This window comes from Phyllobates terribilis, unplaced genomic scaffold (genome assembly GCF_046119375.1).
Source record: "Phyllobates terribilis strain yellow unplaced genomic scaffold, ASM4611937v1 Scaffold_8__6_contigs__length_399053987, whole genome shotgun sequence".
In the NCBI taxonomy this organism is placed as follows: Eukaryota; Metazoa; Chordata; class Amphibia; order Anura; family Dendrobatidae; genus Phyllobates; species Phyllobates terribilis.
The window spans coordinates 53983426-54271783 of NW_027362768.1; the positions used below are offsets into that span (position 1 = coordinate 53983426).

A 288358-nucleotide genomic window follows, 5' to 3' on the forward strand; every position below is an offset into this window, starting at 1 on the left:
CCAGGGGGCGCGTCAACCTTTTGGCGTAGTCGGCAGGATTGTGACCAACCCGCCACAAACGGGTATTGCGTGCCTGAAAAAGACTTTGCACTTACCTGAGTGAAGTTTCCTGCCATCCGGAGCCGTTTCCCACCATCTTCAGTCGTCTCCCGCCATCTTCAGTCATTTCCCGCCGTCTTCAGCCGTTTTCCCGCCATCGGACGCCATCTTCAGGACGCCGCGCGGTAAGAAGAGGGGCGTGGACGTCCAAACCACGCGAGACCTGAAGCCCCGCCCTACGCACCGACGCTGCGCAAGGTCCTGGAAGGAGAGAGAGCGGTGCTGACGTCACCAGGACGCGACGCAAGGTCCTCGCCCGGAGCCGCACAAGTGGAACCGCGGCCTACGGAGGAAGAGCAACAAAAGGTAGGCCACGGTTAACTAGGGGGGCGGAAGATACCAGGAAAGGAGGGAGCTCCCACCGCCAGTGCGGCCGCTGCCGCAGTAATGCCATTTACAATGCCTTACATCCCTGGAGCGGCCTGCCTGCCCCAATACTCAGGAGAGTCGCATACCCTAAGCGACTTTAAAGAGAAACTGTACAGCCTATTTAAAGTGTACCCCCTGACGGAGGGACAAAAAGTGAGCATATTGGTAGGCCAGCTAACCGGCGCAGCCCAACGTGAAGTAAAGTCCTGGTCAGTCAGGGACAAGGAGACTGTGAAGGAGATCTTAGCCCGTCTGAAGGACACTTTTGATACCCGTACCTCAGCAGAGATCAAAATGAGATTTTATGGGTGCAAGCAGCAGGCCCAAGACAGTATAAGAGACTATGCTTTGAATTTGCAGGAGGCCCTGGGAGCCATTAAACAGGCAGACCCTGACAGTGTGCGGAATGCAGATGAACTGCTGACTGAGCAATTCATTGAGGGTCTGCTGTCCAAAGCCCACCGAACCCAGTTACGTGCAATGGCCTTGCAGAACCCTGGGTTAGACTTTGCAAAGTTCAAAGACAGGGCCATCCGGGTGCTCCGAGAACCGGCACCGGGTAGCACTGTAACCCACCGGTGCCCTGCTATTACCTATCACCAGGAGGTGGCGCCCTTGTCTGCAGAGCCTGAGGGAGCTGGTGCGCAGGCTTTGGATAAAGACCCGGCTGCAGACCTGCACCATCAGGTCCAAGAACTGACCAAAAGCGTTGCCGCATTAACCAGGACTGTGCAGTCATTACATGTATCCTCTCCAGGAAGGATCAAGCTGGCCACCAGTCCGGAGGACGTCCCGTGGCGCCGACAGAGGAGGATACCATCATCCAGAGGAAGACCCAGCGACAGATACAAGGAGGACGGACAACCCATCTGCAGCCGCTGCAATCAATCCGGACATATGGCAAGGTACTGTCATTTAAACGGGCACAACCTGGGGCAGAGGGCCAATCCCCAGGCATAAGATCATCAGGCCCATCGAACTGGCGTGATAAATACGTAGGGGGACGTCCAGTCTTGCCTGTGGTACTGGATGGCATTCCTATGAGTGCCCTACTTGACACTGGGTCACAGGTAACTACCATCCCTTATGTGCTCTTTAAGCGGTACTGGAATGATTCGGACATAACCCGCTACCCAGATGACGACCTGAGTATCATCGCCAACAATGGTCAGCCCGTGCCGCAGGTGGGATTCAAAGAGGTGACCATTAAAATCGGTAAGGTCGAACTGGCGGCACAAGGACTGATTATTGTGGACATTGATCGTCGTGAAAGTCACCCTAAAATAACCTTGGGTACTAACGTTATTGAGAATTGCCTTTCAGAAGTAATTGCCATTTTACAGCAGGTTGCCATGAACGCCAGCTCCGGCCAGCAGCGGGTCCTACAAAAGGAGATCCGGGCACTGATGAAACGGCAACAGGTAGAACTGTCAGGTGGTGAGATTGGTAGCGTTAGGATGAGTGACCCGTTCCCTATCGCCATGCCCCCAAAGAGTGAGATGATGATCTGGTGTCAGGCAGCTATTGGTCTGAGGGGTAGAGACTACCAAGCTATGGTAGAACCCGTTTACTCAGACAGTAGGCCCACCATTTTGACGGCATGGGGGGTGGTTGATGTCCGCCATGGGAGGGTACCGGTCCGCATCCTAAACATTGGGGAAAGAGAAGTATACTTGCCCCGGTATGCCACGCTAGCCAAATTGTTCACCATAAACCAAAATTCTGTAAAGGCCGTAGAACCCTTGCCTCCATCTCAACCAGAGGAAGGTAACGGCTCTAAGAAACAAATGGAGGACTGGTGTCAGCAGCTGCATTTGGGTACTGACTCCACTCCCTCACACCAAAAACAGGGAGTCTACCGGGTGGTTCAGGAGTACGAAAGAGTCTTTAGTAAACACCCGCTAGACTTCGGGCGAGTAAAGGGGGTAGAGCATCACATCCCCACAGGAGACCATCCACCCATAAAGGAAAGATACCGACCTGTACCCCCTGCACACTATCAGCATGCAAAGGGGATGTTGCGAGACATAAAGGAGGCTGGGGTAATCAGGGACAGCAATAGCCCCTGGGCGGCTCCACTGGTTCTAGTGAAAAAGAAGGACAACACAATGAGAATGTGCGTAGACTACAAAAAAGGTCAACCGTATCACACACAAAGATGCGAACCCGTTACCTAGGATAGAAGAATCTTTAGCTGCATTAAAATCTGCTAACTTCTTCTCCACTTTGGATCTTACTAGCGGGTACTGGCAGGTTCCTGTAGCAGAGGCCGACAAGGAGAATACTGCGTTCACCACCCCGATGGGTCTCAGCGAATTCAATTGTATGCCGTTCGGGCTCTGCAATGCACCAGGAACCTTCCAGCGGTTGATGGAATGCTGTCTGGGACACCGGAATTTCGAGACGGTCCTGTTATACCTGGATGATGTCATCGTTTATTCCAAAACCTACGAGGACCATCTGAAACACCTGGCAGAGGTGTTTGACGCCCTGGCAAGCTACGGCCTAAAGGTGAAACCCTCCAAGTGGCATCTGCTGAAACCAAAGGTACAGTACCTGGGACACGTGGTGAGTGCCGACGGAGTGGCTCCCGACCCCGATAAGATCACCGTGATTAAGGACAGGCCAAGACCCTCCAACATAAAGGAAGTGCGGCAGTTCCTCGGGTTGGTAGGCTACTACCGAAGATTCATTCCCGGTTTCACCAAAATGGCAGCTCCTATGCAGGCCCTCCTGATAGGTCAATCCAGGAAGGCCAAAAACCAGAAGCCACCCTTCAGGTAGGAAAAGCTGGAAGAGGAGTCCTTCCGCCAGCTGAATATGGCCCTCACGGGGTATAAAGTCCTGGTGTACCCTGACTACAGCCAGCCCTTTATCCTCCACACGGACGCGAGCAACATCGGGCTAGGAGCCGTACTGTCCCAGATCCAGCAGGGGAGAGAACGGGTAATCGCTTACGCCAGCCGAAAACTACGGCCCACAGATAGAAACCCTGAGAATTATAGCTCATTCAAGCTAGAGTTCCTGGCAGTGGTGTGGGCAGTGACAGAACGTTTCGAGCATTACCTTGCCTCCTCCAAGTTCACCGTGTGCACGGACAAAAACCCGTTGACACATTGGGACACTGCAAAACTTGGTGCCCTGAGCAGAGATGGATGGCCTGCCTGTCCAACTATGAATTCACCATCAAATACCGGGCGGGACGCTCAAATGCCAATGCAGACGCCCTGTCCAGGATGCCGAACTTACCGGACAGAGGGGAAGTTCCAGAGGAACTGGAAGAGATCAAACTCCCTGCGTTCCACCGTCATGGGATTACCCAGTATTCCCACCGTGTAAGGGACAGGCACTCTGCTATGTTCAATCCCTTACCCCACTACAGCTGGACAGAGACTCAAGACAGTGACCCCGCAGTCCGTCTGGTAAAGGAAATGCTGACACAGGCTGATGCCCGCCTTGACGCAGACGCCCCGGAGGAGACCAAACAGATGTGGAAGGAGAAGAGTAAACTGTTTCTCTACAAGGGGAAGCTGTGCCGGAGAACTGTCAACTCCCGGACACATGAGCTGACCTGGCAGGTAGTGGTCCCGAGGCGGGACGCGGCTATGGTCCTGGAGGCATACCACGACGGAGCAGGGCACTTCGGATGGAAGAAGCTGGAGTTCCTGTTGCGTGACCGGTTCTTCTGGGTAAACATGAGAGGGGCCATTGAGAGATGGTGCAGAGACTGCGGCCCGTGCAACCTGAGAAGGAAGGACCGTGCCAGCCAGAAGACCCCCTGCAGCCCATCATCACGAAGCAACCATTAGAACTGGTAGCCCTGGACCATGTGAAGCTGGCTCCGAGTAGGTCCGGGTACGTCTACGCCCTCACCATCGTAGACCACTACTCCCGGTTCCTGGTGGTGGTCCCTGTCAAGGACTTAATGGCTCAAACAGCAGCTAGAGCCTTCCAGCAGCACTTCTGCCGTCAACACGGGTATCCGGAGCAAGTGTTGACTGACCAAGGTCCAGCCTTCGAAGTGGAGGTCTTCCAGGAGTTCTGCAACTTGTATGGTTGCAGGAAGATAAGGACAACGACTTACCACCCCCAAACCAACGGGCTGTGTGAGAAAATGAACAATATCATCATTGATCTCCTCAAGACGTTGCCCCTGGAAGAACGCAGCCTGTGGCCGGAGAAGCTGCCAGACCTGATTGACTTGTACAACCATATCCCGGTGAATGCTACAAATTGCACCCCGGCTTACCTGATGCGCACAAGACCAGGTAAGCTGCCAATTGACCTGGAGATGGGAGTCCTGACACCCGAGGACACCTCACCAGAATCAGACTGGGACACGGAACGGCAGCAGCAGTACCGGAAAGTACAGGAGACCGTGGAGCGAAGTCTGTCTCAAGAAAGAGGAAGGCAAGAGAGGACTTATAACCAACATGCTCACGCTGTTCCCCTGGCACCTGGAGAGCAGGTCTTGAAGAGGAAGAGACGGCTCCACAAGTTGGATGACCAGTGGGAGAACGACCCGTACACCATACTGCCCTCAAGCCATGAGAATCCAAAAGTATGTGTCATCAGTAAGGATGGAGGAGAGACCACAGCCACTGTCTCCAGAGACCACCTGAAGAAGTGTCCCGAGCAGCTACAAGGTGCTGAAGAAGACCAGGATATCCTTCAACCCGCAGAGGAAAAGGAAGAAATGATCAGTACCGTACTCGGAGACTTTCCCCAGTCCTGGACTCAAATCAACAATGCAGTCGTGGTACCCGTTCTCACCTTTCTCCAGCCAGCCCCTCAAGGGCCTACAGAAGAACAGGGAGTGTCGGGAGAGCAGCCAGCCCAGGAGGCAGAAGGATCCATACAAGCAGCCCAGGAGAATCAGCCCTCTGCTAGTAGTGAGCCTGTCGTGCCCCTAGTAAGCCAAAGAGTACGCAGGAAGCTGCCAGGCCTACCCGCAACACCTCCTACACCCTGTAGTGCTGAGCCAGATAGTGGGTTACGTAGGTCCACCAGGAGCACTAGAGGACAGATGCCCGCTCGCTGGAGAATCTAATGCCAAGTATATATCTACCTGTACATACGTAAAAGTTGAAAATGTTTGATGTTTTTGTTACCTGGTTATTAATTAAGTCTTTCTAGTTTTCCTAGTTCATGGACTGACAGGTTATGGACGCTGAATAACCGGAACTACATTGTAAATAGTTGCACTTGGTGCCTCTTGCGAAGACGGCCACGGAAGAAAAACCTGTCTGGCGTGGCCCCGTGTGGTCCAAAGTAGTTCGCTTCGTCTTGCAGTCACGCCCAGGGCCACCATTTGGGGTTTGCTTTGGACAGGTCCCCTACTCTGTTCTAAGACTTCACCTTGGGTGATATGGACTTTTTCCTGTTATTGTTTATACCCTGTTATATTATGTTTCAAAAATGTGTTTAGTCCCGGAGTACTAAAATTCACTAGGGGGGAATGTGGCACCCCAGGGGTCAGGTTGCCACAGTGATAGAAATATCACGTCTGAGAGCAAGTGGGAGGTTCCCTGGTGAGGAGCCCTTGAACATGCAACACCTCCTGTCCCAGACCAGATAGGGGACGAACCTGCCCTATATAAACTGGATCTGGGGCGGGGTTAGAGGAGAAAGCAGAGGGAGAGTGAAGAACAAGCAGACACAGGGAAAGCAACAGCTAGGAGCTCTGTTGGAGCAGGAGCTGAGTGCCAGGGACTGGAAGCTGATATTGCTCGTCCTGGCTGAAGACACTACGACCGGACGACGGAGTCCGAGGCTGTGAGGACTTATATATCCAGCAGCAGAAACCAGCCGGCAGGGGATTTCAGGTCCTCTGGCCATAGGAAGCCCGGAGGCTCAGTCACACACACAAGGGACCGGTACCGCCATCGAGGAACGGAAGCTACCAGAGGGTCCAATTCACCAGCCATACGGGTGAGCACCACACGGTATACTCAGGGACGTGGGCTACTTCCACTCGCCTACAGCAAGGTAGCCAGGAAGAGTGCAGATAGACGGGGAGGCCTACAATTCCACCTGGCCAGGGGAACTCCTGTTTGTTCACAGACTGACCAGGCCCCTTATGCTAGCCAGTACTCCCGGGAGGGTCTGCCTTATCATCATCAGTAAAGACCCTGAACTGCACTGCAAAGACTCTGAATCGTTCCTGCTTCACCCGTGCACCATCACTCCCATCATCCACACTCACTGCCCTAAGGCTATACTCCTCCCGTGGGGAGTTGTCCCATCCTCTGCTGTGCACACAACACCAGCCTCAGCGGTCTGCCTTGCAGCGGCGGTACACCCTGACCGCAATCCACGGGTGGCGTAGTTGGACATTAACCTAAAACATATTAAAAACTGCCACTGGTCTGACCACCCTGAGCCACGGACCGGGTCACTGCCACGGAGACTACAACCCCCAGAGAACCGGCTCCGGGTGACCCACACGCGTGCACACACAGCCCAAGGGGTGCGTCATTTATCTTGCGATTTTGCCATTATACAGTCCATAGTTGCCACTCTCTACATTGTAGTATGTGTACATTATGGAGTGGCACTGTTTGAAAATTGTACTAGTACCCCTCACCTACATGCATCCATCCTAGGCCCCATGTGTCTAGCCTGTCCCACATGACCTACATGTATCCATCCTAGGCCCCATGTGTCCAGCCTGCCCCCCTCGCCTCCTTTTGTCTAGCCTGCCCCCTCACCCCCATGTGTCCAGCCTGCCCCCCCTCACCCCTATGTATCCATCCTAGGCCCATGTGTCCAGCCTGCCTCCCATCAGCCCCATGAATCCATCCTGTTCCTCCTCACTTCCATGCATCCATCCTAGGCCCCATGTGTCCAGCCTGTCCCACCTGACCTACATGTATCCATTCTAGGCCCCAAGTGTCCAGCCTGCCCCCCCCCAGCCCCATGTATCAATCCTAGGCCTTATTTGTCCAGCCTGCCCCCCCCTCACCTACATGTATCCATCCTAGGCCCCATGTGTCCAGCCTGCCCCCCCCACCTACATGTATCCATCCTGGGCCCCATGTGTCCAGCCTGCCCCCCCTCACCTACATGTATCCATTCTAGGCCCCATGTGTCCAGCCTGCCCCCCCTCACCTACATGTATCCATTCTAGGCCCCATGATGCCAGCCTGCCCCCACTCACCTACATGTATCCATCCTAGGCCCCATGTGTCCAGCCTGCCCCCCTCACCTACATGTATCCATCCTAGGCCCCATGTGTCCAGCCTGTCCCCCTTCACCTACATGGATCCATCCTAAGCCCCATATGTCCAGTCTGACCCCCTCATCTACATGTATCCATCCAAGGCCACAAGTGTCCAGCCTGCCCCCCTCACCTACATGTATCCATCCTAGGCCCCATGTGTCCAGCCTGCCCCCCCTCACCTTCATGTATCCATCCTAGGCCCAATGTGTCGAGGATGCTCCCCCTCACCCACATGTATCCATCCTAGGCCCCATGTGTCCAGCCTGTTCCCCCACACCTACATGAATCCATCCTACAACCCATGTGTCCAGTCTGCCCCCCCTCACCCCCATGTATCCATCCTATTCCACATGTGTCAAGCCTGCCCATCCTCACCTACATGTATCCATCCTAGGCCCCATGTGACCAGTCTGCCTGCCTTACCTGCATGTATCCATCCTAGGTCCCATGTGTCCAGCCTGCCCCCCCTCACCTACATGTATCCATCCTAGGCCCCATGTGTCCTGCCTGCCCCCCTCACCTACATGTATCCATCCTAGGCCCCAAGTGTCCAGTCTGTCCCCCTTCACCTACATGTATCCAAGCTTGGCCCCATGTGTCCATCCGCCCCCCCTTCACACCCATGTATCCATCCTAGGCCCCATGTGTCCAGCCTGCCCCACTCACCTATATGTATCCATCCTAGGCACCATGTTTCCAGTCTGCCCCACCTCACCTACATGTATCCATCCTAGGCCCCATGTGTCCAGCCTGTCCCCCTTCACCTACATGTACCCATGCTAGGCCTCATGTGTCGAGCCTGTCCCCCCTCACCTACATGTATCCGTGCTAGGCCACATGTGTCCAGCCTGCCCCCCCTCAGCCCCATGTATCCATCCTGGGCCCCATGTGTCCAGCCTGCTCATCCTCACCTCTATGTATCCATCCTAGGTCCCATGTGTCCAGCCTGCCCCCCTCACCCCCATGTGTCCAGCCTGCCCCCCCTCAAACCCATGTATCCATTCTAGGCCTCATGTGTCCAGCCTGCTCCTCCTCACCTCCATGTATTCATCCTAGGCCCCATGTGTCCAGCCTGCCCCACTCAGGTACATGTATTCATCCTAGGCCCCAGGTGTCCAGCCTGCCCCCTCTCACGTCTATGTGTCCAGCCAACCCTTTTCAGCCCCGTGTATCCATCCTAGGCCTCGTGTCCAGCCTGCTCCTCCTCACCTACATGTATCCATCCTAGGCCCCATGTGTCCAGCCTGCTCCCCTCACCTACATGTATCCATCCTAGGCCCCAGGAGTCCAGCCTGCCCCATCACCTACATGTATCAATCCTAGACCCCATGTGTCCAGCCTGTCCCCCCTCACCTACATGTATCCATCCTAGGCCCCAGGTGTCCAGCCTGTCCCCCCTCACCTACATGTATCTATCCTAGACCCCATGTGTCCAGCCTGCACCCCCTCACCTACATGTATCCATCCAATGCCCCATGTGTCCAGCCTGTCCCACCTCACCTACATGTATCCATCCTAGGCCCCATGTGTCCAGCCTACCCTCCCTCTCCCCCATGTGTCCAGCCTGCCCCCCTCAGCCCCATGTGTCCAGCCTGCCCCCCCTCTCACCCCAATGTATCCATCCTAGGCCCCATGTGTCCAGCTTGCCCCCCTCATCTCCATGTATCCATCCTGGGCCCCATGTGTCCAGTCTGCCCCTCTCACCTCCATGTATCCATACTGTTCCTTCTCACCTCCGTGTATCCATTCTAGGCCACATGTGTCCAGCCTGCCTCCCATCAGCCCCATGTATCCATCCTGTTCCTCCTCACTTCCATGTATCCATTTTATGCCCCAAGTGTCCAGCCTGCACCCCCCTCAGCCCCATGTATCCATCCTAGGCTCTATGTGTCCAGCCTGCCCCCCCCTCACCCCATGTATCCATCCTAGGCCCCATGTGTCCATCCTGCCCCCCCCTCACCTACATGTATCCATTGTAGGCCCCAAGTGTCCAGCCTGCCAACCTCACCTTCATGTATCCATCCTAGGACCCATGTGTCCAGCCTTCCCACCCTCATCCCCATGTGTCCAGCCTGCCCCCCCCTCAGCTCCATGTATCCATCCTAGGCCCTATGTGTCCATCCCGCCCCCCCCTCACCCCATGTATCCTTCCTAGGCCCCATGTGTCCAGCCTGCCCCCCCTCACCTACATGTATCAATCCTAGGCCCCATGTGGCCAGCCTGCCCCCCTCACCTACATGTATCCATCCCAGGTCCCATGTGTCCAGCCTGCCCCCATCACCTACATGTACCAATCCCAGGCCCCATGTGTCCAGCCTGCCCTCATCACCTACATGTACCAATCCCAGGCCCCATGTGTCCAGCCTGCTCCCCCTCACCCTCATGTATGCATCCTAGGCCCCATGTGTCCAGCCTGTCTTAACTCACCCCCATGCATCCATCCTAAGCCCCATGTGTCCAGCCTGCCCCCCTCACCCCCATGTATCCATCCTAGGCACCATGTGTCCAGCCTGTCCCCCCTCACTCCCTTGTTTCCATCCTAGGACCCATGTGTCCTGCCTGCCCCCCTCACCTACATGTATCCATCCTAGGCCCCATTTTCCAGCCTGCCCCCCTCACCTACATGTATCCATCCCAGGCCCCATGTGTCCAGCCTGCCCCCCCTCAGCCCCATGTATCCATCCTAGGCCCCATGGGTTCAGCCTGCCCCCCTCACCTATATGTATCCATCCTAGGCCCCATGTGTCCAGCCTGCCCCCCTCACCTACATTTATCCATCCTAGGCCCCATGTGTCCAGCCTGCCCCCCCTCACCTACATATATCCATCCTAGGCCCCATGTGTCCAGCCTGCCCCCCCTCACCTACATATATCCATCCTAGGCCCCATGTGTCCAGCCTGCCCCCCCTCACCTACATATATCCATCCTAGGTGCCATGTGTCCAGCCTGCCCCCCTCACACCCTTGTATCCCATCCAAGGCCCCATGTGTCCAGCCTGTCCCCCCTCACTTACATGTATCCATCCTAGGTCCCATGTGTCCAGCCTGACCCCCCTCACCTACATGTATCCCTCCCAGGCCCCATGTGTCCAGCCTGTCCCCCCTCACCCCCATGTATCCATCCTAGGCCCATGTGTCCAGCCTGTCCCCCCTCACCACCATGTGTCCAGCCTGCCCCCCCACACCCCCATGTATCCATCGTAGGCCCCATGTGTCCATCCTGACCCCCCCCTCATCCCCATGTATCCATCTCCCCATGTGTCCTGCCTGCCCCCCCCTCACCCCCATGTATTCATCCTAGGTCCATGTGTCCAGCCTGTCCCCCCTCACCACCATGTGTCCAGCCTGCCCCCCTCACCTACATGTATCCATCCCAGGCCCCATGTGGCCAGCCTGCCTCCCTCACCTACATGTATCCATCCCAGGCCCCATGTGTCCAGCCTGCCCCCATCACCTACATGTACCAATCCCAGGCCCCATGTGTCCAGCCTGCCCCCCCTCACCCTCATGTATGCATCCTAGGCCCCATGTGTCCAGCCTGTGTTAAGTCACCCCCATGCATCCATCCTAAGCCCCATGTGTCCAGCCTGCCCCCCTCACCCCATGTATCCATCCTAGGCACCATGTGTCCAGCCTGTCCCCCCTCACTCCCATGTATCCATCCTAGGCCCCATATGTCCAGCCTGCCCCTCCTCACCTCCATGTATCCATCCTAGTCCCCATGTGTTCAGCCTGCCCCCCCTCACCTACATGTATCCATCCTGGGCCCCATTTTCCAGCCTGCCCCCCTCACCTACATGTATCCATCCCAGGCCCCATGTGTCCAGCCTGTCCCCCCTCAGCCCCATGTATCCATCCTAGGCCCCATGTGTTCAGCCTGCCCCCCTCACCTATATGTATCCATCCTAGGCCCCATGTGTCCAGCCTGCCCCCCTCACCTACATGTATCCATCCTAGGCCCCATGTGTCCAGCCTGCCCCCCCTCACCTACATATATCCATCCTAGGCGCCATGTGTCCAGCCTGCCCCCCTCACACCCTTGTATCCCATCCAAGGCCCCATGTGTCCAGCCTGTCTCCCCTCACCTACATGTATCCATCCTAGGTCCCATGTGTCCAGCCTGCCCCCTTCACCTACATGTATCCCTCCCAGGCCCCATGTGTCCAGCCTGTCCCCCCTCACCACCTTGTATCCATCCTAGGCCCATGTGTCCAGCCTGTCCCCCCTCACCACCATGTGTCCAGTCTGCCCCCCCTCACCCCCATGTATCCATCGTAGGCCCCATGTGTCAAGCCTGCCCCCCCCCCTCATCCCCATGTATCCATCCTAGGCCCCATGTGTCCTGCCTGCCCCCCTCACCACCATGTGTCCAGCCTGCCCCCCCTCACCCCCATGTATCCATCGTAGGCCCCATGTGTCCTGCCTGCCCCCCCCTCACCCCCATGTGTCCAGTCTGTCCCCCTCACCTCCATGTATCCATCCTAGGCCCCATGTGTCCTGCCTGCCCCCTCCTCACCCCCCATGTGTCCAGCCTGTCCCCCCTCACCTACATGTATCCATCCTAGGCCCCATGTGTCCAGCCTGCTCCCCCTCACTCCCATCTATCCATCCTAGGCCCCGTGTGTCCAGCCTGCCCCCCCTCACCCCCATGTGTCCAGTCTGTCCCCCTCACCTCCATGTATCCATCCTAGGCCCCATGTGTCCTGCCTGCCCCCTCCTCACCCCCCATGTGTCCAGCCTGTCCCCCCTCACCTACATGTATCCATCCTAGGCCCCATGTGTCCAGCCTGCTCCCCCTCACTCCCATCTATCCATCCTAGGCCCCGTGTGTCCAGCCTGCCCCCCCTCACCCCCATGTATTCATCCAGATCCCCATGTGTCCAGCCTGCTCCCCCAAAGCCCCATGTTTTTATCCTAGACCCCATGTGTCCAGTCTGCTCCCCCTCACCCCCATGTAGCTATCCTTGGCCCCATGTGTCCAGCCTGGCCCCCCTCACCCCCATGTATCTATCCTAGGCCCCATGTGTCCAGCCTGCCCCCCCTCACCCCCATGTATTCATCCAGATCCCCATGTGTCCATCCTGCCCCCCCTCAGCCCTATGTATCTATTCAGGTCCCCATGTGTCCAGCCTGCCCCCCTCACCTCCATGTATCCATCCTAGGCCCCATGTGTCCAGCCTGCCCCCCCTCACCCCCAGGTATTGATCCAGATACCCATTTGTCCAGCCTGCCCCCCTCTGCCCCATGTATCTCTCCAGGCGCCCATGTGTCCAGCCTGCCCCCCTCACCTACATGTATCCAAGCTAGGCCCCAAGTGTCCAGCCTGCTCCCCCTCACCCCCATGTATCCATCCTAGGCCCCATGTGTCCAGACTCGCCCCCCTCACCCCCTTGTATCCATCCAGGTCCCCATGTGTCCAGCCTGCCCCCCCTCACCTCCATGTACCCATCGTAGGCCCCATGTGTCCAGCCTGCCCCCCTCTCACCTCCATGTATCCATCCTAGGCCCCAGGTGTCCTGCCTGCCCCCCCTCACCTCCATGTATCCATCCTAGGCCCCATGTGTCCAGCCTGCCCCCCCTCACCTCCATGTATACATCCTAGTCCTCTTGTGTCCAGCCAGCTCCCCCTCACCCCCATGTGTCCAGGTCCCTATTTGTCCAGCCTGCCCCCGTCCTCACCTCCATGTATCCCTCCTAGGCCCCATGTGTCCAGCCTGCCCCCCTCACTACCATGTGTCCAGCCTGTCCCCCCTCACCTCCATGTATCCATCCTAGGCCCCATGTGTCCAGCCTGCCCCCCTCACCCCCATGTATCCATCCTAGGCCCCATGTGTCCAGCCTGCCCCCCCTCACCTCCATGTATCCATCCTAGGCCCCATGTGTCCAGCCTTCTCCCCCTCACCCCCATGTATCCATCCTAGGCCCCATGTGTCCAGCCTGCTCCCCCTCACCCCCATGAGTCCACCCTGCTCCCCCTCACCTACATGTATCCATCGTAGGCCCTATGTGTCCAGCATGTCCCCCTCACCCCCATGTATCCTTCCAGGTCCCCATGTGTCTAGCCTGCCCCTCCTCACCTCCATGTATCCATCCTAGGCCCCATGTGTCCAGCCTGCCCCCCCTTCACCTCCATGTGTCCAGCCTGTCCCCCCTCACCTCCATGTATCCATCCTAGGCCCCATGTGTCCAGTCTGCCCCCCCTCACCCCCATGTATCCATTCTAGTCGCCATGTGTCCAGCCTGCCTCCCCCCTCACCTCCATGTGTCCAGCCTGCCCCCCCCTCACCTCCATGTATCCATCCAACTACCCATGTGTCCAGCCTGCCCCCCTCACCCCCATGTATCGAGCCTGATGCCCCATATATACATCATGTCGAATGCTGAGACCACTCACCCAGAAAAAAGGGGATATTGCACTTGACTTGAAGTTGAAGCAAATAGAGCTGTAGCCAGGCCTGCAGCCTTGTTTCCAGGGTGACAGTGAGAGAGCAGAGTACAGTTCACCACATACTCAGCCCAGGAGCCGGCGTTAAAAGGCCAATACAGCAGGAGAGAAGAGGGCGGTGCGCGGTGCGGTGTCACATACCCAGACGGGAGCAGGTGTTACAAGGCCAACTCCAAGGAGCCTGGACTGGAGAGCAGAGAGCGGTGTATCAGAAGCTGGCCCGGGAGCAGGGAGAGCAGAGCGCAGCTTCGGCATGTCACCGCCCACCAAGAACACGTCCTCATGTCATGTGAGCATGCGCGTCACCCGCTGTCAACATTGAATAGTATGTGTGCCACACGCAACATTACATTAGCTTTGGCTGCACTTTTAAAGGGCCCCCGCTACCAATTCTCTCACTCTCTCATCGGGGCCCACCGGGATTTTCCCCGCTATCCCGCCAGACCAGTCCGACCCTGACTCCATCCCTCATCCTGGTATGTATGGTACCCCTCATCCCTATCCTGGTATGCCTGGCACCCCTCATCCCCAATCCTGGTATGCATGGCACCCCTCATCCCAAATCCTGGTATGCATGGCACCCATCATCCCAAATCCTGGTATGCATGGCACCCCTCATCCCCAATCTTGGTATACATGGCACCCCTCATCCACAATCCTGGTATGCATGGCACCCCTAATCCCCAATACTGGTATGCATGGCACCCCTCATTCCAAATCTGATATACATGGCACCCCACATCCCAATCCTGGTATGCATGGCACCCCTCATCCCAATCCTGGTATGCATGGTATCCAATCCCTCATCCTGGTATGTATGGCTTCCCCATCCCCAATCCTGGTATGCATGGCACTCCTCTTCCCTATACTGGTATGTATGGTACCCCTCATCCTGGTATGCATGGCACCCCATCCCTCATCCTGGTATGCATGGTACCCCGCATCCCTATTCTGGTATGCATGGTACCCCTCATCCTGGTATACATAGCACCCCTTATCCCAATTCTGGTATGTATGGCCTCCTCATCCATCAATCCTTGTATGCATGGCACTCCATCCCTCATCCTGGTATGCATGGTACCCCTCATCCCTATTCTGGTATGCATGGTACCCCTCATTCTGGTATACATGGCACTCCTCATCCCAATTATAGTATGTATGGCACCCCTCATCCCAAGCCTGGTAGGTATGGTGTCCAATCCCTCATCCTGGTATGTATGGCTTCCTCATCTCCAATTCTGGTATGCATAGCACTCCTCTTCCCTATCCTGGTATGCATGGTACCCCACATCCCTATTCTGGTATGTATGGTACTCCTTATCCTGGTATACATGGCACCCCTCATCCCAAATATGGTATGTATAGCACCCCTCATCCTGAAATCCTGGTATGTATGGCCTCCTCATCCCCCAATCCTGATATGCATGGCACCCAACCCCTCATCCTGGAACGCATGGCAACCCTCATCCCCAATCCTAGTATGTATGGCCCCCTCATCCCTATCCTGGTATACATGGCACTCCTCATCCCCCAATCCTGGTATGCATGGCACCACGTATTCCTATTCTGGTATGCATGGTACCCCTCATCCCTATTCTGGTATGCATGGTACCCCTCATACTGGTATGCATGGCACCCCATCCATCATCCTGGTATACATGGTACCCCGCATTCCTATCCTGGTATGCATGGTACCCCTCATCCCCAATGCTGGTATGCATGGCACCCCTCATCCCCAATGCTGGTATGCATGGCACCCCTCATCCCCAATGCTGGTATGCATGGCACCCATCATCTCCCAATCCTGGTATGCATGGTCCCCTCACCCCCCAATCCTGGTATGCATGGTACCCCTCATCCCCCAATCCTGGTATGCATGGCACCCCTCATCCCTATCCTTGTGTGCATGGTCCCCTCACCCCCAATCCTGGTATCCATGGTACCCCTCAATCCTGGTATGTATGATACCCCTCATCCCCCAATCCTGGTATGTGTGGCCCCCTCATCCCCCAATCCTGGTATGTGTAGCCCCCTCATCCCCCAATCCTGGTATATATGGCCCCCTCATCCCCTAATCCTGGTATATATGGCCCCCTCATCCTTTTCACACTGCACACATGCAAAAAAAAACACTTATACTCACATTTCTTCCGTGTGCTCCAGCGCTGCTGTGTCCTGTTCTGCCAGAGGGTGGGGAAGGAGTGTGGCGCCGGAGTAGGCGCAAGCCCATACCACGCTGTCCGGCGCCATCTTGCTGAAGACACACTGCAAATGTTCAAAAAAAAAAGGGATAGTTGTTCCAGCGTCTGGTAAAATAATTCTTTCTTTATTTTTCGTCCATTAAAAAGTTGCAAAAATTATAAAGGTTGCATAGACAGGGTAGGTGAGCAAGACGCGCTTCGAACACTCACTTGCGTTCTTTATCACTGCATAGCTACACAATGAAAAGGATTTTCTAAAATACTAAAATTGTGCCAATGAAAACAGCTGGAACAAATCACATGACATAATTACCACATTAAGCAACAGGTGCATGAAAACAGTCAATAGTGATACATGGTTTCTCTCTTCAGATTAAAACCCTTTGGGCTTCTTGAATCCAGATTAAATATCCAATACGCTTCTTTTGTCAATAATTTTTGCTTCATATCTCCACCTCTTGCATGTGGAAAAAGTTTTTCAATACCTAAAACTTGCAAAGAAGACATGTCACGATTGTGCTCAATAATAAAATGCTTTGCAATAGCAGAGACATTCTACTGGTGTTATTTGAATTAAGTATGTCGTTATAATGTTCATTAAACCTAGTTTTTAATTTACGTGTAGTACAACCTATGTAAAATTTATCGCATATTCATTTTGTATACCGCGTTCTCTGAATCACAATTAATATACTGTTTGATTTTATATTCATTTGAATGATCAGAATCATGAAAAACAGAACTGCACAGTGTGTATGTAGTGTGGGTGAGCTGGCTTTCCTTTTACTATATGTGACACTGCAAATGTGTCTTCAGTAAAATGGTGCCGGATAGCGCTATGCGCATGCGCCGATTCCGACGCCTTCACTCCTGCCCCGGTCTCCGGCGAGAAGAGAGGCGCCGCAGCAACGCTCCCCCCGGTCAGGTAAGTATGTAAGTATGGCGCCAGAGATCGCGGTATGCATTCAGTGCCTACGCATACCGCAATCTCCGGCACCATACACTCCTCTTACCTGTAACGGCTCCATGCGTTCCTCTGTCTGGAGCCAGACTGCACAGGCGTGTCGCTCTTGCGCAGTCTATAGAGGCTTCAGACAGAGGGACGCTTGTACGAGTATATTATAGATATCTATATATATATATACACTGCTCAAAAAAATAAAGGGAACACTCAAATAACACGTCCTAGATCTGAATGAATGAAATATTCTCATTGAATACTTTGTTCTGTACAAAGTTGAATGTGCTGACAACAAAATCACACAAAAATTGTCAATGGAAATCAAATTTATTAACCAATGGAGGCCTGGATTTGGAGTCACCCCCAAAATTAAAGTGGAAAAACACACTGATGAGGTTGCGGAGGGTCTCCTGTGGGATCTCCTCCCAGGTCTGGACTAAAGCATCCGCCAACTCCTGGACAGTCTGTGGTGCAACGTGACGTTGGTGGATGGAGCAAGACATGATGTCCCAGATGTGCTCAATCGGATTCAGGTCTGGGGAACGGGCGGGCCAGTCCATAGCTTTAATGCCTTCATCTTGCAGGAACTGCTGCCACACTCCAGCCACATGAGGTCTGGCATTGTCCTGCATTAGGAGGAACCCAGGGCCAACCGCACCAGCATATGGTCTCACAAGGGGTCTGAGCATCTCATCTCGGTACCTAATGGCAGTCAGGCTACCTCTGGCGAGCACATGGAGGGCTGTGTGGCCCTCCAAAGAAATGTCACAGAACACCAGGATTGGCAAAGTCGCCACTGGCGCCCAGTGCTCTTCACAGATGAAAGCAAGTTCACACTGAGCACATGTGACAGACGTTACAGAGTCTGGAGACGCCGTGGAGAGCGATCTGCTGTCTGCAACATCCTTCAGCATGACCGGTTTGGCAGTGGGTCAGTAATGGTGTGGGGTGGCATTTCTTTGGAGAGCCGCACAGCCCTCCATGTGCTCGCCAGAGGTAGCCTGACTGCCACAAGGTACCAAGATGAGATCCTCAGACCCCTTGTGAGACCATATGCTGGTGTGGTTGGTCCTGGGTTCCTCCTAATGCAGGACAATGCCAGACCTCATGTGGCTGGAGTGTGTCAGCATTTCCTGCAAGATGATGACGCGCCCCCAGGGCCGTGGGGTACTCTGCAGCCGGGCCTCTGGTTGCCGGAGGATATCACGGTGGCTGGCCCGAACCGTGACCCAGGGCGGTCAGTGAAATGGGGAAACTTCTATTATTTGGGGTTTTTGGAATTATTCGTGACGCCACCTGTGGAATGCGGCTAAGGGGTGCCGCCGCTGCAGGGCAGTCCTCTGAGGCAGATGGTAGGGCAGCTTGTGATGGAATGGCTCCCCACAGATGGAGCAGGGCCTCAGGGCAGTGTGGAGGTTGTACTGGATGGTGGTGCAGGGGAGAGATGGCAGGACAGTCCCAGAGGAAGGATGGACACTCACACAGGGGTAAGCTTCAGTACCTTTACTGGTGATGCTGCAGGCATGGTCCAGGGTACTCCAGGTGAAGGGCGCACTTCTGGACTCTCCCCAGTGAGCGGGTATAGGGCCTCCTGACCCGTTGCTTTACTCTCTAAGCTTCTGGACTGCCTGGAGCTGGGCCTAGCTTGGTTACTGTCTCTCTCTGCACCTGCTGACCTGGTGGTAGGGCCTTCTCTTTGGAGATCACTCTCCCTGGATGCTGGGACCTCCGTGACTCCTAGCCCTGGTACTTTAGTCAGTGTTTGGTGAACCTGGGACCTGTAGTCCTCCAGGGTTCCGGTGGTTCCTACTGGATGTAAAGGGGTCCCTGTAGGCACGGACCCAGTGTCCGATATATATATCGGGGTGAGCCTGGTATGCTCCTCTGCCCCCTCACTACTTCTTCCTTCTCCTCTCGCCTTCGGCCCACTCAAGGCCCTCACTAGGCTTCCACACGTGCTGTAGGCCTTGGCTCACCTAAGCACAGCAGCCGGCTTGCTGCTTTCTTCACTGCTCTCTGAGCATCAGCACACTCTCAGCTCACTCTGAGCTCTGTCCCTCTCTGTGTCTCAGCAGGAACTAATCTCAGCTGCCTAGCTCCACCCTCCCTATATATGTCCCTAACGGGCTCCCTCTGCTGGTCTGAGGTGGTATGGTGGAGGTGTGTGCATGTGTGAGGGCCTCTTGTAGAGAAGTCCATCCATGCACCCTTCTGGATTCTGTGGCACCAATGCACAGCAGGGCGCCACATTCCCCCCTAGTAAAACTCAGTACTCCCGGACTGAAGCATTTTTGAAAAACAGATTAACAATAACATTTCTTCCCTTTATGGGAGGCACTTTCTTGAACGTTACAGGTAACATTATTAACACAATAAATATTTATGAAACAAGTTCAGAGTTTTTCAAGCAAATGTTGTCCATTTCACTGATGAAGGAACATGAGGGACCCGCCTGAAAACCCTCAACGTAGGCCTTGGGCGTGGCTACAGGGCATAGGTGATCCAGGTGCTGGACCACGTCTTCCGCCACGCCAAACGGGATTTTGTTCAGTGGTCACTTAAAAGGGCACTCCAGGGAATGCAACTATGTACAGGACAGTTTTTGGGCTGCTCACAGTCCTCAGCCTACAAGTCTCTTTTTACCCTTACAGGTAACTAAATGCACATATATTTAATTTCAGTTTATACAATAAACATTATGCAATACCCTACTGGGTAACTATTCACACTGCAGGTATTTCTAACTTACTCCTTATACCTGACAAGGACCTGGCCTCTTGTACTGCGTGTTGACCTACGTAGTACTGGGGTGTTGTTGATGTCTGTGCTTGCACTATCCGCTACCCTATCGGATCTACGTGTGGGGAAATTGTAGAACTGTCTTAACCTTTCTATGGGGCTGGCAAGTATACTGGTTACTGGGCCTTCTGGCTCTGCTTCCACTGGTGATCCTTCTTCCAGGGATTCTTCCTGAGCAAGCTCTTCTGGGGCACTTACAGGTTCTACTTGCTGTGGAGGGTCTTCTTGCTGTTGGTAGAAGTGGATCAGAGGTATTATCACTGCTCCTGTTGGGGCCAATCTGCCGGGAAATCTCCTAATTCAGTATGTATTACTGCTTCTTTAGGCTCCTCCGGTACGATGAGAGGCACTTCTTCCTGTGGCTTTAGCAGACCTGGACACAACTTCAGATGGTCTCTAGATACCGTTGCAGTCATTCTTCCTCCATCCTTGGTAATTAAACAGGTCTTCCGGTTATCAAATCTTGAATTTAACACAGTGTAGGGTTCCCTCTCCCACTGGTCATCAAGTTTGTGGTTTCTTCTTTTTCTCTTCAGCACAACTTCTCCAGGTGCTAAGGGTTCTGCTGGCGCGCTCTTGTTGTCCTGCGCTTCCTGCTTGTCTCTTACCCTATTCAGACTGTCTTCCACACAGGCTTGTACTCTCCTGTACTGTTCCTGTCACGTCGTGTCCCAGTCCTCAGTGGACATATCTGCTTCGGGTTCTACTACACCAAGCTCCAGGTCCATGGGCAACTTTCCGGGTCTTGCTCGCATGAGATATTCTGGAGTACAATTGGTGGAACTCACAGGTATGTGGTTGTACAGATCTACCAGGTTAGGTAGCTTGTCTGGCCACTGGTTCCTCTCTTCTAGCGGTAAGGTCTTCAACAGGTCAATGACGATGTTATTCATTTTTTCACATAACCCATTGGTTTGGGGGTGGTACGGTGTAGTCCGGATCTTCTTACACCCGTACAGATGGCAAAACTCCTTGAACAATTCGGCTTCAAAGGCAGGGCCTTGATCTGTCAGCACCTGCTCCGGGTATCCATGGGGCCTGCAGAAGTACACTTGAAACGTCTTCGCCGCAGTTTCTGCAGTCAGATCCTTGACGGGGGCGACCACCAGGAACCGGGAGTAGTGATCCACCATGGTCAGGGCATAGAAATATCCTGACCTGCTGGGTGACAGCTTGACATGATCCAGGGCCACGATCTCCAAGGGTCGAGTTGTCTTGATGGGTTGCAGTGGTGCCTTCTGGCTGCTGTAGTCTTTTCTTCTGAGGCTACAGGGTCCACAATCCCGGCACCATGTCTCTATGGAACTGCGCATTCCAACCCAATAAAACCGACCTTTCAGCAGGGTTTCTAGCTTCTTCCAGCCAAAGTGCCCCGCTTGATCGTGGTAGGCCTCCAACACCATCTGGATGTCCGTCCTAGGCACTACGATCTGCCATACCATCTCATGGGTCCTCGGGTTGACGTACCTTCGGCACAGCTTCTCTCTATAGATAAACAGCCAGCTTCTCTCATTCCACAGTTGCTTGGCTTGTGGAGACGTGTCCTTCTCCAGGGAGGAACCTTCCTGGGTTATCAGTTCTTTGATATGGCTGACAACCGGGTCGCTGTCCTGGGTCTCCTTCAAGCTGTGGTGAGGCAAAGGGTTTAACGTCTTACCGCGATGCCTCCTGGAGGCTCATTGCTCGTGGACCATTCTATTATGGTGGAAGGCAGGTAGCTCAATCTCCTCCAGGTCATCCACTTCTTCTTCAGTGTCCGACTGGTGAGGCATCCTAGACAGGGCATCGGCATTGGTATTCTTGCGGCCTGCCTGATACTTAATGGTGAACTGGTAGCTTGACAGCCGCGCCATCCATCGTTGCTCCATGGCTCCTAACTTGGCTGTTTCTAGATGAGTCAAGGGGTTATTATCAGTGTAGGCAGTGAACTTACTGGAGGCTAGGTAGTGCTTGAACCGCTCAGTGATGGCCCAGACCAGGGCCAGGAATTCCAACTTGAAGCTGCTATAGTTCTCTGGGTTCCTCTCGGTCGGGCGGAGCTTCCTGCTTGCATAGGCGATCACCTTCTCTCGGCCATTCTGCTTCTGACTTAACACAGCTCCTAATCCCATGTTGCTGGCATCAGTGTACAGCAGGAACGCTTGGCTGTAGTCAGGGTAGGCTAGGATCTCTTCGCCGGTCAGGATCTCCTTTATCACCTCAAAGGATTCAGCTTGCTCCTTACCCCACTGGAACGGGGGGTTTCTGCTTCTCCCAGACTGTCCTACCAGGAGATCTTGCAAAGGCGCCGCTTTCTTGGTGTAGTCCTTCACAAACCTCCGGTAATACCCGACTAGTCCCAGGAGCTGACGTACCTCCTTGAGGCTCTTCGGCACCGGCCATTTCCGGATGGAAGTGACCTTTTCCGGGTCCGGTGCTACTCCTTCTGGACTGATGATGTGCCCCAGGTACTGTACCTTTCGCTTGAGCAGGTGGCACTTTGAGGGCTTCAGCTTCATCCCATACCGGGACAGCGACTCAAATACCTCTGCCAGGTGCTTCAAATGGTCCTCGTACGTTTTGGAGTACACTATCACGTCATCCAGGTATAGCAGTACAGTCTCGAAGTTGCGGTGTCCCAGGCAGCACTCCATCAATCTCTGGAACGTTCTGGGGGCATTGCAGAGTCCAAACGGCATACTGTTGAACTCGCAGAGTTCCATCGGGTTAGTGAAGGCCGTCTTCTCCCGTTCCTCCTCAGCAACAGCTACTTGCCAGTACCCACTAGTGAGGTCAAGGGTGGAGAAGCAATTTACAGACTTTAATGCAGCCAGGGATTCCTCTATACTGGGCAAAGGGTATGCATCTTTGTGTGTTATGCGATTTACCTGTCTGTAATCTACACACATTCTCATGCTTCCATCCCTTTTCCTGACTAGGACCAGGGGAGCTGCTCAGGGACTACAGCTATCCCTTACTACCCCTGCCTTCTTCATGTCGTGCAACATCTCCTTTGCCTTCTGGTAGTGTGCGGGTGGTATGGGCCTGTAACGTTCTTTGATGGGTGGATGGTCACCTGTGGGTATATGGTGTTGTACCCCTTTAATCCTCCCAAAGTCAAGTGGGTGTTTACTGGATACCTGTTCATATTCCTGAACCACCTGGTGTATACCCTGTTTCTGATGGGCAGGAGTGGTGTCTGTCCCAACATGGAGCTGTTGACACCAATCCTCCATCTGGGTTCCCTGGTCATTATCCTCCACTCCGTCTGGTGAGGTTAAGGACTCCGCCGTGTGTATGCAGTTGTTATCTACTGTGTACAGTTTGGCAACAGTGGCGTAGCGTGGTAATTAGTGTTGAGCGATACCTTCCGATATCGGGAAATATCGGATCGGATTGGATCGGACCGATACCGAAAAAGTATCGGATATCGCCGATTCCGATACCGGAAACCAATGCAAGTCAATGGGACAGAAATATCGGAATGAAAATAAACCCTTTCTTTCCTTGTAGGTTAATTCTACATGAAGGAAAACAACTAAGAATAATGTAGAATGTATTGGGGGAGGTGGGGGAGACAATAAAGGCATAGAGGTTTAGCCCAATCAAATGGAATAGCAGGAATTAATATTTTTTTAAGACGTTCTGAGTTACGGAAATATTGACTATGTTAAGTATTTTTATATTTTATCAGATATTTATGTTTCACTACTTCCATGCTCTTCACCTTCTTTTTTACTTCTCCCACACTTTCTCCTTCATCATCCTCAGCATCTTTTTCATCCACTTCTTCTTCACCTTCTTCATCTTCTTCTTCTTCACCGTCTTCGTATTATTCTTTTTTTTCACATTCTTCATATTCTACTTCTTCATCTTCTTCATATTCTTCTTCTTCATCATATTCTTATTTGTGACAGGCATTCCTGTAGTTGTTATCTATAAAAGGTTGGACATTACACCTTTCGTTCTGCCCGTCACAAAAGATTTTCAACAGGATTTGTCCGCGTTCAGTTTGGCCTGCAGCAGCAGGTCTTTTCCAGGGGCACCACGAGGAGGAACGGACTCACCCCCATACACTGCTTAGTCATCTTCTGCTTATAATTTAGATATTATCTTTTGCTCTGATTTTTAGTCTTATGCTTAATGTTCTTCTGCTTTTTGCTCTGCAGCTTCTTGTATTTCTGCTTCTTGGTTTTCTGTCTCTTGTTCTTCTGTATCTTGGTGCTTGTCTTCTCTTCTTTGTCCTCTTGGTCAACTTCTTCAGGGTCATCTTCTTGGTCTTCTTCGGGGTGGTCTTCAGGGTCGTCGTCTTCGGGGCTCCTCGTCTTCGGGGTCCTCGTCTTCTATGGGTTGGTCTTCTGGGTCCTCGTCTTCGGGGTCCTCGTCTTCTTCGGGGTGGTCTTCAGGGTCCTCGTCTTCTTCGGGGTGGTCTTCAGGGTCCTCGTATTCTTTGGGGTGGTCTTCAGGGTCCTCGTCTTCTTCGGGGTGGTCTTCAGGGTCCTCGTCTACAGGGTCATCGTCTTCGGGGTCCTCGTCTTCTTAGGGTTGGTCTTCAGGGTCCTCGTCTTCAGGGTCCTCGTCAGGGAGATCCAGAGTGATTACCAAGAACCATTTCAAAAAGCTTGAACTTGGAAATGTAGCAGAAGGTACAAGGAAGGTGAGGAACTACCGAGGACCAGCTGACGGTACTGGAACCCGGATGGGTAGCAGAAGGTACAAGAGCCAATGGAACTGCCGAAGACCAGCTGACGGTACTGGAACTCAGTTACTAAGCAGGAGGTACCTGTGCCAGAAAGCACTACCAAGGACCAGCAGACATTGGTGGAACTTGGATACCGAGAAGGAGGCACCTAATCCAAAGGCACTGCCGAGAACCAGCTGACGGTACTGGAACCCGGATGGGTAGCAGAAGGTACTCATGTAAAAAAAAGTTCAAGGCCGCGAGCCGGCCGCAGTTACCAAAACCCACAGTCCTACAGGGGGTGCTTGTCCTATTGGCACTATGGAACCAGCCTTCATTGCCAGATCCCGCAGCCCACATAGGAGTCACCTAAACTGCAGGCACCATAGAGTCGGCTAACCCGACCGCAACACGACAGGACAACGCATTGGAGGCAAAGTGACGTTGACACTACCCGGAAACAGCTGGCGTGTTGAAACCAGGCTGGGCAGGAGGGAGTACCCATGCCAAAGACACTGCCGAGAACCAGCTGATGGTACTGGAACCCGGATGGGTAGTAGAAGGTACAAGAGCCAATGGAACTGCCGAAGACCAGCTGACGGTACTGGAACTCGGTTACTAAGCAGTAGGTACCTGTGCCAGAAAGCACTACCAAGGACCAGCAGACGTTGGTGGAACTTGGATACCGAGAAGGAGGCACCTAATCTAAAGGCACTGCCGAGAACCAGCTGATGGTACTGGAACCCGGATGGGTAGCAGAAGGTACCCATGTAAAAAAAAGTTCAAGGCCGCGAGCCGGCCGCAGTTACCAAAACCCACAGTCCTACAGGGGGTGCTTGTCCTATTGGCACTATGGAACCAGCCTTCATTGCCAGATCCCGCAGCCCACATATGAGTCATCTAAACTGCAGGCACCATAGAGTCGGCTAACCCGACCGCAACACGACAGGACAACGCATTGGAGGCAAAGTGACGTTGACACTACCCGGAAACAGCTGGCGTGCTGGAACCAGGCTGGGCAGGAGGGAGTACCCGTGCCAAAGACACTGCTGAGAACCAGCTGACGGTACTGGAACCCGGATGGGTAGTAGAAGGTACAAGAGCAAATGGAACTACCGAGGACCAGCTGACGGTACTGGAACCCGGATGGGTAGAAGAAGGTACAAGAGCCAATGGAACTGCCGAAGACCAGCTGACGGTACTGCAACTCGGTTACTAAGCAGGAGGTACCTGTGCCAGAAAGCACTACCAAGGACCAGCAGACGTTGGTGGAACTTGGATACCGAGAAGGAGGCACCTAATCCAAAGGCACTGCCGAGAACCAGCTGACGGTACTGGAACCCGGATGGGTAGCAGAAGGTACCCATGTAAAAAAGAGTTCAAGGCCGCGAGCCGGCCGCAGTTACCAAAACCCACAGTCCTACAGGGGGTGCTTGTCCTATTGGCACTATGGAACCAGCCTTTATTGCCAGATCCCGCAGCCCACATAGGAGTCACCTAAACTGCAGGCACCATAGAGTCGGCTAACCCGACCGCAACACGACAGGACAACGCATTGGAGGCAAAGTGACGTTGACACTACCCGGAAACAGCTGGCGTGCTGGAACCAGGCTGGGCAGGAGGGAGTACCCGTGCCAAAGTCACTGCCGAGAACCAGCTGACGGTACTGGAACCCGGATGGGTAGTAGAAGGTACAAGAGCAAATGGAACTACCGAGGACCAGCTGACGGTACTGGAACCCGGATGGGTAGCAGAAGGTACAAGAGCCAATGGAACTGCCGAAGACCATCTGACGGTACTGGAACTCGGTTACTAAGCAGGAGGTACCTGTGCCAGAAAGCACTACCAAGAACCAGCAGACGTTGGTGGAACTTGGATACCGAGAAGGAGGCACCTAATCCAAAGGCACTGCCGAGAACCAGCTGACGGTACTGGAACCCGGATGGGTAGTAGAAGGTACAAGAGCAAATGGAACTACCGAGAACCAGCTGGCGGTGCTGGAATCCAGGGTAAATACTAAAAACAGAATGGAGCCAGAGGTGTAATTGGAGCAAGTTTTAAATCAGTAGTACAGTGGATGTGGACAAAGCAGGAGAATTTGACGGACACACAGCAGGGGAACAGCTGACGTTACTGAACCCCAATAACACTGGAGCAAGCGTTGACTGTGCAGACGGCACTTCTGAGCAGCAACTAGCGGTATTGGAGCCCAGGGTAAATACTAAAAACAGAGGAGCCAGAGGTGTATTTGGAGGAGGTTTTAAATCAGCAGTACAGTGGATGTGGACAAAGCAGGAGAATTTGCCGGACACACAGCTGGGGATCAGCTGACGGTTCTGAACCCCAATAACACTGGAGCAAGCATTGACTGTGCAGACGGCACTTCTGAGCAGCAACTAGCGGTATTGGAGCCCAGGGTAAATACTAAAAACAGAGGAGCCAGAGGTGTATTTGGAGGAGGTTTTAAATCAGTAGTACAGTGGATGTGGACAAAGCAGGAGAATTTGCCGGACACACAGCTGGGGATCAGCTGACATTACTGAACCCCAATAACACTGGAGCAAGCGTTAACTGTGCAGACGGCACTTCTGAGCAGCAACTAGCGGTATTGGAGCCCAGGGTAAATACTAAAAACAGAGGAGCCAGAGGTGTATTTGGAGGAGGTTTTAAATCAGTAGTACAGTGGATGTGGACAAAGCAGGAGAAATTGCCGTCCGCACAACAGGGGAACAGCTGACGTTACCGAACCCCAATAACACGGCAGCAAGTGTTGACTGTGCAGACGGCACTTCCGAGCGCCAACTGGCAGTGTTGGAGCTCAGGGATAATACTGAAAACAGAGGAGCCAGAGGTGTATTTGGAGGAGGTTTTAAATCAGTAGTACAGTGGATGTGGACAGAGCAGGAGAAATTGCCGTCCGCACAGCAGTGGAACAGCTGACGTTACTGAACCCCAATAACACGGCAGCAAGTGTTGACTGTGCAGACGGCACTTCCAAGCGCCAACTGGCGGTGTTGGAGCTCAGGGATAATACTGAAAACAGAGGAGCCAGAGGTGTAATTGGAGCAACTTTAAAATCTGTAGTAGTGAGAATGTGGACAGAGCAGGAGAAATTGCCGTCCGCACAGCAGGGGAACAGCTGACGTTACTGAACCCCAATAACATGGCAGCAAGTGTTGACTGTGCAGACGGCACTTCCAAGCGCCAACTGGCGGTGTTGGAGCTCAGGGATAATACTGAAAACAGAGGAGCCAGAGGTGTATTTGGAGGAGGTTTTAAATCAGTAGTACAGTGGATGTGGACAGAGCAGGAGAAATTGCCGTCTGCACAGCAGGGGAACAGCTGACGTTACTGAACCCCAATAACATGGCAGCAAGTGTTGACTGTGCAGACAGCACTTCCGAGCGCCAACTGGCGGTGTTGGAGCTCAGGGATAATACTGAAAACAGAGGAGCCAGAGGTGTAATTGGAGCAACTTTAAAATCTGTAGTAGTGAGAATGTGGACAGAGCAGGAGAAATTGCCGTCCGCACAGCAGGGGAACAGCTGACGTTACTGAACCCCAATAACATGGCAGCAAGTGTTGACTGTGCAGACGGCACTTCCGAGCGCCAACTGGCGGTGTTGGAGCTCAGGGATAATACTGAAAACAGAGGAGCCAGAGGTGTATTTGGAGGAGGTTTTAAATCAGTAGTACAGTGGATGTGGACAGAGCAGGAGAAATTGCCGTCCGCACAGCAGGGGAACAGCTGACGTTACTGAACCCCAATAACACGGCAGCAAGTGTTAACTGTGCAGACGGCACTTCCGAGCACCAACTGGCGGTGTTGGAGCTCAGGGATAATACTGAAAACAGAGGAGCCAGAGTTGTAATTGGAGCAACTTTAAAATCTGTAGTAGTGAGAATGTGGACAGAGCAGGAGAAATTGCCGTCCGCACAGCAGGGGAACAGCTGACGTTACTGAACCCCAATGACACGACAGCAAGTGTTGACTGTGCAGACGGCACCTCCGAGCGCCAACTGGCGGTGTTGGAGCTCAGGGATTACAGTTCAGGTGGTAGAAACATGAACAGAACAGGAGACCTGGATACTGTTGCCAACCAAGTATTTATTCTGGAAGAGGACTGGCAAATTCATGAGAGATCCAGGCCTTGTTCATTTTGAGAAAAGTAAGCCGGTCAACGTTATCGGAGGATAGTCGCATGCGACGGTCTGTTAGTATACCACCTGCGGCACTAAAGACGCGTTCCGATAATACACTAGCAGCAAGGCAAGCTAGCACCTCCAATGCATACTGACTAAGCTCTGGCCATGTATCCAGCTTACAGACCCAAAACTTGAAGGGAGAAGAGCCGTCTGGGAGTACACTAAGAGGGCAAGACATGTAGTCTGTCACCATCTGACGGAAACGTTGCCTCCTGCTGACTGGAGCCGTCTGTGATGGTGTAGACATTTGTGAGGGCGGGGACACAAAACTTTGCCACATTTCGGCCATACTGGTCTTGCCTTGTGCTGAGGCGCTGCTTCTGCTCCCTCTTTGTGCAGAGCTTCCTCCACTGCCTCGACGCACTGAGCTGCTTTGTAAAGCACTAGCAGCACTGCTCTCGGTTGGAATGGAGAACATGATGGAATGCACCAGTGCGTCTTGGTACTCCCGCATTTTACGCTCCCGGTTCAACGGTGTTATGAGGCTTTGTAAGTTGTCCCGGTAGCAAGGATCTGGGAGGGTGGACACCCAATAATCAGCCGTGTTGAGAATGTGGGCGATGCGGCGGTGGTTTCTCAGGCACTGCAGCATGAAATCAACCATGTGCTGCAGACTGCCAACTGGCCAAGAAACGCTGTCCCCTGCTTGAGGCGTGATCTTTGCCTGCTCTGCATCACCCCACCCTCGCTCTAGATACTGACTACTAGAGCATTGTGTACCTCCCTCCTCTGGACAGATGTCTTCCTCATCCATTGACTCCTCCTCATCCTCCTCACAAAGTGTCCCCTGCCTAGGCCTTTGTGAGGAACCACGTTGCGCAGACTGTAGAGAAGCAGATGGCATTTGTGACTCCTCATCCTCCACCTCTTCCAAAACCTCGTCCCTTAGTGCTTGCAGTGTTTTTTCAAGCAGGCAGATAAGGGGGATAGTCATGCTGACTAGTGCATCATCTGCACTCGCCATCCGCGTGCAATAATCGAAGGCACGCAAAACGTGGCAAATGTCCTTCATAGAGGCCCACTCAGTGGTGGTGAAGTGTGAACGGCGCGCACTGCGACTTGCTTGCGCCTGTTGCAGCTGGTACTCCATTACTGCTGCCAGCTGCTCACACAACCTCTCCAACATATGTAACGTTGAATTCCACCTGGTGGGTAGGTCACATATGAGGCGATGTTCCGGAAGACGTAATCGGCGCTGCAGAGCTGCAATGCGTGATCTTGCATTGCTGGAACGCCGCAAGTGAGCGCACTCTATGCGGACCTTGTGAAGCAGTGCATCAAGATCCGGATAGTCCCTCAAAAAACTCTGCACGACCAAGTTGAGCACATGTGCCAGACATGGGATGTGAGTGAGGTTGCCTAGGCCCAGAGCTGCCACCAGATTTCGGCCATTGTCACACACTACCATGCCTGGCAGGAGATTCGCTGGCACAAACCACATGTCGCTCTGCTGCTTGATGGCATTCCAGAGCTCCTGCGCTGTGTGGCTTCGATTCCCCAAAGAAATTAATTTTAATACGGCCTATTGACGTTTGGCCACGGCTGTGCTCATATTAGTCACCATAACAGGTAACCGTTCACGGGTCGATGTGGAGGTAGACCGTGACGGCTCCTGCAGCGCTGATTCAGAGGAACTGGAGTATGAGGAGGAGTCAATGTGTACAGACTGGATTCCTGCAATCCTTGGAGTTGGCAGAACACGTACAGGGCCACTCTCAAGATCTGTACCTGGCTCCACAACATTTACCCAATGGGCAGTGAGGGAAAGGTATCGTCCCTGTCCATGCTTACTGGTCCACGCATCGGTGGTCATGTGGACCTTGCTACTGACGGCGTTTTGTAGCGCATGTTTAATTTTTCCCTCCACATGATGTTGCAGGGCAGGGACGGCTTGCCTGCTGAAATAAAAGCGGCTGGGCACGTTGTATTGTGGGACTGCCAATGCCATAAAGTTACGGAATGTGTCAGTCTCCACCAGCCTGAATGATAGCATTTCAAGGGCCAGTAGTTTAGCAATGCCAGCATTCAGAGCCTGTGCTCGGGGGTGGTTTGCCGAGTATGGGCGCCTTTTCTCCCATGCCTGTGCTAACGATGGCTGCAGACTGGCCTGGGAGTGTGAGGATGACTGGGAAAGTGGTGCTGTGGGTGGAATTACACTGTGTCTCTGTACAACAGTGCCAGAGATTCTTCCATGGCGATCCTGTGAGGAAGCCGAACCAGCTGTGTGTGAGCTGGAGGAAGAGGCTACAACACGAGCTGAAGAGGTGGTAGGTGGCGCTATAGGTTGGCCTAGGTCTTCAGTGTGTTTTTGTAACTCCACCACGTGCTTGGTCCGCACATGTTTCCACATATTTGTGGTATTGAGGTTGCTGACACTTTTCCCTCTTTTCACCTTCTGATTACACAGCTTGCATTTGACAAAGCAAATGTCATCTGCAACTGTGTCAAAAAAGGACCAGGCACTGCAAGTCTTGGGAGCGCCCGCTTTGGATTTTGGAAGAGCCATGCTCCTAATGGGTGCCGAAGTGGAGGCTACAGGCAACCAAGTCTGCCCCCTCCCTCTCCCTCCTTTTTGGGCTGTTTGGGGAATCTCTTCCTCAGAGCTGCTCCCACCACCTTCCTGTCCCTCACGCCATGATGCGTCAAGGACCTCATCATCTACACCACCCTCTTCAAACAACTGCTTCTCCTGGGTAGTCTCGACAGCACAGTACGCACCAGAAAGTGGCACCTGAGTCTCATCATCAGATGCGTACTGAGGTGTGCTGCTGACCATAGGCACTGGCCCACCCGCCTCTTCAGATTCAGAGAGACAAAACAGTTGCGCATCACTGCATACTACCTCTTCTTCAAATTCTCGAATTCTGCTTGGCTGGCCCCCTCTTTCCAAGCCAAGAGATTCAGAGAACAGAAGTAGAGATGGCTCCTGTCCAGGGCTCTCTGACTGCCTGGGCAATTTGGCAGGTGGTGAAGAGACAGATGGGTGCTCTTCAGTACTCAGGATCTGAGAGGATCTGGAACTAATTGAAGTCGATGCGTTAGCTGCCATCCATCCGACAACGGCTTCAATTTGGTCCTCCCGCAGCAGTGGGGTACTGCTAGCTCCTACAAAGCTGCACATAAAGGACTGTTCCCTGGTAAAACTGGGGGATGCTGAGTCACTGGTGCCCGCAGCAGGCACAGAATCCCCACGTCCTCTCCCTGCAGGCACAGAATCCTCACGTCCTCTCCCTGCAGAAACTCCACGCCCACGCCCACGACCACATGCCTTACTCCCTGCCTTCTTCATCTTTGTAGACTGATAAGGATAGGCATAAAAGTACTAAGGGCTTAGTGTGCTTATTCCTGAACAGCTGCTAACAGGTATAAGAAACACTAATTTTATAAAGTGTGGACTAGACTTTAATATGAGCTAATGTGGCCTACACAACTGTAAAGTGGAGTGTTTGGTGAACTTTATTTAGGTTTTTTTTGTCACAAAAAGACACTGGATGTGCCTAAAGATGTAATAACGATAGTATCACGAACTTTTTGTAGCTATTACAATGTAGGAAGGTAACCTACAATGCAATAGATGAGGCTACAAAAAATAGGCTAATACTAATCTGGCTGGGGCTGCAGGGCCCAATGCTGCAGAAAGGCTCCTCTAACTACTCCTATATAGTGTGTTTGGAACCAATTTAGCTGAATACGGATGGAACCACCACACTAATAGGAGAAATCAGGAAAAATTATGAATTGGCAAAAAAGGACAATGTATGAGGCAGTGACACACACTGAGTGCACTACAACCAGACGTGGTTGAAGCACACACTACAGGGTGAGCTGCACTCACACACCAGACCTTGCAGACAGTGGTGAACAGTACAGATGCAGAGCACTGTGCACTAGCGCTGCAAGACCAAAAAAATTTCTCTATCTACTCCTATATAGTGTGTTTGGAACCAATTTAGCTGATTACGGATGGAACCACCACACTAATAGGAGATATCAGGAAAAATTATGAATTGGCAAAAAAGGACAATGTATGAGGCAGTGACACACACTGAGTGCACTACAACCAGACGTGGTTGAAGCACACACTACAGGGTGAGCTGCACTCACACACCAGACCTTGCAGACAGCGGTGAACAGTACAGATGCAGAGCACTGTGCACTAGCGCTGCAAGACCAAAAAAATTTCTCTATCTACTCCTATATAGTGTGTTTGGAACCAATTTAGCTGATTACAGATGGAACCACCACACTAATAGGAGATATCAGGAAAAATTATGAATTGGCAAAAAAGGACAATGTATGAGGCAGTGACACACACTGAGTGCACTATAACCAGACGTGGCTGAAGCACACACTACAGGGTGAGCTGCACTCACACACAGAGACCTTGCAGAAAGCGGTGAACAGCACAGAGAACTGTGCACTAGCACTGCAAGGCACAGCGATTTATAAAGTAGCTTGGGTAAAGCAGAATAGACCAAATAGGTAGCTAAAACTGTCCCTCAGAACAACAGCTTTCCTATCCCTAACTGAATTCACAGCAGAGTGAGCTCAAAATGGCGGCGGCGGCTTTTATAGTGCATCATGACATCATTTCAGCAGCCAATCACAGCCATGCCATTAGTTAAGATGCCTACATGCCTAACAGGATGTGCCCACACTTCTTAGGATCCTCATTGGCTGAATAAAATGAAAATGGCTTATTGCATTATGGGAACTTCCGATTCCGGTATACGATATTGCAAAAGTATCGGAATTAAGTATCGGAATTCCGATACTGCGAATATCGGCCGATACCCGATATTTCAGTATCGGAATGCTCAACACTAGTGGTAATCTAACCTCGTCCTCCCCATAGTTTAGGAGGCGTACGGGCACCCTCCGATTGCATACATCCACTACCCCTCTGGCAGTCAAGAGTGTAGGTCTATGCTCCGAGCTAAGGGGCTCTACTACCGCCTGGTAGCTCCGTCCTTTGAGACCTATTACTGCTCTAAACCAAATCAGCATCTCACTCATCGGGGGAATCACAATAGGTATCGGGTCTGTCACCCGTACATTACCAATTTCACCACCTGATAGCTTTACCTGTTGCTCGTACATAAGGGCTCGGATCTCTTTCTGGAGCACCTCCTCTGCCCTGGTTTGGCAGTGTCGGCCATCTGTTGGAGCAAAAACAACACTTCTCCCAAACAGTTACCGACAATATTTGTGCCAAGTACCATATACAAGTCTGTATCATCAGGATTAGTCTCTACTACAATTAGTCCCTGGTCCTTCAGTTCCACTGTTCTCACCTTTACTGCCACATACTTAACCCCGACTAGGTTAAGGGGAAGGCCATTGAAGGCATAAACGGAAAGGTTTGGAGCTGGGTTTGCTCGTTTAAAGGACAGTTCCACACTGTGTGGCCTGCCTTCTGGCAGCGGTAGCTGATGAATTCTCCTGGAGGGTGACGTTGGTCCTCCCACGGGGTGGCGTTGTCCTCCTCCGGGGCGGCGTTGTCCTCCTACGGGGTGTCGTTGTCCTCCTTCTTCTTCTCATCCAGGGGACATCCTCAGGGCTGTCGGCGAGTAGTATCCTTCCATCTGGCTCGGGCTCCTCTTGTAGTTTCAGGGTGCTCAGGACAGTGGCCAGGGTTTTACTTAACTGGCGCACTTCAGAACGTAGGCTGTCCAGCTCTCTAGGAGGCACTGTTTGCATCTTTGTTTCGGCCATTAGTGGAGGAGCAGTGGGTGCTGCAGGCACTGGGGTGGCCCCACCCTTGTAACGTTGGACAGCAGTATCTGTTGTTTCCAGGGGCTGCAGACCCTTTATAGCCATGTCCTTAAGGGTGTCAAAGGTGGCATCTGGATGATCTAAGGCCCACCACCGTACCGTTCTGCTCTCCTCCTGGGACCTTAACCCCCGGATAAACTGTTCCGTCAGCATTTTATTTTCATCTTGTATGCTGGCTGGACTAACCTGTTTCAGGGCCCGCAGGTCTTCCTGTAAGTGCCAGGCATAGTCCCGGATACTGTCCTCAGTTTTCTGGACACAATGGTAGAACCTCATCCTGAGATCCGTCTCGGTGTGGTTTTCAAACACAGTCTGCAGTCTCTTAAAGATGATGGACGCTGATTCCTGGTCTGCGGCTGGCCAGGTTTCAACCTCCCGCTCTGCAGCACCAGTCAATTGTCCCAAAACTACAGCAGCTCTCTGTTTGCCAGTCAAAGAATACATATCTAGCACACCGCATATTCTTCTCTTGAAACCGGACAGGGTGTCCGGTTTGCCGTTATACTGGGGGAGCCACTTCGCTCCAGGGATATACGGCAGGGCCATAGGTAATAACGGGGTCACGACCCCTGCTGGTGGAGCGGCCGCTCCGGCCTATGCAGCGCCGGACGCAAGTTGGGCATCAGGAGCGTTAACCGCTGCTCCGGCGGCTTGCTGGTCGTCGGCCATTGTAGCGCCCCCCTAGTGAACCGGAGCCTACCTTCTTCACTTTCTTTACCAGGTAGGCCGCAGCTCCGCAGGCGACGGTCTTCTTCCAGGACCTTGCGTCGCTTGCGCCTGACGTCAGAGCGTCCTCTGGCTCCTTCCAGGACCTGACGCTTCCTGGTTCGACGTCAGGGGTGGGGCGTGTCTTGGGCTTCGCGCACTTTAGCAGTTACGCCTCCAAGGTTCCCGCATTTACGCCCCTCTTCTTCCCGCGCTGCAGCGCGATAATGGCGGCGGTCCTCACTGCAGTTTAACACACAGTTCAGTTCAATAAAGGTGCACAGTACCCGGTGATAACGGGCACGCAATCCTGTTCGTGACGCCAAAACATGATGCGCCCCCAGGGCCGTGGGGTATTCGGCAGCTGGGCCTCTGGTTGCCGGGGGATATCACGGTGGCTGGCCCGGTCCGTGACCCAGGGCAGTCAGTGAAATGGGGAAACTTCTATTATTTGGGGTTTTTGGAATTATTCGTGACTCCACCTGTGGAATGCGGCTAAGGGGTGCCGCCGCTGCGGGGCAGTCCTCTGAGGCAGATGGTAGGGCAGCTTGTGATGGAATGGCTCCCCACAGATGGAGCGGGCCTCAGGGCAGTGTGGGGGATGTAATGGATGGTGGTGCAGGGGAGAGACGGCAGGACGGTCCCGGAGGATGGATGGACACTCACACAGGGGTAAGCTTCAGTACCTTTACTGGTGATGCTGCAGGCACGGTCCAGGGTACTCCAGGTGAAAGGCGCACTTCTGGACTCTCCCCAGTGAGCGGGTATAGGGCCTCCTGACCCGTTTCTTTACTCTCTAAGCTTCTGGCCTGCCTGGAGCTGGGCCTAGCTTGGTTACTGTCTCTCTCTGCACCTGCTGACCTGGTGGTAGGGCCTTCTCTTTGGAGATCACTCTCCCTGGATGCTGGGACCTCCGTGACTCCTAGCCCTGGTACTTTAGTCAGTGTTTGGTGAACCTGGGACCTGTAGTCCTCCAGGGGTTCCGGTGGTTCCTACTGGGTGTAAAGGGGTCCCTGTAGGCGCGGACCCGGTATCCGGTATATATATCGGGGTGAGCCTGGTATGCTCCTCTGCCCCCTCACTACTTCTTCCTTCTCCTCTCGCCTTCGGCCCACTCAAGGCCCTCACTAGGCTTCCACACGTGTTGTAGGCCTTGGCTCGCCTAAGCACAGCAGCCGGCTTGCTGCTTTCTTCACTGCTCTCTGAGCGTCAGCACACTCTCAGCTCACTCTGAGCTCTGTCCCTCTCTGTGTTTCAGCAGGAACTAATCTCAGCTACCTAGCTCCACCCTCCCTATATGAGTCCCTAACAGGCTCCCTCTGCTGGTCTGAGGTGGTAGGGTGGAGGTGTGTGAATGTGTGAGGGCCTCTTGTGGAGAAGTCCATCCATGCACCCTTCTGGGTTCTGTGTCACCAATGCATAGCAGGGTGCCACAATGAAGGCATTGAAGCTATGGACTGGCCAGCCCGTTCCCCAGACCTGAATCCGATTGAGCACATCTGGGTTATCATGTCTCGCTCCATCCACCAACGTCACGTTGCACCACAGACTGTCCAGGAGTTGGCGGATGCTTTAGTCCAGGTCTGGGAGGAGATCCCACAGGAGACCATCCGCAACCTCATCAGGAGCATGCCCAGGTGTTGTAGGGAGGTCATACAGGCACGTGGAGGTCACACACAATACTGAGCCTCATTTTGACTTGATTTAAGGACTTTATTTCAAAGTTGGATCAGCCTGTAGTGTGTTTTTCCACTTTAATTTTGGGGCTGACTCCAAATCCAGGCCTCCATTGGTTAATAAATTTGATTTCCATTGATGATTTTTGTGTGATTTTGTTCTCAGCAAATTCAACTTTGTACAGAACAAAGTATTCAATGAGAATATTTCGTTCATTCAGATCTAAGATGTGTTATTTGAGTGTTCCCTTTATTTTTTTGAGCAGTGTGTATATATAGATATATATATGTAGATATTTATCTATATATATATATATATATATATATTTTTTTTTTTTTTTTTTCTTATATTTTACATTTTCAAAATTACAAATGAAATGGGACAATGCAAACGTTTGGGCACCCTTGGAGATTTGTGTGCTCAGATAACTTTGACCAAGGTTTCAGACCTTAATTAGCCTGATAGTGAACAAGCCATAACCCTATTGTGGCACCCCAGGGGTCCGGTTGCCACAGTGGTCTTGCCTCTATCACAAGAGGTGATGCCATGCCTGGAAGCAAGCAGGGGTCCCCTAATCAGGTTTTGCTAAGCATGCAACACTTTCCTGGCTCCAGACCAGCAAGGGGAGCTCCTCCCCTTGGCAACTGAATCTGGAGGCGGGGTTAGTTAGACTTAGTTTGAGGAGTTGAAGTCAGGACGTGGACGAGAGAGGAGCTGGGGATTGGAGCTGCACGGCAGTTCACCCCAGAGGAAATCAGCACAGAGGAACCGGACACCGGAGTCCGAGGCTGTGGGGCACTGAAGGCCCAGCAGCAGAAACGGGAGGGCAGGAGACGCCCGGAGGCTCAGCAGCACAGAGGGCCCAGCACCGCCACATGGGAGCGACGCACCAGTAAGGCCCGAGCTGCCTGCCATACGGGTCAGCACAAAGATGTTGCACTCAGGGACGATGGCCACAGCACAGCTGTAAGCAGCAGGGCCAAAGAGATTAGTGGAAAGGGAAGGCCTCCAACTTCACCTGGCGAGGTGGATTCCTTACTTGCTTCCAGGCAGCCTGGACTTCCACTTCTAGCCAGTACCCTAGTCCCGGTTTGCCTAATCACCGCCAGTAAAGATAAGAGGAAACCGCCATTAAGTTGTGGACTGATTATTACTGCGCCATCAACCCCTGCACTACAACGCCCAGCATCACCTATAACATCTACAATGCCCTAGAGCTAAGCTGTACTTGTGGGGAGTCAAACCAGCTTTGCTGCACTAACATCAGCTCCAGAGGACCTGCTCCGCAGAGGCAGCTCTCTTTAGCCGCATACCACAGGTGGCGTCACGAACATTAAACATAAAAACTATAATACCTTTCTATAAATTCCCTTTTATTGACCGCCCTGGGTCACGGACCGGGTCACCGCCACTGTGACATCTCCCTTAGCAACGACCGGCCCGGCATCGGGTACCCCACGGCCCAGGGGGCGCGTCAACTTGGCGTCACGAACAGAATTCACAAAGCCCGGTATAACCGGTTCCTGTGTGCCATAGACTTAACTGAACTGTGTTATCACGTGGTTTGCAGCCCGCCGAGGAAAAGCAAGAGGCCCCGAATTGGAACCGCCGGGTAAGAGATCCCTCCGCCTGCAGAGCAGCATACTGGTACGTGAGCAGACGCCCAGGACCTGGATGAGGTTCACTAGGGGGGAGGAAGATGCCCAACATGGGGGACGATTCAGCCGCGGGCGCGGCCGCCACCACTGTGATGCCGTTATCAATGCCGTATAGAACAGGGGCGACGTGGTTGCCCTAGTACTCAGGGGAGTCGCACACCCTGAACGCCTTTGAGGAGAAACTGAGCAGTTTGTTTAAAGTGTACCCCCTGTCTGAGGAGCAGAAAGTCAGCATCCTCATCGGCCAGCTAATCGGTGCAGCCCAGAGAGAGGTGAAGTCCTGGCCGGGCAGGGACAAAGGCGCTGTAGAAGAAATAGTGGCCCGGTTGAAGGATACCTTTGACACCCGCACCGCAGCAGAGATTAAAATTAAGTTTTACGGGTGCAAACAAAGGGTGCAGGACAGTGTACGGGACTATGCTCTAAACCTGCAAGAGGCGCTGCGGACCATCAAACAGGTAGACCTCGACAGTGTGTGAGATGAGGACAGATTGCTAACGGACCAGTTTATTGGGCGGCTCCTGTCTAACGTTCACCGGACACAGCTGCGCATTATCGCTCTGCAAAACCCTGATCTGGACTTTGCACAATTTAAAGACCGAGCCATCCAGGTGCTGCGAAAATCAACACTAGGAGGAGCTGCATCCCTCCAGCGCCCAGCTACCACATACCACCAGGAGGTGGCGTCCTTTTCCCCAGCACCTGTGGAGGCTGACGCGCAGAACCTAGATAATGATCCATCTGCAGACCTACGCCTTCAGGTCCAGGAGCTGACCAAAAGAGTGTCTGCGTTAACCAAAACCGTGCAGGCCATGCAAGTGTCTCCAAAGGAAAAGATCCAGCTGGCTTCCAGTCCAGATGACGTCCCGTGGCGACGACAGAGAAGAATTCCACTGACCAGAGGGAGGAACAGCGATCGCTGACAACCCATCTGCCGCCGCTGTCAGAAGGCGGGGCTCTACCCAAGATTCTGCAATTTAAACGAGCAACCCCTGGGTCAGAGGGCCAACCCCCAGGAGTAAGACGACCAGGCCCACAAAGCTGGCGAGACAAGTACGTGGGAGGACGATCGGTCCTACCTGTCGTGCTTGATGGCATCCCAATGAACGCGTTGCTGGACACTGGGTCCCAGGTGACCACGATGCCATATACCCTTTATAAACAATACTGGACTGACTCAGACATCACCCGCAGTCCTGATAAACATCTTAGTATATATGCCAGCAATGGTTAGCCCTTGCCTCAGATGTGGTATAAAGAAGTGACCATAAAAGTTGGCAAAGTAGAATTGCCATCACAAGGAATGATTATTGTTGATATTGATCGCCGACAAAGTCATCCCATGATAACCTTAGGCACCAAAGTGATAGAAAATTGTCTTGGAGAAATTATTGTTTTGCTGCAACAGGTCGCAGAGACTGCCAGTTCCAGTCAGCAGCGGGTTCTGCATAAAGAAATCAGAACCCTGATGAAAAGACAACAGGTAGAGCTGTCTGGTGGAGAAATTGGCAGTGTCAGAATGAGTGATCTATTCCCCATTGCAATGCCCCCCAGGAATGAAAGGTTAATATGGTGTCGGGCAGCAATCGGTCTCAGGGGTCAAGATTATCAGGCCCTGGTAGAACCCGTGTATTCTGACAGTAGGCCCACCATCTTGACAGCCAGGGGGGTAGTCGATGTCCACAAGGGGAGAGTACCGATACGCATCCTGAATTGTGGGGAGAAAGAGGTCCATTTACCCCGGTATGCTACCCTTGCTAAGCTGTTCACTATCAGTAACAAGGAAATAAAGACAGTGGAACCCTTGCTTCCGTCCAAACCGGCGGAGGATAATGGCTCCAAGGGACAGGTGGAGGATTGGTGTCAGAAGCTACAAGTGGGCACTGACTCCACCCCTTTGCACCAAAAGCATGGAGTATACCTGGTGGTCCAAGAGTATGAGCGAGTCTTCAGCAAACACCCACTAGATTTTGGGCAGGTAAAAGTGGTCCAACATCATATCCCCACGGGAGATCATCCGCCCATTAAAGAGAGGTACCGGCCTGTACCCCCAGCTCACTATCAATGTGCCAAAGGAATGTTACGGGAGATGAAGGAGGCTGGGGTGATCAGAGATAGTTGTAGCCCCTGGGCAGCTCCATTAGTTCTCATTAGAAAGACGGATGGTACAATGAGGATGTGTGTTGATTACAGACAGATTAACCGCATTACACAAAAGGACGCCTACCCATTACCCAGAATTGAGGAATCCTTAGCAGCATTGAGATCAGCTAACTATTTCTCCACTTTGGATCTCACCAGTGGGTACTGGCAGGTTCCTGTGGCAGAGGCGGACAAAACAAGGACCGCATTTACAACACCAATGGGCCTCATCGAGTTCAACTGCATGCAATTCGGGCTCTGCAACGCCCCAGGAACCTTCCAGCAGTTAATGGAGTGTTGCCTAGGACACAAAAACTTTGAAACTGTCCTGCTGTACCTAGATGATGTAATTGTCTACTCAAAGACGTATGAAGACCACCTGGAGCACCTGGCCGAGGTGTTTGAAGCCCTATCTGGTTTTGGCCTGAAGGTAAAGCAGTCCAAGTGCCACCTGTTGAAGCCCAAGGTGCAGTACCTAGGTCATGTGGTAAGCGCCGAAGGTGTAGCGCCAGACCCTGAAAAAGTCACCGTGATCAAGGACTGGCCAAGACCCTCCACTATCAAGGAAGTGCGGCAGTTCCTCGGTCTGGTTGGCTACTACCGGAGATTTATCAAGGGTTTCACCAAGATAGCGGCACCCATGCAGGACCTCCTAGTGGGCCAGTTCAAGAAGGCCAAGAACCCGAAACCTCCATTCAAATGGAGTAAACCAGAAGACGAATCTTTCACCCAACTGAAAATGGCTCTTACCGGAGACGAATATATATAGATAAAACTACCGCACTCCTGGAGTAATGGTGGTGCCCAGGTAGGGTTACAAGCCCGTAATCATATAGAAAAGTAACCTGGCACTCAGAAGACTCTTGGGTTCTTTTATAATTTTTAATAAAGTAGTGCAGAAAATAAACAACAGACGTTTCGGTCACATTAGACCTTCATCGGTGTACAATATGTGGAAGTGGGTGTATTTAAGCAGTGGCCTATAGAGTTCTGTTTGCTGTAGATGTCTGCTAGCTGGACACGGTGTCCACCGTTTACGGTGGACACCGTGTCCAGCTAGCAGACATCTACAGCAAACAGAACTCTATAGGCCACTGCTTAAATACATCCACTTCCACATATTGTACACCGATGAAGGTCTAATCTTACCGGAGACGAAGTCCTGGCCTACCCTGACTATGGCCAACCCTTTATACTTCATACAGATGCCAGCAATGTGGGATTGGGAGCGGTGCTGTCCCATGTACAGCAAGACAGAGAGAGAGTGATTGCCTACGCCAGCAGGAAGCACTGTCCTATGGAAAGGAACCCCGACAACTATAGTTCCTTCAAGTTGGAGTTTCTCGCCATAGTCTGGGCTGTAACAGAGCGCTTCAAACACTATCTCACCTCCTCCAGATTTACAGTCTTCACAGATAACAACCCGCTGACGCACCTGAAGACTGCAAAGCTTGGTGCCCTAGAACAACGATGGATGGCCCGACTGTCTAACTACGAGTTTACCATCAAGTATCGGGCGGGGCATAAAAATGCAAATGCTGATGCGCTGTCCAGGATGCCCAACTGGTCAGATGGGGGAGAAGAGCTGGAAGAGATAGAGATACCAGCTTTCCATCGTCATGGGGTGACCCAGTGCTCCCACTGTGTGAGGGACAAGCGCTCTGCCAACAGAGAGACCACGTTCAACCCATTGCCCCACCATGGATGGGCAGAGACGCAGGATAGCGACCCGGCTGTCTGCCTGGTAAAGGAGTTGCTGACACAAGCTGACTCGCACCCTGATCCAGATGCTCCACAGGAGACCCAATAGTTGTGGAAGGAGAAGGGTAAACTGTTCATCTACGAAGGAAAGCTGTGTCGAAGAAGCATCAACTCCCGGACACACGAACTGGTCTGGCAGGTGGTAATCCCGAGGCGGGGTGCGCCAATGGTCTTAGAAGCGTACCACGATGGAGCAGGACACTTCGGGCGGAAGAAGTTGGAAGTCCTGCTACGTGAGCAATTCTACTGGGCTGGCATGAGGAAAGCAATCGAGAGATGGTGTCGAGAATGTGGTCCATGCAACCTGAGACGGAAAGATCGTGACAGCCAGAGGGCTCCCATGCAGCCCATCATCACCAAACAACCACTTGAACTGGTAGCCTTTGACCACATGAAGCTAGCCCCAAGCAGGTCAGGCTATGTCTATGCTCTCACCATAGTAGACCACTACTCCTGGTTCTTGGTAGTAATGCCAGTGAAAGACCAGATGGCTCAGACGGCAGCCAAAGCGTTCCAACAGCACTTTTGTCGCCCGCACGGTTACCCTGAACGTGTGCTTACTGACCAAGGTCCAGCCTTTGAAGCAGAGGTGTTCCAGGAATTTTGTAACTGGTACGGCTGCAAGAAAATAAGGACGACGCCGTATCATCCCCAGACCAACGGGTTGTGTGAGAAGATGAACCAGGTGGTAATAGACCTGTTGAAGACGTTGCCCCTTGAAGAACGTAGCCTGTGGCCAGAGAAGTTACCAGATTTGGTGGACCTATATAACCACATCCCGGTGAACTCTACCAACTGTACACCTGCTTACCTGATGAGGGCCAGACCTGGTAAGCTACCCATCGACTTAGACATGGGAGTCTTAACACCAGAGACGACATCACCAGATGCGGATTGGGATACCGAGCGGCAGCAACAATACCGCAAGGTGCAAGAGTGTGTTGAGAGAAGTTTGTCCCAGGCAAGACAGAAGCAAGAGAAGACTTACAATCAGCACGCACCTGCCATTCCCTTATCACCTGGAGAACAGGTACTTAAGAGGAAGAGGCGAGTCCATAACTTAGATGACCAGTGGGAGGTTGAGCCATACACCGTCCTACCCTTGAATTACGATAACACCAAAGTGTGCCTCATCAGCAAAGATGGAGGGGAAACTTCAGCGGCAGTCTCAAGAGACCACTTGAAGATATGTCCTGAACAGTCGAAACACACAGAAGAAGATCAAGACAGCTCTCGGCCCACAGAAAAAGTGGAGGAAACAGTTCAGACAGTCCTCGGAGAATTTCCCCGGTCTTAGACGCAGGTGAACAGTGCAATTGTGGTACCGGTCCTGACCTTTCTACAAGCGGCCTCACCGGAAGCGGCGGAGGCTCCAGAACATCTGGAAGACCAGTCGGCCCCAGAGACAGATGCTTCATCAGCAGCAGATCAGGAGAATCTACCCTCTGCTAGCAGTGAACCTGTCAGTGCCATGGTGAGTTTAGGAGTCTGGAGAAGGCAGTCTGGTATACCAGTACGGAGTAGGTCCATGAGAAATGTAATGGATAGTGAACCCACCACACCAAGGGTAGACAATAGGGACCAGGGTAGGACAGTGACCACAACCGTACTACATAGGTCGACCCGGAGTACAAAAGGTCAGCTCCCTGCCCGCTGGAGAAGCTAAAGTATAAGAGAATTAAAGTGTATGTTGTATATAGTTGTACCCGTTAAATAGTCTTGGATATGTATATTTGTTAAATTTATGGACAATTGGGCCACAGGACTAGGTGTGGTCAGGACAATATTGGATATAGTTACTGATAGGCCTAGAAAATAAACCGCAGGCGTGGCTGAAGACCAGGCCCAACGAAAGAGTGCCTTGAAGCCACGCCCAGGGACAATCCATAAAGTGGGTTGATGCGGTTCCCACCAGCCAAATTACAGTTACCCGGATTGTGGCGTAAGGACTAAGCGCCGCAGTGACTGCTTTCAATTTTTGTTGGGTTTTTGTAACTTTTGACTTTTGCAACCTGTTTGTATTGTTAATTGTTAATTTTAAAAGGTATCCTCAGTCCGGGAGTACTGAAGTTAACTAGGGGGGAATGTGGCACCCCAGGAGTCCGGTTGCCACAGTGGTATTGCCTCCCTCACAAGAGGTGATGCCATGCCTGGAAGCAAGCAGGGGTCCCCTAATCAGGTTTTGCTAAGCATGCAACACATTCCTGGCTCCAGACCAGCAAGGGGAGCTCCTCCCCTTGGCAACTGGATCTGGAGGCGGGGTTAGTTAGATTTAGTGTGAGGAGTTGAAGTCAGGACATCGACGAGAGAGGAGCTGGGGATTGGAGCTGCACGGCAGTTCACCCCAGAGGAAATCAGCACAGAGGAACCGGACACCGGAGTCCGAGGCTGTGGGGCACTGAAGGCCCAGCAGCAGAAACGGGAGGGCAGGAGACTGCAGGTCTCCTGGCCCCATCAGACGCCCGGAGGCTCAGCAGCACAGAGGGCCCAGCACCGCCACATGGGAGCGACGCATGAGTAAGGCCCAAGCTGCCTGCCATATGGGTGAGCACAAAGACGTTGCACTCAGGGACGAGGGCCACAGCACAGCTACAAGCAGCAGGGCCAAACAGATTAGTGGAAAGGGAAAGCCTCCAACTTCACCTGGCGAGGTGGATTCCATACTTGCTTCCAGGCGGCCCGGACTTCCACTTCTAGCCAGTACCCTAGTCCCGGTTTGCCTAATCACCGCCAGTAAAGATAATGGGAAACCGCCATTAAGTTGTGGACTGATTTTTACTGCGCCATCAACCCCTGCACTACAACGCCCAGTATCACCGGCTATAACATCTACACAGCCCTGGAGCTAAGCTCTAGCTGTGGGGAGCCACACCAGCTTTGCTGCACTAACATCAGTTCCAGAAGACCTGCTCCGCAGCGGCGGCTCTCTTTAGCTGCATACCACAGGGGGCGTCACGAACATTAAACATAAAAACTATAATCCCTTTGTATAAATCCCCTTTTATTGACCAACCTGGGTCACGGACCGGGGCACCGCCACTGTGACATCTCCCTTAGCAACGACCGGCCCGGCACCAGGTACCCCACGGCCCAGGGGACGCGTCACTATCATCGTTGGTAAAGGCCAGGTGATGCAAATTTCCCAGCTTTGCGTCAACTTGCTTAACTGTTCACAATAAGGCTATGTGCACACGAAGCGTTTTTTATGTGTTTTCGCGGTGGTTTTCCCGCGCCGCAGAAACGCTGTGAAAACACTTGGTCTGCCAGGTATAGCAATGGTAATCCAGATGTCACATGATGCGGAAATTTCCGCTCCGGATTCGCATTGCGTTAAAAACCACAGCATGACCATTGTTTCGCCATTTCCGCCTCGAATTCGTGCCCATTGACTTGCATTGAATCACAGCAAACCCGCAGGTATAATATCTATATTTGCATATTTGCTGCGTTTAAATTAAAGCCAATGGCCATGAATTTGCGGCGGAAATGCAGTGCGGGTGGTACCCAGGTTAGGAGAGGAGGACTACAACTCCTCTCATCAGACCGACGCTCCCGCTGATAGCAGCGTGGCTGGGAGGAGCAGTAGTCTGATCTGCCCAGCCTGTGTGCCCAAAAAAAGAAAGAAAAAGTAAAAAAAAAAAAAAAAAAAACTCATACTCACCTCTCCGGGGGCCCCCGGTGTCCTCCTGGTCCCCGGCGGCGATGCGCTGCTCCAGGCGGCCGGCAGTATACTGCGGGGAGCGGGCTCGATCCCATCAGTATACTCAGCTGCCAGGACCTGTGGTGACGGTGACTGATCAGCTGATGCTCACGTGACCTCCCCTCAAGTGACCTCCCCTGGGAGCATTCTGAAGAATGCTCCCACGGTGGTTAGCTCACCAGGGCTGATCAGCTGATGAACCCCAGTGACCTCCTGCAGCATGTAATTTTACACCCGTCAGTATACAATGCTGTCTTCTACAGCAGTGACATCAGTGATGTAGAAATGACACGGATCGTCATGGGACAATTGTTGGCGGTACATGGACTACGTCCTTGGTGGCAGACAGGTGAGGGATATGGTTGTTTGTTATTTTACTTTCTTTTTCAGAAGATCGATAGCTTCGCGGACGGAGTGTAATAAAAAAATTGTAGAATTGTGTGTTTTTTATTTCATTAAAATAATTTATTCTGGCCGCATTTTTTATTGAAAAAGCGGCGACCACTTTACTACGCGGTTAGTAATGGGGGCGTCTTGTATAGACGCCCTCCATTACTAACCTGTGCTACAAGTCAGCTGCCAATACAAGGCTGACATGAACCCCAACCCCATTACCCCACCGCTACAGGGCAGTGGTTAGAGCAGAGGTGCCATTTCTGGGACTGCTGAGGGGTGATATTAATAGTCGCGGAGGGGGCTAGTATCCATGGCCCCTTCCCTGGCTGTTAATATCAGCCCGCAACTGTTTGTTTAGCTTTTGCTGGTTAGATTTTATAGGGTGACCCCATGTCAATTTTTTTCTGGGATCCCCCTGTAATCTAGCCAGTAAAGGCTAAACAAACAGCTGTGGGCTGATATTAATAGCCAGGGAACATTGTTGGCTAATGGCCCATTCCGCGGCTACTAATATCATTCCCCAGCAGTTGGCTTTCCCTCTGCTGGTTATAAAAATGAAGCGGAACCCCACGCCATTTTTTTTATTTTAGGCTTTGTGCCCACGATCTGGACGTAGCAGCGCTTTAGACACATATTTTTTGCTGCGTCCAAAATGTTGCATTCTTTTGAATGCAGGTAAATCCACATGTGTTCACTGAACCATGCGGATTTACCGCATTCAATACTTTCTAGTGGTCAAATTTCTGTTGCAGAGACTAGCGACTCCGCAAGAGAATTTGACATGGTGCGGTCCTGAAAGAAGTGCGGCATGTCAGTGTCCATGGGTGATCCGCAGCCTCAGATGCACGCATAGTGGACATGAGATTTCTAGAGATCCCATCCACTATACCGTAACATCTGGACGCTGGGGGTTTGACACTGTATAAACACGCAGTGTCCAACCTGCAGCGGCTCCTGACCGTGGCCACATACCCAAACTCACCCGCAGCATGTCAATTTCTGTAGGGGACACGCTGCAGATTTTGACAGATTGAAGTATCATTATATGCGGTGGATTCACATGTACCGACAAAAGTGCGGCATTAGAACACCGCGTTTTGGACGCAACAAAAATATGCTGCGTTCAAAGCGCTGCTTGTTGCTGTTCGTGAGGACATAGCGGCTAACGAAACAGCTTTGAGCTGTTAATTATGGCCAAGGACCATGTTTGCAAATGGCACCTTCCCAGGCTAAAATTAGCAGCTCACAGCAGCCGCATAAATTACATGAATATAAATGCTAATGAATGGGACTAGCTGACACCTAGCTCTTTTATTTGGTGATGTCAAGGTGTCAATCAGACCTTTTCATGACCAAACCTAATTAAAGTAAGGTAAAGAGATAAATAATCACAGACACAGAGTAAACACTTTATTTGAAATCTAACAGATACATTCTTTAATCATTCAAATTAACCAATATACTCACCCCAGTTCTGATGGTAATTCAAGGTTTAAGCAATGTCCCACCAAATAACTTCATTTAGCTCCAAAAAGCATTCATTAATGTACAAAAACGCTTAAAAAAACGCATGCAAAAACCGCGTCAGAAACGCATGTGAAATCCACATGCGTTTTTCCTGCCAAGGAGATGCAGAAATGCACATGAAATTTCTGCTTCAAATATGGGCTGTGCGCACATAGCCTAACAGTAATTTTGACCAGGGGTTCCCAAACTTTTACATGCCACTGTAGCTCAATGTAACATATGTAAAACCATGGGTCTATGCACAACACTCAATAGCATGGTCCATCCGGTGTAATGTTACCTCTCTATAATCCATTTGAAGCACTGACTAACAGATGATAGACACTTTGGCCCTTGTTCATGAAAACTGGCATTGTTCACACCGGTGTTGATGAGGAGGTGTGCTGGAGTCAAAGGCACCTGATTCATTAAGAGGCCCATGCTTATTAATCAATCAGGCTCATCTGAAAAGTGGTGTGCACCTCTCAACTAATCTTAGTACAGTCAGCGACTGGAGTAAGATGTGTGGCATAAGATAAGCCACATCTTGTCATGAATTAGATGAGCGGGACTCGTCATGCCACGTCTCGGCCTAGCTCTGCTCATTTTGGCCAAAACTGGTGGGGAAACACCAAAAGTCACTACCTCACACTGTGCAAAAAATTTGCACATTTTTAAAGGGTTTTACTCAAGATTTCTGACATAAACACTTTAACGAATTGGGGCCCATGACTCATATGTTTGCACTTTTATTCCGTTTTACAAAATTGCATATAGCATTGGTACTGGTGCAATTTGCCAGTAGAGTGTGAGGGAAGGAAATTGAAAAGTCTGACATCATTACCCTTGTGAAACTGAGCAGAGAGCACAGGACCTACAGTATGCCCGCTTACACATGCCGATCAAATGGATACTATGGATTAAGTGACCCAAGAAACTGCTGCAACCCTAGGAGCTGCTAAGTCACGGGGACAAAATATAGATGTTATAACACCTTTCTAATCACTACAGTAGTCATATTCTTACACAGCAGCTTAGAAATACCAGCCATTTATTCATGGCCCTAGATGAAAATACTTTCTAATAGATTACAAAACTATAGAAAAAAAAACATAAAATTTGAGCTAGGAACACCAGCCAAGGGAAGCTTTTTAAATGTGTTGTCCAGCTCTAGGAAGCTCATTTAAATGCACTTGCTTTTTATTTATTTACAGCAGGGTTTATTTTCATTTTGCTTCTTGTAGGTTTTTCTGATTCATGGCCATTGTGAAACATGCATTTATGTGCTGCATGTATACCATTTTAAACCAAGCTCAAATGTTGTGTTTTTTTCTTTGTATATTTTGCATATTGTGTTTAAACCTGGGTGTGGCCTCCCTGCCTAGAGCTGGACAACACATTTGAAAAGTTTCCCTTGGCTGGTGTTCCTAGTTTGGGACAGGGACCTCAGTCTGCCCTTATTCACACAGAGGTCAACTTTGACACATGGTAAGGTTTTTAATATTAGAGAAGGTTCTATTCCGAATGGGTTCACCTTGTCGCTGGTGGGATAGCTTTCATACTATTTTTGATCAAAAACAGTGTTACTAAGAACCCTATTTTATTTAAATGCACTTGCTTTTTACTTATTTACAGCAGGGTTTATTTTCATTTTGCTTCTTGTAGGTTTTTCAGATTACAAAACTATGTATAGTGTGGGTGCATGTATGTAAATATATATATATATATATATATATATATATATATTGTAAATAACGTGTAATATTTCAGATGCTTTTGTTGCTGCTATAATATTCTTGCTTTATTCACAGCACCGTGCATGCCCACCAACGTTCAAACCAACATGGACTGCTCAGCACTGGACCTTGTGAATGTTACCTGGTCTCCTGGCAGAGGGGCAGTATCCTATGCAGTGGTGGCCAAAGGGAATAATGGACACACTCTGTCATGTAACACAACCACAAATATGTGTGCTATCGAAGGGGTTCGCTGTGGATATAATTATTCAGTGTTCGTTACATCCTGGAACTCACAGTGCGGTAGTGATGCAGCCACCGAAGCTACCATTGAGACAGGTGATCACATAAAATACCATCTGAGTTAATGCAATTTATAGGCTGATCAGATATCTAACTTCTAATTATTACTTAGGCCTCGTACCTATAATAGTGTATGGGGCTGTTCACATATCCAATTTCCTCGATTCGAGTGTTCCGTTTAACAAAACTGAGACATGTCCGATTTTGTTCAGATAGTTGGATCAAAATAAGCAAAACAAGTCTGAGTGTCTGTAGAAAAAAATCAGACTGCGCTTGGGTGACATTCGAGTACAATCCGATTTTCACAGAGTGTCAGAATAGAGCAGGTGGAAAAAACTTTTTTTCCTCCACATATGAGAAAAATTGATGAAACTTAGACAACACTCTGAGCAAAGTCTGATCAAAACAATCAACCCATTTTATTTATACGTGGAAAATACTTACGTCTGGATAAGCCCTTATTCAAAGACCAAACAGGAAAATGCCCCTTCTTCTATACTGGGGTCTGTGTACATAATAACACAATTGGGTACACTCATGCCAGTGTTCACAGTATCACAACTATTCTAACTGGTGTCAGACTGCTAAACTCACAATGGGCCACTGAATCATTACTGCTAAAATCATGGAGAAAGACATAGAATACAGATATCCACATACTCACATCACCATGGATGGAAACCAGAGGCTCCACCCTGACGAGTTTATCTAATATACAAGTCAACTTGTATCAGATCTTTACTCTAGAAAATTTATGACAAATGGATATAAGATAACTTGTATTGAATATCCAATGGGGTTTACTGCATATCAGCTCATATAGGAGGATTGCATTGACGGTTGAGAACATGGGAATGGAAATAGGTCCTGAGATACATGTGAACAGACTGATTTAGTGATCAGCATTGAACACTGTCACCTCATTGAACTTTTACTGACCTCAGTGAGCTTTTAGTGTTTTATCTCCTCTTACACAAAACATATATAGTTGGAAGTCAGTGGGGTGGCTAGATTAATATGGATCCCAGAGCACAGTCCCCTTGACCTGCTGCATGGCATGACAATGCTTATCACCCAGGGTTGGACACTGACAGCTTGAGGCTCTTGAGCAAGAAATGTGTCTGGGCCCCCCTCCCTTCCCGGCATGATGCTTATGATGAGGGAAATCTGGCCATGAGACCCCTGGAGCGTCGGGCTCCAAGTAACAAGCCAGGCTACCCTCATTATTACCGCTCTGCAAGCAGGGGTGTGCATAGAAATCACAGGTGCCCATGACAAAAGTTCTATTTGGGCCTCCCCGCACCTCTAAAAAAATTACATATTTTTTCACTGAGATGGACATATATATACTGTGTGTATGTATAAGATATACATTGCTCAAAAAAATAAAGGGAACACTTAAACAACAGAATATAACTCCAAGTAAATCAAACTTCTGTGAAATCAAACTGTCCACTTACCTGGAGGAATCAAATATGGTATAGGGGTCAATCAGCAAAGCCCGAGGTAGAAGGTAAGTAAACACCACAAGTGCTGATAATAGAGGACACATATCTCCACACTCAGTACTGAGCAAATGTGATCACCAACGATTCCAAACCCCCAATAGCAGCGAGTACAGGCAAGACAGTGCGACTAGGTGACGTTACCTTACAGAAGCTCCTCTCCTTCTCTACCTCCTCCTCCACCTCCTGCTCCATCAAGGTTTTTAATAGTACATAGCACTGTGTACTTACAATTGCTGATTTTGCCTCTCCACCCAGTTAATTCTTCTCTTTTCTCTGCTCTGTGTAGAAACAGGAAGTCTCTTTTCCCTGCATAAATCATCCCCCACAGCTCTCTTCCCCCCTGCCAGGATCTTTTGCAGTGACTTATGGGTCATACAGGGAAAATTGACCTCCTGTTTCTACATAGAGCTTAGAAGGATTCAGCTGGTCAGTTTTTAATCATGTGATGTCATAGACCTAATGGAAAAGAGAAGAGTTAGCTGAGTAGAAAGGCAAAATGAGCAATTGTAAGTAAACAGTGCTGTATAATATATGATGATTGATATACACCTCTCAAAAAAATAAAGGGAACACTTAAACAACAGAATATAACTCCAAGTAAATCAAACTTCTGTGAAATCAAACTGTCCACTTAGGAAGCAACACTGATTGACAATCAATTTCACATGCTGTTGTGCAAATGGAATAGACAATGGATGGAAATTATTGACAATTATCAAGACACCCTCAATAAAGGAGTGGTTCTGCAGGTGGGGAGCACAGACTACATCTCAGTACCAATGCTTTCTGGCTGATGTTTTGGTCACTTTTGAATGTTGGTTGTGCTTTCACACTCGTGGTAGCATGAGAAGGACTCTACAACCCACAGAAGTTGCTCAGGTAGTGCAGCTCATCCAGGATGGCACATCAATGCGAGCTGTGGCAAGAAGGTTTGCTGTGTCTGTCAGCGTAGTGTCCAGAGGCTGGAGGCACTACCAGGAGACAGGCCAGTACACCAGGAGACGTGGAGGGAGCCGTAGGAGGACAACAACCCAGCAGCAGGACCGCTACCTCCGCCTTTGTGCAAGGAGGAACAGGAGGAGCACTGCCAGAGCCCTGCAAAATGACCTCCAGCAGGCCACACATGTGCATCTGTCTGCACAAATGGTTAGAAACCGACTCCATGAGGGTAGTATGAGGGCCTGACGTCCACAGATGGGGGTTGTGCTCACAGCCCAACACTGTGCTTGACGCTTGGTATTTGCCACAGAACACCAGGATTGGCAAAGTCGCCACTGGCACCCTGTGCTCTTCACAGATGAAAGCAAGTTCACACTGAGCACATGTGACAGACGTGACAGATTCTGGAGACGTCGTGGAGAGCGATCTGCTGTCTGCAACATCCTTCAGCATGACCGGTTTGGCAGTGGGTCAGTAATGGTGTGGGGTGACATTTCTTTGGAGGGCCGCACAGCCCTCCATGTACTTGCCAGGGGTAGCCTGACTGCCATTAGGTACCGAGATGAGATCCTCAGACCCTTTGTGAGACCATATGCTGGTCCGGTTGGCCCTGGGTTCCTCCTATTGTAGGACAATGCCAGACCTCATGTGGCTGGAGTGTGTCAGCAGTTCCTGCAGGATGAAGGCATTGAAGCTATGGACTGGCCCACCCATTCTCCAGACCTGAATCCGATTGAGCACATCTGGGACATCATGTCTCGCTCCATCCACTAACGTCATGTTGCACCACAGACTGTCCAGGAGTTGGCGGATGCTTTAGTCCAGGTCTGGGAGGAGATCCCACAGGAGACCATCCGCAACCTCATCAGGAGCATGCCCAGGCGTTGTAGGGAGGTCATACAGGCACGTGGAGGCCACACACAATACTGAGCATCATTTTGACTTGTTTTAAGGACATTACATCAAAGTTGGATCAGCCAGTAGTGTGTTTTTACACTTTAATTTTGGGGCTGACTCCAAATCCAGGCCTCCATTGGTTAATAAATTTGATTTCCATTGATGATTTTTGTGTGATTTTGTTGTCAGCACATTCAACTTTGTACAGAACAAAGTATTCAATGAGAATATTTCATTCATTCAGATCTAGGATGTGTTATTTGCGTGTTCCCTTTATTTTTTTGAGCAGTGTATATATATATATATATATACACAGTACAGACCAAAAGTTTGGACACACCTTCTCATTTAAAGATTTTTCTGCATTTTCATGACTATGAAAATTGTACATTCACACTGAAGGCATCAAAACTATGAATTAACACATGTGGAATTATATACTTAACAAAAAAGTGTGAAACAACTGAAAATATGTCTTATATTCTAGGTTCTTCAAAGTAGCCACCTTTTGCTTTGATGACTGCTTTGCACACTCTTGGGATTCTCTTGATGAGCTTCAAGAGGTAGTCACCGGAAATGGTTTTCACTTCACAGGTGTGCCCTGTCAGGCTTAATAAGTGGGATTTCTTGCCTTATAAATGGGGTTGGGACCATCAGTTGTGTTGTGCAGAAGTCTGGTGGATACACAGCTGATAGTCCTACTGAATAGACTGTTAGTATTTGTATTATGGCAAGAAAAAAGCAGCTAAGTAAAGAAAAACGAGTGGCCATCATTACTTTAAGAAATTAAGGTCAGTCAGTCCAAAAAATAGGGCAAACTTTGAATGTGTCCCCAAGTGCAGTTACAAAAACCCATCAAGCGCTACAAAGAAACTGGCTCACATGAGGACCGTCCCAGGAAAGGAAGACCAAGAGTCACCTCTGCTTCTGAGGATAAGTTTATCCAAGTCACCAGCCTCAGAAATCTCAGGTTAATAGCAGCTCAGATTAGAGACCAGGTCAATGCCACACAGAGTTCTAGCAGCAGACACATCTCTACAACAATTGTTAAGAGGAGACTTTGTCCAGCAGGCCTTCATGGTAAAATAGCTGCTAGGAAACCACTGCTAAGGACAGGCGACAAGCAGAAGAGACTTGTTTGGGCTAAAGAACACAAGGAATGGACATTAGACCAGTGGAAATCTGTGCTTTGGTCTGATGAGTCCAAATTTTAGATCTTTGGTTCCAACCACCGTGTCTTTGTGTGACGAAGAAAAGGTGAACGGATGGACTCTGCATACCTGGTTCCCACCGTGAAGCATGGAGGAGGAGGTGTGATGGTGTGGGGGTGCTTTGCTGGTGACACTGTTGGGGATTTATTCAAAATTGAAGGCATACAGAACCAGCATGGCTACCACAGCATCTTGCATCCAGTTTGCGTTTAGTTGGACCATCATTTATTTTTCAACAGGACAATGACCCCAAACACACCTGCAAGCTGAGTAAGGGCTATTTGACCAAAAAGGAGACTGATGGGGTGCTACGCCAGATGGCCTGGCCTCCACAGTCACCAGACCTGAACCCAATGGAGATGGTTTGGGGTGAGCTGGACCGCAGAGTGAAGGCAAAGGGGCCAACAAGTGCTAAGCATCTCTGGGAACTCCTTCAAGATTGTTGGAAGACCATTTCCGGGGAGTACCTCTTGAAGCTCATCAAGAGAATGCCAAGAGTGTGCAAAGCAGTTGACGCGCCCCCTGGGACATATTCCTTTTTGAGGGGAATACCCGGCACCGGATCAGATGGGGGGTTGTAGTCTCCGAGCGGCTGTGACCCGGTCCCGTGCCCAGGGCGTCAAGCTCAGTGTGATGTGGCAGTTCTACAGATGTTACTAAAGTTCTTTTGTGTCGACTACGCCACCCGTTGTATTGCGGTCACTATGGCCGCCGCTGCAGCAGGGTCCGCTGAGGCTGATGGTGTAGGTGCAGCTTTTGATGGTATAACCCCCAACGGGTGGGGTATAGCCTCAGGGGGTCAGGTGCAGAGGATGGGGGTTGTGGTGGTGCAGCATAGATGTTAAAGGAAGACAGAGTCGGGTTGTGCAGTTTAGGGTATTTACTCACTGCTGATGTTCCGGTCACTCCAGCTGCTAGTGACCACCCGAGCCGTGCTGCGTCCACCAGGTCCTGGATCCAGCCAACCCCCAAGCGAGTCCGGAGCGTGACCCTGAGCTCTCCTTCTGTCCTTTCTCTGGCCGTCCCCACTAGTGATCCACCCAGGTCCAGCTCCCTCGGGCCTTCTGTTGGGTGACCCTTGGCCTTGGGTTCCCTGACCCTCCGCGTGGTATGCCTTCGGGGTGGATGTGGTGGGTGGCCGTGGCAGACGCTGCCCACGGCCTCCGGTCTCTGGCTGGGGTGTGTTTCTGCCCCCACCAGCTTGGGTTCCGGTACCCTGATGCCGGCTCTTCACCCGTTGTTTTAATTTGGGATCTTGGAGTCCTCTCTTCTGCTTCCCCCTCTGGGTCTCTCTTTCTCTGCTCCACTCTCTCTCTCTAGGGCTCTGCTCTGCTCCTCTTCCTGATTCTGACAGACTGACCCTGATTCTAGTTGGTGCCCACCTTATATATCCCTCTATGTGTGAGCTCAGGTGACCAGCACCCAATGAGCTCCTATCTTTACCCAGGCTGCTCACCCTATCTGTCCCTACACTACTTGGGATGTACCACCCCCCTCCCACTCCAGCCAGGAACAGACTCGGTCGTACCTGCACATTTCTAAGTGGGAGTACCGTCGGTCTGCTCCTCGGAAATGGGATGTGTGTAGTGCATGCAGCCTACCGAGCTCAGATCCACACTCCATCCTTACCCGGGAGTGGAATATCACACCTCTGGGTTGAGGTGCAATACCCCTGTAGCAGCCGAATCCTCAGGGTGCTACATTCCCCCCTGGTAAATCACAGCACGTCCTCGGGCTGTAAGACATAAACACCAAAACATACAAATTTTTTTATAAACATAGAAAACATATAAAACATTATATATATATAAAACTTTTCATATAACATTCTCGTCGTCTCTTGTTTCTGGTTCCTCCTCCGGACACTGTGCAACGTGTGTCCGGGAAAAGTGCGACAGTCTCTTTGAAAAACTGGTTTTCTATAAAACCGGTAGGGGGCGCTTTAGGACGCGCAACTATTTACAGGGGAAGTTGGCCGCTCTCAGTCCTCGGCCAGGTAGAGGGAAGGGAATGGCTGCTCACAGTCCTCAGCCTGTAGGATGAAGGGGTTAACGGGTAAACAGTTCACTGGTCCCAACGGGGACTATTTTAGCAGCAACGGTTCACTGTGCCCCGACGGGCAACTATATACAGTCTCTACCCCCGTCCTTAACGACGGCTCCCTCCTGCTTTTTCTTGGTGATATGGTGTTGCTTCAGACCCGTCCGGGTCCTCTTGCTCCTCCTCCTCGCACCGCAACTCCTCCTCCGTCAAGCGGTGTACGTGGAGGGCGTAAGGTCCTTTGGCACACTTGTGCCGGGTGAAAGTGACCTCGTCTCCTACGTAGAGGTCACGGCCTTTGTGACCTTCCGGCAGGTGGGACTCGACGTCTCTGCGGGTCACAAAAACGTCACCGCGGTTGTTACGGTCCCGAATAAAGCCCCACCCATGCTGCGGGTTGAACTTTATCACCGTCCCGATGGTGCGGGGACAGTGCGCTGCACGGGGGTTCCTCCTAGTCCGGCTCTTCTGCTCCGCGCTCCGGATTTGGGCCTGTTGTTCTCTGACCCGCCTCTCCTCCCGTTCTCTCGCAAACTCTGCTAGCTGCTGACGACAACACTCAGTACGCTCAGCGGCGACTGCCCGAGTTTCTCCGGTGAACCCCATCAAATCTTCTCCCGTGGGGTCCCACACGAATTGGGCTTCTTCTAAAGGAGGCGAGACCCGAGTCACGGGCTTCGGAGCCGGGATCAGGGGCTCACACAAGGGCCCTAGTCTTTGTTGCCGCTCCAGCTCACAAAACTCCTCGGGCCAGATAAAGGGCCGCCCGTCCGGCCATGTGAGCTGGCTGAAGAGGTCCTTTCCCAAACTCGGCACCCTTGGTTTTACGGGTGCGGGCGCGGTGGTGGTGGCGCCCGGGTTGCCCAGGCCTTGCGGCCAGGCCTGGGGCACCTGGAAGGTGAAGGGCACCGTTAGGACGGCGGCGCCCTGGGCTACCTGGCCTTGCGGCCAGGCCGGAGGCTCCGCGGAGGTAGGGGGCGCTGTTGGTGATGCGGGGCCCGGGAGTACCGGGCCTTGCGACCAGGCCGGAGGCTCTTCCTGCTTGGTCACGCTCCGGGTCGGTGCGTGTGACGTCACAGGGGTCGCGGCGGCGGCTTCTGGTCGGGGCCTAGTCATTAGCGGTGACATGGCGGTTACTGGCACGGACGGGGGACTTTCGGGCTCTGCGACGGGGAACCGGGGCAAGTGGGCGGTCTCTCGGTATGGGGTATAAGCGTCCCCTTTACCTGCCTTCATACGTTCGGCTCCCTTCTCAGCGCCGTCTCCGACCTTGGGTCCTCCCGCGTCATCCGTAGAGGCAGTTGGTGTCCTCTCCCAGGGGAGCATGCTCCGTGGACGGGTTCCAGCTTGCTGGGCCATCTCCCGGCTCCACTCCGCCAGTATCTCTCGCTGTACCCGGGCCATCCTCCTTGCGAGGCCCTCCAAGGCAGTTTGTGCACACTCCCGGTCTCGGGGGAGCTGCGCTAAGATCTCCGCTAGACCTAGCGGGGTTGTGGACTCTAGCAGGCTCCTGACCATCGGGTCGGTGCTGCTCTGCTCTTCTTCCGGCAGGCTCCTGGCCAGCGGGCCGGTGCTGCTCTGCCCTCCTTCCTCGGTCTCTAGCAGACTCCTGGCCAGCGGGCCGGTGCTGTTCTGCTTTCTCTCCATCTCCGGGTGAGCTCCTCCGCTACTCCTCGTTAGACCTCTTGCCTCCGGGTCCGCTCGCTCCAGACTGCTCCAAGCGGCACCCATCTTTTCTCTTCTCTTTCGTCTCCTCCCACCTCGAGGGCGGTCCCGGGGCAACTCGGTGACTGTCAGCTCCAGGGGTAGTTCTTTCACGCTGACAGACACCTCCAACATCACAGTCTCTGTTGGTGGGGGCGGTTTCCACTTTTGGCGCCATTTTCTGTCCCGGCCCACGATGGGAGGTGGCCTCTTGCCCTCCTTTGGCACGCCCATAATGGCGTCCGCTGCTCTTCCAAGGCGGGAAATCTGCGGTTTTGGCGGGAAGCGTCGCCCAGTGGCGGGAAACTCTGCAGATGGCGGGAACAAGCTGGAAATGGCGGACAATCGGCGGGAAACGACTGGTGATGGAGTCCGATGGCGTGGACCCTCCGGAACCGGCGGGAGACTTCTTTCTGAGGTAAACTTGCACTTTTCTTCAGGCACGCAGTACCCGGGTGTTGCGGGCACGTAATCCTGCCGACTACGCCAAAGTTGACGCGCCCCCTGGGACATATTCCTTTTTGAGGGGAATACCCGGCACCGGATCAGATGGGGGGTTGTAGTCTCCGAGCGGCTGTGACCCGGTCCCGTGCCCAGGGCGTCAAGCTCAGTGTGATGTGGCAGTTCTACAGATGTTACTAAAGTTCTTTTGTGTCGACTACGCCACCCGTTGTATTGCGGTCACTATGGCCGCCGCTGCAGCAGGGTCCGCTGAGGCTGATGGTGTAGGTGCAGCTTTTGATGGTATAACCCCCAACGGGTGGGGTATAGCCTCAGGGGGTCAGGTGCAGAGGATGGGGGTTGTGGTGGTGCAGCATAGATGTTAAAGGAAGACAGAGTCGGGTTGTGCAGTTTAGGGTATTTACTCACTGCTGATGTTCCGGTCACTCCAGCTGCTAGTGACCACCCGAGCCGTGCTGCGTCCACCAGGTCCTGGATCCAGCCAACCCCCAAGCGAGTCCGGAGCGTGACCCTGAGCTCTCCTTCTGTCCTTTCTCTGGCCGTCCCCACTAGTGATCCACCCAGGTCCAGCTCCCTCGGGCCTTCTGTTGGGTGACCCTTGGCCTTGGGTTCCCTGACCCTCCGCGTGGTATGCCTTCGGGGTGGATGTGGTGGGTGGCCGTGGCAGACGCTGCCCACGGCCTCCGGTCTCTGGCTGGGGTGTGTTTCTGCCCCCACCAGCTTGGGTTCCGGTACCCTGATGCCGGCTCTTCACCCGTTGTTTTAATTTGGGATCTTGGAGTCCTCTCTTCTGCTTCCCCCTCTGGGTCTCTCTTTCTCTGCTCCACTCTCTCTCTCTAGGGCTCTGCTCTGCTCCTCTTCCTGATTCTGACAGACTGACCCTGATTCTAGTTGGTGCCCACCTTATATATCCCTCTATGTGTGAGCTCAGGTGACCAGCACCCAATGAGCTCCTATCTTTACCCAGGCTGCTCCCCCTATCTGTCCCTACACTACTTGGGATGTACCACCCCCCTCCCACTCCAGCCAGGAACAGACTCGGTCGTACCTGCACATTTCTAAGTGGGAGTACCGTCGGTCTGCTCCTCGGAAATGGGATGTGTGTAGTGCATGCAGCCTACCGAGCTCAGATCCACACTCCATCCTTACCCGGGAGTGGAATATCACACCTCTGGGTTGAGGTGCAATACCCCTGTAGCAGCCGAATCCTCAGGGTGCTACACAGTCATCAAAGCAAAATGTGGCTACTTTGAAGAACCTAGAATATAAGACATATTTTCAGTTGTTTCACACTTTTTTGTTAAGTATATAATTCCACATGTGTTAATTCATAGTTTTGATGCTTTCAGTGTGAATGTACAATTTTCAAAGTCATGAAAATACAGAAAAATCTTTAACTGAGAAGGTGTGTCCAAACTTTTGGTCTGTACTGTATATATATTTATATATATCCGTTAAGATTCGGTTCTGCTGGTTCCAGCACAATCAGACCTGCAGTCAAGTGACAACTCAAGTGTCAGCTCAATCAGTGAATAGAACACTGCAGACGTGGCTGACTCTCTAGTTGACACATGACAGCAAGTGTGCAAAGCGCATCCTCGTGGTTACATTATAACTGCTGTAACCGGCAGAACCCAACCATGTATATATTATATTACATTATATGCCTGGTATCTGTATCATCTGATATCTACTTTATTCATTGTCTTTGGAACTGATGGAAATAGCCAAGCTCAATGCCAGCAGCTCTATAGATAATGAATAGAACAGAGACCAAGTATGCACAACTCTGCTCCATTCAGGACGGGACTGCAGAGCTCTGCTTCCAGAATCTCTGGGGGCCCCAGTGGTCAAATTCCCAGTGATCAGCAAGTTATTCACGATCCGATAGATCGGGGATAACTTGATTATTTGGTGAATAACCCTTTAAAGAGTCAGGTTTATTCTCCAATTCTTTACAATTACAGTATCATACATGAACTGAAAACAAATATGTACACACACACATACACATATACCGTAGATACATCACACATATACCTTACATATATACACACATGTACCGTACGTCCATACACACACACATGCACACATACCGTACATACATACGCACATTTACATACACATATACACACATACTGTACATACACATATACTGTATGTACTTAAACACACATACATACACATTTACCGTACATATACATAAATATATACTGTTGTAATGCAGCGGCTTGCGGCATTACTGTAATGGTCCAGGGGGTGTGTTCTGGCTGACCATGTACCTCTCCCTCAGGTGACTGATCACCTGACTGTGACATCATCACATGTCCTGTGCGCACAGAAGGACTGATCACATGACTGTGACATCATCACAGGTCCTGTGTGCACAGAAGGATATATAAATCCTGGTGGTTTTGAAACAGAGTTAGAGAGTGTGAGGCCTGGTGAAGCCTGAAAGGCAGAGGCTGGATCCCTGGGTCTGAGGATACCAGTAGCCTTGGAAGGCAAGAGGCCTGGGAGGCAGAGGCTGGATCCCTGTGTGTGTGGGATACCAGTAGCCTTGGAAGGCATGAGGCCCGGAGACCACGTTTGGTGAGCCTTAAAGCCACAGCTGTGGCAGAACAGAGCTGATAGAACCAGCTAAAACCCGGCAAAGGTAAATCGGTGCTTTAAATGAATATTGATGCTGTACCTTGCTGGAGCCTGTATTTGAAGCCAAGCGGGCATAGCTGCCCCTGGAAAGGCTCTTGGATGTTATGTGTGTAAACATGCCGGTGAGCCACTGAGATGGACTATGTTATAAGCAGTTATGAAGTGTAATAAACTGCTGGATTTCATGTTACCGGAAAACGTTGCATGTGTGCTTTAATTGACCCGGTGAAGCGAGTGTCCCCCAGCGTGATGAATAGCGCTACCTTACATGTGGTTGGAGAATGCAGGCAACTGCAGCCTGGTTGCTAGGGGTAACGGCAAAGGACAACGAGTGTGGATGCAAGCATCTTGCTGTGGCTCGGTGGGGTCACGAAGATTAAAGCATCTGGCTGTAACTCGGCGGGGTTACAAAAATTGTCGTTGCACTCAAACCTGGTTTGCTGTGGCTCGGTGGGGCCACGAAAATTTTCCGGGGAAAGCGGTGTGAAGTGTCTAGTGTGAACAGCATACCGCGATGGCTATGAATGGAGCAGTATTCCCAGACGGAATGGAGAAATGGTTAGATGACCAGCTGCAAATGCTCTTCAGCAGAGTAGAGTTTCCTGAAGAAATGCAGGAGCAGATAAAGATGGCTGTGAAGGGAGCAGCAGATGAGACTGAAGCGGTTGAGTGATTAAGATACCTGTTAAAGTTATACCAACAGGACATTGTGCAGAAACAGCAGGAGCTGTTGGCACCATATGGAATGGCGGCAGTGAACCATTCTGTGAGTTCTCCTGGGGCGCTGGTACTGTCCAGAGTGCCCGCGGAGGTGGTAAGAGATGTTGTGAACTGGGTCCTAAGACTATCGCATGGGTTTTTTCAAAAAACCCCCCTACTGGTGTGGTTGTCCAAAAGGGGGTGGAGTCTCAAAAGGGGACGGAGTCTCAAAAGAGGGTAGAGTATAGAAAACCAAAATTTGTTACTGGTTGTGGGTTGGTACCGCCTAAAAATGACAATGTGACCGTTGATAACGGGGTAGCTCAAGCAGAAGGGGTTGACGCTAAAGCGGGAAGTGACTTGTTGGTCTACGACACCTTGGGGAGTGACACAGACCCCACAACTGACAGTGACACTACGAAAGTAGAAAGAGAGTTCAGTCAGGAGGAGCTAGACGAGGTGAGAAAGTCCCTCTCTCGTCGTCGAAGGCGCAAGGGCCACAAAAAGGTTGCTCCTGTAGTCTTTGCTGAAAGTGAAAATAAAGAAAATGCAATGCTGTGTGCTTTTATTCCGAGTGTGGATCCTCCTTTAGAAGCCGAGGAGGTGACATTGCCAGTAGCAACCTCCGGTACAGTACTGAGACAGAAGGATCAGGATCCGACAGCCCTGAAAGAGGAGGTGGCCAGTCATGACCAAGAGCTGGAGCCTATCAGGCAACAGTATCAGAGTGACGTGCATCAACTAAGGAAAAACCTGGAGAACGTGTCCTCAGACCTCCTGAGCCTGGAGTCTGAACGGCAGAAAATAAACCAGGTTGTGAGGAACTTGCAGCGAGAACTGAAGGAAATGTTCCAGAAAAATAAAGAGGAGGTTTTTCAGTTGGAGCTGGACAAAGCGGAGTTTGAAGATGAGCTGTGCGAGATAAAAGATCGTTTCTCCCTGGTATGGTTAGAGCTGATGCAGGAGAAGCAAAGGCTGGATGAGGGCCTATTCCAGAGGGATAGGGAGCTATCTGCCTTAAAAGGGGCGCTGCAGGATGAAGTTTCTGGATGTAATCAAGACCTAGAACGACTGCGCGAACAGTTCAATCGGGAGCTGTGTGAATCCAAGAAGGAGTATGGTGAACTCAGTAGGGAACTGCAACCAATTAAGAGAGACTATGAGGATCTCCTCAAGGTCAAAGAAAAACTCGAGGATGATAAGGCGGATGCAGAGCACATGCGCCAAGTGGTTGAGGCCACTCTGCAGGACACCCGTGACGAAAATGATGATCTCCGCAGAAAGACCCTAGGTCTGGAAGCTCAGGTGAAGGAGCTGCAGACGTTCTGTGATGATCTCCAGAGGGCAGAGACGTGCCTTAAGGATAGACTCCTCCATCCTGAAGAATCTATCGGAGAAGGAAGGTATGAAGCGAATGCCTCGTTGAATAATGCGAGCTTGGGTGATTCAGTGGATGTAAAAGCCGAGATCAAGGAGCTCAAGGAGTCGCTACAAGCCCATTTGAAGCAAGAGAAGCTTGAGAGACTGGCTGTCGAGAGCCGAGTGGGAGCATTGGAGACAGAGAGGTCTGAGAGAACTCTACTGTTAAAGGAGCAGTTGAAGCAGGTAGAGCTTCAGAGATGGGTTGCAGAGAGGCGAGTAGCTGAGCTAGAGGAAGAAGTTGTCGAGCTCAAAGGTCGCCTGGCAAAGTACCAATCAGTGAACAAGGCCTCCTTGGAGAAGGTGGACCTCAGGAGAGCTGAGAGAGTGTTAAAAGAAGATAAGTATGAAATAGAAGTGGTCAAGATGAGAATTATTGAGTTCATAGCTGTGAGTCAGCTCAGGGGAAGCATACAGGGTGAAGAAGCTGAAAGTCAGTTGTCCCTGAAACCTGAGCCAGATGATCATTTGGACACCACTAGTGAGACAGAAACGTCTCGGTACAAGTGCCTCATAGATGTACCCGAAGATTTGAGAGAAGAATGCACCAGAGAGTCAGTGCATGAAGAGTTTAAGAAGGCCGTGGGAGCCTGTAAGGTGTATTTGACCTCAGAAGCTAAACAGCTGGAGGTCCTGTCCACAACCGAAGTCACAGTGAAGAGGGTGGCTATCCTAAGTGAAATGCACTGGCGATGTGTTCACAAGAAGTGGTTTCTCCGGTTGAAGACGGAACAAGCCATTAGACAACTGGAGCTTATGAGAAAAGCTCAAAGTCTGCGGGAAGAGGTCATCCAGGTGCCTCATGCTCTGGTAAGAAAGCTCATTGGGAGAAATGGCCGAACCATGCAAATGATGGTAAAGAAGTCTGGTGTGATGAAAGTAAGCAGTCCACATGATCATCAGGACTGGATACCAGATGAAGATGGCATGGTGTCATTCTCCGCTGTAGGAATGGAAGAAAATGTGGCATATATACGCATGCTGATGGAGTACCGAGTGACCTACCTGCGAGAGGTAGAACAGTTGAATCTCGCCAGACTGCGAATGGAAAGACAGCATCGCCTGAGCAGCAGAAGGTGGCAGCCGTCTATAAATTGTGAGACCAGACAGAGAAAGGGCCCTTCAAATAATAGAACGGCTACAGTAGAAGTTAGAGACTTACCAAGATGTCCTGAGATAGTGGGCGTGGGTTTAGAGGTAGTGAAACCTCCAGTAACTCAGGTCTGAGAGGCCCATACAAACGACCAAATAGAGTACGGGACAGTAAGGAGTCGGACCGGACCTTAGATACAAGGGCATGTAAGTCACACTGCTGTATTGACCGCTGGGAGCGGGGGAGGAGTGACAAGATTACGACTGACCGCTGGGAGCGGGGGAGGTCTGACAAGGTTACGACCCGGAAATGTGACTTGACAAAGTCAGTGACAATGACAGATGGTAGGTCCCTAAGGAATGGGCTAATGTCGATGACTAATATTCCAGGGGCTGAGCAGCGCAATTGTCAAGTACATGGTCTCTGTGTGAACTGTGGGTTATAATGTGATTGTGTATATTATGTGTTCAACCTCACAAGTTTGAACAGAGGGGGGGGATATGTAATGCAGCGGCTTGCGGCATTACTGTAATGGTCCAGGGGGTGTGTTCTGGCTGACCATGTACCTTTCCCTCAGGTGACTGATCACATGACTGTGACATCATCACAGGTCCTGTGTGCACAGAAGGACTGATCACATGACTGTGACATCACCACAGGTCCTGTGTACACAGAAGGATATATAAATCCTGGTGGTTTTGAAACAGACTAAGAGAGTGTGAGGCCTAGTGAGGCCTGGTGAAGCCTGAAAGGCAGAGGCTGGATCCCTGGGTCTGAGAATTCCAGTAGCCTTGGAAGGCAAGAGGCTCTGTGAGGCAAGAGGCCTGGAAGGCAGAGGCTGGATCCCTGTGTGTGTGGGATACCAGTAGCCTTGGAAGGCATGAGGCACGGAGACCACGTTTGGTGAGCCTTAAAGCCACAGCTGTGGCAGAACAGAGCTGATAGAAGCAGCTGAAACCTGGCAAAGGTAAATCGGCGCTTTAAATGAATATTGATTGTACCTTGCTGGAGCCTGTATTTGAAGCCAAGCGGGCATAGCTGCCCCTGGAAAGGCTCTTGGATGTTATGTGTGTAAACATGCCAGTGAGCCACTGAGATGGACTATGTTATAAGCAGTTATGAAGTGTAATAAACTGCTGGATTTCATGTTAACGGAAAACATTGCATTTGTGCTTTAATTGACCCGGTGAAGCGAGTGTCCCCAAGCGTGATGAATAGTGCTACCTTACACTGTACATACAAACACACACACATACTGTACATACATAAACATACTGTACAGATCACTGACTGCAGAGGGAGGACCTCCATCTATCTGCCCTATACTGTTCTATACTGTACAGATCACTGACTGCAGAGGGAGGACCTCCATCTATCTGCTCTACACTGTACAGATCACTAACTGCAGAGGGAGGACCTGCATCTATCTGCTCTATACTGTACAGATCATTGACTGCAAAGGGAGGACCTCCATATAACTGCTCTGTACTGTACAGATCACTGACTGCAGAGGGAGGACCTCCATCTATCTGCTCTATACTGTACAGATCATTGACTGCAGAGGGAGGACCTCCATCTATCTGCTCTATACTGTACAGATCATTGACTGCAAAGGGAGGACCTCCATATAACTGCTCTGTACTGTACAGATCACTGACTGCAGAGGGAGGACCTCCATCTATCTGCTCTATACTGTACAGATCATTGACTGCAGAGGGAGGACCTCCATCTATCGGCTCTATACTGTACAGATCACTGACTGCAGAGGGAGGACCTCCATCTATCTGCTCTATACTGTACAGATCACGGACTACAAAGGGAGGGCCTCCAACTATCTGCTCTATACTGTACAGATCACTGACTGCAGAGGGAGTACCTCCATCTATCTGCCCTATACTGTACAGATCACTGACTGCAGAGGGAGGACCTCCATCTTTCTGTTCTACACTGTACAGATCACTGACTGCAGAGGGAGGACCTCCATCTATCTGCCCTATACTGTACAGATCACTGACTGCAGAGGGAGGACCTCCATCTTTCTGTTCTACACTGTACAGATCACTGACTGCAGAGGGAGGACCTCCATCTATCTGCTCTATACTGTACAGATCATTGACTGCAGAGCGAGGATCTCCATCTATCTGCTCTATACTGTACAGATCACTGATTGCAGAGGGAGAACCTCCATCTATCTGCTCTATACTGTACAGATCACTGATTGAAGAGGCAGGACCTCCATCTATTTGCTCTATACTGTACAGATCACTGACTGCAAAGGGAGGACCTCCATCTATTTGCCCTATATTGTTCTATACTGTACAGATCACTGACTGCAGAGGGAGGACCTCCATTTATCTAATCTATACTGTACAGATCTCTGAATGCAGTGGGAGGACCCCCATCTAGATGCTCTATACTGTACAGATCACTGACTGCAAAGGGAGGACCTCCAACTATCTGCTCTATACTGTACAGATCACTGACTGCAGACAGAGGAACTCCATCTATCTGCTCTATACTGTACAGATCACTGACTGCAGAAGGAGGACCTCCATCTATCTGCTCTATACTGTACAGATCACTGACTGCAGAGCGAGGACCTCCATCTGTTTGCTCTATATTTTACAGATCACTGACTGCAGAGGGAGAACCTCCATCTCTTTGCTCTATACTGTACAGATCACTGACTGCAGAAGGAGGACCTCCATCTAGCTGCTCTATACTGTACAGATCACTGACTGCAGAGGGAGGACCTCCATCTATCTGCTCTATACTGTACAGGTCACTGACTGCAAAGGGAGGACCTCCATCTATCTGCTCTATACTGCTCTATACTGTACAGCTTACTGAATACAGAGGGAGGACCCCCATCTAGATGCTCTATACTGTACAGATCACTGACTGCAAAGGGAGGACCTCCATCTATCTGCCCTATACTGTATGTAGTGCCGGCGTCCCTGCCCTCTGTTAGGCAGGGACGCTGTTCCCCTCACCGCTCTGCTCCGTGCCCGGCGTCCCTCTCCCGCTCTGCTGGCAGCGCGCGCTCCTTCCCGGCCACTGTGCTTAGGGCGCGCGCGCACGCCCTCCCTCTTAAAGGGGCCGCGCGCGCCGTCCTAAGGAGTCCCCGGCCAATGGCCGGAGGACTTTACCATATATAAGGCACCTCCTCCAAAATGGAGGTGCCCGAGCAATGTTGTTGCACCGTTCTACTCTGCTTCAGCCCTCAGGTCCCGTTGCCAGTTACCTGCCAGTTACCTGCCAGATTCCTGCCAGCTTGCTGTCCTAATCCTGCCTGATTTCCTGTTACCTGCCTGCCTGCCTGAGGTCCGCCGGTCTGCCTTACAACTCCGGTCAGTCTGTCTAAGGACCAACTTGCCCGCTCACCTGGGAGCGCACATCAGCTACCTGCCTGCTTGCCTGAGGTCTGACGGTCTGCCTTACAACTCCGGTCAGTCTGTCTATGGACCAGCTTGCCCGCTCACCTGGGAGCGCTTCTCCGCTACCTGCCTGCTTGCCTGCCCGGAGGCTCCGCTGTCACGTGCTGTGACCACCAGCTATTCCAGACTCTTGCCCGCTCACCTGGGAGCGTTTCTCCGCTACCTGCCTGCTTGCCTACCTGGAGGCTCCGCCGTCACGTGCTGTGACCACCTGCTATTCCAGAGACTCTCGCTTGCTCACCTGGGAGCACACATCCTCCATCTGCCTTGCTAGCCTACCTGGAGGTTCAGCCATCACAGGTCGTACCTACCACTTACCTAGAGACTGCCCCGGTCACTTGCCGTGACCTCCAGCCCGTTCTTCCAGAGACTGCCCTGATCACTTGCCGTGACCTCCTGCCCGTACACCCAGAGACTGTCCCGGTCACCTGCTGTGACTGCCTGCCTGGTCGCCACCCGCTCCCTTACAAGGACCGCTCCCTTGTATAGTAGCCCAGAGGTTCCGCCTCCCAGACCCGTTACAGTTTGCTCGGGCCATGGAACCCGGTGGCACCCAAGCTCCCTCGCTCTCGGACCTGTGTCATGAACTGTCCCGTCAAAGGTCCCAACAGGAGTCCATCCTGGGTCACCTGCGGAATGTCAATACTCGCCTGGACACTCTGACTGTTCCACCAACAACCTCCGCCAGTGCCATGTCTCGCAATCCGGCAGCTCCGCTGTCCACTAACACCATGATATCCTACCCCGGACCTCGGCTTTCTGCACCTCCTCGCTTCGGAGGCGACTCAGCCCAGGCTCGGGGCTTCATAAATCAGTGCACCCTGCACTTTGAACTATTGTCCCACCAGTTTAACTCCGACCGAGCCAAAATTGCATTCATCATGTCCCATCTCACCGGGGAGGCCCTGGCCTGGCTAAATCCTCTATGGGAGAGAGGAGACCCCCTGGTGTCCAACTTGCCTGCTTTTCTCACGGCTTTCCGGAAAGTCTTCGACGAACCCGGACGGAAGACCTCATCCGCATCATCGTTGCTACGCCTCCGTCAGGAAAGTCTCACCGTGGGCCAATATGCCATACGGTTCCGTACCCTTGCCTCGGAGCTGGCCTGGGATAACGACGCTCTGGTTTCCGTCTTCTGGGAGGGTCTGTCCGGCCGTATTAAAGATGAACTTGCCGGTCGGGACATTCCTACCACTCTCGATGACTTAATAACTCTTGCCACCCGGATTGACCTACGGTTCCAGGAGCGTGCCAGAGAGGTCACCCGTGAGAGGAGGTTACCACGTCTAGCTCCTACTTTTCAGAAACCCGTCACTCCTTCTGTCTCTAACCAGGTACACCCTCCTGAGCCTATGCAGGTCGACCAGACCAAGATGGTCAAGACCCATCAGGACTTACGCCGTGCCGAGGGGACCTGCTTCTACTGTGGCAGTAAGGAGCACCGGATCCGTGCCTGCCCGGAGAGGTCGGGAAACGCCTGTGTCTAGGTTCGCTCAGAGAGGTCCACCTAGACAAGAATAAATCCTCTCCATCCCTGCTGTTGTCAGTTTCAATCGTCTACGGGGAGAACAGTTATTTCGAACTAGCCCAACTGGACTCTGGAGCAGCCTGGAATCTTATTTCACAGTCCCTGGTAGAGAAATACCGCATCCCCACCAAACCTCTGGCTGTACCCTTGTCTGTTGCTGCCGTGGATGGGGGGCTCTTACCACGCCCCATCCAACTCATCACCGAATCCATTACTCTGCAGGTGGGAATGCTGCATTCTGAAAGTATCTCCTTCCATGTTCTGCCTGGACTCTCTCACGCCCTCTTGCTAGGCCTACCTTGGCTCCAGAAACATGCACCCGTTCTTGACTGGCAGACCGGAGAAGTCCTTCGCTGGGGACAGGGCTGCCATAAGACCTGTCTGGTTCCCGTTCATCCCGTCCGTCCTCCTCCTACCCCAGCTAATCTACCTGGACTTCCGATTCCTTATTGGTCTTATGCTGATGTCTTTAATAAAAAGGAGGCAGAGACACTACCCCCTCATAGACCATACGACTGCCCTATCGACCTGTTACCTGGTACTTCTCCTCCCCGTGGGCGTATTTATCCATTATCCGCTGCTGAGACCCGGTCGATGTCCGAATATATTGAGGAGAATCTGGCCAGGGGATTCATCCGGAAATCTACCTCCCCGGCGGGAGCAGGCTTCTTTTTCGTCAAAAAGAAGGACGGCTCTCTCCGTCCCTGTATAGACTATAGAGGCCTTAACCAGATCACGGTGAAGAATAAGTACCCCCTTCCGCTCATTCCGGAGTTATTTGATCGTCTGAGGGGGGCTAGAATCTTCACCAAACTGGACCTCCGTGGGGCGTACAACCTGGTTCGTATCCGTCAGGGGGATGAATGGAAGACGGCATTCAACACCCGGGACGGCCACTATGAATATCTGGTAATGCCCTTTGGCCTCTGTAACGCTCCTGCCGTCTTTCAAGAGTTGGCCAATGACATCTTCCGGGACCTTCTCTACTCCTGCGTAGTGGTGTACCTGGACGACATCTTGGTCTTCTCTCCGGATCTCCAGACTCACCGGAGGGATGTTCGTCAGGTCCTGCTCAGGCTCAGGCAGAACCATCTCTACGCTAAATATGAGAAGTGCCTCTTTGAGCAGACCTCGCTTCCGTTTCTGGGCTACATTATCTCTCAGACCGGCCTACAAATGGATCCTGAGAAACTGTCTGCCATCGAGAAATGGCCCCGACCAGAGGGGTTGAAGGCTATTCAACGGTTCCTGGGCTTCGCCAACTATTACCGCCTCTTCATCCCGCACTTCTCTTCCCGGACTGCCCCAATTTCCGCGCTCACCCGTAAGGGTACTAATCCCAAAGAGTGGCCGCCCGAAGCAGAGGAGGCCTTTCTTTCCCTAAAACAGGCCTTCTCTTCCGCCCCGGTGCTGCATCGCCCGGACGGCAACAAGCAGTTCTTCCTGGAAGTTGACGCCTCCTCCTCTGGAGCCGGAGCGGTACTTACTCAAAAATCATCTTCCGGGAGAATGGTAACTTGTGGCTTCTTCTCCAAACTCTTCTCCTTTTCTGAGCGCAACTATTCCATAGGAGACCGAGAGTTATTGGCCATCAAGCTGGCGTTGGAGGAGTGGCGTTACCTACTCGAGGGGGCTCTTCATCCGGTAATAATTTACACTGACCACAAGAACTTGGCTTACCTCCAGCATGCCCAGAGACTTAACCCGCGCCAAGCCCGGTGGTCCTTGTTTTTTGCTCGCTTTGATTTTGTTCTTCATTTTCGCCCGGCTGACAAAAACGTCAAAGCAGACGCCTTGTCCCGATCCTTTCTGGTGTCCGATCTCGAGGAAAAACCTAAACATATCATCGATCCCGCCAGAGTAATGCAGGTGGCTCCCGTGAGTCTAAATCGTCTCCCTCCCGGTAAGACGTTTGTTTCAGTACCTGATCGGGAGAAGATCCTACACTGGGGCCATTCGTCTAAACTAGCTGGCCACGCCGGTCAGAAAAAGACCCTCCAGCTTATTGCCCGGCACTATTGGTGGCCTACCCTGCACAAGGACATAATAGACTTTGTTTCTGCCTGTGTGTCCTGTGCCCGCAACAAAGTCCCGAGACATCTGCCAGCCGGACGCCTCCTTCCGCTTCCTGTACCTGCTGCCCCCTGGCAGCATATAGCAATGGACTTTATAACTGATCTCCCCGTCTCTGCCGGTTGTACGGTCATTTGGGTGGTCGCTGACCGCTTTTCCAAGATGGCTCACTTTATTCCCCTGCCAGGCCTTCCGTCTGCACCTGAGCTGGCTAAAGACTTTATCCGCCACATCTTCCGTCTTCATGGCCTGCCCCTCCACATCGTGTCGGATCGTGGGGTACAGTTCACCTCACGTTTCTGGAGAGCCACTTGTAAACTACTAGACGTCACCCTGGACTTCTCTTCCGCTTACCACCCACAGTCCAATGGTCAAGTGGAGCGGATCAATCAGAACCTGACCAGTTACCTCCGGCACTTCGTTAATGCCCACCATTCTGACTGGGTGGATCTCCTACCATGGGCCGAGTTCTCTTATAATAATCACGAGAGCGAATCCTCCTCCAAATCCCCGTTTTTTGTAGTCTTTGGTCAGCATCCTCGGATTCCTTTTCCTGTCTCCACCTCTGTGGACAACCCGGCTGCGGAATCTCTCGTTAGCAAATTTTCCTCCATATGGGAGAGTACCCGGTCCGCACTCCTTCTGTCATCCGAGCGTATGAAAAGACACGCTGACAAAAAACGCCTGGATCCTCCACAATTTCGTCCAGGAGATAAAGTCTGGCTCTCATCTAAATATGTTCGACTCAAGATACCTTCTTACAAGTTAGGGCCTCGGTTCATCGGTCCTCTGGAGGTCATCAGTCAGATCAACCCGGTGGCCTATAAATTGAAACTCCCGGCCAACTTACGGATCCCTAACTCCTTCCATGTATCTCTCCTCAAACCCGTGGTGCTTAACTCTTTTTCCAAGTCTACAGGTACGCCTCCTGCTCCGGTTTCTGCTGAGGACGAGTTTGAGGTAGAGAACATTCTTGCCACCAAAAGGGTAAGAGGAAAGACCTTTTTTCTGGTAGATTGGAAGGGGTTTGGTCCTGAGGAGAGAACGTGGGAGCCCCGGGAGAACATCCATGCCCCTCTCATCCTAGCTAAATTTCTATCTGGCCTAAAAAAGGGGGGGCCTAAAGGGGGGGGTACTGTAGTGCCGGCGTCCCTGCCCTCTGCTAGGCAGGGACGCTGTTCCCCTCACCGCTCTGCTCCGTGCCCGGCGTCCCTCTCCCGCTCTGCTGGCAGCGCGCGCTCCTTCCCGGCCACTGTGCTTAGGGCGCGCGCGCGCGCCCTCCCTCCCTCTTAAAGGGGCCGCGCGCGCCGTCCTAAGGAGTCCCCGGCCAATGGCCGGAGGACTTTACCATATATAAGGCACCTCCTCCAAAATGGAGGTGCCCGAGCAATGTTGTTGCACCGTTCTACTCTGCTTCAGCCCTCAGGTCCCGTTGCCAGTTACCTGCCAGATTCCTGCCAGCTTGCTGTCCTAATCCTGCCTGATTTCCTGTTACCTGCCTGCCTGCCTGAGGTCCGCCGGTCTGCCTTACAACTCCGGTCAGTCTGTCTAAGGACCAACTTGCCCGCTCACCTGGGAGCGCACATCAGCTACCTGCCTGCTTGCCTGAGGTCTGACGGTCTGCCTTACAACTCCGGTCAGTCTGTCTATGGACCAGCTTGCCCGCTCACCTGGGAGCGCTTCTCCGCTACCTGCCTGCTTGCCTGCCCGGAGGCTCCGCTGTCACGTGCTGTGACCACCAGCTATTCCAGACTCTTGCCCGCTCACCTGGGAGCGCTTCTCCGCTACCTGCCTGCTTGCCTACCTGGAGGCTCCGCCGTCACGTGCTGTGACCACCTGCTATTCCAGAGACTCTCGCTTGCTCACCTGGGAGCACACATCCTCCATCTGCCTTGCTAGCCTACCTGGAGGTTCAGCCATCACAGGTCGTACCTACCCCTTACCTAGAGACTGCCCCGGTCACTTGCCGTGACCTCCAGCTCGTTCTTCCAGAGACTGCCCTGATCACTTGCCGTGACCTCCTGCCCGTACACCCAGAGACTGTCCCGGTCACCTGCTGTGACTGCCTGCCTGGTCGCCACCCGCTCCCTTACAAGGACCGCTCCCTTGTATAGTAGCCCAGAGGTTCCGCCTCCCAGACCCGTTACACTGTACAGATCACTGACTGCAGAGGGAGGACCTCCATCTATCTGCTCTATACTGTACAGATCACTGATTGCAGAGGGAGGACCTCCATCTATCTGCTCTATACTGTACAGATCACTGATTGCAGAGGGAGGACCTCCATCTAGCTGCTCTTTACAGTACAGATCACTGACTGCAGAGGGAGGACCTACATCTATCTGCTCTATACTGTACAGATCACTGACTGCAGAGGGAGGACATCCATCTATCTGTATAATATATACTTTACAGATCATTAACTGCAGAGGGAGGACCTCCATCTAGCTGCTCTTTACAGTACAGATCACTGACTGCAGAGGGAGGACCTACATCTATCTGCTCTATACTGTACAGATCACTGACTGCAGAGGGAGGACATCCATCTATCTGTATAATATATACTTTACAGATCATTAACTGCAGAGGGAGGACATCCATCTATCTGATATATGTTGTACAGATCACTGACTGCAGAGGGAGGACCTACATCTATCTGCTCTATACTGTACAGATCACTGACTGCAGAGGGAGGACCTCCATCTATCTGCTCTATACTGTACAGATCACTGACTGCAGAGAGAGGACCTCCATCTATCTGCTCTATACTGTACAGATCACTGACTGCTTAGGGAGGACCTCCATCTATCTGCTCTATACTGTACAGATCACTGACTGCTTAGGGAGGACCTCCATCTATCTGCTCTATACTGTACAGATCATTAACTGCAGAGGGAGGACCTCCATATATCTGTTCTATACTGTACAGATCACTGACTGCAGAGGGAGGACCTACATCTATCTGCTCTATACTGTGCAGATCACTGACTGCAGAGGGAGGACCTCCATCTATCTGCTCTATACTGTACTGATCACTGACTGCAGAGAGAGGACCTCCATCTATCTGCTCTATACTGTACAGATCACTGACTGCTTAGGGAGGACCTCCATCTATCTGCTATATACTGTACAGATCACTGACTGCTTAGGGAGGACCTCCATCTATCTGCTATATACTGTACAGATCACTGACTGCTTAGGGAGGACCTCCATCTATCTGCTCTATACTGTACAGATCACTGACTGCAGAGGGAGGACCTTCATCTATCAGCTCTATACTGTTCAGATCACTGACTGCAGACGGAGGACCTCCATCTATCTGCTATATACTGTACGGATCGCTGACTGCAGAGAGAGGACCTCCATCTATCTGCTCTATACTGTACAGATCACTGACTGCAGAGGGAGGACCTCCATCTATCTGCTATATACTGTACGGATCACTGACTGCAGAGAGAGGACCTCCATCTATCTGCTCTATACTGTACAGATCACTGACTGCTTAGGGAGGACCTCCATCTATCTGCTATATACTGTACGGATCACTGACTGTAGAGGGAGGACCTCCATCTATCTGCTCTATACTGTACAGCTCATTTACTGCAGAGGGAGGACCTCCATCTAGCTGCTCTATACTGTACAGATCACTGACTGCAGAGGGAGGACCTCCATCTAGTTGCTGTATATTGTAAAGATCACTTACTGCAGAGGGAGGACCTCCATCTATCTGCTCTATACTGTACAGATCACTTACTGCAGAGGGAGGACCTCCATCTATCTGCTCTATACTGTACAGATAACTGACTGCAGAGGGAGGACCTCCATCTATCTGCTCTATACTGTACAGATCACTGATTGCAGAGGAAGGACCTCCATCTATTTGCTCTATACTGTACAGATCGCTGACTGCAGAGGGAGGACCTCCATCGATCTGTTTTATACTGTACAGATCACTAACTGCAGAGGGAGGACCTCCATCTATCTGCTCTATACTGTCCAGATCACTGACTGTAGAGGGAGGACCTCCTCTATCTGCTCTATACTGTGCAGATCACTGACTGCAGAGGGAGGACCTCCTCTATCTGCTCTATACTGTGCAGATCGCTGACTGCAGAGGGAGGACCTCCATCGATCTGCTTTATACTGTACAGATCACTGACTGCATAGGGAGGATCTCCATCTATCTGCTCTATACTGTACAGATCACTGACTGGAGAGGGAGGACCTCCATCTAGCTGCTCTATACTGTACAGATCACCGACTGTGAAAGGAGGACCTCTATCTGTATAATATATACTGTACAGATCACTGACTGCAGAGGGAGGACCTCCATCTATCTGCTCTATACTGTACAGATCATTGACTGCAGAGGGAGGATCTCCATCTATCTGCTCTATACTGTACAGATCACTGATTGCAGAGGGAGGACCTCCATCTATCTGCTCTATACTGTACAGATCACTGACTGCAGAGGGAGGACCTCCATCTATTTGCTCTATACTGTACAGATCACTGACTGCAGAGGGAGGACCTCCATCTATCTGCTCTATACTGTACAGATCGCTGACTGCAGAGGGAGGACCTCCATCTAGCTGCTCTATACTGTACAGATCACTGACTGCAGAGGGAGGACCTCCATCTATCTGCTCTATACTGTACAGGTCACTGACTGCAAAGGGAGGACCTCCATCTATCTGCTCTATACTGCTCTATACTGAACTGCTTACTGAATACAGAGGGAGGACCTCCATCTAGATGCTCTATACTGTACAGATCACTGACTGCAAAGGGAGGACCGCCATCTATCTGCCCTATACTGTACAGATCACTGACTGCAGAGGGAGGATCTCCATCTATCTGCTCTATACTGTACAGATCACTGATTGCAGAGGGAGGACCTCCATCTAGCTGCTCTATACTGTACAGATCACTGACTGCAGAGGGAGGACCTCCATCTAGTTGCTGTATATTGTAAAGATCACTTACTGCAGAGGGAGGACCTCCATCTATCTGCTCTATACTGTACAGATCACTTACTGCAGAGGGAGGACCTCCATCTAGTTGCTGTATATTGTAAAGATCACTTACTGCAGAGGGAGGACCTCCATCTATCTGCTCTATACTGTACAGATCACTGACTGCAGAGGGAGGACCTTCATCTATCTGCTCTATACTGTACAGATAACTGACTGCAGAGGGAGGACCTCCATCTATCTGCTCTATACTGTACAGATCACTGATTGCAGAGGAAGGACCTCCATCTATTTGCTCTATACTCTACAGATCGCTGACTGCAGAGGGAGGACCTCCATCTATCTGCTATATACTGTACAGATCACTAACTGCAGAGGGAGGACCTCCATCTATCTGCTCTATACTGTCCAGATCACTGACTGTAGAGGGAGGACCTCCTCTATCTGCTCTATACTGTGCAGATCAATGACTGCAGAGGGAGGACCTCCTCTATCTGCTCTATACTGTGCAGATCGCTGACTGCAGAGGGAGGACCTCCATCGATCTGCTTTATACTGTACAGATCACTGACTGCATAGGGAGGATCTCCATCTATCTGCTCTATACTGTACAGATCACTGACTGGAGAGGGAGGAGCTCCATCTAGCTGCTCTATACTGTACAGATCACCGACTGTGAAAGGAAGACCTCTATCTGTATAATATAAACTGTACAGATCACTGACTGCAGAGGGAGGACCTCCATCTATCTGCTCTATACTGTACAGATCATTGACTGCAGAGGGAGGATCTCCATCTATCTGCTCTATACTGTACAGATCACTGATTGCAGAGGGAGGACCTCCATCTATCTGCTCTATACTGTACAGATCACTGACTGCAGAGGGAGGACCTCCATCTATTTGCTCTATACTGTACAGATCACTGACTGCAAAGGGAGGACCTCCATCTATTTGCCCTATATTGTTCTATACTGTACAGATCACTGACTGCAGAGGGAGGACCTACATCTATCTGCTTTATACTGTACAGATTACTGACTGTGAAGGGAGGACCTCCATCTAACTGCTCTGTGCAGTACAGATCACGGACTGCAGAGGGAGGACCTCCATCTATTTGCTCTCTACTGTACAGATCACTGACTGCAGAAGGAGGACCTCCATCTATCTGCTCTATACTGCTCTATACTGTACAGATCACTGACTGCAAAGGGAGGACCTCCATCTATCTGCTCTATACTGTACAGATCACTGACTGCAGAGGGAGGACCTCCATCTTTCTGTTCTATACTGTACAGATCACTGACTGCAGAGGGAGGATCTCCATCTATCTGCTCTATACTGTAAAGATCACTGATTGCAGAGGGAGGAACTCCATCTATCTGCTCTATACTGTACAGATCACTGACTGCAGAGGGAGGATCTCCATCTATCTGCTCTATACTGTACAGAACACTGATTGCAGAGGGGTGACCTCCATCTATCTGCTCTATACTGTACAGATCACTGATTGCAGAGGGAGGACCTCCATCTATTTGCTCTATACTGTACAGATCACTGACTGCAGAGGGAGGACCTCCATCTATTTGCTCTATACTTTACAGATCACTGACTGCAAAGGGAGGACCTCCATCTATCTGCCCTATACTGATCTATACTGTACAGATCACTGACTGCAGAGGGGGACCTCCATCTCTCTGCTCTATACTAAACAGATCACTAACTGTGAAGGGAGGACCTCCATCTAACTGCTCTGTTCTGTACAGATCACGGACTGCAGAGGGAGGACCTCCATCTTTTTGCTCTATACTGTACAGATCACTGACTGCAGAGGGAGGACCTCCATGTATCTGGTCTATACTGTTCTATACTGTACAGATCACTGACTGCAGATGGAGGACTTCCATCTATCTGCTATAAACTGTACAGATCACTGACTGTGAAGGGAGGACCTCCATCTAATTGATATATACTGTATAGATCACTGATTACAGAGGGAGGACCTCCATGTATCTTCTCTATACTGTACAGATCGCTGACTGCAGAGGGAGGAGCTCCATCTAACTGCTCAATACTGTACAGATCACTGACTGCAGAGTGTGGACCTCCATCTATTTGCTCTATACTGTACAGATCACTGACTGCAGAGGGAGGACCTCCATCTATCTGCTCTATACTGTACAGATCGCTGACTGCAGAGGGAGGACCTGCATCTATCTGCTCTATACTGTACAGATTACTGACTGTGAAGGGAGGACCTCCATCTATCTGCTCTATACTGTACAGATCACTGACTGGAGAGGAAGGACCTCCATCTATCTGCTCTATACTGCTCTATACTGTACAGATCACTGACTGCAGAGGGAGGACCTCCATCTGTTTGCTCTATATTTTACAGATCACTGACTGCAGAGGGAGAACCTCCATCTGTTTGCTCTATATTTTACAGATCACTGACTGCAGAGGGAGAACCTCCATCTCTTTGCTCTATACTGTACAGATCACTGACTGCAGAGCGAGGACCTCCATCTGTTTGCTCTATATTTTACAGATCACTGATTGCAGAGGGAGAACCTCCATCTCTTTGCTCTATACTGTACAGATCACTGACTGCAGAGGGAGGACCTCCATCTATCTGCTCTATACTGTTCAGGTCACTGACTGCAAAGGGAGGACCTCCATCTATCTGCTCTATACTGTACAGCTTACTGAATACAGAGGGAGGACCCCCATCTAGATGCTCTATACTGTACAGATCACTGACTGCAAAGGGAGGACCTCCATCTATCTGCCCTATACTGTACAGATCACTGACTGCAGAGGGAGGATCTCCATCTATCTGCTCTATACTGTACAGATCACTGATTGCAGAGGGAGGACCTCCATCTATCTGCTCTATACTGTACAGATCACTGACTGCATAGGGAGGACCTCCATCTAGCTGCTCTTTACAGTACAGATCACTGACTGTAGAGGGAGGACCTCCATCTAGCTGCTCTATACTGTACAGATCACCGACTGTGAAAGGAGGACCTCCTCTATCTGCTCTATACTGTACAGATCACTGACTGCAGAGGGAGGACCTCCATCTATCTGCTCTATACTGTACAGATCACTGACTGCATAGGGAGGATCTCAATCTATCTGCTCTATACTGTACAGATCACTGACTGGAGAGGGAGGAGCTCCATCTAGCTGCTCTATACTGTACAGATCATTGACTGCAGAGGGAGGATCTCCATCTATCTGCTCTATACTGTACAGATCACTGATTGCAGAGGGAGGACCTCCATCTATCTGCTCTATACTGTACAGATCACTAACTGCAGAGGGAGGACCTCCATCTATTTGCTCTATACTGTACAGATCACTGACTGCAAAGGGAGGACCTCCATCTATTTGCCCTATATTGTTCTATACTGTACAGATTACTGACTGTGAAGGGAGGACCTCCATCTATCTGCTCTATACTGTACAGATCACTAACTGCAGAGGGAGGACCTCCATCTATTTGCTCTCTACTGTACAGATCACTGACTGCAGAAGGAGGACCTCCATCTATCTGCTCTATACTGCTCTATACTGTACAGATCACTGACCGCAAAGGGAGGACCTCCATCTATCTGTTCTATACTGTACAGATCACTGACTGCAGAGGGAGGATCTCCATCTATCTGCTCTATACTGTACAGATCACTGACTGCAGAGGGAGGATCTCCATCTATCTGCTCTATACTGTACAGAACACTGATTGCAGAGAGGTGACCTCCATCTATCTGCTCTATACTGTACAGATCACTGACTGCAGAGGGAGGACTTCCATCTATCTGCCCTATACTGTTCTATACTGTACAGATCACTGACTGCAGAGGGAGGACCTCCATCTCTCTGCTCTATACTGTACAGATCACTGACTGTGAAGGGAGTGTAGCACCCCGAGGGTTCGGTTGCTACAGAGGTATTGCATCTCACCCAGATGTGCGATATCTCACTTCCAGGTAAGGATGGAGTGTGGCTCAGGACCCTAACACCCACATGCACTACACCACATTTCCAGGGGACAGCTCGACGGTGCTCCCATTAGTTATGCAGGCACGAGTGAGCATGTCCCTGGCTGGAGTGGGGGGAGGGAACACCTAGAGAAGGGAACCCGGTAGTGTGTGCGTGGGGGAAGTAGATCCTGGGTGCACTCTGTACAGGAGTATAAAGGGAGGCACCATCTTGAAAAAGGAGTGAGTTGAGAGAGGAGAAGACAGGGAGCAGAGCTGCTTTATGGGCTCTGCTCCACAGGCAGGCCCTGTCAGGAGGCCTGAGCCTGAAGGAGGAAGAGGAGCAGACTGGGCTCCAGGAAGGACAGAGGGGACCCCGGGGGTGTGGACTGGCTGGTAGCCACCACACGCCCGCCGCTACCTGAGTAGGGGGGTCAGGTCAAGAAGATGGGAACCGGATCCCAAATTAGTGGAGGAGAGAAACTACCTTCAACTAAGAACCGGAGGCTGCGACATTACATGTGGAGCAGCCCCTCACCACACCCGCTAGAAAGGCACCACATAGGACCTGGGAAACGCAGGCCAACGTTTGCCCACCAAGAAGGTCCGAGGCAGCTGGACATAAGCGTGGTCACTAGTGGGGTTGAAGACCAGAGACAGGGGACATAAAGGGGGTCCTGCAAAGCACTCCAGAAAGACCTGGGAGTTAACCGAGCCCCTCACCTGGTGAGCACAGCGCGACACAGGCGGCCACCTCTGCAGCGGTGGCCTGGAGCAGTAACCGAGTAACCGTGAGTAAAGACCCTGAACTGCACCACCAAGACTCCGAGTTGTCTTTGTTGCGCTCGTGTACCACCATCACCCCCATCATCTATCCCTGCTGCCCTGAGGCCATACCCCTCCTGTTGGGGGTTATACCACCACGCTGCACATTCTCATACACCTGGCCTCAGTGGACTGTTCTGCAGCGGCGGCTTCCAAGCCGCACTCAACGGGTGGCGTAGTCGATCAAGTTAACATCTACTGCCATAGACCGCCACTTAGTCTGACTCCCTGGGCACGGACCGGATCACCGCCACGAGACTACAACCCTAAAGAGATCCGGCTCCGGGTAAGCTCCCGCGTGCGCAACGCAGCGCGACACAGGCCCAGGGGCGCGTCAACTTTTGGCGTAGTCGGCAGGATCTCGTGCCCGCAACCACCGGGTACTGCGTGCCTGAAAAAGACTGTTCAAACTTACCAGTGGTGAAGATTCCCGCCATCCGGCGCCATCTTCTGTCTTCTTCCCGCCATCCGCAAAGTTTTCCCGCCATCCGGCGCCATCTTCTGCCTTCTTCCCGCCATCCGTGGAGTTTTCCCGCCGTTGGACGCCATCTTGAAGACGCCGCGCGGGAAGAAGAGGGGCGTGGACTCCGAAAGCGCGCGAGAACTGAAGCCCCGCCTCACGTCCGGACGTTGCGTAAGGTCCTGGAAGGAGCCCAGCAGACGCCGACGTCACTGGAGCGCGACGGAAGGTCCTCGACCCTGATGATCAACTGCGGAGCCGCGGCCTACGGAAGAGGATCATCGCCAGGTAGGCCACGGTCCACCAGGGGGGAGGAGGACACCAGGAACGGACAGCAAGATGGCGGACCGGCAGCAGACTAAGCTGCCCAGCATCGGCAGCGCCCCAGCCGTCGCGGGCCCCGACCAGCACCAGGAGAAGACGCGTGACGCAGGAGCGGTCGCGGGAGCAGGTAAGAGGAGTCTCCCTGTCCCGGACGCTGCCAGCGTCAGCCTGCTCCCGGGCCACCCGGTGGAGCCGCCGATCCCAGGCGCTGCAGACGCAGACCTGCTCCAGACCCCGCAACAAGCCCTGCAGCCGAGCCCTCCAGACCTGGGCACTGCCACCACTAGCCCGCGCCCAGGCCCAAAGTCGCACCCCCTGACCCCGGGCGTCATTAACAGTACCACTCAGACCCCGAGTACCAAGAGGGCCCGGACGGGTCTGAACCTGAGAAAGAGAAAGGAGCGTGTGGAGCACACCGTTAATCGTAAACGGTAAAAGAGGAGATGTAAATAGTTACCCGACCGGGTATAAGGACTGTTGTGGGACTGTTTCCACTAAGAGTGTGGTCCCCGTTGGGACAGAAAGAGAACTGTTTCCCTTACCCCCTACCTGGCTGGGGACTGAGAACAGCCACCCCTTTTTCCCTCTAACTGGCTGGGGACTGAGAACAGCCACCCCTACCTGGCCGAGGACTGAGAGCGGCCATATCCTGTAAATAATTATGTGTTTCTAGTAATGTATAGGAGTCCTTGGTGGATTTACCGGGAATCCTTTGTACAGTTAGTGGAGCGTAACCCAGGATGGACTAAAAGACTGTTAAGGACTCGGGGCAGGACAGACCCCTACCTGGTTACGTCTCCCTGTTTTAGGAAAATGGACACCTGGTTGCAGAATAAACTGTGACCTGTTATAAAGAGACTTCTTCGTGGATCTGCTGCTAGAAATGTTTTATATGAAAAATTTATATGCTAGAATGTGTTACTATGAAAAAGAGTTCCAGAACAGTACATATGCACTTATACCGTTTAAGAGAGAGCCGTTACCATAAAGGGAAACTGAATGTTGATACCTGTTATACTTGTTGTTTATGAAAAATTTGCATGTTCTAATGTATACCGTCTTTTGCTCAGTTCCAGCCCGCGGACGTGCTGGGTTTTGCCAGGGGGGAATGTAGCACCCCGAGGGTTCGGTTGCTACAGAGGTATTGCATCTCACCCAGATGTGCGATATCTCACTTCCAGGTAAGGATGGAGTGTGGCTCAGGACCCTAACACCCACATGCACTACACCACATTTCTGGGGGACAGCTCGACGGTGCTCCCATTAGTTATGCAGGCATGTCCCTGGCTGGAGTGGGGGGAGGGAACACCTAGAGAAGGGAACCCGGTAGTGTGTGCGTGGGGGAAGTAGATCCTGGGTGCACTCTGTACAGGAGTATAAAGGGAGGCACCATCTTGGAAAGGGAGTGAGTTGAGAGAGGAGAAGACAGGGAGCAGAGCTGTTTTATGGGCTCTGCTCCACAGGCAGGCCCTGTCAGGAGGCCTGAGCCTGAAGGAGGAAGAGGAGCAGACTGGGCTCCAGGAAGGACAGAGGGGACCCCAGGGGTGTGGACTGGCTGGTAGCCACCACACGCCCGCCGCTACCTGAGTAGGGGGGTCAGGTCAAGAAGATGGGAACCGGATCCCAAATTAGTGGAGGAGAGAAACTACCCTCAACTAAGAACCGGAGGCTGCGACATTACATGTGGAGCAGCCCCTCACCACACCCGCTAGAAAGGCACCACATAGGACCTGGGAAACGCAGGCCAACGTTTGCCCACCAAGAAGGTCCGAGGCAGCTGGACATAAGCGTGGTCACTAGTGGGGTTGAAGACCAGAGACAGGGGACATAAAGGGGGTCCTGCAAAGCACTCCAGAAAGACCTGGGAGTTAACCGAGCCCCTCACCTGGTGAGCACAGCGCGACACAGGCGGCCACCTCTGCAGCGGTGGCCTGGAGCAGTAACCGAGTAACCGTGAGTAAAGACCCTGAACTGCACCACCAAGACTCCGAGTTGTCTTTGTTGCGCTCGTGTACCACCATCACCCCCATCATCTATCCCTGCTGCCCTGAGGCCATACCCCTCCCGTTGGGGGTTATACCACCACGCTGCACATTCTCATACACCTGGCCTCAGTGGACTGTTCTGCAGCGGCGGCTTCCAAGCCGCACTCAACGGGTGGCGTAGTCGATCAAGTTAACATCTACTGCCATAGACCGCCACTTAGTCTGACTCCCTGGGCACGGACCGGATCACCGCCACGAGACTACAACCCTAAAGAGATCCGGCTCCGGGTAAGCTCCCGCGTGCGCAACGCAGCGCGACACAGGCCAAGGGGCGCGTCAGGAGGACCTCCATCTAACTGCTCTGTTCTGTACAGATCACGGACTGCAGAGGGAGGACCTCCATCTTTTTGCTCTATACTGTACAGATCACTGACTGCAGAAGGAGGACCTCCATCTATCTGCTATATACTGGACAGGTCACTGACTGCTTAGGGAGGACCTCCATCTAGCTGCTGTATATTGTACAGATCACTTACTGCAGAGGGAGGACCTCCATCTATCTGCTCTATACTGTTCAGATCACTGACTGCAGAGGGAGGACCTCCATCTATCTGCTCTATACTATACAGATCACTGACTGCAGAGAGAGGACCTCCATCTATCTGCTCTATACTATACAGATCACTGACTGCAGAGGGAGGACCTCCATCTATCTGCTCTATACTATACAGATCACTGACTGCAGAGAGAGGACCTCCATCTATCTGCTCTATACTATACAGATCACTGACTGCAGAGGGAGGACCTTCATCTATCAGCTCTATACAGTACAGATCACTGACTGCAGAGGGAGGACCTCCATCTATCTGCTATATACTGTACAGGTCACTGACTGCTTAGGGAGGACCTCCATCTAGCTGCTGTATATTGTACAGATCATTGACTGCAGAGGGAGGACCTTCATCTATCTGCTCTATACTGTTCAGATCACTGACTGCAGAGGGAGGACCTTCATCTATCTGCTCTATACTGTACAGATCATTGACTGCAGAGGGAGGACCTCCATCTATCTGCTCTATACTGTACAGATCACTGATTGCAGAGGGAGGACCTCCATCTATCTGCTCTATACTGTACAGATCGCTGATTGCAGAGGGAGGACCTCCATCTATCTGCTCTATACTGGACAGATCACTGATTGCAGAGGGAGGACCTCCATCTATCTGCTCTATACTGTACAGATCACTGACTGCAGAGGGAGGACCTCCATCTATCTGCTCTATACTGTACAGATCACTGATTGCAGAGGGAGGACCTCCATCTATCTGCTCTATACTGTACAGATCATTGACTGCAGAGGGAGGACCTTCATCTATCAGCTCTATACTGTTCAGATCACTGACTGCAGAGGGAGGACCTCCATCTATCTGCTCTATACTGTACAGATCACTGACTGCAGAGGGAGGACCTCCATCTATCTGCTCTATACTGTACAGATCATTGACTGCAGAGGGAGGACCTTCATCTATCTGCTCTATACTGTACAGATCATTGACTGCAGAGGGAGTGTTAGAACCTTGCTGTTAGTTTTTTTTTTCCTTTGCTGGTCACATGACCTTGTTGGCCTATTTAATCCTGCTCCGCCCTTCTGGCTTTGCTGGACTTCATTGTATATCTACTTTCTAGCTAGCCTGTGCTCTGTATCTAGCTCTGTTAGTTTGCTTGGTCTACGGACCTCTATGTTCTATCTATTTTGTTTGTTCGTCTGTCTGCTACTATTTCTGTTAGGAGGTGTCCCATATTCCTCCCAGTCCTTAGTACTTGTAGGGATTCCCTCCCCACATCTATAGGTCTCCGTACAGACTAGATTAGGACTTTAGCAGGTCTGATCGCAGGATCAGGTTCCCTGTTACATCGTAGGGATTCAGCTGAGTCCTATAGTAGGGACAGATCTCCTCTCTTTCCTTAGCTTTGGTAGCAGAACATAACAGTAAGTCCAGCCTGCAAATTCTCTAAGGAAAGATTTTTTTTTTTTTTTTGTTTGTTCCATCATGGTGTCGGTTCAGGATTTGGCTAAACACCTGCAGGGACTCTCTCTGGAAGTGGCCGAGCTCCGTCAGCACGTGAGTAACTGTCCTGGAGCATATTTCTTGGAGCCTAAGGTATGTTTGCCGGATTTATTTTTTGGTGAACATCGAGAATTTTTTTCATTTAAAAATGCTTGCTTATTGTATTTTCGTTTGAGACCCAAGTCCTCTGGGGATGAATCCCAGCGCGTAGGGTTCATAATGTCACTTTTGCGCAAAGAGCCTCAGGAGTGGGCCTTTTCTTTGCAACCTAGTGATACATGCTTCAGATCAGTGGATAGTTTTTTTTCTGCTTTAGGATTATTATATGATGATCCTGACCGTGTGGCATCAGCTGAGACTGAGTTGAGACGTTTAAAACAAGGATCAGGTAATGTGGAAAAATATTGTACTCATTTTCGTCGTTGGTCCACTCAAACAGGGTGGAACGATTCTGCTCTGAAAAGTCTATTTCTTGCTGGGCTCAGTGAAAGGGTTAAAGACCTGCTAATTGCTTATCCTACACCTGAGGATTTGCAACAGGCTATGCAATTAGCTATACGGGTGGATAGAAGACTGCGTGCTAGGGTTAATGAGAGCAAATCCTCTGCTATGTCAGTTTCTGGTTATGATAATGTGTGTACTAACAGTGGTGAACCGATGGAGATTGGATCGGTGGCACCTCGCTCTCAAGAAAAAGACCGTCGTTTTTCGGAAGGCTTGTGTTTCTATTGCGGAAAATCTGGTCATTTGATTAAAGGCTGTGAGCTTCGTATGAAGAAAGAAAAAAAAATGGTCAGTCACGCCCGTATTGCCTGTTTAAATTCCAAGGGTATATTTTTAGCTGCTTCCACGATTGCTCAGAAAAAATTAATGGAATTTCGGGTGTTTGTTGATTGCGGGTCTACACTGAATGTAATTGATGGGGGATTCGTGGAAAAACTCAATTTAAAACCTGAACCTTTATCATCCCCCATTGCTGTGGTTTCTGTGGATGGCTCCCCTTTGAAGAATATTACTCTCAAGGTCAGTGAATTTCCTCTCACTATTAATGGTGTTCACCATGAGAAATTGGATTTGGTAGTGTTGAATAACTTGCCTTCTCCAGTAATATTGGGTTTGCCCTGGTTAAAATTTCACAATCCTGTACTGGATTGGTCTACCAGTGAAATTAAATCCTGGAGCCATAAATGTTATGACAAGTGTTGTAACGGGCGTATTGCAGCTTTGGATAGGGGAGAATTGCCTGTTCCTATTCAGGATTTTTGGAGAGTTTTTTCTGAGAAAGAATCGCAGGTTTTGCCTCCCCATAGAGACTATGATTGTTCTATTGAATTTGTCCCTGGAGCGATTCTTCCTAAAAGTCGTTTATTTAACCTTACTATTCCTGAGAGGAAGGCTTTGGAGGAATACATACAGACAAGTTTGGCCGCCGGTCACATTAGGCCCTCTAAGTCTCCTGTGGCGGTTGGATTTTTTTTTGTAAAAAAAAAGGACGGCGGTTTACGTCCTTGTCTGGATTTTCGTGAGATTAACAAAATTACGGTACGCAATCCTTACCCACTGCCATTGATTCCTGATCTGTTTAACCAGTTATTGGGGGCCAAGTGGTTCTCTAAAATTGACCTTAAGGGGGCATACAATCTGTTGCGCATGAAGGAGGGTGATGAATGGAAGACTGCTTTTAACACTCCTGTGGGTCATTTTGAGAATCTGGTTATGCCTTTTGGTCTTACTAATGCTCCTGCATTTTTTCAGAATCTGATTAATGACATCCTTAGACCTTTGATCCGTAAAAATGTGGTTGTGTATTTGGATGACATTTTGATTTATTCGCCAGATCTGGAGTCTCATTGGCGGAGCGTGCGTGAGGTATTACAGTTATTAATGGACAATTCGCTTTTTGCTAAGCTGGAGAAATGTGAGTTCGCTGTACAGAGAATTAGTTTTTTGGGCTACATTATCTCCAGCAAAGGTTTTGAGATGGATCCGGTTAAGGTTCAGGCTGTGCAGGAATGGCCTAGGCCTATTGGTTTGAAATCGATACAGAGGTTTTTGGGTTTCGCCAATTACTATAGAAAATTCATAAAAAATTTTTCTAGTATTGTCAAACCTCTGACTGATCTCACCAGGAAAGGTGCTGATGCGGTTCAGTGGTCTTCTGAGGCCATTGAAGCTTTTGTGTATCTCAAGGAGAGGTTCACCTCTGCTCCCATCCTTATGCAGCCTGATGTTACTAGGCCGTTTTTGGTTGAGGTTGATGCTTCCTCTGTGGGGGTTGGCGCAGTATTGTCTCAGGATAACGGGGATGGATTACATCCCTGTGCCTTTTTTTCAAAAAAATTTTCGGAGACTGAATTGAATTACGATATTGGTAATCGGGAATTATTGGCTATTAAACTCGCATTTGAACACTGGCGCCACTTCTTGGAAGGTGCGGAATTTCCCGTTCAGGTTCTTACGGATCATAAAAATCTGATATATCTTGATGCTGCCAAGCGCCTGAATGCCCGTCAGGCTAGGTGGGCACTGTTTTTCTCGCGGTTTAATTTCTCCGTTACTTACATCCCTGGTACTAAGAATGTTAAGGCGGATGCCTTGTCTCGCAGTTTTTCTCCCATAGTCGGTGCTGAGAAAGAGGAAAACATTTTACAAGAAGGTGTTGTGATAGCTGCTTTAGACTCCGTTTTGGAAGATGAGATTCTTAAAGCTCAGGAGAATGCCCCATCTAACACTCCTCATGGGAGGTTGTTTGTGCCTGGGACCTTTAGGAGAGATTTGTTTGTTGAGTGTCACGAATCTCGGTTGGCAGGTCATCCCGGAATCTCTGAGACCAAGAGACTGGTGGGTCGCAGTTTTTGGTGGCCTGGATGGCAGAAGGAAGTCATTAAGTGGGTGCGCCAATGTACTATATGTGCTAGATCTAAGTCCTCACATACTCCTGCTGCGGGGTTACTTTGTCCTTTGGAGGTCCCCAGTGCTCCTTGGACACATTTGGCTATGGACTTTATAACTGACCTTCCCCCCTCTGAGGGTTTTACTGTCATCTGGGTGGTCGTGGACCGTTTTAGCAAGATGTGTCACTTGGTTCCCTTCGTCAAACTGCCCTGCGCTAAAACTCTCGCTAAGGCCTTTGTCAAGGAAATTGTCAGACTTCATGGCGTTCCTACTGACATTGTTTCTGATAGGGGTCCTCAGTTCGTGGCTCGTTTTTGGCGTGCCTTTTGTGACAGGTTGGGAATTCATTTGTCGTTTTCGTCCGGATATCATCCTGAATCTAATGGCCAGACAGAAAGGAAAAACCAGGATGTTGAGCAGTTCTTGCGTTGTTTTGTGGCAGACAATCAAGAGGGGTGGTCTGAGTTTCTGCCACTTGCCGAATTTGCTCTGAACAATCATACATCTTCTTCTGCTGGTTGTTCGCCTTTTTTTTGTTGTTCTGGGAGACATCCGTCGTTTGGGTCGTTCTCCAAGTTGGGATCTGCCGTGCCTGAGGAGGAGAATTTTTCCGGTGATTTGGAAAGAGTTTGGACGGATGTGCGTGGTAATCTTCAGGAGGCCAACAGAAAATCTAAAGACTACTTTGATAGGAAACGACAGGAGGTTTTGTTCGCTGTTGGTGACATGGTTTGGTTGTCCTCTAGGAATCTGCGGTTGAGGATTCCTTCTAAGAAATTGGGTCCCAAGTTTGTAGGGCCCTTTAAGGTGCTTCAGGTTGTCAACCAATCTGCTGTTAGGTTGGAGGTTCCTACCTCCTGGAGAATTAATCCGGTCTTTCATGTCTCTCTGTTAAAAAGAGCTGTTGTGTCGGATGGTGACGCCTCTGCCTCTGTTCCTCCGGTGGTGGAGGACGGGGAATATGAAATTTCTCGCATCCTTGACTCTAGACGGTATAGAGGTAGTTTGCAGTATCTTGTGGCCTGGAAAGGTTTCGGACCCGAGGATAACTCTTGGGTGAGGTCAGATGATGTTTCCGCGTCCAGACTTATCAGAGCGTTTCACAGGAGATTTCCTGATAAGCCTGGTCCTAGGGGATCCGGAGGATCCTCTTAGAAGGGGGGGTACTGTTAGAACCTTGCTGTTAGTTTTTTTTTCCTTTGCTGGTCACATGACCTTGTTGGCCTATTTAATCCTGCTCCGCCCTTCTGGCTTTGCTGGACTTCATTGTATATCTACTTTCTAGCTAGCCTGTGCTCTGTATCTAGCTCTGTTAGTTTGCTTGGTCTACGGACCTCTATGTTCTATCTATTTTGTTTGTTCGTCTGTCTGCTACTATTTCTGTTAGGAGGTGTCCCATATTCCTCCCAGTCCTTAGTACTTGTAGGGATTCCCTCCCCACATCTATAGGTCTCCGTACAGACTAGATTAGGACTTTAGCAGGTCTGATCGCAGGATCAGGTTCCCTGTTACATCGTAGGGATTCAGCTGAGTCCTATAGTAGGGACAGATCTCCTCTCTTTCCTTAGCTTTGGTAGCAGAACATAACACGGAGGACCTTCATCTATCAGCTCTATACTGTACAGATCATTGACTGCAGAGGGAGGACCTTCATCTATCAGCTCTATACTGTTCAGATCACTGACTGCAGAGGGAGGACCTCCATCTATCTGCTCTATACTGTTCAGATCACTGACTGCAGAGGGAGGACCTTCATCTATCAGCTCTATACTGTTCAGATCACTGACTACAGAGGGAGGACCTCCATCTATCTGCTCTATACTGTACAGGTCACTGACTGCAGAGGGAGGACCTCCATCTATCTGCTCTATACTGTACAGATCATTGACTGCAGAGGGAGGACCTCCATCTATCTGCTCTATACTGTACAGATCATTGACTGCAGAGGGAGGACCTTCATCTATCAGCTCTATACTGTTCAGATCACTGACTGCAGAGGGAGGACCTCCATCTATCTGCTCTATACTGTACAGATCACTGACTGCAGAGGGAGGACCTCCATCTATCTGCTCTATACTGTACAGATCATTGACTGCAGAGGGAGGACCTTCATCTATCAGCTCTATACTGTTCAGATCACTGACTGCAGAGGGAGGACCTCCATCTATCTGCTCTATACTGTACAGGTCACTGACTGCAGAGGGAGGACCTCCATCTATCTGCTCTATACTGTACAGATCACTGACTGCAGAGGGAGGACCTCCATCTATCTGCTCTATACTGTACAGATCATTGACTGCAGAGGGAGGACCTCCATCTATCTGCTCTATACTGTACAGATCATTGACTGCAGAGGGAGGACCTTCATCTATCAGCTCTATACTGTTCAGATCACTGACTGCAGAGGGAGGACCTCCATCTATCTGCTCTATACTGTACAGATCACTGATTGCAGAGGGAGGACCTCCATCTATCTGCTCTATACTGTACGGATCGCTGACTGCAGAGAGAGGACCTCCATCTATCTGCTCTATACTGTACAGATCACTGACTGCAGAGGGACGACCTCCATCTATCTGCTATATACTGTACGGATCACTGACTGCAGAGAGAGGACCTCCATCTATCTGCTCTATACTGTGCAGATCACTGACTGCAGAGGGAGGACCTCCTCTATCTGCTCTATACTGTGCAGATCGCTGACTGCAGAGGGAGGACCTCCATCGATCTGATTTATACTGTACAGATCACTGACTGCATAGGGAGGATCTCCATCTATCTGCTCTATACTGTACAGATCACTGACTGGAGAGGGAGGACCTCCATCTATTTGCCCTATATTGTTCTATACTGTACAGATCACTGACTGCAGAGGGAGGACCTACTTCTATCTGCTTTATACTGTACAGATTACTGACTGTGAAGGGAGGACCTCCATCTAACTGCTCTGTGCAGTACAGATCACGGACTGCAGAGGGAGGACCTCCATCTATTTGCTCTCTACTGTACAGATCACTGACTGCAGAAGGAGGACATCCATCTAGCTGCTCTATACTGTACAGAACACTGATTGCAGAGGGAGGACCTCCATCTATCTGCTCTATACTGCTCTATACTGTACAGATCACTGACTGCAGAGGGAGGACCTCCATCTATCTGCTCTATACTGTACAGATCACTGACTGCAAAGGGAGGACCTCCATCTATCTGCCCTATACTGCTCTATACTGTACAGATCACTGACTGCAAAGGGAGGACCTCCATCTATCTGCTCTATACTGTACAGATCACTGACTGCAGAGGGAGGACCTCCATCTTTCTGTTCTATACTGTACAGATCACTGACTGAAGAGGGAGGATCTCCATCTATCTGCTCTATACTGTACAGATCACTGACTGCAGAGGGAGGACCTCAATGTATCTGGTCTATACTGTTCTATACTGTACAGATCACTGACTGCAGAAGGAGGACCTCCATCTAGCTGCTCTATACGGTACAGATCACTGACTGCAGAGGGAGGACCTCCATCTTTCTGTTCTATACTGTACAGATCACTGACTGCAGAGGGAGGACTTCCATCTATCTGCTATAAACTGTACAGATCACTGACTGTGAAGGGAGGACCTCCATCTATATGATATATACTGTATAGATCACTGATTACAGAGGGAGGACCTCCATGTATCTTCTCTATACTGTACAGATCGCTGACTGCAGAGGGAGGACCTCCATCTAACTGCTCAATACTGTACAGATCACTGACTGCAGAGTGTGGACCTCCATCTATTTGCTCTATACTGTACAGATCCCTGACTGCAGAGGAAGGACCTCCATCTATCTGCTCTATACTGTACAGATCGCTGACTGCAGAGGGAGGACCTGCATCTATCTGCTATATACTGTACAGATCACTGACTGCAGAGAGAGGACCTCCATCTATCTGCTCTATACTGTACAGATCACTGACTGGAGAGGAAGGACCTCCATCTATCTGCTCTATACTGTACAGATCACTGACTGCAGAGGGAGTACCTCCATCTATCTGCTCTATACTGCTCTATACTGTACAGATCACTGACTGCAGAGGGAGGACCTCCATCTATCTGTTCTATACTGTACAGATCACTGACTGCAGAGCGAGGACCTCCATCTATCTGCTCTATACTGTACAGATCACTGACTGCAGAAGGAGGACCTCTATCTATCTGTTCTATACTGTACAGATCACTGACTGCAGAGCGAGGACCTCCATCTATCTGCTCTATACTGTACAGATCACTGACTGCAGAAGGAGGACCTCCATCTAGCTGCTCTATATTTTACAGATCACTGACTGCAGAAGGAGGACCTCCATCTGTTTGCTCTATATTTTACAGATCACTGACTGCAGAGGGAGGACCTCCATCTATCTGTTCTATACTGTACAGATCACTGACTGCAGAGCGAGGACCTCCATCTATCTGCTATATACTGTACAGATCACTGACTGCAGAAGGAGGACCTCCATCTAGCTGCTCTATATTTTACAGATCACTGACTGCAGAAGGAGGACCTCCATCTGTTTGCTCTATATTTTACAGATCACTGACTGCAGAGGGAGGACCTCCATCTATCTGTTCTATACTGTACAGATCACTGACTGCAGAGCGAGGACCTCCATCTATCTGCTATATACTGTACAGATCACTGACTGCAGAAGGAGGACCTCCATCTAGCTGCTCTATATTTTACAGATCACTGACTGCAGAAGGAGGACCTCCATCTGTTTGCTCTATATTTTACAGATCACTGACTGCAGAGGGAGGACCTCCATCTATCTGCTCTATACTGTACAGATCACTGATTGCAGAGGGAGGACCTCCATCTATCTGCTCTATACTGTACAGATCACTGACTGCAGAGGGAGGACCTCCATCTATCTGCTCTATACTGTACAGATCACTGATTGCAGAGGGAGGACCTCCATCTATCTGCTCTATACTGTACAGATCATTGACTGCAGAGGGAGGACCTTCATCTATCAGCTCTATACTGTTCAGATCACTGACTGCAGAGGGAGGACCTCCATCTATCTGCTCTATACTGTACAGATCACTGACTGCAGAGGGAGTACCTCCATCTATCTGCTCTATACTGCTCTATACTGTACAGATCACTGACTGCAGAGGGAGGACCTCCATCTATCTGTTCTATACTGTACAGATCACTGACTGCAGAGCGAGGACCTCCATCTATCTGCTCTATACTGTACAGATCACTGACTGCAGAAGGAGGACCTCCATCTAGCTGCTCTATATTTTACAGATCACTGACTGCAGAAGGAGGACCTCCATCTGTTTGCTCTATATTTTACAGATCACTGACTGCAGAGGGAGGACCTCCATCTATCTGTTCTATACTGTACAGATCACTGACTGCAGAGCGAGGACCTCCATCTATCTGCTATATACTGTACAGATCACTGACTGCAGAAGGAGGACCTCCATCTAGCTGCTCTATATTTTACAGATCACTGACTGCAGAAGGAGGACCTCCATCTGTTTGCTCTATATTTTACAGATCACTGACTGCAGAGGGAGGACCTCCATCTATCTGCTCTATACTGTACAGATCACTGATTGCAGAGGGAGGACCTCCATCTATCTGCTCTATACTGTACAGATCACTGACTGCAGAGGGAGGACCTCCATCTATCTGCTCTATACTGTACAGATCATTGACTGCAGAGGGAGGACCTTCATCTATCTGCTCTATACTGTACAGATCATTGACTGCAGAGGGAGGACCTTCATCTATCAGCTCTATACTGTTCAGATCACTGACTGCAGAGGGAGGACCTCCATCTATCTGCTCTATACTGTTCAGATCACTGACTGCAGAGGGAGGACCTTCATCTATCAGCTCTATACTGTTCACATCACTGACTGCAGAGGGAGGACCTCCATCTATTTGCTCTATACTGTACAGGTCACTGACTGCAGAGGGAGGACCTCCATCTATCTGCTCTATACTGTACAGATCATTGACTGCAGAGGGAGGACCTCCATCTATCTGCTCTATACTGTACAGATCATTGACTGCAGAGGGAGGACCTTCATCTATCAGCTCTATACTGTTCAGATCACTGACTGCAGAGGGAGGACCTCCATCTATCTGCTCTATACTGTACAGATCACTGACTGCAGAGGGAGGACCTCCATCTATCTGCTCTATACTGTACAGATCATTGACTGCAGAGGGAGGACCTTCATCTATCAGCTCTATACTGTTCAGATCACTGACTGCAGAGGGAGGACCTCCATCTATCTGCTCTATACTGTACAGGTCACTGACTGCAGAGGGAGGACCTCCATCTATCTGCTCTATACTGTACAGATCATTGACTGCAGAGGGAGGACCTCCATCTATCTGCTCTATACTGTACAGATCACTGACTGCAGAGGGAGGACCTCCATCTATCTGCTCTATACTGTACAGATCATTGACTGCAGAGGGAGGACCTCCATCTATCAGCTCTATACTGTACAGATCACTGACTGCAGAGGGAGGACCTCCATCTATCTGCTCTATACTGTACAGATCACTGACTGCAGAGGGAGGACCTCCATCTATCAGCTCTATACTGTACAGATCACTGACTGCAGAGGGAGGACCTCCATCTATCTGCTCTATACTGTACAGATCATTGACTGCAGAGGGAGGACCTCCATCTATCTGCTCTATACTGTACAGATCATTGACTGCAGAGGGAGGACCTCCATCTAGTTGCTGTATATTGTAAAGATCACTGACTGCAGAGGGAGGACCTCCATCTATCTGCTCTATACTGTACAGATCACTGACTGCAGAGGGAGGACCTCCATCTATCTGCTCTATACTGTACAGATCATTGACTGCAGAGGGAGGACCTCCATCTATCTGCTCTATACTGTACAGATCATTGACTGCAGAGGGAGGACCTCCATCTATCTGCTCTATACTGTTCAGATCACTGACTGCAGAGGGAGAACCTCCATCTATCTGCTCTATACTGTACAGATCACTGATTGCAGAGGGAGGACCTCCATCTATCTGCTCTATACTGTACAGATCACTGATTGCAGAGGGAGGACCTCCATCTATCTGCTCTATACCGTACGGATCGCTGACTGCAGAGAGAGGACCTCCATCTATCTGCTCTATACTGTACAGATCACTGACTGCAGAGGGACGACCTCCATCTATCTGCTATATACTGTACGGATCACTGACTGCAGAGAGAGGACCTCCATCTATCTGCTCTATACTGTGCAGATCACTGACTGCAGAGGGAGGACCTCCTCTATCTGCTCTATACTGTGCAGATCGCTGACTGCAGAGGGAGGACCTCCATCAATCTGATTTATACTGTACAGATCACTGACTGCATAGGGAGGATCTCCATCTATCTGCTCTATACTGTACAGATCACTGACTGGAGAGGGAGGACCTCCATCTATCTGCTCTATACTGTACAGATCACTTACTGCAGAGGGAGGACCTCCATCTATCTGCTCTATACTGTACAGATCACTGACTGAAGAGGGAGGACCTCCATCTATTTGCTCTATACTGTACAGATCACTGACTGCAAAGGGAGGACCTCCATCTATTTGCCCTATATTGTTCTATACTGTACAGATCACTGACTGCAGAGGGAGGACCTACATCTATCTGCTTTATACTGTACAGATTACTGACTGTGAAGGGAGGACCTCCATCTAACTGCTCTGTGCAGTACAGATCATGGACTGCAGAGGGAGGACCTCCATCTATTTGCTCTCTACTGTACAGATCACTGACTGCAGAAGGAGGACATCCATCTAGCTGCTCTATACTGTACAGAACACTGATTGCAGAGGGAGGACCTCCATCTATCTGCCCTATACTGTACAGATCGCTGATTGCAAAGGGAGGACCTCCATCTATCTGCCCTATACTGTACAGATCGCTGATTGCAAAGGGAGGACCTCCATCTATCTGCTCTATACTGTACAGATCACTGACTGCAGAGGGAGGACCTCCATCTATCTGCTCTATACTGTACAGATCACTGACTGCAGAGGGAGGACCTCCATCTTTCTGTTCTATACTGTACAGATCACTGACTGCAGAGGGAGGATCTCCATCTATCTGCTCTATACTGTACAGATCACTGACTGCAGAGGGAGGACCTCAATGTATCTGGTCTATACTGTTCTATACTGTACAGATCACTGACTGCAGAAGGAGGACCTCCATCTAGCTGCTCTATACGGTACAGATCACTGACTGCAGAGGGAGGACCTCCATCTTTCTGTTCTATACTGTACAGATCACTGACTGCAGAGGGAGGACTTCCATCTATCTGCTATAAACTGTACAGATCACTGACTGTGAAGGGAGGACCTCCATCTATATGATATATACTGTATAGATCACTGATTACAGAGGGAGGACCTCCATGTATCTTCTCTATACTGTACAGATCGCTGACTGCAGAGGGAGGACCTCCATCTAACTGCTCAATACTGTACAGATCACTGACTGCAGAGTGTGGACCTCCATCTATTTGCTCTATACTGTACAGATCCCTGACTGCAGAGGAAGGACCTCCATCTATCTGCTCTATACTGTACAGATCACTGACTGCAGAAGGAGGACCTCCATCTATCTGCTCTATACTGTACAGATCGCTGACTGCAGAGGGAGGACCTGCATCTATCTGCTCTATACTGTACAGATCACTGACTGCAGAGGGAGGACCTCCATCTATCTGCTCTATACTGCTCTATACTGTACAGATCACTGACTGCAGAGGGAGGACCTCCATCTATCTGTTCTATACTGTACAGATCACTGACTGCAGAGCGAGGACCTCCATCTATCTGCTCTATACTGTACAGATCACTGACTGCAGAAGGAGGACCTCTATCTATCTGTTCTATACTGTACAGATCACTGACTGCAGAGCGAGGACCTCCATCTATCTGCTCTATACTGTACAGATCACTGACTGCAGAAGGAGGACCTCCATCTAGCTGCTCTATATTTTACAGATCACTGACTGCAGAAGGAGGACCTCCATCTGTTTGCTCTATATTTTACAGATCACTGACTGCAGAGGGAGGACCTCCATCTATCTGTTCTATACTGTACAGATCACTGACTGCAGAGCGAGGACCTCCATCTATCTGCTATATACTGTACAGATCACTGACTGCAGAAGGAGGACCTCCATCTAGCTGCTCTATATTTTACAGATCACTGACTGCAGAAGGAGGACCTCCATCTGTTTGCTCTATATTTTACACATCACTGACTGCAGAGGGAGGACCTCCATCTATCTGCTCTATACTGTACAGATCACTGATTGCAGAGGGAGGACCTCCATCTATCTGCTCTATACTGTACAGATCACTGACTGCAGAGGGAGGACCTCCATCTATCTGCTCTATACTGTACAGATCACTGATTGCAGAGGGAGGACCTCCATCTATCTGCTCTATACTGTACAGATCACTGACTGCAGAGGGAGGACCTCCATCTATCTGCTCTATACTGTACAGATCATTGACTGCAGAGGGAGGACCTTCATCTATCAGCTCTATACTGTTCAGATCACTGACTGCAGAGGGAGGACCTCCATCTATTTGCTCTATACTGTACAGATCACTGACTGCAGAGGGAGGACCTCCATCTATCTGCTCTATACTGTACAGATCATTGACTGCAGAGGGAGGACCTTCATCTATCTGCTCTATACTGTACAGATCATTGACTGCAGAGGGAGGACCTTCATCTATCAGCTCTATACTGTACAGATCATTGACTGCAGAGGGAGGACCTTCATCTATCAGCTCTATACTGTTCAGATCACTGACTGCAGAGGGAGGACCTCCATCTATCTGCTCTATACTGTTCAGATCACTGACTGCAGAGGGAGGACCTTCATCTTTCAGCTCTATACTGTTCAGATCACTGACTGCAGAGGGAGGACCTCCATCTATCTGCTCTATACTGTACAGATCATTGACTGCAGAGGGAGGACCTCCATCTATCTGCTCTATACTGTACAGATCATTGACTGCAGAGGGAGGACATTCATCCATCAGCTCTATACTGTTCAGATCACTGACTGCAGAGGGAGGACCTCCATCTATCTGCTCTATACTGTACAGATCATTGACTGCAGAGGGAGGACCTCCATCTATCTGCTCTATACTGTACAGATCACTGACTGCAGAGGGAGGACCTCCATCTATCTGCTCTATACTGTACAGATCACTGACTGCAGAGGGAGGACCTCCATCTATCTGCTCTATACTGTACAGATCATTGACTGCAGAGGGAGGACCTCCATCTATCTGCTCTATACTGTACAGATCATTGACTGCAGAGGGAGGACCTTCATCTATCAGCTCTATACTGTTCAGATCACTGACTGCAGAGGGAGGACCTCCATCTATCTGCTCTATACTGTACAGATCACTGATTGCAGAGGGAGGACCTCCATCTATCTGCTCTATACTGTACGGATCACTGACTGCAGAGAGAGGACCTCCATCTATCTGCTCTATACTGTGCAGATCACTGACTGCAGAGGGAGGACCTCCTCTATCTGCTCTATACTGTGCAGATCGCTGACTGCAGAGGGAGGACCTCCATCGATCTGATTTATACTGTACAGATCACTGACTGCATAGGGAGGATCTCCATCTATCTGCTCTATACTGTACAGATCACTGACTGGAGAGGGAGGACCTCCATCTATCTGCTCTATACTGTACAGATCACTTACTGCAGAGGGAGGACCTCCATCTATCTGCTCTATACTGTACAGATCATTGACTGCAGAGGGAGGACCTCCATCTATCTGCTCTATACTGTACAGATCACTAACTGCAGAGGGAGGACCTCCATCTATTTGCTCTATACTGTACAGATCACTGACTGCAAAGGGAGGACCTCCATCTATTTGCCCTATATTGTTCTATACTGTACAGATCACTGACTGCAGAGGGAGGACCTACATCTATCTGCTTTATACTGTACAGATTACTGACTGTGAAGGGAGGACCTCCATCTAACTGCTCTGTGCAGTACAGATCACGGACTGCAGAGGGAGGACCTCCATCTATTTGCTCTCTACTGTACAGATCACTGACTGCAGAAGGAGGACATCCATCTAGCTGCTCTATACTGCACAGAACACTGATTGCAGAGGGAGGACCTCCATCTATCTGCTCTATACTGCTCTATACTGTACAGATCACTGACTGCAAAGGGAGGACCTCCATCTATCTGCCCTATACTGCTCTATACTGTACAGATCACTGACTGCAAAGGGAGGACCTCCATCTATCTGCTCTATACTGTACAGATCACTGACTGCAGAGGGAGGACCTCCATCTTTCTGTTCTATACTGTACAGATCACTGACTGCAGAGGGAGGACCTCCATCTATCTGCTCTATACTGTACAGATCACTGACTGCAGAAGGAGGACCTCCATCTAGCTGCTCTATACGGTACAGATCACTGACTGCAGAGGGAGGACCTCCATCTTTCTGTTCTATACTGTACAGATCACTGACTGCAGAGGGAGGACTTCCATCTATCTGCTATAAACTGTACAGATCACTGACTGTGAAGGGAGGACCTCCATCTTTATGATATATACTGTATAGATCACTGATTACAGAGGGAGGACCTCCATGTATCTTCTCTATACTGTACAGATCGCTGACTGCAGAGGGAGGACCTCCATCTAACTGCTCAATACTGTACAGATCACTGACTGCAGAGTGTGGACCTCCATCTATTTGCTCTATACTGTACAGATCCCTGACTGCAGAGGGAGGACCTCCATCTATCTGCTCTATACTGTACAGATCGCTGACTGCAGAGGGAGGACCTCCATCTATTTGCTCTATACTGTACAGATCACTGACTGCAGAGGGAGGACCTGCATCTATCTGCTATATACTGTACAGATCACTGACTGCAGAGAGAGGAACTCCATCTATCTGCTCTATACTGTACAGATCACTGACTGGAGAGGAAGGACCTCCATCTATCTGCTCTATACTGTACAGATCACTGACTGCAGAGGGAGGACCTCCATCTATCTGCTCTATACTGCTCTATACTGTACAGATCACTGACTGCAGAGGGAGGACCTCCATCTATCTGTTCTATACTGTACAGATCACTGACTGCAGAGCGAGGACCTGCATCTATCTGCTATATACTGTACAGATCACTGACTGCAGAGAGAGGAACTCCATCTATCTGCTCTATACTGTACAGATCACTGACTGGAGAGGAAGGACCTCCATCTATCTGCTCTATACTGTACAGATCACTGACTGCAGAGGGAGGACCTCCATCTATCTGCTCTATACTGCTCTATACTGTACAGATCACTGACTGCAGAGGGAGGACCTCCATCTATCTGCTCTATACTGTACAGATCACTGACTGCAGAAGGAGGACCTCTATCTATCTGTTCTATACTGTACAGATCACTGACTGCAGAGCGAGGACCTCCATCTATCTGCTCTATACTGTACAGATCACTGACTGCAGAAGGAGGACCTCCATCTAGCTGCTCTATATTTTACAGATCACTGACTGCAGAAGGAGGACCTCCATCTGTTTGCTCTATATTTTACAGATCACTGACTGCAGAGGGAGGACCTCCATCTATCTGTTCTATACTGTACAGATCACTGACTGCAGAGCGAGGACCTCCATCTATCTGCTATATACTGTACAGATCACTGACTGCAGAAGGAGGACCTCCATCTAGCTGCTCTATATTTTACAGATCACTGACTGCAGAAGGAGGACCTCCATCTGTTTGCTCTATATTTTACAGATCACTGACTGCAGAGGGAGGACCTCCATCTATCTGCTCTATACTGTACAGATCACTGATTGCAGAGGGAGGACCTCCATCTATCTGCTCTATACTGGACAGATCATTGACTGCAGAGGGAGGACCTTCATCTATCAGCTCTATACTGTTCAGATCACTGACTGCAGAGGGAGGACCTTCATCTATCAGCTCTATACTGTTCAGATCACTGACTGCAGAGGGAGGACCTCCATCTATCTGCTCTATACTGTACAGATCACTGACTGCAGAGGGAGGACCTCCATCTATCTGCTCTATACTGTACAGATCATTGACTGCAGAGGGAGGATCTCCATCTATCTGCTCTATACTGTACAGATCACTGACTGCAGAGGGAGGACCTCCATCTATCTGCTATATACTGTACGGATCACTGACTGCAGAGAGAGGACCTCCATCTATCTGCTCTATACTGTACAGATCACTGACTGCTTAGGGAGGACCTCCATCTATCTGCTCTATACTGTACAGATCACTTACTGCAGAGGGAGGACCTCCATCTATTTGCTCTATACTGTACAGATCACTGACTGCAAAGGGAGGACCTCCATCTATTTGCCCTATATTGTTCTATACTGTACAGATCACTGACTGCAGAGGGAGGACCTACATCTATCTGCTTTATACTGTACAGATTACTGACTGTGAAGGGAGGACCTCCATCTAACTGCTCTGTGCAGTACAGATCACGGACTGCAGAGGGAGGACCTCCATCTATTTGCTCTCTACTGTACAGATCACTGACTGCAGAAGGAGGACATCCATCTAGCTGCTCTATACTGTACAGAACACTGATTGCAGAGGGAGGACCTCCATCTATCTGCTCTATACTGCTCTATACTGTACAGATCACTGACTGCAAAGGGAGGACCTCCATCTATCTGCCCTATACTGCTCTATACTGTACAGATCACTGACTGCAAAGGGAGGACCTCCATCTATCTGCTCTATACTGTACAGATCACTGACTGCAGAGGGAGGACCTCCATCTTTCTGTTCTATACTGTACAGATCACTGACTGCAGAGGGAGGATCTCCATCTATCTGCTCTATACTGTACAGATCACTGACTGCAGAGGGAGGACCTCAATGTATCTGGTCTATACTGTTCTATACTGTACAGATCACTGACTGCAGAAGGAGGACCTCCATCTAGCTGCTCTATACGGTACAGATCACTGACTGCAGAGGGAGGACCTCCATCTTTCTGTTCTATACTGTACAGATCACTGACTGCAGAGGGAGGACTTCCATCTATCTGCTATAAACTGTACAGATCACTGACTGTGAAGGGAGGACCTCCATCTATATGATATATACTGTATAGATCACTGATTACAGAGGGAGGACCTCCATGTATCTTCTCTATACTGTACAGATCGCTGACTGCAGAGGGAGGACCTCCATCTAACTGCTCAATACTGTACAGATCACTGACTGCAGAGTGTGGACCTCCATCTATTTGCTCTATACTGTACAGATCCCTGACTGCAGAGGGAGGACCTCCATCTATCTGCTCTATACTGTACAGATCGCTGACTGCAGAGGGAGGACCTGCATCTATCTGCTATATACTGTACAGATCACTGACTGCAGAGAGAGGAACTCCATCTATCTGCTCTATACTGTACAGATCACTGACTGGAGAGGAAGGACCTCCATCTATCTGCTCTATACTGCTCTATACTGTACAGATCACTGACTGCAGAGGGAGGACCTCCATCTATCTGTTCTATACTGTACAGATCACTGACTGCAGAGCGAGGACCTCCATCTATCTGCTCTATACTGTACAGATCACTGACTGCAGAAGGAGGACCTCTATCTATCTGTTCTATACTGTACAGATCACTGACTGCAGAGCGAGGACCTCCATCTATCTGCTCTATACTGTACAGATCACTGACTGCAGAAGGAGGACCTCCATCTAGCTGCTCTATATTTTACAGATCACTGACTGCAGAAGGAGGACCTCCATCTGTTTGCTCTATATTTTACAGATCACTGACTGCAGAGGGAGGACCTCCATCTATCTGTTCTATACTGTACAGATCACTGACTGCAGAGCGAGGACCTCCATCTACCTGCTATATACTGTACAGATCACTGACTGCAGAAGGAGGACCTCCATCTAGCTGCTCTATATTTTACAGATCACTGACTGCAGAAGGAGGACCTCCATCTGTTTGCTCTATATTTTACAGATCACTGACTGCAGAGGGAGGACCTCCATCTATCTGCTCTATACTGTACAGATCACTGACTGCAGAGCGAGGACCTCCATCTATCTGCTATATACTGTACAGATCACTGACTGCAGAAGGAGGACCTCCATCTAGCTGCTCTATATTTTACAGATCACTGACTGCAGAAGGAGGACCTCCATCTGTTTGCTCTATATTTTACAGATCACTGACTGCAGAGGGAGGACCTCCATCTATCTGCTCTATACTGTTCAGATCACTGACTGCAGAGGGAGGACCTTCATCTATCAGCTCTATACTGTTCAGATCACTGACTGCAGAGGGAGGACCTCCATCTATCTGCTCTATACTGTACAAATCACTGACTGCAGAGGGAGGACCTCCATCTATCTGCTCTATACTGTACAGATCATTGACTGCAGAGGGAGGACCTCCATCTATCTGCTCTATACTGTACAGATCATTGACTGCAGAGGGAGGATCTCCATCTATCTGCTCTATACTGTACAGATCACTGACTGCAGAGGGAGGACCTCCATCTATCTGCTATATACTGTACGGATCACTGACTGCAGAGAGAGGACCTCCATCTATCTGCTCTATACTGTACAGATCACTGACTGCTTAGGGAGGACCTCCATCTATCTGCTCTATACTGTACAGATCACTTACTGCAGAGGGAGGACCTCCATCTATTTGCTCTATACTGTACAGATCGCTGACTGCAGAGGGAGGACCTCCATCGATCTGCTTTATACTGTACAGATCACTAACTGCAGAGGGAGGACCTCCATCTATCTGCTCTATACTGTCCAGATCACTGACTGTAGAGGGAGGACCTCCTCTATCTGCTCTATACTGTGCAGATCACTGACTGCAGAGGGAGGACCTCCTCTATCTGCTCTATACTGTGCAGATCGCTGACTGCAGAGGGAGGACCTCCATCGATCTGCTTTATACTGTACAGATCACTGACTGCATAGGGAGGATCTCCATCTATCTGCTCTATACTGTACAGATCACTGACTGGAGAGGGAGGACCTCCATCTAGCTGCTCTATACTGTACAGATCACCGACTGTGAAAGGAGGACCTCTATCTGTATAATATATACTGTACAGATCACTGACTGCAGAGGGAGGACCTCCATCTATCTGCTCTATACTGTACAGATCACTTACTGCAGAGGGAGGACCTCCATCTATCTGCTCTATACTGTACAGATCACTGACTGAAGAGGGAGGACCTCCATCTATTTGCTCTATACTGTACAGATCACTGACTGCAAAGGGAGGACCTCCATCTATTTGCCCTATATTGTTCTATACTGTACAGATCACTGACTGCAGAGGGAGGACCTACATCTATCTGCTTTATACTGTACAGATTACTGACTGTGAAGGGAGGAACTCCATCTAACTGCTCTGTGCAGTACAGATCACGGACTGCAGAGGGAGGACCTCCATCTATCTGCTCTATACTGTACAGATCACTGACTGCAGAAGGAGGACCTCCATCTAGCTGCTCTATACTGTACAGAACACTGATTGCAGAGGGAGGACCTCCATCTATCTGCTCTATACTGCTCTATACTGTACAGATCACTGACTGCAAAGGGAGGACCTCCATCTATCTGCCCTATACTGTACAGATCACTGACTGCAAAGGGAGGACCTCCATCTATCTGCTCTATACTGTACAGATCACTGACTGCAGAGGGAGGACCTCCATCTTTCTGTTCTATACTGTACAGATCACTGACTGCAGAGGGAGGATCTCCATCTATCTGCTCTATACTGTACAGATCACTGACTGCAGAGGGAGGACCTCAATGTATCTGGTCTATACTGTTCTATACTGTACAGATCACTGACTGCAGAAGGAGGACCTCCATCTAGCTGCTCTATACTGTACAGATCACTGACTGCAGAGGGAGGACCTGCATCTATCTGCTCTATACTGTACAGATCACTGACTGCAGAGAGAGGACCTCCATCTATCTGCTCTATACTGTACAGATCACTGACTGCAGAGGGAGGACTTCCATCTATCTGCTATAAACTGTACAGATCACTGACTGTGAAGGGAGGACCTCCATCTATATGATATATACTGTATAGATCACTGATTACAGAGGGAGGACCTCCATGTATCTTCTCTATACTGTACAGATCGCTGACTGCAGAGGGAGGAGCTCCATCTAACTGCTCAATACTGTACAGATCACTGACTGCAGAGTGTGGACCTCCATCTATTTGCTCTATACTGTACAGATCACTGACTGCAGAGGGAGGACCTCCATCTATCTGCTCTATACTGTACAGATCGCTGACTGCAGAGGGAGGAACTCCATCTATCTGCTCTATACTGTACAGATCACTGACTGGAGAGGAAGGACCTCCATCTATCTGCTCTATACTGCTCTATACTGTACAGATCACTGACTGCAGAGGGAGGACCTCCATCTATCTGCTCTATACTGTACAGATCGCTGATTGCAGAGGGAGGAACTCCATCTATCTGCTCTATACTGTAGAGATCACTGACTGGAGAGGAAGGAACTCCATCTATCTGCTCTATACTGTACAGATCAATGACTGCAGAGGGAGGAACTCCATCTATCTGCTCTATACTGTACAGATCACTGACTGCAGAGCGAGGACCTCCATCTATCTGCTATATACTGTACAGATCACTCACTGCAGAGGGAGGACCTCCATCTATCTGCTCTGTACTGTACAGATCACTGACTGCAGAAGGAGGACCTCCATCTAGCTGCTCTATATTTTACAGATCACTGACTGCAGAAGGAGGACCTCCATCTATCTGTTCTATACTGTACAGATCACTGACTGCAGAGCGAGGACCTCCATCTATCTGCTATATACTGTACAGATCACTGACTGCAGAGGGAGGACCTCCATCTATCTGCTCTATACTGTACAGATCACTGACTGCAGAGGGAGGACCTCAATGTATCTGGACTATACTGTTCTATACTGTACAGATCACTGACTGCAGAGGGAGGACCTCCATCTGTTTGCTCTATATTTTACAGATCACTGACTGCAGAGGGAGAACCTCCATCTCTTTGCTCTATACTGTACAGATCACTGACTGCAGAAGGAGGACCTCTATCTATCTGCTCTATACTGTACAGGTCACTGACTGCAAAGGGAGGACCTCCATCTATCTGCTCTATACTGTACAGCTTACTGAATACAGAGGGAGGACCCCCATCTATCTGCTCTATACTGTACAGATCACTGACTGCAGAGGGAGGACCTCAATGTATCTGGTCTATACTGTTCTATACTGTACAGATCACTGACTGCAGAGGGAGGACCTTCATCTATCAGCTCTATACTGTACAGATCACTGACTGCTTAGGGAGGACCTCCATCTATCTGCTATATACTGTACAGATCACTGACTGCAGAGAGAGGACCTCCATCTATCTGCTCAATTCTGTACAGATCACTGACTGCAGAGAGAGGATGTATGTACTTTTGAATGTGTGCTTTTGGTCATTGTCCTGCTGGAGGCCCCATGATCTTCGATTCAAACCAAGTTTTCTTACGCTGGGTAGGACACTTCGCTCTAAAATCTCTTGATAATTTTATGATTTCATGATTCCTGTGATACAGTCAAGGTCTCCAGTTCCAGATGCAGCAAAGGAACCCCCCAGTATTATGGAATACTCCACCATGCTTAACTGTTGGTAAGGTGTTCTTTTTCTTATAAGCTTCATTGTGCCATCTGTAAACAAACTGTTGCTTTGTATGGCCAAAAAGCTATATTTTTGCTTCATCTGTCCACAGAACATTTTCTCAGGATTGTGATTTGTCAAGGTATTCTTTGGCAAAGATCAGTCGTTCCTTTTGTAGTGCAGTGGTGTTCACACTGTGTGCTAATGAGGCACTTACCCAAGGAAACTCCAACTCAAATGTCTTTATTTGCCAAAAACTCACAACTCAAATTCAAAAGCTGTCCTCCGGATCGCAGCTGGGATATCCACACAGTCCGTGTAAACTGGTTGCTGTGGTAGAAAGTCGCACCGAGTCACTAAGGGTGCATCAGATACGTTGCCTTTACAGGCCTGTGTTCAGCTTCACACAGGCTTGCAGAGCTTCTTGCTGGAGGAAGTATACCACCCCACTGCCATCCTGTAGTTCACTCAAAAATAAAAACCCATGCTGGTTTTTTTTAAATCGGACTTGGTCAAAAAGCTTGACCAAGTCCAAACTTACTTTTATTTTGCACTGCAACCACAGCTGTATCTGTGACTGCAATGTACTCCAGTGGGTTCAATATGCCTTTATTTGCATTTTGGGGAATACATACCGTCCCTCGCATATGATCTCCCTCACTGCCTCACACTTTTTATGTCTTTTCTTCAGCAATGGTTTCTTCCTTGGCCTTCGCCCTTGCCCATAAAGCTTTGCTTGATTTAGTGTGTTGCGTATGGTATTTGTTGAAACCATGACATCAGACTGTTCCAGGTTGGCCTTCAGGTCTTTGGATGTTTGACGTGGTGTTTTTTCCACCATTCGCACCAACCTTCGAAGACATCTCTTGTCAATTTTCCTCTTTCCCCCACATCAATGGAAGTTCTTGATGGTTCCATGCTTGGCAAACTTCTTAATAACACTGTGCACTGTTGAAACTGGAATACCAACGTTTTTGGATATGGCCTTATACCCTTTGGAAGTCTTGTGTTTGCTAATAATAGCAGTTCTGCTGTCCCCAGACAGCTCCTTTGTCTTCACCATAGTGACAAAGGAACAGGGCCTACCATGCGGCTTTTTAAAACACTGAAGTCATCATTCATTGGCTAATTCATGTCACATAGGAACCGACAATTAATCACAGGTGAATCTTTTTTGTGATTTACCACAGGCAAGTCAAAATGTTTCCATACTAAATTAATGTAGAGGGTGCCAATACCAGTTGTCACAGCAAGCTGTAGGTTTTTCTTTTTTTCCATCCCATTATTTATTTTTTAATTATTGTTTATCATTTGCGCTTTTATATTTAACACGAGTGCTCTATACCAGTGTTCCCCAACTCCAGTCCTCAAGGCCCACCAACAGGTCATGTTTTCAGGATTTCCTTACTATTACACAGGTGATGGGATTATTGCCTGTGCAGGTGATGCAGTTATACCTGGGCAATACTAAGGAAATCCTGAAAACATGACCTGTTGCTGGGCCTTGAGGACTGGAGTTGGGGAACACTGCTCTATACAAAAAAAAACTTTCACTTGATTCATTTTTTTAGGAGATATTCCACATCATGTACTTAAACTTCATGGGTACCAATAACGATGTGCAGGACTGGATGTGGCTCCTCTGCGTTGTGGAAGAAGATCCAAAGGAAAGATGCAAAGGGAAGAGCCAGGAGACACAATAAAACTTGATGCGCTTTTTATTATTGACGCGTTTCGAAGTCATTCGACTCTTCATCGTGACATAGCAAAATTATCACAGACTTACATAGAGTGTATATTCAAATAGACGCCAAAAAAGCACATGGAGTGACAATCAGTCATCAATTGTCAGTGCTAATACAGTTGATCACAGAGAAAAAACATGGAAAAAAGAAAGAAGAGAGGAAGCAATATGGTGATATACGAACATGAAATCAAGAATATAAAAACAATAGTTGTATGATGAAACACATTCATTCATTCATTGTATATTTTATTGTTTTTATATTCATTGTATGATTTTTACATATTTAATTTGCATTTTATTGCATGTACTAAGTAATTGCTACAATAGAAAAACAGAACTTAATATTTGGTACATAAACCTTTGTTTGCAATTACAGACGTCAGACGTTTCCTGTAGTTCTTGTCAAAGTTTGCACACACTGCAGCAGGGATTTTGGCCCACTCCTCTATACAGATCTTCTCCAGATCTTTCAGGTTTTGGAGCTTTCACTGGGCAACATTGAGTTTCAGCTACCTCCAAAGATTTTCTATTGGAGTCAGGTCTGGAGACTGGCTAGGCCACTCCAGGACCTTGAAATGCTTTTTACAGAGCCACTCTTTAGTTTCCCTAGCAGTGTGTTTTGGGTCATTGGCATGCTGGAAGACCCAGCCATAAGCCATCTTCAATGCTCTTACTGAGTGAAGGAGTTTGTTGGCCAAAATCTCGAGATACATGACCCCATCTATCTGTGGCACCCCAGGGGTCTGGTTTCCACAGTAATAGCAATATTACGTCTGAGAGCAGGTGGGAGGTCTCCTGGTCAGGAATCCTAAGCATGCCACACCTCCTGCCCAGTCCTGGGAGGGGAAGAACTTCCCCTATATAAACTGGGGCTGAGGCAGGGTTAGAGAGAAAGAGAAGAAGAGGAGTCCCAGACAGAGACACAGTCTGGTCTGGAGTGAGGCAGCTATAGGGAAAGTGAGATCAGGAGCTCTGTGGGAGCCGTGCTAAAAGAGGTCAGGGGCTGGAAGCTGTAGAGCTCGGCCTGATTGAAGAGTTCTCACCGGACCCGGAGTCTGAGGCTGTGGGGACTAATCCTTACCCAGCAGCAGAAACCGACCGGCAGGGGATTTCAGGTCCTCTGGCCAAGAAACCCGAAGGCACGGTCATACGCAAGGGACCAGCACCGCCGTCGTGAAGAGGAAGCTACCAGAAGGCCCCGAGTCACCGGCCATACGGGTGAGCACCACACGGTACACTCAGGGACGTGGGCTACTTTTACCCGCCTCTAGCAAGGTAGCCAGAAGAGTACAATTAGTTGGGGAGACCTACAACTCCGCCTGACCAGGGGAGATCCCATCTGCTCACGGACTGACCAGGCCCCGATCGCTAGCCAGTACTCCGGGAGGGTCTATCTTTGCCACCAGTAAAGACCCTGAATTACACCGCACCGTCTCTGAGTGTTTCATCATCCACGTCCGCTGCCCTGAGGCCATACCCCTCCCGTTGGGGGTTATACCATCCACGCTGCACGACCGTACCACCGGCCTCAGCGGTCTGCCCTGCAGCGGCGGTTTCGTAACCGCATTCAACGGGTGGCGTAGTCGAACAATATCACATCTGCCACTAAAAACATCGCCACTTAGTTTGACACCCTGGGCACGGACCGGGTCACCGCCACGAGGACTACTATCCCCAACAGATCCGGCTCCGGGTATTCCCCTAACATGGCCCAGGGGGTGAGTCAACTTTTGGCGTAGTCGGCAGGATTACGTGCCCGCAACCACCGGGTACTGCGTGCCTGAAAAAGACTTTTGAACTTACCTGTGGTGAAGATTCCCGCCATCCGACGCCATCTTCTGCCTTCTTCCCGCCATCCGTGGAGTTTTCCCGCCATCCGACGCCATCTTCTGCCTTCTTCCCGCCATCCGTGGAGTTTTCCCGCCATTGGACGCCATCTTGAGGACGCCGCGCGGGAAGAAGAGGGGCGTGGACTCCGAAAGCGCGCGAGAACTGAAGCTCCGCCTCACGTCCGGACGTTGCGTAAGGTCCTGGAAGGAGCCCAGCAGACGCCGACGTCACAGGAGCGCGACGGAAGGTCCTCAACCCTGACGATCCACTGCGGAGCCGCGGCCTACGGAAGAGGATCATCGCAAGGTAGGCCACGGTCCACTAGGGGGGGAGGAGGATGTCGGATACAGAGGAGAGCTTCACTGCCACAGCCACCGCCAGCGCTGCTGCGGTCATGCCTTTCACTATGCCCTATATCCCGGGGGCAGCCTGGCTACCCCAGTACTCAGGGGAGTCACATACCCTAACTGACTTCAGAGAAAAGCTGGATAGCCTCTTCCAGGTGTACCCCCTCACAGAAGAGCAAAAAGTGAGCCTGCCGTGCCCCTAGTGAGCCAAAGAGTCCGTAGACAGCTGCCCAGCTTACCTTCAACAGCTCCTACACCCTGTAGCTTAGGACCAGTCAGTCAGCTCCGTAGGTCTACTAGGGCCACTAAAGGCCAGTTGCCCGTACGTTGGAGGATCTAAAGTGTTTAGACTGTTTTATTTGTATGTACCTGTTTATAGTTGCTTGTAAATAATTATGTATTTCTAGTTATTTTATAGGTGTCTTTTATGGATTATCCGGAATCCTTTGTATATATGTTTGGAGCGTAACCCAGGAAAGGACTAAGACTGTTAAAGACTCGGGGTAGGACGGACCCCTAGCTGGTTACGGCTCCCTGTTCTTTGGTGAAATGGACACCCTTGTTTTCTTCAAAAACTGCACCCGGTTGCGGACACGCCGTGACCATCCTAATGTGTTTTTCTTTATTGTACTGTTTCTGTTTATAACTTGTTATGTTTAAAAAAAAAAAAAATATGTTAGTCCCGGAGTACTAAATTTTACTAGGGGGGAATGTGGCACCCCAGGGGTCTGGTTTCCACAGTAATAGCAATATTACGTCTGAGAGCAGGTGGGAGGTCTCCTGGTCAGGAATCCTAAGCATGCCACACCTCCTGCCCAGTCCTGGGAGGGGAAGAACTTCCCCTATATAAACTGGGGCTGAGGCAGGGTTACAGAGAAAGAGAAGAAGAGGAGTCCCAGACAGAGACACAGTCTGGTCTGGAGTGAGGCAGCTATAGGGAAAGAGAGATCAGGAGCTCTGTGGGAGCCGTGCTAAAAGAGGTCAGGGGCTGGAAGCTGTAGAGCTCGCCCTGATTGAAGAGTTCTCACCGGACCCGGAGTCCGAGGCTGTGGGGACTAATCCTTACCCAGCAGCAGAAACCGACCGGCAGGGGATTTCAGGTCCTCTGGCCAAGAAACCCGAAGGCACGGTCACACGCAAGGGACCAGCACCGCTGTCGTGAAGCGGAAGCTACCAGAAGGCCCCGAGTCACCGGCCATACGGGTGAGCACCACACGGTACACTCAGGGACGTGGGCTACTTTTACCCGCCTCTAGCAAGGTAGCCAGAAGAGTACAATTAGTTGGGGAGGCCTACAACTCCGCCTGACCAGGGGAGATCCCATCTGCTCACGGACTGACCAGGCCCCGATCGCTAGCCAGTACTCCGGGAGGGTCTATCTTTGCCACCAGTAAAGACCCTGAATTACACCGCACCGTCTCTGAGTGTTTCATCATCCACGTCCGCTGCCCTGAGGCCATACCCCTCCCGTTGGGGGTTATACCATCCACGCTGCACGACCGTACCACCGGCCTCAGCGGTCTGCCCTGCAGCGGCGGTTTCGTAACCGCATTCAACGGGTGGCGTAGTCGAACAATATCACATCTGCCACTAAAAACATCGCCACTTAGTTTGACACCCTGGGCACGGACCGGGTCACCGCCACGAGGACTACTATCCCCAACAGATCCGGCTCTGGGTATTCCCCTAACATGGCCCAGGGGGTGAGTCATATCCGCCTTTCAATAAGGTGCAGTCGTCCTATCCTCTTTGCAGAATAGCACCCCTATAGTATGATGTTTTCCCCACCATGCTTCACGGTTGGGATGGTATTCTTAGGGTTCTACTCATCCTTCTTCCTCCAAACATTGCGTGTGGAGTTGATACCAAAAAGTTGTGTTTTGGTCGCATCTGACCACATGACCTTCTCCCATGCCTCCTCTGGATCATCCAGATGGTCATTGACGAACTTCACCCGGGCCAGGACATGTGGTGGCGTGAGCAGGGGGACCTTGCTTGCCTGGCAGGATTTTAATCCATAATGGCGTAGTGTGTTACTAACGGTAATGTTTGAGACTGTGGTCCCAGCTCTCTTCAGATAATTGACCAGGTCCTCCCATGTAGTTCTGGGCTGACTCACAGACATTTCTCAGAATCATCCTTACCCCACGAGGCGAGATCTCGCATGGAACCCCAGACCGAGGAAGATTGACAGTCATCTTGTGTTTCTTCCATTTTCTAATAATTGCGCCAACAGTTGTTGCCTTCTCACCAAGCTGCTTGCCTATTGTCCTGTAGCCCATCTACAATTTTATCCCTCAGGTCCTTATACAGCTCTTTGGTCTTGGCCATGGTGGAGAGGTTGGAGAGTAATTGATTGAGTGTGTGGACAGGTGTCTTTTATACAGGTAACAAGTTCAAACAGGGGAAATTAATATAGGTAATGAGTGCCGAGTAGGAGGGCTTCTGAGAGAAAAACTACAGATCTGTGAGAGCCAGAATTCTTGCTGGTTGGTAGGGGATCAAATACTTATTTCATGCAATGAAAAGGCAAATTAATTGTGTAAAAATCATACAATGTGATTTTCTGGATTTTTATTCTCAGATTCTGTCTCTCACAGTTGAAGTGTACCTACGATAAAAATTACAGACCTCTCCATTCTCTGTAGGTGGGAAAGCTTGCAAAATCGGCAGTGTATCAAATACTTATTATCCCCTCTGTATGTCAGCATGTTGTTTCCTCTCTTTTTCCTTTTTTCTCTGTGATCAGCTGTACTGACACTGAGGAGTCATTGACACTCCATGTGCTTTTTTGGCGCCTTTACTTGAATGTACACCCTATATAAGTCTGTGATAATCTTGCTATGTCCTGACTGTGGTTGCGTCCTGATCAAGAGGTGGATGACTTAGAAACGTGTTGATAATAAAACTGCATCACATTTTATTGTGTCTCCTGGATTTTTCCTTGTATCTCTTCAGCAGTGCAGAGGAGATGACCCCACTTCTGTCCCCCTATGGCTGTGTAGTCCCGGATCTGCAGCAGCTGACTCCCTGCAGCCTGATGTGCTGTGCAGTAGACAGCTGGAGAGGGAGAGCTGTTTCCCTGCTATACTCACCCTCTCCCATTGGATAAGATCAGGGTCGGACTGGGGCACCGGAGAATTCTCCAGTGGGCCCGGGTCCTCGGCAGGCACCCGAGCAGGACGCATGGGGTTCCGCTGTTTAACATGGCCACCAGGGCCCAGAGGTGCCCTTACAGTGCGGCTGATAATGAGGGCAATTTGGTCTGCTTCTCGGACCCCCAGGCTCCGCGGGGCCCATGGCTAGATTGCCCTCATCGTGTGCGACAGGCAGGGAGTGATCCCTCCAGCTCCGCTGCTGACAGGAGGAATATGGCAGTGGAGCTGGAGGGATCCACCCTCTGCTTCCTGCCTGGCACTTCCTCCCTAACACAGGATCGCGCGGCTTGATGACATCATCATGCAGTGCGCGCCTGTGTCAGGAAGAAAGTTGCCGGCAACGAGGATGCTGCGGGGGAACAGACGGAGAGGTAAGTGTTTTTTTGCTTTTTTTTAACTAATACACCAGGGATGAGGGAGAGCAAGATGATGGAGGAGGTGGGGGGAGATATGGCATGGCATTGATGATGGAGGTGGGGGGAAACATGGCATGGAAATGATGATGGAGGAGGAGGGGGAGATATGGCAATGATGATGGAGGAGGTGGGAGAGATATGGCAATTATGATGGAGGAGGTGGGGGAGATATGGCAATGATGATGGAGGTGAGGGGAGATATGGCAATGATGGAGGAGGTGGGGGAGATACGACAATGATGGAGAAAGTGAAGGAGAGCAATGATGGGGATGGGGGAAAGCAATGATGGAGGAGGTGGGGGGAGAGAAATGATGGGGGACAGCAATGATGGGGAATTATTTGGACGCTATATGCTGTTCATATCTGGTCTGGTCACAGTGTGGTAGTATTTCTCCCTTGTATGTGGCATTATTCGGTCACTAAGTGGTGGTAATATGTGGCCTGGTCACGGGTGTCACTGTATTTCTCCCTTGTATGTAGTATTATTCGTCACTATGTGGTGGTAATATGTAGTCTAGTCATGGTGTGGCAGTATTTCTCCCTTGTATGTGGTACTGTTGGTGTTGGTATAGTGGATTGTGTTGTTTATGGCAGTCATTTGTTCTCTCTGATATTAATTAGGAAAAGATTCTTTATTTCCATTAGTGATTAAATACTTGGAACAAGATGTATTTACAAGGGTTCTCCGGGGAAAACAAGTAACCACCTCTTCACAGGATAAGTGATAAATTATTGATTAGTGGTGGTCTGACTGCTAGGACCGGCACCGATTGGTAGAATGTGGAGCTTTTATCCTCATTAGACTGGTGCTCATGTGCGACTTGACCACTGATCCACCCATTTCCTCAGTGGCTGTTCTTATTCAGTGTCAGGGATAAAACTTCCCCATTCTTCCAATAGATGCATTTTCCAATGTTCGGACCCAAACGATCAATAACTGATCACCGGTCCGGTGGATCCCATGGATCGGTGATAACTTGTTTTACCCAAGGAAACCCTTTAATGCAAACTACCATAATTGTACATCCCAGTTATAGTGGCACACAGCAGATGTGCAGGAGCCGCCTGTGTTTTACAGTCGACGCTCCGCTATAACGGGTATAATGGCTAACAGGTATTTGCATACAGCTGTAGGGTGGGCTCCGAGGGTCAATTCCCCCTGTGGGCCCCAGACACCCCAGTCCGACCCTGGATAAGACTCTATGGCACTTCTCTAGTCCGAAAGCATTCCTGCTAAGCCTGTGAGTGACAGTAGAGCTCGGCTGTAATGTAGCCTCCGCCTGCCCCGGTCCAGTCCACAGGGGCAGAGGACTGCCAAGCCCTCGGTCACCACGTCCGCCTGTCACCACGTCCCCCTGTCCCGCTCACCGGATCTCCGGCTTCACGTCACGCAAATGACGTTGGCGGCTCCGGCCCGCTGATTGGCTGAGAGCCGTTCTGTGGCAGCTCGTCATTCCCAGCGGCTGAGAGCCGGAAGAAGCGGCTGAGTGTGACAGTGGGGTCTGCACACAGCACGGAGGAGCCGTCGGTGACAGGCCGCACAGCGGAAGCGTTCATACCGGGGCCATATGTGTTCACACGGGGCCTAGCGGTCACGGGAGCCTCCCGCACTCCAGGGCGCAGCCATGAGCCGCTCAGCGGAGAAGCCCCGGGCCTGGGGGGCGATGTGGAGACAGCTGGCTGTGTACCTGGTGCTGGAGGCTGTCCTGGGGGTAGGACATGCTGCCATGACGAAGGAGGAGAAGTCCCAGCTCAGGTCAGTGTCCTGCGCCCGCTGCCGGCACACGGGGCACCTCTGCGCCATGTACTGGGGTGAGTGCATGGGAATTAGAGGGATGGTCCGTATTGTAGGGTCTGGCGCCTCACATGTCATATATCCGCACCCTGCAAGCCTGAGGACTGCGCGCCTGAGGACTGTTCCCCCCACACTCTGCACCCCGCAGGCCTGAGGACTGCGCCCCCCCCCCACACTCTGCACCCCGCAGGCCTGAGGACTGCGCCCCCCCCACACTCTGCACCCCGCAGGCCTGAGGACTGCGCCCCCCCCCACACTCTGCACCCCGCAGGCCTGAGGACTGCGCCCCCCCCCACACTCTGCACCCCGCAGGCCTGAGGACTGTGCCCCCCCCCACACTCTGCACCCCGCAGGCCTGAGGACTGTGCCCCCCCCCACACTCTGCACCCCGCAGGCCTGAGGACTGCCCCCCCCCCACACTCTGCACCCCGCAGGCCTGAGGACTGCGCCCCCCCCCCACACTCTGCACCCCGCAGGCCTGAGGACTGCGCCCCCCCCCCACACTCTGCACCCCGCAGGCCTGAGGACTGCGCCCCCCCCCCACACTCTGCACCCCGCAGGCCTGAGGACTGCGCCCCCCCCCACACTCTGCACCCTGTAGGCCTGAGGACTGCGCCCCCCACACTCTGCACCCCGCAGGCCTGAGGACTGCGCCCCCCCCACACTCTGCACCCCGCAGGCCTGAGGACTGCGCCCCCCCCCCCACTCTGCACCCTGCAGGTCTGAGGACTGCGCCCCCCCACTCTGCACCCTGCAGGCCTGAGGACTGCGCACCCAACGCTCTGCGCGCCTGAGGACTGTTCCCCCCACACTCTGCACCCCGCAGGCCTGAGGACTGCGCCCCCCCCACACTCTGCACCCCGCAGGCCTGAGGACTGCGCCCCCCCCCACACTCTGCACCCCGCAGGCCTGAGGACTGCGCCCCCCCCCACACTCTGCACCCCGCAGGCCTGAGGACTGCGCCCCCCCCACACTCTGCACCCCGCAGGCCTGAGGACTGCGCCCCCCCCCACACTCTGCACCCCGCAGGCCTGAGGACTGCGCCCCCCCCCACACTCTGCACCCCGCAGGCCTGAGGACTGCGCCCCCCCCCCACACTCTGCACCCCGCAGGCCTGAGGACTGCGCCCCCCCCCCCACACTCTGCACCCCGCAGGCCTGAGGACTGCGCCCCCCCCCCCCACACTCTGCACCCCGCAGGCCTGAGGACTGCGCCCCCCCCCACACTCTGCACCCCGCAGGCCTGAGGACTGCGCCCCCCCCCACACTCTGCACCCCGCAGGCCTGAGGACTGCGCCCCCCCCCACACTCTGCACCCCGCAGGCCTGAGGACTGCGCCCCCCCCCACACTCTGCACCCCGCAGGCCTGAGGACTGCGCCCCCCCCCCACACTCTGCACCCCGCAGGCCTGAGGACTGCGCCCCCCCCCACACTCTGCACCCCGCAGGCCTGAGGACTGCGCCCCCCCCCACACTCTGCACCCCGCAGGCCTGAGGACTGCGCCCCCCCCCCACACTCTGCACCCCGCAGGCCTGAGGACTGCGCCCCCCCCCACACTCTGCACCCCGCAGGCCTGAGGACTGCGCCCCCCCCCACACTCTGCACCCCGCAGGCCTGAGGACTGCGCCCCCCCCCACACTCTGCACCCCGCAGGCCTGAGGACTGCGCCCCCCCCCACACTCTGCACCCCGCAGGCCTGAGGACTGCGCCCCCCCCCACACTCTGCACCCCGCAGGCCTGAGGACTGCGCCCCCCCCCACACTCTGCACCCCGCAGGCCTGAGGACTGCGCCCCCCCCCACACTCTGCACCCCGCAGGCCTGAGGACTGCGCCCCCCCCCACACTCTGCACCCCGCAGGCCTGAGGACTGCGCCCCCCCCCACACTCTGCACCCCGCAGGCCTGAGGACTGCGCCCCCCGCCACACTCTGCACCCCGCAGGCCTGAGGACTGCGCCCCCCCCCACACTCTGCACCCCGCAGGCCTGAGGACTGCCCCCCCCCCCACACTCTGCACCCTGTAGGCCTGAGGACTGCGCCCCCCCCACACTCTGCACCCTGTAGGCCTGAGGACTGCGCCCCCCCACACTCTGCACCCTGCAGGTCTGAGGACTGCGCCCCCCCACTCTGCACCCTGCAGGCCTGAGGACTGCGCCCCCAACGCTCTGCGCGCCTGAGGACTGTTCCCCCCACACTCTGCACCCCGCAGGCCTGAGGACTGCGCCCCCCCCACACTCTGCACCCCGCAGGCCTGAGGACTGCGCCCCCCCCACACTCTGCACCCCGCAGGCCTGAGGACTGCGCCCCCCCCCCACACTCTGCACCCCGCAGGCCTGAGGACTACTCCCCCCCCCCCCCCACACTCTGCACCCCGCAGGCCTGAGGACTGCTCCCCCCCCCCCCACACTCTGCACCCCGCAGGCCTGAGGACTGCTCCCCCCCCCCCCCACACTCTGCACCCCGCAGGCCTGAGGACTGCTCCCCCCCCCCCCACACTCTGCACCCCGCAGGCCTGAGGACTGCCCCCCCCCCCACACTCTGCACCCCGCAGGCCTGAGGACTGCTCCCCCCCCCCACACTCTGCACCCCGCAGGCCTGAGGACTGCTCCCCCCCCCCACACTCTGCACCCCGCAGGCCTGAGGACTGCTCCCCCCCCCCACACTCTGCACCCCGCAGGCCTGAGGACTGCTCCCCCCCCCACACTCTGCACCCCGCAGGCCTGAGGACTGCTCCCCCCCCCCACACTCTGCACCCCGCAGGCCTGAGGACTGCTCCCCCCCCCCCACACTCTGCACCCCGCAGGCCTGAGGACTGCTCCCCCCCCCACACTCTGCACCCCGCAGGCCTGAGGACTGCGCCCCCCCCCACACTCTGCACCCCGCAGGCCTGAGGACTGCGCCCCCCCCCACACTCTGCACCCCGCAGGCCTGAGGACTGCGCCCCCCCCACACTCTGCACCCCGCAGGCCTGAGGACTGCGCCCCCCCCCACACTCTGCACCCCGCAGGCCTGAGGACTGCGCCCCCCCCCACACTCTGCACCCCGCAGGCCTGAGGACTGCGCCCCCCCCACACTCTGCACCCCGCAGGCCTGAGGACTGCGCCCCCCCCACACTCTGCACCCCGCAGGCCTGAGGACTGCGCCCCCCCCACACTCTGCACCCTGTAGGCCTGAGGACTGCGCCCCCCCCCACTCTGCACCCTGCAGGTCTGAGGACTGCGCCCCCCCACTCTGCACCCTGCAGGCCTGAGGACTGCGCACCCAACGCTCTGCGCGCCTGAGGACTGTTCCCCCCACACTCTGCACCCCGCAGGCCTGAGGACTGCGCCCCCCCCACACTCTGCACCCCGCAGGCCTGAGGACTGCGCCCCCCCCACACTCTGCACCCCGCAGGCCTGAGGACTGCGCCCCCCCCCACACTCTGCACCCCGCAGGCCTGAGGACTGCGCCCCCCCCCACACTCTGCACCCCGCAGGCCTGAGGACTGCGCCCCCCCCCACACTCTGCACCCCGCAGGCCTGAGGACTGCGCCCCCCCCCACACTCTGCACCCCGCAGGCCTGAGGACTGCGCCCCCCCCCCACACTCTGCACCCCGCAGGCCTGAGGACTGCGCCCCCCCCCACACTCTGCACCCCGCAGGCCTGAGGACTGCGCCCCCCCCACACTCTGCACCCCGCAGGCCTGAGGACTGCGCCCCCCCCCACACTCTGCACCCCGCAGGCCTGAGGACTGCGCCCCCCCCCACACTCTGCACCCCGCAGGCCTGAGGACTGCGCCCCCCCCCACACTCTGCACCCCGCAGGCCTGAGGACTGCGCCCCCCCCCCACACTCTGCACCCCGCAGGCCTGAGGACTGCGCCCCCCCCCACACTCTGCACCCCGCAGGCCTGAGGACTGCGCCCCCCCCCACACTCTGCACCCCGCAGGCCTGAGGACTGCGCCCCCCCCCACACTCTGCACCCCGCAGGCCTGAGGACTGCGCCCCCCCCCACACTCTGCACCCCGCAGGCCTGAGGACTGCGCCCCCCCCCACACTCTGCACCCCGCAGGCCTGAGGACTGCGCCCCCCCCACACTCTGCACCCCGCAGGCCTGAGGACTGCGCCCCCCCCCACACTCTGCACCCCGCAGGCCTGAGGACTGCGCCCCCCCCCACACTCTGCACCCCGCAGGCCTGAGGACTGCGCCCCCCCCCCACACTCTGCACCCCGCAGGCCTGAGGACTGCGCCCCCCCCCACACTCTGCACCCCGCAGGCCTGAGGACTGCGCCCCCCCCCACACTCTGCACCCCGCAGGCCTGAGGACTGCGCCCCCCCCCACACTCTGCACCCCGCAGGCCTGAGGACTGCGCCCCCCCCCACACTCTGCACCCCGCAGGCCTGAGGACTGCGCCCCCCCCCCACACTCTGCACCCCGCAGGCCTGAGGACTGCGCCCCCCCCCACACTCTGCACCCCGCAGGCCTGAGGACTGCGCCCCCCCCCACACTCTGCACCCCGCAGGCCTGAGGACTGCGCCCCCCCCCACACTCTGCACCCCGCAGGCCTGAGGACTGCGCCCCCCCCACACTCTGCACCCCGTAGGCCTGAGGACTGCGCCCCCCCCACACTCTGCACCCTGTAGGCCTGAGGACTGCGCCCCCCCACACTCTGCACCCTGCAGGCCTGAGGACTGCGCCCCCCCACTCTGCACCCTGCAGGCCTGAGGACTGCGCCCCCAACGCTCTGCGCGCCTGAGGACTGTTCCCCCCACACTCTGCACCCCGCAGGCCTGAGGACTGCGCCCCCCCCCACACTCTGCACCCCGCAGGCCTGAGGACTGCGCCCCCCCCCCACACTCTGCACCCCGCAGGCCTGAGGACTGCTCCCCCCCCCCACACTCTGCACCCCGCAGGCCTGAGGACTGCTCCCCCCCCCCCCACACTCTGCACCCCGCAGGCCTGAGGACTGCTCCCCCCCCCCCCACACTCTGCACCCCGCAGGCCTGAGGACTGCTCCCCCCCCCCACACTCTGCACCCCGCAGGCCTGAGGACTGCCCCCCCCCCCACACTCTGCACCCCGCAGGCCTGAGGACTGCTCCCCCCCCACACTCTGCACCCCGCAGGCCTGAGGACTGCTCCCCCCCCCACACTCTGCACCCCGCAGGCCTGAGGACTGCTCCCCCCCCCACACTCTGCACTCCGCAGGCCTGAGGACTGCTCCCCCCCCCCCACACTCTGCACCCCGCAGGCCTGAGGACTGCTCCCCCCCCCCACACTCTGCACCCCGCAGGCCTGAGGACTGCTCCCCCCCCCACACTCTGCACCCCGCAGGCCTGAGGACTGCGCCCCCCCCCACACTCTGCACCCCGCAGGCCTGAGGACTGCGCCCCCCCCCACACTCTGCACCCCGCAGGCCTGAGGACTGCGCCCCCCCCACACTCTGCACCCCGCAGGCCTGAGGACTGCGCCCCCCCCCCACACTCTGCACCCCGCAGGCCTGAGGACTGCGCCCCCCCCCCCACACTCTGCACCCCGCAGGCCTGAGGACTGCGCCCCCCCCCACACTCTGCACCCCGCAGGCCTGAGGACTGCGCCCCCCCCACACTCTGCACCTCGCAGGCCTGAGGACTGCGCCCCCCCCACACTCTGCACCCTGTAGGCCTGAGGACTGCGCCCCCCCACACTCTGCACCCTGCAGGTCTGAGGACTGCGCCCCCCCACTCTGCACCCTGCAGGCCTGAGGACTGCGCACCCAACGCTCTGCGCGCCTGAGGACTGTTCCCCCCACACTCTGCACCCCGCAGGCCTGAGGACTGCGCCCCCCCCACACTCTGCACCCCGCAGGCCTGAGGACTGCGCCCCCCCCCCACACTCTGCACCCCGCAGGCCTGAGGACTGCGCCCCCCCCCCACACTCTGCACCCCGCAGGCCTGAGGACTGCGCCCCCCCCCACACTCTGCACCCCGCAGGCCTGAGGACTGCGCCCCCCCCACACTCTGCACCCCGCAGGCCTGAGGACTGCGCCCCCCCCACACTCTGCACCCTGTAGGCCTGAGGACTGCGCCCCCCCACACTCTGCACCCTGCAGGTCTGAGGACTGCGCCCCCCCACTCTGCACCCTGCAGGCCTGAGGACTGCGCACCCAACGCTCTGCGCGCCTGAGGACTGTTCCCCCCACACTCTGCACCCCGCAGGCCTGAGGACTGCGCCCCCCCCACACTCTGCACCCCGCAGGCCTGAGGACTGCGCCCCCCCCACACTCTGCACCCCGCAGGCCTGAGGACTGCGCCCCCCCCACACTCTGCACCCCGCAGGCCTGAGGACTGCGCCCCCCCCCACACTCTGCACCCCGCAGGCCTGAGGACTGCGCCCCCCCCCACACTCTGCACCCCGCAGGCCTGAGGACTGCGCCCCCCCCCACACTCTGCACCCCGCAGGCCTGAGGACTGCGCCCCCCCCACACTCTGCACCCCGCAGGCCTGAGGACTGCGCCCCCCCCACACTCTGCACCCCGCAGGCCTGAGGACTGCGCCCCCCCCACACTCTGCACCCCGCAGGCCTGAGGACTGCGCCCCCCCCACACTCTGCACCCCGCAGGCCTGAGGACTGCGCCCCCCCCACACTCTGCACCCCGCAGGCCTGAGGACTGCGCCCCCCCCACACTCTGCACCCCGCAGGCCTGAGGACTGCGCCCCCCCCACACTCTGCACCCCGCAGGCCTGAGGACTGCGCCCCCCCCACACTCTGCACCCCGCAGGCCTGAGGACTGCGCCCCCCCCACACTCTGCACCCCGCAGGCCTGAGGATTGCGCCCCCCCCACACTCTGCACCCCGCAGGCCTGAGGACTGCGCCCCCCCCACACTCTGCACCCCGCAGGCCTGAGGACTGCGCCCCCCCCCCACACTCTGCACCCCGCAGGCCTGAGGACTGCGCCCCCCCCCCACACTCTGCACCCCGCAGGCCTGAGGACTGCGCCCCCCCCCCACACTCTGCACCCCGCAGGCCTGAGGACTGCGCCCCCCCCCACACTCTGCACCCCGCAGGCCTGAGGACTGCGCCCCCCCCACACTCTGCACCCCGCAGGCCTGAGGACTGCGCCCCCCCCCACACTCTGCACCCCGCAGGCCTGAGGACTGCGCCCCCCCCCACACTCTGCACCCCGCAGGCCTGAGGACTGCGCCCCCCCCCACACTCTGCACCCCGCAGGCCTGAGGACTGCGCCCCCCCCCCACACTCTGCACCCCGCAGGCCTGAGGACTGCGCCCCCCCCACACTCTGCACCCCGCAGGCCTGAGGACTGCGCCCCCCCCCACACTCTGCACCCCGCGGGCCTGAGGACTGCGCCCCCCCCACACTCTGCACCCCGCGGGCCTGAGGACTGCGCCCCCCCACACTCTGCACCCCGCGGGCCTGAGGACTGCGCCCCCCCCACACTCTGCACCCCGCGGGCCTGAGGACTGCGCCCCCCCCACACTCTGCACCCCGCGGGCCTGAGGACTGCGCCCCCCCCACACTCTGCACCCCGCGGGCCTGAGGACTGCGCCCCCCCCACACTCTGCGCCCCGCGGGCCTGAGGAGGAGCGCGCAGCCCCCACGCTCTGCGCCCCGCGGGCCTGAGGAGGAGCGCGCAGCCCCCACGCTCTGCGCCCCGCGGGCCTGAGGAGGAGCGCGCATCCCCCACGCTCTGCGCCCCGCGGGCCTGAGGAGGAGCGCGCAGCCCCCACGCTCTGCGCCCCGCGGGCCTGAGGAGGAGCGCGCAGCCCCCACGCTCTGCGCCCCGCGGGCCTGAGGAGGAGCGCGCAGCCCCCACGCTCTGCGCCCCGCGGGCCTGAGGAGGAGCGCGCAGCCCCCACGCTCTGCGCCCCGCGGGCCTGAGGAGGAGCGCGCAGCCCCCACGCTCTGCGCCCCGCGGGCCTGAGGAGGAGCGCGCATCCCCCACTCTCTGCGCCCCGCGGGCCTGAGGAAGAGCGCGCAGCCCCCACGCTCTGCGGCCGCTGTCCATGGCAGTCTGTGCGCCGTCAGTGTGCCACTGTCCCCATCATGTCTGACATTGGGGTGCTTTCTTGTACCAGGATGTGGCAATAGATGCACGGAGTTGTAATGGGGCGCGGTGACGATTGCAGACAAGACTCCCACCATTGCTTTCTTTGCTTATACAGGTCCTTGGCCTTTAGAATTGTCAGAACGATTCTCTGCCGGTTGTCATGGTTACAGGGATAGCCACTATATAGTGTGGTTTTAGTTACAAGACAGAATATCTTCATTTTTGCCTTCATTCTCCTTTTATAGGATCTTGTTTTTTTGCTTTTTATTTTCACCAATTTAGATTACATGGGACTTCTTGATCACTCTTTACTCCATTTCTTTTAGAGTGGTATTAATGATACAGAACCCACCCTATATAGGAGTGCCGCCTTTATGCTATTATGTAAAGCAGAAAATAATCCATTGCAATGTAAACTGGGCCAGTGAATGAGAAAGTCACACAGGTTTTCATATACTGGGAGAATCCCGTCCTTGAAAACATTCATTTGTCTGGAATATTCATGAGAGCTGTGTCTTTTACACTAGTCGTGACGTGGAGGCACGATGGGCTCCTGATTCATTAATAGGTGAAGCAACCTGATGGTACAAGATAGGTGATAACATGCTAATCGCTGGGGACCACTGCTGGGACCACCTCATTTTGTGATTGGGGCTTTGAAATTCCTTGTTGGAGTTGGACTTTAACTGCACCATCACTTCATGGTCTATGGGTCTGCCGGACATAGCGGAGTGTAGTGCTCGACTATCCCTGTCAGACAATAAGAGGAGCAGCAATCTGTCGGTTATCTGGGAGGAATAACCCTTACGGCATAATAACAATATTAATCTGACATAATTTCATTTTAACACCTAGATCAAGGCCCCTCCGGCTCTGTCGATGTGCTGGTATACAAGCTATGCATGTAGGAATGGGGATGGGCTAAAACGGGGGAAAATAATCTTCTAGTCCGTGGAAGTTAAATTTTGCTTTGTCCTTAAGTTACAATAAGGCTATGTGCCCACGTTGCGGACCTGAAGCATATTTTTTACGCTTCTCCCTGGCGGGAAAATCGCATGCGGATATTACATGCGGTTTTCCCGCCAGGTAGAAGCGTTTGTGAGGCGTCTTTGCATGCATTTCCGCATGCGGGTTATCAAGCACTTCTCCAAGCATCACTTGGAAAAGTGCTTGACAACTTGTTCAGAATGGTAAAAAATAAAAAAATAAACTTTATACTCACCTTCTGATGCATTCTCTGCCCCGTCCGGAGTCTTGAGCGGCTCACGCTGTTGTGTGCAGGACCTGCGGTGACGTCATTGAGTCATGTGGTGGGTCACATGACTCAATGACGTGGCAGGTCCTTCAGACAACAGCGCGACGGAGGGAAAACATCAGAAGATAAGTATAAACTTTATTTTATTCTTTTTTTTACAGGTTCTTTGGTACCCAGGTCTGGATGAGAGTCTCCTCTCCTCCAGACTTGGGTACCATCCGCACATTGATTCCGCAGCGCTTCCGCAAAATTAATGAACATGCTGCGGATTTTTGACTGCAGCATATACGCTGCAGAAAAATCCGCAGCATGGGCATTGACATTGCGGAATGCCATTGGGGACCATGGGGTGCGGATCTACATGCGTTTTTCAAGCGTTTACGCTGCGGAAATTCCGCAGCATATACGCTTGAAAAACGCTACGTGGGCACACAGCCTAAGAGTATGTGCACACAGTTTTTTTTTTTGAGGCAGTCAAAAATGACGAGTTTAGTCGTACTCCCATGACAGCACCACGAGAGAGAGAGGATCCGCCCATCAAGGACAGGAAACCTAAAGGTTAAAAAGGGTGGCGCCTCTCTCCCGCTTCAGTTTAGGTTTCTTGTCCTTGATGGGAGACCTATCAGTTACCTGCAGGATGAAGATTGGTCTCTTGCCCAGATGGATAGACACGGTGCCTGGAGCGGTGATGTTCCTGCCCTAGTCGGTCCTGTTCTTCTGGAGACGCCACGGCAGAGCTCATTGGGGAACCTCCGTATGCGTTGCGGTCAGTGTGACATCCCCTCGGTGGAGCTGGATAGTCCGCTATGTGTGGGACCGTATGCTGGCAACCCCCCCGCTACACTACACAAGAGATCTGGGCCGCGCCGGCGGGGAACTTGTCAGGCTCGGCCCTGTGACGGCAGCCCTATGACGTGTTCCGGGCTTCTGCCTCCACCGGATATGGGCGCAGCTCAAGCGCGGCCAGGAAGTGCAGGACCTCATGCAAGCAAAGTGGGGACGCCGGAGCTCTGCCGAACGAGGAGACAGGAAGGGCGTCCCGCCAGTGCTGCTGGAAGGCAGTGCTCTGCCCACCGGGGGAGGTCCTTTCCACACAGGTACTTGTATGGCCAGCATATTAAAAGGCCTGGTTTCATACAAAGGTGCTTCCCAGCCCCTTGTTTTTTCTTTGGCAACATGGGAGATACTCAGGAGCTACCACCTCAGCAAGAACAACTGCTGAAGGAGCAGCCCTCTGGGGAGCCCTCACAACAGGAACGTCGTTCCTGGTCCGGGTCCAATCGTTCAACCAGGAAATTCACCGCAAAAAGCAGGAAGGAAGGTCCAAAAAAAAAATAAAGGATTCCTCTGCATCTACGGTACCACATATTCCAGGGGGTAAGTGGAATCTTCGTGAAAGTTCTACTAATTTTGTTTTCTGCTACTTCTCTGTCTATAAATTTTTCAGAGCAAGAAATGTCCATTTAAATCAAAACATAAGGAATGTGCCCTATGCAACAATCTGCTCCCTGATGCATATATTAAGAAATTATGCCAGCCTTGTATTGACAAGGCGATGTCGGAAGAAACCCCAGGGTTTTCCTTGGGTCTAAAAACTAATTAAAGAATAAATAGGCAAGGCTTTGCGAGGGAATTCGGAGTCCAGTGATTCTCCTCACGACCCTCGACCAGGCTCAGACTCCGATATCTCAGACATTTCTTCCTCTTCCCTCTGTTCCTCTGATAGCGAATCTGATAGGCAGTGTTTCCCTCTAAATGAGGTGGATGCCTTGGTGAAAGCTGTCCGTTCTACCATAGGTATTGTGGACACTAGATCAGAGAAGTCTTTAGAGGATGTAATGTTTGGAGGATTAGGTCAAAAAAAGAAAAGATGCTTCCCCATGAATACAAAAATTAAGAATCTCATTGATAGAGAGTGGCAAAAGCCAGACAGGAAGGGCAGCAGCCCTCCCTCCTTCAAAAGGAGGTATCCGTTTGATGATACCGCATGTTCCTCTTGGTCAAAGGCACCAAGGCTTGATGTTGCTATTGCTAAGGCATCAAAAAAGGCTTCCCTCCCCTTCGACGACATGGGAGCTTTAAGAGACCCGCTGGACAGACGAGCAGATACCTTTTTGTGATTATTCCCTCTAGTTCCTCCCCAGAGCGGTAGACTGCCCTCATATCGGAAATTCAAGAAAAACGTCCTGATTGAGGTTCCGAAAGCAGAAGAGGGACACGGATTCTACTCCACGCTCTTCCTGGTCACCAAACCAGATGGGTGTTTCAGGACAATCATAAATTTAAAATCCTTAAATAGCTTTCTTAAAATACACACCTTTAAAATGGAATCATTAAAAGCAATAAAAAAATTACATTTTCCCCACTGTTATATGGTAGTCCTGGATCTTAAAGATGCTTATTACCATGTTCCCATTCATAGGGATTATCAAAAGTATTTAAGATTGGCCATCAAAATAAAAGGGGTAGTAAAACACTTCCAGTATACCGCCCTTCCCTTTGGGTTGGCTATAGCCCCGAGGGTTTTTACCAAACTAGTGGGAAGTTATGGCCCATATAAGAGAAAAGGATATCTTAATAATCCCTTACCTCGATGATTTCCTGATATTAGGGAACTCCTTTTTACAATGCGCGGCCCACCTTCAGGTAACAATTTCTGTCCTCGAAGGCCTAGGTTGGTTTCTAAATCTGGAAAAATCTAGGTTAACCCCACAGAAAGCCCAACAGTTCCTGGGGGTCATTTTAGATTCAGAAAGACAGTTATGCCATCTATCAGATGAGAAGATTGCAAAAATCCAGGGACTAGTGAGACATTGTATGGATAGACCCTCTGACACTCCTTAAAGCCATGTCATTATTAGGAACCCTGACCTCAAGTTTTACTGCGGTGCGTTGGTCCCAATTTCACTCAAGGGCTCTTCTGCGGGATATATTATATAACGACTGAATTCTAGATGGATATCTAGACCAGGGGTTTACCTTGGCCCCTCGCTCCTTACAATCCCTTCGTTGGTGGTTGGTATACACTAATCTTTCTAGGGGAGTCCCTTGGGAAAGTAAACCTACTGCAGTTTTGACTACAGATGCAAGTTCTACAGGTTGGGGAGCTCATTTTGAAGATAACTTAATTCAGGGAACCTGGTCAGAGAATGAGGTACAGTTTTCCTCGAATGTTAAGTAACTTTTGGCGGTTGATTATGCGCTCAATGGGTTCCTTGTATATTTACCGGGCCAGGATGTCCGTATACTCTCGGACAATCAAGTCTCAGTAGCCTATATAAATCATCAAGGGGGAACCCGTTCAAAAGACTTAATGAGAGTAGCAGACAGACTTCTTCAGAAAGCAGAAGATTATTTTCTCTCCCTTTCTGCTGTTCATCTAAGAGGAAAAGAAAACATCAGAGCAGATTTTCTCAGCCGCAATTCCCTAAAAGAAGGAGAATGGTCCTTGAACCCTCAAATATTCTCCAAGATTGTGGCAATGTGGGGTCTTCCAGCAGTGGACTTGTTCACGACAAAATCCAATCGGAAGGTGACAACATTTTGTTCTCTAAACCCCAGAGAAAAGCCCCTGGCAGTGGACGCCTTCATGATTCCCTGGGAGTTTCCTTTGGCGTATGCATTCCCTCCTATGGTCCTGGTTCCGTCAGTCCTAAGGAAGATCAGGGCGGACAAGGCCAGAATGATCCTCATATGCCCCTTTTGGCCCAAGAGGCCATGGTTCTCTTGTCTCCGCAGAGTGTCAATATCAGACCCCTGGGTCCTTCCGGAGATTCCGGACCTTCTTACTCGGGGTCCGGTTTCCCATCCTCCAGCCTCAAATCTCCATTTAACGGCATGGAATTTGAAAGGGCACTGTTAACCAGCAAAGGGTTTTCCACAAATTTAGTAAACACTCTCCTATGTAGCAGAAAGCCCATTACCACCCGCATTTATGCTAGAACTTGAAGAAAGTTCCTGTCCTTTGCAGAGTTCAGACTAGAGGATGGGATCCCTATTGGGAAGATACTAGAATTTCTGCAGCGGGGTTTAGAACAGGGCCTAACCACTAGTACGTTGAAGGTACAAGTTTCGGCATTTGGAGTCTTATTTTCTTTTGATATAGCAGCTAATTATTGGGTATCACGGTTTATAAAAGCCTCTTTCAGATGTAGACCTATTATTAAATACAGACCCTCTCCCTGGGATTTAAACCTGATCTTAAATGCCTTGACTAACCCCCCCTCCCCCTTCGAACCTCTAGATTCAGCCACCCATAAGATTATTCTTCTTTAAAACAGGCCTGTTAGTTGCCCTAACTTCGGCCAGAAGAGTAAGTGACATACAGGCCTTGTCTATATCCCCACCATTTACTCAAATTATGGATGATAGAATTGTACTAAAGCCTGACCCGGCTTTTCTTCTAAAAGTAGCCTCACGTTTTCATAGAACTCAAGAGGTAAATCTTCCAACTTTGTTTCCCCCCCTAAAAATCAGAAAGAGGAGAAACTACATACATTAGATGTTAGAAAGTGCGTGCTTAAATATCTGGAGATTTCACGGAGTTTTAGGAAAGATAGTTCCCTATTTATATGCCATCAGGGGGCTAGGAAGGGTTGTAAAGCTTCAAAATCTACAATTGCGAGGTGGATTAGAGAGGCCATCACCCTCGCCTACTCCTCGGGAGATGAGGAAGTACCGGAAGGGTTGAGGGCACACTCCACCAGAGCAGTAGCAACTTCCTGGGCTGAGAAGACGGGGGCGTTTCCATCGAAGACATATGTAAGGCTGCCACCTGGTCTTCTCCCTCCACCTTCTATAGGCATTATAGATTGGATTTAGGTGACTCTTCTGATCTCTCCTTCGGGAGAAGGGTGCTTAAAGCTGTGGTCCCTCCCTAATCTCCTTTCGTCTCTGTAATTCTCTTGTGGTGCTGTCATGGGAGTACGAATAAAGCCTTAGTTACTTACCGGTAACTGGATTTTTCGGAGCCCATGACAACACCCTTATATTCCCTCCCTACACTGGTGTTTTTACACCCCTATAAGGTTGTTTCCTTCTTTTTACACCCATGGGGGAGGTTAGTTAAAGTCATTTGCTTAAATTGAATGTTGTGTTTTATCTTGTTGTAATTAACCTTGGCGGTCCTCTCTTGCTCTGTTAACTTAAACTGAGGCGGGAGAGAGGTGCCGCCCTCTTTAACCTGTAGGTTTCCTGTCCTTGATGGGCAGATCCTGTCTCTCGTGGTGCTGTCATGGGCTCCGAAAAATCCCGTTACCGGTAAGTAACTAAGGCTTTTCTAGTGTAAACTGTTTTAGGAAGCGCTCCTCCATGGGAGAGTCTTGGGGGAGTTTTTAGGTTCCTGAAGTGGTTTTGAAGAGTTTTTCTTGATTGTTTTTCCTGAAGTGTTTCTTCATTTTGATTGGACAGTACTAAGTTTACAAAGTTTTCCTCCATGAGACGTTTCAATGAAGTGACTAGCACTTCTTTTCTCTACAGGCGTCTTTCAAAATCTAAAATGGAAAAAAAATGCTCTAAAGACTGAGTAAATATATACAGCCAATATGTCATACAAGTGTAATGAATGTGAAGAGTTTGTCAAGCAATTTTTCAGGTGTCTTTGGGAGCCGACTGCTCCAATTTACTCCTGAAAATAAACTAGGAGTGCTCATACCCTAAAAGACCTGATGTCACACAGGCCCAACAGTGACAGAGGAAATTATTAATACATAGTACATGCAGTCACAGGACTAGCCGCTGGTATTAATTAGGTCATCTACGTGTTTCATGTTAAAGGGAACCTGTCGAAAAAAAACAACGCAAATAATGAATCTGTCCCTAAATTCCCTATTAGTATGTCTTTGGAGTGTGCGAGGAAACCGGAAAACCTGGAGGAAACCCACACAAACACGTGAAGAACATACAAACTCCTTATAGATGTTGTCCTTTGTGTTTAAACCCAGGACCCCAGCGCTGCAAGGCTGCAGTGCTAACCACTGAGCCACCTTGCTGTCGCATCTGAAATTATTTGGGAACGTTATTATTGTGCAAACTCCTTTGTTGTTAATTTACACCTACTATAAACCTAGTGCATGATATTTTACCTCCCCTCAATAGATAGAACTCAAATGGCAAAATACTTTAAATCATAGACCTGCCCAAAAGGACACAAAATAGAGAAGACAACCTTCCCCACTGCAAATACCAGGCATATAATTGTTGTATCCATAATACACCAATTAAAAGCACATGCCTCAAAAAAGTTTTGAAATAATCAACTGGTAATTCTGGCCCAATAGAGGCAAGTAAATGCAGTTAAAAAAAAAATGTATGAAAGTGTTTAAAAAATTCAACAGCGCATAATACAGCCTCAGCATTGGACAGGGTGTCACACAAGCTCCTCGACGTGCGTTTCACCAATTCTGGCCTTCATCAGGTGTTGTTGAATTTAAAGAGAACCTGTCAGCTGATACATGCTGCCCAATCCGTGGGCTACATGCATCAGGTACTGGCTGCATGATCTCAGCCAGTTATGTTTTACTCTGAACAGCTGTGGCTTTTCAGAGAAAAACATACTTTGATAGTCGCCTACATACTCGTATAGGCAGTGACCTGTCAATCCAGGGCAGCGGACGGGAAGAACTCTCCGAAGAACCAGCTATTAAAGTATGTATTTTTCTGAAACGTCACAGCATTTCAGAGTCAAACATGCCTGGCTGGGATACTACAGCCAGTGGCTGATACATTGTACCCAATCTGTGTGTGTGTATCACCTGTCACGTTCACTTTAAGTCTCAATTAGTTATGAAATAAACAGATGTACAAACAGGTTCTCTGCACAATGGTGAGAGATATTTTGATCTGTATAGCTGATATGAAAGATAATAGATCATCACTACTGTTTTTTTTTTTTTTGTGTTATTTCTAATTTAACCAGTTGGATGATAAGTGACACTACTTGTCCCAAGTACTGTAACTTGTGAGTGTTTCGCTATAAAACCAGTCATGCATTAATACAGTTCACACTCTGATGACAATGACCATAGTAATGCCTTCTATTTTCTTTCAGGGTACAAGTGCTGGAAATGTTTGATCATGCTTATGGCAGTTATATGGTGAGTATAATTATCTGTAAGAAAGGTCATGCTTATGGCAGTTATATGGTGAGTATAATTATCTGTAAGAAAGGTATTAATAAGAATATCTGTCTGCATCTATTTACTTTCATAGTGTCCTGCTAGTTATTGTCGTGAAGGGGCTGCCGTAATAGCTTCACTGGCCATCATAAAATAAAAACACTTTTTTTACTTCTTGACCTGTGCGTTCATGTGATGCTGATGCCCACATTGTGTTCCGCTGTCACAAGATGTTGTCATGTGACCGCTGCATCAGTCAGCGACTTGTGATAAGCTACTGCCTTTCGTAATTCTGACAGTGGAGGTTAAGGCCAAGTGCCCACGATACAGAAATGCTGCAGATTTTTTCCGCATCTCCCTGGCAGGAAAAACGTATGCGGATTTTACATACGTTTTTCCTGCCAGGTAGAAGCGCTTGTGAAGCGTTTTTGCATGCATTTCCGCATGCGAGTTGTAAAAGTTGTAAAGTGCTTTTCCAAGCGATTTTAGCATCACTTGGAAAAGTGCTTGACAACTTGGTCACACTATATAAATCCATGCAACAGGCATGGATTTATACAGTGTGACCAAGTTACGATGCTGCAAATGCAGCATCAGTATTAAAAAAAATAAATAAATAAATAAAATGGTGAAAAAAAAAAAAAAAAAAAAAAAACATTATACTCACCTTCTGATGGCCCGGTCTCCTTCTCTGGTGTCTTCTATGGCTTGCGGTGGTGTAAAAGGACCTTCCATGCCGTCACTTAGTCATGTGACAGGTCAAGCGACCGCCGACATGACTAAGTGACGTCATGGAAGGTCCTTTTAGACCATCGCGAGCCGTACAAGAGACCGGTTTCATCGCTGAGGAGACCGGGGGCCATCGGAAGGTAAGTATAATGTTTTTTATTTTAAATTCTTTTTTTAACAGGTTCTATGGTACCTGGGTCTGGAGGAAAGTCTCCTCTTCTCCAGACCCGGGTACCATCCGCACATTGAATCGCTTAATATCCGCATGTGCACATGTAGTCATGCGGATATTAAGCGTTTCAATGCAAGTCAATGGCGGCAATTACACTGCGTGTCCGCAAAAATAATGGACATGCTGCTTATTTTTCCTCAATGATAATCCGCAGTGGAAATTTCCACAGCACATGCGGATTATCATTGGTGACCATGGGGCACGTATTACCAAGCGTTTTTTAAGCATTTTCGCTGCGGAAATTCCGCGGCAAAAACGCTTGAAAAACGCATAGTGGGCACTCAGCCTAAGTATTGGACAGTCCTATTAATAAGTCTTCATAGGAGTTGGGTCTTTGTTTTTCTGATATAGACTTCCAAATTATCTTTCGTAGGCATCAAGTTAACCCCTTACCGACCTATGACACAGGTCATTAAGGAAAGTATGAAGAATGCTCAGTAGCTGAGCCTGCTTCCTACTAGGCAGATGCTGGCTGTGCTACATAGCTGGCATCTGTCTGTAACTGCAGCGATCAATGCTTGCTACTCTTGCTTCAGTTTAACAATTTAAATGCCACTGTCAGTCTGTGAAAGCAGACTTTAAATGACATACAATCATGGGACCTGATGAGTTACCATGGCAGCTGCTGAATCTGCCTTGTTGGTCCTCCTGTGAAATACAATGATATTGCAGTACATAGAATAAGCAATCAATCGCAGGTTTATGACCCAATGGGGCCTGAAAACTAGTGGCAAAATGGAATAAAAAATGTAAGATTCACCCCCACTTTTCCCCATTTTAAAAGTAAAGAACTTTAAACATGTTAAAAGAATAAACATACTTGGTAGCAAAACAGTCCAATCTATGAAAATATAAAGTTATTTTAACCGTATATTAAGTGCTAATAAATGGAAATTAAGCCTTTTCAATTCGTTCATCTTTGCCTTTCCCTACCCCCTAAAAAATAATACAAGAAAAAGCGATCAAAGTGTCATATTTGCCCCAAAATGGTATAACAAAAACAAAACAAGCCCAGACAGATCTTCATGGAAATAAAAATAAAAACATTGTGGGTCTCAGAAAAATTGCAACTCCTGTCAAATTTTATTTTTATATCAGTTTCTTACTTTTTTTTTTTTTTCCCACCACTGAAATAATCTAAGAAAAACAGGACAGGCCTGGCATCCCCATATTTATACTGACCTGATGATTCATATTGCCAGATTTTTACTGTACAATTAACTCTGTAAAAAAAAATACAAAGTGTGAAATGCATAGTTTTTTTTTTTACCTTGCAACTTCAATGTACTTGGATTTTTATTTCCATTTTCCAGTGCATTGTATGGTAAAATTAATGGTTTCATTCAAAACTACCACTCCTCCCTCAAATATCAAGCCCCAATATGACTATCGACCGAAAAACAAAAGTGCAATATTGAAAAATTCACTTCACCTTAAATGGGTTTTCCCAGTGAACAAAGTTCTTTTTAACCAATAGATCTTGGAATAATAATTTTCACAAATGGATGTTAAAAAAAAAAATTGATGCCCTATGGGTAGGTATCATGACACTATATGTCCCAAGCTCACAATCTTACAAGGGAAGTCCAAGGCTATCCCTCAGCTGAATGCACCCTACAACAGCCTTGCGTGCCTCCCGACGCGTTTCTTCTCATAAGTCATCAGGGGAGGACATGTGCATGCTTCATAAGGAGTTAAAGGCTGTGTGTCCACTGCCCACCCTGCTAGTTATCAGAATAGTGTGGCCACAAAAGGGCTAATTACTCCAAGCTCTACCCCCTTAGACCTGAGGAGGATCTTGTCTGGCATTTGTGTGGGATGTGGAGGAATTTCTTATCTACCCTGTGGATTGGAACTTTGGGTGAGAGATTTCCAATTTTATTTCCTCAGTAACAAACAGTTGAACATTTTCCTATTTGTCTTATTTGCATTATATGTGACCACTGTCACCTTTTAGGCATATGTATCAAGTTTTTCTTTCAGGTCTATTTTGTGTTTACAGATAAACTGTCCACCACTGTGGCGGTATAGTCATTTAAATCTCTTTTCCTGGGAGACTGAGGTGTTCTCATTTTTATACTACTATAGTAGTTTTTACATATGATAAGTAAGTTATGTTTTATTTTCCTCACTTTGTTATTCTATGACTATAAACATGTGAGTTTTTGGGGACCACAAGATTTGTATGGGCTCACCAGCCCCTGTATCTTGCTATTATAGTGTCATATAGTGAACATTGTAAATAAAAAAATAAAAAAATAAAAAATTGTGGAATTGCCCTTTTTTGCAGTTTTACCACACTTGGAATTGTATTCCCGTTTTCCAGAACACGATATGGTAAAATGACTGGTGTCATTCAAAATTACAACTCATCCTGCTAAAAACAAGCCCCTTACGGCTATGTTGACGGGCATGGGGGCTCAGTGGTTAGCACTGTAGTCTTGCAGCTCTGGGGTCCTGGGTTCAAATCCCACCAAGGACAACATCTGCAAGGAGTTTGTATGTTCTCCTGTGTTTGCATGGTTTTCCTCTGTTACTTCAGTTTCCTGCCACGCTCTAAAGACATACGGATAGGGAATCTAGATTGTGAGCCCCAATGGGGACAGTGCCCATAATGTCTCTAAAGTGCGGTGGAATTAATGGTGCTATATAAGTGAGTAAAATAAATAAATGTAGAAAAGTTATGGCTCTTGGAAGAAGGGGAGGGAAAAAAAACGAAAAAACTGAAAATGGCCATTGCGTGAAAGGGTTAAGAGATTAAAGTTCTTGCTTCCTCTAGCTATCACTAAAGGGAGCTAAAAATATCACTGTACTGAATTTATACATTGAACGCAGTCCTAAAACAACACTGCAGAAAGCTTCTTGTGGCAACCTGAATCTTATCCTTTAATGCTGGGTGTGCAAAGGATTTGGAACTCCGTTTTAGAAAAAAATGTATCTCTTTATAATATCTTTGATTTATTTAAGGGAAGTATAACTATTCCATCAGTGATGTAGGATTGTGGGTCGTCCACATCGCATAGTTCTAAAATTTGCATTCACCTCTTGGCCTAGAGAAATACATCCTAATAAGATTGACTGACAATGGGAGAAGTGACCAGGACGTGGACACAGTCCGAGGAGATCTGACTTTTCTTCTCAGTAAAGATTCCCATTGGTAAAATGTACTACTGAATTCTTTGACCTCGGATAAGCGCTGTACACAGGCAGTTTTTTGTCCATTTGGGACGTTACTCTTCCTGTGAAACCGTCTGACTTGTCCTGGGTAAAGGTATATATATATTGCTGCAGTGAAGTAGAAGGCAAATGTCCTCATCAGAGCAAAGTCCTGGCCAGGCTTCATAAGGCTTTGTGGTTAGGATAAATGTAGAGCAGCAATGGCTGACTGTATGTTTTCATGTCCTCTCCATGATCTGACACCACGGTCTCCTTTGTTGATGTCTTGTTCTGCTGCATCGGCTCTTGTACAGGTGCACCTGCTCTCTTCCTCCCCTGAGGGATCACGGAGGGTACAAACTGTTGTACAAGGTTCAGCAGTGAAATCATTCACTTGTCAGCTGCTGTTATTGCTGAGGCAAACGGTGATTAAGCAGAATGTTGCCGTCACACATCTGTGCCTGCGTTATGGTGTAGACCACAGTCTGCATTGTACTTGTGTGGCTCCAGCCTGTATATACAGACACGAGATACGGCATCGCTCGGCGGGGGCTGAGGTTTGCAGACATGGGGTATATGGATTATATTTCTGCCATATTTACTATAATTGTGTCAGGGTCTCGGGTCATGTTTTCTGGGAGCGCTCCTGCCTGTGGATGCAGTACATGTGTTCTTACCTTCTGTGTCTGTTATTGGGTGGTTCGGGGCTTAATCTGAAATGGAAAGGTAACACTATTACATATTGCAAAGATACTGTGGTTTTTCTAGAGGGTGGGCCATTTATATGGACACACCTAAATTAAATGTGAATGGTTGGTGATATCAACTTCCTGTTTGTGGCACATTAGTATATGGGAGGGGGAAAACTTTTCCAGATGGCTGGTGACCATGGCGGCCATTTTGGATCCAACTTTATTTTTTTTCAATGGGAAGAGGGTCATGTGACACATCAAACTTATTGAGAATTTCATAAGAAAAACAATGGTGTGCTTGGTTTTAACGTAACTTTATTCTTTCATGAGTTTTTTACAAGTTTATGACCACTTATAAAATGTGTTCAAAGTGCTGCCCATTGTGTTGGATTGTCAATGCAACCCTCTTCTCCCACTGTTGACACACTGATAGTAACACCGCAGAAGAAATGCCAGCACAGGCTTCCAGTATCCATTGTTTCAGATGCTGCACATCTCGTATCTTCACAGCATAGACAATTGCCTTCAGATGACCCCAAAGATAAAAGTCTAGGGGATTCAGATCGGGAGACCTTGGTGGCCATTCAACTGGCCCTTGACGACCAATCCACTTTCCAGGAAACTTCATGTAGGAATGCTCGAACCTGACACCCATAATGTGGTGGTGCACCATCATATTGGGAAAAACTCAGAGAACGTGCCATCTTCAGTGCATAAAGAGGGCAACACATCATCATGTAGCAATTTCAGATATGCAGTGGCATTCAGGTTTCCATTGATGAAGAATGGCCCCACTATCTTTGTATCCCATATACCACACCATACCATCAAGATACGAGATGTGCAGCATCTGAAACAACAGATACTGGAAGCCTGTGCTAGCATTTCTTCTGCGGTGTTGCTATCAGTGTGTCAAGAGTGGGAGAAGAGGGTTGCATTGACAATCCAACACAATGGGCAGCACTTTGAACACATTTTATAAGTGGTCATAAACTTGTAAAAAAACTCATGAAAGAATAAAGTTACGTTAAAACCAAGCACACCATTGTTTTTCTTATGAAATTCTCAATAAATTTGATGTGTCACATGACCCTCTTTCCATTGAAAAAAAATAAAGTTGGATCCAAAATGGCCGACTTCAAAAGGGCCGCCATGGTCACCACCCATCTAGAAAAGTTTTCGCCCTCCCATATACTAATGTGCCACAAACAGGAAGTAGATCTCACCAACCATTCCCATTTAATTTAGGTGTATCCATATAAATGGCCCACCCTGTATACACTAGCAGTGTAATGGTGGTTTCTGCAATGGCTGCAAGATACAATATTTTCAACAGATGCTGGCAACCTACGCCATGTATGACTGATAGGAGTATAATCAGCGTGGACGTTTCACTGGTGAAACACCTGTATCAGTCAGTTAGTACATGTATTCCACGATCTGGTAGCGCCACAGTACAGTACAGTGCAGTACTACATGTTCTGTCCTGCTTCTTACGTGAGCTGCTCCTCTTAGACCCCAGGTGAGGGCGTCTGCTTTATGTTTCTGGTACACGGTGTGTACTTTGTAAGATCTTGATAACATTGCTGTCCTACCATAGACCGTGATTTACAGCTTCGGGCAGCTATTTCAGACGTCCATATGTAAGGGCTGGCTCTTGGGTGTTGGTTATCTGATTATTTATTTATTTATTTATTTATTTATTTTCATTTAAGGGGTTGTTCACATCTGGACAAACCCTTCTTTAATAATGCATTGCCCCAAATATAGTAAAAACACATGCTCAATCAGTGGCCTCTGATAGGCTGCATCCTTCACATTTACGTCAGACGCTGATTGGCTGCAGTGCTCTCGTGACAACAATGTCATGTAACTGCTTGGAGACACAGGCCTGACTTTGCTGGAATGGCATTGGTCCAGGAATGGGAGGTATGTGTTTTGTATTTATTTATTTTTTTTCTTTATAATTTTATTTTTGGCCCTGAAGCATTTTAAGAAGGGGTTTCCCAGTTGTGGACATTTCATTTTCTCATATTTGAAAGCACCGTAACATTTTTCTTTTGTTTCCCCAGCTACATGCATATCCTGCTGATGAACTGATGCCTTTAACCTGTCGTGGTAGAATACGTGGACAGGAACCAAGCAGAGGAGATGTAGACGATGCTTTGGGAAAGTAAGTTGACAATATCAGATATCAACTCATGTATTTTTTTTTATTATTATTATTGAGCTTAACACTTAAGTTTTGTATATCACATTGGGCTATTAAATGTCTATAAGTCTTGTTTTCTAAGTCAAATCTGAGAGACATTTTCCAATAAGCCATGCCCCATTATCACTGCTTTTCAGGCTGTGTGCCCACGTAGCATTTTTCAAGCGTATATGCTGCGGAATTTCCACAGCGTAAACGCTTGAAAAACGCATGTATATCCGCACCCCATGTTCCCCAATGGGATTCCGCAAGTTCTATGCACATGCTGCGGATTTTTTTTTTTATGCCGCGTTCAAAAATCTGCAGCATGTCATTTAATTTTGCGTTTCCGCAAGCGGAATTGCCTTTGTCCAATGCATAAAAAACGCAAGGCAATTCCGCATGTGGAAAACGCGCGATAAACGCGCGAAAAATGCGCGATAAACGCGTGCGGAATTCCGCATGCGTTTTTCCAGGAGAGGACTTGCATTTATGCAGCAGAAATTTTCTGCTTCATAAATGCAACGTGGGCACATAGCCTATAAGACAAAATACAGAAAGATTACATTATGAGTGTATGGATATGAGTGTGTGTGTATATACAGTTGAAACCAGAAGTTTACATACACTATATTAAAAGACACATATGCATGTTTTTCTCAATATCTGACATGAAATCAGAATAAACCTTTCCCGTTTTAGGTCAATTAGGATTACCATAATTTTTAATATTTGCCTAGTGCCAGAATGATGGACAATGTTTTAAGACATTTTTATTACTTACTGCAAAGTCAAGAGTTTGCATACACTAAGATTTCTATGCCTTTAAACAATTCTGGACTGCCAATATGATGATGTCATGTGTTTGGAAGCTTCTGATAGGTTTTTTGGCAACATCTGAGTTAATTAGAGACACACCTGTGGATGTATTTTAATGCACCCCTGAAACACACTGCTTCTTTGTGTAGCATCACTGGGAAAGTCCAAAGAAATCAGCCAAGATATCAGGAAGAGAATTGTGGACTTGCACAAGTCTGGCTCTTCCTTGGGTACAATTTCAAGATACCTGAAGGTGCCTCATTCATCTGTACAAACAATTATACTCTTAAGTACAAAGAAGATGGGAATGTCCAGCCATCACATCGCTCAGGAAGGAGAGGGGTTCTGTGTCCCAGAGATGAACGTGCTTTGGTCCGACATGTGCGTATCAACCCAAGGACAAAAGCAAAAGGCCTTGTGAAGATGATGGCTGAAGCTGGTAAGATTGTGTCAATATCCACAGTGAAACGAGTACTGTATCAACATGGGCAGAAAGGCTACTCAGCCAGGAAAAAGCCATTACTCCAAAAGAAACATAAAAAATCCAGATTAATGTTTGCAAATGCACACAGGAACAAAGATCTTAATTTTTGGAGACATGTCCTGTGGTTTGATGAAACTAAAATTGTACTTTTTGGGCATAATGACCATTGTTACGTTTGGAAGAAAAAGGGAGAAGCTTGGAAGCCTAAGAACTCCATCCCAAGTGTGAAATACGGGGGTGGCAGCATCATGTTGTGGGGCTGTTTTGCTGTAGGAGGGACTAGTGCACTTCAGAAAATAGATGGCATCATGAGAAAAGATGATTATGTGGCAATACTGAAGCAACATCTCAAGATATCAGACAGGAAGTTTAAAGCTTGGGCGGAGATGGGTTTTCCAAATGGACAATGACCCGAAGCATACTGCCAAAATGGTAACAAAATGGCTTAAGGATAACAAAGTCAATGTTTTGGAGTGGCCATCACAAAGCCCTGATCTCAATCCTATTGAAAATTTGAGCAAAGCTGAAAAAGCAGGTGCGAGCAAGGTGACCTACAAACCTGGATCAGTTACACCAGTTTTGTCAGGAGGAATGGGCCCAAATTCCAACCAACTATTGTAAGAAGCTTGTGGAAGGATATCCCAAATGTTTGACCCAAGTCATTCAGTTTAAGGGCAATGGTACCAAATACTAATGAAATTTATATAAACTTTTGACTTTGCATTAAATAATAAAAATGCCTTAAAACATTCTCTCTCAATATTCTGCTGTTAACCTGCGATTTCTGAGCCTGGTGACTCGGATAAACTTATCCTCAGAAGCAGAGGTGACTCTTGGTCTTCCTTTCCTGGGGCAGTCCTCATGTGAGCCAGTTTCTTTGTAGCGCTTTGTAACGGGTCTGGGAGGCGGAACCTCTGAGCAACTATACAAGGGGGCGGTCCTTGTAAGGAAGCGGGTGGCTCCCAGGGAAGACGGGCAGGTAGTCACGGCAAGTGACAGGGACAGTCTCTGGGTAGAAGGGCAGGTAGTCGCGGCAAGTGACAGGGACAGTCTCTGGGTAGAAGGGCAGGTAGTCGCGGCAAGTGACAGGGACAGTCTCTGGGTAGAAGGACGGGTACTCACGGCAAGTGACAGGGACAGTCTCTGGGTAGAAGGACAGCAGGCAGGTGGCTGGTGAGCGCTCCCAGGTGAGCGGGCGAGAGTCTCTGGACAGGCAGGTGATCACGGCAAGTGACGGCAGAGCCTCCAGGTAGGCTAGCAGGCAGGTAGCAGGTGAGCGCTCCCAGGTGAGCGGGCAGGCTGGTCCATAGACAGACTGACAGGTGTCGGAAGGCAGACCGTCGAACCGCAGGCTTGCAAGCAGGTAAACGGATATCAGGCAGGAATCAAGCAGGAATCTGACAGGTGACTGGCAGGTAACTGGTAACGGGACTTGAGGGCTGAAGCAGAGTGAAGGCTTTGCAACAACATTGCTCGGGCACCTCCATTTTGGAGGAGGTGCCTTATATATGGTGAAGTCCTCCGGCCATTGGCCGGGGACTCCTTAGGACGGCGCGCGCGGCCCCTTTAAGAGAGGGGGAGCGCGCGCACCCTAAGCACCGTGGACGGGAAGCAGCGCGCGCTGCCAACAGAGGGGGAGGAAGACGCCGGGCTCAGAGCGGAGAGGTGAGGGGAACAGCGTCCCTGCCTAGCAGGAGGCAGGGACGCCGACGCTACACGCTTGATGGTTTTTACAACTGCACTTGGTGACACTTTCAAAGTTTGCCCAATTTTTCGGACTGACTGACCTTCATTTCTTAAAGTAATGATGGCCACTCGTTTTTCTTTACTTAGCTGCTTTTTTCTTGCCATAATACAAATTCTAACAGTCTATTCAGTAGGACTATCAGCTGTGTATCCACCTGACTTCTGCATAACACAACTGATGGTCCCAACCCCATTTATAAGGCAAGAAATCCCACTTATTAAACCTGACAGGGCACACCTGTGAAGTGAAAACTATTTCCGGTGACTACCTCTTGAAGCTCATCAAGAGAATGCCAAGAGTGTGCAAAGCAGTCATCAAAGCAAAAGGTGGCTACTTTGAAGAACCTAGAATATAAGACATATTTTCAGCTGTTTCACACTTTTTGTTAAGTATATAATTCCACATGTGTTAATTCATAGTTTTGATGCCTTCAGTGTGAATGTACAATTTTCATAGTCATGAAAATCCAGAAAAATCTTTAAATGAGAAGGTGTCCAAACTTTTGGTCCGTACTGTATGTGTATAATATATTAATCACTAATTTGAACATTATATGTGAATATACCCCAGTAGGTGATGGCATCTTAAAAACTGGCAGTTATTTCAATATTTTGCAAGACACTTTGGACCCTCTTAAACTCTGTTTAAAGTGAATCTGTCAGTAGGATCGTCCCTCCTAAGCTATCTATACAGCCATGTAGGTCATGGGAGGCTGAATTAAATGATAACTTGATATCTGTGAACCAATGTCATATTCCAGAGGAATCCCATTTTTTTTCTCTCCGTATTTAAATGAGTTGTTAAGATCTATGGGTGAGACACTGATCTCCCTGAGAATCTGCCTCCAGAGATGATTATAAATGAAAGGAGATGTTGGTTCAGCTTCCTATGACCTACATGCCCATATAGACGTCTTAGGAGGGGTAATCCTACGGACAGATTCCCTTTTGAAAAGGCTTTCTTATCCTGTAGAGTAATGTCACATCTCTATTTTTATAATCAGTGGGGGTCCAACTACTGGGCGGCCTGGACCACCGATGTAGGAAGAACTGCGAAGGGGTGTACTAAATCAATGCTGCAGCTCCTTTCTTGTCAGGAACACTTGGGGTCCCAGAGGTCGGATCCTCATCGATAATTAATAGTTGGAACATTCTTGTGGTATAAATACTCTTTGATAGATTGGACACAATGTGCATGTAATGTGGAGTTCAGGAAATAGGTTTGCCCTGTGTTAGCTTAGTTAGTAGATAGGTTGAGCATATAAATGTAATTTATTAATGTCATAAATAATCAATCTAAGGGGTAACTTTTTCTACTTGCGGAGAGCGACATGTTAAGCATGTCAAGGTGAGGAGACTTTTTAAGCCTCAATGCTCCTATTGGAAATATGTAACTTGTCTCTTCAGAAAGGAAGAGAACTAGAACTCTTGTGCCCCCTATAGGAAGTAGCAATCCTAAAAGTCAATATCGACCCTTTAACGAGCCTTGTCACATGACTTAGGATAAAAGCCAGAACCAGAAACTCAATTTGCAGACACTGTTTCGGGGTACAGCTCCTCGTCAGTGTAAAGTGTGAGTTCTGGTTTGGCTGGGTGAGAGGCGTCAGACCGATATCTAAGGGGTAACTTTTCTCCTTGCGGAGATCGACATGTTAAGCATGTCACGGTGAGACTTTTTAAGCCGCAATGCTTCTCTAGGAAATATGCAATATGCTTAACATGTCGCTCTCTGCAAGGAGAAATGTTAGAAACTAATAAAAACAAAATTGGCCGGTGGTGAAGGGGGTTAAGAGGTGCACATCTCTTAAAGTTTGTTGGATGTCTAGCTGCCCATTTGCCAGGAAGTCAGATGGGTCATTGCTACTGTAGTTGTGTAACTTACCGCTATTTCATTTAGTAAATAAATTCTAAGAAATTTATTAGGCCTGCGCTCATCTGATAATCTCCGCATACTGATCAAAACATTGCAGGGAGAGGTGAAAACAGGAAGATATTGCTATTTATTGCTAGGATGTGGCGTGCATCATAACTTGTGACTTTTTTCCAGAAGTTTGGTATGTAGTTATTAATAAATTTCACACTCAGGGCTGTACGGCGACTTTGGCTGCGACACCTGCCACATCACAGTGCAATACAAGTGAACGGGGTCGTATCACAACCCCTAGGGTACGGCGACAAGCAAGTCGTAAGGAACCCAACCTCGACAGGCTTCTGCGACTTGCTTGCCGCAGTCGCAGTAAACTCTGGGTCACAATGCAGCCCCATTCACTTGTATTGTGCTGCAATGTCACAGCTCCACCCAGCAAACCTTGGTCGTACCAGGTGTTGTGGCCAAAGTCGCCACGTAGCCCCAGCCTCATATATACATGACACTTTGTTCAGTTGCTCTTATTCAGAAATAAATTCCACTCCTACAATGGAAAACTGCTCTCGTGTCCCTAAAATGGAAGATCCCACCATGCCTCATTTACATACCAAGCTCCTATATTCTGCAGGCTGTCTTTAGGTATGTTCACAAGTCTGTCTGCTAGGAATTCACCTCCCGTTGATTTCAATGGAAAATGTGCTATTCAGACAGCGCAGACTTTATTTTCCACATGGATGCTTATATAGACTTTTGTATTGTTACAAGAGAAAAACCAGTGTGTATGTATATGTAAATTTATATGTATATATTATATTTATTACACATACAATAGTTATGGAGTTATTGTCTCCAGACTTTGTGATATTTTATGCTCTTAATGTCAAATTCAATTCAGAATAAACAGTAAAACACCTGCATTCATGGGACACATGACTGGCCCAGTGTAAGTGATCTTTTTCCATCTTTTGTAGGTTTTCTTTGACATTAATTGATACACTGGATACCTTGGTGGTGAGTATCTTCTGCATTTTGCTGTGTGTCAGTATAATATTGTATAAATGTTAGCAATACCTGTGTTTTATGAGTTTCTGATCTGGTTCATTAGGTTTTGTATTTTCTTAATCATTATTATGCTTCTTAGTCAGATACATTTTGGAAAGGTAAATAGTGGAAAGTTTCATTGCTTCTCACCCAGAAATGTGTTGTGCTAAAATTAGGAAACTTTTATCTACAGGACATAAAGATTCAAGTACTTTTCCCCTCCTCTATGCACCACTACACGCATCAGGTCTATGAACATCACAAACTTTCTACTGTTTAAAATGTTGGCAATGTGATTTTCTTCCCCATGTCCCAATGTTTTTCTGTCCTTTCATGAACAGCTTACACAGTTTTGTTATTAGTAGAGGCTGGGTTGCAATGACAGCACTATACACAGCTGATAACACAGGATCTACTGGTGACAATAGGGATGTCACACCTGACTCCTCCCCCTCCAGCCCCCCTCCCATCTTATTGACCTGTGCACAGGCTCATTACACACCTTCATACAAAAGATAGGGATCCAGCCATTAGGGCTATGTACATGTGCTATCCTGAAGCAAAAGGAAGTAGAAGCCTTAAAAAGGACCGTTGCCCAGTGTAAAAATTGCAAAATTTCTTTTTTTATTTTTAAACTGATTTGCATTCTGTAAAGTGCGGGTTTATAAGCCTGCAGCATGACCATTTCTGTACATTCTATTGGGGAATTTATTGGATGCGGTAAATCCACAAGGTTTAATGATCGCATGCTGATTTACCTGCGTGATTAGAACACAGCACTTTGGAAGCAGCGAAAATACACTGCGTCCAAAACGCTGCTATCGCCTGATCATGGGCACATAACCTAACAGTTCTTAGAATGCTGAGCTCTGTATAACCCCACTCACATCACTGATTGGCAACTTTCTGTGTACACTGTGCATAGGCAGAAAGCTGCCAATCAGTGGTGTGGACATGGTTACACAGATCTGGAGGACTAAATTGCTTGAGAAAGCTAATCTCATGCTGCTAAAGCACTGAGTTTTATTTAAACAACAACACAGCCCAGTAAGTGACACACCACTGGAATTGAGTCTTTGCCCCTACATCATTCTGCTCTTGGATCACATGGGAAAAACCTGCTGACAAATTCTCTTAAAAGGGAATATTCTAATCATAACATGACCTTCTGTTTAAGTCAGGTTTTTATAGGAAGTAATTTTTTTTTAAATGTATTATTTTTTTTATGTCAAGATCTGCAACTATATAGAAATCTTTCAGTTTTCACACTGGCCACTACAGTTATCCTAGACTCGTACTTTCTGTTCTCTCAGGAAATCCATATGTACATTAGAAGCTCAGGCAATTGTGTAGGCAGTATGGTCAGCTGTGACATGCATTGTGAATGGTGGCTCTGTAATCCACTGCAATCCTGACTGCGATGATAATGAGATTTCTGAAAGCTCTTCTGCAAGGAACAAAAGTTATGACTCTAAAATGGACCCAGTGGCCAGTGTGAACATTTGCCCGATATCATTTTTTTAATACAGATTGTGATATGGAAAAACAAATCAAAAAACGTAATTATATATATTTGACAGAAAAACATGACTTTAAACAATAGGTAATTTTCATTTGCAAATTTTAAAGGAACACTATGCACTTGTTTTACTGTCCCCTGTTAGCCATCAGTAATGTGTGTGTAGAAAGGTTACCATACTTACCAATCACATTCTTCTGCTATGGCCACTTTGGGCCGTTCCCGCATTTGTGACCTGCCGAATCTTTCTCTATGGAAATCTGTGAGAATCAGAACGAGGCAAAGCTATAGCAGCCGGTACATTGTTGGACACTGCAGAAGACTGCAACTGGTAGGTTTGGTAATATACACTGTGCAGAATTATTAGGCAGGAGTATTTGACCATATCATAATTTTTCTGTAGATTTTCCATCTCCAAGCTGTATAATCTTGAATGTTTCTTGGCTGAAGCTGATCAGGTGATGTGTATTTGTGTAATGAGGCAGGGTGTGACCTAAGGCTACAACATCCTTTATCCAGGTGTGCAGGATTATTAGGCAGCTTTTTTTCATCCGTCAAAATTGCCAAAAAGGAGATTTAACTGACTCTGAAAAGTCAAAAACTGTTACAAGTCTTATAGACTGATGCAGCGCTCTTAAAATTGCTAAAATATTGGGGAATAATCACAAATACACATCACCTGATATATATGCATAAACATAATGATATGATTAAAATACTGACTTGCCTAATAATTCTGCACATGCCCTCCCTACACACACACTGCTGATTGCTAATAGGGGAGACAATAACCAAAAAAAACCCCACAAAAGGGCCTTTAAGAAGGCATGTGCTTATGATTAACCCTCAACTGGTGAGGTGGGGTTTCCTATACCCCAGTGTTTAGAAATCTCTTATTTTTACAGAAAATGCAAAGATCACGTTTGTTTTCATCGTTCTCTTATTGGCGATTGATTACACATGAGTATAACAACAAATTTTTGACACCCACAAATGGATGGAAGCTAGTGAGACACGTATCCTCATACCAGCATTTTTCAATGAATGGCAGCCGAACAAAAATTCCCTGGGGTGTGGCAAACCCCACCTCACCAGTTGAGGGTTAAGGGTCTGCAGCCCCTGTAAGCTATGCTCCTGGTTTTCTGCCTCTGGCGTTGTCGCTGACAGATGAGCTGCCCAAGTATTCCTAACAAGTAAAGGGCAATAAGCTGCTTTTATGAGAGGCTCCGGCAGTCTGATGTTACCATTTTTTTCTTCACCACAGGTACTAAACCGAACCCACGAATTTGAAGATGCTGTTAGAAAAGTAATAAATGATGTCAACTTGGACAATGACATAGTGGTTTCTGTATTTGAGACAAACATTCGAGTGCTGGGGTAAGTGCACAATGGGATGTGAAACGAAGCATAGTGGGAACAGCAGTAATACAGTTAGGCTGTGTGCCCACTATGCGTTTTTTTAAGCGTTTCCGCAGCGGCACACTCGGATCATTGTTTATTCAGGGGGACCAATCAGTCAGCACAAATGTAAAAAGACAGATACAGATCAATTAACTTGTAGCCACAACTATTCAAGACGGATGCAGATATAAATCAGACATTGCAAGAAGGGTAAGGGTAAATAAATGTAAACCCAAAGGGGCTAGTTGCAAATAAAGTGCAGTATATGACCTCCAGAATATGAGGCGCTAGTACCAGGAAGACCGAGAAGGAATTGCCTGTTGGTTTAAATTCCCACGCATACCACTACTACATCGTAGCTTCGTTAACGGATAGCGATACAGGGGTGAATATTCCAAATATACACCAACAGGCAATTCCTTCTCAGTCTTCCTGGTATTTGTATCTTGTTGTCTGCAGGTCATACACTGCACTTTATTTGCAACTTGTACCTTTTGGGTTTACCCTGCTTACATTGTCAGCTTTTTTCTTATGCACATAGGGATTTCCTATTTGTCTCCTGCAAATATGTTCACCAAATGCTGTCCTGATAAAGTATTTTTAATCCTCTAGGCTGTAAATAGCTCAGTTTCCAGTATGTATCCTGAATAATTCATGGCTGTTACCTGTGCGCAGTAGACCTACCCAATAGTATTTGTTTTCTTGTTAAAGGGAATCTGTTAGTAGGTTTTTGCAATGTAACTTGAGACCACCATGATGTGGGAGTAGAGACCTTGATTCCAGGGATGTCACTTATTGGGTGTGTTTTACTGTTTCAATACAGGACAGCTGGCCTAGTCCTACGACATACCCAGCACTGATTGGCAGCTTTCTGTGTACACTAAGTGGTGTGGTCGGGTTACATAGGGCTCAACATTCTAAGCTCTGCTAGAACTGCAGAACTAAAACTAGAACTAGCTGTGACACAAAGGGATTAAACTTAGAAATGAGTGGTTGAAGTAAATGGGATAAATATGTGTAAACGAGTTATTAGTGTGCATATTCCTGAACTGAACAGTCTTGTAGAAATTCTGTAGAGAACACGAGTGAATTGTATTCTGTTTCTGGCTGAGGAGGCAGGACTTGTCTTCTGAGGTTGGCCTCAACCATATATGTTATTGCAGAAGGAGGCTGCTCCTGTTGCAGTTAGTAGTCTTGTAAGGCAGACACAAAATAGGATGCAGAGGACCTATCTGTTCAGGGATATATAGAAAAGATTTTATTGTATATACACACCTCAGTACTGAAATTAGAACGGCAAGAAGGTAAAGTTGTGGAATTATAGATATCACGTTATGGATGAACATGTTTGTGATATGCAAATGATTAAAAATTTTCAAAACCTTTCAATGTTTGCTACATTTGCCACTAGTGGTAGGCTGAGGAATGTTCTGCTACGCTTAACGCACTTGGGCAAATCATCAAGATCCGCTGCTGGCAGCTTCCTTTTCAATTTCTGACCAGTGACATTGCAGATGTTATTGATAGGAAACAAGTCAAGAGGTGCTACCGGCCATAGTAGCCTGTTTAGGCAACACAGGCTTCTCACAGTAGCACAAGCAGTATGTGTGCACGCATTGTCATGTTGAAAAACTGCTCCTGGGACACTTTCACTCTCTCTCGTAAAGTCCTCTTCATGGCCTTGCTCACGTGGTCTCCAGACCAACATCTGCTATCATTGCATCCAAGACAAAAGCAAGACTCTCTTGCTGAAGAAGTTAGACCTCCATTCCAGATTCCATTGCCATCTTGCTTGGCACCACAATAGCTTTTGAGACCGGTGCCATGAGGACTCATTGATGCTGCAGACTTTGTATGTGACATCCAAATTAATTTGCAGTAAAGAATGGATCACTACCCATCATTCTTCGAATCTGTTGAGACCACATGGGCAACGCCATGATGAGGTCTTCATGAAAGAACAGCACACTGACCCTGCTCTTAGGGTTATAGTGTGGGGTGGCATGTGGGGTAGTTGGACTCCTCTAGTCTTCATTCCAGGTACACTAACGGCTCGATGTTACATTGATTTGGCCATAGAACCATTTTTCTGGCCATTTCTCCAAAGTGTCCTAGGAGCCATTTTTCAACACAATGCCAGTATGCATATTGCTGGTGCTACTGTGAGCAGCCTGTGTGGTTTAAGTGCGCTACCATGCCCTGCAGCATCTCCAGACCACGTCTGGTAGCACATTTACGCCTCGCAAACTGCTCACAGTAGCAACATGCATACTGGCATTGTTGTGTTGAAAAATGGCTCCTAGGACAAGATCTGCTGCTGACAGCTTTCTTTAAAATTGTACTTTGATTGAATCAAGCACATCTTGGTCGACAATTTTAAAGAAAGCTGGCAGTAGCAGATCTTGATGAATTACGTACCCAAAGGTATTCAGTGTGGCATAACACTTCTCATATTAATAACCTTACTGATAACAGCCAAGGTGTGTAAGTGTATGTATTTCTGCGTGTGGTGCTCATGTTCAATACTGAATAACTTGCTTTTTTTTAATATTTTCTATTGATTTTTCCATCATTTGCAGATCATTAACATATCTATACATCCTGTGATTTCCATAATTCCACAACTTTTCCTTCTTGGTGCTAAAATGTCATCATTTAGGAGTGTATTTCTCAAGTTTTACTTGCCATATGAGAAAAAGGAAAGGAGGAGACATGCCTGTGAATTTTTTTATGTTGAGGACATTGTTATTGTTTTCTGCCCTTGTCGTATCAGAATAAAGTCACAGAATTGCATTACTGTTCCACCACATGTATATTTCTATGCATTTATTCTGTTTTTGCCTTGTTGGCTACATGAATATGCAGTTGTGTGGCGTTTCACAGCTTCTTTCCTTTTTTCTAGGGGGCTTCTTGGGGGACATTCGGTTGCTATTATGCTAAAAGAAAAAAGAGAGCAGATGTTGTGGTACAACGATGAACTGTTACATATGGCTAAAGAGCTTGGCTACAAACTTCTCCCAGCTTTTAACACTACAAGTGGTCTCCCATATCCAAGAGTAAGTTGTAAATATATACTTAGTGTCTGGTAATGGTATAAATGTTCTTGTGTGCTTTTCCATAGAGTAAAATGCTGTTATCTGGCATATAACAAACTCAATCCAATATATCAGCACTGGCAATCTTCTCCCGACCAGCAGCAGCAAGTCAGGTGGAACTGTAACTTAAAGGGCATGTCAGGGATTTAAATAAAAAGGCATGTAGTTGCTAACAGAGGCAACTCCCTGTCTGTTGTACCCGGTGCCGGTCATTGACCGCTGCTGCCGGAGATTCAGCTGCTCCCTGTCATCAGACCAGCAGTTTCACTTCCTGTTGACAGGGCGGGACTACTGGTGTCATGCTGATTGACAGCCGGCTTCCTCCTATTAGGCAGTCGAGATCCTGGCACCGGGTACAACAGACAGGTAGTTGCCTCTGTTAGCAACTACATGTGTTTTTTTTTTTTTTTTTTTTAAGTCCCAGATATCTCCTTTAATTCTCTATATCTAATACATTTTTTTTTCTTTGTAAGCTTCACATGGGGACATATAGGACCACACCCCACTTTACAGATATTAGATGTGACATGTTAGCAGATATTTTCCAGCCTCAAAGGAGTTGTTTGGCCTTATAAAATTGATCACTTATACTCCAAATAGATCATCAATGTGAGATCAATGAGGGTTTAACACCCGGCACAACCACTGATGATCTCTTTTCAGCTCTGGCACCATTGATGCTCTTTTGAATATGTGCTGAGCTGCAGTTCTTGACATCCCAATCTGAATATGGCTTATCAGTGTGGGCACTAGGTTTTGGACCCACACTGATATTAAAATAATGCTGGATAACCCCTTTAAGACTATAACTTTAACCCCTTCATGACCCGAGCATTTTGCCTTTTCGTTTTTTGGTCCCCTTCTTCCCAGAGCCATAACTTTTTTTATTTTATTTTTTTGGTCAATATGGCTGTGTGAGGGCTTGTTTTTGTACTTAGCTTTTTTTTTGTACTTTTGAACGACATCACTGGTTTTACCATATCGTGTACTGGAAAACAGGAAAAAAATTCTAAGTGTGGGGAAATTGCAAAAAAGTGCAATTCCACAGTTGTCTTTTGGGTTTTATTTTTACCGCGTTCACTGAATGCTAAAACTGACTTGCCATTATAATTCTCCAGGTCATTACAAGTTCGTAGATACCAAACATGTATATATTGATACCATTTTGGGGTAGATACGATGTTTTGATTGCCTTTTATTGCATTTTAATGCAATGTTGCAGCGACCAAAATAATGTAATTGTGGCGTTTTTAATTTTTCTCCTTCCCCCATGACGGCACTACGGAGAGTGGGGATCCGCCCTTCAAGGACAGGAAACCTACAGATAAAAGGGCGGTGCCTCTCTCCCGCATCAGTTTGTTTCCTGTCCTTGACTGGATCCTACAGTTCCAGAGGAGGCATACCTCCTGGGGTGCCTGAAGATGGACGTCGTAGGATGCCAGGCCCAGCCAGTCCGATCCAGGCAGCGGGGGTCCCCCTGCCTCGGCTGGTGCGGTGTCCTGATGCGCCACCGCTGGGGTCAGTGGGCCTTTAGGGTGTGTGGAGGGGGGTCCAGAGGAAGAGGACAGGGCCTGTCGAGGCCCGCCGAGGTGTTGTGCTGGACCCCCCTGGTTGCGGCAGGTGGGAGCGCGGCCCGGCGGCGTTCTTTTCAACTTCCGGGTCTCCAGTGCATGCGCGAGAGCACCGGGCGCCCCCGGATGCCGCTGCACCGCAAGGCATGACTGGGTAACCAGTCGGCGCAAGCGCGGGCGTCCTCCCGCACGTGCGGGGGAGGAGGGGGCGCCGGGTCACCACAGGCAGTATGGGAGGGGGAGGAGCTGCTTATCTCCCAGTGCCTTAAAAGACAGCGGAGGATGCCAGGAGCTGCTTATCAAAGCTCTAGCACGCTGTCAGAGAAAAAAAAAAAAAAAGAGGAGGAAAAATTAATTGTATATATTTACAAATTAATTATACGCTATAGGAATGTGGGGTCGTCCCTCCATAGATCTGTTTGCCAACAATCGGAACAAGAAAACACACTCTTTTTGCTCCCTAGACCCCAAAGGGAACCCCGTAGCCGTGAATGCCTTCACGATCCTGTGGAATTACCCTCTAGCTTACGCTTTTCCTCCGACCGCTCTGATTCCAGCTGTTCTGAGGAAAATCAGGGAAGAGAAAGCGAGGGTAATTTTGATAGCCCCCCTTTGGCCAAAGAGGGCATGGTTTTCATGGCTGAGGAGGTTCTCAATCCATGTGTTCTTCCGGACCTTCTTTCTCAGGGTCCGGTTCTCAATCCTCGGGCTTCAAGCTTACACTTGACAGCCTGGAATTTGAGAGGGCTCTTCTGAAGGACAAAGGTTTCTCCCCAAATCTTATCACAACACTACTTCAAAGTAGAAAACCAGGGACCACCAAACTGTACGGGAAAACCTGGAAGAAATTCCTTTCAGTCTCAGGTTCCAGGTTGGGTGGGGAGGTTCCATTGACAGCTATCCTAGAATTTTTACAGAGGGGTTTGGAGCAGGGCCTGGCCACAAGTACCTTTAAAAGTTCATGTTGTGGCCCTGCGAGCGCTCTACAATTTTGACCTAGCTAGGGATAGATGGGTATCTAGGTTTATTAAAGCATCAGCTAGATCCCGACCCATCCCATCCCGAAATACTACACCCTGGGATTTAAACTTGGTCCTTTCAGCTTTAACGGAGGCCCCCTTTGAACCTCTGTCGGAAGCTTACCTAAAAATGCTGTCCCTAAAAACAGCACTCTTGGTAGCTCTCACATCCGCACGTAGGGTTAGTGATATTCAGACCCTATCGGCAGCCCCCCCCCCTTCACTCAAATCTTGGAGGATAGGGTTACTCTGAAAACCGACCCTGCCTATCTACCAAAAGTGGCATCAAGATTTCACTGGTCCCAGGAAATCACCCTCCCTTCTTTCTGTCCTAACCCTAGGAACACGAAAGAGAAGGTCTTGCATACACTAGATGTCAGAAGGTGCCTAATCCAATACCTAGAGGCGACACAAGAGTGTAGTGTTTGCTTTCAGGGCCATCGTAAGGGGAAGAAAGCTTCTAAGGTCACACTGGCCAGATGGATAAGGGAGGCCATCACGCTATCGTACTCCTCACGTGGGGAAGCTGCCCCGGAGAAACTGAAGGCCCACTCAACAAGAGCGGTGGCAGCCTCCTGGGCGGAGAAGGCCGGTGCTACGATAGAGCAGATATGTAGAACGGCAACCTGGTCTTCTCCCTCTACCTTCTTCAATCACTACCGGCTAGACTTAACCTCTTCTAAAGACCTTACTTTCGAGAGAAGGGTTCTGGAAGCTGTGGCCCCCCCCTAATGAGTCACTTCTCTGTAATTCTCTCCGTGGTGCCGTCATGGGGGAAGGAGAAAGACATAGTTACTTACCGGTAACTGGATTTCTCAGAGCCCATGACTGCACCCGTACATTCCCTCCCTTCACGTGTGGGTGCGCACACTTATTAGTTTCTTGTTGTAGGCACGTGGTGTCTGACGAGGTCTTAAATTGTAAAATTTTGTGTTTCTAACCTGGTGGTCCTCTCATGCTCTGTAAACAACTGATGCAGGAGAGAGGCACCGCCCTTTTATCTGTAGGTTTCCTGTCCTTGAAGGGCGGATCCCCTCTCTGTGGTGCCGTCATGGGCTCTGAGAAATCCCGTTACTGGTAAGTAACTACGTCTTTTTTCTCATTGCGCCTTTACCAATTAGATTAATTTATTTTTTATATTGATCGGGCGATTCTCAACGCGGTGTGTGTGGTTTTTTTTTTTATTGTTATATTTTGAATGGGACAAAAGGGGGTGATTTAAACTTTTATATATTTTTTTATATTTTTTTTTTACATTTTTTTTTACTTTTTGCATGCTTCAGTAGTCTCCATGGGAGACTAGAAGCCGCAGATCGCCTGTGTGTAGCTGGGCGAGGCTCATAGCAATCTGACAGTGACAACCACAGAGGTCTCCTGCAGACCCCGGATTGTCATGCCAACCCATCGGCGACCCACGATCATGTGACGGGGTCGCTGATGGGCGAGATTGACAGTTGCATTTAACTGGTTAACAGCCGCCGGTGGATCACTATTCCACCCGCAGCTGTTAGGGGCACATGTCCGCTGTATAGATCAGCTGACATGTGCCCGGAAAGGTGCGGGCTCAGCCCCGGAGCCCTCACCAAACATGGGAATCTGACGTGGGGCTTACTATTACGCTCCACGTCAGAAAGGGGTTAAAGTGTTCATATGTCAATTTATAAATTTACAATAGAGTATGTATATAGTCATTGTTCAGTATATTGCCTTTTTTTTTCTTTTGACATCTGTCTTTTAAAATATTCAGTAATGCAAAATCTGTTTTGTTTAATGAATATCAAACCTCGAGTGACAAACTGGGGTTTTATTTACTTATAGGAGACCACTGTAGAGAAATCTTTTTTTTTTTTCTACAGTGTGATCTATTATTTGGTTGCCACCTGACAGCAGAGCAGGGAGTTGTCCCAGCTTCTGTGTCAGTCATAGACTGAAGCCAGGATTAATGTAGTGGGAGGTTCGTAGGTGAACTCGTATGTCTGTGTTTTCTTACATTTATTTAATCCACGTAACAGTGTACTGATACTGTCATCATTTATTTGTTCTGCACTTAAGGTCAACCTGAAGTTTGGCATCAGGAGACCAGAGGCTCGTACCGGTACTGAGACTGACACGTGTACAGCCTGTGCTGGGACTCTCATCCTAGAGTTTGCTGCACTCAGCCGCTTCACTGGAATAGCAATATTTGAGGTTTGTCTATGCAGAATTCACCTGTTTTTTCCATCAAAACTGATGCCTTATATCTAAGATTGAAATGTAGGCCAAAGCTTGGGCTAAACAAAAAAATAACACAAGGTGTCTGGTTACACAGGTCCCATTCATTCACATAAGACCCTGTATGCTTTGCTTCAGATGCCATTGCAGATCACCATGTCTTTTGGGGTGGGATAATATCCTTGGAGGTACACTAGAATAGAAGACTTTCCACTGTAGTCAATTAGAGGATGTGAAGGATAATTCTTCAAGAAAAGATGAGATGATTATCCTTAAAATGACTGACTTGGGAATTATCATTCTACCAGGAGACTGCTCAGTCATTGATGTAATAAGTGCAATTCTTCCTTACTGTATAATCTACACGGTACTGGATGGACTGTGTAACCATTCCTGTTATGACAGTGATGGAGGTTTTCTATGGTGTGACTATAGATGGTGGTAAATTGACTCGTCCCTGATGACACAGAATAGAAATTTGACCTCTCACCTCCTATGTTTCATACGCACTTCACACCTGCTACAATAGCAGTCGGTTCTAATAGACTGTTAGTCGACCTCCGCACCTAAATAGTTTGGGGTCCTTTCATGATTTGACACAGGAACAGCATCCTTTCTTATATATAGCCCAAATTCTGTGTAAAAGAGAAAAAAAGGTCTGTAATAAGAGACTTATAAGTTGATGTTTTGTACTTGCAGTTCTACAGCACTAAATTTATTGTGATGTATTTTTTTTTGCCTTTCACTAGGAACACGCACGGAAAGCCCTAGATTTTATCTGGGAGAAGCGTCAGCGCAGTAGTAATTTGGTGGGTGTAACGATAAACATTCACACCGGAGACTGGGTGCGGAAAGGTAAATATCAAGTCCAGCACGCTCCAGATAAAACACCGGGAAAGGTCAAGCCATTATTCCTTCTCTTCTACTAGTCAACATTAGTGGTTTAGCAGTCAAAGTTACAAATGTTCTTTTTTTTTTTAAAGAAATTTAGTTCAAATTTCTTTCTTTTTTTTTTTTTCTTTTTTTTTTTCATTTTTACAAAAAAAAGTTTATAAAATAAATCCACATCTATGTATACAAAGCAGAGAGTCTGTGTGTGGTAGCCCGTTGAATACAAAACCACATTTTTCACCTGATTTGAGTGAAATTTTGCACTGCCCGTTATTGACACCAGACTAAAAGTACTGCGCACATTAAAACTCAAAATCCCCCACCCCCCTTCACGAGATTTGGCCCCCTGAATTTAGGCTCTATAGAAACAAAGGAGAAAATGGGTGTCTGTGTGTTGAATGCAAAACCACATTTTTTGTCAAGTGTCTTAAAGAATTAAACTGACAGCACCCAAAGAGTAGCTCTTAAAGGGGCAGCAACCATATAGAGTGACAACCTGATAAGTCACTCTAAAGACTGTAATTATAGGAACGGTTGTTGCAGAAGTAACTGGGTCCTCATCTATGAGAATTGCCTCACAGTAAGATGGTTCTGGTTGCCTATAGCCACTGCAGAAGTAACTGGGTCCTCATCTGAGAATTGCCTCACAGTAAGATGGTTCTGGTTGCCTATAGCCACTGCAGAAGTAACTGGGTCCTCATCTATGAGAATTGCCTCACAGTAAGATGGTTCTGGTTGCCTATAGCCACTGCAGAAGTAACTGGGTCCTCATCTATGAGAATTGCCTCACAGTAAGATGGTTCTGGTTGCCTATAGCCACTGCAGAAGTAACTGGGTCCTCATCTATGAGAATCTCCTCACAGTAAGATGGTTCTGGTTGCCTATAGCCACTGCAGAAGTAACTGGGTCCTCATCTGAGAATTGCCTCACAGTAAGATGGTTCTGGTTGCCTATAGCCACTGCAGAAGTAACTGGGTCCTCATCTATGAGAATTGCCTCACAGTAAGATGGTTCTGGTTGCCTATAGCCACTGCAGAAGTAACTGGGTCCTCATCTGAGAATTGCCTCACAGTAAGATGGTTCTGGTTGCCTATAGCCACTGCAGAAGTAACTGGGTCCTCATCTATGAGAATTGCCTCACAGTAAGATGGTTCTGGTTGCCTATAGCCACTGCAGAAGTAACTGGGTCCTCATCTATGAGAATTGCCTCACAGTAAGATGGTTCTGGTTGCCTATAGCCACTGCAGAAGTAACTGGGTCCTCATCTATGAGAATTGCCTCACAGTAAGATGGTTCTGGTTGTCTATAGCCACTGCAGAAGTAACTGGGTCCTCATCTATGAGAATTGCCTCACAGTAAGATGGTTCTGGTTGCCTATAGCCACTGCAGAAGTAACTGGGTCCTCATCTATGAGAATTGCCTCACAGTAAGATGGTTCTGGTTGTCTATAGCCACTGCAGAAGTAACTGGGTCCTCATCTATGAGAATTGCCTCACAGTAAGATGGTTCTGGTTGCCTATAGCCACTGCAGAAGTAACTGGGTCCTCATCTATGAGAATTGCCTCACAGTAAGATGGTTCTGGTTGTCTATAGCCACTGCAGAAGTAACTGGGTCCTCATCTATGAGAATTGCCTCACAGTAAGATGGTTCTGGTTGCCTATAGCCACTGCAGAAGTAACTGGGTCCTCATCTATGAGAATTGCCTCACAGTAAGATGGTTCTGGTTGCCTATAGCCACTAGAGTGCAGCTTTCAGCATTGAAGCCGCTGAGGTAAAATGAAAGCTGAGCTCTGATTGGTTGCTATGAACAACTAGAGCAGTCTGAGGCAGTCCCACATTTTCTGCTTTATAGAAAGCCAATCTGTCTCAAAATAGCTGAGACAAGTGAACAACGTGAGTCCCGGCTTCAAAGAAAACCGATGAGACAGGCTGATTCTAAGGCTGAATGTCTGTTTAAAATCATCTCTATGGAGACCTATTCTGAAGCTAACTCTGACTACTAATATGCGGGTTCACTTGATGGGAAATACTACTAATATGCCTCAGAAATGACAGGTTCCCTACAGATCCACTACTGCCTTAATTTCCTTCCAAGAAGGCTTTTGCAAAATGATGTCCTCTGTACTGGAGGTTATTGACCAAGTTTTCCCTGATATTTGTAACAATTTTAACAACCATGAATGGCTTTATGAACGCGCAATCCTAGCGCCTAAAAACGATAATGTCAGCTCCATAAATCTACAAATACAGGGGAGACTGCCCCGTCCAGCGACCACATACCCGTCCATTGATTCAGTCATGGATAGTGAACAAGCTGTAATGTACCCATTATAGTTCCTGAATTCTTTGGAGCCTCCTGGAATGGCACTGCATAGGCTCACTTTAAAAATAGGAGCTCTGATAATGTTGCTTAGGAACCTTGACCCACCAAAATTGTGTAACTGCACAAGATTGTGTGTTAAGAGTCTCATGCCCAACATTATTGAAGCCACTATTCTTATGGGAAATTTTAAGAGAAAATGTTTACATTTCACGTATCCCCTTGCTACCAAGCAACATGCACTTCTATTTTAACCCCTTCACAACCTGTGATGATGTCATTGATGATTTTCCCTTCACCCATGACTGCATACCTGAGAGAGGGATCCGCCCCACCAAGGACAGGAAACCGTCTGAAATAAAAAAGGGTGGTACCTCTCTCCCGCTTCAGTTGGTTTCCTGTCCTTGATGGGAACCTGTCTGAAGACGGCGTGGAAGAAAGAAGATGGAGTATCTCTTACCCAGCCCTGTCCCGGTCGTAGAAGAACAGGCACCGGCCTTCAGGGTCCAGAGGCGCCGTCCACAGCTCCTTGGATGCTGCGTCCGAGCAAGTGCAGGTGGTGAGGAGGGCTATTGCTCCCCGCAGACGGCTGCGCCGCCCTCCGCATGCCATGGCTCCTGAGACAGGATACTTGCGGGTGTGACGCCGGGGGCGGGGCCCTGGATCCAACATGGCGGCACCCTTTAGCGTTGCCGACCAGTAAATGAAGCCTCGGCCGGCGAACGCAAGGAGGGAGGAGGGCATGATGCATCGGAAAAGGGAGAACCTGGATGGCACCGGCTCCTAGAAAAGGGGGGAGCAGACGAGGAAGCGCTGCTCATGCCCCAGTCCACAATCTTGGTAGCCATGGCAGACCAAGATAGCCAGGAGCCAGCAGCAGCTTACACCTCCACCTCGGGAGCAGCAGCAACAGCGTCAGCAAAAAAACAACAGCCAGATGCCACTCAGGCTGACAGCCTCTCGAGCAACCGGAGCAGCAGCCGTAGAAAAAAGGTATCAAACGAATCCGTGCCATCCAGAAGGGATTCATCTCGCTTCCCGCCACAGCCTCCAAATCCGGTATCCTTCAGTGACTACGGGGTTGTGATCTTCGTGAATGTCACCATTTATTAATGAGGGTTTTATTATGTGTTTTAACCCTTAGGAGCCTAGGAAGAATAGCGCAAAAAAGAAACAGGATGTGTGTCTTATGCCAAATTCCTCTAGCTGTAGATTGGCAGAAAGAGCTTTGCCCGGACTGTATTAATAGGACCATTGCTGAAAGTGCTCCAGACTTCGCAGCTAATCTTAGGTCCATAGTCTGATCAGAGGTAGAAGGCTCCCTAAAAGGCTTACTTAAAAGGAAGAAGAGACCTCATAGAGATATCTCCTCTAATTATAGTTCCTCTCCCCAGTCAGATGATCAATATATTAGTGATTCTGCATCCTCCTCCTCTTCTGATAGTGACGGCGGTAGACCGTGCTTTCCTATAGAAGATACAGACAAATTGGTGAAAGCCATTAGATCCACTATGGGGTTAAGGGAGGAGAAAGCGCCAAAAACCTTAGAGGATATTATGTTTGCAGGCTAGAGGAGAAAAAGAAGCTGACATTTCCAGTAAATCCTAAAATTCAGGTCCTCATTGACAGAATGGAGGAGGCCCGAAAGATCGGGGGCTTTACCCTCGTCCTCAAAGAGAAAATACCCCTTTGAGGACAAAGATTCCGAGTCATGGGACAAAATCCCCAAAGTTGATGGTGCCGTAGCCCGATCCTCAAAAAGATCGTCTCTGCCCTTAGAGAGGACTCAGGGGTCCTTAGAGATGCCCTGGATAAAAAGGTGGACTCCTTCCTACGTCACACATGGGAAGCAGCAGCAGGAGGCCTTAAGCCAGCTGTTGCAGGGACCTGTGTAGCCAGATCTCTTATGGTCTGGCTACAACAGTTGAAAGACCAACTTAAAGACAGAAAAACTCCAAGAGATAAAAATCCTGTCTAATTTATCCCTGATGCAGGCAGCATCGACTTTCCGCATGAATACTTCAGCTAACTCAGTAAAGCTGTCAGCTAGGTCAGCGAACCTATCAAATGCGGCCAGGCGAGCACTGTGGCTCAAAAGTTGCCCAGGGGACTTGCAGTCAAAACATATACTTTGCTCTCTCCCATGTGACGGCAAATTCCTATTTGGTAAGAACCTGGATGATATTTTAGAAAAGGCAGGCGGTAGGAAAAAGTGTTTTACAGGATTCTCTGGTGACACAAAGAGATCTTTTTTCGGAGGAGAAGATTTATCTGTGGACGTCCTCCAGGGGAGAGAAGGAGATGGGACTTCAAAACCAAAAAAAGAGGTTACATGTTCAGAGGACCGTCGTCCTCCACGTCAAAGACACCTTCCCAATGACGCCAGGCTGATGGTAGGCGGAAGGCTGTCCCGATTTGTTGAAGCTTGGGAAGTCATCACCTCGAGCCCCTGGGTGTTGGGCATACTAAGAGAAGGCCTAAGGATTCACTTTTCAGATACCCCAGCGTTCCTTTGTAGTCACCCCTAGGAGGAAATCGGCAGAGGTGCAAATGGCCTTGGAAGCAGAAGTCCTAAAGTTGGTGGAAAAACAGGTCCTTTGCGAGATCCCGGATTTACAAAAGGAAAGGGAATTTTATTCCCCCCCCTTCTCTGTGATAAAAAAAAAAAAAACCGAACAGGTCCTTCAGGACCATCAACCTCAAGAACCTGAACAGAGTGGTGGAAAATCATACATTCAAAATGGAGTCAGTGGACTCAGCAATAAAGCTCCTTCATCAGAATTGCTTTATGGCGGTAGTAGATCTAAAGGATGCATATTAACACATCCCGATTCATCCAGACTACCAGAAATACCTGAGAGTAGCCTTGTACATAGAGGGGAACAGCAGCCATTTTCAGTTCACTGCCCTACCATTCTGTCTCATAATAGCACAGAGAGTATTCACCGAACTCGTGGCCGAGATGACAGCCTTCCTATGAATCAAGAACAATGGTGATCATTCCATACTTGGACGACTTTCTTATAGTGGGGAGTTCAGAGAACCACTGTTCCACTCAATTATCAGAGGTCACAGCAGTCTTACAGTGGCTAGGCTGGCTAATAAATACTCAGAAATGGAGATTGACACCCTCGAAAGCACAAATTTTTCTAGGTCCAGTCCTGGATTCTCATCTTCAGGCCTGTTTCCTTCCTGATGACAAAGTAATCAAAATAATCAGTTTAGACACAGAAGCAATCAGGTCACACACAATGTCATTGAGGAAAGCGATCTCTCTAGTAGGATCCATGATGTCTTGTCTCCCAGCTGTCAGATGGGCCCAAATTCATATGAGGCAACTTCAGTGGGACGTCCTGTCAGCTCAGAAGTCATTGAACGAACTTTTAGAAGGAAGAGTAGATCTTTCCTGGGAAGCAATACACTCCATCTCATGGTGGACAGACAGTAATAACTTGACTTCAGGCAGTCAGTGGGCCAGACCCATCAGCCACATCACAACCGATGCAAGCAGTTCTGGCTGGGGAGCCCATCTGGCAGACCACACAATTCAGGGGCGCTGGAGAGACCGCATAAAAAGGAATCCTCAAACCTAAAAGAACTATGGGCAGTAGAAAATTCCCTGACATGCTTCCTACCTCACATTCAGGGTCACAATGTCCGTATCATGTCGGACAATCAGACATCGGTAGAAAGACAAAAAGAGACGGGCACAATGTGAGGACATCTGAGACTTTTCATTTAATATTTGGGGGCCAAATGCCACTCACCCCGAAGGTTGCGCACCCTTGCACAACTACGGTAAAAGCCTGAATGCTGTGTTGTCTGGCTGGAGGTGCAAAGGAGCCCAGCCGATGGTTGTGCTGCTCCCCAAACACTTCCTGGTTTGTCACGTGAGTTGTCATGTGATGCAGGTCCTGGACGATGTGCAGGCATGTCTTTGCAACAGCGGTGAATGGAAATGTCACTTAGCTCCTCCAAAATAGTAAGTAATATTAAACAAAACCCAAAGCAGCTCCACCAGCGGTCCCAAAGGGACAAACAGTAGAAAGTAATGTGAATATGCCAGTGATCTTAAGCGCTAGGGTGATGGTTGGGGATAAAAAAAACGCTGAATAAGACAGGGGTAAATGGTCAATTCAGACCTTTTATTAGAAAACCTTGTATAATCCACAACGCGTTTCGACAGCACGCAGGCCGTCTTCATCAGGTGTTACAAGGGGGTAGGCTTGGAGAGTTTAAAAAGGGTCCAAGAGAAACTGATTGGACCATCAATTAATGACATAAAAACAAGACAATTAACCCCTTATATTAAGATTAAAAACAGATAAAAGACTTCAATATTTAACCCTAGAACGCATACCTGGGGCCTCGCAGGCCCACCCTGTTAATTGTTTTCTATTTTCTGCAAGATTACTTTAGTTAGAATTTTGAAACTCTAGGTATTCCTCAGGTATATAGTTGTTTGTCCTTTTTGTTTGAGTTATTCCATGTTATTTGCACACGGGCCTAAAAGGCCCCAGGTATGTGAAAAAGTCGATTTTTATGGTCATGTGTTCTAGGGTTAAACATAATCAAATAACCCTAAATAATAACCACAAATTTATAGTTAAACAAATATCCCCAAAGAATATATAAACAAAATAATAAAATTATCTTACCGGGGATTCCCAGCCAGTCTCCCGTGCCGGTACTTGCCCAGCCACAAGCTGTATAGCGGCTGCAATCTGACAAGGGCAGGCACATTCAGCTTAGAATGGCCTTTGAGAATAAATACCCTAAAAAACTATAACATTATAAAATTTATCAAAATTTATTTTGTCACATTCTCAATAGTGAGATTGTGGCCTTCGGGTGCTAATGTCCCCAATTTGAAAATCCCAAAACTTTCTTTTTTTATAAGATTCGATAAGCAATGTGATTCCTTTTTGTCTATTTGGTCAATAATTTTAAGGGTCATCTTATTGGGATCCCTATGATGTACAGCATTAAAATGTTTAGAAAGACTATGCATTAGATACCCGTTCCGAATATTTTGCCTATTCTTATTCAAACGGGCATGCATAGTTTGTTCAGTGCGGCCCACATACTGTAGGCCACATGTGCATTCTTTAAAATAAACCACATAAGTGGATTGACATGTTAATCTATGTTTAATCAAAAAACTTTCCCCAGTCGTACTAGATGTAAAATTTAGTGCTCCATCAACGATACTGTGACAACATAAACATCTGGGGCTGCGACATTCGTAACAGCCCATATTACCAGTATTAGATTCATGTGCCGTAACTGTCTTAATAGTCGTGTTACTAGGTACCACAAGATTTTGTAGACTCCTATTCTTCCTATAAATGATCATTGGCTTCTCAGGGAGAGTATTGGATCAGCTCTTAAAATATACCAAGATTTCTGTAATAGTTTATTGCATTGCGGGGTTGGCAAAAAGTTGTTACCAAACTCCACCGCAAAATATCATTAGATGTACCTACAGATTATCTAGAATTCAGCACCTTATCAACACACAATTCTTGTGTGAGGCTTTTCGTTTTATTAAATGCATCTTGTAGAAGCCTCTTAGGGTAACCTTTTTCAAGAAAACGTTTTTTTAAAATGTGAGATTCATTGAAAAAATCAGAATCTCGCGTTCAATTTTTGTGCATTCTCCAATATTGGCCATATGGTACGTTTCAAATCCAACCGGGGAGGTGTCCACTGTCAAACCTCAAATAGCTGTTCACATCAACAGACTTAAAAAAGGTTGACGTGAACAGTCCCCCCGTGTCATCGAACCGCACCAACAGGTCCAAAAATTGGATAGCTGAAAAAGACAGGTTAGCCGTAAACGATAAACCCCAAGGATTCTTATTTAGCTCTTCCACAAAGAGGAGTGCTTCATCCTCAGTGCCATCCCATAAAAATAAAGTTGTCTATATAACGCCTATATAATATGATACGGGATCCACCCAAGAGGGACTGCGCAATGAAGACAGATTCAAAGGCACCCATAAAGAGATTAGCAAATCTAGTCCCCATTGCGCAGCCCCTCAATTGGCGATAGAAGGATCCCTCAAAAGTTAAAAAGATTATTCTCTAAAATAAAAACTATAGCAGCCAATAAAATTTTTTTCTGTTGTAAGGGCAAGGTGTCATCAGATGATAAAAATGACTCTACTGCTCTCAGGCCCAAATCATGGGGAATATTACTATAAAGGGCTGACACGTCGAGTGTTAGAAGAAGTCTACCTGGCTTGGGGGGGGTATAGTTTTAAATTCATTAATAAGTTGTGTTGAAACCCTAAGATATGATGGTAAACGTATTACATACTTCTGTAAAAATAGATCCACAAAATGAGACAAATTGCAAGTAATAGAACTCACCCCAGAAATAATGGGACAGCCGGGGGGATTTAATGGGTCCTTATGAAGTTTGGGGAGAAAATAAAAATATGGTACTCTATATTGGGGTATATCTAAATATTTTTTTTCTTTTTTCTTTAAAAGACCTACAGTGTGAGCTTCCTTAATGAATTTATTATATTCTAAAAATATGGCAATTGGATGGATCATGTGTAAGTGACCCATAATAACCTTGGTCGCTCAAGATCCTCTTATCCTCCCCCACATACCAATCCCTATTCATAAGAGCAATACCTCCCCCTTTATAGGCTTTCTTTATAATCAAATTCTCGTTCCTCTTAAGGGAGGTAATTTCCCTCCTCTCACCTTGTGTGAGATTATCATTTGACTTAAGAGCCGTAAGGGACCGAACTTCTTTAAGTATCAGTTGTTGAAAAGTTTCAACATGTGATCCCTTGTGGTGTAAAGGGTAAAATTTACTGGGATGAGCCTTAAACTCTGGATGAATGAAAGTTGCCTCAGGGGGAGGGGAATCAGATGGATCTACAACTAAACATGCATCCATAGGGGGTTTACTACTTTTTTCCAAAATGAAATGTCGCTGTACTGTAATTTTTCTAAACATCTCATTGGGGTCCAAATAAAGTGAAAAGAGATCTAAAGGGGCAGTGGGACAAAATGATGGCCCATGTTCCAAGAGTGATATTTCATCCACACTAAGCACATGACTCGATGAATTAAAAATACCTGATTTTTTATTATTATTATTAGAACCTAACTCCATATGTAAAGTACTGGATTCCTGTCCTAAGTGGCACATAAAAGGGGTAGAGAACACAAAAGCAGAATTTGAGTCGCCATTCATTGAAACAGGGAGAGTGTGCCCTAAAATAGTCCAGCTATGGGGGTTACCGGAGATAGACCTCTTCGCCTGCGGATCCAACAGGAAAGTCGAGGTGTTCTGTTCATTAAACCCAACAGAGTCCTTATGCAGTAGACGCCCTCCACATACCGTGGAATTTCAAAAAAGCCTATGCTTTTCCCCCAATAGTAATGATTCTGGCAGTAGTGCGGAAGATAAGAGAGGATCAGGCGAGAGTAATCCTGATCACCCCCTTCTGGCCAAAAAGACCTTGGTTTTCCCTGCTCCGACTAATGTCAAGGGCCAGTGTTCTACACACAAGTCAAAGGGTTCCATCTTGTGGTGTGGAATTTGAGAGGGCGGTGTTAAGTAACAAAGGTTTTTCCCCGGGCGCAGTCTCCACCCTACTGCATAGCAGGAAGTCTATAACAACAAAAATTTATGGCAGGACTTAGGGGAAATTCCTAGATTTTCTAAAAACCCCGTTAACAGACCTCCAATTAAGGATATCTTAGAGTTCCTACAGAGAGGATTCGACCGGGGATTGACCACTAGGACACTCAAGGCACAAGTGTCAGCTCTGGGGGCATTATATAATTGTAGCCTGGCAGGTGACAAATGGGTTCATTAAAGCCTGTGACAGGTCCAGACCAGTCCGGGTTCCCAGAATTCTTCCCTGGGACCTAAATCTGGTTCTGAACGCACTTACGAAAGACCCGTTTGAACCCCTACAGGATATTTCTCTAAAGATCCTCACTTTTAAAGCTATTCTCTTAGTGGCTTTAATATCAGCCCGTAAAATAAGCGACCTGCAGAACCTGTCGGTGAATTCTTATACCCAAATATATGATGATAGGATCGTTCTACGTCCAGACCCAGCATATCCTCCCTAAAGTAGTATCCAGATTCCACAGTACTCAGGAGATTATTTTACCTTCATTTTGCAGCAATCTGAGAAACCCAAGAAAAATTAGGTTTCATAGTCTGGATGTTAGGAGATCACTGTTACAGTACATAGACATGACCAGCCAGTGGGGAAAGGATCATTCCCTATTTTTAGCCTTCCAGGGAAATGGGAAGGGTCACTGGGTATCAAAGTGTACTATCGCTAGGTAGCTTAGGGAGGCCATTGGTATAGCCTACACGTCTACTGGTGCTCCTGTCCCAGATGGTATCGAGGCTCACTCCACCAGATCTGTGGCAACCTCCTGGGTGGAAAGAGCAGAGGTATTTATTGACCAGATATGTAAAGCTGCTACTTGGTCCACACCATCCACCTTTTGTAAGCACTATAGGTTGGATCTGGCCTCCCCTGTTGACCTTACCTTTGGGAGAAGGGTGCTTCAGGCAGTGGTCCCTCCCTAGGGTGCTTCACATTCTCCAAAATTCTCTCAGGTGTTCTGCCATGGGTGAAGGGAAAGCACCAAGGTTACTTACCGGTAGCCGGTTTTTCCGTAACTCATGAAAGCACCTGTATATTCCCCCCCCATTTTTTTCCTCACCATATGGGTGTTCACTATAGTTGGGTGCTTGTGTGATGTAGGTGTTGGTTATATGTCTAACCTTTTTATGGAGGTTCTCTCAATGCTCTGTAATCAACTGAAGCGGGAGAGAGGTACCGCCTTTTTATTTCAGATGGTTTCCTGTCCTTGGTGGGGTGGATCTCTCTCTCAGGTATGCTGTCATGGGTGAAGGGAAAATCATTAATGACCTCATCACAGGTTGTGAAGGGGTTAAAATATAAGTGCATGTTGCTTGGTAGCAAGGGGATACGTGAAATGTAAACATTTTCTCTTAAAATTTCCCATAAGAATAGTGGCTTCAATAATGTTGGGCATGAGACTCTTAACACACAATCTTGTGCAGTTACACAATTTTGGTGGGTCAAGTTTCCTAAGCAACATTATCGGAGCTCCTATTTTTAAAGTGAGCCTATGCGGTGCCATTCCAGGAGGCTCCAAAGAATTCAGGAACTATAATGGGTACATTACAGCTTGTTCACAATCCATGACTGAATCAATGGACGGGTCCCTCTCTCAGGTATGCTGTCATGGGTTCCGGAAAAACCGGCTACCTGTAAGTAACCTTGGTGTTTTTGCTACACATACCAGGGCAGAAGTCCTGTTATGGGTAGCACAAGCGATCAGAAGATTGCAGCTTTAAGTCTCCTAAGAAGACTACTGAAGCAAGTAAAAACGAAAAAAAAAAATATATAATAGTTCATATCACCACCATTTTGCCTCATTCAAAATTAAAACAATAAAAAAATATAAAAAATACACATATTTGGTATTGCTGCATTCCGAAACGTCCAATCTATCAAAATATAAATATAATTAATCTGATCTGTAACCGGCCTAACAAGAAAAAAAAAAAATCAAAACATCAGAATTACTGTTTTTTGGTCGCTGCTTCATTTCAACTCCGATGCTCATAATGACCTGGAGAATCATAATGGCAGGTCAGTTTTACCATATAGTGCATATAGTAAAAAAAAAAAAAAAAAACAATTGTGGAATTGTGCTTCTTTGCAATTTCACCGCACTTGGAATTGTTTTCCAATACACTATGGTGAAATCAATGGTGTTGTTTGAAAGGACAACTAGTCCCGCAAAAAACGAGTCCTCACACGGCTATATTGACAGAAAAATAAAAAAAATTAAGGGGAACAAAAAACGAAAAATCCCAAGGTCATGAAGGCGTTAAGCGTCTACAGTTCCAAATCCGATTTGCATTTGCTATGACTATAAACAAACACTTAAAGTAGTCGGCATTAATTTTAAAAGCCTGTATTTTTCACATGGTCAACTCTACGTTGCTTGCCTGGTTAACCCAAAAATCTTTTCATATCTGCACCTGAAGGTAAAATGAATAACGCTTACCAAAAAGCACTACAATAGAAGCTGTGTATCTGTAAATCAGTCTTACTCCTTTGTGCATTAACCACTGATACGTTACACTGGGGGGAGGAGGGTGAAGAAGGGTTGCTGCCTACCCCCTCTTAATTTTTTATGCGTTTGTATAAAGAAAGTAAATTTTAATATTTAATAAAAATTAGTTAAAAAAAGTAGTTCACCTTAGTGTCAGGACAAATTTGTTAAAATAAAGAACTGTTCACGCCAAACTAACAAAGTTAACTCTAGCAAGCGTAACCAAAAATTTAACATGTAATTTTCCGCGAGCCAAGCTGCGGGTATTTTGTTAGTAGTTCTATATTTTCTATTTTTAAGTTTAAACTCAGAATCAGAGCTTCTTTCTTTGGAGTAAAACATTGCTTAAAAACAGGCAGGGAAATGTTTTACTTCACAAAAAGAATCTCCTGTGATCCCCTGCTGTCCTGTCTGTATACTCTTTTGCTCCCCCCCCGACCAGGATATGTGATATGTTCCTACCATGTTCCTGTACGGTCAGACACAGCCATTACACAGTACACAGCAGGGGCACATTTCTAAGATTATTTCAGCACAGGAACATTTTTTAAAAGCATCCAATTGTGGAAATTATTATTCCAAGATCTATTGATTAAAATGAAGTTTGTTCGTGGGAAAACCCTTTAAGCGTTCACTAAGGTTGAGCAGCTCAGATGCTGCTTCTGTAGAGCATGCTGTAGTAGTATTGACAATGTACTCGATATTGGTAATGTCTGTGTCTAATTTCCAGAAGAATACTCTAGTTGTATGTTTCACTCCCTTTTCTTTCGGTGTACTTTGTTGCCATAATTTTATTTTCCTCTTTGTATATTCTTCAATGTATTTTCTCTTTTAAGACAGTGGAGTTGGTGCAGGAATAGACTCGTACTATGAATATTTACTGAAGGCCTACGTGCTGCTTGGTGATGACAACTATTTGGAAAGATTTAATACAGTAGGTGAACTAAAGATAGTCTTTATAAAGGAAATGTATGAAGTCTGTGTGCTGGCACTACTGGAAGTCACACCTTGTGCACCTGATGTATCCTGTACATAGATGTTACGATATTTGGTCTGCATTCCTAAATGCTTTTGACTCTGAGATATGACTGGTCTTGTGTGCTCTCCATTCTACTAAAGTTGGTCACGGAGCGTCTGAGGCTCTGCACACCATTCAATTTGACTGCAAAACTGTCTTGTTGGAGGGCAAAAAAATGAATTTGTTTATTGGTTTGTTTGGCAACAGATATACAATTAAATCAATGAACATCATAAAAATAAATGATCTGTAAATCAAGTGAGCAATTCAATTTACAATGCCGTGGTCCGGCGTCCGGTCCTCACTTCTGTGCTCTGCATCCTTGGTGCCTCTCCGCTTACTTGGCCTTGTGACGTCATGATGGGAGATGTGAATTGAATTGCTCATCTTTAGTACTGACATAAATTAAAGGATTTCTGTGATATATTTTACAGGGTATTAGTTGTAGCCAAAAAGTTAAATAACGAAAAAATGAACGGAAAAAAGGTTTCAAATGATATACTGTGCAAATTATGCTGTGGTTTTATTATTTTATCTGAACTCCTATAGACATAAAAAAGGTTAAAAAGGATAACCCCTCTAAGGGTTTGTGTACACAATTTTTTTCTAGACTAAGCCTCTACAGGGAACTGCTTTTCACTGTGCTTTCCATCATCGTGGCGAGTGACTTCTAGTGGAAGCTGCCTGGAAAATGAATGTGCTGCTACTAACAGTTTCATGGCTTCCAAACTCTGAAGCAGTTAATAGAAGTAAAAAAAGGATTAAACATTGTCATTTTCTGTGATGCTTTTTCAGGCAGATTCCAGGTGGAATTCATCTGAAAGAAACTGTGCACACCCTTCTTCCCTTGGTCTAAGCTATTGAATGGTTTCAACACTTTGCGTCCAGATAGCCATAGGTTTCAGTCATATCTGACGGTGCTCATCCCAATCACCCTGCACATATCGGTGCAGGCAGGAAAAGATGAGGATGGCGCAGCCCCACCTTGTGGTGTTCTTTAGGGATTGCTTTTCATTAAACCACTCACAAGATTGCTTTACAATTTCCAACACTTTTACGCAAGGTAACAATTACCAAAAGTTTGTTAAGTATTGTTGCCCGGTGTAAGCAGAATGATCAAAGGCTCCTTTGTCATTGATCACATCTTTTCTGCTGACATCAAATCACTCAAAACAAACAGTGTTTGATGAATGTGAATGAAGTAATGCACAGTCAATCACTCTTACAAAAAAATCTTGATTATTACATAATATAGATTGAAGTAAATACATTGAGTTGCTAAATTACATCCAACGAAGAAAATAAAATGCCAAGACCAAAATACATCCACATTATTTAAAAAGATGTAAATGTTATTGAATAAGAGACACAAACAAATATTATAGGAATCCAACAACAGGTATAATGATGCACAGAAAGGTGAGTGAGCAACAGAGAGAGCCCAATACTGTATATACTCTAATTCTGTAGGTATAAAGTGACATAGTGCTCAATAAATCTCTGATTATATAAATAATTCATCAAATACATATATATAAAGAAAATATATATGTGTACACTCAAAGTGAGTATATAATCAATATAATCATAAATCAATATATTTGTGAATCAAACCTACATACATAATTGGGTACTATCCCTCAACTTTAAGCATATAAGCAATCCATGAATATAGAGTAATATAGTCACTGCTCACTCACCAGCATTTCGCAATAGCTTCATCAGGGGTCCTCTATATTACTCTATATTCATGGATTGCTTATATGCTTAAAGTTGAGGGATAGTACCCAATTATGTATGTAGGTTTGATTCACAAATATATTGATTTATGATTATGTTGATTATATGCTCACTTTGAGTGTACACATATATATTTTCTTTATATGTATTTGATGTATTATTTATATGATCAGAGATTTATAGAGCACTATGTCACTTTATACCTACAGAATTAATTAGAGTATATACAGTATTGGGCTCTCTCTGTTGCTCACTCACCTTTCTGTGCATCATTATACCTGTTGTTGGATTCCTATAATATTTGTTTGTGTCTTTTATTCAATAAAATGTACATCTTTTTAAATAATGTGGATGTATTTTGGTCCTGGCATTTTTTTTCTTCTTTGGATGTATTTACAGGTAATAATGCCCTCTAGGACACCTTATAGAATACCAGGGATTCGTTGCAGTTTTTTGTAAATATGAGTTACTAAATTGTTGATCTGCACTTATTACAGGCTATCTGTCGTAATTAGAATAATTACTATAAAATAATCTCCGTCCCCTTACCTCTCATGCCTGTACAGTTCCTATATTTGTGTCCTGTGACAGTTCAGGTCTCCCCGATGATTACTCAGGGCTGTGGCAAAGTGAAAGCTTGTTCTTTGGATTTCTCCACGGTTATTCGGATATTTTGTATTAACACCGTTGAACTGCTCTTTATTTTAGCACTATGATGCCATCATGCGCTATATAAGTCAGCCACCGCTTCTACTCGATGTTCACATACACAAACCCATGCTCACCGCTCGCACGTGGATGGATTCTCTACTTGCGTTTTTCCCTGGTCTGCAGGTATACATTTATACATAATGAAACCACTGTATTAAATACTGAAATTTCATGAGCTTCTCAGTTATTTGTGACTAAAGTTAACCATTAAAATGTAATTAATGGTAACCCATTTTAGCGGGAATATCTAATTAATGTGTGTGTGTCCCAGGTTTCCCCAACCACAAAAGTCAGGGGAGCAAAGGATCGCTCAGTTAGATTTCCTCATGTCTTGTCTTTTTGTTTTTATGGCTGAAAAGCTCCAGTTGCATATTGGCTTACCCCTCTCTCCCCGTTCAGAACACACTTGGGCCCAGACAATTGTGCATGTGAATAGGGATCACTAGGAAATAGCTGTGGTCCAGGTAATGTTCAGCCAACTGCTATCTAATGAGTATGGCCAGCTTAAGTTTGGACAAAAAATCTGCCATCATTTTTTGTGGACTTTCTATTCAGTGATGTATTTTATTTCTAGAAGAGCTCTCTTTTCACACCTATAAATTGATTGGATTAATATTAGGTATACAGCTTTAGGATTATTTTTACAGTTCAGTGATTTGGTAACCTGTGCCCATCAATAACAATATGTAAACCATGACATAAATGAAAGCCGCTCTAGTGGCAAAATATGTTGGCGGTTTAGCTAAATAAAGGAAGTCTGTCACCACAAATATGACTTTTCAAACAAAGCACATGCGCTCGGTTCACCCCTGGTGCAGCCAAATGGTTCAGGGCACCTTCCCACCTACTTGTTTTCTGATCTTTGCCCTTCTCTGGATCCTATAAAGTCAGAGCTATCAACCAAGAGGGAAGATGGGGAGATGCAAAACAAATTTTTAGCAAAAATTTGCAACTTGTTTAAATTGAATTTCCCAAGATTTTATTATCTCTAATAACTCCATACATTATCAGAGCTTTTATGGCTGATGAAATCTGCCCTGGGAGGTGTTGTACTATCTACCACCACAAAATGGGACAAGTTGTACAAGACAATATTCTGAAGGTACAACACCACTTGTGACTTCTAATGCATGTACCTTTATTGGTTGGTTTTGGAGGTACAGGTTTCTGGATAAATAGATCACCATAAAGGACAGCGGTCCATTTATTTCACAGGTCAGTCTGTTATCTACATGTTACTGGAATTTACGTTGCCTAGGTTTGGTGGCTTTACCATCTGCTTCCTTGCTGTGTTGTAAGACCCTAAATCCTAAGAAATTCTGTTTCTATTAGCATCAAGACAGAAGTATAGTGGCAAACTGGAGCTATGTTTTATATATATATATTTTTTTTTTAAATATAGGTCCTTAAAGGAGACATAAGGCCTGCTATAGAAACCCATGAAATGTTATATCAAGTCATAAAAAAGCACAACTTCCTGCCAGAGGTAAGATAATGTTTGTACAGTATGACCAAGAAGTTAGGTTTGGCCAAATCTTGCCTTAGGTCAAGCGAAACAATAACTTCCATACAAAGAGACATGCAGGTTTTCTACTCCGTTAATGGCATCCTGACATGAATGTGTGACCGCTGCAGGCAATCACCAGCAGTAGTATGCCTATTAAGTAGTGATTTATAACATGCTCATTAAAGGGATCCTGTCATGACAAACAAAAAACCCTGTCCTTACCGACAGCCATTGTGCTTACCTGTAGTTAAATGCGATCTTCAGTATGTGCAGCTTTCTAACTGGTAATTCATCTATGGGGTGAAATTGAATGTCTCTTCCCCCTGCAGTCGTTTGCTTCTAGTCATCAGGGTGGCGTTGAGCAGTCTGCTCTCTGACACAGCAACTAAAAAATGTTCATCACTCTTGAGTGCGCAAGTGTTTTTATCAGAAATTGATTTACCTGCTAGTTCTGCTCTTACTTTCCCACCATTGTGTTGCCTGTTTCTAAGCTTTGTGTACTTGGCCAATATATGTTGTATATATCAGTACAGTGTCTGATTTCTGGGAATGTTCACTTTTCTCCCTCCAATAAGTTACTATTTTGCTCCAGTCCTCTACGACAAAACTAATGTGATTGTGTACACGTTTCAGGCCTTCACGACTGATTTCCGAGTACACTGGGCCCAGCATCCTTTAAGACCAGAGTTTGCAGAAAGCACTTACTTCTTGTATAAAGTGAGGACTTTTACTATATAGAGTTATGAATTTTGAGAATTATTTGTAAGGATTAATATTTTTTTTTATAAACTATTAAAGGCAACTGGTGACCCCTATTACTTAGAAGTGGGAAAAACAATCATTGAGAACTTGAACAAATATGCCCGTGTCCCCTGTGGATTTGCAGCTGTTAAGGATGTGCGCACTGGAAGTCATGAAGACCGGTATGTGCAGTACACTGTAGGATTTATCTTTGTGATTTGTCTATATGTCATGTAATTACCCCTAATTTACATTTTGTCCTGTTCTATTTAACATTAATCTTTATGCGGTTACAAATAATTTGAGTATGACGCAAGATAGGAGCGAGGCATCTATGAATATGCATTTACATGTCAGTCACATCCCTCAGGGTGGGGGCAGCGCTCTCTGCATGTATTGGCCCAACTCATAATTGAGTCCGCAGTATTCTTTTAGTGCCACTATTGGCTAAATAGCCAAAAAAAAGATGTTTAACTGTTTTGGTCACAGAGTTCGGACCTTTTTAGCAGCTGATCTTGCATAGCACAACCAATAAATTGGTTTTCTGGGCTGAGAAGAAAAGTTGACGGCCTCCCTGTGAATGCAGACTGCTGAATCATGGCAGTGTGCTTTGCGTTCAGTTATGACCCCCCTGTATTCCCCATGTGAGGGGGTGGTCTCGTGCTGACCAAATTCTTCTACTTCTCTCAATAGAACACTTAGGCTGTGTGCCGACTATGCTTTTTTTAAGCGTTTCTGCAGCGGCAATTCGGCCTCGGAAATGCTTAAAAACGCTTGGTAGAAGGTCTGCAATGGTCCCCAATGATAATCTGCATGTGCTGTGCAAATGCTGCGGAAATTTCCGCTGCGGAATTATCATTGCGGAAAAATCCGCAGCATGTCCATTAATTTTGCCGCCATTGACTTGCATTGAATCGCATAATATCTGCATGAGTACGTGTGCACATACGGATATTAAGCGATTTCAATGCGCGGATGGTACCTGGGTCTGGAGAAGAAGAGACTCTCCTCCAGACCCGGGTACCATAGTACCTGTAGTTAAAAAAGAATTAAAATAAAAAAAAACATTATACTCACCGCCGGCGGTCGCGTGACCTGTCACATGACTAAATGACGTCATGAAAGGTCCTTTTACACCACCGCGAGCCGTCAGACACCGGAGAAGGAGACCGGGGGCCATCAGAAGGTGAGTATAATGTGTTTTTTTTTTTTTTTTTTTTTTACTATTGATTCTGCATTTGCAGCATCGTAACTTGGTCACACTATATAAATCCATGCCGGTTGTATGGATTTTTATAGTGTGACCAAGTTGTCAAGCACTTTTCCAAGTGATGCTAAAATCGCTTGGAAAAGCGCTTTACAACTCGCATGCAAAAACGCTTCACAAGCGCTTCTACCTGGCAGGAAAAACGCATGTAAAATCCGCATACGTTTTTCCTGCCAGGGAGATCCAGAAAAAATCTGGAGCATTTCTGCTTCGTCAGCACTTAGCCTGAGAGAAGCGGAGGAGAGTCTAGTCTGCATGTGACCGCATATATGTAAATTGTGTACTTGTGGTCACAGGACCATCCATTTGCTCAGGTTGGACAGGGGAATCCTGATAGTCTGAAGATCGCACACTGCCACAAATCTATAGTGACTGTTGATCTTCTCCACCTCAGAAAACCTATTTTAGCTGACGGCTTTTAAGCAAGTAATAACTCCCTGTATTTTAACTATTCAGTGATCTTTTTGATTCAGGTTTCTGAATTCTGCTTCATATCTCACTTGTATTTTTATATCAGGATGGACTCCTTTTTTCTGGCGGAGATGTTTAAATACTTGTACTTGTTGTTTTCTGAGAGGGAAGACCTAAACTTTGATATAGAGGATTACATATTTACTACAGAAGCTCATCTTTTACCACTTTGGTTATCCACCGCAAATCACACACAAGTAAAGAAAAACAAGGTATGTATTTAATGATTTTATTGCATTTTATTAAAATATATGCAGAAATAATGAGTGATTGACCTTGCTGTAAATCCATTGAGAATCTGCTGCAAAATTGGCATGTCACATACAGATTGTGCTGCATATTGACCGTGGCTTTCACCTCTGCTATATGGCATTTCTCTATCGCTTCATTGGGGGACACAGGACCATGGGTGTATGCTGCTGTAGCTAGGAGGTTGACACTATGCAAAAAAAAGGAAAATAGCTCCTCCTCCGCAGTATACACCCGCCTACAGGCACCAAGCTCACCATTTTAAGCTTAGTGTCTGTAGGAGGTAGACCTGGATCCTACTGATCCAACCCTGTTGTGTTTTATTAATGTTTGTTTTTTCTCTTTCAGATACAGCTCTTCAGGCTAACAGGGCACACTGCGTCCCCTGTTAACCCACTAGCAACCGAGAGAGAAATGTGGCTACTCCCACATCGCCCACTCTCGGACCCGCTGGGCAGGACTTATCCCCTGTCACCTTAGGGTGTCTCAGGGTGATTTCGGTGGCCAGTCCTAGCCTGTTCCCCACCCCAGCCCCCTCCTCGGAGCTGCCTGGGAGGGAGACGGTGGTCCCTGCGGGTGACCTTCGCCCAGTTTGGGGGACACCGTCTCCTGCACTGTCCAGGACCGGACAGTGCGGAAAGGAGGGAAAGCCAGGATCCCCCCCTATCCAGGAAGGCATCCTGAGACCATCCTCAGGAGGAGAAAGGAAGGGACGATTCCTGGACCCGCTAGGACAGGTACTTCCCTGCCTTTCAGCTGCAGGTCCCTGCCCCCCGGCGTTACCCGCCTTCCTCCCCCCTCCCCCTCTCACCAAACATGGCGCTAAACAGCGCTTTCCTGGGCCACTTCCTCCTTCTTCTCCATAATGCGCGGAAAATCTGCCGCGCTTTTCTCCGTCGGGGGGCGTGTCCGGTGGGCGGTCCCGCTCCGACGGCTACACGTCCCCTCCTAGTTGACCAACCAGGGCCGAGGAGCATAGTGACGCTTCCGTCACGCCCTCGTGCCTTCCGCGGACCTATCATCGGGGGGCCTCTCAAGCCTTCCCCCCCTTCCCATCTGCCTATCGGAGCCTCGCGCGCTCCGTCATCAATGAGTGTCCTCTGCACCGACACCATCTCTCTGCCGCACGCAGCTCCCTACTCCGTCGGCACCTACTGTGACCCGCTCCAGCCTCACCATCGGAGCCTTCAGGGGGACACGGGACCGCTTCTCTGCAAGATCGGGTAGGTTCTGTCTTGACACATGACCCCCACCCCTCCCTGCTCACAGCGCTCCCCTCTGCAGTATCCCTGGTCAGGCACATACGCCCAAACCCAGGGAGCCCTCAGTCCGTCCCTCTCACATTGTCACATACTAATCCTGTGCTCTTTGCGGTACTAAGTGGCCCGCGGGTCTCACTACGGCCTTCTGCTAGACCTGCAAACCTCCTGCCATGCTGGCACCCCAAGATCCCCCCGCCGCTCAGGACGTGGTAACCCCCTCCCCTCCGGAGTGGGCTGTTGCTATGTCACAGTCTGTCTCTGACCTCACCAAGGTTTCTCAATCTCTGGTGCAGGTCTTAGAACGCTTGCCAGAACGTTTGCCTATGTTATGCACGGCCACCAGCGCTCCAAACGTCCCCACAGACGATTCGCAGGCACCCCTGCCCCCTCCTCACAGGGGCAGACTGACGGCACGTTCTCAGAAACGGATTCACGCAAGCTCATCCTCCAGCTCTCCAGACTCCAAGATGCTCCCTGCGTCTCACACCTCTTCCGCGGAGGTCGCCCCGGGATCTAACAGATTCAGACTTTGGTTCTGACTCAGACCAGTATTCTAAGGTCCAGGACATGATAGACAGCCTTATAACGGCTGTCAATCAGACTCTGCATGTTACAGAAGACGAGAGCCCTGTTTCCTTCAAAAAGATTAAGCGTCCTGCACGCACTTTTTCTAACCATGCAGAATTTGACAGCATTTTTCAAAAGCAGTGGGAGCATCCAGAAAAGCGCTTTACAGGAAAGAAACAGTTAAACGTCCTATACCCCTTTAACCATGACCTTGTCAGCAAATGGACGGAGCCCCCATCTGTGGATCCTCCCGTATCTCGCCTTTCCGCCAAGACGGTACTGTCTCTTCCGGATGGTTCCTCCCTTAAGGATACCATGGATAGACAGGTTGAGGCCCTCACTAAGTCAGCCTTTGAGGCTGCGGGCACCTCCCTTTGCCCTTCCTTCGCCTCAACTTGGGTATCAAAAGGGGTGTCCGCATGGGCCAAACAGCTCAGACAGGGTATCCTAGCAGGGGCCTCCCCGGACGATCTGGCCGACTTAGCTGATCAGATCGGCCACGCCGGGAAATATCTGCTTACGGCGTCCCTCGACTCCGCTGCATGCTCAGCCCGGGTTTCCAGTAATTTCGTTGCCTTACGTAGAATTCTTTGGCTTAAAGCCTGGAACGCCGACCCGGCTTCCAAAAGATCTCTAACTAATCTTCCTTTTCAAGGTTCCAGGCTGTTTGGATCCAAGCTAGATCAGATCATCTCTGATGCTACTGGGGGTAAGAGCACCTCTCTCCCCCAGCCCAGACCCAAACGCCCTTTTCCTAGGAGACGCCCCCTTCAGTTCCGGTCCTTTCGTCAGTTCGCTCAACCGAACCCCTCCTCTCAACAGGACCGTATTCCAGCACAGCGGGACAGTCGTCAACCCTCCTTTAGGCCCACGCCTAACTGGCGCCCAAAGAGTCTCTCCTCCAAGTCCTCTGGATCACGATCCAACAGGTTTTCCTCAACATGACGGGTCACTCCCACCTGGGACTTCTCCCAGGGTGGGCGGCCGTCTCCTTCTGTTCACAGATTCTTGACTCCCGGCAATAGAGGATGCCTGGGTCAAAGAAATTGTGACTTCCGGCTACAAAATAGAGTTCGATTCCAGCCCACGATCACGTTTTCTCAGGTCCTGCCCCCCACAACCATCTCTGTTTCCCGGTTTCCTCCAAGCCATCACTTCTCTTCTGTGCTCAGGAGTCATAGTCCCGGTTCCCGTTCAGGAAAGGTTTTCCGGTTTTTACTCAAATCTCTTCGTCGTCCTAAAAAAGGACAGCTCACTATGTCCGATTCTGGACCTCAAACAGCTAAACCGACATGTACGCATCCGACAGTTCAGGATGGAGTCCCTCAGGTCAGTAATCGCCTCAATGGAGGCCGGGGAATATCTATGCTCGGTGGACATTCAGGATGCATACCTTCACATCCCAATCTGCACGTCACATCCGAAGTTCCTACGCTTTTCCTTCAAGAATGCGCATTACCAGTTCACTGCCTTCCCCTTCGGCCTTGCCACAGCCCCGAGGGTTTTCACGAAGGTGATGGCGACTGTTATGGCCATTCTTCGAACAAGGGGAATTGTAATCATCCCCCTACCTCGACGACCTGTTAATCAAAGGTCCCATGTTCAGGGACTGTCTCCACAGTCTCCAGATCACCTTGAACACTCTCTCCCGGTTAGGCTGGCTGATCAACACGGACAAATCCTCCCTGGTCCCATCCCAACGCTTAACCTTCCTAGGGATGCAGTTCGACACGACCCGTGACCGGGTCCTCCTTCCAAGGGAAAAGATGAACTCCCTACGACAAGGAATCCACATCCTCTCAGACCCAAGTCCACACTCCCTTCGCCTATGCATGAGTGTCCTGGGAAAGATGGTAGCAGCCATGGAGGCAGTTCCGTTTGCCCAGTTCCATACCCGGTCTCTTCAACTAGCCCTTCTCTCAGCTTGGGACAAGAATCCGTCGTCTCTAGATCGACGCATCAAGTTGCCTCGTCAAGTAAGACTGTTGCTAACCTGGTGGTCCCGCCCTTCTTCCTTCAGACCCGGGAGATCATTCCTTCCGCTTCGCTGGCAGGTGGTCACGACCGATGCCCGTCTCATCGGTTGGGGGGCAGTTTTTCTACAACACACGGTCCAGGGCCGGTGGAGTCCCCACGAAGTCTCCCTCCCCATCAACATTCTGAAGATCCTGGCAGGGTTCCCAGTCCGTGTACAATCGGACCATGCCACGGCCGTGGCATACATAAACCATCAGGGAGGAACGCGCAGCAAGCCCGTCCTAAAAGAGGTGGCAAGAGTGCTACTTTGGGCCGAGAAGATGGTCCCGGCAATCTCAGCAATCCACATTCCAGGGGTCGACAACTGGGCGGCCGACTTTCTCAGTCGGCAGGGCCTCGCCTCAGGCAAATGATCTCTCCATCCCGAGGTGTTTCACCAAATCTGCTTAAGGTGGGACACGCCGGACATCGATCTCATGGCGTCCCGGTTAAACCACAAGGTTCCGTCCTTTGTAGCTCGGTCCCGCGATCCGCTAGCAATCGCCCAGGACGCACTAGTCATATCATGGTCACAGTTCCAACTTCCCTATCTCTTTCCACCTCTACCTTTGATCCCTTGAGTCCTCAAAAAGTTCAACACAGAGGGAGTACCAGTTCTCCTAGTAGCCCCAGATTGGCCCAGGCGCGTCTGGTACGCAGATCTGGTAAATCTGCTTGTCGACTCCTCCTGGAGACTACCAGACCATCCGGACTTCCTCTCTCAGGGTCCTATTCTTCATCAGAGTTCTCGTTCTCAGAATTTAATGGTATGGCCGTTGAGGCCGCGGTGTTGAAGACGGCTAGCTTTACTGCCAATGTCATTCAGACCCTAATTAACGCCAGAAAACCCGCTACCTCGCTCATATACCACAGAACTTGGAGAGCCTTTTTCGTCACTGCGAACAAGATCAGCTAACTCCTATGTCCTTTTCTTTGCCAGTCATTTTGGCTTTTCTTCAGTCTGGCCTAGAGGTGGGACTAGCTCTCAGCACTCTCAAGGGCCAAGTTTCGGCCTTGTCTATTCTATTCCAGCGTAACTTAACTAGCCGTCCTCAGGTCAGGACGTTTCTTCAAGAGGTGGCCCACCTGGCGCGCCCCCCTTTTCGCCCTCCAGTGGAACCATGGGACCTTAATATGGTCCCAAGCGTCCTACAACAGCCTCCATTTGAACCCATTCAGGACATTCCAGCCTCTCTCCTTTCCTGGAAGGTGGCCTTTCTGGTGGCTGTTACCTCTATTAGAAAGGTCGCAGAACTCGCAGCCCTCTCTTGTCGGTCGCCTTTTCTGGTATTCCATCAGGACAAGGTAGTGCTCAGGCCGGTGCCTTCCTTTTTGCCAAAGGTGGTTTCTGCTTTTCACATTAATGAGGACGTCGTTTTGCCTTTCTTTTGCCCTGCTCCAGTGCATCCATGGGAGAAGTCCCTGCACAAACTGGACCTGGTTAGAGCTCTACGTGTGTACCTTTCCAGAACGGCCTCCCTTCGGCGCTCGGATGCCCTTTCTGTCATCCCTGAGGGGCATCGCAAGGGTCTCCCTGCTTCCAAGTTAACCATCGCCCGTTGGATACGTTCGACCATCTTGGAGGCACATCGCTTCTCGGGCAAACCTCCCCCTCCCGGAGTAAGGGCTCACTCCACCAGGGCGGTGGGGGCCTCTTGGGCGGTCCGCCATCAGGCTTCGGCCTCTCAAATCTGCAAGGCCGCAACGTGGTCTTCTCTTCACACCTTTTCAAGGTTTTACAAGGTCCACACTTATTCTTCGGCTGATGCCAGTCTTGGACGGAAGGTCCTGCAGGCGGCAGTTGCCGAAGTCTGACCTAGTCTATGACTATCTTCTGTTCTCCCACCCAAGGGACTGCTTTGGGACGTCCCATGGTCCTGTGTCCCCCAATGAAGCGATAGAGAAAGAGGGATTTTTGGTACTCACCGTAAAATCTTTCTTGGAGCCTTCATTGGGGGACATAGCACCCTCCCTGTTTTTGGACATATGGTCCTGTTGGGCATCTCATTTAGTTTTTCACGGTTGTGCCCCGTTGGGCATTACATAGTTGGTTATTTTGTGCTTCTCCTACTGCTCTAGCCACTAACTGGTGAGCTTGGTGCCTGTAGGCGGGTGCATACTACGGAGGAGGAGCTATTTTCCTTTTTTTGCATAGTGTCAACCTCCTAGCGACAGCAGCATACACCCATGGTCCTGTGTCCCCCAATGAAGGCTCCAAGAAAGAGATTTTACGGTGAGTACCAAAAATCCCTCTTTTCACAGCTGAATGAGCATGATGTGGATTTGCTAATGAAGAACATGCTTAAAGAAGTTGTCTGACCACGAAATCCAATTTTGTTAAAGCTAATCTGTGCTGTATTGTAATATTCAACACCCCTATAAATTTTGTTTTTTGTTTCTGCCTTTCATTCCTCATGAATTTCACTTCATTCCCTGCACCCAGTTTGTTTATCTGCGGCTCTACCAAACTTGATAGCTCCCTGTGCTTTATTATCTAACCTCACAGCCAAAGCTGTCCTGTCATCTGTGGAAAGCAGCAGAATTACTGCACCCCACAGCAAAGTGGTGATCGAGCTTCACGTCTCCACATCACCCCTGACATATGAGTACTGTGAAGTGAAGAGTCTATAGTGATGTGTGTGTGCAAGAATGTAAGCATATGTGTGTATATCTACTTGTAAACCTCATAATACACTTCAGCTGCTGCAGAACCTCGTAATATACACCTCAGGTGTTGCAAAACCTGGCAATACACCTCGTCTGCTGCTGAACCTCAGTCTTTTGTAATGTCTGTTTGCATGAGACTAAGTGTATATATATATATATATATATATATATCTCATAATACACCTCAACTGCTGCAGAACCTCACAATACATCTTTGGCCTCCTTCACATGTACACATGAAAGTGTGGCCTGGAGCATTTTTACCAACTGTGTGTACATGTGTGCCGTTCATGTGACACATACCAGCATAAAATACATTCAAGAAATTACAGATTTCTATGTGTTAAAGGGAACCGATCACCGGTAAAACCGCTATTAACCTGCAGATATGGGGTTAATCTGTGAGTTAATAGTGTTATTAACCTGCCCGGCGCCAGCACTTAGCTAAAAATTGCGACTTGAAAATGAGCTTTATTTATTCGTACTCCCATGACAGCACCACGAGAGAGAGGATCCGCCCATCAAGGACAGGAAACCTACAGGTTAAAAAGGGTGGCACCTCTCTCCCGCTTCAGTTTAGGGTTCCTGTCCTTGATGGGAGACCTATCAGGTACCTGCAGGATGAAGATCGGTCTCTTGCCCAGATGGATAGACAGGGTGCCTGGAGCAGTGAAGTTCCTGCCCTAGTCGGTCCTGTTTTTTCTGGAGACGCCACGGCAGGGCTCATTGGGGCATCTCCGTGTGCTTTGCGGCCAGCGTGACATCCCCTCGGTGGAGCCGGATGGTCAGCGATGTGTGGGACCGCATGCGGGCAACCCCCCCCGCTACACTATTCAAGAGATCTGGGCCGCGCCGGCAGGGAACGTGCAGGCGCGGCTCTGTGACGTATTTCCGGTGCGCCGACCTCCACCAGAAGTGGGTGCAGCTCGCACGCGGCCAGGAAGTACGGGCCGCATGCGAGCAGAGTGGGGACGCCGGAACATTGTTCACCGGAACAGGATGGGTGTCCCACCAGTACTGCTGGGAGTAGTGTTCTGCCCACCCCGGGTGGGGGTAGGGGGAGGCCCCCCTTTCCACATAGGTACCTGTATGGCCAGTATAGAAAAAGACTTGGTTGCATACGGAGGTGCTTCCCAGCCCCTTGTTTTCTCGTTGGCAATGGGAGATACACAGGAGCTATCACCTGAGCAAGAACAACTGCTGCAGGAGCAGCCCTCTGGGGAGCCCTCACAACAGGCGGTGCAACGTCGTTCCCGATCCGAGTCCAGCCTTTCAACTAGGAAATTCACCGCAAAAAGCAGGAAGGAAGGTCCTGTCGTTCAGCGGGATCCACCGCCGGTTAAGAAGGATTCCTCTGTTTCTACGGTACCGCATATGCCAGTGGGTAAGTGGAATCTTCATGAAAGTTCTACTAATTTTTTCTTCTACTTCTCTGTCTATAACATTTTTTCAGAGCAAGAAAGGTCCATTTAAATCAAAGCATAAGGAATGTGCCCTATGCAACAGCCCGCTCCCTGATACATATATTAAGAAGTTGTGCCAGCCTTGTATTGACAAGGTGATGACGGATGAAACCCCAGGGTTTTCTTTGGGTCTAAAAACTCTAATTAAAGAAGGAGTAGGCAAGGCTTTGCGAGGGAATTGTGAGGCCAGACATTCTCCTCAATTTCTTCCTCCTCCCTCTCTTCCTCTGATAGCGAATCTGAGAGACAATGTTTTCCTCTAAATGAGGTGGATGCCTTGGTGAAAGCTGTCCGTTCTACCATGGGCATCGTGGACACTAGACCAGAGAAGTCTTTAGAGGATATAATGTTTGGAGGATTAGGTCAAAAAAAGAAAAGATGCTTCCCAATGAATAGAAAAATTAAGGATCTCATTGATAGAGAGTGGCAAAAGCCAGACAGGAAGGGCAGCATCCCTCCCTCTTTCAAAAGAAGGTATCCGTTTGATGATACCGCATGCTCCTCCTGGTCAAAGGCACGAAGGCTTGATGTTGCCATTGCTAAGGCATCAAAAAAGGCTTCCCTCCCCTTCGACGACATGGTGGGAGCTTTAAGAGACCCCCTGGACAGACGAGCAGATACCTTTTTGAAAGGTACTTGGGAGACAGCTACAGGAGCCCTGAAACCAGCAGTGGCTGCCACATGCACATCCAGAGTCCTGATGGCCTGGCTGGAACAGCTAGACAACCAACTAAAGAAGGGTGTCTCCAGGAAGGAGATTATTTCTTCTCTCCCCCTAGTCCAGGGTTCAGCGGCCTTTCTTGCTGACGTATCTGCGTACTCAGACTAGCAGCGAAATCGTCAGCTCTTTCAAATGCTGCTCGGCGACCCCTTTGGCTTAAGTGCTGGCCTGGAGATGTACAAACAAAATCTAGACTTTGTACAATTCCTTGTGAGGGTGAATATCCTTTCGGCCAAACCATGGATGATCTGTTGGAGAAAGCTGGAGATCCTAAGAGGGGCTTTCCATCTGTACCTCTACCCTCTTTTAAGAAATCTTTTTGGAAAAAGTTTGTCCGAAGAAGATTCTTTATATAGAACAGGAGAAATTCGAGGAAAGAGGTCGCAAAGGTAGAGGCCTACTCTTTGGTTCTTCTTCCAGAGATGAGCAGAAACCAGGGAAATCACAATCGGCCTAGGTGGGAGGGAGATTGTCGTTGTTTTTTCCGGCTTGGGAATGTATTTCACATAGCAATTGGATTTTAAGCCTGATTAGATTTGGTCTTAAATTTCAATTTCAAGCCATTCCTTACAGAAGATGCGTAATTATTCCCTCTAGTTCCTCCCCAGAGCGGTAGACTGCCCTCATATCGGAAATTCAAGACCTAACCAAGAAAAACGTCCTGATTGAGGTTCTGAAAACAGAAGAGGGACACAGATTCTACTCCACGCTCTTCCTGGTCCCCAAACCAGATAGGTGTTTCAGGACAATCATAAATTTAAAATCCTTAAATAGGTTTCTTAAAATAGATACCTTTTAAGATGGAATCATTAAAAACAATAATAAAATTACTTTTTCCCCACTGTTATATGGTAGTCCTAGACCTTAAAGACGCTTATTACCATGTTCCCATTCATAAGGATTATCAAAAGTATTTAAGATTGGCCATCAAAATAAAAGGGGTAGTAAAACACTTCCAGTATACCGCTGTTCTCTTTGGGTTGGCTATAGCCCCGAGAGTTTTTACCAAACTGGTGGCAGAAGTTATGGCCCATATAAGAGAAAAGGATATCTTAATAATCCCTTACCTTAATGATTTCCTGATGGTGGGGAATTCCTTTGTACAATGCGAGGTAACAATTTCTGTCCTACAAGGCCTAGGTTGGTTTCTAAATCTGGAAAAATCTAGGTTGACCCCTCAAAAAGCCCAACAATTCCTGGGGGTTATTTTAGATTCAGAAAGACAGTTATGCCATTTATCAGATGAGAAGATTGCAAAAATCCAGGGACTAGTGAGACATTGTATGGATAGACCCACTATGACACTCCGTAAAGCCATGTCATTATTAGGGACCCTGACCTCAAGTTTTACTGCGGTGCGTTCGTCCCAATTTCACTCAAGGGCTCTTCAATGGAATGTATTATATAATGACTCAATTCTAGATGGATATCTAGACCAAGAGTTTATTTTGGCCCCTCACTCCTTACAATCCCTTCGTTGGTGGTTGGTATACACTAATCTTTCTAGGGGAGTCCCTTGGGAAAGTAAACCTACTGCAGTTTTGACTACAGATGCAAGTGCTACAGGTTGGGGAGCTCATTTTGAAGATAACTTAATTCAGGGAACCTGGTCAGAAAATGAGGTACAGTTTTCCTCGAATGTTAAGGAGCTTTTGGCGGTTGATTATGAGCTCAATGGGTTCCTTGTATATTTACAGGGCCAGGATGTCCGTATACTCTCGGACAATCAAGTCTCAATAGCATATATAAATCATCAAGGGGGAACCCGTTCAAAGGACTTAATGAGAGTAGCAGACAGACTTCTTCAGAAAGCAGAAGATCATTTTCTCTCCCTTTCTGCAGTTCATCTAAAAAGAAAAGAAAACATCAGAGCAGATTTTCTCAGCTGCAATTCCCTAAAAGGAGGAGAATGGTCCTTGAACCCTCAAATATTCTCCAAGATTGTGACAATGTGGGGTACTACAGCAGTGGACTTGTTCGCGACAAAATCCAATCGGAAGGTGGCAACATTTTGTTCTCTAAACCCCAGAGAAAAGCCCCTGGCAGTGTACGCCTTCATGATTCCCTTGGAGTTTCCTTTGGCGTATGCATTCCCTCCTGTGGTCCTGGTTCCATCAGTCCTAAGGAAGATCAGGGCGGACAAGGCCAGAATGATCCTCATATGCCCCTTTTGGCCCAAGAGGCCATGGTTCTCTTGTCTCCGCAGAATGTCAATATCAGACCCCTGGGTCCTTCCGGAAATTCCGGACCTTCTTACTCAGGGTCTGGTTTCCCATCCTCCAGACTCAAATCTCCATTTAACGGCATGGAATTTGAAAGGACACTGTTAACCAGCAAAGGGTTTTCCACGAATTTAGTAAACACTCTCCTATGTAGCAGAAAGCCCGTTACCACCCGCATCTATGCTAGAACTTGGAGAAAGTTCCTGTCCTTTGCAGAATTCAAACTAGAGGATGGGATCCCTATTGGGAAGATACTAGAGTTTCTACAGCGGGGTTTAGAACAGGGCCTAACCACTAGTACTTTGAAGGTACAAGTTTCGGCATTTGGAGTCTTATTTTCTTTTGATATAGCAGCTAATTATTGGGTATCACGGTTTATAAAAGCCTCTTTCAGATGTAGACCTATTATTAAATACAGACCCTCTCCCTGGGATTTAAACCTGGTCTTAAATGCCTTGACTAACCCCCCTTCGAACCTCTAGATTCAGCCACCCATAAGATTATTCTTCTTAAAACAGCCCTGTTAGTGGCCCTAACTTCGGCCAGAAGAGTAGGTGACATACAGGCCTTTTCTATATCCCCACCATTTACTCAAATTATGGATGATAGAATTGTGCTAAAGCCTGACCCAGCTTTTCTTCCAAAAGTAGTCTCACGTTTTCATAGAACTCAAGAGGTAAATCTTCCAACTTTGTTTCCCCCCCTAAAAATCAGAAAGAGGAGAAACTACATACATTAGATGTTAGAAGGTGCGTGCTTAAATATCTGGAGGTTTCACTGAGGTTTAGGAAAGATAGTTCCCTATTTATATGCCATCAGGGGGCTAGGAAGGGTTGTAAAGCTTCATAATCTACAATTGCGAGGTGGATTAGAGAGGCCATCACCCTCGCCTACTCCTCGGGGGATAAGGAAGTACCGGAAGGGTTGAGGGCACATTCCACCAGAGTAGTAGCAACTTCGTGGGCCGAGAAGACGGGGGTTTCCATCGACGACATATGTAAGGCTGCCACCTGGTCTTCTCCATCCACCTTCTATAGGCATTATAGATTGGATTTAGGCGACTGTTCTGATCTCACCTTCAGGAGAAGGGTGCTTCTAGCTGTGGTCCCTCCCTAATCTCCTTTCATCTCTGTAATTCTCTCGTGGTGCTGTCATGGGAGTACGAATAAAGCCTTAGTTACTTACCGGTAACGGGATTTTTCGGAGCCCATGACAGCACCCTTATATTTCCTCCCTACACTGGTGTTTTTACACTCCCATAGAGTTATTTTCCATTTTTGCACCTTCGGGGGAAGTTAGTTAAAGTAATTGGCTTAAAATGAATTTGTTTTGTTGTAATTAACCTTAGCGGTCCTCTCATGCTCTGTTAACTAAACTGAAGCGGGAGAGAGGTGCCGCCCTTTTTAACCTGTAGGTTTCCTGTCCTTGTTGGGCGGATCCTCTTTCATGTTGCTGTCATGGGCTCTGAAAAATCCCGTTACCGGTAAGTAACTAAGGCTTTCCCCCGCAGAGAATACAGAGTGGCGGCTGTAACCGCAGCCCTGCAGAGATTGACACTCGCTCTGCATTGAGACTGAGACTGGCTGTCAGTCAGGGCCGGGGCGTTATTACAGCCGCCATTATACTCAGAGGGGTGACTGAACCGGTGCCGCCCCCGTGACTGAAACCGGAACGCTGCGGGGGGAATGAAGTTAATTTTGTTCCCGCAGTGTTCAGCTTTGTGCAGGCGCCGGGCAGCATAATAACGATGTTAACCTGCAGATTAACCACATATCTGCAGGTTAATAGCATTATTTCTGGCTATAAGTTCCTTTTAAAAGATGTTCAAAAATAACAATACCTAGATAAATAGATATATGGCAGATATATAACTCCACAACCACACAAGATATTATATAATTGCACCCTTAAGTGCCTGGTATGTGGAGCTTATTGTCCAGCTTTGTAATAACCAAATAAGTAGAAAAAAATTTCGTACGGTCCCCCCCTATTAATGATAACCAGCCAAGGTAAAGCAGAGAGCTGTGAGCTGATATTTGGCTGGGAAGGTCCCTGGTTATTGGACCCTTCCCTGCCTAAAAATACCGTCAGCAGCCACCCCAGAATTGGCACATTACAAGAGATGCACTTTACCTGGCTCTTCTCGATTGCCCTGGTGCTTTTGCAATCGGGGTAATATTTTTAGGGTGTTGATGTCAGCGGTCTAATGTCAGCTGGCATCAAGCCCTGGGGTTAGTAATGGAGAGGCGTCTTTCAGACACCCCCATTACTAGCCCAGTAATAAAAAGGAAAAACACACACACACATACTTTTTTGAAATAAACACCTCTACACTCCTTCCCTCCTTCACCACTTTATCTAAAAAAAAAAAAAAAAAAAAAAAAAAAAAAAAAAAAAATCTCACTCAAGGTAGACGTAGTCCCGCGAATCTGCCAAAAAGTCTATGGAGCCTTGTTCTGACACGCCACAGATTTTGCCAACAGCCACTTCAGGGTCACACTTCACTGCGCGTGACTAAGCAACTCTACACTAGATGGGTAGATGGATAAATGCATGGATATACAGGTGCTTCTCACAAAATTAGAATATCATCAAAAAGTTAATGTATTTCAGTTCTTCAATGCAAAAAGTGAAACTCATATATATATATAGTCATTACAAACAGAGTGATCTATTTCAAGTGTTTATTTCTGTTAATGTTGATGATGATGATGGCTTTCAGCCAATGAAAATACAAAAGTCATTATCTCAGTAAATTAGAATACTTTATAACAACAGCTTGAAAAAGGATTTTAAAATCTGAAATGTTGGCCTACTGAAATGTATGTTCAGTAAATGCACTCAATACTTGGTCTTGGCTCCTTTTGCATTAGTTACTGCATCAATGTGGTGTGGCATGGAGGCGATCAGCCTGTGGCACTGCTGAGGTGTTATGGAAGCCCAGGTTGCTTTGATGGCAGCCTTCAGCTCGTCTGCATTGTTGGGTCTGGTGTCTCTCATCTTCCTCTTGACAATACTCCATAGATTCTCTATGGGGTTATGGTCAGGTGAGTTTGCTCGCCAATCAAGCACAGTAATACTGTTGTTTTTAAACCAGGTATTGGTACTTTTGGCAGTGTGGACAGGTGCAAAGTCCTGCTGGAGAATGAAATTTCCATCTCCAAAAAGCTTGTCAGCAGAGGGAAGCATGAAGTGCTCAAAAATTTGGCAGACGGCTGCACTTACTTTGGTCTTGATAAAACACAGTGGACCTAGACCAGCAGATGACATGGCTCCCAAACCATCACTGATTGTGGAAACTTCACACTAGACCTCAAGCAGCTTGGATTGTGGCCTCTCCACTCTTCCTCCAGACTCTGCGACCTTGATTTCCAAATGAAATGTAAAATTTACTTTCATCTTGGACCACTGAGCATCAGTCCAGGTTTTTTTCTCCTTGGCCTAGGTAAGACGCTTCTGGCATTGTCTATTGGTCATGAGTGGCTTGACACAAGGAAGGGACCTTTTTAAACAGGTAGGAAGCCTTTGCAGGTGTTTTTTGTTAATTATTCTAATTTACTGAGATGCTGACTTTTGTGTTTCCATTGGCTGTAAGCCATAATCATCAACATTAACAGAAATAAACACTTGAAATAGATCACGGTCTGTAATGACTCTACATAATGAGTTTCACTTTTTGTATTGAAGAACTGAAATAATCATCTTTTTTATAATCTAATTTTGTGAGAAGCACCTGTAAATAGATGGATGGAGATATGGATATGCGAGGGTCAGTCAAGAAGTAATGCCTCCTATTTTTTTTCTCCTTTTAATTGGCAAGAAATTCAAATGCAATTACATAGGTTGAAAACCACAACATTAACGATTAATTTGTCACTTTTCAATATAATCTCCATCCATTTCCACAGTCTTGGTCCACCGTTTAACAAGGGCATGTATTCCAGCATGGTAAAAAGCATTCTTGGGACCCACCGTGCGCAAACTTTTCTGTATCCCAGTTGTCCAATAATTTTCATCACACTGCCTTTACTGAGGCAGATAATGCCACACAATTCATCTGCAGTCACCCGGCGGTCACCACGAATGATGTCATCGACTCTCTGAATGTTGCTTGGAGTCACTGCGGTTACTGGCCTGCCACTCCGCATTTTGTCAGCCAACGGTGATGGCCCTTCAGCTGTGTTACAGCGACGAACCCATCGTCTAACAGTACTGACATCCACTGTTGCATCACCGTACACATTTTTCAGTCTCTCATGAATTCGAATGGGCGTTTCACCTTCTGCATGCTAGAATTCCATCACAGAACATTGTCTAATACGAACATCAATGTCAGACATTTTGCAAACGGATACAGTCCTGCCACCTGTTGGTGCAGGAAGTTGCAATTGCTGTGGATTAGAGAAGAAGGTTTGATGAATTGTGCCAAATTCGAATATTTAACATAACTACCTTATTTAAGGAGAAAAAAAATAGGAGGCATTACTTATTGACTGACCCTTGTGTGTGTGTGTGTGTGTATGTATATGTGTATGTGTGTATATATATATATTAGTACAGACCAAAAGTTTGGACACACCTTCTCATTTAAAGATTTTTCTGTATTTTCATGACTATGAAAATTGTACATTCACACTGAAGGCATCAAAACTATGAATTAACACATGTGGAATTATATACTTAACAAAAAAGTGTGAAACAACTGAAAATATGTCTTATATTCTAGGTTCTTCAAAGTAGCCACCTTTTGCTTTGATGACTGCTTTGCACACTTTTGGCATTCTCTTGATGAGCTTCAAGAGGTAGTCACCGGAAATAGTTTTCACTTCACAGGTGTGCCCTGTCAGGTTTAATAAGTGGGATTTCTTGCCTTATAAATGGGGTTGGGATCATCAGTTGTGTTGTGCAGAAGTCAGGTGGATATACAGCTGATGGTCCTATTGAATAGACTGTTAGCTGCTTTTTTCTCGCCATAATACAAATTCTAAGTAAAGAAAAACGAGTGGCCATCATTACTTTAAGAAATGAAGGTCAGTCAGTCAGAAAAATTGGGAAAACTTTGAAATTGTCCCCAAGTGCAGTTGCAAAAACCATCAAGCGCTACAAAGAAACTGGCTCACATGAGGACCGCCCCAGGAAAGGAAGACCAAGAGTCGCCTCTGCTTCTGAGGATAAGTTTATCCGAGTCACCAGCCTCAGAAATCGTAGGTTAACAGCAGCTCAGATTAGAGACCAGGTCAATGCCACAGAGTTCTAGCAGCAGACCCATCTCTTCAACAACTGTTAAGAGGAGACTTTGTGCAGCAGGCCTTCATGGTAAAATAGCTGCTAGGAAACCACTGCTAAGGACTGGCAACAAGCAGAAGAGACTTGTTTGGGCTAAAGAACACAAGGAATGGACATTAGACCAGTGGAAATCTGTGCTTTGGTCTGATGAGTCCAAATTTGAGATCTTTGGTTCCAACCACCGTGTCTTTGTGCAACGCAGAAAAGGTGAACGGATGGACTCTACATGCCTGGTTCCCACCGTGAAGCATGGAGGAGGAGGTGTGATGGTGTGGGAGTGCTTTGCTGGTGACACTGTTGGGGATTTATTCAAAATTGAAGGCATACTGAACCAGCATGGCTACCACAGCATCTTGCAGCGGCATGCTATTCCATCCGGTTTGTGTTTAGTTGGACCATCATTTATTTTTCAACAGGACAATGACCCCAAACACACCTCCAGGCTGTGTAAGGGCTATTTGACCAAGAAGGAGAGTGATGGGGTGCTACGCCAGATGACCTGGCCTCCACAGTCACCAGACCTGAACCCAATCGAGATGGTTTGGGGTGAGCTGGACCGCAGAGTGAAGGTAAAAGGGCCAACAAGTGCTAAGCATCTCTGGGAACTCCTTCAAGATTGTTGGAAGACCATTTCCGGTGACTACCTCTTGAAGCTCATCAAGAGAATGCCAAGAGTGTGCAAAGCAGTCATCAAAGCAAAAGGTGGCTACTTTGAAGAACCTAGAATATAAGACATATTTTCAGTTGTTTCACACTTTTTTGTTAAGTATATAATTCCACATGTGTTAATTCATAGTTTTGATGCCTTCAGTGTGAATGTACAATTTTCATAGTCATGAAAATACAGAAAAATCTTTAAATGAGAAGGTGTGTCCAAACTTTGGTCTGTACTGTATGTGTGTGTGTGTGTGTGTGTGTGTATGTGTGTATACATACATACATACGAAAAAGCCTTTTGTTTCTGGGGTTTCAGGACAGCACTGGGTGTTTGGCACCTGGTCACATGAGGCTGTCATGTGACCTAAAGGTCCTGGCAGGAACTCCAGACTTTCCTGATATTGAACAGTGGAGAAAGGTTTCAGCTTTATTTTTTCTCCACTATTCAATTCAGGCAGTCTGCCTCTGGTATCAGCTGAGTCATCCCCTGCTGCATCCCTGGCTGGCACTGGGAGCTGCAGGGAGGCTGGAGCCGGAGGAGAGGGAGGGTCTGCCCGTGTGGAAAACTCAAGTCCAGTTTTCACCAGCTTCTCCAGAATCAGGAGAGAGAGGCTGATCACATGACATGTCTGTATCTAGGCAACGGAACAGAATGCTGACAGGGAGTAAATTACACACTGTCAGCATTGTGCAGCCTAGATACACACACAGATTATACTGAATGCCCGGACAACCCCTTTAATTCTCTGGGCAAAAAATATGCCACATGAAAATGAGCTGTGTAAAATATTATCCACTTGTAGCCTATATTATATCTCAGAGCTGCATTGACAATTCTGCTGACTCAGGAGCTGAAGTCACCCAGCGTTCTGATAACTAAAAGGGATTATCCGTGAATAGAAAAGCATAATTAAAGAATAGTTAAACTTTCTCTTCTTACCCCCATCGTCCTTGGTATCTCCAGTATTAGATCAGATGGACAGCAATGTGAACAGTCTCTTCTAGCATCATCTTCCATGCTTTTTCCAGTATTATATCAGATGGACATGGTCGACCGCAGTGTGAGCAGCCTCTTCTTACCTCCGCACCCATGGTATCTCCAGTATTAGATCAGATAGACCGGATAGACAGCAGTGTGAGCAGCCTCTTCTTACCGCTGCACCCATGGTATCTCCAGTATTAGATCAAATTGAGTAGACAGCAGTGTGAGTATCATCTTCTTACCTCTGCACCCCTGGTGTCTCCAGTATTAGATCAGATGGTGTGGACAGCAGTTTGAGCAGCCTCTTCTTACCTCAGACCCCCTGGTATCTTGAGTATTAGGTCAGATAGACAGGGTGGAGAGCAGTTTGAGCAGCTTCTTATTAATTAATAATTCCTGGTATCTCCAGTATTAGATCAGATAGACTGGGTGGAGAGCAGTGTGAGCAGCCTCTTCTTACCTCACCACGCCTGGTGTCTCTGGTATTAGATCAGATACATAGGATGGACAGCAGTGTGAGCAGCCTTTTTTCAATTTTATCACCCCTGGTGACAGGATGCTGCTCTGATGTGACCTCTGTCTCGTGCTTCACACAGCCTGTCCTGAAGTCTAGGACTGGGTATGATTGATGGTAGCTGCCATCTTGTTATCCTGACGGAGTGCTGTACATAGAGCATACTTTACTTTTTGCTAAATTAAGGTATTTAGAAAATTTTCAATATTTAAATGTGTACTATTTATTTTGTTTGTTTTAGCACATTTCTTTGAGAACCTGTTTAATCAAGGCAAGGTCTGAATATTGGTACATCTGTCAGACTGCTTGTGAAAATGAAATGTACGCTAGCCACGATCTGCTCTAGATTTCAGCTCATTTTATATATAATAAATATAATATATATATATATTTTTTTTTAAGTTCTGGGTTCTGCTGGGAAAAAGTTTTCTCAAAACTTGGTGCAAATACCACTTGCAACAAACCTTGCGACTTTTTGTTGCCAGTAAACAGGCGTAGAGGAGATTATAAAAATACCTATTTAAAAAGAAAAAAGAAATCTGGGAATGTGGAGAACAGTCATCTGAGCAGATCCCTGCCAACTCTACCCACTTTACTTGATTCACAAGTTTCTCTCTTTAATCTCCTGACAGGTTCCCTTTAAAATTGTGTATTTCTGCAAATTTTAATTCCACAGTATGTGTGTTTTAAATTAATATAGATCTTTAAAGTTGTAAATGCAAACTCTGTTCAATCCCTTTTTCCATGTTTGTCTTTAGCTTAGTGATATTCCAGTCAGACAATGCTGGCATACACTCGGCAGTAAACTTTGCTTAGATAAAGCTTTAATTCTTCTACATTGTGCTTGCTTACAGACTACACAGTTCACAGAGCTGGATGACAGTAACTTTGAATGGTCTTGTCCAAATACACAAATTCTCTTTCGCAATGATCCTTTATATGCTCAAAGCATCCGGGAACCCTTAAAAAATGTGGTTGACAAGAACTGTCCTCGCACTACTTCAAGAATGTAAGTCTATATTACATAGATTTATTCAGTATTCTATTCTGTAGCAGCTGTGATTTTTATCTCATAGTGTGACTTTATCTTTAGGCTTTTTACAGTTGATCCCCAGTGATCTAATTTGACTCCCTTTTCTAGCTATTAAAGGCAATAGAACCTTTGTGGAGAGATGTATATGCAATGTCCTGATTTGTTATATAAATGCTAACATTTTACTTTTAACTGATAAAAAATACAGAGAGATTTTAGAGCCGCTTTGCCATTGTGTAACCATTGCTGAACAATATGCCTTTCCTGGATTGCAACCCCAAGAAAAACATCAAATTTCTTGTTTTGCAGAATGAAGTCTAGTTTGTGTGTCTCTCTGTAGTTGGAGCGCGTGTACATGTTTAGTTGGCAGCTTTTAAAGAGCATTTTACACTAGGACCGACTTTTAACCCACAACCTTTAAGCTCGGGCGGATCAGCTCCCCGAGCTTATGACTGTCTGCCTGCCGCATGCATTTCACAGCTTGATTGCCAGAAAGCAAATCACATGGCCACATCCAAACCACAATTGCAGAAGAAAGTAATGATGAGGCCACATGGCAGTATTTATTGATGTGTCCTTGTTCTGAAATGCATATTAAAACCATGCTGCTTGTTCTTTTAAATTCTGGGTGAAACATTTTTTAAATTGCAAATTGCTCATAGAAATAAGTTAATTTGCAATTTTTCTTTTTTTAAAAAAATCCATTCATTCTCAAAAACTGAATTTTTAATTTTTTAGTTTATAGCTAATTGTTTAGGATACCAGTACCTCGGCAGTCGCCTTAGTGTTGGCCGGTTTACTAGTCAAGGAGCATGTATTTGCAAGCTGTTTGCTGCACAGCTTGTAAGTGCAGCTCTGAAGCTGGCTGAGCCGGCTAGGCTCTGAGTCTCTGCTCTTCTCCAATGCAGCAGAGGCTAAGCTGCCTCGGCTAGCTGCCTTGCTGAGTGCACAGTTCGGGCCAGCGGCTCAGCCATGCTGCTGTTCCAAACTGTTCATGTTCGGGAGCACTTCTCCCCTTGGCAAATGGGAGGCAGGGGAGTGGTGTGCTGCCGAAGAACAAACTTGAGGCAGCCCCCTTTTAAAACCATTTCAATACTTACAAGAGTGACAAAACTAATTCTCAAGGTTGTTTTTTGTTTTTGTTTTTTAGGGATGATATCTCTGGCAATGGCAACAGGCCGCCATTACGTGCTAGGGATTTCATGGCTAGTAACCCTGAACATTTGGAAATCCTGAAAAAGATGGGTGTGAGTCTGATTCATTTGAAAGATGGAAGAGTCCAGCTTGTCCAACATGCCAATCAAGTAAGACTGCTTTATGACTGGTTCCTTACCAGGGCTGTATGATGTACTCAATTGCAATGTATTTAATTTAGATTTATAGTTATTCCCAAATGGCAAGTTATTCCCTATCAATGGGAAAGGGGACCCCCAGAAATCGTGGGAGTAATGCTTTAAGGGCTCGCTCATACTGCCGTATACTATGCCGTATACATGCACACATCTTGGTTTTTTTTTATCAGGATTTTGTGCTTTGCATGTTTTTTTTTGCAGAATAGAGCATGTCACTACTTTCAGCGTTTTTTCACCCATTGGAAATAATGGGTGGTGAAAAAAACGCACCAAAAAACGTATGTTAGTTTTTTCAGCGTTTCTTGTGCCAAAACCTGATGAAATAGAATGAGATTTTTTTTCTTCACTGAACTTTATGTACATGTATAAAGAGACAAAAGGACAGTGAAAAAAACAAGCAAAAAAGCAAGAAGAATACTGAACAAACCTCCTGGCAAGAGATCAGGTTTTGCTGCAGAAAAAAAACACGCTGAAAAAACACAATGTGAGCCTTAAAGGGAACCTGTCATGTCCCCACACACACTATTATTCTGCAGATATAGCAATAATCTGTAGTTTTTAGTGTTACAATTCATGTCAGGCCGTCTTACTGAAAGTGCAGATATAGGGAGAAAATGAACTTGCGTTCCTCACAGGAGCCTACCGGCTTTCAGTTATAGAGGTGTTCCCACAGCAGCTACAGTCACTGTTAACAGCAATGTGAGCAGCTGCTGTAAGCACTCTGACAGCTCGCTGTGCACAATTGTGCCGCAGAGCGAGCTGTCCATCATTGTGCCATGGCATGCTTACAGCCACTGTGTACTGAGTGGTGACTGTGAGGCTGTGTGCCCACGATGCGTTTTTGGTGCGTATTTGCAGCGCGTAAACACTCCACAAACGCTTTGCATACCTTATCCCATGACTTCCTAGGACATTCTGCAAGTTCTGTGCACATGGTCAGGATTTTTTCTGCACGGATTTTACTCTCCGAAAAAAATACGGACATGACCAATCCTTGTGCGTTTCTGCATTCGTATTTGCCTATACAGTACATTGGAAAAACGCATGGCAAATACTCGTCAAAAACGCATGTAAAAACTGCATGCGTTTTTCTGCCAAGGAGATGCAGAAATGCTCAGGAAAATTTCTGCTTCATTTCTGCATCGTGGGCACCAAGCCTAACCGCTCGGGTAAACACCTCTCAGGCTATGTGCCCACGTAGCAGATTTGATGCAGAGCGTTTTTGCATCTCTCTGGCAGAAAAAAACGCATGCAGATTTATATGCGTTTTTTCAGCGTTTTTACATGCGTTTTCACATGCTTTTTTTCAAGCAGTTTTCCAAGCGATTTTGAGCATCACTTGGAAAAGTGCTTGACAAGTTGGTCACACAACATAAATCCATGCAACCGGCATGGATTTATAATGTGTGACCAACTGATGCTTTAAATGCAGCATCTATAGTAAAAAAAGAGAGAATTAAAACGTTAAAAAAAAAAAAAAAAAACCTGTATACTCACCTCTCCGGTCTCCTCCAGTCTGCTCCTGGCCACGTTCTCTCTCCTTGCCGTCCCGCAGTGTACTTTCAGGACCTGCGGTGACTTCATTTAGTCAGCTAATGGTCACGCGACCATCACCTGACCGCCGACGTCAGCGGTCGCGTGACCATCAGGTGACTAAATGACGTCACCGCAGGTCCTGATAGTACACTGCGGGACGGCAAGGAGAGAGAACGTGGCCAGGAGCAGACCGGGGGCCGCCGGAGAGGTGAATATACAGGTTTGGTTTATTTTTTTTTATTTATTTTTTTCACCACGTGGTAGCCGGGATGAAGAGGAGTTGTAGTCTCCTGTTCATCCCGGGTACCACACGCACCGCGATTACGCTGCAAATTCGCGGCCATTGAATTTAATTGAAACGCAGCAAATCCACATATACCTGCGTGTTTGCTGCGTTTCAGTGTTCCTCAATGGCCGTGAATTTGCAGCGTAATCACGGTAGAAATGGTCATGCTGCGTTTTGCAACGCAATGCGAATTCGGCGCGCAAATTAGCGCATCATGGGCACAGCACATCCGAATTCACATTGCTTTGCATGGCAGACTGTTTTACAAGCGTTTTCACAGCCGTAAAAACGCTACGTGGGCACATGGCCTAAGACTGAAAGCCGACGCCTCCCTTGAGGAATAGAACTCTCTATCCTACATGCTGAATTTTAAGTTAGACGGCTGGGCAACACTGTATTGCTAGTAATCTGCTGATTAACAGCATTCGGGGACATGATGGCTTCCCTCAAAGGCTGTATTCACACATGTTTTTTTCAGCATTTTTTGCGGCAGATTTTTATGCAAATTTTCAGCTGCCTTTTGCAGTACCAGCAAAGTCTATGAGAAACCAGAATTCTCTGTTCACACATCATGGTTTTTTTTTGGTTCCGTATTTTGTTCCTTGCATGGTTTTTGGAAAATGGAGCATGTCACTTTTTCTGCGTTTTTTCACCTATATGAAGTAATGGGTGGTGAAAAAAACGCTGAAAAAATGCACCAAGATTTGCATCAGTGTATTTTCAGCGTTTTTGATGGCAAAATAGAATGGGGTTCATTTTTTTTCTCAGAACTTTATGTACATGCATAAATAGAGACAGGAGGACAGTGAGAAAAATGCTGAAAAAAAGCACCAAAACTGCAAGAAACATACTGAACAAAATGCCCCTGAAGATGAAGTTTTGCTGCAGATTTGTGACGCAAAAAACACATGATGTGTGAACATAGCCTAATATGAGAGAGCTGACAGAATTATGCCAAAGTATTGCAGTGTATTGTATCAGTGTCCTATGATCACAGGATGAATGTAACAAATATTTTTATTTACTGTACATACTCGAGTATAAGCTGACCCAAGTATAAGCCGAGGTACCTAATTTTACCACAAAAAACTGGGAAACTTATTGACTCTAGTATAAGCCTAGGGTGGGAAATGCAGCAGCTACTGGTAAATTTCCCCATCCTGGTATGCATGGCTCCCTCATCCCCAATGGCGCAGGTCATGGGTCTTGCAACAGGATAATGACCCAAAACACACAGCTAAAAACACCCAAGAATGGCTAAGAGGAAAACACTGGACTATTCTGAAGTGGCCTTCTATGAGCCCTGACCTAAATCCTATTGAGCATCTTTGGAAAGAGCTGAAACATGCCGTATGGAAAAGGCAACCATCAAACACGAGACAACTGGAGGAGTTTGCTCATGAGGAGTGGGCCAAAACACCTGTCGAGAGGTGCAGAAGTCTCATTGACAGTTACAGGAATCGTTTGATTGCAGTGATTGCCTCAAAAGGTTGTTCAACAAAATATTAAGTTAAGAGTAACCAAATTTCTGTCAAGGCCTATTTCATGAGTTTTTAATTTTTTTAAAAAAATTCTGTGGTAGCAGGGTTAAAAAGCATTATCTGACTTTCATTTGTTCGTTTTCATAGATTTTTAATTTATTACTTTTGTCAGATTCAAGTTATTTCTGTGACCATTGTGGGTTTTTCTTTCATTAAACGAAGGGTACCATCAATTTTGAACACGTGTGTATGCATGGCACCCCTCCTCTCCAATCCTGGTATGCATGGCATCCCTCATCTCCAATCCTGGTATGCATGGCATCCCTCATCTCCAATCCTGGTATGCATGGCACCCCTCATCTCCAATCCTGGTATGCATGGCACCCCTCATCTCCAATCCTGGTATGCATGGCACCCCTCATCTCCAATCCTGGTATGCATGGCACCCCTCATCTCCAATCCTGGTATGCATGGCACCCCTCATCTCCAATCCTGGTATGCATGGCACCCCTCCTCTCCAATCCTGGTATGCATGGCACCCCTCCTCTCCAATCCTGGTATGCATGGCACCCCTCCTCTCCAATCCTGGTATGCATGGCAGCCCTCCTCTCCAATCCTGGTATGCATGGCACCCCTCCTCTCCAACCCTGGTATGCATGGCACCCCCATCACTGCACACACAAAAAATAAACACTTATACTCCCCTTTCTTCCTCACCTCTGCTCCAGCGCTGCGTCCTGTTCTGCTGCAGCAGCTCATGTCAGCACCTGAGCAGCGCATGGCGTCACTGGCATGTGCCCTCAGACGCTGATGTGAGCTGCCGGCATATTTACTCATATATGTATGTGTAATAAATAAATATATATATATATATATTTATATATATACACCGTGTGCAGAATTATTAGGCAAGTTGTATTTTAGAGGATTATTTTTATTATTGATCAACAACTATGTTCTCAATCAACCCAAAAGACTCAAATATCCAAGCTTAATATTTTTGGAAGTTGGAGTGTTTTTTTTTAGATTTGGCTATCTTAGGAGGATATCTGTTTGTGCAGGTAACTATTACTGTGCAGAATTATTAGGCAACTTAATAAAAACCAAATATAATCCCATCTCACTTGTTTATTTTCACCAGGTAAATCAATATCCGTGCACAAAATTTAGAAATAAACATTTCTGACATGCAAAAACAAAAACCAAAAAAATTAGTGATCAATATAGCCACCTTTCTTTATGATGACACTCAACAGCCTTCCATCCATAGATTCAGTCAGTTGCTTGATCTGTTTTCGATCAACATTGCGTGCAGCAGCCACCACAGCCTCCCAGACACTGTTCCGAGAGGTGTACTGTTTTCCCTCCCTGTAGATCTCACATTTTATGATGGACCACAGGTTCTCTATGGGGTTCAGATCAGGTGAACAAGGGGGCCATGTCATTCTTTTTTCTTCTTTTAGACCTTTACTGGCCAGCCACGCTGTGGAGTATTTGGATCTATGAGATGGAGCATTGTCCTGCATGAAAATCATGTTTTTCTTGAATGATACCGACTTCTTCCTGTACCACTGCTTGAAGAAGTTGTCTTCCAGAAACTGGCAGTAGGTCTGGGAGTTGAGCTTCACTCCATCCTCAACCCGAAAAAAGTCCCACAAGTTCATCTTTGATGATACCAGCCCATACCAGTATCCCATCTCCACCTTGCTGGCGTCTGTGTCAGAGTGGAGCTCTCTGCCCTTTACTGATCCAGCCTCTGGCCCATCCATCTGGCCAATCAAGAGTCACTCTCATTTAATCAGTCCATAAAACCTTTGAAAAATCAGTCTTAAGATATTTCTTGACCCATTCTTGACGTTTTATGTTTCTTGTTCAAAGTTGGTCGTTTTTCAGCCTTCCTTACCTTGGCCATGTCCCTGAGTATAGCACATCTTGTGCTTTTTGATACTCCAGTAAACGTTGCAGCTCTGAAATATGGCAAAACTGGTGGCGAATGGCATCTTGGCAGCTTCACGCTTGATTTTCCTCAATTCACGGGCAGTTATTTTGTGCCTTTTTTGGCCAACACGCTTCTTGCGACCCTGTTGGCTATTTGCCATGAAACGCTTGATTGTTCGGTGATCTCGCTTCAAAAGTTTGGAAATTTCAAGACTGCTGCATCCCTTTGCAAGACATCTCACAATTTTGGACTTTTCAGAGCCCGTCAAATCTCTCTTCTGACCCATTTTGCCAAAGAAAAGGAAGTTGCCTAATAATTAAGCACACCTTATATAGGGTGTTGATGTCATTAGTCAACACCCCTCCTCATTACAGAGATGCACACCACCAGATTTACTTAATTGGTAGTTGGCTCTCAAGCCTATGCAGCTTGGAGTAGGACAACATGTATAAAAAGTAACATGTGATCAAAATACTAATTTGCCTAATAATTCTGCACACAGTGTGTGTAACGGGTCAGGGAGGCGGAACCTCTGGGCTACTATACAAGGGAGCGGTCCTTGTAAGGGAGCGGGTGGCGACCAGGCAGGCAGTCACAGCAGGTGACCGGGACAGTCTCTGGGTGTACGGGCAGGAGGTCACGGCAAGTGATCAGGGCAGTCTCTGGAAGAACGGGCTGGAGGTCACGGCAAGTGACCGGGGCAGTCTCTGGAAGAACGGGCTGGAGGTCACGGCAAGTGACCGGGGCAGTCTCTAGGTAAAGGGTAGGTACGACCTGTGATGGCTGAACCTCCAGGTAGGCTAGCAAGGCAGATGGAGGATGTGTGCTCCCAGGTGAGCAAGCGAGAGTCTCTGGAATAGCAGGTGGTCACAGCACGTGATGGCGGAGCCTCCAGGTAGGCAAGCAGGCAGGTAGCGGAGAAGCGCTCCCAGGTGAGCGGGCAAGAGTCTGGAATAGCTGGTGGTCACAGCACGTGACAGCGGAGCCTCCGGGCAGGCAAGCAGGCAGGTAGCGGAGAAGCGCTCCCAGGTGAGCGGGCAAGCTGGTCCATAGACAGACTGACCGGAGTTGTAAGGCAGACCGTCGAACCTCAGGCAAGCAGGCAGGTAGTTGATGTGCGCTCCCAGGTGAGCGGGCAAGTTGGTCCTTAGACAGACTGACCGGAGTTGTAAGGCAGACCGTCGGACCTCAGGCAGGATTAGGACAGCAAGCTGGCAGGAATCTGGCAGGTAACTGGCAACGGGACCTGAGGGCTGAAGCAGAGTAGAACGGTGCAACAACATTGCTCGGGCACCTCCATTTTGGAGGAGGTGCCTTATATATGGTAAAGTCCTCCGGCCATTGGCCGGGGACTCCTTAGGACGGCGCGCGCGGCCCCTTTAAGAGGGAGGGAGGGCGTGCGCGCGCGCGCCCTAAGCACAGTGGCCGGGAAGGAGCGCGCGCTGCCAGCAGAGCGGGAGAGGGACGCCGGGCACGGAGCAGAGCGGTGAGGGGAACAGCGTCCCTGCCTAGCAGAGGGCAGGGATGCCGGCACTACAGTACCCCCCCCCCTTTAGGCCCCCCCTTTTTTAGGCCAGATAGAAATTTAGCTAGGATGAGAGGGGCATGGATGTTCTCCCGGGGCTCCCACGTTCTCTCCTCAGGACCAAACCCCTTCCAATCTACCAGAAAAAAGGTCTTTCCTCTTACCCTTTTGGTGGCAAGAATGTTCTCTACCTCAAACTCGTCCTCAGCAGAAACCGGAGCAGGAGGCGTACCTGTAGACTTGGAAAAAGAGTTAAGCACCACGGGTTTGAGGAGAGATACATGGAAGGAGTTAGGGATCCGTAAGTTGGCCGGGAGTTTCAATTTATAGGCCACCGGGTTGATCTGACTGATGACCTCCAGAGGACCGATGAACCGAGGCCCTAACTTGTAAGAAGGTATCTTGAGTCGAACATATTTAGATGAGAGCCAGACTTTATCTCCTGGACGAAATTGTGGAGGATCCAGGCGTTTTTTGTCAGCGTGTCTTTTCATACGCTCGGATGACAGAAGGAGTGCGGACCGGGTACTCTCCCATATGGAGGAAAACTTGCTAACGAGAGATTCCGCAGCCGGGTTGTCCACAGAGGTGGAGACAGGAAAAGGAATCCGAGGATGCTGACCAAAGACTACAAAAAACGGGGATTTGGAGGAGGATTCGCTCTCGTGATTATTATAAGAGAACTCGGCCCATGGTAGGAGATCCACCCAGTCAGAATGGTGGGCATTAACGAAGTGCCGGAGGTAACTGGTCAGGTTCTGATTGATCCGCTCCACTTGACCATTGGACTGTGGGTGGTAAGCGGAAGAGAAGTCCAGGGTGACGTCTAGTAGTTTACAAGTGGCTCTCCAGAAACGTGAGGTGAACTGTACCCCACGATCCGACACGATGTGGAGGGGCAGGCCATGAAGACGGAAGATGTGGCGGATAAAGTCTTTAGCCAGCTCGGGTGCAGACGGAAGGCCCGGCAGGGGAATAAAGTGAGCCATCTTGGAAAAGCGGTCAGCGACCACCCATATGACCGTACAACCGGCAGAGACGGGGAGATCAGTTATAAAGTCCATTGCTATATGCTGCCAGTGGGCAGCAGGTACAGGAAGCGGAAGGAGGTGTCCGGCTGGCAGATGTCTCGGGACTTTGTTGCGGGCGCAGGACACACAGGCAGAAACAAAGTCTATTATGTCCTTGTGCAGGGTAGGCCACCAATAGTGCCGGGCAATAAGCTGGAGGGTCTTTTTCTGACCGGCGTGGCCAGCTAGTTTAGACGAATGGCCCCAGTGTAGGATCTTCTCCCGATCAGGTACTGAAACAAACGTCTTACCGGGAGGGAGACGATTTAGACTCACGGGAGCCACCTGCATTACTCTGGCGGGATCGATGATATGTTTAGGTTCTTCCTCGAGATCGGATACCAGAAAGGATCGGGACAAGGCATCTGCTTTGACGTTTTTGTCAGCCGGGCGAAAATGAAGAACAAAATCAAAGCGAGCAAAAAACAAGGACCACCGGGCTTGGCGCGGGTTAAGTCTCTGGGCATGCTGGAGGTAAGCCAAGTTCTTGTGGTCAGTGTAAATTATTACCGGATGAAGAGCCCCCTCGAGTAGGTAACGCCACTCCTCCAACGCCAGCTTGATGGCCAATAACTCTCGGTCTCCTATGGAATAGTTGCGCTCAGAAGAGGAGAAGAGTTTGGAGAAGAAGCCACAAGTTACCATTCTCCCGGAAGATGATTTTTGAGTAAGTACCGCTCCGGCTCCAGAGGAGGAGGCGTCAACTTCCAGGAAGAACTGCTTGTTGCCGTCCGGGCGATGCAGCACCGGGGCGGAAGAGAAGGCCTGTTTTAGGGAAAGAAAGGCCTCCTCTGCTTCGGGCGGCCACTCTTTGGGATTAGTACCCTTACGGGTGAGCGCGGAAATTGGGGCAGTCCGGGAAGAGAAGTGCGGGATGAAGAGGCGGTAATAGTTGGCGAAGCCCAGGAACCGTTGAATAGCCTTCAACCCCTCTGGTCGGGGCCATTTCTCGATGGCAGACAGTTTCTCAGGATCCATTTGTAGGCCGGTCTGAGAGATAATGTAGCCCAGAAACGGAAGCGAGGTCTGCTCAAAGAGGCACTTCTCATATTTAGCGTAGAGATGGTTCTGCCTGAGCCTGAGCAGGACCTGACGAACATCCCTCCGGTGAGTCTGGAGATCCGGAGAGAAGACCAAGATGTCGTCCAGGTACACCACTACGCAGGAGTAGAGAAGGTCCCGGAAGATGTCATTGACCAACTCTTGAAAGACGGCAGGAGCGTTACAGAGGCCAAAGGGCATTACCAGATATTCATAGTGGCCGTCTCGGGTGTTGAATGCCGTCTTCCATTCATCCCCCTGACTGATACGAACCAGGTTGTACGCCCCACGGAGGTCCAGTTTGGTGAAGATTCTAGCCACCCTCAGACGATCAAATAACTCCGGAATGAGCGGAAGGGGGTACTTATTCTTCACCGTGATCTGGTTAAGGCCTCTATAGTCTATACAGGGACGGAGAGAGCCGTCCTTCTTTTTGACGAAAAAGAAGCCTGCTCCCGCCGGGGAGGTAGATTTCCGGATGAATCCCCTGGCCAGATTCTCCTCAATATATTCGGACATCGACCGGGTCTCAGCAGCGGATAATGGATAAATACGCCCACGGGGAGGAGAAGTACCAGGTAACAGGTCGATAGGGCAGTCGTATGGTCTATGAGGGGGTAGTGTCTCTGCCTCCTTTTTATTAAAGACATCAGCATAAGACCAATAAGGAATCGGAAGTCCAGGTAGATTAGCTGGGGTAGGAGAAGGACGGACGGGATGAACGGGAACCAGACAGGTCTTATGGCAGCCCTGTCCCCAGCGAAGGACTTCTCCGGTCTGCCAGTCAAGAACGGGTGCATGTTTCTGGAGCCAAGGTAGGCCTAGCAAGAGGGCGTGAGAGAGTCCAGGCAGAACATGGAAGGAGATACTTTCAGAATGCAGCATTCCCACCTGCAGAGTAATGGATTCGGTGATGAGTTGGATGGGGCGTGGTAAGAGCCCCCCATCCACGGCAGCAACAGACAAGGGTACAGCCAGAGGTTTGGTGGGGATGCGGTATTTCTCTACCAGGGACTGTGAAATAAGATTCCCGGCTGCTCCAGAGTCCAGTTGGGCTAGTTCGAAATAACTGTTCTCCCCGTAGACGATTGAAACTGACAACAGCAGGGATGGAGAGGATTTATTCTTGTCTAGGTGGACCTCTCTGAGCGAACCTAGACACAGGCGTTTCCCGACCTCTCCGGGCAGGCACGGATCCGGTGCTCCTTACTGCCACAGTAGAAGCAGGTCCCCTCGGCACGGCGTAAGTCCTGACGGGTCTTGACCATCTTGGTCTGGTCGACCTGCATAGGCTCAGGAGGGTGTACCTGGTTAGAGACAGAAGGAGTGACGGGTTTCTGAAAAGTAGGCGCTAGACGTGGTAACCTCCTCTCACGGGTGACCTCTCTGGCACGCTCCTGGAACCGTAGGTCAGTCCGGGTGGCAAGAGTTATTAAGTCATCGAGAGTGGTAGGAATGTCCCGACCGGCAAGTTCATCTTTAATACGGCCGGACAGACCCTCCCAGAAGACGGAAACCAGAGCGTCGTTATCCCAGGCCAGCTCCGAGGCAAGGGTACGGAACCGTATGGCATATTGGCCCACGGTGAGACTTTCCTGACGGAGGCGTAGCAACGATGATGCGGATGAGGTCTTCCGTCCGGGTTCGTCGAAGACTTTCCGGAAAGCCGTGAGAAAAGCAGGCAAGTTGGACACCAGGGGGTCTCCTCTCTCCCATAGAGGATTTAGCCAGGCCAGGGCCTCCCCGGTGAGATGGGACATGATGAATGCGATTTTGGCACGGTCGGAGTTAAACTGGTGGGACAATAGTTCAAAGTGCAGGGTGCACTGGTTTATGAAGCCCCTAGCTTGAGCGGGGTCGCCTCCGAAGCGTGGAGGTGTAGAAAGCCAGGGTCCGGGGCAGGATGCCATGGTATTGGTGGGCAGCGGCGCTGCCGGGCTGCGAGTCATGACACTAGCGGTGGTTGCTGGTGGAGCAGTCAGAGTGTCCAGGAAAGAGTTGACATTCCGCAGATGACTCAGGATGGACTCCTGTTGGGACCTCTGACGGGACAGTTCATGACGTAGGTCCAAAAGCGAGAGAGCTTGGGTGCCACCGGGTTCCATGGCCCGAGCAAACTGTAACGGGTCAGGGAGGCGGAACCTCTGGGCTACTATACAAGGGAGCGGTCCTTGTAAGGGAGCGGGTGGCGACCAGGCAGGCAGTCACAGCAGGTGACCGGGACAGTCTCTGGGTGTACGGGCAGGAGGTCACGGCAAGTGATCAGGGCAGTCTCTGGAAGAACGGGCTGGAGGTCACGGCAAGTGACCGGGGCAGTCTCTGGAAGAACGGGCTGGAGGTCACGGCAAGTGACCGGGGCAGTCTCTAGGTAAAGGGTAGGTACGACCTGTGATGGCTGAACCTCCAGGTAGGCTAGCAAGGCAGATGGAGGATGTGTGCTCCCAGGTGAGCAAGCGAGAGTCTCTGGAATAGCAGGTGGTCACAGCACGTGACGGCGGAGCCTCCAGGTAGGCAAGCAGGCAGGTAGCGGAGAAGCGCTCCCAGGTGAGCGGGCAAGAGTCTGGAATAGCTGGTGGTCACAGCACGTGACAGCGGAGCCTCTGGGCAGGCAAGCAGGCAGGTAGCGGAGAAGCGCTCCCAGGTGAGCGGGCAAGCTGGTCCATAGACAGACTGACCGGAGTTGTAAGGCAGACCGTCGAACCTCAGGCAAGCAGGCAGGTAGTTGATGTGCGCTCCCAGGTGAGCGGGCAAGTTGGTCCTTAGACAGACTGACCGGAGTTGTAAGGCAGACCGTCGGACCTCAGGCAGGCAGGCAGGTAACAGGAAATCAGGCAGGATTAGGACAGCAAGCTGGCAGGAATCTGGCAGGAATCTGGCAGGTAACTGGCAGGTAACTGGCAACGGGACCTGAGGGCTGAAGCAGAGTAGAACGGTGCAACAACATTGCTCTGGCACCTCCATTTTGGAGGAGGTGCCTTATATATGGTAAAGTCCTCCGGCCATTGGCCGGGGACTCCTTAGGACGGCGCGCGCGGCCCCTTTAAGAGGGAGGGAGGGCGCGCGCGCCCTAAGCACAGTGGCCGGGAAGGAGCGCGCGCTGCCAGCAGAGCGGGAGAGGGACGCCGGGCACGGAGCAGAGCGGTGAGGGGAACAGCGTCCCTGCCTAGCAGAGGGCAGGGACGCCGGCACTACAGTGTGTATATATATGTATGTATATGTGTGTGTGTGTGTGTGTATATATATATATATATATATATATATATATATATATATATATATATATATATATATATATATATATATAATATAGTACTGACCAAAAGTTTGGACACACCTTCTCATTTAAAGATTTTTCTGTATTTTCATGGCTATGAAAATTGTACATTCACACTGAAGGCATCAAAACTATGAATTAACACATGTGGAATTATATACTTAACAAAAAAGTGTGAAACAACTGAAAATATGTCTTATATTCTAGGTTCTTCAAAGTAGCCACCTTTTGCTTTGATGACTGCTTTGCACACTCTTGGCATTCTCTTGATGAGCTTCAAGAGGTAGTCACCGGAAATGGTTTTCCAACAATCTTGAAGGAGTTCCCAGAGATGCTTAGCACTTGTTGGCCCTTTTGCCTTCATTCTGCGGTCCAGCTCACCCCAAACCATCTCGATTGGGTTCAGGTCTGGTGACTGTGGAGGCCAGGTCATCTGGAGTAGCACCCCATCACTCTCCTCCTTGGTCAAATAGCCCTTACACAGCCTGGAGGTGTGTTTGGGGTCATTGTCCTGTTGAAAAATAAATGATGGTCCAACTAAGCGCAAACCGGATGGAATAGCATGCCGCTGCAAGATTGCTGTGGTAGCCATGCTGGTTCAGTATGCCTTCAATTTTGAATAAATCCCCAACAGTGTCACCAGCAAAGCACCCCCACACCATCACACCTCCTCCTCCATGCTTCACGGTGGGAACCAGGCATGTAGAGTCCATCCGTTCACCTTTTCTGCTTCGCACAAAGACACGGTGGTTGGAACCAAAGATCTCAAATTTGGACTCATCAGACCAAAGCCCAGATTTCCACTGGTCTAATGTCCATTCCTTGTGTTCTTCAGCCCAAACAAGTCTCTTCTGCTTGTTGCCTGTCCTTAGTAGTGGTTTCCTAGCAGCTATTTTACCATGAAGGCCTGCTGCACAAAGTCTCCTCTTATTAGTTGTTGTAGAGATGTGTCTGCTGCTAGAACTCTGTGTGGCATTGACCTGGTCTCTAATCTGAGCTGCTGTTAACCTGTGATTTCTGAGGCTGGTGACTTGGATAAACTTATCCTCAGAAGCAGAGGTGACTCTTGGTCTTCCTTTCCTGGGGCGGTCCTCATGTGAGCCAGTTTCTTTGTAACGCTTGATGGTTTTTGCAACTGCACTTGGGGACACTTTCAAAGTTTTCCCAATTTTTCGGACTGACTGACCTTCATTTCTTACAGTAATGATGGCCACTCGTTTTTCTTTACTTAGCTGTTTTTTTCTTGCCATAATACAAATTCTAAGTAAAGAAAAACGAGTGGCCAACATTACTTTAAGAAATCAAGGTCAGTCATTCCGAAAAATCGGGAAAACTTTGAAAGTGTCCCCAAGTGCAGTTGCAAAAACCATCAAGCGTTACAAAGAAACTGGCTCACATGAGGACCGCCCCAGGAAAGGAAGACCAAGAGTCACCTCTGCTTCTGAGGATAAGTTTATCCAAGTCACCAGCCTCAGAAATCACAGGTTAACAGCAGCTCATATTAGAGACCAGGTCAATGCCACACAGAGTTCTAGCAGCAGACACATCTCTACAACAACTGTTAAGAGGAGACTTTGTGCAGCAGGCCTTCATGGTAAAATAGCTGCTAGGAAACCACTGCTAAGGACAGGCAACCAGCAGAAGAGACTTACTTATTTGGGCTAAAGAACACAAGGAATGGACATTAGACCAGTGGAAATCTGTGCTTTGGTCTGATGAGTTCAAATTCGAGATCTTTGGTTCCAACCACCGTGTCTTTGTGCGACGCAGGAAAGGTGAACGGATGGACTCTACATGCCTGGTTCCCACCGTGAAGCATGGAGGAGGAGGTGTGGGGGTGCTTTGCTGGTGACACTGTTGGGGATTTATTCAAAATTGAAGGCATACTGAACCAGCATGGCTACCACAGCATCTTGCAGCGGCATGCTATTCCATCCGGTTTGTGTTTAGTTGGACCATCATTTATTTTTCAACAGGACAATGACCCCAAACACACCTCCAGGCTGTGTAAGGGCTATTTGACCAAGAAGGAGAGTGATGGGGTGCTACGCCAGATGACCTGGCCTCCACAGTCACCAGACCTGAACCGAATCGAGATGGTTTGGGGTGAGCTGGACCGCAGAGTGAAGGCAAAGGGGCCAACAAGTGCTAAGCATCTCTGGGAACTCCCTCAAGATTGTTGGAAGACCATTTCCGGTGACTACCTCTTGAAGCTCATCAAGAGAATGCCAAGAGTGTGCAAAGCAGTCATCAAAGCAAAAGGTGGCTACTTTGAAGAACCTAGAATATAAGACATATTTTCAGTTGTTTCACACTTTTTTGTTAAGTATAAACTTCCACATGTGTTAATTCATAGTTTTGATGCCTTCAGTGTGAATGTACAATTTTCATAGTCTTGAAAATACAGAAAAATCTTTAAATGATAAGGTGTGTCCAAACTTTTGGTCTATAATATATATATTATACACACACACACACACACACACATATATACACACACACACGGACAGTATTTGGGTTGTGACTGAATCTTGGTGATTTGACTTCTGCATGCCACTATTTTGGATTTAAAATTATACCACTAAGATACAATTGAAGTGTAGACTTTCAGGTTTAATTAACTGGATTGAACAAAAATATCCCATGAAACGTTTAGTAATTGCAGCCATTTTTCAACAACGCCTCCTCAATCAGGGCTCAAAAGTAATTGGCAAAAATAAATTTACATGAATAAAATGTCTGTCTCACTGCGCACACGCAGTGAAGCTGCAAAGTGCACAGTCTCACTGCGCTAGCACGGGGACCCGAAACCAGACATGTAAAACTGCGCATGTGTCCCACAAATATCAGCGCTGGCCGGGCGCAATTTTTAAATACGTGCGCAGCACCAGCAGTGACTGAATGCGGCACCTGCCACTGACTGAATATGAGGATTACACCCCTATGACTCAAAACGAGCAGGTAGGATATAAGTAATAAAATGTTATAGAATCATTATAACACCACCAATTTTAATGAAAAAAGCTTGTTAGTGATGCACATTGCATCGCTATCAAAGCAATGGGGGCAGTGTAGATAGTAGATAGGACATGACAGGTTCCCTTTAAGCATGTGAAATGCTGCTCAGTGGGCGTGAGATATGGTGACTGACGCAGCCATTACGGAATATTCCACTTCTGTGTTGCTTTCATTGTATGTTTTGGGTCACTGTCGATCTGTACTGTGAAGCGGCGTCCAACCAACCTTGCTGCATTTGGCTGAATCTGATCAGAAAGTATTGCCTTGTACACTTCAGAATTAATTCGGCTGCTTTTGTCTCCAGTCACATCATCAATAAATACTAGTGACCCATTGGAAGCCATGCATGCCCGTGCCATCACACGGTCTCCACCATGTTTTACAGAGGATGTGGTGTTACAATCCTGATCAGTGTCACTTTGAGATAATAACCCTGGAACGCTTCAACGGATGCCAGTGATTCTGATATTTTTTTTTCGTGACACATTGTACTTCATGTTAGTAGCAAATTTAGGTCAATATTTTTTGCATTAATTTGTCAAAATATCGGAACTTTGGCAAAAAAAATACTATTTTTGCCGTTTTCAAACTTTGCATTTGTATGCCCTTAAACCAGATAGTTATATCACACAAAATAGTTAATAAATAATATTTCCCACAAGTCTACTTTACTTCAACACAATTTTTGAATCATAATTTTTTTTTTTTTGTTAGGGAGTAGAAGGGTTAAAAGTTGATCAGCAATTTCTCATTTTTTCAACAAAATTTACAAAACCAATTTTTTGGGGGGGGACCATATCACATTTGAAGTGACTGAGCAGCCTATATGAAAGAAAAGACTCAAGTGACACTATTTTAAAAACTGCTCCTCTCAAGCTTGCAGAAAACCACATTTAAGACCTTTATTAACCCTTCAGGTGCTTCACAGGAATTAAAGCAATGTAGGAAAAAAAATGAAAATGTTACTTTTCCTATCACCCATGACAGCACTACAATGAGAGAGGGGATCCGCCCTTCCAGGATAGGAAACCTACAGAATAAAAGGGTGGCGCCTCTCCATCACCTCAATTGGTTTCCTGTTCTTGAGGGGGGGAACCTTGTTAAAACGGCAGCGGAAGAAAGAAGAGAAGATTATTCCCAGACCTAGGCCGGTCATTTTCCAACAGGGCACAGTCTCTGCTGCGGCCGGCGCCAGGGACCTGGAAGCGCCATGGTGGGTCCAAGGGGGCCTGTTCCGTTGGATGGGCAGGAGCAGCAGCCACACCATTACCTTATGGTGGCCTGGCAGCCTCGCATCCCGGTGGCGCAGGACGCTGTCCAGGAAATTGCGCCCTAAGACGCACGCCGGTGAAAAAACAAGTAGCAGAGACCCATACCTTCTAACATGTTTCCGGCTACTGTTTTGTACCAGCCTGCGGCCCTGATGACGAGCGTACCGGAGGGTCCTTGATGGGAGAACCTTAGACAGGCTTACCTGTTGAAGATCTGGATACGACTGAGCGGCGCCCCTGCCTGGGGTCTGCAGCTCCAGCTCTGTGCATCAGTGGAGAAGCTGCTGTGGAGCCGCGCCCCTGTCTGGGGTCAGCAGCTCCAGCTCTGCACGTCAGTGAGAAAGCAGCTGTGGAACTGCGCCCCTGTCTGGGGTCGGCAGCTCCGTGCATTAGTGAAGAAGCTGCTGTGGAACTGCGCCCCTACCTGGGGTCAAATTCGAGAGGTGTGGTGAGCTTATTAAACCCACAGGGGCATCACAGAATTTTATAACTTTGAGCTGTGAAAATGAAAAAATACATTTTTCCTGCAAAAATGTTGCTTCAGCACCAAATTTCTCATTTTCACAAGGATAACAGAAGGGCATAGACAATGCAATTTGTTGTGCAATTCCTCCTGAGTACATCGATACCCCATATGTGGTGGAAAACTACTGTTTGGGCACATGGCAGGGCTTGGAATGGAAGAAGCGCCAATTGAATTCTGGAGTGCAATTTTGGCTGGAATAGATAGCGGACGCCATGTCAAATTTGAAGAGCCTGTGACATGCCAACACAGCAGGAACCCCCACAAGTGACCCCATTTTGAAAACTATACCTCTGAATACCAATGAATTAATTTAGGGGTGCATGTTGATGCTGCATGTGCCTCACAGAATTTTCTCTATTTTTGGGCAGTGAAAAAAGAATTACATTTTTACCACTAAAATGTTGTTTTAGCCCCAAATTTTACATTTTCACTCGTGAAATGGGTAAAAATGGCACCAAAATTTGTAACACAATTTTATGCTGAACGTAACAATACCTCATATGTGGCTGTACAGTACTGCTTAGCCATACGGCGAGACTCGGGAGGTACAGAGCTCTATTTGCCTCCAGGAGCGCAGATTGTTTCTAGAATAGTCTTCGGACTCCATATGCAGAGCCACTAAGTGATAGATGAGCAGAAAACACCCCTCAAGTGACCCTTTTTTGGAAATTCTACCCTCTGGGAATTTATCTAAAGGTATAATAAAATAGATTTTATTAATGAATTAATTAAAACATACATATATAGATTAAATAATAGATCAGAGGCTGCTAAGCAGTAATGCAGAGGGACACTTAAATATGCAAATGGTGATTATTAATACATGTCTAAGTAAATGACTAAAGCATGAGCCCAAATATATAACAGTAATTCTGGGTAAAGCCTTCCCAGATGCATGTAAAAAGATGGAACTAAAGTGAGAATAATGCACTTACATGTATGGCACACCGTTTGCTGCAGTGATCCCAACGCACGTTTCGTTAAGTCTTCATCAGGAGACATCATGGGACTTTAACTTTTATCACTCTGATCACTGATATGCATTGCAATGCTTTATACCTGGCATGGTGTAACAGACTTGATGTAGCTGGCAGACCCCGAGGGTGGTCTTCATGATTACATCTGGTTGCCATGACTACTATCGGGCCCTTTCGATGACTTTGCTTGGGGGGGGGGGGGTGCTGATCGGAAGGGAGAAGGAGCTCCCTCTCTCAGCCTACTAAATGTTGTGATCTATATAGATCGTAGCATTTAGGGGGTTAAATAGCTGGGAGTGGTGTGGGCACTGATCCTGGCTGTGAGAGCTGGGGCTCGGGTGTCACGCGAGCCGAGCTCCCGGACGCAGTTGTGCAGGCTCTGCTCCTGTGCCGCGCACGTTTGCCACGATGTACCTATGCGTTATCGGTTGAGAGCTCCTATCTGACCATAACGTATAGGTATGTCAAATGTTGTGATGGGGTTAATGGTTTGCACCTGTGTATTTGCTCTCATGAAGTCTTCTCTTGGATACTGAAAAATGTACTTCACTTGGGTGGATGTTGTGAAGAGGTTTTTCTTTACCAAGGCAAAGATTCTGCAATCAACCACCACTGTTGTTTGTTGTGGACCTTCAGGCCTTTTTGAGCTCTTAAGCTCACCAGTGCTCTTTTTGTTTTTTTTTGCAGAATGTACCAAACTGTTGATTCTATCTCTGTTTGGTACTCTGTTTGTTTATCCTATCTCTGATAGATTTCTCTCATAGATTTCTTCTTTTTTTTCATCCTAATGATGGTCTGTTTCTCTTCAATTGAGAGCTGCTTTGACTGCATGTTGTGGGTTCAGAGCAACAGTTTCCAAGTGCAAATGCCACACCTGGAATCAGAACTCTTACCTGCTTAATTGATGGATTAACGAGGGAAGAGTCAATGCAGCCTTTTGACATAATTGTCCAATTACTGTTGGTCCCTTTAAAAAGAGGCAGCTACGTATTAAAGAGCTGTAATTCCTAAACCCATACTCCAATTAGGATGTGACTGCCCTCAAATTAAAGCGGAGTCTGCACTTTAGGCCCATATTAATTGCATAACTGTATTTTGAATATGTTTTGGCAAACAGCTAAAATGCCCAAACTTGTCACTAAATTTGTGCATATATACACACAGTTTGCAAAGACCTAATCGTATTTATTAGCTGCAGTCACTTAATTTCCATTTCTTATTTTTCACACTACAGAACTTAGTACGAGTAATGATTAGTTTTTTTTTGTTTTTTTATCAGGCTGCAAGCGCTATAGATGCAGAAGATGGTTTGCGTTTCATGCAAGAGATGATTGAACTTTCCAGCCAGCAGCAGAAGGAGCAGCAGCTGCCTCCACGTGCAGTGCAAATAGTATCTCACCCATTTTATGGGAGAGTGGTTTTAACTGCAGGGCCGGCACAGTTTGGAATGGATCTATCCAAAAATGTTTCAGGGGTAAGTATTAATAGACCACCTCGACACAAAAAAAAGGTAGAATTCATACATCGCCTTCATCACTCTTCACATTTACAACAGAACTAAATAGACTAAAATTCTCTTATACAGATGGCTGTAAATATCATTTGATAAAATGTACGAACGAATCACCATAAATGAAAGGGAAACTGTGATGTCTTATCTACTATGTAAACTGCTCCCATAGCGTTGTTAGTGATGCAATGTGCATCACTAACACGCTTTTTTCATTAAAATTAGTGGTAATATAATGAATCTATAACATTTTATGTACTTTTAATCATACCTGAGCTCGTTCAGTCATAGGGGTGTGATTCTGACATTCAGTCATGGGCAGGCGCAGCATTCAGTCACTGCTGGTGCCGCCCACATATTTGAATTTTGCTCCTGGCGAGCGTTGAAGTCAGTGTGGGGCGCTTGCGTAGTATCATGGCCAGGCAGAAAAGCTTCCAGCGATGGGAGCCGCGCATGCGCTGTGACGAGCTGGTCCCCGCGCATGCGCAGTGAAGTTTCCAGCTTCACAGTGTGTGCCTCTGGAAAGAACACAGCCTCACTGCGCAGGCGGCCTGACATGTGCAAATGCGCTTGTGCCCCACAATAATAGCGCTAGGTGGGAGCAAATTTCAAATACGTGGGCGGTGCCAGCAGTGACTGAATGCTGCGCCCTCCCCTGACTGAATGTGAAAATCACACCCTTATGACTGAACGAGCAGGTATGAATATAAGTACATATAATATTATATCCTCATCAACTAATTTTAATGAAAAAAGCATGTTACTGATGCACATTGCATCACGAACAACGCTATGGGAGCAGTTTACTTAGCAGATAAGACATGACCGGTTCCCTTTAAATGTGATAACCAAAGAGCACCTTTGATTGGTATGGGGACGATGACATAAAGTCCCTGTATCACTGGGAGGTTGTGATTTTTCTTCTTTAGAGTAAAGCTAAATCTCCTCATCGCAGAAGACAAGTCTTCCTTAGTTGTTAATAATAAGAAGTTGTATGTTTAGTTACACTTAAATTGTAAATTACTACATTTAAAGATCAGGTTCAGGTTGCTGCTGATGAGAATTGTAATGTACAAGTCAAGTGGAGTTTTTTTTTTAAACCTCTGTAACTGTAATGAAGAATGGTAATTTCCTTATGACCAGTCTGCTGACAAACCATTTTTGTTACAGTGTCGTGGGTTTGTAGCCAAAACGGAGCCTTATAGTGGCTGCTCAGAGATGACCAATTGTGATTTAATAAAAGGGAAAATTGCACTGATGCAGCGGGGCCAGTGCATGTTTGCTGAGAAGGCCAGGAATGTGCAGAAAGCTGGTGCTATAGGAGGCATTGTTATAGGTAGGTGCTCTACCTCTCATGGATCATGTTATGCAAGCAGTTTAAAACCTTGATAAAGAAATAGATTTCTATCCAGTGCTTTTATATGTACAATATATTTTTTAAAAATTGTCCATGTAATTTCTTTAGCCAAAACTGTGTGTGAAAGCTGCCTTAGGATGACCAAATAGTAGTGAAAACTGTACCTGCAAGTTGAAACTGTGCTATAATTTTGGTAATCTCTCATTCAGGTGAATGGCAGCCACATTGTTTAGGAGGAATATGGCTCCAGAATTGTTAAATTTGTCCTGCCATCTGAGTGCTGCTTGCAGAAGAAACTTTGTGGATTTAAGTACACTGCAGATTTTCATGATTTTAACTAGAACAGATGGGCAGAATGAAAACTGTGTATTGAAAATTGTGTAGAAAAAAAAATTGTCTAAAAAAAAATTATGTCTTGAAAATGCTTAAAGGGATCTTTCCTGGTTACACATACTGAGATCAGAAATAATCTGCACTCCCTGCAGTGGAATGCACTCCCACAAAATATTAAATAATGGTTGGAATCCATACTTGTAAAATGGAAGTCATCTACTTTATTTGGAAAAACAATAATACATTTCAGGGTGGGATAAATCCATTCCTCAGGTCATATGCAACAGGTAACATCACCAAATGCTGGTGAAATAGCATTCATCACATGTACAAAGAACTATTAACCCCTTTGCAGTTTTTCCTGTTGCCGCTCCTCCCACAAAAAATGAAGCAATGAAACCTGAATAAATGACCAAAATGGTATCAATAAAAACGTCAGCTCGCCACACAAAAAACAAGGCCTCAAAAAGGTCCATTGATGTTTAAAAAATAAATAAATAAATAGTTGGAGGTTTTGGAAAAAAACACAAACCCACCATGCTTCACAGTTGAGATGATATTCTTGTGGTTGTACTCATCCTTCTTCCTCCAAACACTGAATGTTCTATTTTGGTCTCATCTGACCACATGACCTTCTCCCATGCCTCCTCTGGATCATTCAGAAGGTCATTGGTGAACTTCAAATGGGCCTGGACATGTGCTGGTGTGAGTAGTGGGACCTTGCGTGCCCTGCAGGGTTTTAATCCATGACGGCGTAGTGTGTTACTAACGGTAATGTTTGAGACTTTGGTCCCAGCTCTCTTCAGGTCATTGACCAGGTCCTCCGATGTAATTCTGGGCTGACTCCTGACCTTTCCCAGAATCATCCTTACCCCATGAGGCGAGATCTTGCATGGAGTCCCAGACCGTGGAAGTTGTTGCATTCTAACCAAGCTGCTTGCCTATTGTCCTGTAGCCCATCTCAGCCTAGTGCAAGTCTACAATTTTGCCCCTGGTGTCCTTAGACAGCTCTCTGGTCTTGGCCATGGTGTGATTGATTGTGTGGTTTGGTGTCTTTTATACAGGTAACGAGTTTGAACAGGTGTAATTAATACAGGTAATGAGTGCAGAGTAGGAGGGCTTCTTAAAGAAAAATTAACAGGTCTGTGAGAGCCAGAATTCTTGCTGTTTGGTTGGTGATCAAATACTTACTTCATGCAGTAAAATGCAATTTAACTATTTAAAAATCATACAATGTGATTTTCTGGATTTTTATTTTTAGATTCTGTCTCTCATAGGTGAAGTGTACCTACAATAACAATTACAGACCTCTACATTCTTTGTAGCTGGGAAAACTTGCATAATCGGCAGTGTGTCAAATACTTATTTTCTCCACTGTATATACAAAACTGTCCACTATTTTTTTTTAGCTGATGTGATCCGCAGATACTGTTCTCACACCTTTTTTATTAAGTTTTGGATACTTTTTGTAAGACAATCCCTTTAAGGTATGTTTACATATCGCATTTTTCCCGTGTTTTTTCTGCTCATTTTTGCTCTGAAAAACACCGCTTTTTTACTGTCCCTGCAAAACTAATGCAATATCTGAAATCTTCCACATGCAGCTTATTTTTTTCTTACAGATTTGAAGCAGTTTCACTTCTGCACGGTTCTGGAGATGGGGACATTTTTCTTTATTTTAATTTTTATGGTCTTTACAAGGGCATGGCTCCCAGGATTCTCTGGGGACATCTCCTTAGGCAGCTCTGCATTATTCCCCTGTGGGCAGGTCTTGGTTAAGACCATTAAAATTAGGACTTACTGAAAACGCCCATATTCCTGGAACCATATGGTGGATTTAAAAAAAATAAAATATCTTAAGGCAGCAACAAGAATAAAATATTAGAAATTTGACTTGATGATGGGCTCTCCTTAAGCAGACCGTTGTTAATGCACATTTTCCTCTACATTGTGTTTCTCATAAGGTAGCATGAATATATACCATCCTTACTAATGGATTATGTTCCCAGTGCTGCTGATGACACAAAGTAACTCTGGTCTACTCACCCAGCAAAACATACTGTATATAGACTGTACGATTCCTCCAGTCTGCTGTATTTGGTCTGTGTAATATGCAGTATTCTGGTTTCCAAAGGGTCATGCATATTCATTAGCAATGCTGTCCGATACGAAGTCCTTTCCTGTTTGCCTCTCGTCTTCTTACCTCATGTTCATTAACTATATGTTTTCCTCACCTTTTGCGCAGATGACAATGATGGGAGCAGCAGTGATACAGCTCCGCTTTTCCAAATGGCTGGGGATGGGAAAAACACAGATGACATCACAATCCCCATGTTGTTTTTATTCAGCAAGGAGGGAAATATAATTCTTGATGCAATTCGTGAATACCGAGAAGTGGAAGTTCTTCTCTCTGACAAAGCCAAAGACAGAGGTAATCTATTAATATTCACATCTAGACTTCGTCTCACAAATTCTGTCTAAAGATTCAAAAGGGCCACAGTCCTCCCTGCAGCCCCTCTGTGCGGCTGACTGTTGGAAAAGTGTGTAAAAACCCTATTCCTAGAGGAACTGATTCATTACCCCATCTCTAAACTCAGCCAGCCATGTGGATGTTAAAGGGAACCTTTCAACTCCTCCGGCATCACTCACATAGCTGGGCAAAATCTGGCGCCTATGCTCTGCTCTACTGCAGGCATGCGCATGTTTTCAGATCGGCCTGCAGTAGGTGGTTTCTCTGCGCAGGCTCAAGGTTTCTTCCGGGTATGTGGATAAAGCAGAAGGCGTCATCCACGTCAATCAAAGCAGGAGGGCGGTGAGCAGCAGCCAGGAAGAGGGATAAAAAGCCCAGAAAGGACGCTTATTGGACCAACAGGATTACCATTCAACTTCAAAAGGTTTTTGGGCGGTATACAGCAGAGTCAGGGGGTTATTTAACCATTTATGGAACGGCACAGATTAAGATAATAATTTTCGTTGACACATGACAAAACTGATGACAGGTTCCCTTGAATACTAAGGCTGCCATGTATATAGGTATACATCTGTCATTAAAGTTGTTATTGAAAACAACATTTACATGCTTGCTAAACGGCACACTTGTCTTATGGAGTACTTAAAGGGAACCTGTTGCCAAAAAAACGCTACTAACCTGCAGATATGGGGTTAATCTGCAGATTAATAGTGTTACTAACCACCTTGCACAATTAACTTTATTCCTCCTCACTCCAGTATCAGTCACGGGGGCGGCGCCAGCGTTTGTTCAGTCACCCATCTGTGTATATAGAGCGGCGTCTGTAACCGCACTCCCGACCCTGACTAACACTGGGTCAATGTTGGGGGCGCAGTTACAGCTGCCGCTCGATAACTGAACCAGCGCCGTCCTCGTGACTGAAACCAGAACGCTGCCAGGAGGGGGAAGATAAAGTTCATTTTCTCCCCACATCGTTCGGCTAAGTGCAGGGGAGGTTAGTAACTCTATTAACCTGCAGATTAACCCCATATTGCAGGTTAATAGCGTTTTATCTAGTGACAGGTTCCCTTTAACAATATACCGAACATAGAACTATTGGGCATTTGGCACAATGATTCTCCCCCAAAATCTCCTCTAGTCAGGCACAGTTTGCACCACATTATCGTGTATTTTAGATATTTTTTCTGCCTCATTAGTTAGAAGGTGAAGGGCATGGTCTTTACTGACTCTGTACCAAAATATTGGCATCAATTTCTTGCACAAAGGAAGCTGATAATTGATGGTGTAAACTTGGATAATGTAGTGTAAAGATATGCTAAATTTAGCAGCATGAACCACTTTGATAAATTTGCCACATACCAAGATTTCACAGTCTAAAATAGGTTTAGTAAATCTGTCCCACTGTTCCTACCAGAATCTGTGTAAATTCATAATTTGTAAAAAGCTGAAATGTGGCCTTACACATTGGATAAAACAGGTTGATGCTTGAGCAACTGTTGAATGAGCCATCTGTCTGGTGAATGACGGTTTGCATGTATTTATATTGTGTGACCAACTTGTCAAGCACTTTTCCAAGTGATGTTTAAAATCGCTTGGAAAAGTGCTTGAAAAAACGCATGCATAAACGCTGAAAAAACGCTTCTCTCTGGCAGAAAAAAACGCATGTAAATCTGCATGCGTTTTTTTCTGCCAGAGAGGCAAAAACGCTCTGTATCAAATCTGCTACGTGGGCACATAGCCTTACATAGTTTAGTCTACGTTGCTATTAAAGTCGTTCATCCTGGCCATAATGCTAAATGATACCTGGTGAAGGTTCAGAGACTTTTCTGGGAATATTTTTTTCAACAGAAGATCTATTGTACATCAAAAGATCTTAGGCTGTGTGCCCACGATGTGGATTTAATGCATTTCCGCTGCGAAAACGCATTAAAATCGCTTGTTAAGATGTCTGCCATGTTTCCCAATGATTATCCGCATGTGCTGTGCACATGCTGCGGAAATTTCCGCTGCAGATTATCATTGCGGAAAAATCCGCAGCACAGCCAATTTGTATAGACGTATTTGTATCGATTTTTTACATGCAGACTTTATGCAGTTCAATGCGCGGACGGTACCCGGGTCTGGAGAAGAGGAGACTCTCATCCGACCCAGGTACCATCGTACCCGCAAGTTAAAAAAGAATATAAAGTAAAAAAAATAGAAAAAATTATTCATACTCGCCTCTCCGACGACCCCTCGTCTTCTCCCGGCGGCGATCCTCTCTCCTCAGCGGCCCGTGGTGTACTAGCAGGACCTTCAGTGACGTCATTTAATCAGCTGATGGTCATGCAACCGCTGACTTCAGCGGTCAGGTGATGGCCTCGTGACCATCAGCTGATTAAAATGATGTCGCCGCAGGTTCAGTGAACACATGCGGATTTACCTGCATTCAATAGAACGCTGAGTTTTGGACGCAGCAAAAATATACTGCGTCCAAATCGCTGCTACGTCTGGATCGTGGGCACATAGCCTAAAATAAAAATAAAAAATGGCGCTCCCGTGTCATTTTCATAACCAGTACAGGGAAAGCTGACCGCTCGGAGCTGATAATATTAGCCGGGGAAGGGGTCTTTTGCCAAAAACGTTCCTTGGCTATTAATAACAGCCCACAGCTGTTTGCTTAGCCTTTACTGGCTAGATTGAAAAACTGACAGGGTCGCCCTATAAAATCTAACCAAACAAGACTAAACGGACAGCTGTGGGCTGATATTAATAGCCGTCAGTGTATTGCCAGGGGACATCGGGAGGACGGTGGACAGGTGAGAATAAGGTGTTTTTTTATTTTAATATGGAGTTTTACTTTATTTTTTTTTATTTTTTAAACACCGCACAGACGCCGGCTGAGCAGACTACTTCTCCCCTCAGCGGTGCCTGCTCCCACTGTTATCAGTGGGAGCTGCGGTCGGATGATGGGAGGAGTAGTCTTCTTCCCCTGCCAGGGTACCATTCTTTGTGCTTTTTTCCGGCGTTTTTGATAGACTTGAATTGAGTCAGTCAAATACGCAGCAAACATCTGCAGCAAATCTGCAAATATATTTATAATATAACTAAACTAAGCTTAAAAAAAGACACCTTTGCAAAGGTACCATCAATGGTGAGATAATTGTCAGAAATAGACTTCATAGAGACCAAGCTGTACTTTGTTGATTTCCAGGCAAATTTTTGGACTGGATACTGATCCAATCTGAGGGGTAATCTGAACCATTTTTACTCAAAACGGTTCTGAAAGCAATTTGCTTTTTAATAATATAATATCTGCTTTTATATTTGCCCACAGTGTTCAGACTGAGATTAAAAGTAAAATGTAAATGGAGGAGATACCATGCATTTTCCTATCTGATTAAAAACTAAACTTCAGATAATAATCTTGTCTATAGCATGGAAATCCCATCTGACTATACCCCAGTCAGAAAGTTAAAGAGAACCTGTCCCAGGTTTGCCCCATATAATATATGGCCACCACCTTTCAGCCCTCAAACAGTATTCTATAATGCTGTATATATCCACACTAAGGCGCATCCCTTTTTCTTTCAATGCCGTCCTCCTTCTTACTTTGTGCGAATGATGCGTCCCTACGTTACCCACACATTCTCCCCGGCATTGCGCTCCTGTGCAGACGTACTTCTCTGCCCTGTTGAGGGCAGAGCAAAGTACTGCAGTGCACATGCGCTGGGAAAGATCAAAGACACTGGCACATGCGCGCTGCAGTACTTTGCTCTGCTCTTGTCGGGGCAGAGAAGTACGTCTGCACAGGAGCGCTATGCCAGGGGGGAGACTGTGTGGATGACGTAGGATGCGTTATCCACATGAAGCAAGAAGGAGGACAGCATCGAAAGAAGGGAGGCACCGGACCAGGACCAGCGACGCCCCTCAAACCGGACTATCCCGCAGGTGAGTATAATAAAGTGTTTTTCCTTTGTTGCAGGCTGGATCAGGCATATACACAGCATATTAGAATGCTGTTTATGAGGGCTGAAAGGTGGTGGCCGTATCTCATGTGGGGCAAACCTGGGACAGGTTCCCTTGAATATATGTAGTGATCAATGGTAGCTACTTTTTTATCTAACATCCTGCTGCAGGATTGAATTATTGGTGTCACAACCCTCCAGATAAGGGTGTCACTTCGCTGCCATATTGGTTGTCGCCTTTAACTTTGTTGCTCAAAAGCTGCTGGTAAAATAATTGACAAAATGACAGTTTTCCATTTGTTTTGAGAAGATAATTTAAAGGTGAGTTGTCTGAGAGTTATTTGTTAATGAGATAAAATTCCTTTTTAGCTCTGTATAGTATCATGGTCTGTGGTATTAATTGAAAAGTCAGGAGAAAACATTTTGTTGCTCTGTTTGTGGACTACTTGATTTAAGGTGTATTAGACCTGCAAACTTGTGGTGTTTAAAACAGCCACTGTATGGCTACGTGTTTTGGTGATTAGCGGTTGTTTAATAGCTTGTTTGAACAGACTGATCGCACTTCCAAAGCACATGGCCTGATCACGAATAGATCATTCTGTGCACATACTGTCATTCTCTGCATTATATTTCCTGATTACACAGGATGTGGGATGTGCTGATGACGACAATTCACTTTAAACGTAAAAATTTCACCCGACAAACGAGCGTTTTTCTCATTCATCATTTGACCAGTAATTGACCAGTGTAAATGCACTATAGGTGTATTTTATACCTGTCATGCAAACCGTACTTGTACATGTAAAAATAATCATTTTAACTATTCCTAGATGGCGGGTGCAGTGGAAATCTGCTTGTATATGAGATTTCACATGTTTGGTATAGTCAGACGGAATGTCCAGGACAGTCAGGCGTTACAATCCAAGGTCCTAAGTCCATAGGATCGCAGAGACTCACATGGCACACTCCTGGACAACACTCCTTTCCCACCCCCCTTCCCAGCATACCAGACAACAGATCTTGCGGAGGTTGGCGTGACTCCGATAACGCAGCTCTGTGTAACTTGACACCTAATATGACATCAGTCCATAGGTTGTGCAATGTTGAGTTAGCTTAATCTTCTTAACTTGTCACATATAGTCATCTCTCATCAAATATTGAGTCATAACTTACATCTATCTCTCTTTATTTCCACATTATTATTCGCACGATGTCTAATGCTGGCCATACAGGAATTTCAGACAGCTACTTTAGGAATGACTTTGTATTTATGAATGCTGTTCAAAACTATGATCTTTACAGACCAAACACCATAAGTTATAATCACAAATCGCCACTCAATCTGTGGCCTGATCTGGTGATCTGTTGATGGGATTTTCCGCTGTTTTGAACAATTAAAGTGAAATAGCGGAAAATATTCAAAAGAAGATATTAACTATTCTACATGTATCTGTCTTCAGTCAATGTCTGTTAGTTTGTGTCAAACAGGAGGTGATCTAGGTAAATTGTCATAAATCTACCTTCTCAGCCCTCCAAAATCTCTATGTATGACCGGCTTTATTTAGGAACTGTTGGCTTCTAGGTAAACGGATTTTCTCTATATTTATCATCTCTCTTCCCCTTTTTAATTGCTGCTTTTGGAATTTCAGCAACTATTTTTAAAGGTAAAATAGTTCCAAACTACATTATTGAAAGCAGTAAGTACTTGCATTTCTTTGCCACCTAATACATAGTCTGGATTACCATGCTCAGAGATGCACAAGTGTCTTTTCTCATTACCTACTATCATGTCTAAGAATGTGGATTTAGAATTCCCCCAGAGACCAGAATTTGTTTGATAAAATGCATGTTAAAAATAAAAATTCCTGAACTTTTTCTCTTCACCCTTTCTCCTATTTGGTCTTGTATCACAATTAGAACTGACAAATAAATAACATTTTCTGTATCCCAGATCATATCATGTCTTTCTCCTTGCTGTCCTGTGTCAGACTTAAAGGAGCTGTCAGCACAGAATGATTGTTCAAACCAAGTACAGGTGTTCGGCACATCATGAAGTGGCCAAACATTTATATACACCTTCCCACCTGCTTGTTTCCCTCTATTTCCACCCTCCTTCGTCTTTGACAGTGCCTGTACTTAGTTTGAACATTCATTTTTGCTGTCAGTTCCTTTAAGTCAGTTGACTGGTGCAGGAGCCTCTCCCCACTATACCCATTTACAAAAAGATTAAGCGTATCCCAACCTCACCCCCAAGTTGTACACCAGCCAAGATTGGAACAAATTAGTATATTTTTACAAGACTGTTGTAAGCATGATTATCTGCTGGTTATGTTTATCCTGCATTTCTAGATAAAATCTTCCTTTATAGCATTTTATTGTGTGTTAAGAGGTATTCCCAGGGTTGAAAGTTCTCCCCTAACCATTAGGAGCTCTACCATTGGGACACACCGCGATTGCAAAACAGGTCCATCTTGAATGGAGCGCAGATGCCCATACCGGATCTCCATTCCTTTCATTGTCTATGGCATTGCCAGAAGTAGATGAGCACTGTAACTTTGCTTTCGAGTAGTTCGGGAGACTACCACTCCATTCAAGATGCCAAAGGTTCGACCGCTGAGATAAGGAATAGGGGATAATTTTCAATTCTGGGAATACCCCTTTAATTGTAGTTTGCAATGTCTGTTCGACTGTTTTTTTGTTTTATAGCATTTTATTTTTGGCTTTAGTACAAAAAGATTAAAATATATATTTTCACAAATCATTGCTACATGTGATTTATATCAAACTTCAGGATAATGTAAAGTGTCCTCTTGTCTTTTGGCAGCTTTCAGTCCGTCTTTTCCTGCCTGTAGACTGAAATGTTAGGAAACGTTCTCAGTCCATGAAAAGTACAGTAAATACGGTGGTAGAGCATGAGGACAGTGCAGCTTCTCACACGTTTTGTTGCAGGCTCTCTCTCCAGATTTACTACAGAGAGCTAGGAATGGTTTCTTCAGTGGGTGGACTGTAGGTGTACACACTAGTATAACTAACTTTTTTTTTTTTAGGTATTTTAGATTTTTTTCCCCAAATCTTATCAACTACTATTTATGTTTAAACAAATATATAGTATATGCTATATATATTTTAGGGATATCAGCCCAACTTTTCCTTAGTCCATCAGGTCAGTACGAATGCCCAAATGCTACCAGTGTATGTTACAAAGTGTGAGTACATTGCATGAGCTTTCTTTGCCTATCCCTGATCTATTTTCATCTAGTTTTGTGAAATGTTCGCTTCAAGAAGATGATATTTATTTCATTTGATCTTTTATTTAGACTTGGACGGAGAAAATGGAGAACACAGATCTTCAGAAAATGATTCACAAAAACAGATTTTGAAAGAACAATCAATACCTCAGGAGGCGACTGTGAACACCAAGGACTCTGAAGGTGATTCCCCACCAATATCTCAGTTGGATGCTCTCCAGTCCTTAGATATAGACCATTCTCCTGATGCAACAGATGGAGATCTTCCATCAGAAATGAAGCAACCCCACAGTGATGATAGCCGTGATTTTGTAGAGAACTCACAGACTCCAACAGAAAATACAGAAAAATCTGAGAATGAGGGGTGGGACAGTAAAGTTCAGCCAATAGCATCTATATTGGCAGATTGGAAAGAAGATATTGAGGCTTTTGAATTGATGGAAAAAGATGAACTATGACCAAAAATAATTTTCAGAACTCCTACTAAATAATGGAAAGGTTATTGCTTGCCTTCCCTAAGGGAAAGACATTATTGTGAATAGCGAATGTGAAAGAGAATACTTGGCATTGTCCTATGTACATTTTTCAGCGGATGCATAGTCTCCAAGGCATGTCCAGCTCAAGTGTCGTGGTGAATCCTAGAACTGTTCAATTAAAAAAAAAAGTTGTAAGAGCAAAGATCATATTTCTATTTTTATGATGATCTAAAAGGGCTTTGTTTCAGAAAGCGAATCCCTGTACTGTTTTTTGAAAGCAATCTCCATTTTCTTCACTGAAGCTGAATTCTCTATACATGTGATATACAGGATTTGGTTAGCTTTATTTATTAAAAACTTTTGTGCATAAGAATTTCCCAGCTGCTTAAAAACCGTAGTCCGGACCTAAATATTTTCCTATTATTCTGGTGAATCCAAACTTTGCTGCTGCTCAGTAAATGATCTTTGGACAACCATGCAATAACACAAGTAGCTACACCAGATGTGCAAACTGGGGACCAGCATTTGTCGTATTCGCCTTTTAGCATACTGTCTGTTCATTTGCAGGCATGTTTATTTTCTAAATGTGGGCAGCCTGGTAATTGAAATACACATTCTTTATAACATTGGAATTTTCCGTGCCCTTCTTGATCAACATGCAACACTTTTTGGGCAAAAATATTTTCATACGTGTTTATTAAGGTATTCCACCTCCAGTAAATGCATCCATTATATAGGTTTCACTGCACAATATTGAGAGATGCTTGTATGGGCAGGGGATGATATATTTGTCAGGTATTCGTCCTTATGTGTTTGCATGCCTTCTTCAGTCTGTACTAAACATCTGCATCTTTGCTATAGAAGAATGGTGCCAACCGCACTCCCTACTGTGAATGCTTCTGTTTATTAGGTTACTAGTGGCTAGGATAGTAGAGCCAGTGGAGTACTCTGCCAGACTAAGTCCACCGCTGGATTTTTATTTTTCTGTTAGGTGAGCCAGTGCTTCAGATTTTACATTCTTAGTTTCCTTACAGTTATTGCATAGAAATTTGAAACCCAGTGTACATGTTTCAGGGGCACTTTATTGTTAGATTTTAAATATTAGTTTTATTGTTTTGGAAGTTTTATAAATGTTAAACCTTACTGCACAAAACCTAACTAAGCATGCATTACTGCCGACCCTTCTGTGCCTTTCTCGGAGGGGTCTCGTAAGCTTGCACTTGTTTGCTAGAGGCATTTGTTTTCTTTTTAAGCATTAGAATTTCCGTTCTAGAAAGGTAACCAGATTTTCCAGTGGGAAACCTGGCAAAAGATATTCATATCAGAGCCATATGAAAATGACAAAAGGCTAAAGTTAAAGCTGTGCTGGGGCTGAGGTGGAATATGACTTTAAGAAAGTAGTGTTTTGCCCTAATATGCATTCACATATGATTTCAAGGTGAATCACTTGTTTCTTAAGGAAGCTCTTGTGTTATTTTTTATTTCCTAAACTTGTATTCTGTGTAAATGTTAGCATGGTGTTAATATACTCACTGATCACCATTCTGCTCCTTCCTTGTCACATGATGACCATTCAGACTGTCCAGATCACTCTATACATGAGCCACAAGTCTTTTACATGGAGAATCGTTCTGACGCTCCATAGGCTTACATTGTAAAAGACACTCCCAGGTCACACCGTGTGCAGTATGATCCGGGCATGCTGAATCATCCGACATGGGAGTGAGAAGAGGAGCGAAACGGCGCTGGATATATTATAGTATATTAACACAATTACACTACACTAAGGGCTTATGCAGACATCCATGGGTCTCGTTCTGATCACGGACCACAATGCACGGGCTGGCCATGGGTTTACCGACCCAAGCATGACCACCTCATAGAAATATATGAAGCCCAGCCAGTCCGTGCTTTGCGGTCTGTGACCGGACCAAGATCCATGGACGTCTGCTTAATCACTTACATTCACACGTGTTTAGGGAGTAAAAAAAACTAAGTTACAACCCAAAACACAACAGAGCATTTTCTTTGTTACCCAGGTATCTGTAAAACTGGTTTAATTGCATGTTTGAGGTGCTAAAAGTAGTTATTACGGTTGCTTTAATTGTGCTTTAAATATAATTCAGCTTTCAGTATCTGGTATTAATGCTCTTCAGATGGGACAGTCTGTATTGTACTTACATTCCCATTGACCTCGCATGTCATTTTCAAGTGAACTTTCATTCCCTACTAAAATCCCACACATTCCTACCAATTAGGTGAAGGCACATGTGGACAATGGGGAATTCTACTGTTCCACCTACAGTGTGTCATTGACATCTCACCTGGCAAGTATTAAGATTTCTTTTAGAGATTATTAAAGTGCCTTTAATCTAGCTTTATTGGGACCTTTTATGGTTTTATATACTTTTTCTGACTATACAGCATTTATAGGCCCCCGTATGGATTAGTTAAAAGTTGACTGAACCCACTGATGTTGGCTGGATCTGACAACCATCTAATGTGTATGTGAGCCGTCTGCCCGGAGAGATGATGATAGGGGAGAGTAGATCGGCTGCTGGAATTTTAACGGCCTATCCTTTTGTTTGGGGGGGGAAGATGAGCGGATACCTGGACAGTTTAGCAGAGACCCTCTCATAGAGAACACAATAGCGCTCAGAAGTCGGCCACTTGATCATTCGGCTGACTGCTATCTAATGTATGGCCAGCTTAAGGGTGGAGAAGACATCCCAGAATAAATAACAGAAGTTGTGTTATCACCTTTTTTTCTGTACAGCCTTTTTCTTCTGGCTTGTGAGCTTCCTGCAGGTCTGTGCTGGAAATACTTGCCTGACTGCTGACTGTAGGTTTAAGGAACTGTAGTGTGTTAAGGCGACATGTCCTCCACTTTCTGTCCCCAGTTCTGGGAATCATCACTCTAAAGAAGGACCCCTTCTCTCCTTTTTGAACAGTGCAGATCAATCACCTTCTAAATCTATTTTTACTAAAATATCTCTGTATATTGTAGTTTTAGTGCTGAGGTTTTTTTTTATATTTTATTTTCCGGTCAGTAATGTTTTGCATGGTGCTGTTTGTGTCCTACATACTGTTATTGACTCGAGGCATACAGTGTGCCACACAACAATGTTAGATTGCAACCACCAAAAAATTAACATTTACCCATTAAGTTAATTTGTCACCAGATTTTTGCTATCACACCTGAGAGCAGAATAATGTAGGGGCAGAATCCCTGATTCCAGCAATCTGTCAAATACTGAACTGCTTGGTACAGATTTGACAGAATCCCTGTTTTCTCTGCTGCAGAACTAGCAGTTCTCAAATGCTGTGCTCTATATAACCCTGCCAACACACCACCAAAACTAATTGGCGGATTTCCATGTACACTGTGTATAGGCAAAAAGCTGGTGACTATATGACTTGAGACAACTAGTCCTCTACTGATAATACTCTACTGATAAAACACTGATTTTATCAAAACTACAACATGCAGCCCAGTAAAACACCTGTGGAATCAGGCTTTCAGCCCCTACATTATGCTGCTCACAAACCATGGCAAAAACCTGCATATTCCCTTTAAAAGTAAAGTATCGGTTGTATGGATGCGCCTCCCTTACTGCATGCATTCAGCTTGTGTGCCCGTTCAGCATGAGCTGAGCCAGCTATTTAGGCTGGCATACAATTGTACACCAGGGCTAAGTGTTTGAGACCAGGATCTCTCCTAATTCTGTCCTTCCATTACCGTCATGCATGCTTCCAGTGTCTTTATCAGAAGGCACACCTTTATTGCCTTTAATTTCTCCTTTTTTTTTTCTCATGCTATAGATTAGTCTAAAGGCTAATATTGAATATGAAGCTTGTTACTGCCGCAAAAGCCCATCTAGAGTCATTTGTCTCTTTAATAGTGTGTATTAGTCCTGTCAAATTGGTAACGTACCCGAATAGTTGAGGTTATAAAGAAATCTATTATCTACCTCAATTGGTTTCATTTTTCAGAAAGGGTTAATGTCAGCTTTTTATAAAAGATAAAATAAAATCCGATCTGTGTATGGTTTACATTACTTCTTAATGGGGATGAAAAGTAAACTAATAGATTAACGTAACAAGTTATTTATAAAGGTTTGGATTTAGAAATGTTATATGGCTGTGTCTTTCATCTAGTAGTATGTGGTTGATAGCCCCGCCTCGGATAAAGCTGCCCTAGTAATATTGCGGGACGTCTTCTCTAGTTCACTTTAACCCCTTCCCTGATGATCAAAGGAAGAAAGCTGTGTGAGGCCACTTAGGAGTCACCGCAGAGGAAAAGTAGTATTCATATAAATAATGACCATGTAAGATATGGTTCTCCTTGGCCCATAGTTCCAAAATTAAGTGATCTATTTTGTAGCAATGTAAAAATACGCAGAATTTTAAGTTGCCTTTGCTTTTATTGAGAACACTACATATAAGAAACAAAAGTGTAGAAAATATATATTATATAATTTTTTTTTTTTTTTTTGCCAAACCTGTTAATCTCAGTAGAGAAGTACTATGTGTTTGAGGCAATCTGCTTGCTCAGACAAGATTAGATGGTTAGTCTGGAGAACTGATTAGAACTTTGAGAATAAATCAGTCCTGGTTGTTTTAGTAACATGTCAGAACTAGTGATGAGCAAGTATGCCTCATTAACCCTTTCGGCGAACAGGCAATCTCTGCATGTGTCACAGCTGTCTAACGGCATTCTTTGCTCGGCGGCAATTAATGAAACGCCCAGCACGCCAAAATACTCGGCAAGCACCTGAGCGTGCTCACCGAAAGGGTTAATGAGTTATACACTCTCATCACTAGTCAGAACCCTTTGAACAGATAAACACTCTTCTAAATCATCCTTGACTTGATCTAATAGGAAACAGAAGGCCTCATTCAGGCATCAGTTTTCTCACAAGAGAGAAAATCTGGCCAATTATTTTGATCAGAGTGCACTCTGTCATCATTTTTTTCCCCTGTATGTAGAGAAAAAAGCTTCTCCACCTCCTTTCTGACGTTTCTCCACCTTCTCCTTTCTGACGTTTCTCCGCCTTCTCCTTTCTGACGTTTCTCCGCCTTCTCCTTTCTGACGTTTCTCCGCCTTCTCCTTTCTGACGTTTCTCCGCCTTCTCCTTTCTGACGTTTCTCCGCCTTCTCCTTTCTGACGTTTCTCCGCCTTCTCCTTTCTGACGTTTCTCCGCCTTCTCCTTTCTGACGTTTCTCCGCCTTCTCCTTTCTGACGTTTCTCCGCCTTCTCCTTTCTGACGTTTCTCCGCCTTCTCCTTTCTGACGTTTCTCCGCCTTCTCCTTTCTGACGTTTCTCCGCCTTCTCCTTTCTGACGTTTCTCCGCCTTCTCCTTTCTGACGTTTCTCCGCCTTCTCCTTTCTGACGTTTCTCCGCCTTCTCCTTTCTGACGTTTCTCCGCCTTCTCCTTTCTGACGTTTCTCCGCCTTCTCCTTTCTGACGTTTCTCCGCCTTCTCCTTTCTGACGTTTCTCCGCCTTCTCCTTTCTGACGTTTCTCCGCCTTCTCCTTTCTGACGTTTCTCCGCCTTCTCCTTTCTGACGTTTCTCCGCCTTCTCCTTTCTGACGTTTCTCCGCCTTCTCCTTTCTGACGTTTCTCCGCCTTCTCCTTTCTGACGTTTCTCCGCCTTCTCCTTTCTGACGTTTCTCCGCCTTCTCCTTTCTGACGTTTCTCCGCCTTCTCCTTTCTGACGTTTCTCCGCCTTCTCCTTTCTGACGTTTCTCCGCCTTCTCCTTTCTGACGTTTCTCCGCCTTCTCCTTTCTGACGTTTCTCCGCCTTCTCCTTTCTGACGTTTCTCCGCCTTCTCCTTTCTGACGTTTCTCCGCCTTCTCCTTTCTGACGTTTCTCCACCTTCTCCTTTCTGACGTTTCTCCACCTTCTCCTTTCTGACGTTTCTCCACCTTCTCCTTTCTGACGTTTCTCCACCTTCTCCTTTCTGACGTTTCTCCACCTTCTCCTTTCTGACGTTTCTCCACCTTCTCCTTTCTGACGTTTCTCCACCTTCTCCTTTCTGACGTTTCTCCACCTTCTCCTTTCTGACGTTTCTCCACCTTCTCCTTTCTGACGTTTCTCCACCTTCTCCTTTCTGACGTTTCTCCACCTTCTCCTTTCTGACGTTTCTCCACCTTCTCCTTTCTGACGTTTCTCCACCTTCTCCTTTCTGACGTTTCTCCACCTTCTCCTTTCTGACGTTTCTCCACCTTCTCCTTTCTGACGTTTCTCCACCTTCTCCTTTCTGACGTTTCTCCACCTTCTCCTTTCTGACGTTTCTCCACCTTCTCCTTTCTGACGTTTCTCCACCTTCTCCTTTCTGACGTTTCTCCACCTTCTCCTTTCTGACGTTTCTCCACCTTCTCCTTTCTGACGTTTCTCCACCTTCTCCTTTCTGACGTTTCTCCACCTTCTCCTTTCTGACGTTTCTCCACCTTCTCCTTTCTGACGTTTCTCCACCTTCTCCTTTCTGACGTTTCTCCACCTTCTCCTTTCTGACGTTTCTCCACCTTCTCCTTTCTGACGTTTCTCCACCTTCTCCTTTCTGACGTTTCTCCACCTTCTCCTTTCTGACGTTTCTCCACCTTCTCCTTTCTGACGTTTCTCCACCTTCTCCTTTCTGACGTTTCTCCACCTTCTCCTTTCTGACGTTTCTCCACCTTCTCCTTTCTGACGTTTCTCCACCTTCTCCTTTCTGACGTTTCTCCACCTTCTCCTTTCTGACGTTTCTCCACCTTCTCCTTTCTGACGTTTCTCCACCTTCTCCTTTCTGACGTTTCTCCACCTTCTCCTTTCTGACGTTTCTCCACCTTCTCCTTTCTGACGTTTCTCCACCTTCTCCTTTCTGACGTTTCTCCACCTTCTCCTTTCTGACGTTTCTCCACCTTCTCCTTTCTGACGTTTCTCCACCTTCTCCTTTCTGACGTTTCTCCACCTTCTCCTTTCTGACGTTTCTCCACCTTCTCCTTTCTGACGTTTCTCCACCTTCTCCTTTCTGACGTTTCTCCACCTTCTCCTTTCTGACGTTTCTCCACCTTCTCCTTTCTGACAGTCCGTGAATATCGGACCAGAATCTGTTGTCATTCGAGTATGCTCTGATACTTTTTTCACACATAGACTTGCATTGCCAATTTTGATTCGTGGATTCAAAATCGGACATATCTCAGGTTTTTAAACAGACCACTCTGTCCAAGGAAAAAAACAGGCAATGGAGCGATTCACATGTCTATCATATAAGTACGAGTGCTATCCGTGAAAAACACAGATGGCACTCGTATGAGGAACTGACGTCTGAATGAGCCATAACTGTCTGAACATTAAAAGGGTTTGCTATGGACATTAAAAAGTTATTTTGGATATTTTGTAAACAGAAAATAATTTAACTTACTAATATACATATAATTGTCATTGATGTCATGAATTCAGCCCCGTCCTCACTTTTTTTCGCTTCTTGGGTAATAATCTGCACCTGACAGCAAGCCCCCCTCATCATGTACTGACAGAGAAGCTATGTTCACATGAGTGTATAAGAAAAAAAGGTCCAAGTTTCATCTAGAAAAGCAGGCGATTTTCCTCTCAATTGTCATTTGTAATGGGATCCGTATGACATCTGTTTTTATACATCACCTTGAAAATTTTATTACGTGCTGAAGTACAGTTTCCTATCTTAAAGAATTGCAATGTATCCATAAAAATCGGATGCTATGCTGTTGATCAGTATGGAGTCTGATTTTTATTTTGCCCACCCATAGACTTGTATAGGCGAGTCTCATCCAACATGCAGAAGGTTAGTGCATGCTGCAATTTTTTTTCTTTTTCAAAAACAGATTTGGTCTGTGGGAAAAAAAAAAAAGCCACCGGAACAGCCCATTTATTTAACATTGGTCCCGAGTGCTGTCCGCTTCTTCACGGCCAACACTCGGACCTAAAATTAGGTTGCATGAGTTGGCCAGAAGATGAGGAAGCTCTCTGTGCACGCCAGAACAAACTCAGAAGTGAAGCTGCTGGGATGACTAGAGGGTCTAAATTTGGAACGTCAATGACAAAGTATTTCAGTTTTTAACGTTTGTCTATTTACAAAACAACCAAATATCTCTTTATGTCCTCGGACAGCCCCTTTATTAACTACCTGGTTTGTCAACCGCCACTAACAATGCATTGAAGGTCCTTTAGAATCTGTATCTGCCAGGTCCATTGTATTGGAGCTTCGTTCCATTAGTATCTGATGGAGTGTACAGCTAGGGAGTCACCAGGACTGTTCAGTGCAGCCATCTCATTCATTTTTGCAGTCTACTGACCCAGGCTATGGTTTTAAGCATCTAACATTGGTCTGTAATGGAGGTGGTAGATGCCCTTTATCTGAGAAGATATGCAATACAAGGAGACGTAGAGACATAAGCCTCTGCTAGACCAAATCCTATAAATTTATTACGGACTGCTCGATATCTCAACTCCATTATGATAAGGGGAACCTAATATGTCCCCAAATACTATTAACCTGCAAATACGGGGTTAATCTGCAGGTTAATGGTGTTCTAAAGCTGTGTGGGTGCTGCACTGAAAGTCCCGCTACCGGGGTAAAATAAACATTATTCCTCTGGCTTTCAGTGTTAGAAGCACAGCTTCAGTCACTGCTCGGTATACAGTGAGCGGTGGTTGTTTGCATGCCCTAGCACACTGACCGTTGTCTTTGCAGTGTATCTGTGCAGAGCTGGCTGTTAGTCCATGCCAAGATATGCTTACAGATGCCACTCACTATGTACTGAGAAGTGACTGAAGCCACGCGTCTAAGACTGAATGCTTGAGACTTCCAGTAGGAATAAAGTTAATTTCCTCCCGGTAGCCGGTCTTTCAGTGCGGCGACTGCACAACTTTAGAACACCATTAACCTGCATATTAACCCCATATCTGCAGGTTAATGGCATTTAGGGACATGACAGGTTTCCTTTAAACTTAAGTTGTATGGTTAGTTATTCATTGCATTGAACTGAATGTTAATTGGATAAGGGTTACTTGCATTACATGGGTCTCTGGATAGTTTTGCTGTGCCTTTACTGACACTTAAATGCCCCCTCCATTGGGTACATAGCTTAGCATCATTGTGTTTTTTTGTTTGACAGTTATTCTAAGTGTAATTTTGTGAAACCTGCATTTCCAGCATCCTCCATATTTTGTTCTTGGGGATAGCTCTTTTTTTTTTTTTTTTTATTACTTTACGGTTATATGTGCTCACATCTTGGACCTGAACTGCCAATTTTCATAAGATGTGCAATGAGTCCCTTAGTAAATAAAGCTCAATCAGTCCATGCATGTTTGTGAAGCAATACTATACACCTGATTATTAAAAACAAATTTTTTAACTTTTCACTTAATATTTTATAAACAGTAGGCATTTTGTTTGGCAAAAAAAGTCCAGTGGCACAATACTCTGTAATGTACTGTAAGAGCCAGGTTTTAAAGTGTATATAACCCCATGTGTATATAATTGTGTATTTGACTTGATTGTAAAGATTTAATAAAGTCCTGTAAATATTCTAGATCTGGTTAACTTACATCTACATTTACCTGCCTGATGTGTCAAACCACAGTAGATGCCAAATAAGAAATCCTAGTATCCACTTAATCAGTTGTGTTTAAGGTGTACATGTTTAAAATCTGGTAAAGTTCCTTAAAGGGATTGTCTACTGCTTTGATATTGATAACAAATTCCTAAGTTTCTAAGGATAGATAATCAGTAACATAGTAGTTGATGACCCCTTTAGTTTTATGTCCACATTAACATTAAAACCAGTTAAAACCTGGTAATTTTAGCAGGGTCTACTGGCCATCTAATATTTGGGGTGGCATTCTGAATTTCCCTAGGAGATTACCAGAACAGGGAAGGACCAGGCATTTTGAATGAGAGTTAACCGAATTGGAGAAATGTCTGGTGTGGGCTTATCTGATAGTGGTTTCTCTCCTCTCCCTACACAGCACACATGCTGCGCTATTTGTGTGGTCACTTTTGATGAGTACCTACAGTGGGGAAAATAAGTATTTAATACACTACCGATTTTGCAAGTTTTTCTACCTACAAAGAATAGAGGTCTGTAATATTTATCGTAGATACGCCTCAACTATGAGAGACCGAATCGAACAATAAAAAACAGAAAATCACATTATATGATTCTTAAATAATTAACTGGCATTTTATTGCATGGAATAAATATTTGATCACCTACCAACCAGCAAGAATTCTGGCTCTAACAAGACCTGTTAGTTTTTCTTTAAGAAGCCTCCTGCTCTCCATTTATTACCTGTATTAATTGCACCTGTTCGAACTCGTTACCAGTATACAAGACACCTGTCCACACAATCACACTCCGACCTCTCCAGCATGGCCAAGAACAAAGAGCTGTATAAGGACACCAGGGACAGAATTGTAGACCTGCACAAGGCTGGGATGGGCTACTGGACCATAGGCAAGAGGCTTGTTGAGAAGGCAACAACTGTTGGTACAATTATTAGAAAATGCAATAAACAAAAGATGACTGTCAATCTTCCTCTGTTTGGGGCTCCATGCAAGATCTCGCCTCGTGGGGTAAGGATGATTGTGAGAGCAGTCAGAAATCAGCCCAGAACACGGGAGTACCTGGTCAATGACCTGAAGAGAGCTGGAACCACAGTCTCAAACATTACCGTTAGTAGCACTACGCCGCCATGGATTAAAATCCTGCAGGGAACGCAAGGTCCACCTGCTCACGCCCGCACACATCTAGGCTCATTTGAAGTTCGCCAATGACCTTCTAGTTGATCCAGAGGAGGCATGGGAGAAGGTCATGTGGTCAGATAAGACCAAAATAGAACGTTTTGGCATCAACTGCACTTGACGTGTTTGGAGGAAGAGAAAGGATGAGTACAACCCTAAGATCACCGTCCCAACCGTGAAGCATGGTGAGGGAAACCTCATACTTTGGGGGTGCTTTTCTGCAAAGGTGACAGGACAATTGCACCGTACTGAAGGGAGGATGGATGGAGTCATGTGTCAGCTAACAACCTTTTTTCCTCAGTAAGAGCATTGAAGATGGGTTGTTTCTGGGTCTTCCAGCATGACAATGTCCCAAAATACACAGCCAGGGCAACTGAGGAGTGGCTTTATAAGAAGCATTTCAAGGTCCTGGAGTGGCTTAGCCAGTCTCCAGACCTGAACCCAATAGAAAATCTTGGTGGTGAGCTGAAACTCAATGTTGCTCAGTGACAGCCCCGAAACCTGAAAGATCTGGAGAATATCTGTATGGGGGAGTGGACCAAAATCCCTGCTGCAGTGTGTGCAAACTTGGTCAAGAACTACAGGAAATGTCTGACCTCTGTAATTGCAAACAAAGGTTTCTGTACCAAATATTAAGTTCTGTTTTTCTATTGTATCAAATACTTATTTCATGCAATAAAATGCAAATTAATTATGTAAAAACCATACAATGTGATTTTCTGAATTTTTTTAGATTCTCTCAGTTGAAGTGTACCTACAATAACGATTACAGACCTCTCCATTCTTTGTAATTGGGAAAACTTGCGAAATCGTCAGTATATCAAATACTTATTTTCCCCACTGTAGTTATCTATGTCCTTTATGTCGGTAGAGGAATTTCTGAAATTGCCTGCCTTCAGACCAATGCTGCCAGCAGCAGGATTGGACTGAAATATCACCCAAGTTCGCTGGAGGAATTTCAAATTCACAGAATTTTTTCTTCTCCCACACCACCAACTGATAAAAAATATCCTAAGGACTTACCATTATGATGCATGGTTAGAACGTTATCCTTCCTTGGATAAATTGCCACCAAAGAGGCCTTTGTGATACAACTTTTTAACTTGAGCAAATCAATTCTGTCAAATTTGCAATATTTGTCCTCTCACTCCCAGAAAGAAAGACACTGACGATACGTGTGGTCAAAGCTTTAAAATACTTCCTTGATCACATCATTGGGGACACAGAAGACTCTGAACTGAAAGATTAAAAAAAAAAACACACAAAAAAAAAAGATGAGTCCCGCATCTAGGGAGTTAGTCATAAAAACATTCATTTTACTTAACTAGTGTATGACCGGGCATTAGTGATTACTTTTATTCATGCATTTTGTTTATTCATTGGGTTTTGTCGGCATAAATGGGACATTAGACGCTATCTTGACAAAGGCCAAACATTTTTCTCTATACTCGTCACGTATGATTTTGAAATCTTCTGATATGACACTTATTCTGGTTCTATGCCTTTTAGGAATGTGCATTAGTGGCACATTTTATGCTTTTTTAATGAACAGTGGCTTGAAAAAGTATTCAACCACTTGCCTTTTTACCTATTTTGTTACGTTACCTGTGTTTTAAATATTTTTGTAATGAGATTTATGTGTGATTCATCAGCACAAAATAGTCTAAGTTGGTATATGAAGTGAGAAACAGACATTACATTTATGGGATAAAATAACTAAAAATTTCCATTCACCCATTTTTCTAAGAAGCCTCTAAAAATTTCCGTTGCAAGCAATTACCTTCCTAAGTCACATATTTAGATTGCACACATGTCGACTTTCTTTCACTAAGGGTATGTGCCCACGATGCAGATTTGAAGCAGAAATTTCCTGAGTGTTTTTTGCCTCTCTCTGGCAGAAAAAACGCATGCGGATTTACATGCGTTTTTGATGCATTTTTACATGCGGTTTTTGAGCATCCTATGAATGATTCTTGGAGCTAAATAAAGTTGGTGGGACATTGCTTAAGCCCTTAGATTACCCAAGAGCTGGGGTGAGTATATTGGTTCATTTAAATGAATAAAGAATGTGTCTATTGTATTTCAAATAAAGTGTTTACACTGTGTCTGTGTGGTTTCTTTACTTTGTTTGGTCATGAAAAGGTCTGATTGACACCTTGACATCACCAAACAAAAGAGCTGGGAGTCAGCTAGTCCCGTTCAGCCAGTCTTCATTAGCATTTCTATTCATGTAATATATGGGACTGCTGGGAGATGTTTTTTTTTAGCCAGGGAATGTGCCATTAGGCAAACATTTCTCTGACCATAATTAACATCTCACAGCTGGTTCGTTAGCCACTACGACCCCCCCTCCCTGATCAGCACTCAGCAGCGTTTGGACACAATGTATTTATGTTGCACCCAAAATGCGGTGTTTTAATACCGCACTTTTGTTGTCGGTACATGTGAATCCACCACGTATAATGACAGTTCAATCGGTCAAAATCTGCAGCGGAGACTAGCGTGTCCTCTACAGAAATTGATACGCTGTGGGTGAGTTTGGGTACGTGGCCACGATCCAGAGCCACTGCAGGTTTGACGCTGCGTGTATATACAGCGTCAAACCCGCAGCGTCCAGATGTTACGTTATAGTGGATGGGATCTCTAGAAATCCCACATCCACTATGCGTGCATCAGAGGCTGCAGATCACCCGTGGACACTGAGATTCAGTGCGTCTTTCAGGACCGCAGCATGTCAATTTCTCTTGTGGAGTCACTAGTGTCCGCAACATAAATTTGACCTCTAGAATGTATTGAATGCGGTAAATACGCATGGTTCAATGAACAGATGTGGCTTTACCTGCGTTCAATAGAATGCAACATTTTGGACGCAGAAAAAATTTGCGTCCAATGCAGTGCTACGTCTGAATTATGGGCACTGAGGCTAAAAAAAAATTAAAAAAATAAATAAATAATGGCATCTGCTCCCGCGTCATTTTTATAGCCAGCAGAGGGGAAAGCTAACTGTTGAGGGCTGATATTAGTAGCCGCGGAAAGGGCCATTAGCCAACAATGTTCCCTGGCTATTAATATCAGCCCACAGCTGTTTGTTTAGCCTTTACTGGCCAGATTACAGGGGGGCCCCAGAAAAGAATTGACGTGGGGTTCCCCTATAATATCTAGCCAGCAAAGGCTAAACTAGACAGCTGTGGGCTGATATTAATAGCCATGGAAGGGGTCATGAATACTAGCCCCCTCCGTGGCTATTAATATCACCCCAAAGCGGTCCCAGAAATGGCGCATCTGTAAGATGCGCCAAATCTGCCACTTAGCCTCGCTCTTCCACGCTGCCCTGTAGCAGTGGCAGGGGGTAATGGGGTTAGAGATCACGTCAGCCTTGTATTGGCGGCTGACGTGAAGCCTAGGTTAATAATGTAGGGCATCTAGAAGACACCCCCATTACTAACCGCAATGTAAAGTGAACGGCGCTTTTTCAAAAAAAGACAACGGCGAGAATTATTTTATTGAAATAAAACAGACACGGTTCTACAATTTCATTTATTGCTCGCCTCCGCGAAGCCCTCGATCTCCTGCAAAAAACACTAAAAAAAAAAAACAAACAAAAAAAAACAACCGTATCCCTCACCTGTCCACCATCAACAACGTAATCCATCAGCGGCGAATGTCCCAGAACGATCCGGATCATTTCTACAGCTGTGACATCTGCAATCACTGATGTCCCAGCTGTACAGGGTGGGCCATTTATATGGATACACCTAAATTAAATGGGAATGGTTGGTGATATCAACTTCCTGTTTGCGGCACATTAGTATATGGGAGGGGGAAAACTTTTCCAGATGGGTGTTGACCGTGGCGGACATTTTGAAGTCGGCCATTTTGGATCCAACTTTATTTTTTTCAATGGGAACAGGGTCTGTGACACATCAAACTTATTGAGAATTTCATAAAACAATGGTGTGCTTGGTTTTAACGTAACTTTATTCTTTCATGAGTTTTTTTACAAGTTTATGACCACTTATAAAAGGTGTTCAAAGTGCTGCCCATTGTGTTGGATTGTCAATGCAACCCTCTTCTCCCACAGTTGACACACTGATAGCAACACCGCAGAAGAAATGCTAGCACAGCCTTCTAGTATCCGTTGTTTTAGATGCTGCACATCTCGTAACTTCACAGCATAGACAATTGCCTTCAGATGACCCCAAAGATAGAAGTCTAAGGGGGTCAAATTGGGAGACCTTGGTGTCCATTCAACTGGCCCATGACAACCAATCCACTTTCCAGGAAGCTGTTCATGTAGGAATGCTCGAACCTGATACCCATAATGTATTGGTGCACCATCTTGTTGGAAAAACTCAGGGAACGTGCCATCTTCAGTGCATAAAGAGGGCAACACATCATCATGTAGAAATTTCAGATATCCAGAGGCATTCAGGTTTCCATTGATGAAGAATGGCCCCACTATCTTTGTATCCCATATACCACACCATACCATCAAGATACGAGATGTGCAGCATCTGAAACATCGGATACTGGAAGCCTGTGCTAGCATTTCTTCTGCGGTGTTGCTATCAGTGTGTCAAGAGTGGGAGAAGAGGGTTGCATTGACAATCCAACACAATGGGCAGCACTTTGAACACATTTTATAAGTGGTCATAAACTTGTAAAAAAACTCATGAAAGAATAAAGGTACATTAAAACCAAGCACACCATTGTTTTTCTCATGAAATTCTCAATAAGTTTGATGTGTCACATGGCCCACTTCCCATTGAAAAAAAAATTTTTGATCCAAAATGTCTGACTTCAAAATGGCCACCCTGGTCACCACCCATCTAGAAAATGTTTCCCCCTCCCATATACTAATGTGCCACAAACAGGAAGTTGATATCACCAACCATTCACCTTTAATTTAGGTGTATCCATATAAATGGCCCACCCTGTAAAATACATCACTATATTGCCAGGTGTAAAATCACCCCTATCAGAATACAGTGCTGCAGGGGGGTCACTGGGGTTCATCAGCTGGTGAGCTAAAGAGCGTGGGAAAATTCTTGTAAATTTTCCTACGCTCAGCATTGCCGGCTTCAGTAATCTGCTGATTGCTGCGGCACTGATCACCTGATGGTCACGCGACCATCAGGTGATCAGTGACATCACCGCAGGTCCTGTAAGCACACTTCGGGGAGCGAGCCTGCGCCTTGCAGTATACGCTGGACTCCGGCGGGACAGCATCGCCCAGGAGGACACCGGGAGCTGCTGGAGAGGTGAGTATGAAGATCTTTTTTTTATACTTTTTAATTCTTTTTTTTAACTAGCGCTGGCACGCGGGTTGGGAGAAGCAGGCTGCTGCGTCTCCCATCCACGCTGCTCTCACTGTTATCAGCCAGAGCAGCGGTCGGATGAGAGGAGTAGCAGTCTCCTCTCCCGAACCGGGTACCATCCGCGTATTGAACCGCAGCAAATCCGCATGCATAGATATTATACATGCGCATTTGCTGTGGTTCAATGCAAGTCAATGGGCGCGATTTCTCCACGAAATTGCGCCTACTATATTGGTTGTGCTGCTAATTTCCGCAGCATGTGCATATCACATGCGGATTATCATTGGGATACATGCCAGACCTCTTAACAAGCGTTTTTAATGTGTATTTCCGCCACGGAAACGCATTAAAACTGCATCGTGGGCACACAGCCTAAGTGTTACATGGTCTGTCGATATATACACACCTTTTCTGAAAGGCCATAGAGGTTGCACCACTAACTAAACAACACCATGGAGATCTCCGAACAAGTCAGGGACAAAGTTTTTGAGAAGGAGAAGTACAAGTGAGGGTTGGGTTATAAAAATAATAAAAAATAATCCCAATCTCTGATGCTCCCCCGGAGCACCATCAAATCCATTATATTCAAATGGAAAGAACATGGTATCACAACAAACCTGCCAAGAGATGGCCGCCTACCCTGACTCTCAGCCCAGACAAGCAGGGCATTATTCAGAGAGGCAGAACAGAGACCAAAAATAACCCTGAAGGAGCTGCAAAGTTCCCAAGCAGAGATTGGATTATCTGTCCATACGACCACAATAAGCTGTACTCTCCATAGAGGTGGGCTTTACGGAAGAGTGGGAAGAAAAAAAGCCTTTTACTTACACACAAAAATTGTAAGGCCCATTTTGAGTTTGCCAGAAGCCATGTGGGAGACTCCCCAAATGTATGGAGGAAGGTGCTATGGTCAGACGAGACCAAAATTGAACTTTTTGGCCACCAAGGTATACACTATGTCTGGCGCCAAACCAACACAGGTCATCACCCCAAGATCACCATCTCCACAGTGAAAGTGGTGGCAGCATCATGCTGTGGGGATATTTTTCAACAGCAGGGGCAGGGAAAATTGTCTGAATCAAGGGGAAGATGGATGGTGCAAAATACAAGGATATTCTTGAGAAAAACCTGTTTCAGTCTGTCAGTGATTTGAGACTGAAATGGAGGTTCATTGTCCAACAAGACAATGACCCAAAATCTTTTATGCTAAAGCAACACTCGAGTGGTTTAAGGGGAATGGTGTAAATGCTTTGGCGTGGCCTAGTCAAAGCCCAGACCTTTAATCCAATTGAGAATCTTTGGTCAGACTTGAAGATTGCTGTTCATCAGAGGAAATCATCGAACTTGAAGGAGCTGAATCAGTATTTCTTTGCGGAATGGGTAAAAATTAGTGATGGCCGAGCACTAAAATGCTTGGGTCGAGCACATTGGAATACTTGGGTGCTCGACCAGAGATGCAGATGTGTTATGTGCAGCATGAGACAGGGCATTATTATGCATGAAAATGATCGTGCTGCGGAATGCACGGTTCTTCTTCTTGAACCATGGCAGGAAGTGCTGTTTGAGAAACTCAACATACATTATGGAGTTCATCTTTACCCCTTCAGGGATCCTAAAAGGGCCGACAATCTCTCTCCCCATGATTCCAGCCCAAAACATTACTCCACCTCCTCCTTGTTGGCGCCGTAGCCGTGTTTGCATGGGGTGTCCATCAACCAGCCATCTTCCACTCCATCCATCTGGACCATTGAGATCATTTCATGCATGATAATGCCCTGTCTCATGCTGCACATAACACATCTGCATCTCTGGCTGCTGTGGGCATAAAAGGGGACAAACTTATGGTGTGGCCCCCATGCTCCCCTGACCTCAACCCCATTGAGAACCGCTGGAGCATCATCAAAAGGAGTGTCTATGATGGCGGGAGGCAGTTCACATCTAAGCAACAGCTCTGGGAGGGTATTCTGTCCTCATGCAAAACAATTGAAGCAGAAACCATCCAAAACCTGACATTCAATGAATGAGAGAGTTCAGAAGCTCCTTTCGAACAAGGGGTCCTATGTGCAAATGTAACATCACCTAGAATAAAGTTTTGAGTTGAAAACTGTTTGATTTCAGTTTGTAATAACCTGCTAATGCTTATAATTTCAAAAATGACCATTTTTTGTTCTTTATTAAAATGAAAAGGTTGAAAACTCTGTTCTGCATAACAATTTGGAACATGCATTTTGAGTGCAGTTTGAGTGTTTTATTTTTTAAAAAATATACTATTATCATAGGCAGTTTGTACAAAAACCTTTCAATTGTACTCTAATAATTATTTGACTGGAAAATTACAATGACTGCAATTCATATAGGTAATTTGGGAAAATCTGAGAAAATATTATTTGCATAATAATTTGGAACACAGTGTAGTAGTGTGGCCTGTGGGGCGTTGGCTGCGTATTTGCACTTGCTTTCCAAGGACTGGGGTATGGACAACTGAACGCTGCGCTGGGACAAGGACTTGGACATGCTTCCTGATGCTGCTACTTGAGAGTGCGCAACGACAGGTGCAGTGCAGGAGGCATCTTCGCATGCACCATGGACAGGGGATTGGCTTGCATGCACAACAGCGGAAGAAGAAATGGTGCCACCCACAGACACTGTTCCTGGACCCTGGGGTTCACCCACAATGTCGGGTGCTTTGCTGCCATGTGCCTGATCATGCCGGTGGTGGTCGTTTTGCCACCCCTGCTGATGCTGGCCTGGCAGGTGGTGCAAATGGCCTTTTTGGAGTTATCGGCAGAGTCTTTAAAAAGCAACCAGACTCGGGAAGACCTAACAGTAACATAGTAACATAGTTTGTAAAGCCGAATAAAGACTTGCGTCCATCAAGTTCGACCTATTAATTTTGTAATTCCTAAAGTTGATCCAGAGGAGGGCAAAAACCCCAAATGATTTTGCCAATCTTCACCTGTGGAAAAATTCCCTCCCGACTCTGAAACCAGCAGTCAAAATAAATCCCTGTATCAACATACTGTTTTATTCTATTTTTAAGTATATGCTGAAATCTGCCTGGTATCTAGAAATGCATCCAGTCCCCGCTTGAACTGGTGTAGTGAATCTGACATTACCGTCTCCTCACTCAGTGAATTCCATATTCTCACTGCTCTTACCGTAAAGAACCCCTTCCTATGCTGGTGCTGAAACCTTTTCTCTTCTAGTTTTAGTGAATGCCCTCTTGTTATCGTAATATCCCTCCTTTTGAACAAATCCCGGGCAAGGTCTCTATACTGTCCCCTAACATATTTGTACACATTTACTATGTCCCCCCTCAACCTTCTCTTTTCCAGGCTGAATAGTCCTAGTTTTACCAACCTCTCTGGGTATTGCAGTCCCTCCATTCCCTTTATTAATTTTGTTGTCCTTCTTTGTACCTTTTCAAGCTCATTTATATCCTTTCTATATATTGGGGCCCATAACTGAGCACAGTATTCCAAGTGTGGTCTGACCAGTGCTTTGTACAGTGGAAGAACAATGTTCTCATCCTTTGCAGCTATACCTCTTCTGATACATTCCATTACCCTGTTTGCCCTTACAGCAGCGGCCTGACTTTGGGCACTCCAATTTAGTTTGCTATCAATTAAGATGCCCAAGTCCTTCTCCATCTCTGAATTTCCCAATGATTTCCCATTCAGTGAGTACTGGTGACTTCCATTTTTCCTTCCCATATGTATGACCTTACATTTCTCCTCATTAAACCTCATTTGCCATTAAATGCTCCACCTACCCAGCTTATCCAAGTCCCTCTGTAGGTCTGCACTATCCTCTTTTGTATTAATTGTTTTACATAACTTTGTGTCATCTGCAAATATTGACATTTTACTATTTATCCCGTTGACTATGTCGTTAATAAAGATATTAAATAACATTGGGCCTAGTACAGACCCCTGTGGTACCCCACTAGTGACGCTTACCCAATCTGAGTATATTCCATTTATAACCACCCTCTGCCTTCTATCCTTTAGCCAGTTAGCTACCCACTTGCAGACATTTTCCCCCAGACCCATCATTCTCATTTTGTATACCAACCTATTATGTGGCACGCTATCGAACGCTTTTTAGAAGTCGAGATACACAACAACCACTGGTTCCCCCTGATCTAGTCAAGAGCTAACCTCCTCGTAGAAGTCAATCAGGTTTGTTTGGCAGGAGCGATTCCTCATGAATCCATGTTGGTTCGGGGTTAATAGATTATTACCATCAAAATGCTCCGTAATTGCCTCTTTAATGAAACTCTCAAAAATTTTGCCCACAACGGACGTCAGGCTCACCGGCCGATGGTTTCCGGCGTCACTTTTTGCTCCCTTTTTGAATATTGATACTACATTCGCCTGTCGCCAATCAAGTGGTACAGACCCAGTCTCAACAGAGTCCTTAAATATAAGATATAACGGTCTGTCTATCACATTACTTAGTTCCCTTAGTACCCGTGGGTGTATGCCATCAGGTCCTGGTGATTTGTTTATTTTAATGTTACTGAGTCGTTTCTGTACCCCAACTTGGGTTAGATTTGTCATACTTAGTGGAGGATTAAGTTTGTCACTTCTCATTTCGCCTGTTAGTTCTATTTCCTTTGTGAAAGTTGTCGAAAAAAAATTATTTAATAGATTAGCTTTATCCTCATCTTTCTCTATGATTTTGCCTTCATCACGTTTTATCGGTCCAATATTATCCGATTTAATCCTTTTACTATTTATATACGTAAAGAACAGTTTGGGATTTGATCTACTTTCCCTAACAATACGTCTCTCTGTTTCCTCCTTCGCTATTTTTATTTGTTTTTTGCAAGTTCTCATTTTTTCCTTGTAACACATTAGTGCCCCCTTACTGTTTTCCTGTTTTAATCTCTTGAATGCCTCTTTTTTGCTATTTAACGCCCCTTTTACGTTCTTGTTCAACCATATTGGTTTCCTCTTATTTCTGGCCCTTTTATTCCCATATGGTATATACCTCTCGCTCTGAGTATTCAGAATTCTTTTGAAGGTTTCCCATTTACTATTCGTATCCCTTTTATTAAGAACTTTGTCCCAGTCAATAAGTTGAAGGTTTTCTTTCAGCTGATCAAACTTCGCCCTCCTAAAGTCTAATGTTTTTGTTGTTCCCTTATTGATAACCCTACTGAAGGGCATTTTGAAATTGATAATAATATGATCGCTATTACCTAGGTGCCCCCCTATCTGTACCTCAGTTATTCTATCAGGCCTATTAGTCAATATTAAGTCCAACACGGCCTTCCCTCTCGTTGGTTCCTGCACTAGTTGGGAGAGATAATTATCCTTAATATTTGTCAAGAACCTTTTTCCTTTTTGAGATCTACAGGTTTCTGTTTCCCAGTCAATATCCGGGTAGTTGAAGTCCCCCATAACAATCACTTCATTATGTTTTGCTACTTTGTCTAATTGTCCTAATAGCAGCTTCTTATTCTCCTCTGTTATATTGGGTGGCTTATAGCAGACCCCTAGTAATATTTTATTATTATTTTTTGCCCCCTCTATCTCTACCCACATGGACTCGACTTCTCCCCGTTCCCTTACTTGCCTCACATCCCACCTATTTCCTTGGTTTCCCCCCCGTCTCTAGTTTAAATACTCCTCCAACCAATTAGCCATCTTCTTCCCCAGCACTGCTGCACCCTCCCCATTGAGGTGCAGCCCGTCCCTACGGTAGAGCCTGTAGCCGACCGCGATGTCGGCCCAGTTCTCCATGAACCCGAACCCTTCTGCCTTACACCAACTCTTTAGCCACTTATTCACCTCCCTAACTTCCTGTTGGCGCTCCTGTGTGGCTCGCGGGATTGGTGGTATTTCTGAGAAAACTACCTTGGAGGTCCTTGCCCTAAGCTTCCTACCTAGATCCCTGAAATCATTTTTAAGGACCCTCCATCTACCACTCACTTTGTCATTGGTGCCAATGTGGACCATGACCGCTGGTCTTCGCCAGCCCCTCCGAGTAACCTGTCAACCCGATCTGCGATGTGCCGGACTCGAGCGCCAGGGAGGCAGCACACCGTTCGGCGATCCCGGTCTTTGTGACAGATTGCCCTATCTGTCCCCCTAATAATAGAGTCACCCACTACCAAGACCTGTCTAGCCTGCCCTACACTTCCCCCCTCCCCCTCATTACTGGAGCATACACTCCACCGGCGGTCAGACAGAGGACCTGTCGTGCTCCAATAATGCCGGTTCTGAACCAGCCTTCCTATACTTCTTCCCTCTATCCCTCCTAACTGTTATCCAGCTCCCTGCCTGTTCAGCCTGCACTTCCCCACTATGCTCCACCCCCAGTGTTGACCCATTGAGTGTCTTCTCGGTGAGCAGCAAACTCCGTTCCATGTTGTCGATGCTCCTCAGTATCGCTATCTGAGCACTTAGATCCAGGATTTGGGCTTCCAAGTGCACGATATGCTCACATCTCTCGCAGCAGTATGGATCCTTGAGCGGTAGCTCACGGAATGCATACATTGCGCAAGATCTACACTGCATGGCTCCGGCCAACATGGACGCCATTCTAAATATGGGGATACAGTCGGTATATATATACAAGTACAAAACACAATTATTTATATATAGGTGTATGGACCGGGATCAATTAGGGATGTGCAAGTGTATCGATTAGATATCGGCGCGGGATCAGTTAAGTATGGACGGGGGATCAATTAAGTATCAATTAAGTATGGACGGGGGAATCAGCTCAGTGGGTCAGGTGGATTAATTAAGTATGGACGTTGTGTCAATTAACTATGGACTGGGGATCAATAAATGTGGACTGGGGAAATAATTAATTGTGGACTGGGAAATCAATTAATTAATTATGGACAGGGGGTTAATTAAATATGGATAGGGGATAAGGCAAATAAATAGGTATGGACGTGTGTCAATTAACTATGGACTGGGGATCAATAAATATGGACTGGGGAAATAATTAATTGTGGACTGGGGAATCAATCAATTAATTATGGACAGGGGGTTAAATAAATATGGATGGGGGATACGGCAAATAAATAGGGACTGGGGATCAGTAAAAGTGGACAGGGGGAATCTATTAAATAGGACAAGGGGGATCAATTGATTATGGGCTGGGGGGGTCAATCAGTTAAATGTGGTCAGGGGGATCACTTTAATATGGACGGGGGGTGGTCGGGGATCAATTAAATGAGGATGGGAGGGTCAATTTAAATGTGGTCAGGGGGATCAGTTAAATATGGACGGGGGTGATCAGGGGGATCAATTAAAATATGGACGGGGGGGTGATCTATTAAATATGGACGGGGGGTGATCAATTAAATTAAATATGGACTTGGGGGATACAAATACAATTACAATACCTAGAGACCTTGCCCGGGATTTGTTCAAAAGGAGGGATATTACGGTAACAAGAGGGCATTCACTAAGACTGGAAGAGAAAAGGTTTCAGCACCAGCATAGGAAGGGGTTCTTTACGGTAAGAGCAGTGAGAATATGGAATTCACTGAGTGAGGAGACGGTAATGTCGGATTCACTAAACCAGTTCAAGCGGGGACTGGATGCATTTCTAGATACCAGGCAGATTTCTGCATATACTTAAAAATAGAATAAAATAGTAGGTTGATACAGGGATTTATTCTGACTGCTGGTTTCAGAGTCGGGAGGGAATTTTTCCTCAGGTGAAGATTGGCTAAATCATTTGGGGTTTTTGCCCTCCTCTGGATCAACTTTAGCAATTACAGAACTAACAGGTCGAACTTGATGGACGCAAGTCTTTATTCGGCTTTACTAACTATGCAGAATACAAATACAATACAGTACAGTACACACTCCGGTTCAGTAGGGCCGCTTATCGCGGCCTCCTGCCCCTCACTCACCTCCTCTAGGGACGCTGCACGCTATCACAGCGCGCTCGTCCCTCCGGTCGCCTCTTACCGGTCCTCCTGGTCACCTACTGGTCACCACCACCTGGCGCCCTCCGCCAGGCGCTATCACAGCGCTCTCTTGCGCTCGTGCCTCCGGTCGCCTCCTACCGGTCCTCCCGGTCCACTCGGTCACCTCCGCCTGGCTACCTCGCCGGAGGGCCGCGAGCCGAGTCGGACCACGCCGCACGCCTCACGCCGCTCACCACAGCCACACCACGCGCGCTCTCTCACTTCCGGTCGCGCGCTCTCTCACTTCCGGTCGCGCGCTCGTACTGGCAACTTCCTTCGGTTGGTGTTACTGGGAACAGTTGCCTGCCTTCTGTCTGCGGCCACCACACTGCTTCTTCCTGCCTGTTGGGGTGCTCTGCCTCCCTCCCCCTGTGTGCTGCTGTCCTCGCTCTGCATGTCCTCCTGCCAGGTTTGGCCAGTTACTATATCATCCACCACCTCGTCTTCCACTTCCGCACCCTGGTCCTCCTCCTGACTTTTTGGCAATTGTGTCTCATCATTGTCCACCTCTTGTGACACTTTCCCACCGTCGCCTTCATGTGACCGTGGCTGCTCAAATATTTGGGCATCTCTACATGCGATCTCCTCTTGCCTCGCTTCAAGTGGACCGGGTGAGAGGCCTGAATCTATAAATGGAAAAGTGAACAGCTCTTCGGAGTGTCCAAGTGTGGGATCAGTTGTCTCCGGGCACTCGGCATGGAGGGAGGAAGGAGGATCAGGGTGAGGAATATGCAGTCCAGACTCACGGCTACTGAGACTTGACCGTGTGGAAGACAGGGTGGTGGTGGTGGCGGCTAAGTGACTGGAAGCATTATCTGCTATCCAACCAACAACCTTTTGACACTGCTCAATAGTGGTGTGCTGTGGTCCCCTAGGAATAAGGACAGGAAGGTCGGGCGAGAAGATGTAGGTGTTTGTTGTGGCACAATTTCAGCTTGCCCATAGCCTCGGCCTCTGCATGCACCATCACCATCACATCCAGTTCCCCGTCCCCTGCCACGTGCCTTGCCCATTTTAAATGGAGGACAATATCTTCCACGCTCCCTACAAATGGCTGAATTTGGAGCGAAGTTATATGTGATCCATGTGACGGACAAACCAAAGTTTTAAATACCTGGCCTGTAGGTAACTATTTTGAACAGCAAACCGGTGCCAAAAACTTTGCTGACACACTGAAAAAAAATTTGAATGGAGGCCAAAAATGGCAGTATTTTCAGCGCAATTATATGTGATCCATGTGACAGACAAACCACAGTTTTAAATAGCTGGATTTTTAGCTCTGTAATATGGAAAGGACCTGGCTGTATTCTGCAGTGCCAACAAGCAAATGGCACAGAAAAACAGTGTTCTCTGGATTGCTTTTTAAGCAAATAATGAGGATTAAGATCCAAAAAAAATTATTCCTGGCCCCTGAGACCTGGGCCTTTGTCTAGAAATGTCTAAGCAGCAGAAGGCAGAACTGGAATGTAGGCTCTTGTGCTATGTGCACTGCAGTCTGCTATATACACTGCCTGCCTGATATCTCTGCAGATGGATTAGTCCTCAGAAGGACTGTTTGTTGTGATGGATATGTGTTATGTACTTGTTTTCTCCCTACACTACCTAATACACAACCAAATCTCCCCCTAGCTCAGCAGCCACCCCTCCCTACACTGCCTGATTGCGGAGTAGACTGACGAGCACAGCGGCGCCAGGTCTGATATAGACCTTATACCTTATGACGCTGTGCGGCCAGGCAATCACTGCAATGCCACAACCAACATGGCTACGGCATTACAGTGAGTGGCAGGCAATCCCTGCATGTTGATTGGCGCTCTAAAGAGCGCCAAACATGCAGGGAGGGGACATGAGAATCTGCCCGAGCATCTCGCAAGTACTCGGCGAGCTCCGAGCATCTCGAGTACTGAGATGTTCGGACGAGTATCGAGTACTTGTGAATATGCTCGCTCATCACTAGTAAAAATCTCAGTGGCAAAATGTGGAAAGCTCAGAGACCTATCTAAAGCAACTTTTAGCTGTAATTGCTGCGAAAGGAGACTCTACAAAGTACTGACTTTAGTGGGGTGAATAGTTAGGACAAAATAATTGAAAACTTCAGTGTGCATATTTGTTGTTTGCTTCACTATAAAAAGAAAACCAAATGTGCACAGTTGTAGCCATGTCCTTCACATGGACTGATATGCAAACCCTCAAAAAAAAACTGAAATTCCAGGTTGTGAGGTAGAAAAACACGAAAAATGCCAATGAGGGTGAATATTTTCGCTAGCCAATGTATATGGCTGCTGTTAACCTTGTTCTATTTATCCTCTCCTGAACATAAAAAAAGAAGTCACAGTTAACCTCCAAACATGCTGTTGAAAATGCACTATATTTTGTGTTGATATTCTGTGCTTGAATGGTATTAGCCACTCATGAACCCTGATGAACCCCTGGCTTCCCCTGTCCAAGTACTTGAATGCATTTCCTTGCAAGCTGAGCTGTGCTAAGTTTGGAATAACTGCTGCATTAGCCATAATTTTGTACAACTTGTGGACCTCAATGATCTGTTCCTATATTTTCCAAAATTAAATGTACTCGCCCTATGGGTATTACTTTGATTCTAACTTTCACAGCTACTAGTTCTCATCACCCTGGGAACCCTGACATATTTCGAGTGAGTCATCAATATCCAGAAATCATGCCTCAACCCCTTCTAAACTGATTACATGCTTGGTCATGGTTTCCAATACTGATATGACTTGGGTTTATCTTCCCTAGGAAAGGTCATTCATTTGTTTATTGATTCATAAGAAAACGCCTCACTCAGCTTATGCAAACAACTGTGCTGGATGCCATATCAATCATGACATTCAAGGCCTTCCCCTATGCTCAGTTCCACACTTACCCACTGTAAATGGTTATCCTGTGAAGGCAGGAGCAGTGTGCATCCTTGCTGAACTGCCCAAAGCTGATCCCCATTAAGTGTTTTTGTCTTCAATCAGGGTTGTTCCTCTCTTTTGTTCTACTGGACAGTATTGAAAACATCTGCAAGTCATGGGGGCTGGGAGAGTTCCAACCTCACCTCACGTAATCATAGAATCAGGTATCACATGTTGAACAGTTATCCCATCAAGGTACAATTTAACCTCTTCCCAAGATTTGTAGTATAAATACGTCATCGTCGGGAAGGACTTCCCGACCGATGAAGTATATATACATCATGGCAATCGCCGATCACTGCTGGGTGTCATCTGATTCTGACAGCTGACATCCGGAGCTCAGTGCCAGGAGCGATGCCCGCACCGCTTCTGTAATTAGCAATCGCAGCATTTAGCATGCAGGCAGAGGGGCTGGAAGAAAGCCCCTCTACAGTTGGATTGGAGACCCCACGATGTCATCGTGGGCCCGATCGTTGCCACGGTGACCGGATGTCGTCGGGACACCAGAGCTAGCAAAGTTGATAGATCATGTGCAGTGCATGATCTAACAAGTTTGCCTGTCAGTTCAGGGCTGACAGTTTGAATAACATAGGAATGCTGCAGCATCCCTATGTTATACAAGCAATCAGCCTGCAAAAAGTGAAAGTCCCATAGTGGGAAAAAGTGAAAAAAAATATGAAAAATATTTTTTTAAATATGAAAAAAAATAAACAGGAAAAGTACACATTTGGTATCGCCGCGTCCGAAACGACCTGACCTATAAAACTGTCCCACTAGTTAACTCCTTCAGTGAACACAGTAAAAAGAAAAAGAATAAAAAACGAGGCAAAAAACTATGCTTTATCATGATACCGCTGAACAAAAAGTGGAGTAAAACGCGATTAAAAAGACTAATGTAAATAAAAATGGTATCACTGTAAACTTCATCTTCTCTCACAAAAAAACAAGCCGCCATACAGCTCCATCAGTGAAAAAATAAAAAAGTTATAGCTCTCAGAATAAAGCGATGCAAAAATAATTATTTTTTCTATAAAAAAAATAGTTTGTGTGAAAGCGCCAAAACATAAAAAAGACTATATAAATGTAGTATTACTGTAAACATACTGACCCGAAGAATAAAGCTGCCTTGTCAAGTTTACTACACGTGGAGCGGCATAAGAACAGAAACACAATTCTTGAATTGCTGGTTTTTGTTCATTCCGCCTCCCAAAAATCAGAATAGAAAGCGATCAAAAAATTTCATGTGCCAGAAAATGGTACCAATCTAAATGTCAACTCGCCCCACAAAAATCAAGCCCTCACATGATTGTCGGCCGAAATTTGGAAAAATTATAGCTCTCAAAATATAGCGATGCAAAACTAGTTTTTGCAACAAAAAGCGCCTTTTAGTGTATGACAGCTGCCAATCATAAAAACCCGATCTAAATCTGGTATCACTGTAATCGCACCGACCCTAAGAATAAAGTCGTCTAATCATTTATACCGCACGAGGCATGGCATAAAAAATAAATAAAACCAATTCTTCACCTGCTGTTGATTTGTTCATTCTGCTTCCCAAAGATTGCAGTAAGGCTCGGCTCACATTTATCCTGCGCTGTGCGCTGAGCGCTTACACCGGGGTTTCCGTGTAAATCTCTGAAATACGTGATTCAGATGGAACCCCCGGTGGAAGATTCCCTAATGACGCAGATGGAGGCACTGTGGATGCCGTCTGGCCACAGTTTTGTGCACTTCTGAAAAGGACACTGCTGAGCAGAGGAGTCCAGAGCAGCACTGCTGCCTCATTATAGTGAATGGATCCGTTGGGGGTTCATCTGAATCACGTCATTCGGAGATTTAGATGGAAACCTCAATATAAGTGCTCAGTGTAGAGCGCCAGATAAATGTGATCCAAAATGTTATGTAAAATATTCCTAACAAAAGCTTTAAATCAATCCACTAAAAAAAGCAAGTCCCCTCTCAGGTCTGCCATCTGTTATCGGAAATATAGAGGGCTTCCACGTTTACTGGTAGTACAAAGGGTCTGGAAAAGCGCTATGGCTCCTCGCCCCCAAAGGAAATTCAAATTCTACACTCCCAAATCCAAACGCCGCCCCTCCCTACTGAACTCCACAGTGTGCCTAAACTGCAGTTAGAATCCACATGTTTGGCATTTCTGTAGCGATGAGAGCCCGCCTAATTTACAGGTGCCTGTCTTCAAAAGCACGAGCTGAGCATAACGTCCTGGCCACTACAATGGCAGTAGTAGTAAGAGCACCCACCTCTCGTCAACACTCCCACTTCTGGTTTTTGACAGGTGCCCCGCCCCTTTTGGCACATGTCCCGCCTCTACTTCCGGTCTAAACCCCTTCCCTCTCCTCCCCATTCTCCGCCCACTCTCCGCCCCTATGTGTGTCTATACCTGTTACGTCAGTTCCGTCCCCGCCCCCGGAAGCCAACCCTTACCGCCCCTATGTGTGTCCAATATCTGTTCCGTCAGTTCCGTCCCCGCCCCGGAAGCAGCCCATGTTCAGCCTCTGTTATGTCCCCCATGACCGCCCACATGCCCTTCACCCAAGGTTGTAGGTTAATGTGTAAACGCCGTATGTAAGAAAAACATGTCAAGACATGTTTTTGTGAGAAAAGGCAGCCCCCAGGATCCCTAGTGTTAGCATTCTGTAGTGTTCATAATAATGACGTAATCAAAGTGTTTAAAAAAATATACATTTATTTGTAGATTCACTTAGAGGTATACACAAATCAAGAAATGTAAAAAGGTGTAAATAGATTTCAAAATACAACATTATACAAGCAAATCTATAGGTTACAATACATTTCAATGCTAATATTTACAAAGTTAACCATGCGCTCGGCGACAGCGGCGCGATTCTCTGTTTCGACAGCAAACGTCCTCTAGCGGCCGGCGTTGAGGTAGCAAGTACTTGAGATGGTGTTTTGAAGGGATTTGACGGCGCACTCAACATCATTTTTAATTCGTTCAGAGCATCTCTGGTCGTATGGTGACCGATCACGGTCGAAGGTATGTTTAACTCGACCATAGCCCTCATAAAAACGTCCCATCCTTGTGGAGTGTTCTTTTTGGTTAGTCCGTGACTTTGCAGAGTGCTCCGTACAAGGTCCAACATATGGGTGCCGGGAATGACGGTCCCTTTGTAGACAAATTCACCTTTCTCAGTCCATGCAGCAATGTCTTTGTGTTTCAAGAAACTGTTGAGTAGTATATCTGCATTTTTTCGGAAACGGGGGTTGAGGTGATCTACAAACTGAGGGGCAGAGGGGCGTATCTCTATTTCACCAGCTGGTGATGGTGCTTGTTCACCGTCAGGAGGGATCACAAGGTTTAAACGTGTAAGTTCAGAACCTTCGCGCTTAGCATGCAACAAACTTCTCTGTAGTATTTCGGTGTATCTTTTAATCTTTACATCGTCTGCAAATCAGTGCGGCGTAGAATGTCGCCGATTTCGTCGTCTAACCTTTGGAGTGTCGTCTGACGCACAGTGGGCACCGTCGGACCGACGTTTTTTAGTCTGTTAATCTCATGCGCCGGAACCAAGTACATTTTCTCAGCACGTTCCATCATCTACCGGTTATTAAACTCGTTATTAGCGGTATAGCAATAGCTAGAAGCGGCCCTATGAAGCCTCCAGACTGATTTAATAGATACTGTTTTCTCCGAATGGACACTTTTTTGTCACTCAGATTTCTTATAGCTCTACGCCATTTTTGTAATATTTTTCTTTGGCGCTCTTTGAGAGGAAGCCGCCCTTTCAGAATATTGAGAGCTATTTCCGCGATGGCAGCGATTAAATCTCTGCCGGCGGTCTTCAGAATAAGCTTTCTCTCCGACGCGTTTGCTTTCACCAGCTTTTTCAAGAGAGCCCAGTTACGCCTCACTCTCTCAGACATGTTGACAGAATGAAGGTTACGGGTATGAATAATCACAGCAGTGTAAAAAATTCACTTTTTAGAACGAGCTTTACCTTTTTGAATGTACGCTGCTGGTAAAGCTGCTGGAAACAAACCAGTTCTTAAGCAATATTCCTCGGGCGTATCACCTCTCAAATCTACGAGCAAGAATCCGTAAGGCTCTCGCGTAGCGTCTTCGAAAGCTTCTAAGAAGAAACGCGAGTTCCTCGGATACATCTGTCTGGCTAGCGTCACAATTTGTATTTTATCGCGGGGGTTGTTAAATAGGACCATGTACTTGGTATTCAAGGTGATGGTTCTACTCTTTTTCCCCTGAAAAAAAACATTTTGAACCAAATAGAACAGGCTCAAGCTTCTATGATGAACGTATTTAGTAAATGCTTTTTCCAGTTCTGAATTACAGCTAGCGGCCTCCATGAGATCGTCCACCACGGCCAAGTTGATCATGTCAGGCGGGAATAGTTCGTCATCTACAAACGTGTGCGGCAAACCTTCGATAAAACGAATACTGGGGAAGGAATGACTCAGTTCATCGTACATTTTTTGCCAACAAGAATAAAACCAAACAATATTATCGGGTTTGTGAGATAAATGTGTTGTCGCGTGAGCTAAAACCTGTTTGACAAAATAGGATTTTCCTGAGTTAGAGGGGCCCGCTAGAATGCATGAGAATGGGTGTTGTAACCGGGGATCCATGATGTTGTATGTTTAAGACCTGTAGCGCCATGGAGTAAATTCATCGAGCACGTTTCTCTTTAGACTTCATGACTCTATCTATAGCTACGCGTCGGTCGTTTTTATGGTATGGTAGTCTGTAGCGTATTCTGCACCTGTAGCGGAGATAAAGGTACGTCAGTTGTTTGAAGAAAAGGGAATTCATCGTTAATACCCGTAGGGTAAAGAAGTAAAGTCATCAAACAACTGCCTCTTGGTATAGACGCAGCGTTGAGTTTTGCGTAGGGGTCGCGTTACAATATCCCAGTACTTTTTGATCCGCACAATACCATTCTGCTCTACAACGATCGTCTTTTCATTTCCAGGATCTGCAGAGTTCTTGTAAGCTAACACTAAATCTTTTAGACTGTCGAAATTGATAACACCAGCGTTAGCGATATTAAGCGTGATACCTTTCACTTTCAAGATCGTGTCACCCGTGTTTAATTTGTAGCCGTAAGTTTTTGGACCGGCGGATACAAATTCTGTGATGTGACTCCCCTGGGGTATTTCGCTGGTGAGTTCACCCAGGTAATCACCTAAGGGAGGCTGCCACTCGCCGTCACGACTTACAAAAATGACGGAGTCTGTGTCGTGGTAAAGACAGCGCTCCTGCAGTTTGTCTAGAAGGGTGTACAATTCTAAGCTTGCATAAGCTGTAGTGAAGCATGCAATGAAAATGTTGGTGTTTTTGTTGACGGTGCGGTGTTCTTTTGTGTATTTCCAATTGACAGTCGCCGTATCGTCGCTGATAAAGTTTAACTCAGAAATCTCATAGTACGGGAGAAAGGCATACTCAAAGAGTTCATCGGCGTTGTTCACGACGCTGGTGGTAGGTAAATTAGAACGCTGTGCAAACTTTCCCCATAAAGAGTTTAAGTTTGGCGATTTGTCTTTTAGCTGAATTTGGTTCTATATGATCGGGGTCTAACTTTATAACTACTTTTTCAAGATAGGCGGCTACATAGTCTTTTTTCTTGGTTTCGTCCGTTCACCACGAGGGATACCCCGAGGCTTCCTGTTTGTGTCTAAGATGTAAATCGATGTATTGCGCAAATAGATCGGTCGTCGTCTCCTCAAAATGCCACACCTCGTAAATGTGTGCGAGTCTGTAACCCTTCTCCAAAGCCATTTCTACCTCTATCGTGCACCACGTACCCGTCAGAGCCCTCTCTTCCTCTGAATGAGCGCAGGGATCCGCTTCTGAATGCAACGCACATGTGTGACAGAGGGGGAAGATCAATTTTTTGTTCATTTTAACAGGGAGCACAGGGAAAAACAAATCCCTGGGCGGATAGACTTTCACTTTGGCGATGCCAAAGTACTGCTTGATATAACCAAAGTGGTCATAGATTGTTTTAGGATGTCCTACGGGGTACACTTTTGTTTTATTGACGTACGGGTATAAACTGGTGAAATCGTAGTACTCTATAGTTTTACCGGATTCTTGTTTGTGATAGAGTTTGATAGCGTTAGTACGACCACCGTACAGAGCGTCACGAGGCTCTAAAGGCTCAGGGAACTCCATGTAGCGCAGAAACGCTTGTAGGTCAGAGCTTTTTTCAACCATCTCTCGCCACTCGTGTTCCCACAATACGCGGACGTCGAACCCCTGTTGAAGCAAGAAACGTTTCTTCACCTCAAACATTCGATACAATTGCCCATAAGTGGTCTTTGTGAGTTTGTTCGTGTCATTATCGTTATAGCAAACGGGACACCCGTGGTAAAAACACCCCTGAAATTCAAAAGCCGTAGGGCGATCGCTGACTCTCGCATAGCCATCTAGAAAAAAGTTTCCTACTCTTTTCTCACCACCTTTCAAAGCGTGTTGCAGATCTAGGTTCTCTGTATGCGCTACGTACATTAACCATTGAATAGCCGGGGACGAGTAACGTTTGTGCTTTTAGTGATAATTATCCCCAGGCAAAATGGCTATTTTGTCTTCGGGGAGAAATTTAAAGCGGTACATGGCCAGACAAACAGATGCTAGTGTCGTGAGCTGAAACGGATCTATACTGATGACATTTTCAGTAAATTTATTTTTGCGCTTACAGAACTGTATTTATTTTTTGGCTGTCATTTCTACGACGCGCTCGCGATACACTACGCAGGCGCGTCTCAAGACCTCTACGTCCTGTTGACAGTATGCTTTGAGCTCTGCTTGCAAATCAAATGTATTGTTTTTCACCGATTCGTACCATGTTGTGAATTCCTTTTTCTCACTATGCGTCATGTACTCTACGCCATAATAGTTAGCATCTGGCATAGGCCCTACATAGGACTGATTTTCATCAGTGTTAAAAAAATGTGGAAAGTGACCCTTAGCGCCTGAAAATCCCATAGCTTGCGGCAACTTACTGAGCTTCATGGGAATGAAATTTAAAGAGTTGATGAATCTCATGTCTAAATCGGGTAATGATACGCACAAAAGGCGACTGCCTTTTTGTGCTATCATGTTGACGCGCAGCTTCTCTACGATAAAGTAGGAATCGTATCCAGCAGCATTGTGAGCTATAAAAGTGTAACCTACATACCCACCCTTTGTAAAAAAAAATGTACAAAGTCGGTAGTACATGTTTTACCCACAAACTCCCAGCTAGATATCCCGTGCAAATCTGTGGCAAAAACGTAATTGGGATGGTGCGTTCCCGTCTCTTGCGTACATTCAAAATCGTAAAAGATGTATTGTTCTGTAGATTTCTTCGGTGTATAGCGCTGCATGTAACAGATGATTATCGAATCTGCTCACCGGAACACCGCAAATGGAGCATCGTACACCGACGCATCGGTATTCATCATCTACGATTTGGGGCACATAGCGATAGCATCGCTCGCAGAAAAATTTAAGTTTACCAAATGACCAGTCAGTCTCAGCGAGACTTCTGTGGAGTTCTAAGCAGTTCGCTGAACGACAAAATACATGGCAGCGTGGGCATTGCAGATGCTCTGCAGCTGTATCAGAGCAATCCGACCTCTGACACACGGAGCAAAAGTATTGACAAGAGTGATTATTTTTGTGATGAAATGCTGAACTGCACTTTTCACAAAAGAATTTAGCTCCTATGAATCCTTTTATATTTTTTATACCGTAATAATGATTATCATGATGTAGAATATATAATATTTTGTCTGTGGGTTCTTTATCCGTGTGAAAATAGCGCCAGTCTCCCTGACTAAAGTATAGAACTTTAATGGTAACGTTCAAATACGTCTCAAACGCTCTAATGTCGCTAAAGCTCACTAGTTGATCGTCGGGTAGTTTCAAATTTCTGTGCAGCTCCGCCGCACGTTTCATTAAATCATCGTCAGGCAGGTCGTCTTCAGCCAGTAAGGCGTAGAGAGACGCGGCCAAACACTGATTAGAGCCGTAATTGTTAAAATCAAACAACATTTGACGTTTCTGATGAATAATTCGTGTATAAACTATAGATCTCAGTCGTCTGCGTTTTATACCTCCCCGTCTATTCCTAATGACGCTTACTATCAATTTCAAGCAGTCGCCGGCTATGCACTCGGCGTTGCTTTGCAACGCGTTGCCCACGGCATTTAGGAAAGCAGTCGCGTCAAATTGTTCTCTACATTGTTAAAAACCGTAGACTGGATTTAGTCTTCCGTCCCCTTCTAATCTTAATTGTATAAAGTCGCCCGGCTCGATATCCCTCACGATCCTATCCAGTAACGTTTGAATAGAACCGTGTATGATCTCCAAACTTTCTTCAAAGGAGCGTATACGGTCTAAATTCACAAATCTAAAATGATCGATATACTGATAGGCGTTGAGGTTACTCATCTCCCTACAAACATGAAATAAGTGTTCCAAAAAGCGTGAATGTTCGCTTATGGCCGGTGTATGAGGAGGTGAAAACTGTGGCGCTGCATCTTGTCGATCATCGTTCGAGATTTCAACACCAGAGACTGTAGGTGTATCCGACGCGGAATTCTGCGGCGTGTCTAGGAATTGAGAATCTATCGAGGATTCGCGTTCTGCCGTCTCAGTGACGACTGTCGGCGAAAGCTGAAGTGTTGTAGTGTTCTGTGGGGGTCGTCCTTGCGTCACGTGTGGTGAGTCAATAGCAGTGCGCTTTACCCTATTCTTTAGTTTTTTTTGCCTCTTTAACGCGCGTGTAGCGTTTGTTGCTTTTTTAATACAACGTTTTATGAAACGTGGTTTATTGAAAAAACCTTTACGCGGGGGTCTGCGTTTCACACCGCGACCCGTCATGCCTAGTCATAATGTACGAGCCCTCGGTAGGTTTTTAACGGCTTCAACAGCCTCTGTGTACAGCGGTTCTAAAGCCATTATTTCTGAAATGCTGGCTCTATTCGGACATTGTGCGGACAGTTCTGTACAACGATCCAACAGGTAAGCTAAATGATTGTGTGCGTTGATAAGCGTCATGGTATGACTGTATAGGTTGTTAAATACTCTTTTTACATCTAGGGGCCATTGTTTGTACAATGATATACTGTCTCGAGTTTTCTGTTTTTTAGGTTTTATTGGCCGTATTGTGGTGTTACGCGACCGTTTCTGAACTTTAGGCTTCTGTGGTGTAGCTATAGTGTCACAAACCCGTAATACATTTGGTTCAATACTCATTGACCTACCTGAGGGTCCTGCAGAGATTGTTTCAGAATCATGGGATGTCGAGGTTCCTGCATTTAGATTGCCGCTTTTGTTGACAGATCTGGTTTTAGGGCTTGGATGAAATGAGTTACTTGTGGCTTTTTGCTCTGAGGGCTGCGGAGGGTTTACTTCTTTAAGTTGAGTGGGTTGCTTCCACAGATGTTCCAGCGGTGACCTGCGTTCAAATTCTTTTTTCTCAAAAATAGTTCTGAAGGCTTGTCTACGTGCTGTCTTTCTAGGCGCGTCTGCGTAAGAAAATGGAGAGCTCGTAATTAATCTATGGCGCATCTTAGCAAAATAGGAAAATGAGAGTAAACATTGTTGTAACGGATTAGTATGGTTTAAAAAACTTACATGTCAGGTTGATAGGTCTCCAGAGCAGTTGGGTGGGGGATGAATAAGACGTTGACGGGTGTGTATAATTTTCTTCGGTTCTTGTACCGGTACCGAGTAGTGAAGCATTTTCTTTGTCTTCTGTTTCATCGTCTGATCCTGTTAAATCGATGATGGTCTCTGAAATAAATAACCGGTAATTTACCACACAGCAGGCCGTTCTATTGTAGAGCACGGCGACATTTGTAGTTGACAATATCTTCTGTAGATGTTGACGGGTACGTAGGGCTCCATATATCCCGGCCTGTGACTGAATATACAGGTTGTTGCGTACAAGCTTCATCGTCGCTGGTGTTGGCGGACGGATGGTCATCGTCAGAGACTGTACAATCTATGAAACTCTCTGAAATAAATAGACGTCGAATTACAACAAAACTTCACAAGATAATGTAGAGTACAAAGAGCTTTTTGTTACCGGACTTACCATACATAGGTAGGCTGTGTATATCCAAGGTCCTGGAGTTATCCTCGGTCATTACTTCAGCGTCCAATTGCTGCGATTCGGTCAGTAGTTCCTGTGAGTCTGGGTATTGAGGATCTTCCGCTAGATCGAAATTAACATGACGGCCCCCAGAGACCGTTTCACGTTGCGCTTCAGCCATCAGACACTGTGTCACTGCGTGGCATTCCTCTTCCATATTGGCGTCTAGGAATCTAGCTTTTAAAATAAAATAAAAGCGTGGTAGGTATCCCCCATCCTATAACTTCATTTTCACACATTCTCTCTAAAACTTTACTTACTTAGTTGGCTGTCCGTGAGTTGCTCCTCGCTGGCGCCGTGATCGTTAAAATTACGGTTCATCTGTAACAAGCGCATAACGTCATACAATATATAGCGACAAAATAAGCGCATAAACTATAAAATACTTACAACAATTACAATGAAAAATTAATATACAAGACATAATAATGGTGACAATCAGGCATTCAGTATTAAATAAACATTATACAGACCCATGATATGCTAAAAGATAATTACTTACATTGACGGTATTCAATATCTTGTCACCTCTTCAGACTCAGTGTTCTGATAATCTGAATGAACAATTCGCACGGATATATATACACGGTTGACTACGTCACGTGAGCAGTTTTTTGCTGCGGTATACTAAAAAAATGTTCCGTAGGTTGGGAAAAATCAATCCATACCAGTTTTACCATGTATAACTATATTAGCTAGTTAATTAAGGACTGCCCTTAATTATCTTGTCAGAAACCAATAATCATTAACATTATTGTATTGATTGATATGGTTAGTTAATGTTACTTCATAGCCTGGGAATAGTTTTTTTTGCTGCGTCATACTAAAAATGTTACCTAGAATGGGAAAATCAATCCATACCAGTTTTACCCTGTATAACTATAATAACTAGTTAATTAAGGATTGAATCTAAATCCGGCACCAATTTGTTTTCAAAATGCCTAACGTCGAAACTCTGTTACACAAGCATTATTATACAGCAAAGAGTCCCGGTTCCTACGGAGGGATACAGTGGCTCTAAAATGCTGTTAAGAAATATGGCGTGCGTAGAAAGACTGTGGCAGAGTGGCTTAGCGATCAAGAAGCGTATTCTCTACACAAATCCGTAAGAAGACGGTTTATCAGAAATCGGATCATAGTTAGCGATGTGGATAGTCTCTGGCAGGCGGATCTCGTCTGCATGAATGACTACGCTAACGATAACGACGGTTTAAAATATATTTTAACGGTCATAGATGTTCTATCCAAATACGTCTGGGTCATCGGCCTGTGGCCCAAGACCGGCAAGGAGCTTGCAAAAGCTTTTGAGATGATTTTTAAAAGCGAACGACGTATCCCGCAAAAACTACAAACGGATCGTGGGAAAGAATTTATGAATAAGCCCGTCGCTACGCTTTGTAAAGAGTATAATGTACATCAGTTCTTTACGAATAATACGGTGAAAGCTGCGGTCGTGGAAAGATTTAATCGCACGTTGAAAGCTCGTATGTGGCCCTATTTAACGGCTCATAACACATTGAGATATATAGACGTATTACCTGATTTAGTGCACTCTTACAATAACGCTTATCATCGCACTATAAGATGCAGTCCTGCCTCTGTCACGAAAGCTAACTCCATGACCGTATGGCGCAGCGCTTATCAAGACGTCTCTGCAGCGAAAAGATTTAAACCTCTATTAAAACCAGGGGATAACGTCCGGATTGTACGGCATAAGCATATCTTTTCAAAGGGCTACGAGCAAACATACACGCGTGAAATTTTCGTGGTCTCGTCCGTAAATACACGATTCAGAAAACCTCTCTACGCATTAAACGATTTGAGCGGTGAAAACGTAGAAGGGTCTTTTTATGAAGACGAACTACAAAAGGTGCCGCAAGATGCTAATAGGATCTACAAAGTTGAAAAAGTGTTGAAAAAACGCAGGCGTCGCGGTGCAACTCATTATTTTGTCAAGTGGCTCGGATATCCCGATAAATTCAATAGTTGGATAGAAGAAAATCAATTAACGACCGTATAAAGCATGGAAGACGATTTGTTTTACGTTACACTACCTAGCAATTCATCATCCAAAATCTACCCCGAAAATACTATTTCGAGTTACACCACCAAGCTAGCAAAGGCCGTTCATCTTTCAGGAGCTTATGAACTGGCGTTAACGGAAATACAGTACCCCCATACGTGGAACACGTTCGACGCTTTTGAAGGGAACTTCTACGCTGCTAAACACAACGAGCCGTTAGAGGTTTATCATGTAAAATCAGGATTTTACCCGAACATTCAAAAGCTGGTCGGTACAGTCAATGCGCGAATAGAATCGCTGAATTTATCCACGCCTGCCTATAGGATACGTTATGATGATCTACGTCGAGAGGTAATCCTACCCGACCCATCCCCTATACAGTTTGCTCTGGGTACTAAGCTAAAATTTATTTTCGGACTACAGACCGTCGATGATTCACCTGCAGCTTTAATGCTGTGGAATCGCCGCTTTTACCCCGATTCAAAGGCGGGTTTTTATTCGCTTTTTGTATACACTGATATAATTCAACATCAGCTTGTGGGCGACAGCTACGTTCAACTGTTACGGACCGTAGAAGTTAGCGGCGATGATAACGATATTGTCACAGTGCGCTACTCGCGGCCAGATTACATACCGCTGTGCAAACAACACTTTGACTCCGTAACTGTTACTGTCATGTCGGACCAGGGTACGCCGGTTAAATTCAGATACGGAAAGTGTATAGTGTATTTTAGGCCTCGCAAGACTACGCCACGGTAAAAATGATGTCTCAAAGAGTTTACAGCGATCCCGCCTTGTACGCCCGGTACTATGTAGCTCAAGATGGGCATGGCTTAGAGGGGTTCCGCGGTGATGAATACATGTACGGTCTCGGTGGTCTGTTTTGAAGTCTTTTTAGAAGAGCAGTACCGCTTTTCAGAAAAGGCCTAGAACTAGTCAAACCGCATGTAAAAACAGCCGTAAGAAACATTGCTAAAGACGCCATCACGAGTATGTCTACAGCCGTAGTGGACAGATTGAATCGCACCTCTAAAAACAATCAAGAGGGCGACGGACTAATCTACGTAACCACAAAATCGCATAAAAGAAAAAGAGAAAGAAACTCTTTACCACGAGCGAAAAGACCCCGCTCACCGCGATTCCCGCCGCGCCTCATGAATAACACCGCTCAACGTAAATCGAGTTCGCGTCAGAAGTCCGCAAGACGCCTCATGAGTGGCATCTTCTAATAACAGGTCATGGTGTTTATTCACGATGCGTCGATAAAGTGCGCTAAAAGCGAACTGGATATCTTTACCGTGCCTCCCACGCAGACTAGCGTCGAAAAATCGGTTTTTGTCGAGGTGCAACCCATCGCCGCTCTAGCCGATAACGCATCCCTGGAATTTTTCGTATCGGGAGGCGGAGAATATTATTACGATTTAAATAATGCACTCTTGAACGTCCAGTGCCGCATCCTGAAACAGGACAGTACGGTTCTCGCTGCCGGCACGCGTGTGGGACTTATTAATTACCCCATAGCCACACTTTTCAATCAGGTGGACATTACTCTGGGGGACCGTTTGATTTCACAATCTGATAACCTTTATAGTTACCGAGCCTACATTGAAACGCTTTTAAACTACAGTACGCAAGCGTTGAGATCGCAATTTACAGCGGGGTTATTTTCTAAAGACACTGCAGGCCATCACCAGACCACCGTACTTGACGGCGAAAATCAAAATTATGGGTTCGCCCGCAGAGCCCACGCAACCCGTCTCTCATGGCCTGTGGAACTCGTGGGCCCGATCTTCGGTGACATTTTTAATCAACCGAAACTCATTTTGAACGGTCTAGATCTTAAGATCAAGTTATCAAGAAATAAGGACTCGTTTTGTCTTATGACTCCCGAACAGGAACAGTTTAAGGTTCAGATCGTGAACGCAGCCCTCTACGTAAAGAGAGTACAAGTCTCTCCAGCCGTCAGGATCGGTCACAGCCAAGCTCTTCTATCAAGCCCCGCTAAATACGCTCTAGACAGGGCCTGTTTGAAAGTCTATAGCATCCCTGGAGGAACGAGAAATAGTAATCATGAAAATCTTTTTCTGGGCCAGATATCAAAAACGGTGATTCTTTGCTTTGTGGACAACGAGGCCTTCAGCGGCAGTTACCAGAAAAATCCACTTTGCTTTCACCATTATAGGATCAACCACGGTGCTCTGTATTTGGACGGACAGCAGATCCCCGCCAAGCCGTTTCACCCTAATTTTGACGCTGAACATGCTGTGAGGGAATATATGGCTCTCGTTCACATCTCCGGAAAACAAAAAGCCGACGCAGGATTAAGCATAGACCGTGATGATTTTATGAGCGATTACACTTTCTTCGCGTTCGATTTGTCGCCGGATCAGGAACCGAGCGCTCACTTTTCGCTCATTAAAACGGGTAACCAACGGGCCGAAATTCATTTTGCGGATGCCACACCACACACGGTGAATATGATCGTTTATGCTGTCAACACGACTGTACTGGAGATTAATCAACGTCGAGAAGTCCTATACGACTTTAATTAAACTTTTGTGACTCCACAGTGGATTTCGTCTATAATGAATACTATGCAACTGTCATGCATTTTGAGCCGAAATCCCGTTACTCGGAGTATGTTTGGCGGGGTATTTCCCTGCGACCTCTTACCACGCCATATTATCAGGTATAGACCTAGGGCCTATATCGTCAACACAGATTCTTCGGAAGAGCCCGGTACTCATTGGCTACTCATTATTCTATGCCGGAACAAATCCTTATTTTTTGACAGTTACGGGTTACAACCTGACGCCGCTGTATTTCCGAATACTATTATACAATTTTTAAGAAGAAACACCACGACGTATTGCTATCAGAACCGCCAGCTGCAAGACTCTATGTCGAGTTTTTGCGGACAGTTTTGTATTTACGTGTTGTATCACGTCGCTGCGGGAATAACATTGAAGCGATTACTGAAAAACTTTACAAATGATTTAAAACATAATGATCGTCTAGTAGAAGCATTTGTACAAAATCTTTCTAACTCTATCACGATTTTACGTACGCCATTATGCGATTATAATCTGGTTTGCAAACCGCCCTGCGAAACATGATCTTGCTCTATTTCTGTTATAGAACTAATGTGGTTTTATAACGATATTTCCTTTTTGTAATGTGTACTAAAAATGTTTATATCTTAGTATTTCTTGTTCAATAAATCATTCAATCTATTTTGCTGTGCCAGTTAACATTAACCCTGGGACTGCTTTTTCTCACAAAAAAACATGTATTGACATGTTTTTTCTTACATAAGGCGGTTACACTTTAACCTATATGGGGGTGAAGGGCATGATCGCCTTCTAGCAACTCGGTTTACACAAAGCTAATGGGGAATGTGCCTAGCTTACACATTACCTATTACCTTACAGAGAATCGAGCCGTTGTTAATGGGTAATGTGCCAAGTTTACACATTATCCTACAACCTTACAGAGACACTATCGACGAGCGTGGTTATCTTTGTAAATATTAGCATTGAAATTTATTGTAACCTATAGATTTGCTTGTATAATGTTGTATTTTGAAATCTATTTACACCTTTTTACATTTCTTGATTTGTGTATACCTCTAAGTGAATCTACAATAAATGTATATTCTTTTTAAACACTTTGATTACGTCATTATTATGAACACTACAGAATGCTAACCCTAGGGATCCTGGGGCTGCCTTTTCTCACAAAAACATGTCTTGACATGTTTTTCTTACATACGGCGCTTACACATTAACCTACAACCTTGGGTGAAGGGCATGTGGGCGGTCATGGGGCACGTAACAGAGGCTGAACATGGGCTGCTTCCGGGGCGGGGACGGAACTGACGTAACAGATATTGGACACACATAGGGGAGGTAAGGGTTGGCTTCCGGGGGCGGGGACGGAACTGACATAACAGGTATTGACACACATAGGGGCGGAGAGTGGGTGGAGAATGGGGAAGAGAGGGGAGGTGTTTAGACCGGAAGTGGAGGCGGGACAGGTGCCAAAAAGGGGCGGGGCATCTGTCAAAAACCGGAAGTGGGCGTGTTGACGAGAGGTGGGTGCTCTTACTACTACTAATGGCAGTTTGCAATTTTCACTCAGCAACATCCAGTGCTGCTTGTTTCTGGAAAACACCCATGGAGTCAAAATCATCACTACACCTGTAGATAAATTCCCATAGGGGTATAATTTCCATAATGGTGTCACTTGAGGGTGAGTCTGCTCTTCTAGCACTTAGAAACTCTGTTTATGGATTCTGCAAACTATTCTAGAGAAATCTGCGCTCCAGGAGCCAAATAGCGCTTCGACCCTCCCGAGTCTCACCATGTGGCTAAGCAGTACTGTACAGCCACATATGGGATATTTCTACATTCAGCAGAAAATGTGGGACAAATTTTGGTGCCATTTTTACCCATTTTCCAGTATAAAAAAATGGAAAATCTGGGGCTAAAACAAACTTTTGGTGGTAAAAATGTAATTATTTTTTCTTCACTGCCCAATGGTATAAAATTCTGTGACCCACCTGTGGTGTCAATATGATCACTGCACCCCTAGATGAACTCATTGAGAGGTGTAGTTTGTAAAATGGGGTCTCTTGTGGTGGGGGGGGGCGGGGGAGTCTGCTGTTCTGGTACCTCAGGGGCTCTGCCAATGTGACATGACGCCTTCAAACCAGTCCAGCAAAATCTGAACTCCAATATGGTGCTTCTTCCCTTCTGTGCTTTGCGCTGTGCATCAAAAGTAGTTTTTGACCACATATGGGGTATTGGTGTATACAGGAAAAATTGCACAACAAATTTTGGGGTCTATTTTCTCCTCTTACCCCTTTGAAGCACTTGGGGGTTCAAGGTGCTCACCACACATCTAGATAAGTTCCCTGAGGGGTCTAATTTCCAAAATGGTGTCACTTGTGGGGACTTTCCACTGTTTAGGCACATCAGGGGCTCCCCAAATGCAACATGGTGTCCACTAATTATTCCAGCAAATTTTAGCTTTAAAAAGTCAAATGGCCCTCCTTTCCTTCTGAGCCCTACTGTGCGGCCAAACAGTGGTTTTCTGGTTACTGAAAGAGGACCTAAACACTCGAGATACTAATGTCCACTAATTATTAATGACTTACTGACTGTGGTGAACTAACTACATTAAAATGTAACTTTTATTAAAATTGTATTTAATCATCTACCATACTCGTGTGCAGTCTATCCCCAGAATACTGGAAGTACCCCACTTATCTATATTGCATGATTCAATCCCAATACCTCTATTCATGCATAGTAGTGTTGAGCGAGCATGCTCGACACTGCTCGGTACTCGCCCGAGCATCTCACTACTCGGGATGTTCGGCGAGCACCGAGCAATTCCGGGTTACTCGGGTGGGAGCTCGGGTCTCCGCCCTGCACGTTTGGCGCTCTTTACAGAGCCAATGAACATGCAGGGATTGCCAGCCAGTCACTGTAATGCCGCAGCCATGTTGTTTGTGGGCATTACAGTGATTGGCTGGCCGCACAGCGTCACCTCGAGTATTTAAAACCGGGTGCCGCCATCTTGTGCACAGTCGCTCCGGATCAGACAGTGTAGGGTCAGTGCTGCTGAGCTAGGGAGAGATTTATACTCCGAAATAGTTAGTGTAGGGTCTCTAAAGCCTGTCAAATCAAACAAACAGTCCTTCTCAGGACTAATAACCATCCCAGATATCAGGCAGGCAGGCAGGCTGTATAGGAGATGCAGTGGTTATACCATCAAGTGCTGCATTACAGTCCTGTGTGCTCCTGTTGGTCAAATTGCTAGACTTATCACCCCGGTCTCAGGGGCCAGGAAAAAAAATATATTTTTTTCATCTAAATCCTGTATTTTATTTTTTTTCCTCAGTCAGACTGTCCAAATACGCGTCTTATTAACCTTTTGGTATCCCCCCCCTCACCCCCCCCAAAAAAAATTGAGTGTGTCTATGACTGTTCAGACACCAATATATCTGTTTAAAAGAGTCTGGTGTATGCCACATAACTATAACTGTGGTTTTGCAGTTCCACGGGTCAAATCTCTGTATTATCCAGCTTTTGGTATTTTTTCCGTAAAGAAAAACAGTAATAGTGTCTCCCTGATTGTTCAGACACAAATATATCTGTTTGAAAGATTCTGGTGTAGGCCAGAAAAATATAACTGTGGTTTTGCAGTTCCACAGGTCAAATCTCTGTATTATCCTGTTTTTGGCATTTTTTGCCGTAAAAAAAACGTAATAGTGTCTCCCTGACTAGTCAGACACCAATATGTCTGTTTAAAGGAGTCTGGTGTAGGCCATAAAAAATATAACTGTGGTTTTGCAGTTCCACGGTTCAAATCTCTGCATTATCCAGCTTTTTGCCTGTTTTACGTTAAAAAAAAAAAAAAATAGTGTCTCCCTGTCTGTTCAGTCACAAATATATCTGTTTAAAAGATTCTGGTGTAGGCCAGAGAAATAGAACTGTAGTTTTCCTCTTCCACAGTTCTAATCTCCTTTTTATTACCCTTTTTCCATTGATTTTGCAAGTGTAAGCTATTTTACTTAATTTACAATGGGCAAGACGCAGGGCAAGGGACGTGGAACTGGACTTTCTGGTGATGGTGCGTGTAGAGGACGGGGCCGTGGCCAAGGTGAAAATGTGCCACAACCAACAGCCACATCTTCTCACTCCCACTTCTTGACCGAATTACTAGGGAACCACAATACAGCACCAGTATTGCGAACTGATCAGTGTGAACAGGTTATTAATTGGATAGCAGATAATACTTCCAGTTACCTGGGCACCACCACCTCCGGTCTGTCTTCCACACGGTCAAATTTTAGTAGCCGTGAGTCTCGACCGCATACTCCTCCTCACCCTGATGCTCCTTCCTCCCACCTTGCCGAGTGTCGTCAGACAGCAACTGATTTCACACTTGGACACTCTGAAGAGCTGTTCACTGGTCCATTTCCATATTTGTGCCCCTCGCCTGCTCCGCTTGAAGTGGTGGAAGAGGAGATCCCATGTAACAATGCCCAAATATTTGAACAGCCACGGCCAGAGGAAGTCAACGCTGGCAATTTGTCACAAGAGGTGGACGATGATGAGACACAATTGCCACGAAGTGAGGAGGAGGATCGTGGTGCGCAAGTGGAAGAGGAGGAGGTGGTGGATGATCTAGTAACTGACCCAACGTGGCAGGAGGACACGCAGAGCGAGGCCAGCAGCACACAGGGGAGGGAGGCAGAGTACCCAAACAGGCAGGAAGAAGCAGTGTGGTGGCCACACACAGAAGGCGGGCAACAGTTCCCCGTAACACCAACACGAGGGACGTTGCCAGTACAACTTGTAGGTCTTCCAGAGTCTGGAATTTTTTTAAAGACTCTGCTGATAACCCCAAAAAGGCCATTTGTACCACCTGCCATGCCAGCATCAGCAGGGGTGACAAAACTACCAGCTTGACCACCACCAGCATGATCAGACACATGGCAGCAAAGCACCCGACTTTGTGGGGCGAATCCCAGGGTCCACGACCAGTGCCAGCGGGTGTCACCACTGCTTCTTCCGCTGTTGTGCGTGTAATAGAACCCCCTGTTGTGCGTGCAAGGCAATCCCCTGTCCATACTGCATGCAAAGATGCCCCCTCCTCTCAGTCTTCACTTGTTATGGCAGTTTCTCAAGAAACAGCATCAACGTCCACGTCCCACCGCAGCGTTCAATTGTCCATATCCCAGACCTTTGAACGAAAGCGCAAATTCGCAGCCAACGCCCCAAAGGCCACAGTCCTAAATTCGCACATTTCACGACTGCTTGCGTTGGAAATGCTGCCTTTTAGGCTGGTGGAGACGGAATCCTTCCGCAACCTTATGGCGGTGGCCGTCCCTCGGTGCTCGGTCCCTAGCTGACACTATTTTGCCCCGTGTGCCATCCCCACACTATACAAGCACGTGTCCCAAAACATCTGCCGTGCCTTCAACAACGCAGTTACTGGGAGATTCCACCTGACAACGGACACGTGGACAAGTGCTTGTGGCCAGGGACGGTACATCTCCCTGACGGCACACTGGGAAAACATAGAGGAAGCCGGGACCCAGTCGGACCTTGGGACAGAACACATCTTCCCCACACCGAGGATTGCGGGCCCTATGTCAGTCAGAGTTGCCCCCACAGTGTACAGCTCCTGCGCATCCTCCTCCTCCTCATGTTCAGCCTCCATCTCAGATATCACCACATCAGTTACAAGCTGGAAGCATTGCAGTACAGCCTCAGCCAAGCGGCAACAGGCTGTGATGAAACTCATAAGCTTAGGTGATAAACCTCACACTGCTTGTGAGTTGTGGACAGCTGTGAAAGAGCAGGCAGATCTGTGGCTGAGACCGCTGAACCTACATCCAGGCATGGTCGTGTGTGACAATGGCCGTAACCTGGTGGCGGCTCTGAGGCGAGGCGAGATCACACACGTACCATGCCTGGCTGATGTGCTTAACCTCGTGGTTCAGTGATTTCTTAAATCGTACCCCGAGTTGCCAGATCTGCTCGTCAAAGTACGCCGCCTGTCAGCTCATTTTCGCAAGTCGGCTACAGCTTCCGCCGCCCTTGCTGTGTTGCAGCAGCATTTGCAGCTTCCGGCACACCGACTGGTATGTGATGTCCCCACACGTTGGAACTCTACCCTTCACATGTTGCAACGGATTTGTGAGCAGAAGAGAGCAGTTGTGGAGTACCAGCTGCAACAAGGCCGTCGATATTCAGGTCAGATTCCACACATAAGACATCAGGAGTGGACCTGGATGTCTGACATATGTACCATCCTGACAAACTTTAAGGAGTCCACCAAGATGGTGAGTGGCGATGACGCCATCATTAGCGTCAGCATCCCACTTATCTGTCTTATGCAACGTTCTCTGCAGAGAATTAAAGAGGGGGCATTGCAGCCAGAGTATGATGAGATGGATCAAGAAGTCGTAGCGGGCGATTACACACAGCCCAGCCTCATCTCATCCCAACGTGCATTGGAGGGACAATGAGGGAGAGGAGGAGGAGGAAGAACAGGAGCTGGTATCATGCGCTGTAGACGGTAGTACCTGTACAACTGTCATACCGTCGGTTCAGTATGGGTGGCCTGAGGACAGGAGGGAGGAGGAGGAGGAGGAGAGCATGGTCAGTCGTCATCTTGGTGAGGACATGGAAATCTTGCCCGTTAACAGTCTGGCACGCATGGCTGACTTTATGTTACGCTGCCTTAACCAAGACCCTCGCGTTGTAAAAATGTTGGGTGACAGTCATTACTGGTTGGTGACACTTTTAGACCCCCGCTACAAGAAGAACTTTCACTCTCTTATTCCTGGGGTGGAGAGGTCTACAAAAATGGGGCAGTACCAGAAGGCCCTTGCTGCAGAAATGTTAAAAAAATTCCCATCTGAACACGCTAGCGGCAGAGATCACAGTTCGTTGACCAACCAAGGCGTACAGGCGAGAGAGACGCAACTCCAATCCAGCACAGGCAGGGGAACACTGTCATCATTCTGGGACAGTTTTCTGAGATGCGCCCAGCTTACAGGCCCTGAGGCACGGGGTACTCTCACAAGTAGTGGAAAGGTTCAAAAGATGGTGAGGGAGTACCTTGCTGACCGTACCAGCGTCCTCCGTGATTCCTCTGTGCCTTTTAATTATTGGGTATCCAAGCTGGACACTTGGAATGAACTCGCTCTGTACGCCTTGGAGGTCTTGGCCTGCCCTGCCGCTAGCGTGTTATCGGAGCGTGTTTTTAGTGCCGCTGGGGGAATTATAACTGATAAGCGCACTCACCTGTCAACTGACAATGCTGACAAGCTGACCCTTATCAAAATGAACAAGGGCTGGATTGGGCCAGACTTCTCATCACCACCAAATGACAGCAGAGTAACATAAAGTAAAATCCACTGTGTTATTTCGGGAGGTGTATTCCCATGCACCGCTTCACACCCACACATGGGTATGCGCTTCCTCATTTCGGCTGTATTTTGCTCTTCTCCTTATCCTCAGCCTCCATTACCACTATACCACCAGGGTGACCTTGGTCCGTGTTGCCAGCATTGCAAGTTCCTCCCTCACAATTTTTGGCAGCTTTTGCTTGGAAGGCATAGGCAAAGACTATGGGAGACCCACTCCCCAATAATGGGACAAATGTTTTTAAGATGCTGTACTGCATGGCTCTTCCAAGGGGCATTAAAACCGTCTTGTTAAGCTACTGTGACCTCCACCACTCTTCCAAGGTGCATTAAAATCATCTTGTTAAGCTACTGCGACCTCCGCCACTTCTCCAAGGGGCATTAAAACCATCTTGTTAAGCTACTGCGACCTCCACCACTTTTCCCAGGGGCATTAAAACCGTCTTGTTAAGCTACTGCGACCTCCACCACTTTTCCCAGGGGCATTGATATTGTCTTTTTATTCCACTGTGACCTCCACGTCTCTTCCAAGGGGCATTAAAACCGTCTTTTTAAGCTACTGCGACCTCCACGTCTCTTCCAAGGGGCATTAAAACCGTCTTTTTAAGCTACTGCGACCTCCACGTCTTCTTCAAGGGGCATTTAAACCGTCTTTATAAGCTACTGCGACCTCCTCCACTTCTCCAAGGGGCATTAAAACCGTCTTGTTAAGCTACTGCGACCTCCACCTCTTTTCCCAGGGGCATTAAAACCGTATAGTTAAGCTACTGCGATCTTCACCTCTTTTCCAAGGGGCATTAAAACCGTCTTGTTAAGCTACTGCGACCTCCACAACTTCTCCAAGGGGCATTAAAACCGTCTTGTTAAGTTACTGCGACCTCCACCTCTTATCCCAGGGGCATTAAAACCGTCTTGTTAAGCTACGGCGACCTCCACATCTCTTCCAAGGGGCATTAAAACCGTCTTTTTAAGCTACTGCGACCTCCACATCTCTTCCAAGGGGCATTAAAACCATCTTTTTAAGCTACTGTGACCTCCACGTCTCTTCCAAGGGGCATTTAAACCGTGTTTTTAAGCAACTGCGACCTCCACCACTTCTCCAAGCGGCATTAAAATCGTCTTGTTAAGCTACTGCGACCTCCACCATTCTTCCAAGTGGCATTAAAACCATCTTGTTAAGCTACTGTAACCTCCAATTCTCTTCCAAGGGGCATTAAAACCGTCTTGTTAAGCTACTGCGACCTCCACGTCTCTTCCAAGGGGCATTAAAACCATCATGTTAAGCTACTGCGACCTCCACGTCTCTTCCAAGGGGCATTAAAACCGTCTTGCTAAGCTACTGCGACCTCCACTTCTCTTCCAAGGGGCATTAAAACCGTCTTGTTAAGCTACTGCGACCTCCACGTCTCTTCCAAGGGGCATTAAATCCATCTTGTTAAGCTACTGCGACCTCCACGTCTCTTCCAAGGGGCATTAAAACCTTCTTGTTAAGCTACTGCGACCTCCACCACTTTTCCAAGGGGCATTAAAACCGTCTTGTTAAGCTACTGCGACCTCCACCACTTTTCCAAGGGGCATTAAAACCATCTTGTTAAGCTACTGCGACCTCCACGACTCTTCCAAGGGGCATTAAAACCGTCTTGTTAAGCTACTGCGACCTCCACGTCTCTTCCAAGGGGCATTAAAACCGTCTTGTTAAGCTACTGCGACCTCCACCTCTCTTCCAAGGGGCATTAAAACCGTCTTGTTAAGCTACTGAGACCTCCACCTCTCTTCCAAGGGGCATTAAAACCGTCTTGTTAAGCTACTGCGACCTCCATCTTTATCAATGATTTAGATGAAGGAATTGAGGGTAAACTGATTAAATTTGCTGATGACACAAAGCTAGGAGGGATAGCTAATACTAGAGAAGAGAGAGAGAGGATTCAAAAAGACCTAAATAAACTGGAGCAGTGGGCAGCAACCAATAGAATGGTTTTTAACAGGGAAAAATGCAAAGTACTACATATGGGCAATAAAAATGAAAAAAGCATATACAGAATGGGAGGAATAGAGCTAAGCAACAGTACATGTGGAAAAGACTTAGGTATACTAATAGATCATAGACTGAACATGAGTCAACAGTGTGATGCAGCAGCAAAAAAGGCAAATACAATTCTGGGATGTATTAACAGAAGCATACAGTCTAGATCACGTGAAGTCATTATCGGTCTTTACTCCTCTTTGGTCAGACCTCATCTGGAATACTGTGTACAGTTTTGGGCACCACATTTTAAAAAAGACATAGACAAACTGGAGCAAGTTCAGAGAAGAGCGACCAGAATGGTGACTGGTCTGCAAACCATGTCCTATGAGGAACGGTTGCAGGATTTGGGAATGTTTAGCTTGCAAAAAAGAAGACTGAGAGGAGACTTAATAGCTGTCTACAAATATGTCAAGGGCTGTCACATTGTAGAAGGATCATCTTTATTCTCATTTGCACAAGGAAAGACTAGAAGCAATGGGATGAAACTAAATGGGAGGAGACACAGATTAGATATTAGAAAAAACTTTTTGACAGTTAGGGTGATTAATGAGTGGAACAGGCTGCCACGAGAGGTGGTGAGTTCCCCTTCAATGGACGTCTTCAAACAGAGGCTGGACAGACATCTGTCTGAGATGATCTAGTTAATCCTGCTTTGAGCAGGGGGTTGGACCAGATGACCCAGGAGGTCCCTTCCAACTCTACCATTCTATGATTCTATGATTCTATGATTCCACGTCTCTTCCAAGGGGCATTAAAACCGTTTGGTTAAGCTACTGCGACCTCCACGTCTCTTCCAAGGGGCATTAAAACTGTCTTGTTAAGCTACTGCGACCTCCACCTTTCTTCCAAGGGGCATTAAAACCGTCTTGTTAAGCTACTGCGACCTCCACGTCTCTTCCAAGGGGCATTAAAACCGTCTTGTTAAGCTACTGCGACCTCCACGTCTCTTCCAAGGGGCATTAAAACCGTCTTGTTAAGCTACTGCGACCTCCATGTCTCTTCCAAGGGGCACTAAAACCGTCTTGTTAAGCTACTGCGACCTCCACGTCTCTTCCAAGGGGCATTAAAACCGTCTTGTTAAGCTACTGCGACCTCCACGTCTCTTCCAACGGGCATTAAAACCGTCTTGTTAAGCTACTGCGACCTCCACGTCTCTTCCAAGGGGTATTAAAACCTTCTTGTTAAGCTACTGCGACCTCCACGTCTCTTCCAAGGGGCATTAAAACCGTCTGGTTAAGCTACTGCGATCTCCACGTCTCTTCCAAGGGGCATTAAAACCGTCTTGTTAAGCAACTGCGACCTCCATGTCTCTTCCAAGGGGCATTAAAACCATCTGGTTAAGCTACTGCGAACTCCACGTCTCTTCCAAGGGGCATTAAAAACGTCTTGTTGAGCTACTGCGACCTCCACGTCTCTTCCAAGGGGCATTAAAACCGTCTTGTTAAGCTACTGTGACCTCCACGTCTCTTCCAAGGGGCATTAAAACCGTCTGGTTAAGCTACTGCGACCTCCACGTCTCTTCCAAGGGGCATTAAAACTGTCTGGTTAAGCTACTGCGACCTCCACGTCTCTTCGAAGGGGCATTAAAACCGTCTTGTTAAGCTACTGCGACCTCCACGTCTCTTCCAAGGGGCATTAAAACCGTCTGGTTAAGCTACTGCGACCTCCACGTATCTTCCAAGGGGCATTAAAACCGTCCTGTTAAGCTACTGCGACCTCCACGTCTCTTCGAAGGGGCATTAAAACCGTCTTGTTAAGCTACTGCGACCTCCACGTCTCTTCCAAGGGGCATTAAAACTGTCTTGTTAAGCTATTGCTACCTCCACATCTCTTCCATGGGGCATTAAAACCTTCTTGTTAAGCTACTGCGACCTCCACTTCTCTTCCAAGGGGCATTAAAACCGTTTTGCTAAGCTACTGCGACCTCCACGTCTCTTCCAAGGGGCATTAAAACCGTCTTATTAAGCTACTGCGACCTCCACCACTTTTCCAAGGGGCATTAAAACCGTCTTGTTAAGCTACTGCGACCTCCACGTCTTTTCCAAGGGGCATTAAAACCGTCTTGTTAAACCATTCTGATCTCCACAGCTCTTCAAAGGGGCATTGAAATGTTGCTTTTAATTAACTCTAACCTCCATGACTCTTCCAACCGGCATTGCATTTCCTCCTAATTTTAGTCAGCTTTTGCTTTTCAATGCATAGGCGAACACTAAGGGAGACCCACTGCCCAATAATGGGTAGAAGTTTATTAGTATGCTGTAATCCACGTCTGTTTCAAGGGCAATTGCAGTTCCTCATAATTTTTGGAAAGCCTTCCATTCACTGCTTAGGCCAACAGTGCACAGGAGACCCAGTTGTTATAAATGGAAAAAACGGTTTAGTTAAGTCCGTCTGACCTCCATGTCACTTCCAAGGGGCATTGGAGTGCCTCGAAATTTTTGGTAGGCATTGCACTCACTGTATGCCCTATAACTGTGTAGCCGAACCGCTCCTTTTGGTACAGAAACATATCCTACAAGACATGTGTGATTGACTGGCCTGATATTGATGTGAATGGTCCCTGTTCCTCCTGCTCTTTCTCCTTTGCCACCACTTCAGCCATCATTCATCACCTGAAGCTTTGTTTTAACGGGAGTCATAGAACTGGGATAGTAGCAGGAAAACATCCAGCAATCCTCGGAGGAGGTAGGATATGCGCCAAAACGCTGACCACCTCAGGCCTAGCCGCTACTACATACATGCGCTTGCATTCCAAGGAACAGAAAGCTAAGGAGATGAATGGCCTCATGATCATGAATAATTTACTCGTTGTGTAGGAGGCTGACCACTGATGCTGTCTACCTTTTGAACTTTGTGTTGAAGCCTGATTGACCCAGGACCCTCAATCCTCTATGTCTGTAGGACGTATTGCATCCCAGTGTCCAACTGTGTCCCGGCTTCCACAATATTAACCCAGTGTGAAGGCGTGAGATGGACCATCCCTGGCCACATTCACTTGTCCACATGTTTGTGGTTAGGCTGTCCTTCAAATAGGGGCGCCTGGGGACCGTTTATGGACACCCGGCCGCCCCCAGGCGGCTGGGGACCGAGTATGGACACCCGGCCGCCCCCTGGCGGCTGGGGACCGAGCATGGACACCCGGCCGCCGGGCAGCTGGGGACTGAGTATTGATACCATGCCGCCTATGCAGCCATGATGTGGTGGACAGATTCCGCCTCCACATGCCTATAAGGCCCAATTTGAAGTGCAAGCAAGCTAGCAGTATGGTATTGCAGCCTGGGGGTGGGTGGGTGGCAGACTGCACACTTACGCTTGCATGCCAAGAAAACAAAGCAGATGCTAACTTCTATCATCATCATGCTCCTCACCTTGGCACTCTCAACTCCCCTGATGGAGAAGCCATTGCCCACCGGAGAAGTCTGGTACTCTGGTGGGCTCGTCCAATGCTGCCCTAATGCAGGCCGGGCTAAGAAAAGTGTGTGTGGGGAAGTTGACAGGAGAAATAGGGGCGGCTGGGGACCATTTATGGATTCCTGGCCGCCCCCAGGCGGCTGGGGACCGTGTGTGGACACCCGGCCGCGGGGCGGCTGAGGACCTATTATGGACACCCGGCCACCCCCTGTCGGTAGGGACCGACCGTGGACACCCAGCCGCTGGACAGCTGGGGACTGAGTATGGATACCAGGCCGCCGACGCAGCCATGACGTGGTGGCCAGACTCCGCCTCCACATGCCTAAAAGGCCCAATTTCAAGTGCAAGCAAGCTAGCAGTATGGTATTGCAGCCTGGGGGTGGGTGGGTGGCAGGCTGCATACTTCCGCTTGCATTGCAAGGAATGGGGGAGGTACAATTGAACACTGCCCTGGGACAAGGACTTGCACGGGGATAGTTACAAGTCTGCATCTTCTGATGCGGCAAGGATCACTTCTGATGGGCACACTTTTAGGCCGTGACCTGGGTGTCAGAGATGCTTCCAGGGGTCTTCCCCATGCTGTTCCCATGTGTTTTCAGCACTGTATGCATGTGTCACACAGCACATGACCAGATAAGATTGTAAAATGTTAAAATGACATTTCCCGGTGAATGCATTTGTCACAGTTGAAAGCAATACAAAAGTGCAAAAACGCATAAAAAATGCTACTTGTGAACATAGCCCAAGGTGTGGAGGAGTATTTTTGTTTTTGGTTATTTATTTTACCTTATACACAAGTCTTTACCCTGGAAAGGAAGTTCCTTAACATATTTCACAGGAAAACCATTTCAGTTTCGTTTTTGAACGTTTTATTGTGAGCCCGTAAAAGTGGCTTAATACCTCTGACCACGTTGTTGACAGCAGTGACCTGGGTGTCAGAAATGCTTCCTGGGGCGATGCCCATGCTGTCCCCATGTCTTTTGAGCACTGTCACTATTGTTTTGGGCACTTTTTAGGCTTTCTACAGACTGCCGGGGGTGCCGCCGCAAAAATGCTCGGGTCTCCCATAGACTAACATTGGGCTCGTTGCTCGGGTCGAGCACCCGAGTATCACGGCGAGCTCAGCCCGAGCTTCGAGCACCCGAGCATTTTAGTGCTCGCTCAACACTAATGCATAGACTTTTAGTCTCATATCATATTTCTAACTAAAAAAACATTATATTGCTCTTATATTGCTATTATATTGGCCCTAACCCTATGAGACACCAAGTTCTCTAATGTTCATAATACTAGATGAGCATATTCAATTTTAGGATTCCCTCCAATACTTAGGGATATTTATGTTCTACAAAGGTATATAATTCTCTTTAATATAGGGGACTTCTGATATTAAGCCCTCACCAGGGTTCATTGTTAGTGCACTAAGCTGCTTATATCATAGCTCGTGGAACAGTAGTGCTTATATCACCTTTTTAATCCAGCTGCAGTGTATGTGATCACTCCTTATAAAAGATACTATTCACAGACATAGGGCATGTGTCACCCCAATGTTACTCATTTCTAGACTCACTACACCTCATTCATTGATTTTCAGATGGTTGTCAAAACTTCCTACAGCTTAAGTAATTAATTACTCTACCTCGACACGTTCCACCCATCTCATTGTATGGGTACATCAGGTTTCTTTACTATAACTACTGTAGACTGTGCTGCCTAGTACATTCTGCAGCACAGAGGCTATTGCTCCCGGCCACGATGCAAGCCGCAGTCGGCGGCACGGACGCCCACCAGACCTGACGTGCCCACATTCCAGCCAATCGCCTATAGCCTATCTCCAGACCAATCGTGTGCTGCCACGTCGGCAATTCGTGTGTCAACGTCAGCTGTATTACGGCAGTCTCCTAGATACCAAATGCTACATGAGAAGCACTGAAGAATTTAACCTTTCTCCACTGGTTAGTTGATAGATTCCATTTCCTAGTTATATTGCATATAGCCACACTTAATAATCCCCACGTTGTTTTAAATGTTTAGTCATGCATCCCAACCTACACTACTCTTCCCTAATATCAGTTTTAGTATCTACTCAACTGTAGTATTACTGATCATACATGCTTTATCTAATACATGAAGGAATGGATTTTTGCCATAATCATTGCATATATCCTCTACACATATATATTCACTACACATATACAGTTAGGTCCATATATATTTGGACAGAGACAACATTTTTCTAATTTTGGTTCTAGACATTACCACAATGAATTTTAAACAATACAATTCAGATGCAGTTGAAGTTCAGACTTTCAGCTTTCATTTGAGGGTATCCACATTAAAATTGGATGAAGGGTTTAGGAGTTTCAGCTCCTTAACATGTGCCACCCTTTTTTTAAAGGGACCAAAAGTAATTGGACAATTGACTCCAAGGCTATTTCATGGACAGGTGTGGGCAATCCCTTCGTTATATCATTCTCAATTAAGCAGATAAAAGGCCTGGAGTTGATTTGAGGTGTGGTGCTTGCATTTGGAAGGTTTTAGTGTGAATTAAACATGCGGTCAAAGGAGCTCTCCATGCAGGTGAAACAAGCCATCCTTAAGCTGCAAAAACAGAAAAAACCCATCCGCGAAATTGCTACAATATTAGGAGTGGCAAAATCTACAGTTTGGTACATCCTGAGAAAGAAAGAAAGCACTGGTGAACTCATCAATGCAATAGACCTGGGCACCCACGGAAGACAACAGTGGTGGATGATCACAGAATAATCTCCATGGTGAAGAGAAACCCCTTCACAATAGCCAACCAAGTGAACAACACTCTCCAGGAGGTAGTCGTATCAATATCCAAATCTACCATAAAGAGAAGACTGCATGAAAGTAAATACAGAGGGTTCACTGCACGGTGTAAGCCACTCATAAGCATCAAGAATAAAAAGGCTAGACTGGACTTTGCTAAAAAACATCTAAAAAAGCCAGCACAGTTCT

General features: G+C 47.4%; 2 protein-coding genes across 7 annotated transcripts; both read left to right on the forward strand.

The window, feature by feature from the left end:
• The first annotated feature begins 117240 nt into the window (after positions 1 to 117240).
• On the forward strand, positions 117241 to 233797 carry EDEM3 (ER degradation enhancing alpha-mannosidase like protein 3). 6 transcript variants are annotated; one of them, XM_073642965.1, is made up of 21 exons: positions 117241 to 117586; positions 133952 to 134045; positions 140900 to 141000; positions 146906 to 146945; positions 149759 to 149871; positions 152798 to 152951; positions 157633 to 157767; positions 158541 to 158646; positions 171986 to 172083; positions 174616 to 174741; positions 176021 to 176104; positions 176759 to 176842; positions 176924 to 177048; positions 178651 to 178816; positions 198065 to 198219; positions 199394 to 199547; positions 218819 to 219013; positions 220220 to 220385; positions 222985 to 223170; positions 228806 to 228853; positions 230474 to 233797. In XM_073642965.1, the coding sequence occupies exons 1-21, from the start codon at positions 117456 to 117458 to the stop codon at positions 230860 to 230862; spliced, it is 2850 nt and encodes a 949-aa protein (XP_073499066.1). In that variant the 5' UTR covers positions 117241 to 117455; the 3' UTR covers positions 230863 to 233797. The 6 variants fall into 6 exon arrangements, with proteins under 6 accessions (XP_073499066.1, XP_073499067.1, XP_073499069.1 ...); XM_073642966.1 differs by having other exon boundaries at positions 228806 to 228820; XM_073642967.1 differs by having other exon boundaries at positions 117243 to 117586; positions 133952 to 133997.
• A 37428-nt stretch (positions 233798 to 271225) lies between these two features.
• Positions 271226 to 272539, forward strand: LOC141157684 (uncharacterized protein F54H12.2-like). Its single transcript, XM_073645233.1, has one exon. It carries the CDS (start codon positions 271226 to 271228, stop codon positions 272537 to 272539), a length of 1314 nt encoding a protein of 437 aa, XP_073501334.1.
• The last annotated feature ends 15819 nt before the right edge of the window (positions 272540 to 288358 follow it).

What these genes read in the sequence shown, in the direction of transcription:
- LOC141157684 (XM_073645233.1), top strand. Translation starts at nt 271,226, where the DNA reads ATGGTGTTTATTCACGATGCGTCGATAAAGTGCGCTAAAAGCGAACTG.
- EDEM3 (XM_073642965.1), top strand. Translation starts at nt 117,456, where the DNA reads ATGAGCCGCTCAGCGGAGAAGCCCCGGGCCTGGGGGGCGATGTGGAGA. An exon ending in ATACACTGGATACCTTGGTG is followed by an intron (nt 146,946 to 149,758) that starts GTGAGTATCTTC and finishes TCTTCACCACAG; the next exon opens with GTACTAAACCGAACCCACGA. An exon ending in ATTTGGAAAGATTTAATACA is followed by an intron (nt 172,084 to 174,615) that starts GTAGGTGAACTA and finishes TCTTTATTTTAG; the next exon opens with CACTATGATGCCATCATGCG.